General features: G+C 39.6%; 6 protein-coding genes, 2 long non-coding RNA genes and 1 pseudogene across 25 annotated transcripts; 5 read left to right on the top strand and 4 right to left on the bottom strand.

Annotated features, from left to right (window-relative positions):
- Positions 1-8,664: 8,664 nt before the first annotated feature.
- cxxc5a (CXXC finger protein 5a) lies at positions 8,665-104,554 on the bottom strand. Of its 9 annotated transcripts, XM_034684301.1 has the most exons (9): positions 104,511-104,551; positions 104,284-104,425; positions 97,756-97,856; positions 97,340-97,474; positions 46,062-46,128; positions 40,718-41,000; positions 39,523-39,668; positions 28,524-29,541; positions 10,188-11,757 (listed from the first exon to the last, which is right to left on the bottom strand). In XM_034684301.1, exons 8-9 carry the CDS (start codon positions 29,316-29,318, stop codon positions 11,713-11,715), a joined length of 840 nt encoding a protein of 279 aa, XP_034540192.1. In that variant the 5' UTR covers positions 29,319-29,541; positions 39,523-39,668; positions 40,718-41,000; positions 46,062-46,128; positions 97,340-97,474; positions 97,756-97,856; positions 104,284-104,425; positions 104,511-104,551; the 3' UTR covers positions 10,188-11,712. The 9 variants fall into 9 exon arrangements, 6 of the variants coding, with proteins under 6 accessions (XP_034540198.1, XP_034540197.1, XP_034540192.1 ...); XR_004631342.1 differs by lacking the exons at positions 10,188-11,757; positions 28,524-29,541; positions 39,523-39,668; positions 40,718-41,000; positions 46,062-46,128 and adding exons at positions 83,454-84,662; positions 84,793-84,897 and having other exon boundaries at positions 104,284-104,554; XM_034684303.1 differs by lacking the exons at positions 40,718-41,000; positions 46,062-46,128; positions 97,340-97,474; ... (1 more) ...; positions 104,284-104,425; positions 104,511-104,551 and adding an exon at positions 39,734-39,771 and having other exon boundaries at positions 39,523-39,580.
- On the top strand, positions 55,603-97,980 carry ppp3ca (protein phosphatase 3, catalytic subunit, alpha isozyme). Its single transcript, XM_034684299.1, has 14 exons — positions 55,603-56,018; positions 63,599-63,799; positions 71,829-71,953; positions 72,091-72,202; positions 72,542-72,687; positions 72,795-72,934; positions 86,701-86,778; positions 86,893-86,987; positions 89,173-89,298; positions 89,414-89,491; positions 91,925-92,009; positions 92,209-92,306; positions 93,797-93,847; positions 96,558-97,980. The coding sequence occupies exons 1-14, from the start codon at positions 55,964-55,966 to the stop codon at positions 96,734-96,736; spliced, it is 1,569 nt and encodes a 522-aa protein (XP_034540190.1). The 5' UTR covers positions 55,603-55,963; the 3' UTR covers positions 96,737-97,980.
- dnajc18 (DnaJ (Hsp40) homolog, subfamily C, member 18) lies at positions 102,788-113,847 on the top strand. Its single transcript, XM_034684300.1, has 8 exons — positions 102,788-103,292; positions 106,180-106,348; positions 106,750-106,895; positions 108,594-108,800; positions 109,146-109,258; positions 109,563-109,672; positions 109,765-109,937; positions 112,090-113,847. Exons 1-8 carry the CDS (start codon positions 103,166-103,168, stop codon positions 112,212-112,214), a joined length of 1,170 nt encoding a protein of 389 aa, XP_034540191.1. The 5' UTR covers positions 102,788-103,165; the 3' UTR covers positions 112,215-113,847.
- Positions 113,848-116,001: 2,154 nt separating this feature from the next.
- Positions 116,002-124,940, bottom strand: LOC117813182. Of its 4 annotated transcripts, none has more exons than XR_004631346.1 (10): positions 124,794-124,940; positions 124,496-124,644; positions 123,598-124,076; positions 123,463-123,507; positions 123,092-123,362; positions 122,704-122,796; positions 122,525-122,593; positions 122,137-122,418; positions 116,945-116,989; positions 116,002-116,747 (listed from the first exon to the last, which is right to left on the bottom strand). It is a non-coding gene; the product is annotated as an uncharacterized LOC117813182 (long non-coding RNA). The 4 variants fall into 4 exon arrangements; XR_004631345.1 differs by having other exon boundaries at positions 122,085-122,418; XR_004631348.1 differs by lacking the exon at positions 116,945-116,989.
- A 206-nt stretch (positions 124,941-125,146) lies between these two features.
- On the bottom strand, positions 125,147-132,370 carry LOC117813183. The gene is made up of 10 exons (XR_004631349.1): positions 131,917-132,370; positions 131,386-131,482; positions 129,904-129,973; positions 129,748-129,797; positions 129,477-129,598; positions 129,284-129,364; positions 129,119-129,183; positions 127,969-128,111; positions 127,323-127,514; positions 125,147-125,231 (listed from the first exon to the last, which is right to left on the bottom strand). It is a non-coding gene; the product is annotated as an uncharacterized LOC117813183 (long non-coding RNA).
- A 5,384-nt stretch (positions 132,371-137,754) lies between these two features.
- On the top strand, positions 137,755-140,044 carry gng8 (guanine nucleotide binding protein (G protein), gamma 8). 2 transcript variants are annotated; one of them, XM_034684309.1, is made up of 3 exons: positions 137,755-137,922; positions 138,587-138,700; positions 139,742-140,044. In XM_034684309.1, the coding sequence occupies exons 2-3, from the start codon at positions 138,617-138,619 to the stop codon at positions 139,868-139,870; spliced, it is 213 nt and encodes a 70-aa protein (XP_034540200.1). In that variant the 5' UTR covers positions 137,755-137,922; positions 138,587-138,616; the 3' UTR covers positions 139,871-140,044. The 2 variants fall into 2 exon arrangements, with proteins under 2 accessions (XP_034540200.1, XP_034540199.1); XM_034684308.1 differs by lacking the exon at positions 137,755-137,922 and adding an exon at positions 138,402-138,502.
- Positions 140,045-140,325: 281 nt separating this feature from the next.
- On the top strand, positions 140,326-144,616 carry tmem45b (transmembrane protein 45B). Its single transcript, XM_034683047.1, has 6 exons — positions 140,326-140,473; positions 141,641-141,839; positions 141,928-142,140; positions 142,241-142,425; positions 142,621-142,763; positions 144,145-144,616. The coding sequence occupies exons 2-6, from the start codon at positions 141,650-141,652 to the stop codon at positions 144,254-144,256; spliced, it is 843 nt and encodes a 280-aa protein (XP_034538938.1). The 5' UTR covers positions 140,326-140,473; positions 141,641-141,649; the 3' UTR covers positions 144,257-144,616.
- A 42-nt stretch (positions 144,617-144,658) lies between these two features.
- On the bottom strand, positions 144,659-156,448 carry nfrkb (nuclear factor related to kappaB binding protein). Of its 6 annotated transcripts, none has more exons than XM_034683043.1 (26): positions 156,316-156,448; positions 155,819-155,963; positions 154,593-154,794; positions 154,359-154,486; positions 154,108-154,279; positions 153,772-153,876; positions 153,609-153,682; positions 153,442-153,523; positions 153,164-153,359; positions 152,941-153,052; positions 152,737-152,863; positions 152,561-152,638; positions 152,400-152,476; positions 152,246-152,292; positions 152,010-152,070; positions 151,740-151,914; positions 151,544-151,650; positions 151,312-151,435; positions 150,373-150,452; positions 150,076-150,272; positions 149,701-149,971; positions 149,448-149,624; positions 148,581-149,312; positions 146,080-146,186; positions 145,459-145,594; positions 144,659-145,021 (listed from the first exon to the last, which is right to left on the bottom strand). In XM_034683043.1, the coding sequence occupies exons 2-26, from the start codon at positions 155,942-155,944 to the stop codon at positions 144,881-144,883; spliced, it is 3,834 nt and encodes a 1,277-aa protein (XP_034538934.1). In that variant the 5' UTR covers positions 155,945-155,963; positions 156,316-156,448; the 3' UTR covers positions 144,659-144,880. The 6 variants fall into 6 exon arrangements, with proteins under 6 accessions (XP_034538934.1, XP_034538937.1, XP_034538931.1 ...); XM_034683046.1 differs by having other exon boundaries at positions 150,076-150,269; positions 152,010-152,073; XM_034683040.1 differs by having other exon boundaries at positions 152,010-152,073.
- Positions 156,449-158,519: 2,071 nt separating this feature from the next.
- On the top strand, positions 158,520-217,806 carry LOC117812686 (annotated as a pseudogene).
- Positions 217,807-225,705: the final 7,899 nt, after the last annotated feature.

Here is a 225,705-nt window from a genome sequence, read left to right on the forward strand (position 1 = left end):
CTCTATGTCAAATTATGAACAGAGACCCAACTTCAAGACAGGGTAAGACTCAGTCTGACCCCACCTTAATCCATCATTAACATTGCACATTGCAGTATTTAGCTAGTTACAATGGCGAGGAAAAACGTCCAGGCAGAAACCTCAGGCAGAACCAGACTCATGTTAGACAGCCATCATGCCTCGAACGAGTTGGGTCTTGAAAGAGGGATAGAGGGGAGTAAGAGAGAGAGTTTAATCTTCTATAATCATCTATGCTAGTTTTGTGTAATTTTATCTAACCTCTGGTCTTCTTTTGTTTTTTCCACAATTGTTATTGTATGGTATTCTATGTAATCTTGATATCTTTCTATCTTCTTTTAACAAAGTAAACGCCTAACTAGGCACAGGAGTTGGAAACTAGCAATAGCTGTAATTTCTATATGTGAAGCATCAGCTGTTACAGCCTGTTACAAACAGCTGTAGTAGCTGTTTGTAACAGGAAGAAGTTGTACTATGTAACTTGCATTGACAAATAAACTATATACATAAAAATGAATAAAATATCTACTGACTGTTATGGTTACCTCTACATGAAGAGATTCTATTGCTTCCTTGTTCAGCATTTCTTCTCTGAAATTCCTCAGAAGGCCATTCATATTCCTCAGTCTATTTATGCTTATGATTATTTTTTCTTTTCTATTGTTAATTTCATGAAGGATTGTTGTTTTAGTGTTGGTTATCAACCTCTGAGTCATTTTGGTTGCAGCAGGTGTTAAACAGAGTCTGAATTGTGTTTCACTTTTTTGCTAGGTGTGTTTGAAACACCTTTAAAAGAATTAAAAAAAAGCTTAAAGGTCCCCCTGAGCAAGGTCACTTGTAAATTGTGCTGATCCTCTGTAATTTTCTCTCTGATGAACATGCCCTCAGACGTCCCTACAGCGCGCTCTTTATCAATAATGTATTCAAATACAAGAAACTGATGATGAGGGAAGTGCACCAGATGTGACTTTTATTTAACTTGTGAATTTTTATCATGTAAGATGATCTAACAGCGAGTCCTGGTTCTGATATGTTATATGTTATGAGACACAGGAATGGCATTAATTCAACAATACATTTAGGAAACCATTATGAGAACTTAAAGGTGACATATCACACTTTTTTCATCAATATATATTGGTCTAAGAGGTCCCCAAAACATGTCTTTAAAGTTTATGCTCAAAAAAACGCTTTGAAATCCGATTTTGGCATGCCTGAAAAGCCCTCTTCTTCCTCACTCCTCCTCAGAACAGTCTGTTTTCTCTCTGACCACGCCCCCTCAGGAAGTGGATGGGCCTCGGCTCTCTGGCACGTTGATCTAATGTTTACACGTTGGCTGAATATACACGGCTGCTCAGAGATCACGTTACTTCAACCCTCTGAATCTGATCCAGAATCTGATCCTGACGGAGAGGCGCCTGTAGCAGGACCTTTCTGAAGGATTGGTCACAGATTTAGTGTTTCTTGTTGTTATATTTATCAGTATGTCGACGTGTGTCTTGGTACACAGCTACGAACATGTAGCTATGTGGCTATGCTAACTAGCGCTAGCACTTATCCATGATAAATAAAAATCATCCACTAGATCTTCAAATCTGCAGACGTGGGGAGTAAAACTGACCTCTACCAGAAAGGCAGCAGGACCTTTTATGAAGGATTGGTCACAGATTTAGTGTTTCTTGTTGTTTTATTTGTCAGTGTGTCGACGTGTGTCTTGGTACACAGCTACAGCTACGACATGTAGCTATGTAGCTATGCTAACTAGCGCTAGCACTTATCCATGATAAATAAAAATCATCCACTAGATCTTCAAATCTGCAGACGTGGGGAGTAAACTGACCTTTGTGTTTATTAAGACAGCCTACAACTAGCATGCCTCCCTCCTAAGCTCCTTGTTACCACACATTTGTGCAGGTAATGAAAAACGGAGGGGGGATTCAGTATTATTTTATACAGTCTATGGGCTGAACGAGCTCCGAGCTCTGACTCCGTGACAGAGCGGATATTGTTGTTACGTAACAAAAACACGGAAGTCTGAAACGGCTCGTTTATCACACATTTACAGAAAGGTGGAGAAATCAAAACAGGGGCAGAATGGATTTTTTTCATTCTCGGGGGGTTTGTAGACATGCCAGGGACACATATTTCAGGTAAAGAACCATTAAAAAGTCCATTTTGCATGATATGTCACTTTTAACATTTATTTTGTCATAAGAGCAATGATCTAATATAAATGTAGATGTGTGTTTTTCTAAAGATAGGATGATGACTGCAGCGTGATTATATTTATACGTGTTAAATGTGGGAACAAGAAGTTATCTTTTATCGTGATAATTTCAAAGGAACAGGCAGCTTGTTTTCTTAACAGTAAATAGTCACCACTTAGACCTACAAGTTAATAATACTGAAACTGAACAGTTCTCCACTAAATACAGATTGTCAGTGACTCATGTTTTTAATGGTGTTTCAGCAGAAAGCACTTCCCTGATCCCATCTGTGTAGTGTTTCAGGTTCAAAAGGTACAACAGATTTTCGAATGAGAGCTCAGTGCGACAACAAAAAATGAGACAACTCAAATAAATTTGTTTTCTTTTCAGGTATTATATATTGTGTTTTCATAATGCAGTATGTAGACATATCATTCACTCACCTTGAAATACTGCTAGTCTGTGGATCATTTCTGGATCTCTGTGGATTTGTTTTAACTTCCTTGTGTCACAACTTTACAGTGGCTCAACATCTTTCAGGATTGCACTACGAAACTCAAATCTTACTGAGTGTACTCGTCTCATTATCAGTCAAAATATCTCTCTACACTTAATTTAAGCCACATCAGCCTGCCAGGTCCTCATATGAATCTAGTTCTCCTGGTAAGTTTCTTGATATAAGATGTAAACACTTGTTTCTGTTCCGCTTGCTGAATTGGCAGCCATTTTTACTCATGACAATCAAGAGAGTCCTTATTTTTGGCTGGTGAAATCTTGAATTGAGATTTATATCTTGGCTTTTCAGGCCATTGTAGCTTGTGTTAAGCGTAATGAGAGATCTTGTCTAGAAACGACACAACCAAACACGTTACGATTTGTGCTTTTGCAGTGTGGATGTCTGGTGAAGCTTCAGTAGAAGTGGGAGAGTGTGCTTGGTAGGGGGCTTCCTCTCAATGAGTTCTGCAACAACGAAACATTAGTGAGAAAGAACATTACAAAACATAGACGTCTTAGTCTACCAAGGTGAACCAATAGTCTGATTTATGTGACGTATGCCAGTTGTTAGTAGTAGCCTCTACCAGTGGCTACTCAGTGAGTGAATGAGTGTGAATGTGTGAATGTGACGAGTAGTTTGTGAAAGCACTTTGAGTAGTCAGACAGACTAGAAAAGCGCTATAAAAATCCAGGTCCATTAGAACCGGCACCATCGTACCAAAACCCACATTGAAAAGATCTCTCCAGTCGGGCGCTGCCTTCAAATGGCACTCATAAAGTTGTGTAGTCTTGGCATTCAAGTGGTAACGCCAAAAGTTTAATCCTTGTCCTCCTTCCTTTGTAAAAGTAAATGCTAATATTACTGTTTTTCATATGTGCTGAAATGTCGTGCAGAGGAACAAACCAAAAGATAACCAAGTTTAAGATTAAGATTAACACTCGCCATGGCTCCTCTTGGTCCCATATGTGGGTAACGTTAATCTAACCACGTTGTACGAGCTGAGTTCTTGCTAATGTTGGCTAATTTCACTCTCAAACTACAGATCCTATCAGTTACAAAATAATGTAATGTAGTGAAACTGGTGTCCATGGGCTCCACCATTTCTGTGAATGTCATCAGACACGTCGCAACTCATGAACTCGATGCTTTCCAAAATTTTCATCTTATGATGTTGTGAATACGTAAAAGGGGGTGTTCGTATGGTCAGTTCTTGTGAACACGGTAAACACGACCCCATTTGAAGGCACCAAGGGTTTAAACATGTCATTCATACTGTTCTGTGAAAGTTCAGCAAGACATGAAGTTAGAAAGTCAATCATCACTATTTCAGAGTGACTTTAAAATCACACAACAAACAAACACTATGACTTTTCATACTGTTCTTTACAAAGAGAGACAGGGAGAGATTTGATAAGGAGGGTGGAAAGAGTTCTGGCTACCTTATTCTTTTCTTGATGAACAGGGGTATCTGTGAAGGTTCTCAGTCATCCAGGTCATGGTAATTCAAAGCTTGATCTGTAAGGCAACTGGACTGGTAGAATCTTTTGAAGACGTTTCACCTCTCCTCCGAAAGGCTTCTTCAGTTCTGACCAGACTGGGGAAGAGCTGGAAAATATAAGCCTTTTAACAGTCCTGTTCAGGTAGTCACAAAGGGTCCTAAGTAGGGTCACTAGCCTAGTTTCTGACTGTTGTTTACCTACCTATGAACAGGCATATATCTTTGACCAGGCAGATACATTAAGAGTGTATTAACCAAGCGGCAACCTCCAGTCTAAGAACTGCAGTTCATTGAGGATCCGCTTGAGACTGGTTCCGGAAGTACCAGAAACCACATACACACCAATTCAAAAAAGCTGATCTTTACAGCAGAAATAAACATGTTTACAACCTGGTACAAAAGACGAGTGTAGTGTGGATAGCTCATTTCTTGATGGGCACACACTGTAGGGGGGGGGGTGAATCTTTTTCTGATGCGGCAATTTCGAAGATATTGAGATTACGAGTCTTCCAATGAGAGGCACAGCTGACTTGATTGACAGGCGGGAACACTGTTGCTGTTGGCTAGGAGGCTCAAAGCCCGCCTCTTTACATCACAATCGCTCGGCAGCAGCAGTATGGCTGCCGCCGCCGATTGTTCTCAAAACAGCTCTTCAGAAACAGATGGGTGACGACACTACGTCCATATTTTATACAGTCTATGATAATCACTCTTTAAAACAGGAAACAAATTAGAGAGAAAGAAAAATTAAATCATTGGTTAGAATTCAAAATGACACATTTTGAACAACTACACCAAACTACAACTCCATATCCATCATATCTGACCTTTATTTTAATGTCAAAACTACTTAGACAACAAGTGATGGGACGGAGACATTGAGACCTGATGAGACAATCTCTTAAATAAACTCTGCATTACTTTACAGACTAAGACTTTTCATTATTTTTATCTATTTGCTGATGATATTTTAGATTCTTACAGAATCAAGTTATATGACCTTAAAATGAAAGGTGCACTGAACAGTGAAGTTTGCATGACACTAAGCATATCCTCTCAGACATAAGATCTACTTCTTATACTAATGTTTTTAGATATTAAAGGCTAAGAAGCAACTTCTTCAGTGCAACAGTGGTCACCTTTGACTCTTCAGCACTCCACTTGTCTGCTCTCATGCACTGCTTGTGTTTTTCTTCCTTTTCCTCACATTTTACAAGCAGCATTCCTCCCACCTCAACACTCACACCGCATCAGTTCCTGCTATCTCCCCGCTGGAAGAAGAAGGTGGCGAGCAGGCTGAGAGGGGGCTAGCCAGTGCAGGGGCATTTGGGTGGGGGGAAGGGCATGTCTGCTGGCAGTGAGGGTGAGTAGATCAGTGCTGCTCAGTGTCTGTGAGGCGGTGATAAGATTCCAGGATTTTCCCAGTGTGACAGGCCTGCTCACCAAGCCGTACACCCCTCTGCAGGAAGGCAACCAACACCACAGCCACCTGATCCCCCCCTCCTCCAACCTCCCTGTGCTGCAACACCTCAGCAGGCAGGAGCCCCAGACACCTGCAACCACACCCAAAACCACCCCCTACGACCCCCACCACCACTCAAACTCTAAATCTTAATCTGACAATGTTTCTGTCTCAGGTGTGAATTCAAAACAAAAGCACATGGATGGATTCCGACTTTGTGCTTCTACACTATAATCCAGCCGTGCTCTCTCACTCTCTCTCTGTTTTTCCTCTCTGGCTCACTTCTCTTTCTTTATCTCCCCCCTTCCCTCCGCTCTCCCCCTCCCTTGGATGGCAGGTCAGGCAGTGAGCTGTGCGGGCTCAGAGGAGGTAAGGACGCCGCGGTGCACATTAATAATGAAAGGCCTCAGCCACCGTCGCTCCCCCCCACAGACACAGACACACACACACTCACACACACACACACACATACACACACACACACACACACACACACACACTCCCCCCATCTCCATGGCGATGGCACAAGCCCAGCAGTGTCACCGGTGGAGGGGAGGGGGGGTTAGCAACACTCTCCAAGCTGATCACGAGCTGGTACACAAGCCCACCATACTGGGCCTTCCTCTCACTAATTAGAAACACTCAGCGTTTCGGCTGCAGCAGAAATCAGCATCTATGTCCCCACCTGGTATGAAAGAGTAACTGTGAAGCTGTGAAAAAAAAAATCACGAAGAATCATCACTTAGCAGGAAATGGAAATTCACTCCAATGTCACAGACCTGAGGCATTAGAATCGGTAATTACATCAGGGTCTGCATGAGATTGTCCACATTTTGGGTTTCTCATTTTAATTAGCGATTCTTGCACTTCTCTAAGTCTTATCTAAACTTCCTCTCAACCCCATGGATGTGAAACAAGTACGGAGAGGAAAGGTTGTAATAGCTAATAAAATGATTAGATGGATATTTGGGGTTTTAAAAACATTTGTTACTGTCCATTAGAGGGGTGTACGGAAAACTGACAGAAGGTTAGAATAAAGCATTCACCTCATCTGCTCTCTTTAAAATATGTTCCATTTACTTGGTGTTAAATTCGGTCTTTGGAAGGAGGGATGTTCCATAATGACTAATATCCTAGTCGTTTAAATGGAAATTAAAACTACCTGACAAGTCAAGAAGCAAGCAAAGAGTCAACATTTAGCGCAACTTAACTCAGCTCGACACAGGGTCACAAAGTCTGTGGGTAAACAATGTCAAATATTTTTGTACTGAGTGTAGCTATCCCTCCTTGCAAGTTAATGCCTACATGCTGGTGCTAGACATACACTGCTCCAGTTGAGTGGTTGTATGCCAGTTTAAGCAGACACAGCCTACATACAACTTTATTTTCATAGGTCAAAATACTGCCAAACCGCACCACTCTATGACATGCCCTCTGTCATCTGTGTTTGTTTACACTCAAGTAGTAGAGCATTATAGAGCCTTTGCCATCACTGCCCTGGCTCTCTGGAACTCTCTCCCTCCACACATCTGCAACTCTGACTCACTTCAATCACTCAAAAACCACATCAAGACCTACCTATTCAAAAAAGCATACAACACATGACCTCTAACCCTGCCCCACCTCTGTCCTAGTTCTGTTTTATTTACCTGTTTTATTTTAACTTTTAGCTTATGTAAAGTGACTTTGAGTATGAAGAAAAGTGCTATATAAATCCTATGTATTATTATTATTATTATTATTATTATTATTATTATTATTATTATTATAGCTTTATGGAAGTAGCTGTCAACCAGAGCTGCAGCCCTGACCAGTAGTGGATGCTTCCGCTACAGTTTAGACACATCATAAAACCATCATTTAAGATCTACAATATTGGAAAAAATTTCATACAACAGTAAGATTTTGGGGTGCTGGTGGCCTGAGCGCCCCATGTATCGTGGCTATAGCACTCGTCGCAGAGGTCGCCGGTTCGACTCCCGGCCAGTCAACCATCTGCTGCATGTCTTCCCCCACTCTCTACTCCCCACGTTTCCTGTCTCTCTTCAGCTGTCCTATCATTAAAGGCAAAAAGCCCAAAAATATAATTAAAAAAAAACAGTAAGATTTTACCTTTGATAACAGTTAATCCATTAATTCTGTTCGAAATTAGCAGATGTTAACATTAGTGTTAAAATATGTTAAAATTCTGACAGTCTGCCCCCCATCCTGCTGCTGGGAAAATTGTTCCCACGATCCAAATCCAGTAAAATAAATAATCCAAACACATCATCTCCAGAACAATCCATGGATGGCTTACAATCTACAAGTAACGTATGCCCTTGCAAAATTTGTCTGCAGTCCATCTTACCAGGTAAGAGCAGGATTTGGTCCTTCTTCTGTCTCAGGTCAACAACCTCAGTGAGATGCTGTCTGCTGCCACAGCGCTGCATTCCTGTAGTGAAGTCAGGTAGCTTGAAAGTTTGAAGGCTTGAGTTAAAAGTTTCGGTAATCGTAATTCAAATTAACATCCACGTTAAAAGTTAGATTTAAAGAGTGTTGTTAATTAACGATTAACAGATTATCGGATTAATGGACTTGTACCCAGCTCCATAAATCTTTAAATATTAATTTACTCAACACCACACATCTTCAGCTCGGCGACTTTGTGACTCCATTGGTATTCAAGCGCTGCTGTAGAAATGATTTTCTTGTGCGTTCTTGACTGGAGTAGTATTAATCTTACAAAGACCTTTGTGGAAGGTACAGATCTATGAGAGGATAATGACATTAAGGATTTTCAAGAGACAAAACACTACAGAACAGAAACTAAAATACTTGTCATTCAAACATTTTTCAGTTTTGTTGGTTAGCATGGCAAGTTTCATCCATCTCCTCTTTTCCTCAGAAGCAGCGAGAGAAATATCTCAGTCAAGGACATCATGGCGATCCATTCCACAGCTTGGTTTACTTTTAATGACTTCTCCTCATGTCAGAAACTTTGATCTCTCCTACAACATCCAAATATTAAAGAGAAAGAAACATATTTTTGGATTGATTTATAGTTTATACTTAATGTTTCTTTTTGTCAAACCAGCTGTTTTTATAAAAAGAAACATGCAAATAGACGAGTAGACAAACAGCAGGATTGTAAATTTTGACACGAATACATGCATTCCTTTTTATTCACAAAACCAGTCCAATTTTCTAAACAAATACAAAGATTGGTTATTTTTAAAAGCTGTAGCTACCCAGCAACATAACAAAAATCATGATAACGAATAAACAAAATACAAAAAAAAGAAAATGTAATCTTGTCTCAGTGCGTTCAGTAGGGTAGACTCAGAGCAAGTGCTGTCTGTCAATGCTGTCACCCTGAGCAGTATTGGCACATGCTCAGTAGGGCCACAGTAACATAAGGCTGCCAGCCTCACTAAAGGGAAAGTTTGGAGATGAAGAGGAGGGCTGATTGAGGAGTTTACAGTAGTGATGGCTCTGGCAAACTGTATCTTCAACCCAGTGAGGCGTCTTTGTAGGTTTGCCTAATTCACCATATTCATACAGCTGCCATTTTCCCATGGCTTCAGAATGAGAGGCTTCATACCTGCTGTAATGTTGAAGCTATCGTTACAGATACTTAAATACCAGAAGGTCATTTCAGGCAAACGTAAAAGGAGTGAGGAATCTACGTCTTTCCTATTGCACCAAGTAGCTCAGTCAAACAGTGATATCAGCTTTCAGCTACTTTCCAGCTAATGGCAATTTTAGCCAGCAAATGGCTGAATGCTAACATTAGCTATTTTCTGACAATAACTAATGGTTAGCTTTGGGTGGGATGCTCAAATTCTGCCGTAATAAATCTAAAAACCCAACACTTTGACAGCAGTGTTAGCATTCTGTCGCGGCATAGCAACAACTTTGTTTGAAAAGAAGTAAATTCTTCACAAACATTATTTAAGCTAGACATTTGCACCTTTGTTTTGGAATTAGTAGCTCCACCAAACGGTTATAGTAGTTGCAAACCACTCCCTAACTACAGGCAGTGTTAGCTAGCAAGTGGCTGAAAGCTAACATTGGCTGTTTTCGAAACCGCCTACTATACTAGTAGTATATACTGATTTGGCCAAAATTCAGTATGCAGTAAGTAGTAAGTGAACAAGAGCAAAATCTGCAGTATGCCAAAACTCCCCTGATGTCTACTGGTTCGGGAAAATGTCTCAGTATGCATCGGACCAGTCTGCCTCGTGTACTGTTTCCCATAATGCACAGCGCTAAAGTTCCACTTTTTCTTTTCTCTTCTTTTATTTACGGGTGAACTCAGTTTTTAGGTGCTGTGGAAATTATTAAATTCCATATAAACCACTTCCCAACTTTTTAAATCATAAGTGATGATAGAGAAGCAGTTTCTCTATTAGCTTGGCCGTTGTTTACTTCTGCTTTTCGTAAACGGAAATTCAGTGACGTCTGGCCCAGCGCACTGCAACCTGTGACTGCAACACAGATTGAACAAAACAGTCATACTACATACTAAATTCAAACGCAGTTTGTAGTAGGGAGTACCTACTGCCTACCACATTAGTAGGTAGTATGTAGCAGGCCGTTTTGAAAACAGCCGTTGTCTTTAGTTAGGGAAAAGTTAGCTATTGTCTGGCAGTAGCTAATAGGTTCACTAAAGGTGGGAGGTTAAAACGCTAACATTATGTTTTGTTTACGATTTTTTGGGGGTCTTCCTCGTGCCATTACTGAAGATTAAGTTGGTGGATAGAATTGGAAACAGGGGAAGAGTGGGGAGACATGCGCTTAAAGGCTGCTAGTGGGAGTTGAACCAAGGCCTGCCACTGAGAGCACTGTAGCCTCTGTATAAGGGTGTGCAGGATTGAACCAATGAGCTACATTGGCACACAAGGTTGTAGATTGTATAGGTGTAAAGTAATGATTCTCGTTGCTTCTCATGGTTTGTCATTTCAAAAGACAAATGTTAGTGAAAATCTGGAGGCACAGTCAGCCATATTTAAAAGTCCAACATCAAAATTGGATAATAAGTTAGCTACTGTTGCAGAATAGCTAATGTTAGCTTTCAACCGGATCCTCGTTATCATTTCAATACCTGAGAAGTAAAATCCTAGCTAATATTATGAAAGCTAGGAAAGTACATCTATCCTTTTGTACAGAGTAGCTTAACCACTATTAGCGGTTGTGAGGCAGTGGCTATGTGTTGTAAAAGTATTGCCACATTTCTCTGAATTTTTACTTTATTGTGTTCTGGATAAATCCTGAAGCATTGAAATGATGATTACTTGTCAGAAATCTTTACTGATACAACTAACAGCCTGGAACACATCAGTGTGGCCAAGCAGCATCCAAGCCTCCCACCCTTAGCGTAACATCAGAGGAAAATAGCCGCTGTGTGGATATGGTCAATAACTTAAGTCCTCTGGCTGTGTTTGAATCCAAAATCCATAATGTTGCAGTTTAAAACTTCTCTTTGTTTTCAAAGACGACCACTGATCTGCCTGAAAACTCAGCATGAATTATAAAATAGACAAGGGTTTACAAAACATAATGGTGAAGAATTACAATAATGTTTGCCATTAGCCACTAGTTTTGAAATATAGCTGTAAATTTACATTCTCTACACAAGTACTGTATCTTTCCACACATGAACAACATTAACACCAAACACAGAAATTAGTTGATTGTCCACACTCAGTCCGTCATTTCTGTTTCTGGCAATGAACAGTTCTATGTAGAAGCGACAGAAAAAAACCTGCTGGAAAAAGGACGAAAGGTACCAAAATGGAAACATAGAAAAGGGAATGAAAATTGCCATAGATGCTTTTCTTTACGCTTCATTTTTGGTTCAAGGAATAAGTAGGTGCATCCATTACCCGATTGTTTTTTTTAACATTGTTTTTTTTATTGTTATTTTTTCCATTATTTTATTTGTTGCTTGTTTGTTTGTTTATTAGCCAGTTTCTGTTCCGGAGACAATCCAGGAGTTGGCATTGCACTTGATGGCAGAGCTTTGGGTAGGGGTGGAGGAGGAGGAGTCCTACTGGAACCACCGAAACGCCGCTCCTGTAGGAAGCATCACCTTCTTGGAGAAACAGAGGACAAGAGGGAGGAGAGGGAGGGAGAGGGGAGAGAGAAGAGGAGGTAGGTTTTGTTAATAAAAAAAACATGATTTTTACCACGGTTTACAAAAATAAGGGAATATACCAACATACAGTTACTTTTCTCTTTCTCTTTATTTTAAAGGCTGAAAATAATAGTTATTATGATTTTACCAAATCATGTTTTTGGGTCACTTGTCCAGTGCATAGATGTAAAAAGTATTTGAACCAGAATTTTTTAATTGCCTTTTTATTCTGACTCACTTTCTAAAACATTTGATTCAATTTATAAAGTTTCACAACAGACATCTTCAGTATTTCGATGTTAATGCTCTTCAGTGTTCCAGATCTACTGAAGGAACCACAGTTCAGAAAAGTACTTCAATAGTAGATAGAAAGTACCTTAGTTCTTTTTCAGAAAGTAGTTCCAACTATTTGGCTAAAGCGCATTTTAATATATTGTTGAAGGGCACAATTTGGGATGAAACTGTTTGTATTAACAGGTAATTTTATTATACTTTAGAATAAAACAAATAATTTAAAGCTGGGGTTCAAAGTCAGATTTAAATACACTTTTTGTTATACTGGTTATGTGAACTTTATGTCCGGATGGCAATAAATACATAAAGGGCTCTTAAAAAGAGCGAAAGTAAGCCGCTATCTACAGCCGGAGTAAACCTGGGAAAACACCAACCAATCCCTGCCATCAGGAGCCAAAATATGAAACCAATCAAATCCTGTCCTTCCGTTCTGCCCGCCTCCTGCGCGTACATTTCATGTTTGTTTGTGTTTTTAACTTTCTCTATGATAATGCTTTGGTGTTTTCTTACCGCTCAGTGAGACATGAGTTGATGTAGTGCAAAACACAAACAATGTGCTGAGGACCGGTTTTGAATCAGTCCGATCATGTGGTTGCTAAACCAGCTGCGCTCGTGCATTTGAGTGGGGGTGTCGTTTTTGAGGAGCTCTGAGGGGAGGGGGGGGTGTTAGACGGAGTCCTGAGGAAATGCTACATTCAAATTTATGCTAGTTTTCTGTGACTACCAACCCTAGCTTTAAAGGTTGTTAGCATCCTGTTAGCATCCTCATGATTGTCAAGAATAGTTAGGATACTGCATGCTTTTTGTAAATCCAGATCATATTATTTAATATGATTTACTTATTCTTAAAAAATGTAAAACATTTATTTGGTTGTTTTTGAGAGAAGGTCCTATAAAAAGACAAGAAATAACATTGAACATATTAATTGCTGACAATAGCTCTGCATTTAGAGAAACTCCACTCTTTCAATATGTTTTATGATGTTTGCTTTATGTTTTGGATCTAAACATGTTATCTGATTGATGTCAAACAACAGCTACACTTCTATTCAAGTATTTATCCCTGTGTGACTCCTATGTGCGAAATCTCTGCAACCTCCCTTCCTCCCTCAGCTCCACCGCAGGAACGTGCTTCAGTCCTGGCTTCACACAAAACCCGATATGCCACATTTATTATTTAGCCACCACACACATCGCTCTCCCACACCATCACCAATGATTACTCTGCTTTCTGTCCCTCACCCCTCTCTCCGGCCGTGGTTATCCGTTTGTGCGATTGCAGCGAGCAGGAGCAGCACACATGCATGCAGCTGCAGGGCTCAGCAGCAGCTCAGGGGGCCTGCCAGTCAGGAGGCACAGAGCAGCTAGGGGTCCCTAGAGCTGCAGTACGGCTGGCGTCCTGCAAAGTGCAACTTGGTTCTGCAGCACAGATTCTTCTTCCGTTAGCCAGCTCTGCCTGGAGCGAGGCAGGAGGATCTCGGCAAACATTTATGCACCCACACACACTCTCACACCGAACCAATATGTATTCAAGTACAGTCACACACCTCCACACACAGTGGCACGTTAACCGACACTCACAATACACCCCCGAAATCACACCAAACAGTGAGGCTGTTAAAATAAAATTCTCATACAACGGATTCTGGTTCACTTTTCCATCAGTATTCAACAGCATAAGGTTTAATCAGGAATCATACGCACACTTAGACACACAATGCATACAGTCTCACCCACTTAATGAAAAGGAAAAACAACATTTACTGCATGTGAGTGACATACAGATGCAAATACAAATATTTGTTTTGCCCTTTGAGAACATGGCGTTCCTTGCAGGATAGTGCCATGTCCCCAAAGGGCATGACGTCATGATGTTATTCTATTTTACTACTTATTATAATAAATATTCATCAGACGTTTTGTGGATCAGGTCTTTCTCAGAGCGCTGAAACTCTGAGTTTTTCAAGCAAAGGCAGCTGAGATTTGACTGGCCCATTAGTTCAGAAAAGTTTGTTTGAAACAAAAAACAATACCAACTCTAATTACTTTTCAGGCCCACTTAAACCATTCCTGTTGCCTTGAATCAGCAGCACAGTTTTCGTTCGGATGCTATTGTTCATATCTGGACATGACAGAGCGACGGCAGGGTTCGTGCGCCACAGGTTTCCATTTTACTTTCAATTTGAAAGTTAACTCCTGCTGACAAAAGTGAAACATTTTTGCTTGGGTAAAAAGACCTCAAGCAAGGTAATTACCTCAGTGATCTCTGCCAAATATAGCCCACACTGTGCTTTATTTGTTAAATTGACTCATTCCAGAACAATCTGACAGCAGACACACTAAAAAAACCACAGCGCTGTTCATACGTAGCCCACATGTTTGTGCCAGCTCACATCTGCTTCTCAACTTCATATCACTCTCTACCATGGTGAAAATGCTGTTTGATCACTGACTGAATCTAGAATAGACAACATGCTTTAATTTCCACTCATTGTGAGATGTGAGGCCAAAAGACCTCCTCACTAGGGTCTGACACATCACGCTGGTGCTGCCTAGGCATGCACAGAAGTGACCTGGCTGGTAGAGCTACGGGACTGACATCACACCTTTTCTGCTAACCAAAACACACATTCAACTTTAAAATATTAAAGATCCCTCAGGCCAGTACAGTCTGCACCAGAACAGATTCTTGTTTTCATTTAAAACTGACAGTAGTGGCTTTGGAAAGTTCCACAACTGTTGTGTAAGTATTTGTTACGTTTTCTCACATCGTTTCTCCTAAACTTCGCTAATCCAGTCATGAAAGCTGCAGGAGGCCACATTTGTCCAAAGAGCTGTCAATCAATCATCTATTGAAGATCCCATGACTAATTAAAACCAAACATCTCAGATGAGTGTGCACTTGGACCAAGCGGCAACCTCGGGTCTAAAGATATGAGTCCAATGAAGAAGTGCTAAAAACTGCAGTTCGTCGAGGATCCGCTTGAGGCTGGCTCTGGAAGTACCAGAAACCACATACACACCAATTCAAAAAAGACGATCTTTACAGCAGAAATAAACATGTTTACAGCCTGGTACAAAAGACGAGTGTAGTCTGGATAGCTCATTTCTCGACTGGCACACACTGTACGGGGGGTGAATTTTTTTCTAACGTGGCAATTTCGAAGATATTGAGATTACGAGCCTTCCAATGAGAGGCACAGCTGACTTGATTGACAGGCAGGAACAATAGCTGTTGGCTAGGAGGCTCCAAGCCCACCTCTTTACGTCATACTGGCTTGACAGCAGCAATATGGCTGCCGCCAATGATTAGTCTCAAACAGCGCTTCAGAAACAGATGGGTGACGTCACAGATCCTACATCCATATTTTATAGTCTATGACTTGGACATAAAACAACATTATAGGAACTAACTATAAAGACAGAAACCATGTTTAAAAATGTATTTGATGTGTATCTTAATTTTATTGTTTGGCCTAAATTCCGTCTGTTAACATGGCGGAGGCGGAGATTACTGCAGCCAGTCAGTAGGTGGAGCTCTAAATAGTTTGGCAGTCAGTGAACACTTATGCACCCATATTAATGTACACTCTGTGTTTGATAAATACAAGTTTAGGTTAAATGTGTTACTGCTGCTACTAATTTAAATTGAGCTGAATCTAAAAAAAAATATTTAATGAAGAAAATAACGCCCATCTTATTGTATCGCATCCTACTGCATTGTATCATAATTTATTGCACTGTATTTCATCATATAGTAAATTATTGTACTGTACTGTATACCATTGTATTGTACTGTACTGTTTGCACAGTATTGCATTGTAATACATTGAATTGTATTGCATTGTATCATCTTGTATTGCATCGCCTAGTATACAAGTGTAGTATAGCATAGCATAGTACACTCAGAAATAATTTGTTGGGTGAACGTAATACAATTATGGAAAGAATTTCCACCTAATCAAAATGCTTTCATTTAGCGAGACACAATTTAATTGAACCAACTAATTTTAAATATGTTGAGTGAACATCAAGTTTTGACATTACCATTACTTATTTGCAATGTTTGGGTCCAACTTAATTTGTAAAGGTTGTTTCAACATATTTACTGAGGTAGGATCTGACTTCATTTTCTTGAGTCACAATAACTTGTATAACATGACTACGGAGAGCTTATTTTTATTTTTTTGTAAGTTATATTTTTTGGCTTTTTCGCCTTTATTGATAGGACAGCTGAAGAGAGACAGGAAACGTGGGGAGTAGAGAGTGGGGGAAGACATGCAGCAAATGGTTGACTGGCCGGGAGTCGAACCGGCGACTTCTGTGACGAGGACTATAGCCTCGATAAGTGGGGCGCATAGACCGCTAGGCCACCAGCACCCCAACTGCAGTCAGTCACAGGCGGTCACGGGAGTTGGGAGAGATCGCCTGTGACTGACTGCAATTGGGGCGCTCTTCTTTGCCGGAAGCATGCTACCTTGGCTGATGAATAGGGCCTGTCATACTACCACCTTCTGCTCTGGAGAGGTATTGCAGATGGGATTCCTACCTAAACCCATTCAGTTGTGTTGACATAAAGACCTCTGGTAGTTTAAAGGATTTTGCATGTCATGTTAAAACTACATGATTTAAATTTGTTTAACCCATAGACTGTAAAAAATATGGACATAGTATCCGTGACGTCACCCATCTGTTTCTGAACGCTGTTTTGAAGCCAATCAGCTGCGGCAGCCATATTGCTTCTGTCGAGCCAGTGTGACGTAAAGAGGCAGGCTTTGAGCCTCCTAGCCAACAGCTGCAGTGTTCCCACAGGCAGCTGTGCCTCTCATTGGAAGACTAGTAATCTCAATATCTTTGAAATTGCCGAATTAGAAAAAAATTCACCCCCCTCACAGTGAGAGGACGTCGAGAAATTAGCTATTCAGACTACACTCATCTTTTGTACCAGGCTTTAAACATGTTTATTAATGCTGCAAAGATCGTCTTTTCCCCATTCATGTGTATGTGTCTTCCGGTACTTCTGGAGCCAGCCTCAAGCGGATCCTCGATGAACTGCAGCTTTTAACACTTCCGCATTGACTCATATTTTTAGACCGGAGGTTGCCGCTTGGTTTAACCCCAAACATGAATTAATGCAATAGAAGCTACATGTTAGACTTATGTTGATAAAACAGACACCCATGTTGCTTTTTTTGAGTGTATAGCATACAAGGTAATTTCATAATGTATTGAATTGTATCATATGAAAATGTGTTGTTCTGCATTGTACAGTATTGAGCTACAGTATATTGTAATATTGTATTGTATTGCATCATATCCAGAGAACACACTAACGAGATAACTTTGTGGCTCCAGTGAATATCATTATGAACCACAAACCTGCAGGTTAACAGCCAACATCTTGCCAACATTATTTCATGGTCTATGAGTTAAGTATCGTTCTCCCGCCATCCATCTCCGTGGTGACCTTTCAGCAGCAGCACTCAGCTGTTACAAAGACAGTCAAAGGACAGCAACATCTGCTGCTGCCACAGATGTCAAAAACCTGGTGAGGTCTGGACCGGCCATGACGTAATGTGTGGGAAGGAAAAACAACACATCCCTTGAGTGAACTGTAAATGCTGCTTTTCTCTCGTTATCAAACATGAGCAATCAATGGAAAAATGGCTGCAGTTCAGGAATAGAAAAAGCCTTCCCTCACCAACACTGATTGCACGGGTTCAAACAGATGGGGTCTGTGGGTGTGAAGTGGCCAATCACTAAAATCAATGGATGTGTTTTTTCCAACCAGGCGAGCACATTTGTCTTAGCATAGCACAAACAGTTTGTGTGTAACCGAGACCACCACTGAAGGAAAAGTAGAAAAATCCTTTAGAGTTGAGACCACCCGCTTCATAAATTAGCTTAATACATCATAACTGATTTTAATCCAGAGAGCATGCATGCTGTTGGGTGTTTCTGAAGCAAAAATTAAGCCTTTACTTTTGAACAAAGGCAACACTAAACATTCTGGTTTCTGTCTTTTAATCATCTGTTATAGGACTCCCCTATGGACTCCCACAGGAAAAAAAACAATGAACACAAAGCATCTCCAAATGCAGCAAAGCATGTGGGATGTAGAGCTGTCTGCTGTTCACAAGGAACAGAAAAGTAAACCTTTAAAACAACTGAATATGAAACACCTTTGACCTCCCGCTGGCATAAACACTCGCTGCTCGTCTGGCTGAAGGGGCGAGATTTTTCCTACAGATGCTCTCCATACCAGAAGCCAATTGTGATTGATTCAAAGAATACATTACAATGATTTCTTTTACTGGACTAAAACATTTATCCCATAGCCAAGGTGAATGCAACAAGTCAGGTTAAAAAGACCTATGGGGGCGAGGGTGGCCAAGCAGTTTGGACGTGCCTGAAGAACAGGGGTTGTGGCCCTTCTTGCAGTGGTTGCTGGTCCCAACACTCTGCTCCCCTCTACTACTGTCCTACCCAATTGAGACAAAAATTCCCTCCTAAACCCCCTTCCCAAAAAAAAAATGAAAACAAAACACATGAATGACAGAGCAACATTAATTCATCAAATTTTGGAGGCTGGAATCTGTGTCCCATGGTTGCCAATCTATCTGGTTCTGCCCAAGATTTCTGCCTGTGAAAAGGAATATTTTGCCCTGGACAAGTGTAAAGGGCAAAAATTCCCTCAAAAAATAAAAAATAAAAACATGAATAAATGACAGAGATGTTAACTCATAAAATTTTGGAGGCTGGAATCTGAGAAACTGCGAAGTAGTCATTGCATCTCTATTTATCACTAGCTTCAAATATGCCAGTGGTGATAATGGAGATGTTAAAAAAATGATGAATATGAAAGTTAATGATTAAAATCTTGACGCTGACGAAAAGCAGTAACCGTTCCAAAGACAAATTGACTTAGGTTCAAACAGAACAGATTTGGCGGGAATTTGGTAGCTTTGGTTATAAAGCAGGCTAAAGACAATATTTACATGTTGAAAAGCTGTTGAAAATGTTATATATTATTGGCACCACCTTTTTTTCTGTACATCTCCAATTCTTTCTGTCTGTTTGACTCTTTCCATATCACTCCTCTAACCCCCCCTTTTTTTTTCATCCAATCAGCTGGTTGTGTCACAGTCAGTCTGGTTCTGCCTAAGATTTCTTTCTGTGAAAAAGGAATATTTTGCCCTGGACGAGTGTTGCTTCACTGTAAAGGGCAAAAATGCCTTTCAATAATAACAAAAAAAACATGAATAAATGACAGAGATGTTAATTCATAAAATTTTGGAGGCTGGAATCTGAGATTATACAAAGTAGTCATTGCATCTCTATTTGTTTCTAGCTTCAAATATGACAGCGGTGATAATGGAGATGTTAAAACAATGATAAATATGAAAGTTAATGATTAAAATATTTGATGTTGACGAAAAGCAGTAACTGTTCCAAAGATAAATTGGCTTAGGTTCACACAGGAGAGATTTGGTGGGAATTTGGCAGCTTTGGTTATAAAGCAGGCAAAAGACAATATTTACATGTTGAAATGCAGCTGCAGAAAATCTGTTGAAAATGTTATATATTATTGGCACCAACTTTTTTTTGGTACATCTTCAGTTCTTTCTGTCTGACTCTTTCCATATCGCTCCTTTTACTCTCCTTTTTTCATCCCACCAACTGGTTGCATCACATGGTTGCCAGTCAGTCTGGTTCTGCCTAAGATTTCTGCCTGTAAAAAGGAAGATTTTGCCCACAACCTTTGCCAAATGCTTAATCATTCCTGGACAAGTGTTGCATCACTGTTAATGTGTCTAGTCCTGCTCTTCATGAATAGTGTCCTGAGATAACTGGGGCTAGGGTTGGTAGTATATAAATAAATGATGATTTAACTGATTGTTATGTAATATATACGTTCATTAAAGGAAGTTCAATAGACATTTAACTACCCTTTGACCTGCAAATGACCAAATCAGCTCTCTTTGTGTGGCTGCAGTATGACACCCTGAGTGCCCCTCTGTCTTCCCTCTCTTTCAGTCTTCCTACGCACTCCTCTGTCCTCTCCAACTTGTCTCTCTGTCTGCCCAGCAACTTGCCCGCACATCCATGTGTCTCGGTGTCAGTCTGCATGCCTGTCAGTTTGCATGAGCCTCCTCTGTCCTGACTGTCTGGTGTTCGGTGTCTGGAAGGCAGGAAGGACCATGAGGGAATACTCTGCTCCCATATCAATGTCTGATCCCGACAGAGGGGTTCCCATAAGACAACACTTGTATGTTCAGGTGTTTGGTGTGTCTGATGACAAACAAGCACAGCCTGTGACATAACCACCGACTTTTATAACCAAAGGTCTTGTTATTTGGGCAGAAGAGATATGAAATCCTCTCTTATCTATCTTCTAACACCCCCCACCCACCTGTACAGTACATTCTGTAAGTACAGTGACATACAAGTAAAAAACAAAGCACACTACAACTCCCTAACCCCGACTCTCCTTGTTTCTCTGCATCGCTGAGACTGACACCACTGGAGGGTATTCAGACGTCGAGCGCAGAGGAACTGCCTTCCCACTTATTTCTCTCAAATGTAGCATTCCCAGAATAAATCCAGACATCTTCAGCCAGTGAGCTGTGAGGTGGCAAAGGCCTCAGCATGCTTACTCCCCCTCACTTGCCAATTTTACGCTCCTCTTTGAGCTGCCGTGAGCTTTCAATGGAAAACCGTCAACACCCTTAAAATAAGCACACACGGCTGCTGGACTGCACTCGTGTATCGACGCGGCTACGCTTGCAGGCTCATGTAAACGCAGGAACACAAGGTTCAATGCAAATGCAAGACAAAACAAAGACAAGACATGTCATCTGGTCCTTTTACGAACATGTGTGTGCATATAAATGATAGAAAGGGAGTCTTAATCCTCAGACAACCTCACCAAAAGACACAGGTTGGATCACATAAGTTACGGCTGAACTGACTTGGAAACATAAAGGGCATGTAAGGGAAGGAGGACTTTTTCTTACACATAACTTGTTAGAAGATAATCAAATACATACACATCTGCTCATTATTGGCATTTGCTAATCACTGCTGACTCTCTACTCTCTGCTTTTTCTCCTGATGCAGCACATCCTCCATGAAACTACTCCTCTGACATTTAGCGTGTCCTGATGACATCCCGCTCACCGACGCTGCGGCCCCGGCTGTATTCTCTGATCTAATCACCTGCTGAACAAGAGCTGTTGACTTAATAACAAAGCCATCTGAGACAACTACTACACTGCTAATGGGAAATGTATGAGCACACAGGACAAATAAAAAGCAGGGGAGAAATGGAAAATGTACTCCTGTCACAGCTCCCTACAGGAGGCGAAAGCCAATACTGAATAATTTTGTGGGGCCACGTAGTAACAAGTTGCAGAGCCTTATTTGGGGCTTTCCTGATTGAAAAGAAAACTGTTTTCATTTTGAGTTTTCAAGCAAATTAACTAACAAAATGTCAGTAAGCAGGGTTGTATGGGGTGCTCATAAATAGTGAGTATGCGTAGTATACTGGTCTTTTACAGTTAAAAACAAGGTGCCAAATTGAAGGCCTGTAAGGTAAAGAGGTGAATACAGGGGTGCCACCAGGATTTCTCAGCCCAGTGAGCCCCACCACCACAGCCTGAGCCTACTCTGCACAGGTCTAGATCAAACTCAATGTTATGTCATTCACAAAGACCCAACATCAAGACAGGATAACATCCAGCCCCATCTTACAGACAGGACTCGGTCTGATCTCAACTTAATCCACAATGAGCAGAGCACTTTGCAGCAGGGAGAGGGAGATGCAGAGAGATTGATGATAGTGACCTTGCAAAACTTAGTAGTGGTGCCAGTGAACAAAAACTGCGACAAAGGACACTGAGACCATGGAGTTAAAAGGTGACATCATATAACCTGGTCAGGTGAGTGTATTTATAACTTGCTTCAAGCTTTCTGTGTGGGTTGATTTGGCGGGAATGTTTCCTGCCTTTCTCTTGACAATCTCATGCCGGTCTTTTGGTATGTCTGTCTGCTTCAAGTTGTCAAGTTTTTTCTTGTGATGTCACATTTCTTCTGTCAAAGGAATAAAACTGTGTGACATTTTTTTGTTTACTTAATCTTGTTTGAATTTAACACGGGTCCTACTAAGCATTTGTCCTGTTTAAAGGGAAAGCTGCAGCTTAATAATAATAATAATGCATTTTATTTATATGTTTTATTTAATTTTAATTAAATTTAATGAAATTTAAAATTAAAATTTAAAATTTAAAATTTAAATTTAATTAAATTTAATTACATTTTATTTAATGTTGTAAGGTGACCTTGAGTGCCAAGAAAGGCGCCCTTTCTTGGCACTCAAGGTCACCTTACAACATTAAAAACAAACAGAGTTTAAATAGCAAACAGTACATAAAACACAATTTAAAAAGTTTTAAGTGAATGGACAGAGGAGTTGTGGTCAGATGGAATAAGCCAGTTTAAACAGATGGGTTTTGAGTTTGGATTTAAAATGTGGGAGTGAGTCAGTGTTGCGGAGGTCAGGTGGGAGAGAGTTCCAGAGCTGGGGAGCAGAGCGGCTGAAGGCTCTGCTCCCCATGGTAACAAGGCGAGCAGGGGGGACAGTGAGGTGGATGGAGGAGGAGGATCTGAGGGTGCGGACGGGTGTGGCAGTATGGAGGAGGTCAGAGAGATATGGAGGGGCGAGGTTGTGTATGGATTTGAAGGTGAGGAGAAGTATTTTGTAGTTGATCCGGTGTGTGATGGGGAGCCAGTGGAGCTGTTGCAGGATGGGTGTGATGTGGTGGAAGGAGGCGGTGCGTGTGATGATACGGGCGGCTGAGTTTTGAACCAGTTGAAGTTTATGGAGGGTTTTGTGGGGGAGACCAAACAGAAGGGAGTTGCAATAGTCCAAACGGGAGGTGACGAGGCTGTGAACAAGAATGGCGGTGGAGTGGGGAGTGAGTGAAGGACGGAGACGGTTAATATTGCGGAGGTGAAAGTAGGCGGACCGGGTGACGTGGTTGATATGGGAGGTGAAGGAGAGGGTGCTGTCGAGGATGACACCCAGACTCTTAACCTGAGTGGAGGGGAAGAGGGGCGAGTTGTCGATGGGAATAGAGAAATTATTGAGTTTGTTTAATGTAGATTTTGTGCCAATTAGAAGAAGTTCAGTTTTATTACTTACACATTTTGTCTTCATTCTTACATACATTCCTCAAAATGTTGTTCTTCTAATTTATATCAAAGTTATAAGTGCTTTTGTTAGGAAGGATTAATTATATAAACCAAACTAATCTAATACTTCTTCTATATTGCATCCACTGTTGTTGTTTTTTATTTATTTTTTGGCTTTTACACCTTTATTATAGAGGAGAGGACAGTGGATAGTGAAGGAAAGGGGGAGAGAGTGGGGGGACTGACATGCCGGAGTTTCTAACCCAGGCCAACTGCTTCATGGGCGAGCAACTTAACCATTAGTCTAAGTCCACGCCCCACTGTTGTTGTTGTTGTTGTTGTTGTTGTTGTTGTTGTTGTTGTTATTCCCTTAATTGTATGCTCTTTTTTGGGCTTAATACGGGACCTGAGAAACGGAATTTCGTTCCATATCATGTGACAGCTTGTATTGGTATGACAATAAAAAACCTTGAATCCTGTTTTTTTTTTAATAAAATCCCCCTTTCCATATTTCAGTCCCTTGTTAATTGATGATCGGACTACCTAAATGCATTGGCCAGTGCCCCTGTAAATCTGAAATAGGGTGGGTCACCCCCCTGTGACCCACCCTATACACCAAACAAATGTTATACAATAAAAAAAGCTTCTGTATTGCGCCAATGTTACAGGCAGAACACAAGCATGTGGCACTTGGTTCCAGTCCCTTAGAGCACTAGGGGACTCATGTTGAGTGTAAACAGCCAAACATCTGCTGCCAGTCTGCATTCTGATATAGTACACAGTAGTATATGTGTCTAGTATATGTTATATATACTGCAACATATATATATGTCGCAGTTTTGTATGCACTGATGTTTTGCCAGTTTGTTCTCAGCCGGTCCTCGCCCTTCTCAGTCTCTTTTGTCAGGGTTAAATGTGTCCCTCTGACAACACCCTTGGCCCCAGCCAAGGCCCCCTGGTAAACTTGGTCTAGAACCGCCACTGCCTAAATAGTGACATAATCCCTCTTTTGGATAAGTTATCTCATCTCAAGTTGTTTACACTAAAATTTGGACTGCACCAATATTGCCCATTAACTCAATTTATTAATATTTTGTTCTGCACAATGAATCGAAAAGAGACTTGTGTCTTCTCATTTTTGGCCCCAAAAAATGTCATAAAGTTAGACAGACGGATCAAACAACTATTGAGTGGTACATATTTAAATATGACTGGAATAAAAATGTGTGAAAGAGAACTGCAGTTCACAATATTAGTGAAGTCACTGATCAGTTTGCTATTAAACTCAGTATTTGGGGGCCACACAGGTTCATGGTACCCCAGAGTTTCTTTCATGTTTGGTGGCCATCAGCGACATCATCAGCCTGTGACGTTACGAGCAGCATGATGACCTACATCAACATCAACACTCATGAATATTCAAGCCCCCTCGGGTTTGGCATGGCTGGTGTGAACAACTGGTATTAGGCTAACTGCCACAACAACATCAAATGCAAATCATAAATTCACATTAAATTCCTTTTCTGTTGCAGACATTGAGTCATACCACCTACATAGAGAGCTGCCACATTACACCATTTGGTTAATCATCAACGGGGACAAAAGAAGCAGCTCATTAATTTGCAACTGAACAATGCAACACTAAAAAAACAACAGGCTGATATTCAGACACATCAGTCTGATTCTTAACAGTCAGTTTTTCTTTTCTTAACTGGAACCAAGATGACAACCATGAGAGTTCTTCAGTTTCACTCGATTTAAGGTCTTATTCCCTCCAAAACAAATCATATGTTCATGGTCCTTTTAGGTGCTTATAATATTTAGGTTCTTTTCTTCATGGTCCAGGTATTTAATGGTGTCAGCTTGAATTTCTTATGGCATTCTGATTTTTGTCAATGAGATTGTCAGAGAAAAAATTATATTTATGTGAGATATGTAGACTCTTCACTTCTATCTTAGCTTTTAAGTTATTTTGAGTGCCAAGAAAAGCTCTATACAAATCCAATCAATTATTCACCTGTCATACAACATAACAACAGCAATTAACCCAGACTGTTTTTCACTATGATGGATTAGATGAACACCAGCCAACACGCCCCCAAAATACAATAAAAACACAACAGGGTATAGACAAACTTTTAAAATGACATGTAAAAGGATTTTCTCACATGACAGTGATTATGATTGCTGCTCCGTTAGTGTAAGGCAGAACATTAACTTTGTTATGTTTACCCAAACAGCCTGGTTGGGTGAAATTAATGACTTAACTTGGTTCAGGGGTCCTTCACTGTCATGGTTACAAACTGATGAGCATGTGATTAAGACTGGAGAAAGATGGTGATCATAGCAAAAACAAATGTTGACTGTCTGCAGGAAAACCAGCAAGTTCAAGGTTTAGTTGGCAAGCCAATCACAGCTTCCTCCATACATGACCTTAAAAGTAAGAGTTTGGGGTCATTTGCTGTAACAGCTTGTTGTGTTGTTCCTTCTTGCCTCCTTGAGCAAATTTAAACTTTGTATGTTTATGCTTGGAGGCCAAGACAATTTTACGCTTGCAGCGACTATTTTCTTTGAAACACACAACCCAGCTCAGCATTTTCAACACAGTCAGCTGTGTTTTGTCGCCGTGTGCTCAAAGCGTTCTTGGTTGAAAATAGTCCAACTTTTGCAACAACGCTCTGTCATCCATGATGTTACCTCTCCATCACAAACCAATCATAATCAAAAAGGGGCGGGACTTCTGATATCAGCTTTGTCAACAACAATGGTTGAGGTTCAGACGGAAGAGAAACTAAGCACACTAGTTTTATCAAGGTCTACAGTTGCTGCTAATGCTACCACAACATATATATCAGATAGATATCCATATATCATTTTTTTTTAGGTTTTCTTTGCTATGTCATTGAAAGATTGAAGAATTAAGAGCATGCAGTCCAAGCGCGCCCCATATACAAAGGCAATAGTCGTTGTTGCAGAAGTCGCAGGTTCAACTCCCCTTTGCTGCATGTCTTCCCCCACTCTCTGCTCCCCACATTTCCTGTTTCTCTTCAACTTCCTATATTTAAAGGCTAAAAGCTAAAATATATAACTTTAAAACAGACTGTATTACAGGACAACTTCTGTAACCCAACAACGGTGAGGTAGCTGGCACAAAAACGGCACTACTGGACAGAAGCCCTGAGAGCATATGGAGAAAAATGTGACATCAGCTGAATATGATGTGTATTACTTTGTCAGGTGTGTAAAGTTGAGGTTTGTTTCCTGCTTTATATGTTAACTGGATTTTTTCTCATGGCAATCTCATTACGGTGACTTTTTGTATTTCTGTCTGCTGCAACTTTGAACAGGAAATGTAAAATACTTGCCACATGATTTGTAGTTCATTGCATTAACACCCAAATATGGTTATTTGGTATTTTGAAGTGTCCAAATGTTTGTGGTTGTTTCTTTATACGAGGTTGGGAACCTCAGAACCCTTCAATAAGTAAAGATGTGGCATTTTGTGTGTCCATTTAGTGTTATCCTGCCATAAACATCCACTATTAAGCCAATCTTGGTTTATTTCATGTTTAAAGTGCTGTCACACTTCTGCTTTTTCTGTTTCTATCCCTCAAAATGTCTTAATAATTCATCCATCGCTTTTAGGAGCATTTCAGTGTGGATGGCCAAAGTCAGCACATGGGGACTGACCGACCAACATTTCAGCCTCAAAACAAGAGGCCAAGCTGTCAGTCTCAATCCACATCAGAGAGAGGAAGAAGTTAAGCCATTAGCAGTTTGAAGCACACGTCCAGTTTGTGTCAATTAGACCACAGGCCTCGCGGCGTGTTCAGGTTCACACTGTGTTACATATTTATTCATTTATTACGCAACAACGAAGCGACACTGTTAGCCATTTATCTCTAAAGTTTTGGGGGTTCATTGTTATCTTTTGGCTTTAGCCTTCATTCGACAGGACAGCTTGAGAGAGAGAGAGGAAGAATGACATTCACCAAATCATGCTGGGAGCAGGAATCGATCCTGCAACCAGTGCGACAAGGGTTACAGCCCCTGTACATGGGGCGCCTGCTCCACCAATCGAGCTAAACTGGCGCCCCATTTTGTTTTCCCTGATGGAGCGTCTGCTGAAAGGGTTCCTGATTAAAGCAGGAGTTAGTTAAGCCACTGAGTGTGTGTGAGGTAAGAGACGTGAAGTTTGGAGGGCCATTTAGATGAGCAGGAGTGTCACCGAGAGAAGGACAGCGGCAGCTAAAGGGGGGCATGTGTGCCACACTGACACCTGGTGCTCCAGATGACAGCTCAGAGGCCAGATGGACCTTGTTACATACATACGCACAGATACACACAAACACATACCGTACACATAGTCACATTTACTGCCACTCTGCCTACACACACTTTTTCAGTTACGATTGCAACATATGCAGAAGCACATGGAGGATGAACATGTGACTAAACAGGAAATTCTCCACTGAAGCTCAACGCACAACAAACATAAACAATCACGTGTTCAAGCTTCACGTGAATGAACCTTCCCAGCAGAAGGTTTGGTGATTGTATGGTTATGGTGGAGAGATTAAGGAGACCCCATGGTGCACTGCTTACCCTGCACACATACCCACTACTCTCCTCACCACCTGTTATCGGACTGCTTGTGGAGCCATCAGCCCCAACAGAACCTCAACATCCACCCTCCTGTATTATTTGTCTCAAAGACAAATGACATTTCAGTGAGAACCAAAAGATCTTCTCTGTGGTTGCATGTGTGAGGCTGAATTTTGTGACTGAAGATTGCAGGTCTCTCTAGTACATAAAACATTTCCATCTATTTGATGGAGATAGACGTCTAATTTTTGTATCAAAGCTTTTTTTCTGGTTACTCTCTTGATAAGTAATCTGTTGCTGCATTGATGCTTTGTGAAACTTTTTTGACCTTCACTCCAATAATTGAACTCTGAAAAATTGCACACAATAAACACCACATTTTTTACCTCCAGATGTTCTTATTTGCTAGATCATACATCTGTTTCTTTATGCTCCAGGTATTTGTTGGTTTCCAGAGGTGTTATTTTGTATTGGTGGCTGAGGACATTTTAAATGTACCAATGTAAAATGATAAGCAGACTTTAAAAACCAACTCAAATCTGCCTTAAAACTCTGTACCAACAACCTAATCTGATGACAAACTGTTGAATAGTAGAGTAGACAATATTCTGTTACAACCACCACCGCCTTACCTCCAGAGCAGCAGAGGGCTTCTTCTTCAGTTCCTCACATTTGCGAAACTTGCAGATCTGGTGGCCCGTTTTGCGATTTCGGCAGCTGCTGCACTGCTCGCAGTTAATCCGCCGTCGGCAAGGTGGGCACATGCCGCAACGTTTTCGCTTCTTTTTCCCGGAGTTGATAGCGGAGGCAAGCTCGCTCTGTGCCGGGTACTCGGCCAGGCCGGCCATGTGCAGTGCGCTGTCCGCCAGAAACACTCCGGCCGGTGTCATGATGAAAAGCCCCGGGTTGAAGGGGAAACCACCCCCTACTCCATATGGGAAGTCAACGGGAGCACCTACGGCGTCCGTGACAGACGTACCCTCCAAGTCGCTAGCCCCCGAGCCTACGTCTCCGCCGCCAACTCCCACTCCCATGCCCCCAGGCAGGAGCATGTGCTCCATACCGGCCCGTTTCAACAGCGCTGCTGCCTGGGCAAAGTGCAGCAGGCCATTCTGTCCCTCCAAAACCTGTTCAAGGGTCCGGTCCAACTTGGCTGCTGCCAGTGCGGAGACGGTGGGCTGGGGCTGTGGGGGAGACTGAGGCTTGGCCGAGTGGCTCTTTGCCTCACCATTGTCCGTGTGTCCATTGGTGTGGGCCGAGGAGACGGCTGTGTACTGGGAAAGGGTGCGTGAGTTCTTAAGGCTCTTACTGAGGGGCGCACTGATGATGCCACTGCGGTTCCTCCGCTCCACAACAGGTGAGTCCTGTTTACTGCTGCTCCGCTCCTGGTCCTCTGTCCGGCCCCCCTCCGGCAGCTCGCTAGACATGGTCCAGAGCGTACGTGTCTGGGTTGGGGGTGAGGGTGGAAAGGGGGCAGGGGTGAGCGAGGAGGGGGAGAAAAGACCTCTTCCTGGTCCGTTCTCTGCCCTGGTGAGAGTTGCTCCTCACCTCGATGGACGAATCAACAAGCCGACAACAGACAGGCCCCAGAGCCTTCTGCCCCGCTACACTTCAGGCCTCATTCACGCTCTCCCATGGGCCATCTGGAAACTTCACACAGGGACAGAGGAAAGGTAAATTACTCATCAGTGATCAACTTAACAAAGAGTTAGGCATTAAAACATGCATTAAGAAACAGAACATAGGGCTAGGAGAAACAAGTTGACCTTATTATCACCTTAATGATAACCTGGACTTTACATCATTCAAAGTGCAAAATCATCTTTCATTTGGACCTGTACTTCTGGCCATCTCCTGAACACTAATCCAGTATTTGCCCTACTTTAGCTCTGTTTTTGGTCTCCACCAACTTAATTAATGGTCCTCAAATGACAAATATATTGTTTATTGCTATTTTTTCTGCATGTCATATCACATCAGGCCTTACTTTCTGTAAGTGTTCCAAGCAATGTTAAATTGAATAGCAATTTTAAAGCAGCTTGGTTGCTTAATGTACACAATGTAAGCACATACAGGTGGCAACGTTTAAAGCTCCTGTGAGGAGCTTTAAACCAAAACTCTGACTCTTCAGCTGAAAAAAATTGAGGTTCACTGGGTTGCAATCTGTATCAGCATTCTGTTTTGTGCTGAGCCAGCTGTGGACACTGGGTTTTAAAATCTTGTTCAATGAAGAGAGTTGCATTTCACATTCAAGGAAACACAGGGGGATTGAAACTCAACTTTAAAGATAGCTGGGTAGCAATGGGCACTAACTTTTTATAATGCTCCAGACAATGGGGGCCAAGTATTTGGGTGCCATTCTATTTCAGTTCATTACTACGAGCGCACCTGTCATATTATTTCCATCCTGTGATAATTAAAATCATGCCTTTTAGATATGGCGTGGATATGCCTGAACGAAAACCATAAGCTGAAGATTAGAATCAGCTGAAGGGTAAATGTGGGTAAGGGTAAGAGTCTTATTAAAAATATTCAGTAAAGACCTCGGTGTCACTCCTGCTACAGCTGTGTATTTTCATTTCACACTTTGAGCTCAAAGATTCATTCAGACATGTGTAATGTTGTGATAAACATTATCATACATAAACAGACATTTCATTACTTCACATGTCACAACTATATCATCTACTTAAAAACCACCATTTAAATACAGAAGAGCCTTTTAGAGACCAATTTGTTCTGGAGTGAGTGCTTTATTAATTCCTTTTTTGCCCTGAGTGCAGCTAAGTCTTGAGAATTGTAGCATTTATTGACTTACAATTACATACTCATTGATCTGAGTGTATAACCCTGTGAAACAATATATGAGAAAATATATATTTGTCTGTTAATTGACTTCTTCACACATCAAGCTGCTGATAATGCACCCCCAAAGCCCCGGAGCAAAACAAAGGAAATTGATTATCTTTTCACAAACTTTGGTTTTAATTTATTGCTTTAATTTAATTTTATCAACCAACTTTTTGTCCAGTAATTATTCTCTAAGCTATAACTTTTTAAGGATATTATAATTGTACAATTATTATATCAAAGTCAGCGTTGGGGCTTATAAAAAGGTTTCCCCCAGGCTAGCAATGATGGAGTCCCCTCTGGACTCATATGTATCCATCCAGCAGCTCTTAGCGTAAGATTCCTGTGACTGCTCATCTGTGAAAAGAAAAACTCTGCTGCGATTCTCCTGACCTGTCCGTGCTCACAAACAAGCCCACCACCTCCCACAGAAACGCTGAGGAAATGGCCGGGCCAGTCCTTATAAGGGAAACAAAGGGAGAGGGAGGGGAAGAGGATGGAGGGGGGTGTCTGTGCACTGTGTGGAAATTGGAAGGCCAGAATTAGTGGGAGGTAAAGCTTCAAAGGCAAGAGCACAGCCCCCACATTCTCACCAGCTCAGGGGGATGTGGCGCCAGCGAACCAGAGCCAGCTCCGCAGCCCCTCAGCCCTGTAGTTTCAGTTTCTCCTGCTGCAGCACTGACCAGGGTCCGGTTTCCCTAAAGCATCTCAGACTAACTGCATCTCTGCTCTGCTCAGCTGTGGCTGAACGCATAGCAGCACTGCAAATCAGGAGGAATGCATAAGCGAGTTTGTGGTCTTATGGATCATATACGTATTGATCATCTATGAATATATTAATGTTGTTAATAATGACATTTCAATTCCATATTATGCAACATAAACTCCACAGCAGTTCTGCATGTATTAAAGTTAATCTGGATATCTGCTAGTATGAAAGCACACTTTCTTGATTATTCATGGCTTGAGGGAATACCAAGCTCTGATCCAACTGCTTTATCAATGCTCCAAATACAGTAAATGTGCTAATAGACTTGAGCACTCCAAATAATTAGTGGCATGGCCCATTATCAATAGCCAGAAAAATGACCTGTCATGTCTGCTACAAAGCAAATAAGTTGGCAGTCCCAGCTTGTGGAAACAGTTTCAAAAGTGTCACTTATTGGCGGTAACGTAAGAAGTCTCACAGCAGTTGACCTGCAGATGACACTAAAGGTTTAAAAAGGCAGAAATGACATGGCTCAAGGACTGTTGTTGTAAAAAGTGTTGATGATCTTCACGGTGTTAATGCGATATAAACTGGAAACAGTAGTGGTGTGCATCTCTCCTTTTCAAGACGATCCGACCTAATTCTGTCCTCGATGGCTATGATCTGATTCATTGAATTATAGAACAACTCAGTCCGATTTGATCAATCAGGAATAAGAATAATAACAAGAGGGCCTCGCCGACATTGTCGGTGCTCGGGCCCTAATAAACAGGAGTCTTAATCAAACATCCATCGCCTGTTGTCTCACTATGACAGGTAGCTGGGTCAAGAAATAGGAACACTTGGTATAACTACCCAGAAATTTCTGCTTTTCTGTCCATTTACCTTCATTGACTTTGCAAAGCCCTGCCAGCACTTGAAAACAAGTATTCATTTCCCCAAGGTTCAAATATTAAAGCCAATTGAACAATAAAAGTAGATGAAAACAAACACTGAATGACAGACCTTATTGTGTCACGTTAGACAGGAGAGCAATGCTGTTGTATTAAATCTGAAATTATGAAAACAATTCAAGACATAGATTCTCCTCAGAATTTCTCTGTGATTCTCACATCTGAACTGAACATAACATTTAAACACTGGCGTTATTGCCACTTGCTCTTCAGTTCAAAGTGCTTGTTTGATTTCATTCTTAATTTGAAAATCATCTGTGTCACACTTTAATGCTGTCTGCTTGGTATCTTGTAACTCGGATATTAAGTAGAAACCATGTCACAAAGCCAACACACCAAACAAAAATTTTGGAAATAAAACAGACTATTGTGATGTTTTGATAATTGTAGACTTTACCAATTCAGGGCTGATTAGAGGGTTCAGTATCAGGGGCTGTTTGTGCTGCTGTTGGCTAATGCTAGCATCTTGGCACAGATGTCGTCATGGAGTCTTATCAGGGGAAATTGGTCTTGCCGCCGGTGTGCATAATCTCTTTGCAACAAAGCGTACAGATGGGCAGACCTTTGGAAGTTTCCCCTCTCTAGCATTAAGATCTTATGACTTGATTTTTGATGTGGAGACTATAAGTCGCTTCACCAATCTCAGACTTTATTGTTTTCTTGTTGTGAGCTAACTAACACTACCTGACCAACCACCAAGCTCATATAACTCTTGTTGAAGATAAAAGATCAATGTCTGAGTCTCAGAACAATAAAAACACAACAGAACCTCAGTAAACTCAATCACAACTTTGAAAAAAAGGCCATTGACCAGTTCATATGACATTTTTACCAATCCAAGGTACCAGACCAGTGCACTCAGATCTTTAAAGTTTAGATTGGTAGCTGAGTCGGATTTGTGAATCTTCACACCCCTCGGTAGCAGCTTATAGAGCTTATTCATCTGTTGTCCATTGATCATGTGACTTGTGTCCAGCTGTGAACCCAGCAACCTGCGTGTCAACAGCGGAACAGCCGGGTTTTCACCACCTCTTGTTTCCCTGCTTTCTTACTAATTACCAGTCTGTGTTAAATACTTTATTTTGATTGGTCTAAACCCTACTACAACAGTCACTGATTCTAAACAACAAAAGCAACAATGGCAACAACCTGGTCACACAAATCATGACAAATCAATCCACAGAAAGAAGTTCTGGCACATTTCGCCTCTGCCTGTTGACACTGTGGCAAAAACATTTGTGTGTACGTCTCAGGCAAGAGTCAGGAAACAATAAGTTACTGGGCAAAGATGTGAGAGCAGCAATCCAGACAACGGCAGCAGAGCTGATGAGTGCATCACTAACTTGCCATTTCTTACAAAGTTACTTAAACCATAAATAGTAGTAAATGGAAGAATGTTAAAAGTTGTGACATTTGACTTGTTTATGTTTTAAAGGTTTGTCAGCCGCGAAGCTCTGGGAAGGAGAGCTGAATGAAGAGAGAGATGTCAACATAAATATTCCTACAGCTGTCATGTCCATTTTTTTTAAATGTTACCTTTAAGTAAATGATCAGTTTAATATCAATTATAACAAATAAACAGGCTGATAAGAAACTGTTGCCATTGATGTGACTAACTATGGAATCAGAAGGACTATTTTTTTAGCCATATAAATAAAGAGATGTAAAATCAGTGAATTAATCTTTAAATCAAAGTTGTGTGTCAACTTGTTCTTGTCTTTGGTTATTGGCCAGATAGTAAGCAAGACAGTGTATAATGAAAAGTTGGTTATGCAAATTAGAATTCCTTCCTAGGTGCCACCTTGTGGATTTTAATCAAGCAGCAACCTCTGGTCTAAAAATATGAGTCCAATGCGGAAGTGCTAAAAACTGGAGTTCATCTAGGATCTGCTTGAGGCTGGCTCCGGAAGTACCGGAAACCACATACACACCAATTCAAAAAAGCTGATCTTTACAGCAGAAATAAACATGTTTACAGCCTGGTACAAAAGACGAGTGTAGTCTGGATACCTCATTTCTTGATCGGCATACACTGTAGGGGGGGTGAATTTTTTTGAGATTACGAGTCTTCCAATGAGAGGCACAGCTGACTTGACTGACAGGCAGGAACACTGTAGCTGTTGGCTAGGAGGCTCAAAGCCCGCCTCTTTACGTCACAATCGCTCAACAGCAACAATTTTGGCCTCAAAACAGCGCTTCAGAAACAGATGGGTGACATCACGGATACTACGTTCATATTTTATACAGTCTATGGTTTTAACACATAATTCATACTCACTGTTGATTGAACATGCTGTGTTTGGGTTTAGCTGATAAGTTTACGGTCTGGTTCAGCAAAAGAGGCTTGATAAGCAGTGATAGGTGTTTGACACTCTCTGTTAACAGATACAAAAGTGATAAAGTGGCTTTTGATGGGAAACATATGGGGTTTTAATTTCTGCTAAAAGGAAAAGTCAATGCTAATTTGTGCTGCACTTTGCTCACTTTCATTATTGACTGCACAATAGTCTTTTATTTATTTTGATCAAAGTCAATGAAAGCGCTGTGTTTACACATGTTGTTGACTCCATTGTTTCCGGTGCTTGAAGAGATTCCAGCAGAAAAAAAACAAGTGCACCTGTTAGACCCTCTATTGTAGTATTGATAACAAGGGCTGCCACATGCTACTTCTCAGTCTGCTAACTTTTTGTCTTCAACACCCACTGTATATTTCTGTAATGAAATAATAATGTGACAGATGACAGGGTCTCTTTGTGTAAGTACATGTTGTTGTTTGTTTTGTAGCGTAAAACATCAGTGTGACCTTTGAGACATTGCTTCAATCATTAGGGCACTTTCTAAAAAAGTAGAAGATACATGAATGAATGAATGAAAGCCTGAAAACATGTGCGCTGATTGAGATTATAAGTACAGCATTTAAAACCGGTGCACCTGACCTGAGCACAGATGATGCTTTGGTCCACCACAGATGCGCTTATTTTATCCTCACACTGCACCCTCCTCTGCTGCATGTGTGTACATCTGTCCTCCATTCCCCTGACCTATCAGTCACACTGTTTCTATCTTCATCAACCCCGAGCGCCGTGCATAGACTTTGGCTAATCACCCTCCTCGACTCTAAGCGTCATGGCTCTTCAAATCCCCTCACCACATCATTTACAGACGGGTTTATGTCCTCACATGAACTGTCTCCTGCACCCCAGCTGCCTCTGAGTGTCAGTGTCATGCTGCTGTTGTTTAGTCATTTAAGCATATTTACCTAATTTCCTGTGATGTGGTGTTAATGAAGTGGCTATATTAAAGCATTAGACCTCAGGTTTTATGTGACAAGGGCCTGTAAATTGTAGACTGTAGTGGAAGTCATATATTAAAGCCTATATCAGACACATTTCTCACACTTCACGCTGTCTCAGCATAATAGCAGGTGTAAACATCAGCCATCGCTCACATATATCAAGTCTTTCTCACTTTTTTTTATCTATCTGCCCACAATTTGATCCCCAGGAAACAGATAAAAGTCAGGTGATCAAACAACTACAAGCATAAAGGCTTTCTTAGATCGACCAATGAGTGAGCTTGAACATGCAATGAAAACATTGAAAAAATAAATTTGAGGCCATCTTTTAAAAGATAAAATTGAAATGACATCCAGGAATTCCAGGAGCAATCACGGTGTATGTTTTGGACTTTTTAACAGATGTCTGATCACCATTATGAAACGGAATCCGCTGTGTTTGTTTCAATGCTTTAAGGAAAGTCAATCTCAGTGCTGAACTATTCCAGTTTTAACACTCAATAAATCATTTAGTGCAGGCGACAAAATGTAGACTCGTCAGATAAACATTCTTAATCTGATTATAAACGCTGCAGTTAATGCAGTAATGACATTTAGCCAACATCTTGACATAAGTCTGAGCCTGTTTTGTTGGATCAGCAGACAGCTGTCAGCTCAGAAACTTCATGGACACTTTGTGAAGAGCAGCTGACCTGCAGAACGTCTATATGTGGTCACTAAAGATTTACAAACGTAGATGAATACATTTGTTTTCAAATGTATTTGAAAGGTCTTATTTGGTTCACTTAGAGCTTATAATTGGGCAGCTGCTGTCATTAAGAAGCATGGACACCAAATTTTGTTCTAACAGCCTCGTTAAACGCAGACTTAAAAGGAGACCATTTTTTTCACACACACTGTCATGTGAGTGTGAAATGTGGTGATTTCATCCTGATATCCCAGCTCTACACAGCACTGTACTGATCCTTTCAGAGATTCTCAGTTTTTCTGTCTCTGCTACTGGAAAATAACTTTTCCTATTGACTTGTTAAAATGTGTTTGTGTTGATGTCCAAATGTGTATAAAACATACAGCTCTGAAGAAGCAAAAACTAGATATGAGGTTAAAGATAAAGATTCAACATTGCAAAAACTTTGTTGCAAGCTAGCTGATGATACTGATGTTTAATAAGAAGCTACAGCCATGAGACGTCTGGGCAAGAGCAGCATTAAGATAAGCACTTAATAAAAAAAAACCCTGCTTATTTACACTTTTAAAGGTTAATATTAAACATATTATTCTAATTGTTTATCAGTACAATATAAAAAACTGTGGAAACAACAATTTATCAGGGGGGAACAGTTGCTCAGCAACCATGAACAGGAAGTGACTGTTCCTAGATTTAAAATAAAAATCACTGAATGGTACTTTTAGCATTCTGCTAGCAGTAGCTTTAACTTTACATACAGATATTTTAGTTGTATCTTATTTAATTCTTGACAAGAAAGAAATTAAACATGATTCAAAAACTTTTCCTACACATGGTCAGTGTGTTCACTTCCCAAGATGCAAGACTGGACGAAACGCCTCAACAGTATGTCAAAGAGTAGAGTCAGAAGCTCAGTATCTGAATTGCTGGCTAAATGTGGTGTAAAACAATCAAGCAGGGGTTTCATTTTGTGTGGAACATTTACTAAAACCTTCAAGCTGAAACGATTGGTGAATGAAGTGGCACTTCAATAAATTATACTGTACTCACTCACCAATTCACATGATGAGAGCTTCCTGACAGCCACAGTGCTGCTGCTGCGGGTGAACGTTGTCAGCAGTGTGATACTTGTATGAACAGCTCATTTAACATCCACATGCAGCACTCAGCTAACTCTAAACTTTGCCGGCTACTTTCAATAAATATGCATATTTATTTTTAAGTTTATTTTCTCAGATGCCTGATTTTGTACAAAGTGTTGTGCTACAATTGTAGATGAGGTTAATGTCAATACACGGTAGTGACAGCTGACTGATGGATGAGGGGTGGGTTGTTTCAGTGGATCAATAGGTGATGGAGTAAAGCCTTTAGGGTTATGCGTGTTCATTTCCTATTGTTTAGGCAATGGAGAACTATAATCTTTCTTGAAAGAAATATCTGAACACAAGAAAGGCAGAATTTAGCATGAATGTGAGATATTTTATTCTAATCCCTGTAAGTGTCATCACAAACTATAATCATATTATCTTAGCCTGTACGTATTAGTAATGCCTACTTGTTGTTCTTTTTGTGTTTATAGTTGATATTATTATTATTATTTTTGTTATTATTATTATTATTATATTTTTATTTGTATTCTTGTACAAAGAGAGCACAGCTTACCAAGTCAAATTCCTTGTGTGTTCAAGCATACCTGGCCAATAAAGCTGATTCTGATTCTGATTCTGAAATTCATAGTTCTCAGTAACTTGGTGGCTTTTGGATCATTAGCCTGCCTCAAGCGCACTTCACTCCTGAATAACTTCCCTTCAGTGACGTCAGAGCATGCGCAGGTGCCAGGTAATTGTAGTCAGGTTTTTTATTTATTATTTATTTAACTAGGACGTTAAAAAACCCGCCTTATTTTCCTCAGGGTTATGAGGCATTTGGTCCATCAAGAACTCTGGAGCAGATGACTGCTCCTCAGGAGAGGCGAGAATACTTAATGCATTAGTTCAGGCGATGCACGATGCAAATGCAGCCTCCCCCCCCTTTCCCTCCAGACGCGCTGTCTGCGGACCTGTCTACTGGTGAGCCTCTCTATTCCTCCAACCTCCCGTGCACACAGACGCGCGCACACACACTCACACATATATATAGGAAGTTGAAAGAAAACACAGTGACAATAATTAGACTCAATGGTTCATCTATATTGCTCCAAACCTGCTGCGTCTTATTGCCACTAATTGGGGCAATGCACAGAGAAAGTTGGAGAAAAACAACCGCGCAGTGCATTCAGTGACTTCAGATGGTACACATATGGAGCAGCTGGAGCTGAGATACTGGTGGAGGATTGCAGGGGGTTGACTGTGGATCCCCGGGAAGTGAAAGCTAATCATATAGGCTACCTCGGGAACTTTCTAATGATGCCCGGAGAAAAACAGATGAATACACACCAGAGGAAGAATATAAGAAATCCGTTAAATGCATTTCTTTCTTCACTCCAGTCCAAATAAATCAATATGCAAGTCTATCTTTTCTGTATTAAATACAAGTGTTAATATCACAGTATGACAATCTTAAGAGTCTGTTGTCAAATGTAAGCTTGACCCGACTCGCGCGCTGATCCTTTTCTCTCACTGACTGGAAGCGTCAAGTTTAGACGCGCATCATTAACAGCTGATTCACAGAAATGCATCGGGGCTCGTGCTTCAGTGTGGTGCCGATCCGTGTCAGCGCTGGCGGCCACTTATTATAAAAGCGAATAAGAAAGGTTGTTTTGGAACAAACCAAGAGCAGCTTGTTAGATATTCTAAAAAAAACAGATGTCTTTTCAGTTTTAAAGCCGTTGTTATTTTGTTTTCCAGAAGTACCACAGATCCAAATGGGTTTCTTTTGTGTGGACCCGGTGATCTATGAGCACTGTAGCCTATCTGCGGTACCAGCACAGAGCTGCAGTCGCACAACTGAGGATATAGGTAGCAGAAGAGCCCCGGTTCCCCCTCTGCTATAACTTGATCCTATAAGAGGATGACATCCCAACTTTGAGCAGACTTCAACAAAGTATGTCCCCCCCTTTGCATCCCACACCTCCTCCCTCCCCTTCCATATATCTGCATATTTGCAAACATGGGCCCGTTTTTTTATTCGCACCTACCAAAGCAGATCGGAGCAGAGGGGAGGGCTCCCACAGTCCGAGCGGTCCGTCTCTCAGCCTGCCGTGCAAGAATGGTGACAAAAAAAAAAAAAGAGCAGGGAAAACAGAGCTTATTCTCCGAGAACACAATCCAACAGAGTGGCTGCCTGGTAATGACAAACGTGAAAAGAAAAAAATGACAGAGCGTCAGTTATTTGGGAAAAAGCCGTACTTTCTCTGAGGCTGAACGCGTGGGTTCCCCCAGCTTTCTCGGTCCTTGCAATCCCACCTCTACATCCCCGCTTGCAGAGAGGAACATGCAAACACATTTCATAGATTTTTGGAGCTTCGCGGAAAAACCGAAGTGGACTTTTGGTGCGGCGCGCGCTTCGGCTCTTGCAATAACAGCGCGCGAGAGGGCCGTTCAGGACAGCCGAGTGGAGAGAGGCGGTTCACAATGACAGTATAAGATAATAATGTGTGAGATATTATTGGCTGAGACGTTCTATGATCAAACTGTTGCTCGAATGGCATATACATCTTTACCATATTATATTATGTTATATTACATTATTATTGTAACTACAACTCATGGTCATATTACATACCCATGCTTATTTTTACTTATTGCTTAATTTGTCATTACCAACCATTATCACACCATGTCAACCTGTCACTACTGAAACATTTTTAATACTGCCTGTAATAACTTCTATTTAATCTAAATTCCATTGTAACATTGTATATTTTATTTTTACTTATCTTATTTTATTTTATTTTACTTATTGAAACTTCTTCTTGATTGTACTTATGTCTGGGTTGCTGTAACAATTGAATTTACCATTTATTTTATCAATAAAGTAATATCTTATCTGCTCTTATCTGATAATTAATGCTCTCAAACAAAGCGCGTGGTTTATTTTACATTTGATAAAAGTTCAAATGACAAACATACCCAAACAAGCTTTATTTTTTTCCTACTTTTTAATTCTAATTCAAGATAAATGCAGCAGATGTTATTATTAGCAAAATGCTTAGCAAACACAATCTGTGTTTATTTAGTTGTTGTGAATGTAAATGTTTTATTAGAATATCTAGCATTGTGTGTTTTTTTTTTTTTTTTTGTATTAAAGAGTGGGCTCACTGTCAATGGGAACGCAGGGTGGTTAATGGTTCTATTCACCCATAATGTATTTGCAGTATAAAGCCACTATACCAGGCTGACAGAGATGGTCCTCGTGGCCGGTCGCTCCTCCTCTCAGCTCAGCCCCAGAGTCCACTCCACCTCTTTCCACCGGCCTGTCTGCTGGCAGGCGGCCAACCCAAGTGTGTGGAAATGACACCGCCAGGGCGGCAGAGATTTTCCTTCATTTCTCTCCTTCCCGATCGCAGACTGGCTGACATTGGCTAGAAAGTGGAGCAGCTCGTCAGGGACAATCAATGCGAATCGATCGAGCTGTGCGGTGGAGGCTCCAGAGCTGGAAAAAATATCGCGGCAGCTGAAGAGAGAGAGAGGGAGAGAGAGAGAGACAGAGAGAGAGGGAGAGAGAGAGGGAGAGAGAGGAGGGGGTGTTCAACCAACTCTGTCAGTAGCCAACCAGCCTCCCAGCAAACAAATATGCTCTGGCTCTCATAAACATGACACTCACTTAGTAAACAGTAAAGTTAAAACTGACCACAAATGTGTCATTACGCACAGGATTTGTGTTAAAATGTAAAGATCTCAGTATACACAAGTTATTACACGTTTTAATGGCTGTGAAAGCTTTTTTAAAATGAATTAAAACAAAAATCGTTGCCACTGAAACAAGGCAGTTTCACTTGTACTTTCCCAGGATAAGATTACGTCGAAGGAGACACTAAATGATCTCACTGTACAGACTTTTTTTCAACTGGAAAAACCTGGATTAAACATTGTTCTTGGCTATTTAAAGCACAGAAATGACTGCAGGATGAGGCAGAGCATCAGTTAAGCTCAAAAGTACAACAAACATCCACATTTGTGTATTTACATCATAATTTGACCTAAAGTAAAAAATGAAATATAACAGAATTGGAATTCATTAAAAAAAAATGTCTAAAAAAGTGTCAATTCTTTTAATGCCATGCAGTGATGTTAATAAACTTTAATCTCCATCAGTCTGAAAGTGAGGGTGTCATTTATTAAAATCATGAGTTTCTCATTTTGCAGCCCAACGCCTTAGTTACACGTCTATTGTTTAGAATCCAAATTAAATCCTTCTAAAGATAGGTTTGGCAAATCTTCAGAAGCTTTTTCACTTAAGAAGAGAAGAATATGAAACTGTTATTCTTCATTGTACAAACCTTATTTTGAGGTAAAATCTTCTGTTTAATTTACACTTGTTGAATTGTAAACATTCACTAGGTACCCTAAAATCACCAATCAGCTTTTCTGGGATCACCACAACCAGGAATGAATCTGCATACATCTATCATATTCAAGTAGGTAATTCTCAATGTTGACAGAAAAGATAGCAGTCAATAAATGTCACTGGAAGTTTGTAAGCATGCTCTACATGAGAGATTAAAATCCACAATACATACTTTAACTCCTCAAGTTAAAGTAAAGCAAAACTGATATTGCATATACGTTTTTTAGTCTCTAACAATGTTTTTTGTAGATATGTCAGTTTAAAAATGTTTCTTTGCAGGCAAAATTTTGGCCAAAGCAATGTCATTTCAACAATCCGATACAAGACGATATGATACAATAGGGTACGACACGATACGATACAATATGATACGCAATTAGATGATACGATATAAGAAGAAACAATATAACATGACATTATGACTTGTAATATACAATTGGATATTTTCATGTTTCCCTTTGTGGTCATATGTGGGTCTTAAAGAGGTTGACATCTTTAAAATGGACATGTTGCAGCAATGACTACAAAGAAGAAAGCAAACATGCTGCAGAAATTATTCATGTCTTGTTTTAAAGCTGCTCTTGGTACCACATGCCCCCCTGTGTGTTGACTGCTTGCCTTCAACACCTACCCTTTTTTTTTTTCTTTCCCAAAGAGATCCCCTCAGTCTGAAGTTGAATACATTTTCAAATCAGACTCGCAAGAATAGCCAACACTATTTTGGGTGTGAGTTTAATTTAACAACAAATGTTTCAGTGAAAAGTTAAAAAGGAAAACCCTGAAATGCTGCCCAGGTTGTGTCTCCTCACTCACAGGCTGAGGCATGATTATGGTTACTTGGTGACAGTTTTAGAAATATGGTGCACATTGTTTAATAAAGGTGTGTAACAGTGGGTACAATTACAAGTGATATGAAACTGGTGGTAAAGTCAAACACTGGACTTACCCTCGGCCTCCACACCTGTACTTTCAGCTGCATTAAACATCACACTTCTGCCACTGGCACGCATCACTATGATTGAGTTGCACTTTTGAGAAATAACACACAGGAGGAAAGAAGAGCTGGAGCAGTGTCTGCACTTTTGAAGATGTTTGCAATGTAGCTGAACCATTAATTTACTCAGGATTCTTCTACTTTGTTTACTGTTCTCTTTAAAGCATCAGGCTGCACGAAGCATTGCAGCGTTAGATGAATCCTGCAAATAATACAGAATGATTTGACTAATGGGATGATACCATTTGTTAAACAAACCTCCACTCTCATTGATGTGAACCATCAGAGCTCATCTTTTACTACAACTGTCATCAACAAAATAAACAAACAAGGGTTTTCAAGCATGGGAGTGCCTCTTTTAAGGCTGGCTTAAACTTCTGTGTTGACCCTACGCAGCAGTGGCCGATGCAGACGTGAGCACTACATACTTCTAGGTCGATCTGCCTGTGACACGCAGCAATACGCTGAAACGCTTGAGGGCAGTGCGGCCTTTCTGATACATTTTCGGTTTACTTTTTCACCAAGCGTTTTTTGTTAATTTACAGCTGATACATGTGGCTGCTTATCATACAGCAATGATTACAGGGAAGAATAGAGAGGAAACGACAGAGGAGATGAAACACATGACCGATATGCAGGGAAACCGGAAGTGCTGCAAGTGCGGGAATTGATACGGATAATTGATGCCACCTAGAGGACCAATCACAGGGCTTGCAGTCTGTTTCGATTCAACACATAGTTACATTTTGGAGGAGGTGCACCTCTTGCTAAATGTGTTGGCCTTTGCGTAGGTATGGGAGCTACGCAGACCTACGGCGTAGGCTATGCCGTCGATTCGACCCAGAAGTACAAATCAGGCTTCAGTCTGTGAGCTTTGATCCAAATGCTAATGTCAGCCAGCATAAAAGTTAACAGTAAAAATGCTCACATACTGCTGTTAATTAGATACAAAGCTAACTACTTCCCAACCCATAAACTGTAAAACATGGAAGTAGTCTGAGTGACATCACCCATTGGTTTCTGAGGAGGTGTTTTGAAGCTCAGTAATGGCGGTCGTAAATGCTGACTCAGCCTAGCTTTTGGTTAACCTTGAAAGATGCGCAGAGATGGAGTTGAGGATGGCCTTTGCCCTCCTGTCAGTCAAGTCAGTCACACATCTAGTGATGCCTAATAAAGAAAAATTCATAACCTTAATTTCTTCAAATGGATGAGATTTACAATTCAGCTCGTAAAGTGTACGAATAGAGAGACAGGCACTACATACCATAACCGTTTTTGTTATGTATCAGGCTGTATTCATGTTTCTTTCTGCTGTAAGAATGGACATTTTAACATGAATGTGAAAGGGGTTTCGTAAGCTGGTAGAACTAGCCTTTAGTAGACACCAAGAGAGCTGGAGTTCTTCTGTATTGCTTTCATTTCCACACCATAGGTTGCTACCTCATTTTAGCATATTAGCATATAAGATTTTGAAAATAATCTTAAACCAATGACAGTTTAAAAAGATGGACACAATGACAGGTCTCCAAAAGTAAAGCCAAAAGACTTAAAGCTGCTGTTGGTAGGAATGGTGTAAAAAAGGTTTATTTTTTTTTTCTGCTGGGTTTGGAGAAAAGGTCATAATGCCTATCGGTACCCATCGGTAAGTGGAGTAATTTGAGACTATTGCGAAATCTCTGTGTTTTCCAATGTTATTATTCCCCTTGTTCCCGTTATGACGGCCCAATCATAGCTAATCTCCAATCCTCTGTCCTGATTGGTTAAGGGGTGGCCCCTACTACGTCCTCTGATTGGTTATGAGTTCGGCACTATCATGACTGCACACGCCGATCTAAGAGGAAATCTGGTTGGGAGGGATAGTGTTGACATTCGAAGTCCCTCTCTCTGAACAGATGTTTACTCTGTGACTACCAACAGCAGCATAGGTCATTAATCCGGCCTCCATTATTAACAGATCAGACATGGGATAACTTTAATATCAAAACGTTAAGTAAGTTTTATTAAACATGATCATTTTTTCTAATCGTTCTGATCTATGTCCAACATTCACCACTCTGAGAAGTTCTGTTTAAATTTGTTATTATTTGCTATAAAAATGAGAGTTAACACAAGAGTTGATGCATTTTCCTTAACTGTGCTAGCATACACCAACCTGACGGATCTTGCTGTTATTTCCCTAAGTTAAATATGTTGTACAATGGGGGAGATGTCAGTATAAGTAACGGCTCCATCACCCAATCCCTACTGGGCAGACTCGAACCCCGAACATGCAAGATGTCAGCCTAGATCTCAGGGATATGTTGGCCTCACTTTTGCACAGTGGGAGGAGTTGCATCATTTGTCTGATATAGTCAAAGTTAGGCTGTACATGTGAGGCTGATGAGAATCTTATTGTGTTGCATGAGCAGGTACAAACAGGACAAATATAGACCAGAAATTAAATTTGAGAAGCTCAGCAAAGTTATTAGAAGTGTCCCTAAGGGGTTAGTTAATATGTGCACCTGATAACATGGGGATCCATTTGGTAATCATTGAGACATTTTGCGTACATCTAGGCCTTATGATATCAGTGGAGGAATAGCCAGGGATCCTTAAGTCATTAGGATACATCACCTGAGAACCATAAATAATATATGTAATGTGTTAAACTTCATGAATGATGAATCTGTGATATGTGGATTTTATTACTGAAGTGTTCTAGTTTCAAACTGTAGTCCGTTTGTAGTCCAAGACGTATTGACAAATCGTGTTTGAGGAGGCTTTGGTTGCCTGCTGGAAAAACATCAGTGTGGAGAGCAGAATAAGCAGGTAGGAGAGTCCCATCTGCTGTCCTTAGACGATGATTTAACTTTTTATATGCTTTTTTTAAAATCTGCATCACATATACAGACCCTCTTATAGAAACCCTATTCTTGCCTTTTGAAGTTGCAAGTTGGACTGTATACAATGACCAGCACATAGAAGACAAAGACTTGGACTGGATCTGAGTTGTTTGTGATTTTGCTGACGACACCAGAAAATCTTCAATTGCTTACAATTCTTGCAATCTTTTCAGAGCCAGTTAACTGCCCAGCATCACAAAAGCTTTAAACGTAAAAATAGGATCCCCGCAATTGTAGCCATGTTGAATTATGTGAAATTATCATAGATTATCTTGTCTCCATTAAACCCACCTTGACCACTTTCTTTGTCTCCTTTGTTGTAATCTGTGCGTCCTCTCTTTTAACCTTCCTCTCTCCCCTGCACAAAACAGAGGAATATTACATTGCAGTCTGCAATCATACGTGTCTTTCAAAGGTTGAAAAGAGGGTCACAGAGAGAAAGCCTGAGAGAGAAGGGAGAAAGTCATGCATGGATAGATTGGTAGGAGGGAGCAGCAAGCTGTGACTCTTGGACATGTTCTGGTGGGTGCACTGAACCCCGGAGGCTGCAGCCACACTCGGCTCTTTGTTGTTTTCGTTCTGCACAGGGAGGCAGGGTACTTTCCTGAGCCGGGGAGGAGGATTAGCATTGCACGGCCTCCATCCCCAGCTGCACACATGACCGGCACCGTAGGAAAGCCCCCGAAGACAGCCCAGAACGAGGTACGTAAGGGATGAAGGGAGCGGGGCGAGACACGAACATCATTTCGTCCAACACTGAGGAATGTTGCAAGCCCTGTAAACTCCCCAAATGATCAGTGTAACACACTGTCAACAGCCCCCTTATTTTGGAGGGACTGTGCTCTTCCTCTGCAAGAGTTTTCTGCAGTGCCATTAACAGTGATATCTTTATGTCCAAACAGTATCTGCATCAATAAAAACCTTTAAGCCAGTACAAAGTAAAGAGTATTTGTCTCTATGTATATTTACATCTACCATTTCAGTCTAAGGTAACCACTTTTTAATGATATAATCAATAATGATACGTTACATTTCCAGTCGACTCTGCATTATCCCGAAACTGAAACATGTGTGAAACATGACATCTACTGGCATCGTGCAAGGTTCTGGCTCTCTCCTATTGGCTGGTCATTGGTGCCAGGTGATGTCACTTCCTACAGAATACCATAGATCATCTGTCAGCAACATTAACCAGCTGTTGGAGCAGATTGTTCCAGTTGCTGTTTTCTTTCCACAACCTTCAGTAAGTCCCTGTGCTCAGAGAGAAACACTTACAGCACATGAAGAAAAGGATTGTTTTTGCAACTTAGTTTCCTAAAGGTGTCATTTGAAAGTACAGGTGCTTTTGAACCTTTGATTTTGTCATGGGAGTTGTTTCCTCTCCCTACATTCTCCCACCATGAGTCTTCATGCAGAGCTACACTAAACACCTCCATACCGGACTTCATAAGAAGGTGATGAACAGCTTCCCGAAAGTGACAAGTATACTGCTGCTGGAGCCTACTCAAAAGTGAAGCCAAAGGATTTAGAGCTCCTCCTACTGACTGGCTGCAGTATAAGTCCTACATCCCACCTCCGCCATATTAGCGATGGGAGGGACAAGAATACTCTCATTACTTTTTTTGCTGTATTGAGTAACGTGATGCATGAGTAATCTGTTACAAAGTTACTTTTACATAAAGTTGATGCGTTATTGAAAACATCTCTGAAGCATTGGTACAGTTGTGTCAGTGAGATTGCCTACCTAGCTAGTTCAGCTAATGCTTGAGTAAGATGGCAGATCAAGGGGCGTAGCCAGGAATTCTGGGCCCCCTGAAAAGATATCTCAGTGGGCTCCATAACCACAGCCAACCCTACATAATATAACATTGCTGCTATAATACTGGTTTATTTGCGATTTAATTTACTTTGAGAGAGACTCCCCTTTTTTCCAGAGAGGAATTCTGAATGTTTGTTTATTTATTCAGACAATTTTAGTTATCTTATTGCAGTTATAACAAATCAAAAGAAAAGCGTAGTAGAAAACACATTTTATTTCAGGCCCATTAGGGGCCCCCCTCCCCACTTGGGCCCTAGGTAGTCAGTCCCACTTTTCCCCCTTTTCCTCACTATGACGCCCCTGGACAGATCCGACCACGTTTACTGCCCATTATTACAAGTTTTGGGGTGAAAGAGACAAGGAAAACATAACGGTGAAATGTAAGCTGTGTCTCAAGGAAAAAAAAACTTGTCAGATGCTTAAGAACTCCACTCCAAATCTGAAGAAGCATCTGCGAGCTAAACATAGCTCCACAATGCTGGTGTCGAGGCCCATTGAGGAGTGGAAAGATGCTGGTAGCGCTACGGCTACAAAACAGCAATGTCTAGGTCAGGTTAGAAAGGAGAGGGAAAAAGACAACACATAGATGGTGCTTGTTGCCAAGTGCCATGCTCTCACTGCTGGGGAACTGCAAGAACTACTGACGCCTGCACAAGCTAACGCAGGAAACTCTGAGGATTACTTTTTTGCATTGACAGAGGGCAGATATAGCCTCAGCATCGGCATTTGAGTTTTTAGTGATAAATAGTGCTCTCACGCGTTACTTTTGTTTGCAAGTAACGCAGGAATGTAACTAAAGGTGTTTTTTTCGACTGCAGGAACTTTACTCTGGAACTAGGGACTTTACCCCTGAACTACGTGCGTTTTGACTGGAGGAACAAGGGTCTAAATTTAGTTCAGGGGTAGTTAATCTCCCCCCTGAAAAGCCCCTGCTTGGGGGGTAGTACTATTCAAAGGTCCTGGGACTTTCGGCTGAACGTAACAGTGTTTATGGAGTTTAAACAGTTGTTGAAACACAGAGGGAGTTCCTGGGAATGCAAACTAGTTTAGTTTTTTATTAAGATTTCAAAATATTATTTAATATCATTTTTTTTCTCCATACGACACTGGCCTGATTTTCAAAATCCAGCAGGGACTTCAGCACACGGTCGAAACGCAGACAACAATGGGGGCACAGGAACATTTTATCTCCGGGGAAAGTAGGTCTTATGGCTAAAAGACCCCAGAACTCTTGGTCGAAATGCACCTTATCTTATGGTTTAATGGCAGAAATCTTGTAACATGACAAGTTACTTTAAGAAGTAACATCAACCTGCTGGTTGGGACGTGGGTCTAACTTACAAATCAAAATACATATTAAATACATTATTCTTAAACATGGTCTCTGTCATTATAGTCTTTTTGTGTCCTGAAGATTTAAGCACACATGTTCATTTTACTGAAAAGTTGAGTTTTTATTAGTTATTTGATGCTACAAAAAGAGATGTAATGCTATGATTTACCCCTCTGTTAAATGTGTCTCTTGCTGCAGTGTGTGCTCCAGATTAGCAGAGTACCAAGAAGTAACGACTGCAGCTCCACCAGTCAATCCCTACTCTGCAGATTCTGGCCCTGTCATCAGTGCGACATGCCAGTGCCTATCGTGGGGATATTTGGCTTCACTTTTGTTCAACAGGTGGTGGTAGAGACTTGTCGTGCATCTTTACATGCGACCAATGCTCCACACTCTAACTCAGTGGTTGAGTCACAGATATAAGTGGCATCAATCTACCCGTACCATTTGAATTACAACACTTCAGAAAGAACAAGGTTGATTATATGTGCATCAATCTATAAGTATTGTCTGGTGACATTCTATCCTTTGGGAGTAGCAACCAACTTGCTTTAAGAGTGTTCCTGCAGAGGTAAATGAAAATGTAAACTGTATTTTCTATGTGCTGATAATTGTTTACAGTCTGAATAGCAACTCGAACAGCAAAAATGGAGTTGTAGTTGAGAGACGACATCTTAGTAGCGATAATTTGTTACACTTTTATGCAGATATGTTAATCGCAGCTCATAAAAAGCCAAATAGTTGTCAAATTTCTACTAATGGGATCTTGGATTGCACCACAGCCTTGATCTGCTTCCTTTGCTCTCCATGTGGACCGCTTCCTGCACACACCCAGGCCTGTTGAATTGCTTGAGGTCAAAGCTAATTGGACAACAAATGGAAACCAAACTACGGTGCTACTGTCACATAAAGTCATGTGACTTGGCTTCAGTGACTATAAACATTTTCTTTTTGTGTTCTCCTGACTGTGAGAGATTCTTCTGCTGTCAAGTGGCTCTTTGTCATTGTTTAGCCTATCCAAGTCAATTTGAATACAACTAACTATTTCTGTCTTGGCTAATCTGAAGTGAGAACAACCATCAACGTCTAAAGATGGGGTCTTTTGGCATGACAATGACAACAGGCTGTCAGCGTACCAAGCCATAAAGAAAAATGTATTGTCCGCATTACGAGCCAAGACATGTTGCTTGTGATGTATTTGAATCACATACAACATGGCTTGTGATCTAATTAATGGCTTGTGCTGTTGACATGACTGTGAGTAAGTGACTGTGAGTTAATTATGTGGGAGCATACAGCTGGATAAGCTTCATTCGTATTATGTTGGAAGAGGCCATTTCTTAGAGCCATTTTCTCCTAACTGTGTGCCAGCTCAGCATGCCAGCAACAACAGTGTTTAAAGGAGGGGTCAACAAATGGAGCTGCCAACAGGCCATTGCCACAGAACAGAAATACTCCCCACTTATTCCACGCTTTCTCACAAGGAAATCTCATTTATAATTTGGACACTATGAATTTGTGAGTGCTACACTTGATTACTCACTTTATGTAGGACTTTGTTGTTTTGATGTAATGCAAGGAAATCACACTCAGTAGGTAGTCACGTTGGGTGTATTACGTAATAACATGCATAATAAAATCTGGTGTAGTTTTCCTTCTAACTCCAGTGACACATCACATGTGTTTCAGACAGGTATTGGAGACTCTGCGACCTCAATTCAACTAAGGTTGTTAAGACTTTGTCATGTGTTTTCCCGTCTCACTAAGAAGACCCAAGTTGGTCACGCCTTGTGTGAGGCTCACAGCCTGGCGCTGCAGAGACCTGATGAGTAACACTGGCTCCATTACTGCAGATTTATTACTCATCCTGCCACTAATCACACGCTCAGCCTCATCTGTCAGCAAGCAAGTGAATCTACTGTCCTCCCTGACAGTAAGAGGACAAAAATGCACGACAATAAGACTTCAAATACTGTTTAGCTTGTATCATTAAACAATCAATGTCACTGCTTTCACATGTTATCATGTATCTAACAGTAAAGTAGTAACCACTTGCCTTCCTGCAGCAGCACCAGTTGATCAGCTGTTGCTGCCATTGCTTTAAAAATCAGGGTCAGGGCTCCATCTAGTGGTGAGTCGGCTGCTGAGAAATCCTCAGAACAATAAACCCGAACCAAGATTTACAGTAAAGGAATGAGAAGAAAATAATAAGAGCAGTGGGCTGTAACTATCAGATCCACTCAGTTTATCAAATTTGAAACCAGTTGTATGATCATTATTGTTTTTGTTATTTTTAAAACTCAGTGACTCATCAAGATACATTACAGGAATCCTAAGCTTCAGTCAAATTTGAGTGCTGCAAAATGATTTGATGAATTAAAAATGTTTCCACAGGCAGCGACAGACATAAACACTCATTTTAAAAATGTTTTAAACATACATAAGTCTCTGATATTCAACACTTAAGTTCCAACAAGGTGTTAATTATAATTTCCATTACAACACCTATGTATCCAAGAAAAGGAGAGGAAATGTTAGGAAAATTGACAGGGGGTCTGAAATGAAAACACTTGTGGTTGTGAAGTAGAGGGGCCTAATGTCCCATTAAAATTACTAACCATAGACCTGTCTTGAGTCCCTGAGCTCCCTTGTCTTGTAGGTTACTCTGAGTCACTGCTGTGGACGGCCTGCTGCTGTGGACGGCCTGCTGCTGTGGATGGCCTGCTGCTGTGGACGTGCCAGACTCCAGCTACTACAACTACTACGATCCGTCTCACCACCATCATCTCTCTCTCTCTCTCTCTCTCTCTCTTGATCTCTTCGATCCCTCTTTCCAACCCCAACTTGGTGGAGGCTAACATGAGTCTGGTTCTGCTCGAGGTTACTGCATGTTAAAGGAAGTTTGTCCTTGCCGCTGTAACTTGCTAAATGCTGTAAAGTGCTCTGCTCATGGTGGATTAAGATGACATCAGACTCAGAGTCCTTTCTGTAAGAGGGGACTGGATCTTATCCTGTCTTGATGTTGGGTCTTGTTAATTATACATAGAGTACTGATGTTGGGTCTTGTTAATTATATAACATAGAGTACAGTCTAGACCTGCTCTGTTTGTAAAAGCGCCTTGAGATAACGTTTGTTGTGATTTGGCACTATATAAGTAAAGGTTGATTAATTGATGTGATAAATTTTACATGGGGTCAAAATCCCTCAAGGTGCCCCTGATCTAGGTAAATGAATTCTGAACTTCTTCAAGATACTGCTATTTTATCTAGAGGCATTGGTTAAGACACCATGAGTCAGAACACTGAAACAGAAAATATTTAGGGGATTCATTTAAGGCTAATCCAGACTTAGAAATCAACATCAAATCAAACTTTCCTGCTAATGACCTGGGATTGATTGAGTTTGAAAACATTTGGTTATCCTTAAAGGTTTTATTCCAGATTCAAATGTTGTTTTTTTTCACAACAGAACACATCACTTTCTGTTTGCATGGCTCTATCTACCCTAGCAGTGATGCAGTTTCACACTGTAGCATCATGCTATTTCAAACAGCCACCTAAGCATAAATTTGAACTATTGAAAAATTTGCAGAACTTGAGCAGGACACAACTTTGATGTTCTCTGTTATACCAAAATGTACATGTAAGAGTCCCCACTTTCCCTATGCCTGTCTGAACTTCTTTTTGAGCCACTTTAATGTCCTGCAGCTGTCTTAAGGTCAAAGCAGGTCAAAGCACCAACTCAACTAACTCAGCCGCTGAAGTTGCAAAACCTGTAGAAGTGGCACTAAAGGCTGCAAACAAGAGCTTCAAGAGGGCAAAAAGGAAGACAGCAGAGTAACTACACAACAGGGTCTGCTCCAACTTTGTCAAAGCTGTTAACAAGAGCAGCAGTGTGAGCGAAGCTTTTATTGCCAAGAGCAGTAATAAATATAAAAAGCATCGTGCCCACTGGAATGAGTCACCCCTAGGTTTCAGACCAGCTCTGGTATTAGAGATAAATCAAATGATGATAGAGATATACACCGAGTACAACAGAGTGAAATCTGAGATAACTGACCGTAAAAATACTGAAGTTTTTAAATTCTCCTTATATTTTCACCTCTGACTCCATAACATGACTGTTAGACTTGATTAATTTCACCTTTGTAGTAAACATATCACTATTAAATACAAGACCTACACAGATTTGATTTGCTGAACCAGGTAGTAGAAATACATTAGGAGAAGTGCTTGCTTAAGTTGAATCTCTTGTTAATGTATTTTAAAAAAAAATGTCAAACTTGATAGATCATTTCTGTCTACTGTAATAAGGAAGATGTCAAAAACAAGTACTTTCCTGTAAATAGTAAAATCCACAGTTTCTGAGATATTATCTGTTGTCTTTAAGCAAGACACAACAAGCTTTTTCACACACAATAGGCATTATTTCAATATCATACAAATGTGTTCTTCAAACGACAGCAATAAACAAGTCAAAATGAGATTTAACTTTCTCATTATTAGCTGTTACGACACTGACCTTGAGTTGTTGAACCACAATTAACTCTCGAACAACTACCTTTATTTGCAGAAATTGTCTTCATTTAAACTTCACAGTAGTCATTTTCTGTGCGATCTGTAAGATTATCTATTTGTTTTACTATGTTGATACATTATTTTTAATCAAGTTGTCCCTATTATGACACATAAAATGAATGTTTTGCTAAGCAGTTAGGGTATTCAACAAACACTTCATAGGAAGGTAACATCTGTTAAAATGTGAACAGACGTAAATAAATCCATCTGCCTCTGCTGGTGGTCAGGAGAAACTACAACATGCAGGGTACTGCTCTTCATTTCTACCTACAGGTGCATCCAGTACTATTACGAAAAAGCAAAAAAAACCAAAAACTTGTCTAGCGGTTTTGACCATATTCTATTAAAAAAAACGCTGTATATTTAAACTCTCAATTGTGATGACTTAAAGCTGTTGTTGGTAGTCACAGAGTAAACATCTGTTCAGAGAGAGGTACTTCGAATGTCAACACTATCCCTCCCAACCAGATTTCTTCTTCGCCCCCCAACACAGATCGGCGTGTGCAGTCATGATAGTGCCAAACTCATAACCAATCAGAGGACGTAGTAGGGGCTGCCCCTTAATCAGTCAGGACAGAGGATTGGAGATTAGCTATGATTGGTCCGTCATAACGGGAACATGGGGAATAATAACTTTGCTTGATACAAAGGCATTGGAAAACGCAGAGATTTCGCAATAGTCTCAAATTACTCCACTTACCGATGAGTACCGATGGGCATTACGACCTTTTCTCCAAACCCAGCAGAAAAAGAGCAACATGTTTTACACCATTCCTACCAACAGCAGCTTTAATATAGTATTCATTCATTAAATTAACGGTTTAGGGGCGCTGGTGGCCTAGCACTCTAAGCGCCCACATACAGAGGCTACAGTCCTCATTGCAGGGGTCGCCGGTTTAATTCCCGACCAGTCTGCTATTTCCTGCATGTCTTCCCCCAATCTCTACTCCCCATATTTCCTGTCTCTCTTCAGCTGTCCTATGGAATAAAGGCAAAAAGCCCCCAAAAATATAACTTAAAAAAAAATTAAGGGTTTAGCATTAGCTTGCCTTTCAGTCATTACTCAGGGCACAAAAATCAGGCTTGTGTTTGTAGATTGCTATTAACATTTAGAAATTATTCTTATTTATTCTAATGTTTGTAAATCTCGTTTTTTAGCATTAAAAACAAATTATTATTATTTTTTTTTTAAATCATAGCAGAATGAGAATGATTCATTCAGCAGAGAGCTTTGTATCAATTTTGATGTTGACTCAGTGCAATTATTGCAATATGTGTGCAATTTCCTGTCGTTCAAAAACTAATTGTTATATCATCAATTAACCACAAATTACTGATTTGAATAATCCGGAAATGTGTAACATAGACTGTGAGTAGCAGGTGAGTAGCTTACTTTTTCCACCACGGTGCAAGACTGAACGCTTCAGGCGCTCCTTTGTGCCCACCGCCATCAGACTGTTAATTCATAATATACTGTATTATAATTATCTTTGCTATATTTATTATTTTATATTACATTATTATTGTAACTACAACTCATGGTCATATTACATACCCATATTTATTTTTACTTATTGTTTAATTTGTCCTTACCAACCATCATGACACCATGTCAACCTGTCACTACTGAAACATTTTTAATACTGCCTGTAATTACTTCTATTTACTCTAAATTCCATTGTAACAATGTATATATCTAAATTGTATTCTAGCTTTATCTATCTATTTTTATTTTTACTTATTTTATTTTATTTTTATTTAATTTACTTATTGAAACTTCTTTCTTGATTGTACTTATGTCTGGGTTGCTTTATCTTACTTTGCCTAAACTCTTATACTTTGTCGCCACCAAGTGAAATTTCTCAGCTATTATTAAAATAAACCATCGGCTTGAAATGTTTACGTGCACGTGCACGCGCCTAATCAAATCCAACCTGTCTCTTTATCATAAATGTTACACATGTTCAAACCAACCGGGTACCCACGCGCTCTTCTTCAGGCGTACCAAAATTTGGAGAATACCGAAACATGGCGCTCCGTGCGTGCGTGGGGGGCAACCCCGTCTCTGCCTCCATCTGATGGCAGCATCAGGCAGTCCCGTGAAACATTTGCGTGGGAGTTCCCTTCACCGCCATGTCGGGATATTGCACATCTCTCCCTCCCTCTCCTCCTCTCTCTCTCTATCTCTCTCTCTCTCTCTCCCTCTCTCGGTGCATCCTCCCCCACATTAACAGCTTAGCACAGCAGCAGCAGCAGCAGCAGCTCCTACAGCATCCAGCATCCATCCATCCCCGCCTGCCTGCCTGGGGAGCAGCAGTCCTACCCGGCAGCACCGACGCACGGAGGGGGCGCATCATCCAAGTGATGCCACATTATCAGTCGCATTTCGACAACAAAAACTGCGAGTAGATCCTAAAAAAGAAGGGAGAGAAATCGCTTCAGCCACGAAGACAGCAACTGCCCATGAAGATGTCTAACGCTGACATCGTCTTAAACGCCGCCGACAGAATGGTGAAATGTAAGTTAGCCTACATTCTGCGTTTGGTTATAAATATTATATAACATGTCATATGTTTGGCTCGTTTAAGGTTCGGGAGAATGTGGCCTTTATTTTCATGTCGTGCTTTAATGGTGTGTTTGCGGCCATCAAGTTGTGTTCATGGTGGTGGTGGTAGTGGGCTGCTGGAGCTTTGATGTTGATAAACAATCCGGTTTTCTGCTGCTGCACAGCCCCCACGAAAAAAACAAATAACCATTAGTAGCAGTAGCAATGCACCTGGAAATAGAGATTGTTATAATTTGCTGCAAAGATGCTTTTATTTTTCAGTTCTTGCTGTCACGGTTTGACTGCATATTGGCTCTGAGAGGAGAGGCAGGGAAAAACAGCTGAATTGCTGTGTGAGCTTGTGGTTGGTAGGAGCTGGGGCAGTGATGCAGCAGGATTTCACAGGCTTTGACAGGGCCAGTGGAAGAGGAAACGGGCATGAAATTGACATTTAATGGGGGTATATTTTACCAGGAGTGAGTCATTTGTTCATTTGATTAGGAAAGATCACTAAGGAAACCCAAAAGCAGGTCAGTAGATGCTGAGAAAGCAGCTCTGGATAGGGGGGGGGGGGATTACTGAGGACACAAACTTGGATCAATGAAGGATGATGAAGTGCACACAGTTGTGCCATAACTGATTTAGCACTGCTCATTCGGACCATGGATCAGCTCACAGACATCACAGAGCCTGTAAATATTCACATGCAGTTTATTATTGGATAGGAGCAGCTCAGTCAGCATGAACGACTTTGTCCTTTAGGCTGCAGAGTTGTAGAAACAGAGTAATCTGCACTGAAATACACTAACGTGACAATGACTGCAGGCACTGCTCGCACCCTGTATGTAATCTGTTACAACTGGGAAAAGCTTCACTTAAAAAAAGGAACAATACTGTCAGAAAAAGCAGCCATTGCTTTCCAAGGGGCTGTAACAATCTTTTATTCATCATTATTATTAGTCAAGCACTTCATCAGTGTGACATAACAAACAATGGCATCACTGCTGAATAGTTTTCCTATCAAAAACTGATACTGAAGGGAAACAAACAACACACCATGACTCAGAAATCCTGAAGAGTAGCCATTTGATCTTCCTCTGCTTTGTCAGCAGATGATATGTTTCAGGACATTCAATCCAAACACTAACTGTTGCATGCGACATGATGGAGTATGATCTGATATACAAGCAAACAATACGATATTTTTGTCCATGAAGTCTTGGACTTGCAACCATATAGCTTCCCACGTATAACTGCTAAAAAAAAACCCAATGAAAACAAGGAACAGTAAACACGTCAACAAAGTAGCACTTCTGACAGAAACCGTCACTGACCTGGAAGCTATAAATGAGATGAAAACTTGTCATTGGTGAAGCAGTACGTACCAAATATATGACATTCACATTTGAAGTCCTGTGTCTGATTAACACAAGAAACATAAAACCACTTTAACAAAGATTTACTGACATTCAGGCGTTCAAAAATATGTCAAACAAAAGGTTTACATCAGCATACACAGCCCAGCCAAAAAATCTGACTCAGCGTTCTGCTTTTGTAACATGGTCATATAACATTTAGGATTTTTGCACGATGTTTGAAGCACCCAAAGTGTTTTTATTCTCAGGCTGAGTAAAACGATATCAACTTGCTTCATATTGGTTCGTCATGTAGCCTCAGGCTGTGCAATTCTGAAGCCTTCCTGAACTAATCAATCAATTTCATCTCTTGAATACTTCAAAATGGGTCATTATTCTCCCCCAAAGTATCATTTATATTGTTGGTAGGATACTGCCTTTTTCTACAAACATGTTAACATCCTTTTGTCACTTCTAATACGACACAATTCTTAATTCTGAAAAGCCCTTTCTCCAATTTTCAAAAGACTAAGAACCAAAAAAACAGGTGATCAAAGGAAGCTTATAAAAATGGTGATACTAGTGACACTAATGTTTCTTACATCGAACGTGTGTAGCAATCTACGGCACACTGATACTACAAGCTACTCTGAGCTATTTATATCCTTGCACACATTTAGTGTCTCTAAGTTAAACCTCAGCCAGTTTCTGTTTTTTCTTGCTTGTTTAAACCTGACAGAACATTTCTTAAGAGATACAATAACTGCTGGCCTGTGCAGTTTGTTTTCCACAGCTCTGTCACCACTGTGCTGTGGGCATCAAGCGGCATATTCAGGTCAGTTATTTCAGGGATGAGGCCTATAGTATACTCTTGTGAAATGTCGCACTTTATAACAGCACCTTACAAAATGTGATCCTCATGTCAATGACTTTAAGAGTATCTGATTTCACAGACTAATGCAGTGTGCTCTGAAAAAAGCAGCAGCCTATAAATCTTTAACAGTTTTGTACATGGTTTGAAGACATAACAAGCATAACATAATTGTTATTTAAATAATTATGCATTAATGAATACTATTTAAGAACAACATCATTCTTTATGACATCCCTTTGGTACTAATTAGTCTAAACTAACCATAAATAAGAGCTGGTTGGTATATTTGTCCCTAAATTGAATTGCCTACATAAGATCCACTTCCCTTTTTCTCTCAAGTCCAATTTGTGGGGTTTTTTTAAGTTGTATTTTTGGGCATTTTTGCCTTTAATGGACAGGACAGCTGAAGAGAGACAGAAAATGTGGGGAGTAGAGAGTGGGGGAGGACATAAGCTAATATAAGTTAAGATAAGATAGTCCTTTATTCGTCCCACATACAGGGAAATTTAAGTGTCACAGCAGCAAAGTAGACAGTGTAAAAGAGTATAAAGCAAACAAGAGCCTATAAAATATCAATTATTAAAAAGTTATTAGCAATTAAAATTAAAGAGGTGAAAATAAGCATATCTTACAACATATCTATATACATTATTGGTTACAGAGTCTGACCACTGCAGGAAGAAAAGACCTGTGATATCTCTCCGTGAGACACCGCGGGTGAAGAAGGAAATGGTCGAGGCTGAAATAGAACCTGCGACCTCTGCAACGAGGGCTAGAGCCTCCGTATATGGGGCGCACGCTTAGACCGCTAGGCCAACGACGCCCTCAATTTGTGGTTTTACAGAACAATTCCACACTAGCTTGCCAACACTCAATAAATGCTAAAAATAAGAGAGAAATAAGACAAACCTCTCTCCCCTTCTGTTTACATTTTTCACTTTCCGCTCTTCAGACTTAAACATGTTTTGTAAAAGACGCTACTCGTACATGTGGACCTTTTTTAGCCTAATGTTCACCTTTTTTGAAAAGCCATAAAAACCATGAATGATTCCTGTGAACTTCTCTGGGAAAGAGCCAAAAGATCCAGCTCCCTTCAAAGAGCCATAACTCCCACTTTATCATGCAACAATATGAGAAGCATTGCAATGATACATAATGTACTTGATTTAAACACAACAGGTCTTCAGTCAGACTAACACATGCTCTGCAGCCTTCAGTTGCAACAACACCTATGTTGGCATGAAATCATGTATTTCTGGTTTGGGTGGTGCAGTAGTCGGATTTGGCAGAACATGTTAGCTTTATCTGCAGTCAATAATAAAAGCTTGTCACTTTTGTTTTTGTATTTAATTTGTTTCCTCTCAAAAATGTGTGTCTAATCAGATGAGGCCAAACACAAACCGCAGACCTCTCCTTCTTTAGAGCTTGCAGAATAGAGAACGGTGTGTTTTGTGTACAGTACAGTCTGCACAATATGATTGGATAATTTGACGTGTCTACCGTGTGAGCATTTTCCAGCAGCATCTCTGTGAACCTCTGATGCAAATTGCAGTACTCCGTGGCGGCACTGGCTGTACTCCAACAGTCAGCTGCTGCTGCTGTTGCCCGGCAACATACAGTATTTCATAGTTCAACTCTGCTTGGGTGCTGAGCAGAAGTCAGCTTTTCATCTCATTTCATCTCACAGTACATCTATATCAGAGTGTTTCTGCGTCTTCATACGCTTGTGTCTGTGAAATGTGTGGCTTGAGATGGTTTGTGAAGGATCTGGGTTTGCTTTTTTTTGTGATTTCTTTGTGATAAGTGAGATAAATCCTTTGTTGCTGTCTACAAAAGCTGACTGTCATTTCTTACTAAGGTAAAGATGCCAGCAGTTTGAAGACTATTTGGGGTAATTTCTTTTTTTTTTTCTTTCAATTCACATTTTAATGTTTACCATTGAAAATAAAATATCTTCCTGAACGGGGCAATAGCCCTCAGTTTGACTGTTAAAGGGACTAGTTGTAGAACATCACACTCCTTTTCATTTCTTCTTGTACAGTATCTCAGCCCTGCATTTTAGAGGTACATTGCAAAGTATACTGTAGTCTATTCTCACAGACAAAACAAGAGCATCTCATCACTGCACAATGACATTATCCAAACCAAAACTTGAGAAACTTGAGTGATGACTGTGCCGAGTTTGTACTAGCTGGTAAAGTGTAAAAAGCACACAACGCCATCACAGATACACACTGCATCCTGTGAAAAAATTTGAGTCCCATTAAATCCACTCGCCGGGGCTCGCCTCATTATCCCAGGAGCAGCGAATTTGAGATTCCTCTAGTCAAGCATTCATTATTAAAGAGCATGTTGATCATGTTCAGTATAAGCCCAAGCTTCAAGACTCCTCCTTTGTCGTCGCTGCATTTGGCACTGCTCAGCTGCTCTGTTTGCAATGCACTCCACAAATCTGGCAAGCATACTCAGTGCATACATATATAAATATATACCACGGCTGACAGCCTGTGTTGTGTGTACATATATACTCGTACTGCAGGATGTCACTACAACTTAAAACACAGTTAATTCAATATTTTATTGCAAGAATATGAAGAATACTTGTGCAACATTTAATCTCCAAAATGAATCTGTGTTTTGTATTTGACTGTGATTTAAATGGAACTTGAAGCTCCTGTCAGGAACTTCCTGTTTGTGGTGATATCGGCACCCCTATGATGTGTTCATGGTACCTCTTATATCTTTGTTGATTTTGTCCTTTATATGTGTCAGTGGTGTTTCCCTTCATCATGCGTACTTCTAACATTGTAATGCATTACTCACTGTCATCATCTCGTCTGACACCTACCCTCTCACAGCGCTTACATGCATTAAATATTGCAGTACAGAAATGGTCATTGTTTGCGTTGATGGTCTCGTCTGCTTTTGTATGTCACAAAGAGGCATTGCTGTCAATTTCAATTAGATTTATAACCTCCTAAAAATCTCTCATGGGAGCTTTAAGTAGCAGCAATTTACACAGTAAAGACTTGAATGGCTGTTAATGTCAATAAGTTTGTTGCCCTTATTCTAAACACTTGTGTATCTCTGAAAACATATGTTGAGATAGATTGTGCACATACTTAATACAAACTAGTTCTGATTACAACAATCAACCAGAGAAGAAGAAAACAAGGAGCTAGATAAATTAAATTACCATCACAACAGTTGAAGTGAAAGATATGCTCCATTTTTGCACAGCATGTACTGCAACTATGTTTAACCCTCTTGTTATGTTGTGGGTCACATTGACCCTTTTTAAAGTTAAAACATCTAAAAAAAGAAAAAAATGATAAAAATATTTTTTGGGTATGAAACGTCTTTGCTTTCCTTAATAGGTGAAATCAACATATACAATCACAGTGGTTCATTTCACATTTTAGGCAATATAAACCTTCCAAACCAGCTTAAAACTGCCAAAACAACTGGGCAGCATGTGACAGAAGAGGTGGTTCGTGTTAATTCATCAACATCAATTAATAGCAAAATAATAATTCAAAATAGAAAATAAAATAAAACAAAATCTATGTCATTTAAAACTATTGGATTTATATTTAGGTCTTTTCAATGTACATTTAAAAAACGTTTTAACAAGAATTTTCATGAAAAATGAGTGAGATATCCTCATTGAAGCATGATCTGTGAGGTTAAAAGAACACAATTGCACCAAATATTGATTTAATGGAGTTAATAATGAAATTTAAAAAATATTTATTGGAATTTTTTGGGTTCTGACACTTTTGGATAATTAAATATGCCCCATGTCAAATTGACCCAGGAACATTATTGCTGTTCCAGAGAAACAAACATAACAGGAGGGTTAAAGGCTTGCTCACCTCCTTTACTATCAACAATCAGTTGTTTGTCGATGTAGCTCAGCTACCTGAACAACGTTCTGCAATTTCCTACTCAATCGACTTTCTACAACTTCTCTGCTCACTCACTCTCAATAGGTTATGAAAGACGTCGACTCTATGGGTGTCAGTTCTACTCTTCATTCCAAAGTTTTTGAAAAGTTTGGAGCTGAAGAGTTGGTATGCAGTCCTAGTCATAGTCTTATATAAAAAAGACAGTACAGTGAACAGAAAAGGCCTTAACACACTTCTGTAGGTGTGTTCCTAAGTGTATGCCTCAGTGCTCGGTGGTGAACCATAGATGCATTGCTAGACGTGGCATACAAGAAATCTGTCACTTCCAGCCTGACGTTTGTGATCCTGCTTGATTCTAGCTCTTCAAATGTATTTTACAACTTGCAGCTTTCCTTTCCATTTGAATTATTTACAGCTCCAACACTTGAAAGACTTTTCTGTGTTAAGACAGATGATCTGTAGATTAACATCAATACATTAGACCTAAAAGCTGGTACTCACACAGCACAGACGGCCCCGTACATGATCTAATGAATAACCTTTGCTGCCACTGAAGTAATGATCTGTGGTTGGATTTCACACTTTCACAGGCAATCTGTTGGGTAGGTGACTGGTGCATTTTAATGGCCACAGGCTTTAGCAGTCCAGGGAGATTGCTGGATGAATCGAGTGCTCGGATGTTAGCAGGGTTTTATCCTGCACTCAGAAGACACTTAACAAGTAACCACACATCTGTACTGGTGTTATTAACTGACTGTTTTATGTACATCAATCAGTTTCAGAGAGTGATCTAACCTGCTGACATTTATACATGTACAATGTAGAGTTCATAACTTAAAGAAGGATACACAAGCCTATAATTGCTCTATTTTTGCAATGTTCAGTAAAAAAATGCTGAGATTTTTTTGTAAAATATAGATTTAAAGTAGGACAAAAGATAACATGTTGTAATTTGCTTGTTATTTAATCATTCCTTTGAAAATAGAAACACATTATCTAATATATATAAATATGATCGAGTTGTGTTTCACATATTTCTGATCTTTTAGGATAATTCTATTTTGTGTTTAATTCAAATTTGCAAATGTCTTCTCATTCTTTATTAGGTGTTTACATATTAAGCAAAGCCATGTTTATAAATTTGTTTTTTATGCAAAAGATATAAATACTGTATATTTACAAAGACAAACAGGGATAGGGCTTTTCAAATAGGATTTCTGCATGGCTGCCTTGATGTTATGTTGCTTGTATAATTCCTGCTTGGTGTTTGCCACTATGCTCTCACAACAGAGCAACAAAAAAAAGGAAAAGAAAAAAGAGTCACGAATTGTATTCTTGTTGGCATAAACAGTAGCCATAGTTACTGCAATGTCCCAGTTCTTTAAATGTCACAACGTGCCTGTGCTCTGTCCTCAGCTGTCCCCTTCCCCCTGAGCCACCGCCTTACATTGAAGGAAGTGTTTGACTGCGAAGGGAAACCGCGGGTGGATCTCCTGAAGGCTCACCTCACCAAGGAGGGCCGCGTGGAGGAAGCTGTGGCACTTCGAATCATCAGCGAGGGAGCATCGATCCTGCGTCAAGAGAAAACTATACTGGACATTGAGGCACCAGTCACAGGTGATTTAACTGAAAAGAGATATTTACTTGGAGCCTGTCCTGCTGCACTTACAGAGGCATCTCCAAGGAAAATTTTATATTGTAAAAAAGATAAAAAAAATGTGTCTGTTACTTAAGAAAGTTAAATTTAACATATTACAGACTTATTACAAATAAACTCTTCAAGATTTTTTAATTTTAATTTGATAATTAAGGCCACAGTTCAAACAAATCAAAAACCATCTCAAAATATTATATATAATGTGAATACCATTTATCTCTCAGTCTAGTTCAGTACACTCCACCACAAGACTGTTGACTTGACAGAGGACAATCATTGGCACCCTCCACACAGAGGGTAAACCACATAAGGTCATTGAAAAGGTGCAAGGATGACCACAGCTTTGACAGGATTGTCAAGAACTTTGGAGAAACTTCACAAGGAGTGGAGAGAGTCTGGTGTCACCAAACAAGAGTCACCACGCACAGATGTCATCAGGTCTGGTTCAGGAAAGAGGCTACAACTGTCACATTCCTAATATTAAACCAATCCTGAACCAGAGACAACGTCAGAAGAGTCTTACCGTAGCAAAAGAGACAATAACTGGACTGTTGCTCAGTGGTTCAAAGTCCATTTCAAAGTTGCATTTAATTGGTAAATCAAGGTCCTAGAGTCAGGATGATAGTGGATATTTAATCCCTTTGTGTTGGGCTCAACTTGGCCAAATTGGTTGGAAATCTTTCTTACCAGGTGGGAGATCAGATAAAGATGACAGGAAATACAATTTTAAAAAGCTTAAAGATCAAAGATTTTAGCATAGCTATAACTTGATCTGAGGACTTGCAGAGGCAGAGTTAGCAGCTAGCTTATATGGTTAAAAGATGAGCATTGTCCACATACTGTAATTCACAGACATTAGACATCATTTAGACATTTTTAGCTCCAATTTAATGTTGCTCCAACTGTTTGCTTAGTGTGTAAGAGGCTAAATGTGCTAGCATGTCAGCAAATGAAGTGCTAATCTGAAAGACCGGGTGTTTCCAGATGTTTTCAAGTGTTTTTGCCTTGAAGTAGCCAAGCAAACTTTTAATGGGTTTAAACAAAGCGGCAACCTCTGGTCTAAAAATATGAGTCCAATGCAGAAGTGTTAAAAACTGCAGTTCATCAAGAATCCGCTTGAGGCTGGCTCCGGAAGTACCGGAAACCACATACACACCAATTCAAAAAAGGCGATCTTTACAGCAGAAATAAACATGTTTACAGCCTGGTACAAAAGATGAATATAGTCTGGAGAGCTCATTTTTTGATCAGCACACACTGTATGGGGGGTGAATCTTTTTCTAACACAGCAATTTAGAAGATATTGAGATTATGAGTCTTCCAATGAGAGGCACAGCTGACTTGATCAACAGGCGGGAACACTGTAGCTGTTGGCTAAGAGGCTCAAAGCCCGCCTCTTTACGTCACAATCGGTCGACAGCAGCAATATGGCTGCCGATGACGATTGGCCTCAAAACAGCTCTTCAGAAACAGATGGGTGACGTCACGGATACTACATCCATATTTAATACAGTCTATGGTTTAAACTAAAAGTAATAGCAATTTATTTATAAAGCACATTCATTACAGTAAGCTCAATGTGCTTTACAAGTGTAAAAGTGTTAGTTGCTAAAATTGTCAGTTGACACTGTCTATCCTTTGTTATGCTTCAAGTGGTGATGGTGATGATGAGGATAATGATTATGATAAAACATAAAGGCTTAATACAGGCTACTTAAGCTTGCCAACATAAATACAACGGAAAAACTAACATGCTGATGTTAAACAGATTTCAGTTTAGCTCAGATGATGGCGCTAAGTCATCTCAATGTTCTACATTTTTTGGGAATAGAGATGAAAGCCTAGACCAGTTTTCTGACTTTTATGATGATTATGTTTTAGCATTTCTGCAGAGAGAGATGAGAAGAGAGTATGAGAGTAAAGGAGAAATGTACACTTTAGAGGAAGTGAGAGGATGTGGACTGACAACACTGCTGTTTGTTGCTGTAGTGCAAAAATAAACAAGGCACCTGAATAAGGGCACAGGCAGAGATGAAACAAAGATGAGAGCAATATGTAAATTATTTTTGCAAGGAAATGTCACTTTCAGAAAAAATCATTATTGTCTTGTCATGTACGTGGGCGACAATATTACAAATACACTCTGGGATATCGGTCATGATTAAGTCCTGACAATAAAAACTTAGACTTCAAAAATGAAGCTTTTGGAGGCTTTTAAGCTTACTGCTTAGAGAGGTGTAGAGAGTAAATCAACTACATTGTAACTCAAAGTAATACTGCTTAAAAATGTAGCTTATGCGATTTCATCAAAAGCACGAAAGCATCTGAACTTTCGACTTGGACAGAATCACCCAGTTATGTTCAGGAATAGTGGTGGGAATTGAAAACCGGATCGAACCGGTTCCGAGCGATTAATTCCATCGGAATTTTACACCTTAAATGTTATCGATTCTTCTTAACGATAAATTTCCCAGCAAGACGTCGCGGTACGTTGCATTACCTCACACACTCTGTGACACAGAACTCCTAGATGCAAATACCTCAAATATGCTGAAGCATTTGTCGACTCGACCTCGAAGGTTGGGGTTCGCGTTGGGCTGAAGTGGAGAAGGGTTCCATGTGAACATGTTCGCGTCGGGGAGGCGAAACCCAGACTACCTCTCCCCTTTTGGAGTCGGGATGCTTTCTCTCAGGCTCGAGGAGCCACGTCCGGACTCATGCGGCGGAGAATGAGGTCAACCTATTGTTCAGTAGCCTATGTTCAAGTTGAATATGTTCATGTTCAGTCTCGTGCAGACATAATTTTGGAAAAAATAAAATGGCTCCTTTTGGTTCAGAAGACTGTGTAGAAATACGTTTTTTCCCCTAAAAAAAACACTCAGGAATCGTTAGGAGAATTGATAAGGAATTGTATTGATAAGCAGAATCGACACTGGCATTGACATTGATCAAATCTTATCAATTCCCACCCCTATTAAGGAACATGAGCATACCTGAACCAGACACCAAACTGTTTTTATCCTTCGCTTTGTACAAAGTTTCCTATCACGACCTCAAGCTGAGAATGAGGTTTGGTTTCTGCAAAAGGTTAACTGCAACATGACTTTTACTGTCTGACACATATTCCATTTCCTGCTTATGTGAATTGGCACTGAGGACCCAATCTATACCAATCTACATAAAAAAGTACAGCTATTATCTACCAACTCTGTAGATGTGATGTTATTGCGATTAGTATTTTGGGTCTGGCTCAGGTTTGAGCAAAAAGCACAAAATAAATCCTAACTTAAAAAATATGCAAAAAAAACTGAAGACAAGCCAAGCTAATATTTAGTGGCAGCTGGGCATGAAGTGCTTATCTACTGAAGCATCTGCTGAAGCATTAGACACACACAGAGTTTTTTACATGAAATCAAATATAATTCCAAAAACATAAAATGTCCACCATTTCCTTTTATTATTTTCATTATCTCATTATCGTGGGATAAACTTGCTGACCTACGTACATCCTTGGTGGCAGCAAAGCAAGCTGTTCTGCAGCAACTCTGTGGGGCATAAAGCTTGCAATTTAGCCTGCTGTTTTAAAGCAAAAAGATTAACTCAAATTACATTTTTTTTTTTTTAATTGATGTATTTTTGTTTTCTAACAGTACATGGAACATAATTATTCTGAGAGTTCTATCAGTATCAGAGTGATTCCAGCAAAACTCAATATGTCACCAATTAAAAAGAAAGATAAACAAATCTGGAAAAATAACAAACTGCAAACTGAAGAAGAGAACACGTAACTACTTGGATGGTGAAAGCTAAACTGAGAGCTGTGTCATCTGCCTGATTACAAATTATTATGTGTTGTGATACATCTGTCATTATAGTCAATAAAGGGAGGAATTAAGGTTTATGCCTTGATCCCAAGCGGCAACCTCCAGTCTTAAAATATGAGTCCAATGCCGAAGTGCTAAAAACTGCAGTTCATCGAGGATCCGCTTGAGGCTGGCTCCGGAAGTACCGGAAACCACATACACACCAATTCAAAAATGCCGATCTTTACAGCAGAAATAAACATGTTTACAGCCTGGTACAAAAGACGAGGTAGTCTGGATAGCTCATTTCTTGATCGGCACACGCTGTACAGGGGATGAATTTTTTTCTAAAGCGGCAGATTCGAAGATATTAAGATTACAAGTCTTCTAATGAGAGGCACAGCTGACTTGATTGACAGGCAGGAACACTGTAGCTGTTGGCTAGGAGGCTCAAAGCCCGCCTCTTTACATCACAATCGCTCGACAGCAGCAATATGGCTGCTGCCGCCGATTGGCCTCAGAACAGCACTTCAGAAACAGATGAGTGACGACACGGATACTACGTCCATATTTTATACAGTCTATGCTTGATCCCTGTTATAGACCATAGACTGTATAATCAATGGACGCAGTGTCTGTGATGTCACCCATCTGTTTCTGAGACCCTGTTTTGAAGCCTATCGTCGGTGAGTGCCATATTGGAAATGCTTTACTCAATCTAACTTTGTCCGAGCTAGTGTGAGGTACAGAGGCGGGCCTTTAGCCTTTTCACTAACAACTACAGGGTGAGCACCTGTCAATCAAGTCAGCTATGCCCTTATTTATGCAAAACGTATGCACTTAATATCTTCAAAAATAACTAGTTAAAATAATTCACCCTGTACAGTGTGTCTCGAGGGAGAAATGAACTATTAAGACCTAAAATGTTTTTGAACCAGGCTGTAAACATGTTTATTATTGCTGTAAAGATCGTCTTTTTTGAATGGTATGTGGTTTCAGGTGTTTCTGCAGCCAGCCTCAAGGGGACACTCATTGAACTGCAGATTTTTGCGCTTCCACATGGGCTTCATATTTTAAGAGCGGAGGTTGGCGCTTGATGTAGACCTGTGTTGCACGCCCCTCTCTCTCTCATATTTTTTTCTTGCGATCCAATAAAGAAATATCTGCAAAAAAGATGTTTGTTGAGAAGATACACTGTCCTTGGTGCTATATTCTGTGGTATGCATTCCAGTTAGGGTGGATGTGTTTAATATTAAACAGTCTAGATTGAGTCTAAAACTTCAAAGCTTTTTAAAACGATTTAAAGTTAAATCTTTGTTGTTTTTATATACTCTTCAAAAAATGTCTTTATGTTTTCTACAACTCGGTCATTTGAACTTTGGCATCTCGTGTTTATTCAGCTTCACACACACACGTGACATTAAATATACATGAAGTTGTCTTTGTTAAAAGTAAGTACAGTGTTTAGCTGAAACAAAGGTGACGTGTGGATGAAATGCACTTTGACTTGAAGAGAGGTCCCAGGCTTCTAATCTTGACTGGCGTCAGGAAAATGGAGGCTTTGTGTATTAAGCATGAAATATGGATGATGAACAGAGTATTGTGTACAGGCATTTGTGAGTGTGGAGGTCTGTTTTACATCTTTGTAAGCTTGAGTTATCAAATGTCTTTGCAGCAATGTGCGTGTGTGTGTGTGCACGTGTGCGCGTGTGTGCGTGTGTGTAGTCATATATTTATGAGGCAGTTATGCACTTGTGGGTCTTTACTTGCATGGATGTGTTCCATGGGTGTTTGAGTGTGCGTGTGTGTGTGTGTGTGTGTGTGTGTGTGTGTGTGTGTGTGTGTGTGTTTGATTGCTTTAGTCACACAAGCCGTCTCCCACTCACATTGCTCTAAGCTTTGAGTGGGCGAAGGCCACTGTGGAGCTGATAGGGGAGACAGAAAAGAGAGAGGAGATGGAGGATGAGTAGGAGAGAAGGAGACAGAGGAAGATGATAATGAAAAATTGAAGGCAGTGAGGAAATGAGATGTAGGTTTGCACTCCAGAGCCATAGTGTTCACTGCGAAAAAAAAGTATGTGTCTCCCCAGAGGCTTGAGCTCTTTCTACCTCTTTGAGGTGAGAGCTTCTACTTTTCCTGCAGAAGACAGAGACCTTTCAGCCAAAGACAAGAGAAAGAGCTCAGTATGAAGATGGCCTAAGGACAGCAGACATAAATACAAGAGTTGTACTGATAACAGGGGAGAGATCTGCTTGTGATGCTGAATAAAATGCAGCTTGGCCACTATACAAATTAATGCAGCAATTTGATACTGGAACCAATTAGTCCCTGAAAACCAACTTCCTTTAGGTAACAACAACGAACAACAGAGTGTGGTAGTAGCATGTTAAAGCATGGAGTTTAATGTTAGTCCAAGCTTTTTAAATGTCAACAATCAGTGTTTTTAGAGCAGTAGTGAATTATCATAAATAAATGATCAGAGGGGTTCTTGGTTTTCGCCACTATTTCAGTCTAGTGTATGAAAAATGGTATCTAAGCACCTGTAATTTATACCTTTATACTGTAACCCCTTTAGAGGTGACGGTTTGGTGAAGTCATGCCACTAAGGCAGCCTGGGGTTTGTTCTAACCTGCAGCATTTTGCCAAATGTCGTACCCCACTCCCTCTCCCCCCTACTCCATCCACTGTCCTATCCCTCATTACAGCCGCTAACAGCCCAAAACTAAACTAAAAAATATGTGTGTTTCAATACTGGCAGTAGGACACTGTTTTTGATAGGATATATATTATTTTATTTTTTTCTTTATTAGATTTCAAATTGTAACTCAATGCTGAATGCTAAATTTGAAAATAATCTTGTTTGTCCTTAAAATCACTTAAAGCTCAAGTGAGGAGTTTTTGGCTGGTTATAAAACAAAATAAAAAAAACACTGGGCTAGTTACAAGACTGCTACTACTACTACTACTACTACTACTACTACTATTACTACTACTACTACCAGTAATAATAATAATAATAATAATAATGTGTTTTTTATATAGCACTTTTCTTAACACAGTTACAAAGTGCTTCAAAACAAAAATGCAGAAAAAGGAAACGAAAAATAGTAATGATAGGACAGAAAGGAAAACAAGAGTCCAACTATAACATTAAACAAACAGTGATTCACCGTTATGACCTAGACATTGAATCCACAGCAAGATTAACTACTTATATATTCCAATTTTCAATACTTGTAACTGCTGTGAGGAAGTTGGTGTCAAACAAGACAACCTTTATTTCTTCCACATCAAATGCTTGGAAATAAAAGGAAGCATTATGTCATTATTCTTTAGAACACATTTCTTACACATGTAGAGGACAAGATCAGCAAAGGGATAACAGGTTTAACTTTCTCCACAGGAGACAGCAAAATAGACAGAAAGGGAATATACCTCAAAGGAGCTTTAACGTCATTTGAGATGATCTAGAAACTTTGCTTTCAACAGAATAAGAGATGCTCATCCTTACAGTTACAGCATTAACACAGAGTGTCTGGTGTTTTCCAATGAGGTAGTTTGGGAGTCCATTTGCTACAATTAACAAGTATTTTCGTCTTTATCAACTTGTCATCATGTCATCATAATCGACAACTTGTTTGACCTATAACATTTTGGGAAATGTTGAAAATGTTGAAAAGTCTTTGTCAAAGGTTTGAGATGTCTTAAGGTAACATGATAGCTAATGTTAATGTTTGGTATGAGTACAAGTTTATAGATTTTGCTCTGGCACATGAGGACTTTTTCAGACGTAAAGCCTGTTCTGATCTGCTGGACGTTGCAGCGATTCTCCAGGGCCAGTTGAGCTGATATGGCATGCTTCATGGATATTGATGATGCATCTGAAATGTTTCCAGGCTGGCTACATGGTGACTTAAGAGACAACTGAGCAAATGCTGAAAATACTGGATACCCATGTAGTCTTAATAACTATATTGTTCTTTAAGAAAACTTGTGGAATTTGTAGTTTTTTTTTCAAGTGACAGCAACACTCTTCCATTCTAAACTGTGTTGAACAAGGACTACTTTTTGTTCTATCACTCACAAACCAAGAGACATATTGATGAAGAGTGCCAAAACACAAAGATGAGATTCATTCTGGCTCTTTGATTCTGTCACATTTACCGTCCTGTTGTTGTTTTTTCAGTGTGTGGTGACATCCATGGGCAATTCTTTGATCTCATGAAGCTGTTTGAAGTGGGAGGATCACCAGCCACAACCCGGTACCTATTCCTTGGGGACTACGTCGACCGCGGCTACTTCAGTATTGAGGTAAATACCAGTGTAATATCACAAAGTATGAAAACTTGACATATTTCATTAACAGTAATGAAATTTATACTGATTTTGTAGGTGTTCTTTTTTGCGTGGATTAACTGTTAATCTGTTTACCTTTGTTTTTTTGACAGTGTGTTTTATACCTCTGGTCGCTGAAAATCCTCTATCCAAAGACACTATTTTTACTTCGTGGGAACCATGAATGTAGACATTTGACAGAATATTTCACCTTCAAACAAGAATGTGAGTACCTCCCTGTGTTTTGTTCTTTGTCCTGGTTAGGTCATGTGCAGCTTGTAGAGCTTACAGTAAAAGCTGTGGTTGCACTTGTCTGTTAGGCCTGTTGATTATGTATGACAGAACAAGGAGATGGAACTGTTGCTTAAAAAATGATACAGAATTTTGATATGCACTTATTTTATACATCCTCTCAATTTTTTTTCTTAATTGATGATTAAACAGCAATTTTCTTCTTTACTTGGTTTTAACTTTTACGATTTCTGACTTTCTCATATAAAATGTGGCTCATGGGAATAAACCAACACATCATAGATATCTGATTACATGTCGGTCTCCCGTCAGGTAAAATCAAGTACTCAGAGCAGGTGTACGACTCGTGTATGGACGCGTTTGACTGCCTTCCCCTGGCTGCCCTCATGAATCAACAGTTTCTGTGTGTCCACGGTGGACTCTCACCTGAAATACACACCTTAGACGACATTAAAAAGGTAACACCACTTACAGCTGCTGCTATCCATGTATGGTTGTTGCTTTGTGTGTTTGTGCATTTAGAATTTTTTTTTTACAAGTACATTTCTGCACCGTTCTGTCAAAGTTGGATCGGTTCAAGGAGCCTCCAGCGTTCGGGCCCATGTGTGACCTGCTGTGGTCTGATCCTCTGGAGGATTTCGGCAATGAGAAAACCCAGGAATATTTCAGCCACAACACAGTGCGAGGCTGTTCCTATTTCTACAGGTGAGCTGACTCTGCCTCTTCTTCCCTGCAGCAACCTTTTGGATTATTATAACTTTAATACTGTTGTTGTTTGTACTTAAATACCAGAGGGGATAAATGCACTGGCTTTAAAATCCAGGCTCAGTTATAGGTACAGTTCAATGTTTCAACATGTGCACTCTCCATTTTGACAAGTTCGGGAGCTTAGTCGTGGCCTTATGCTTTGGAACAAGATAATCAAGGGTTGGTTAAAGGACAAAGCAAAGAATAAGCACCACTGTCATAACTTAAAGCTCCTGTGAGGAACTTTTGGGTCGTGTCAGTCTTAGTGCCCCGTGGCAAGTTACCTCTTATCTCTTTGCTATTCTTGTCCTCAACATGTGTAAGCAGTGTTTTCTTATGATAACTCTCATCTTGCTGTCTTTTAACTCACTTTGAAATTTCGATATGGATCGACTAATGCTGTTTTTGCAGCATGCTGTTAATCAGTGCATCTGACACCTACCCTTGGACAGTGGTGAAAAGTTGTAGAAATAACGATAAAGGGATAACCAGTCTTGTTGCTGCTGATGTTGTTTGCTTTTATAAGACATACGTAGGACTTTTGAGTTTGTTTATTAGCTGCTAAAAACTCCTGACAGTAGCTTTAAATATCTCACCCTATTTTATGTAAATGGTTTAACTTTAAACATCGACTACCGGTCAAAAGTTTGGACACACCTTCTCATTCAATAGTTTTTATTTATTTTAATTATTTTCGACATTGTAGATTAATACTGAAGACATCAAAACTATGAAATACTATGGTTTTGCCATAATATGGATTACAACAGTAGTCAAATAGGGCTATCCATTGTGTACTAACCCTAACTCTGATCAACACAACTGATGGTCTCAAACACATTAAGAAATTAAACCCCAGTATCCTGGATTAAAGTCTCATGTTGGTTTGATCCATTAGTTGCCCTCAAATGCTCCTTATACTATTTGACCATCAACACCTCAAAGCAATAAGCATCCCAAATTGGCTTTGGAGGACGACCTGCAGCTTCCTATTTTGACACATTGGGCCTCAAAACGTTGTGTCATATGCAGTAAGACAACACAAGAGTGAGAACAGGCTTTTGTATTCATGCCTCTTTGTCTGGAATTTTGTTTATGGCATCCTGCTAGCCCTCAGCTCCTTTAAATGCTCATCATAGAGTGCTCTGAATCCATTAGGTTTCCCCTTGTGGCTCGTTGATGGTTTCTAATTACAGTTTAGTCTTAAAAGAAAGAAGGGTTCACACTGTGAATCTTTCAACCATAAATCCTGCCTCATACACACGTGGAAAAATGGTTTCAAGGGGCGGCTGGTCATCAACTATTGTGTCTGCATCATTAAATAGTGGGTTTTTTTTAAATAGAAGATCAGAAAAAGCTAACGTAATGCACAGAAGGACAACATCCTAAATAATCAGTGTTGATGAGATGTAATTCAGTCTTTCAGGAGAATTGTTAGAGTACAGGGCTAAATCTGACTGTGACACAGAAGCCTAGCAACTTAATATCAAAAATAGATGTTAAGATGATAAATTATAAATAGATATCAAAGATTTAGTGCTGCCTGAGAAAAACCAAAAAGAACAAAACAAACAATAGACACACTTAACGGCCTATAATGGCTGGAACACTGGCGGGAGAGAGTGTTTAAAGAGATTGAGAGATTTCATGAGCACATACATACAGAAAGCCCGTAGATAGTGTCTGCGTACAGGACCAAATGGGTCAAATTTTCTTGTAGTTAACAGCTGCTTTTGATAAGAGGTTGTCTTTTTGACTTACAGAACAGATGGTGACAGACAAAAGATCAGCTGGTTGAACCTGGAGTTACAAACACACACAGGCAGAGGAAGAGGAACACAATCGAAAACATAATATTGAGGCAAAAACAGGAATAAGTTTGTTATACAACTACTCAGCCTCCGTGACAAAGCATGTAAAAAAAAAAAGGAGGAGGAGTGAGCACCGTCCTAATGCTGCTGTGAGATGGGAGAGAGCTGTGGGAAGTAGGTGGTGGGGAGGAGAGGAGATTAGGTGGCTCTTGTTGTGAGAGTTTTCTTAATGAAGGTTCAGAACAGTACGGACCCCTGCGTGGGAGCTGCAGCTCTGCTCAAATCACCAAAAGTAAAGCCGGGAAGATTTAGTCCTCCACAGAGGAAATGACAGTCTGTTTGTGCAGAGTAATTGCAGTTCAGATTCGCATTATTATCTAACTGTAATTATCATTTTGCTGCATGGAACGCCAAAGGTGGGTTCAAATTATATCAGAAGTTTCAGAGACAAGTTCATCTTTTTTTACTGTGGGACCAAACTGTTTGTGTTACTGCTGATCTCTTCTTGCAAAAGGGCAGTTTAATAGATTTTTAATGTTTGCTTCAGAGAGGACTCTGGATTTTATTCCAAAAAATGAGCCCGCTAAGACACAGGCCTGCACAATATGAGGAAAATCTGTGAAGGGCAACATTGTTTAAGAATTCTAGAATGACTGTCAGCTTGCATTGACTTTGGCGCCCCCTGTGGACAAAGTGTTAATTCTTAAAGCCTTGCTGATTTTGTCCTTCACCTGTGTAGGTAGTGTTTATGATGAAAAATGTGCTCCTGCTGTCTTTTAACAGTCAGTTGTATCAGTTAAAGTAATCTTTGCAGGGGGCAGATGTAAAAACGCTGTATTGGCAGCATGCTGTTGATCACTTTGTCCAACACGATCCTGCAAGAGTATTTTCAGAAATGAAAAACAACTTCAGTCTTTCTATCTTGTTTTTATTGACCTGGTTCTCATTGATTGCTTATGTCTTGTTTTTATTGAGGGTAACATTTTTTAGCACTGAGCAATTCCTCACATTTTTTGTCATGTCTTGTCTTGTGCTGTTTGTTGGTTGTTGATAAAGGAGGCTGAATCACTGCAAACCAAATCTACCTACAGGTACAAATAAAGTAACCGTGGACTTTGAACCTCAATGGTCGTGCTTACTGGTACTAATTTGAATATTTAAATATTCGAATGACACTATATTTGGCAAAACTGAGACAAATACTGAAGCAAGCATATCAGCTGTAGTAAACTCCAGTTCCAATGTCTTTATGCTATAAGGCATGTTTTACGCAGTACCTATATTTTTAACATTGTCTCTTCTGAATACAAAACACATAGGCCCCTATTGTTAAGCCCATTTAGCATGAAGCATCATTCTTATTTTCCAACTGACGCAGTCCTCAATTTAAATTCAGAGCCCATGTTGTGAAAATAGCAAATTAATTTATCCCCACATTAGCACCTTTAGGCATGTTGGTCTTAAAATAAGGTGTGACCTGACTTGAGGACACACAAAGTGGCTACGCCGTATCAAAAATCTGGTCTACAGTCTGAGGTCAGTGGCCCATTGATTTCCTACATGCATTATCAAGGTATTAAAACAGGCACAGGAGTTCACAACATGCATTTCTCTGCTTTCTACAGACACACAGAGATGTGAAGCACTGATTGAAGTCAAAGGGAAATATCAGTGTTTTTATATCTGATGTTGAAATCAAGTTTTTTACTGGGACAAAGGGCTTGGGGATGCAAGTATGTTTCCCTCCAGCCTTACATCATGATACTGCTTTGGATATGGGGCTGATGTATGGATGCTAGAAGGAGAAGACATGGTCACCTCTATCTCATCACACACCTGCTTCACCTCAGCCCTGCACAGCCCAAAAACTCCAGCTCAAGACCCACACAAAGCTCTTGGTGCCACTGATCATGGCGCCTACAGACATTTATATGGACTACATTACGCACACAATACAGAATACAGCCTGTGATCTAGGAGCAAAAAATACATAAAGATGGACAGCCTGCTTTTTTATGTAAACTGTATGTATTTCAGTGAATTTAACATCAATCCATGCACCAACATAGAGTAACTTTTACATGCAGAGACCTGTGTGTTTTATGTGTTTTTGAGGGGCAGAACTGTAGGAGAAAAGTTCGACACATCAGCTGGAGCTTGGTCTACTTCAGTGGAAAAGTTTAAATCCACTGTGTGAATAGTAACATGGCTTCCTGAGGTTGCATTTGATTTGTGTTATGCCCAAAACACCTTCAAATAATCAAGGGACTTAAAACGACGTTTTTAAACCCTGTGCCTCACTAACACCCAGATTGTGTGCTGCTTGATTAGCGAAATGTGGTCAGACGCCCTAACTCACTTTGCATCACGTGTAAGATCGTTAAAGTACGGCCCAAGGTCTTTCCTCTCTCTTCTTTCCTTCATGCTAACTAGCCTTGTTGTTGCCACTCAACTGACACGCCAGCTAATTTGAGGGAAGTGGGCAGGACTACATGTGGTTGACATAGCAGTGTGAATTCAGGGTCCATGTCATAAAGTTTGATAAAGAACATGGCCTATTGCTTGAGTGACAGCATGACACTTTACTGTAGCCATTGGAAAGTTTCTCACATGGAGAAAAAGCAGATGTTGTTGTTTTCTTAGCAGAGAGAGAGAGAGAGAGAGAGAGAGAGAGAGAGAGAGAGAGAGAGAGAGAGAGAGAGAGAGAGAGAGAGAGAGAGAGAGAGAGAGAGAGAGGAGCTTAGCAAGGATTATTCTGTAGATGTGTGGAGGATGCTGCTATTATAGTCATCTATCTCCCCGTGGCTTTGTTCTGCCTTCACTCTCAAACTTACCTCTCCATCATTATGACTCTTGCCAACAATACAGTGTGTGTGCAGCTCAAAGAAACACACTCTCTGGGGATTTTTTGGGAAATGCAAGAAAATCTATGTGAAATAGAAGTGGGTATAAGGCTAAGCAGGTTAGGAAGAAAGAGGGTACATTAAAATGCAATCAGATATACTGTGGTGATTTGACTTTAAACCACATTCTGACAATGACTGATTGCTGCGATACATGAACTGTGCAAACACTGCTGCATTAGGCGGTGTTAGTTGAAGCCCTAACCAAAAAAACTAAAGAAATATGGAGCATTTCTTACAAGTAGATGCACAATCACTGGCTCCTGAGAGCTAAGAGAAATGTTTGAAAGAGATGTAACTCGTAGCCTATTTCATTGTAAACACTTGGGCCATGTGTGTCTATCTACTGTTAGTTATTATGAAATATTACATTGTGTGCTTTCAGTAATAGCACAAAATTGACCTCCTCATGTGAAGATCAAGCGGCAACCTCCGGTCTAAAAATATGAGTCCAATGTGGAAGTGCTAAAAACTGCAGTTCATCAAGGATCTGCTTGAGGCTGGCTCCGGAAGCACCGGAAACCACATACACACCAATTAAAAAAAGCTGATCTTTACAGCAGAAATAAACATGTTTACAAAAGACAAGTGTAGTCTGGATAGCTCATTTCTCGATCGGCACACACTGTAGGGGGGGTGAATATTTTTCAAACACGGCAATTTCGAAGATATTGAGATTACAAGTCTTCTAATGAGAGGCACAGCTGACTTGATTGACAGGCGGGAACACTGTAGCTGTTGGCTAGGAGGCTCAAAGCCCGCCTCTTTACGTCACAATCGCTCGACAGCAGCAATATGGCTGCTGCCGCCGATTGGCACGGATACTACGTCCATATTGTATACAGTCTATGGTGAGGATATGAAAAATATATGTTTACTTCTTTAAATTAATTATTAATGAATGGACGAGTTGGAGAAAAACAAACGTATTATCAAAAAAAAAGTATTTAGATAATTCAAATGTGACATGTTAGTGTTTTCACTTTAAGTCTCTGGAAGCCTCTATCCACATTGGCCTTTTAACTATGAACCCTATCGGCCCAAATATATGATGACCCCAAATATTAGAACCCAAATCTCTTCTTCAGTAATAATTTTGTGTGAATAAAGAAACTACTTTAGTTAAAATAATGATAAAATAAAGATTACATATTTACATTAAAATTGAATAAAATGTGTTCATGTGTGTAAATGAAGCACTTTTGGTATCAGTATCTTAACACCATAAAAATTAAAATAACCTGCAGTTGATCTGACAGATGATGGGTCCTCCTTTTTTTTTAAAGAATATAGCTCCACCTCAGTTTTTTGGTTAACTTGTCCTATTTTAGAGCAACTGTGATCTCTGTGTCTCTCCCTCTTTCATCCCCTGGCACTGTAGCGGTGAGTCACGACTGGCCTCAGTCATGAGGGGTACACTGGCTTTACAGATAAGTGGTGCCGTCTGTTGTAAGAAATGTTGACATTTAATTACCAAACCTCAAACATAAGATGATCCCACTTTTTTCTTATGTATTTCAATGATAAAAACTCTGGTTTATAATCCAGTCAGTACGGTGATTCAGGGTCTTATTTCATAGAAGTTAACATTTAAAAAGTTTTGGAAATCAGTTTCAATTAAATTCTGATTTTTTTATGTAAGTTTGAGAAAACTTTCCTGATACTGGGTTAAAATTGGCTGTGGTGAAGCTTGGGCATGTTTATGAAAATATGAAATTAATTAAATGAAGCATCCTCAGAAAAGCAGCTAGTCAGCCTGTAACACCAAGTGTCACCACCATCCACAGGAGCAGAGGCTCCATCACAGCTGTCTTTTTTTTTTATCAGCAGTTGTTTAGCCGTACTGGGTGTAAAATAGTTCTGTGAGTGATGTTAGCTTATTGCACTTAGACATCATTTAGAATTACCACCAAATCTAACAAATAGGGGCACTCTAGCTAGCAAAGCATGTGTGTGTTACAGACTAACTTCTATGAGCAGGGAAGCACTTCTCAAAAGGAGCAGTTTTCAGAAGACGGGGTCACTGCTTCTGCTGCAGATAGTTAAAAACTTGTATGTATGTAGGCTCCAGTGTATGGCTTCATAACTTTCAAATATGGCACAGTAATCAGAGGACGAAGAAACAAAGAAAACGGCTCACACACTGCAGGGCTCCAATGTTCCAGACTATTTATTTCATCACATTAGTGACATTTGCAGTGGACTTGCTCTTCATCAGACGAAAGTAACTTTACACATGAGCAATCACATCACTAACATGGTGAAATGAATTGTCTGGAACATAGGAGCCCTGCAGTGTGCAATCCATCTTTTTCTTTGTTTTGTACATTAATCAGAGGAGCCATGTAGAAGTCAAAGTGTGATAGGCCACACCCATATTTTGAAAAGAAATTAGCTAGTGGTTCTTGACTTGTCAAGGCCATAGACTATAAAATATGGACTTCGGATGCGTGGCATCACCCATCTGTTTCTGAAGTGCTGTTTTGAGGCCAATTGTCGTTGACAGCCATATTGCTGCTGATGAATTGTGACATAAAGAGGCGGGCTTTGAGCTTCCTAGCCAACAGTGGCAGTGATCCCGCAGGCAGCTGTGCCTCTCATTGGAGGAGTCGTAATCTCAATATCTTCAAAATTGCAGCATTAGAAAAAAATTGACCCCCCTCACAGTGAGAGCACATCGAGAAATAAGCTATCCAGACTACATTCATCTTTTGTACCAGGCTGTAAACATGTTTATTTCTGCTGTAAAGATCGGCTTTTTTGAATTGGTGTGTATGTGGTTTCCAGTACTTCCGGAGCCAGCCTCAAGCGGATCCTCGATGAACTGCAGTTTTTAACACTTCTGCATTGGACTTATATTTTAGACCGGAGGTTGCCGCTTAGTCAAGCCTCGGGACTTGCCATCACTTCCTCCAAACGTTAGAAACTGTCGTGTAGTAGGCAGGTGACAACCATGCGTTACCAACTGCTGCTGAAGTCTTAATAAGTTACCCTTCTTGTGCGAATGTCAGTCTTTTTCAATTCTCCTGCAGGCAACCTTTATTTTGAAGGACCTGAAGGTTGCAAGCCCATTGTACTATAGGAGGCACATGTCCTTCAAAATAAAGGTACAGGTTTGCAGCATTTTCTTTTCAGTCATACCTCTGCAATTTACTGAAAATGGCTCGGTGTCCCACATTCCGGGTCCCGGCCGACCAGTTGAGAACTGACGGTCGGAAAGTAAATTAACTTTTTTTTTCTCAGCTTAATGAGACTCTGATATCATGCATCCACTTTTGCTATTCTAAGACACATTTCTAGAGGATTCAAGTCTTCATATGACACTTGCTACAACACACATTCTTCTCATTCCGCTCCATCAGAACGGTGCTATTACAATATCCAGGTACCATCTAGTTAGGTCTCATTTATGTGCAGTAATTATCATGATTCTAGAAAATGAGAATGAGTTACTTAAACTAGAAGTTTTCATATTGGGGTAAGTGAATACAATGACCACCAGCTCGATGGACAGAAGGAAAAAAACCTCTCAGTTTCTCGCTCACACCACAGCCCTTCCATCTCTCTGTCTCTTTCACTCATACTCACTTGTCACATTTCTCGCTCTCTCTCGCTCACAGGCTCACCGACACATTATTGTGTGTATTTTCACAAAGGGGAGAGAGAAGGAATGTGAGCCGCAGGCAGGCAACGTGCTGTGTTCCCTCGCAGTAATCAATAGATACCGTTGGAGTGAACAGAAAATAAATTAGAATACAGTGCATGTTTGGAGCTTTACTTTTTGTTATTGCATGACATATACGATGCTAGTAGTATCCTAGTACTGTAAAATAACAGCTTTGCTACTATGGTAAACATAATCTTTATGAGCGTGATGCAGAAATTGCCCTTATTTCAAAGTTAGAAATGCGTTGTGGATGTGGTTTTTAATAGAAGCAGTTATATAACGGCTTCTGAGAGCAGTGTTTTGCAGTTCTATCAGGGTGCAATGTCAGTGAAAAGAGCTACAGCATATTCACGTTAGTGTGTAATACAGCTACCTCTGTAATGTATATATGGGCCACTGAGGGGATATTGGTCATGTGACCTAGATATATGAAGATGACACAGTTTCGCCAGGTGCTCAGAGCAAAGCAGTCTTCTTGTTTTTCTTTCAGCACAAACCTTTGAGCACTTAAATATTTCAAACACTTGTGAAAGTTTGATGGGTCTGTGGATGGCTGTGACTGTGAGAAAGAGCCGGAACAGAGGATTGTTGCTGGGGAGGATGTACTGTATGTGACTGTAGGGCTGGGAAATTTAAGTGATGGTTGTTGAAGCAAAAGCATTCAAACAAAAAGTATCTAATGTCAAATATGGATAATAAGGAATAAGAATTTTCCTTAGCTCTGCATGCCGGCACCACAACTTCTAAGGGAGCAAATGATCACAATCATGAGATTGAAGGTTACCACTGAACTATCCTCAGTGAAGATTGGTGTGTGAAATGGTTGATAAAAAATATGTCTCAGTTAAAGATTTGAAATGAAGTGTAATTGTGTAATGCTTTTACCCTGAGCACTTGTGCATGATGTCATTATTTGTGCTTTTTCAACCACTATCCAGCAGCACTTTATGGATATCCATCAAGCCCTTTTCATATGACTTCATCAAAGTTATAAAAAAACAAAACAAAAAAAAAAACATAGATGTACCCTGATGACTGGATATAAGATGGGGTTCTTAATCATCAAAATACATCTGGAAAAAGTCTAACGATCGGAAGGTTGGCGGTTCGATCCCAGCTCCGGCAGTTACATGCCGAAGCTCTGTTGCTCAGAGGTGCGTCAATGTGAACGAATGAGATTAGCTAACACTGATGATCCCTCACTACATAGCAACCTCTACCATCAGTGAGTGAATGGGTATGAATGGGTGACTGTGACGAGTAGTGTAAAAGCGCTTTGAGTGGTCAGAAAGACTAGAAAAGCGCTATATAAGTCCATTACCAAAAAGTGGGATCATTATATATATTGGGGTTTGGTAATTATCACTAATACTTACTCACGGCAGTGGATGGCGCCACTTATCTGTAAACCGAGTGAAGCCTGCTGTCACTCACTGTAACGGCACCAGGGTATGAAACATAAAGAGAAACAGTGGCAGGAGTTACCTGACAACTAAGAAAGCGTTCACGTTTATGAATGCAGCAGAGATGGCAAACAATTGCCAACAACAGCCGCAAAATATGTCAGTGTGTGTTATGTCTGAAGGTGGCGAGCACAAAAAGATAGTCTAAAAATATGTGAGTATAGGCGTTTTTCAACTGGAGGAACTTTACCCCGGAACTAGGGTCTAAATTTAGTTCAGGGGTAGTACTTTTCAAAAAGCCCCGGGGCTTTTGGGGGGCAGGGCCTGCAATGATGAACATGTCTGATTGGTAGCTTAACCGCAGTGTGTTTATTCCGCCCGTCATCCACAATAACATCACACACATCTGTGATTCACTTGATTTCTCTTTCTTTAATTTATTGTATGTGTGTGTACTTTTCAAAAGAAGAAGCTGTGATTCACTTGATTATGTTATTTGAAAACAGATTAAAGGTTTGCCCATTAACAGACCTAACTGCGTTCTAAAGGAGTGCTGACATTTTTCAATTACATTGCTGACCCACCTTGGGTCAGCACAGAGTATTTTTTGAGTAGTTTTTAGTGAGCACGCCAATTCTCTTTCTTACCATTAACAAACCTGCCATCCATGAAACCTTTATGGTGTACAAATACTGATAGCATACATGGTTCATTTAGACATGTGACCATATTGAAGTCCATTTAAATGTTATAATGTAATTTTGAAAGACTGAAAACATGCTTCCATTGAAGACTTAACTTGTTTTATTCAATGAGTTTGTTATGTCATTATTTTCACTTATTTTTATTTCTTCATAAAATCAAGATTTGGCCCTCAAAGAGTTTTTTCTTAAAGTTAGTCATGACGTCTTATAATCAGGGTGGTACTACAGTATACTCCGGCAGATACAGTCAATACCAACAAGCAAACTTGATTACACATTAAGTTTGAAAGTACTGAATATCATTCAAATCATTCACTGATGTTTCTTTGCAGCAGTCTGGAGAAATAAACAGTCTTTGAAAACTCATGAACCTCAGGGAAATGACAGATTGGAACATTTTAAAAGAGCTAATCAAACTGTTATCTACCACCTTTTGTAACCCAGGAGACACATTTTAAAGGGATGATACAGTTTCTGAATGACATAACGCTTTAGGTGTTACATAACAGCTGTGATGAGAACTGATAAATGGTGGGCAACATTAACACAGTGGATGGAAGTGTACCAATTCTCATATTTTGCCCCTCCTGGGTGACACAGATCTGATGTTTCTGTTCTCTCTATAATCTTACTGTTTATGTTCATTTTCTTCTTTTGAGACTAAACACATGCAACTCCTGTCTAAGCTGTCCATTAGGACGTCATGTGATTTACCTTTAGGATTTCATTCGTTATAAGAAGCTCTGGTGAAGTTGTTTTACAATCAATGTAGTTTGTTATAATTTGAATAAGGTTGATAATATTGTTGATTTAAATTAAAAATATATAGTTTTTTAATAAACTAAAAATATTAATTAAAAATTATATAATTTGCACTGCTTTTTTAAAACGTTACTGATCATGACTATCACTGATCAATTTTGAAAAACTAGATTATTCCCATTGTAAAGAATGCCAGTCAGTAGAAAGTAACAAATCCAAATGTATCAATATTTTGGTATTAACATGGTATTTACTTAAAGTTTGGCTACATACAGTAAGACCAAGGAGCAATCTGTGATGTTGACAAAAGAAGCTGATGATGATCTTATAGTTATCCTCCTTTAACAGTGAGGAGTCATGGGCACGCTGCAGAACTCCCAGCAGCCTCTTCTGCCTTTGTTCCTGTAGCTCTTGCACGTTGGTCTTCCTCTTCAGCCTTTCCAAACAGAAAGCAGCATAGCATTTCCACATGGGCTCTGTGTTAAGGCCCTTCACTCCCTCTTTATTTATTTTTTAAAGTTTGACTGCTCCCCCATTCAAATGAATGGGGGAAATGGATTTTTTACCTATACTGCAGCCAGCCACCAGGGGCAGTCACACTGCTGAAAGCCTCACCACCAGGGCCGTGTCCGGCACGCTTGTTTGCGCCCCCCTCAGCTCCACCTCTTCGCCTGTTTGAAGATGGATCAAAAGTTAAGTTGAGTCTGCATTTCCAATATCCACCATCGTTGGACCTTCATTAGGCCTCTTCAGAAACCAAAGAGTGATGTCACTGAGACCTGTTTTATGCAGTCTGTGTTTACACCAAGCGGTAACCTCCGGTCTCAAACGATGAAGCCCATGCGGAAGTGTTATAAACTGCAGTTCATCAGACAACCGCTTGAGGCTGGCTGCAGAAACACCGGAAACCATATAGACACCCATAAAAAAAAGACGATCTTTGCAGCATTAATAAACATGTTTACAGCCTGGTTCAAAAAACGGCTTGGCTCTACATAGCTAATTTCTCTATCGGCACACACTGTAGGGGGGGGGGGGGGGGGGGGGGGGGGGGGGGGGGTTTCTAACGCGACAGTTCAGAAGATAATAAGATCACAAGTTTTTGCCCAAATAAGGACATGACTGACTTGACTCCCGGCGGGAACACATAGCTGTTGGCTAGGAGGCTCAAACTCCGCCTCTTTACCTCACACTAAGTTTGATGGTATTCCATATTTCCAATACGGCTGCCGCCGTCGATTGGCTTCAAGCGCTCAGGAACAAATGGGTGATGTCACGGATACTACGTCCATTATTTATACAGTCTATGGTTTACACACAAATGAGGGAGTGAAGTTTTAAAAGTTCTCGTAAAAGTACCAAAATAGAAAACTTCTCATTACTAAGAAGATGTATAAAATCGCACCCGATATATAGAAGACCCAAAACAGTTAAAAAAAGGGTGAAATATGTTCCAAAATTGCTGAACCTCATGTCACTATACTCATGTTAGCTGATTTAAAGTATTCACCACTACAAGCACAAACAGCACTGATAAATGACAAACGTTTGCATCAACCAATGACCAAAAGAAAGAAAAAATGAACCTACCACCAGGTTCTTACTCGGAGATTCAGTTGTAGAAATACAGATACTGGACATAAAGCGGGTAAAGCAAGTCGTGTGAAAGGAGATACCATCGCCCACCAGCAACACAACTTAAATGATTCAGTGATTGCTGGTACCTTAGGGGCAGTAAACCCTCAAGAAGACTCTATGTTCCCTAAACTTGCAACAATTTCAGACAAAAATCTCCCCCACTAGCTTGAAGAGCAATTTTGTAGCTGACAAAAATGACCGATGAATGGGACTGTGAAATTTGGGTAGCAGCTGTGAGAAATTGCTGGGGAACGAAATTGTTCCTCCGAAACGTTGTCCTGAGGCAACATAATATCTAAGTGTTTGAAAAAAGCTTCCTGGGCATTTTTTTTTTCCAGCATTAGCAGTAGCAGATGAATAAGGGGCCACTTAATGCAAAGACCATCCCAGGAACAGTGAATTAGATATGCATACTGTAGGGTGAAAATATTTCATGCCCATGTTTGAATGTAGAGGTGTTTTTTTACGTGTGAGCTCACAGGCTTCACTTCCTTTCAGGCATTTTCCTGTCAGGAGCTCTGGGGCAGGAAGCTCTGACTGGGTTAGTTGTTTTTCAATGCAACAGGTAGCAGTTGGATTGGTTTTTCACACCCTTGCATCATCCTCTGAAAGCCTTTCATGAATGTATTTATAAGTGATAAATCTTGTTCATTGTCTGGTGAGTGAAACTGAATGTGAAATTAGTCACCTGCAGCTGAAATGGATGTCTGTTCTATGATGGTCAAAAACAGATTTTTAAAGTCATGTTTCTGTAAGACTGATTTGTTCTCTGACACAATCTGTTGCAAGACATTTTTAGTAGTACTTTAACCAATTGTTGCTTTCCTCTTTTCCAGTTATCCAGCTGTATGTGAGTTCCTACAGAGCAATAACCTATTATCAATCATCCGAGCACATGAAGCACAAGATGCAGGGTATGTCGTCCATTCTTCAATCTTAAAAAGACACAAATAAACACAGATACATATTTGCATCAAAGAGAACAATGTGTCTTCTCTTCTCTCTTTCCTCCACCTACTATCACTTAGCTACCGGATGTACCGTAAAAGCCAGACGACTGGATTCCCATCTCTCATAACCATCTTCTCAGCGCCAAACTACCTGGATGTTTACAACAACAAAGGTGAGAAAATCTCTTCATTTTCTTTATTCAGTTTGATTTGTAATTGTGTTTCAGCTTGTATCTGTATTTACAAAGTAACACTATTTATAGCACTATGAAGAGAACTGAGAAGCTGTGCTGCTGAATTTTGTTAGTGATCATGTAGGAGTGCTCTTTGGATACTTCTGTGCTTCCTTCTTCTTGTTCAGGGCTCATTGCATGTGTAGAACGTGAGTTTAAAATAGCCAGCCTCGACTGAGGTTCCCTGATGGAGACCTAAGTTGGTCGCAGCACATCTGCTATTTTAAACAGACACTGCCCTGCAAAATAAAAGGCACTTTCATTTTGCAGAAATCCTACAATGTGCCTTGAATTCTTTTAAAGGAGACATGAATTTTACATTTTTGAGTGAGGTCACATTCCACCAATGAAATGAGCCTGAAAAAGATGGAATAACAGGAACTGTGCTGGGTGAAATGAAGCAATTTGAAATAAATAAATCCCTGTTAAAAATTGTTCCTGTTAATTATCATTTAATTTTTATAGCTGTGCACAGTAGGGAGGCGGGCCTTGAGAAATCCATTTACTGCTAAATTAAACAGCTCACAGTGAATCCAGTGTTGTGAAAGAGATGCCCTAATTCCTGCGTCTCTAACACCTGAACCTCTGGCAATTTAGCTGCATCTGGGTTACATTTTATGGAAGACTTCATGATGGACGAAAAGAGACTACCTTCAGCTCCTCCACTTACATGTTGAAATGTTTTTCTTAGCTCAAACTGGGCGGTATGGATGATTGTAACTGCGTTTAGCTCGTGAGCAGGCAAAAGAATGCATCAGGGAGCCCCCGTTTGTTTGTGTTCTCAGATCTGAGTCCTGGTTGCTATGGGCTATGGGAGATGGGGAGCGTAGGAGGGACTGTCGGCACCGCTGACTATCTCCATGTGGCTTTATCCCTCTTGATGTAACAGTGTCAGCAATCTCTGGCCTCAGCGAGGCCATCTAGTGGTTAAACATCTAATGTTCTGCTGTGTCTGCTCTCAGACTGAAGACACAGATGGGGCTGTTTGAAAAAAACAAACAGGGGACATGAACAAACATGTATACACTGGTATACAATTTGTGCATATGGTTATGACAGAAGAGATCCTGCACAGTGCATGGGAAAGAAAAACAGTTTGTGTACAATGCACAAACATTTCATCCATCCATTTTCTTGACCACTTATCCCGTTAGGGGTCACAGGGGGCTGGAGCCTATCCCAGCTGGCTTCGGGCGGAAGGCAGGGTACACCCTGGACAGGTCGCCAACCTATCACAGTGCTAACACAGAGAGACAGACAACCATTCACGCACACACTCACACCTACGGGCAATTTAGAGTGACCAATTGACCTGGAGAGCATGTTTTTTTGGACTGTTGGAGGAAGCCGGAGTACCCGGAGAGAACCCACGCATGCACGGGGAGAACATGCAAACTCCATACAGAAAGGCTCCTGCCCAGAACCAGAAACCTTCTAGCTGGGAGGCAGCAGCGCTACCCACTGCACCACTGTGCAGCCCAAAAAAACAAACATTGGATTGTAAAGAGCCTTTCTTACAAAGTATCTTTTCAACAAGTGGTTGTTAGGTAAGAGTTTGCAATGGTTGGTCCTTCTGAGTTTGGATGTAGTTGCAGCAGAGGTCAAGTTAAATTAAGTCACACAATGTGAAACAAAAAGACTGAAAGGAGACATGCTTCAAAACAAATAAGCCTGAAGACTGACTGCTCTGTGCATGTACTGCTGTACTGTAATGATGTACTGGTTATTGGTAGTTTAATGGTACATCGATAGAGATCTATACATAAATGGATTAATGGTCAAGGATTCAATAACTAACAGGAGAAAGAAAAATGGGTCCAATCCAAGGAAGATAATGGTAAGCATAGAAAAATACATAATGTCAGCTGGCAGATGTATAGATCAGACTCAGATATTTCTCCTCTCTCTAGAAGAGTTTTCAAACAACATTGTTTTAAGATAACATACTGAAGAAAAGCAATAAACCTGGCCTTGTGACCTAAAAAAAGAAACAAAGCATTGATACTTGTGTTCACAGGATGTGATGTGATTGAAAAGCCCACACAACACCACCAGGCTCCAAGACTCAGGAAGATTCAAGAAAAGGTTTTGACTCTAGTGTTTCTCTTCTTCTTCCTTCCAACAGCTGCTGTGCTGAAATATGAAAATAACGTCATGAACATCCGACAGTTCAACTGTTCACCTCATCCCTACTGGCTGCCAAACTTCATGGACGTCTTCACCTGGTCTCTGCCATTTGTTGGAGAGAAAGGTATCGAGTGTTTTCCATAACAGTTTCCTCTGATATCTTTGGTGTGTTTTCAATTCAACTTGACCTCTGAGACTCGATGACGTCACCTCTTTCCTACACTCTGTTTCCTCTCCAGTCACAGAAATGCTGGTGAACATTCTGAGCATCTGCTCTGATGATGAGCTCATGAATGATGAAGATGAGATCTTTGATGGTAGGATGTTTTGTAAATAATGATTGAATAATTAATTTGTGTTATTTTCATGAGTGCAATCTGCAAAATTGGGCCATTCACATGCAAACCATTGACACATCTGATTCTGGGCTTCCTCACTCGTGCTAAGTTGGTACAAAAAGACGATAAATGATCATGAAGTTTTTTGTTTTTATTTTAAAGGTGGCACATTCACTGGTTTAAGTTGTAACCAGTAGTGAATGAAGGATTAAAGGCACTATCAGGAGTTTTACCTGATTTTGAAAAAGTCTTTAGCACTAATGCCTCTACGCGGCATACATAGTAAGTTAGATTGACGGCAACAAGATTTTTTGGGTTTTTTTTTAAATTAAGTTTAGTGCCTGTGTTCTGGTTGGATTTTCTGCTAAAAGAATCAAGTCTATATTATTCCAGGGATTTGGTTTCTGTCTAGGACTTACTAGGCGTGGATGCCCGTGCATATTACTGATTTGGCTGTTGGCTAGAGTGAACAGGAAGGAATGGGCTTACCCCATTGGTTGGCTTTGGCCATCTCTGCCTGTAACATGTTGGCGTCCCTCTTCGAACTAAGACTTAAATTTGTTTTAACCAAGCGGCAACCTCCGGTCTCAAACTATGAAGCCCATGCGGAAGTGTCATAAACTGCAATTTATAGACAGCAATTCAAAAAAGACGATCTTTGCAGCATTAATAAACATGTTTACAGCCTGGTTCAAAAACACGGCTTGGCTCTACGTAGCTAATTTCTCTATCGGCACACACTGTACGGGGGTTGAATTTTTTTCTAACGCAACGGTTCAGAAGATATAAAGATTACAAGTTTTTGCCCAAATAAGGACATGACTGACTTGACTCCCGGATGGGAACACAAAGCTGTTGGCTAGGAGGCTCAAACTCTGCACCTTTACGTCACACTCTGCCTGGTTGACTTCCACATTTCCTATAAGGCTGCCGCTGTCGATTGGCTTCAAAACAGCGCTCAGGAACAGATGGGTGACGTCACGGATACTACGTCCATTATTTATACAGTCTATGGTTTTAACACATAGCAAAACTCACAACAAACGCAGTGTCAAACGGGGATTTGGCAACAATCTTCTAATCGCACCTACTTGCCTGACAGTCAAGGAGGACAGCCAATAGGGAGGCAGTGTGCCGTGACAATTATTCTGCACTCACCTTGAAGTGGTTCTGTTAGAGCTCCGCTGGTAAAGTTTCTCAGTGAGAAGTAAATTAGCTAACAGGAGTATTTCTATTCTTTAAATGGTTTTCTTTTACACTTGCTTTTTACTCTTGTGGCTGATACTTGTGCAAGATTAGGGTTAGAGAAGCTTGATAACCAGTGTTTTAATGTTTATGGCAGCGTGTGCATGCGTCACTGCTCTTTGAGGACAAAAGAGTTATCAGTTAGTGCAGAATTGACGTTATTCAAACACTTATTGGGACACCAGGGGCACAAATCATGTCTGGTGTTGTGACAATTAACGTTACCCCGGTACAACTGGTCCCCATGTAAGCTAACTAACAGTTATACATCAGAGTTTACAATGTTTTGTAGTTGTTACATTACAGTTTATAGTTCTATGTAGCTACAGATCAATACATTACCTCATCACTCTGCAGACTGCAAAAAGAAGAGTAGTTTGAGAGGTAACTGCTCAGCAGCATTAGATCAATCACTTTTTATATGTTACTTTTGCTTTGGTATGAAGTGCTAGGTGGTGATTCAACAGATGCTGCATCTAGTTTGAGGTGTTTGACCCTTTAGCCGCAACGTCTTTGCAGCAGGTTTTGCAGATGGGTGATCCATCATCTTGAATTTCTACTCGGTCATTCTTGGTGTACCTAGACTGCCCCCACACTGCTGTGCTGCCTTCACTGGTTTCTTTGGTGGATACAAAACTTTGCTGCTTTGGTCCCTCTGCTGTAGTTAAGCTAATGTTGCGTAGCCTCCATGACTCTTCATAATTAGGCTGGTGCACCACAGGTGTCACTTTGTTTTTGTTCCGTGCAGGTTGCACCCAAAATAATGTGCTGGCCCCTTTTTGACAACAGAAACACCCGGTGTAGCGGTGCCTGTGTGATTAAGTTTGCATGACATTTTAAAGCACGGTGAAAAGTGAAGCCGGTTAATCACTGTATCCCTATTAGAGAGGCCATACACTTCATCTCTAAATACTGGGTATGATGACAGAATGTGCATGGGCTCATTATAATGTATTTCAATTACCAAGTCTAACACTGGCACATGAATTGCAGTAAATATGACTATTATTAAAGTATCCTGTGCATTGAGAAACATACCTTTGCATTATATGCATCAGTGAATCTTACAAGCAGCTTTCATGCATTATATAGGCTTGTAATGTTTGCATATGCTGTTTAAAAGAAGGGTATATAATAAGAGTACATATAAATGTTTTTTTTTTTCAGCCAATGCAGCTGCAGCACGCAAGGAGGTGATCAAAAACAAGATACGTGCCATCGGGAAGATGGCCAAAATGTTCTCAGTTCTCAGGTAAATTTAGGTTTTGTATGTGAGAATTGAAGTTTGAGTGTATATTTTAAAATGTTGAAACTGTTATCAGGTGTTTGTGTGTACAATTAGGTCAAGTTTGTGGACACACTGTTTTCAAAGTGAGGGGATAAAGCGGATTTTTCTCCAGTTTGATCAGGGTTCAGAGAAGTTTTCTGACCTGTTTGTGCGTTTCTTGCAGAGAGGAGAGTGAAAATGTGTTGACGCTTAAGGGCCTGACGCCCACTGGCATGCTGCCGAGCGGGGTTCTCTCTGGAGGCAGACAGACACTGCAGAGTGGTGCGTACACGCCTCAGCCTAAGCCTTTTTTCTACCCTGGGCTCCATCTTTATTTTGTTTCATTTCTTCATTACCATTTTCAGTCCTACCAATGGTCTAATCTCTTTCTTTCTCCCTTTCTACCTCTCTTATTCTCTTATGTAGGGTGGCCAGATTGTTTTTCTTTTTAGCATATTGAAGCTCGGTTCTCATATACACTTGAGAGGATGGCAGTAATGTTGCTAACCTAACCAAATTGTTACAGCTGGAAATGTTAGTCTCAGCTGCCTTCTTGCACAAAACAGAATCCAACAGGAGTCCAGTTTCTCACCTTCTCAAGCCTTTTATTTAGTTGGAACTTTTGCAGGACCAGATCTTATGGGAAATGTTTGTTGCCTGGATTCTACTGGCCAATCAGGCAATAGCAGGCTTTAGTGTGAACAGAAAAAACACAGGGCATGTGGAGAGCAGGGCAGTCCCCTGTAATGACATCCTGGCATCTATCAGTGGTTATATGATGACAATTTATTTATCTTTATGAACACATTTCTTCCTGCAAGTGAAGGAAGGTTGTTCCAAATCAGTCATTTCAATTTGTGCTATTTCCAGACTTCCTAGAGGACAGACTTTACAAAGCTTGCCTTTAACATATTACAAATTTAAATCATGGTGTCGTTTTTTCAGCAAACTTAAGGCCTGTGTATCTCAAGTAAATCACTGAATAATTGGTTTCATTTTCAGGATGTATATCGCTGAAGTAAGCCAGAGTGAAACTTCTGTGTAACTTGCTATAAACAGTGAAACTGAGACTCACCAGAAACAGATAAATGAGGACTTATACTGGACATATTTGGAGGGTTGAATTTCGTTCCACTCCAGATCTAACCACACAACTGGCTCTGAAGTTGCTGATTAGACTGCGAACAATGCAACGCATGGAAAAGAAAATCTAAGCTGAAAGTCATTTATCACTAAGTGCTGGCTACACTGGAAATTGAGAAGTTGGCTATTGTTCCCAGAGGAATATATATCATCGTCAGATGAAAGCCGATGGGTCCTGAGGTTGAGGCTTGATCAAAGTGGGATCTACGATTGTGTATCACGACTGTGTATGCTTTCAGATGTAGAAAGAAATCCCTTCAGTTTGGATAAAATGGAAAGAAATATTTTCTAAATATCCAATGCAATGCCAAAGTAGGTCATTGCTATCCTCTTACCTTGGATCTACTGCAGTCTCAATTTTCTGATGTCTCTCTTTCCTTTAACCCTCTCCCTTTCAGTATCTCTCTGTCTATTATTTTACCTTTGTTATCTTCTAAATTGATTTTATAACCCTATGTTGACACTAACTCTCTCAGTGTTAATGCACGGCACTCTACTGACTTTGGCTGCACTGCCAGTGACGTATTTCTCATCTGGCCTAACATCAGCCGCCTTTTTGCTGGGGCTGCATTTTTACATTTGCATGGCTTTATCAGCGGTAACCTGCGTCCCTCCTCCTCCCCCCTCAGCCACCATTGAAGCCATTGAAGCCATCGAGGAGCAGGATAAGGACGGAGAAGGTAAACCTGTGCTCCCCATTCAGCTCCTTTCAACATGACCTTCCAAACCAACAGCCCACACAGTAAAAAGTCCACTGACAGCTTCATGCCAGCACTTGACTTTGCAGTGCCAGTGATTAAAAGAGAAATCGAAGTACATAATTTGATTTTAAATTGATAGAAAGAGGATACATGTTTAACTGAAAAAGATAATTTATGTAAAAGTATGAGCTGAAATGAGATAAATGGTTATTTGTAAAGTAGGGCACCTAATGCACAGTGGGGATTTTATCTTTAATGAATTGTTTCCTAATGGGTCTCTGAGTGTTGAGAAGGAATGAAAGTAACTGATTATTTCAGTATTTTATATGGTGGAGTGATGGATCAATGTTGTCACGTCAGTGTTTGCTAAAGGTACAAGCACTGGACAATTTCAAGTCTGGACAGAAAGTAAAAATTGTGACCAAACTTCTGTTTTGGGCAATGACATAGTACATGATAAATGAAAACACTGCAAAGTTAATTGCTGCTAAGAGATGCATGACTTTTAAAAAAATCATTGTTTTTGGTTTGTCTTGTAAATGGCCTCATTCTGGTTCTAAAATATGCTGCATGCACAAGAGCAAGAAACACACCAGAGTCTCTACATGAATTATGCATCATGAAGCCTCAGTTGCTCGTGATATGTCTGAGGTAATCTTTGCTCACTTATCATGAAGCTTTAGTATCGTACAGAAATTTAAAGCACCAGTACAAATAACAATGATAAATGATTTTATGAACAATTCACTCCTTGTTTTAATATAGTTTCTTATTATGGGACTCTTTACTGGATGAAAGGTGAGGGGCTGATACATCTAAATACAATCATTAATTAATGAAGGAGTTTTACTTGATCAAAGACTGTTTTACTCCTGCGCCACCTACAGGAAATTATGCTTTAAGGCTTTTGAAAATGAAGCTGAACTAGATCTCGTTACTTTTTTAGGAACCAGATTTACAACTTAATTTGTAATCTTTGTATGTAGCACCACATGTTAAAGTTGCTGCAAGTTTGACATGCAATACTTGAAAAGCCAAACTGCAGTTTCTTTTTAACCACGCCATGTCAGGGACAAAGGTTGCATAATAACAATAAGTGAATAGCTGATCCTGTTTGTAGATAGGTCCTACAATTCAAACCAACATGTTACATTTGCTCCCAGGACTTTTTAGGCTTTTCGTCCCAAAAGCTCAAACAGAAATTAGGAAAGGGCTTATGGGTATTCCTCTACCCTCAGCCTGAATTTATTGCACAATAACTTGAAGCTCAATGAGCAAAGAATTATTTAGGATGTTGCTGTTTTAGTGTACCTGGTTACACCACTGCCTCCTAGATAATTACTCTCTCAGTGACAATGTCGTGCTGGTGAATTCTTGTTGTCTGTGTGTCTATGTCTGTAACTCTGTGTTTTTTTGCTGCTGGCTGTCTTGGCCAGGTCTCCCATTAAAAAAGATTTCTGCACTCAATGGGACCAACCTGATTAAACAGAAATAAAAATAATAACCTGCTTCTGATTGTTTAAACCTATAGGATTACCATTATTATTTCACCCTTGTGTACTTTCATATCTGTCGTAAATGCACACGTGAGGGTAAGAAAGGCTATATGTAGTTAGCAAATATGCACAAATATTATATATACTATACTTTACTAATTATAACTGCGATCACTTTTGCTATCACAAAAAACACCTCAGTGTATTTAATACAGGCGTCAACATCAGGTCTTAAAATATGAAGCCCATGTGGAAGACCTAAAAACTGCAGTTCTTCGAGCATCCGCTTGAGGCTGGCTGCAGAAACACCGGAAACCCCATACACACCCATACAAAAAAGACGATCTTTACAGCAAGAATAAACATGTTTACAGCCTGGTTCAAAAAACGGCTTAGGTCTGAAAAGCTAATTCCTCTGTCGTGCTTTAGGAACAGATGGGTGACGTCACAGATACTATATCTATTAATGATACAGTCTAAGATTTATTAACATCTTTTTCAAGTTCAAGGCTTCATCCAGCCTAACGTCAGAAGTCAAGATATCCGTAGCAAAACAATATTGCTGATCAGAGTGTGAATTTGTGTTGAAATCACATCGTACAGAATGGGTAGAGATGGTCTAAAAAGTTGCAATGACTCTAGGAACAGTTCAAAACACGCCGTTAGCTAGCAGAATCCTTGGTCTTCTAGCTTGGAAAAAGGTCAGTCATTACGTGCTGTACATCCAGTGATTTTGTCATTATTTGCTTTAGTTATCTGGTTATTTTTGCTTCTTAAACGATATACACATCAGTGTATCAATGACTCCCATCAGCTTGGTGCGACTGCGCTTGTTCTTCTTTTATATGCAAAGTAAATAAGCAGTGACAGCAGCTTTTATTGGTTATTTGTTTTGCATATGTTATGGTACTGGAATTAATAATAATAATAAATAAAATAATCCCATTGTCAGCAAATAATGTATCATACTGGTTTATAGTCATTTCTATTTTAAAGCATAAGATTGAGCCATCAGTTAGATTGTTATTTAAAGAGGCTACTTTGTTAAAATAAATAAGACTGACCCTCTGAATTAGTTTTTTTGGTTATGACGTTGGAGAAATCCTCAAAGCATTTGATGGAAAATCACAAATTAAGCTCACATCAGAAATGCATTTTTACTGTATTCTCATATATGTGTTTCCTCTTTTCAGCCATCCGAGGCTTCTCTCCCCAGCACAAGATCACCAGCTTCGCGGAGGCGAAGGGCCTTGACCGCATCAATGAGCGCATGCCCCCTCGCAGGGACGGGGTGAACCACGTTGGTCACTCCATGGGGAAGATGAATATGTCAGAGGCGAACGGCACCGATGACAACAGCAACCTCCAGTGATGCGCTGACTGAGCCTCACAACCGTGCCGCTGTTGAGCTGTGCAGCAAGACATTGCCAAATCGGGAATTCAGGCCTCAGAAATAAACCAGGCCCACAGACAGAACATGAAATCTGCAGCAAATCTACTCTAAATGGGCGAAAAGGTCATTTTTTTCATGACGGTATGTCATCGCACAGATTGGGGGAGGGGGGGAGCAGAAGTGGAGGAGAATCTGACAGGCTGCAGCTTGACAGAAAGAGTGTGGTTGAAAGATGTTTCAGCCTGTCGTTCCCTTTCTTGAAAGAATTACAGACTGAATTGTTGGGGGCTGTGTTGTACCGAGTGCTGACAAATGTCTGCTCCTTCATTGCAGGGCCTGACAGATGACATAATTGCAGTATCCATGCCACATGAATCATTTTACTGTTTCCTAAGTGTTTATTATGAATCACTCACAAGTTCACTTCATGAGGACACTAATCTTGTTTACCTTCATGTTTTGCTAGTATTAACAAGTCACACCACTTTGTGAGCAAGAAAGCAAATAGAAAGGAAGCGAATTGTGTACCTCTTAGAACTTGCAGTGCAATCTTACCAGTGGACTTGAATTTTATTGATTTACCTTGTCGTAAGATGCTGCTATGCTGAGAAGGGGAAGAGGACAGGATGCTCTTCTGTAGGAACTGCTCTAGCTGGATCTGTCCCCATACTCTCCAGGATCGCTCCTTTCCTCTCCTCCCTTGTTATCAGTCATCTCCTAGCAAGAATTTCATTGGAGGGGATGAGGAAAGAAGGGGAGGGGAGGAAAGGAGCATTCCAAAATGTAAACACCAGATTAAACATCTAAAGATCTGCCCACTTCACATAAAGATGCAGTATCATCTAAGTACGTAGGTGAATGTCAAAGGTTATACTTCCATTCAAACCATCCTTTGAGTTATATTTTAGTCCCTCTACTTTAGTACACTTCATTGAAGCTTAGCATTTTTTAAGACTATACCTCACACAAGCAAAATCATGCAAAATCATGCAACTCACTCTCTGTAAAGTGTACACTTGAGCATCCTCCGCTGAAGATCGGATCATGGTTTTCTCATCTTCTCTGCATCGCTATGACCGGCAGCATTCATCTCAAGTTTCTGGATCACAGGGAAAACAAGAAGATGCCATCTTGAACTTCAGGGTGGACTTTGCCGTCATACACTACCTGATTATGTCTAACCTGCTTGTTGCTGAAGAGAGAGTAAAAGAAAAACAAAAGCGCCCTTTGAGTTTTGGCACTTTTTGGTGTGCTGCAAATTCAATGAGATTTCACGTGTACGAGCCAAACAAAGAAATGTATCAACGTGAGAAGGAAATTCTACAAATTTGTGAATTAATTAACACAGGTGGAATAGTTGTTGCTTAAAGAGAGGGATACACACTGTTGTGTCATTTGGATTAAGCACACTGAGATCCAGTTCTATTTACTGTAGTGATGTGAGGAATGTATCCAGAAGAGAAAATTCTGTGCTAATTCAGAGAAGAAATGTGACTTTTTTTTTACTACAATTGACCGTAGTCAGATTTAAGGTTGCCAAAAGTAGGGGAGAATGGGGTTAGTTGTCACACTTTTTACTGTTTTGTTGATTGCTCATCATCAAAACATCTTTCAGTAGTCATTCCTACATTAAAGAGTAACAAAGAGGCATTTACTATCAAAGACACTCTGACACATTTTGACAACCAACCCCATCACGGGGATGGTTGTCACACACTATAGGGTTGGTTGCCACAATGGTATTTTAAAGGGAACAATCTTTTAAAAAAAGGCATGAAGGTAGAACTAAATTTGAAAGTTTATTTGCACTGACAAGTGATAGGCCTACATAATTTAATGCATTTTAACATAAAATGAGCAAGGAACATGAAAAGGAAACACATCTTTAGGCCAGCCTATATAACAACATAAAGAATAAAACAAATAGGCCGAACAATAATGGCCTACTCAACTAGGCTACATGCAGTCACTGTCTGAATTACAGTGATGGCAAATGTGGGGTCTGCGCACTCCAACTAATTTCACCATGCATGATTTTGCCAACATAGCGAATGTGACGACCAACCCCAACTGGAATTTTTTGCTAACATCAAGGCTAACAACCATCTAACAACTATTTAGCTAGCTAATAGAAATCTAAACTGTAGCTTTCCCCTCACACTTTGTAAGGGTAACACTTGTTTTGTTATAAACCCATCCTTTAAAAGTCTAGAAGAAAAATACTGAGGAGCTGAATATATACAATTTGACATGAAAAACACAAAAAGCCCTTTCCCCCCAAGTTCAGCTGTCTTACTCCAGAGAAGACTATGTAGGTGAGCTCTGATCCTAATTCTGGAGATGTCCATACCCCAATTAGAGAGAAAGTGCCATCTGGTTGGGAGATATAACGAGTGTGCCAACCAACCCGCGTGACAACCAACCCCGTTCTCGCCTACTTCCAATTTTAAAACTGAACATAACAACTTGTCTATGATTTTCAAATCCATCAGTGTTGCATCTAAGTGTTTTGATCATTTATTATTATTAATTATTTTCAATCAACTTTTCCGATCCAGGTAAACTTTATGAGAATAGAAACAGGCTGAGAAAATGCCACTGTTGAGTGCAGCCACACTGTGATTCGAATACAACGTTGATTGCTATCTACAAGTGCTAATTAAAAAAATAAAAACAAACAAATAAATAAATGAAACAGTGAGGAAAAAGTCCATCCGTATACTACATGACATTACTGTGATACACTAAATGTGTCTTTTTGAACGATGGAAGGAAAGCAGAGAATCTAAATTAAGACTGGTTCATAGCAGTGAACTCCCAACCTGAAGCAACACGTTCTATCACATAAATTTCTAGAATTTCCTTTCAGACATTCCTATTTTTTCTACTAAATGTTTCATCTTCCTATCTAAAGGTAAAGGTATGTGAATTAAAGGTGGAAAAGGTGATTTTTTAACACAGCATCCATGGTATGGAACGCATCAATGCATGCAATTAAGTTCCTAATTGTTATGTGAGATTATAATTGTGATAGTTGTGTTTCAAATAGTAAACTTGAATTCTTTTATTTTTTGAATTATATTTGGAGTTCTATTTGTCTTGTTTTATAACTTTTATAAATAGGCTTCCTTTGGTTATTTTGGTCCATTTTTTCAATCTGTTATTTATTACCACTGCTTTTAATTTTATATCAATTTATTGTATGCAGAGATGCCCTATTAAGGTGTGAAGCCTTGTGTTTATTTTATTTTTTTCTGTTGTACTGATGTACAGAAAATGTTCAATAGTGTGAATGAATATAATCTCAGTGAAAAGCAACTTTCAGGCTGCCAAAGCATGATAGCATGGTTTTCAGATGTAAATGAATTGGACACACAGAAAATCATGTGTCGCACTTACGTTTAACAGGAAACATTGTACTCTGGTTATATTTAATGCTGATATTATTATTGTTACAATTTAGCTTATGGTTATTTTCCTTCCTCTGTTTCTGGTTCTTGTATGGTCTACATGCATATTTCAACAAACAAATATAATGGATTTTAACTTGCAACATTTTTTTATTATCTATGGAAATATGTTTTCGCATTTGACTTCCTAAATGATACACACATTGTAAGCATGCCCTATGGGACAAATCACATTTTTTACTCTTGAATAAAATATGCATGAACAAAAGTATGTGCTTTGTTTCTTCACAGATCAAAGTTTAATTGTGACATTAAATTTTCACCACAGCATGTTGCAGATGAATGCCCTTAAAAAACTGTTTTTTTTTTACCTACAACCGGGGGCGGATCTACAGGGGTGGCATAGGGTGGCAAGTGCCCCCCTAAAACACAGCCTTGCCACCCCAGTTGGAAGGATTTAATTAGTAAGTTAGTCCTCATCAGACACTTGTGTGAATTACCGACTGCAGTGATGGGAAGTTCGGCTCTTTTCAGAGAGCCGGCTCTTTTGACTCAGCTCCCAAAGAAGAGTCGGCACTTTGACTCCCAAACGGCTCTTAATTTAGGATCTTTTGTAGCCGTATATTTTACCTTAACTTTGCAAAAACTAATGGTTTGTCTGTTTTATGAGAAGCCTTATAATTGCCTAGTTGTGTGCATATATTCTGTTACAAAAACCATTCTTACTTTTGTTTAGTATTTAAGTCAAACTTTTTTTATAACACAATTTAACAAAAAACTGCAAACATATCCACAGAACAGAACCAGAAGCAAACTCAAGCAAACAAAACCAGAACCCTAACTTTAACCCCAATCATAAGCCTAACCCTAACCCTAACTCTAACCCTAATCATAACCCTAACCCTAATCATAACCACAACCCTAACCCTAACCCTAACCATAACCCTAATCATAACCCTAACCATAACCCTAATCATAACCCCAACACTAATCATAACCCTAACCCAGTTCAATCAGCGACGAGTCATGTCCCCCGAGGGTACCTACTTCTACCGGATTGATTAATGCCGTAGTGTTTTCTGAATTGCCGTAGTGTTTTCTGAATTGCTATTGCGTTTTCTAATTTGCCGTTGTTTTCTAATTTGCTGTTTTCTGAATTGCCGTGTTTTCTGATTTACCGTTATGATTTGCACTTCAGGGCCAACGTAGACTTCACTGTACACCCACTCAATTCAATTCAATTTTCAATTCAAATTAGCTTTATTGGCATGAACAAAGACATGTTATTGCCAAAGCACATACATTCATACAATACATTATATATATTCACAACACACTACACTCACCACATATACATTAATCACACACCATATTCATTACATTATATTCATCACATAGATATCAACCACATATTACATATATTACATATTATATACGCATTAATGAACGATTACCCATACAGCATATCTCAATGTCCTCACCCGATGTGGCACGCTCACAAAACCCCCACCCAAAAATCAAACACCACGGGATGGTGCGTCCCTCAGGCTGTGACAGGCAGACACATATTTAGCAGCCAGAGGAGCTGCTGACCCTTCCCCCAGGAGAACTGACAGTTTCTCTTCTGGGGTTAATGTTGGGAAGTTTGGTACCATTTTAGTAATTTCCCTGTAGTGGGAATCTCTTAGTAAAGAGAACTTGCTGCACTCTTTTATTTTTATTTTATTTAACCTTTATTTAACCAGGAACAAATTCTTATTTACAGTGACCACCTGGCAAAAGGCACAGCCTTTTGAGGGGTAAAGGGTCAGGGATAACAGTAATAATAAAAACAAACACAAGGGTAAAAAACATAAAAGACAAGTTAAACATGATGGGACAGAACAGAGCAAACAGAGAACAGCGTCAGCAGGTGTCCAGCATTAAAAGGATTAAAAGCAGGTGCAGGTGTGTTTAAGAGTGTCCATGAGAGAGTTCCTGAAGGCTGATTTTGAGATGTAGTGGACCAATTTTAAAGTTTTCTGTAAATTGTTCCAGTCTTTGGGCACAGCAGACTGAAATGATGACTGACAGATGACTGAATGTGTTTTGGGGATTTTCAGCAGGATAAGGTTGGCTGAACGTGTGTTGTAAGTGGAAGGTGCAGGTTGTAACAGGCTACATAGATATGGAGGTGACAGTCCAAGGAGAGTTTTGCATATGAGCATGTACCAGTGTATTTCACGGCGGGTTTGTAAGGATGGCCAGTTTACAGAGGAGTATAAAGTGCAGTAGTGAGTTCTGAAATGGGCACTCAACAATGAGCTTTCTCAGAATCAGAATCAGCTTTATTGGCCAGGTATGCTTGAACACACAAGGAATTTGACTTAGGTAAACTGTGCTCTCTTTGTACAAGGCATAAGAATAAGACCTACAAATAAAAAAATAAAATAAAAATAATAACAATGACATCAGCTATATGAGCTTTCTATGAACCAATCCGTTATAGAAAAAAATTATAGTAACCCTATTTTCTTAACAAACAATAAATAAGCCAATGCTTTGAATTTGTATTGATTGCGGTTTTGTATTTATTTCAGATTTCAGATTTCAGATTTTCCACAACAGGAAGTGACGTCGTGTGTCTTACCCATAGTTCCTCCTCCCACCTCCTCCTGTCCGTTATAGCCTCAACGCTTTAATGCAACTGCGGTGGCCCTTTAAATACCGCAAAAATAACAGAAAGCAAAAACAGCCCTTACATCAGACTTTTGTCCCAAAATGGCCAAGCTGCAGGCCGGTTTGCAACCTGACAACAACCGCCATCATCTGAGACTCGGATCCTGCGAAGAAGGACTTTGAGTGACTGCAGGCTCGCGCTGAGCTAACGTTACGCAGCTGTCTGAAACCAAAGCTAACGGCTATCCAACGTTAGCTGTCCTGGACATATGATATAGGATCACCTAAACACAGGGACAAGCCAACCCCGGGTACGAACAGAGACCCCTGAGACTCTGACATGGACAAAGAAGAAGCAGACCGGCTGATAGAGAAGGCGAAGCTGTGTTTACGGTCAGGACGGACAGATCGGGCGCTGCAGCTGCTTTATGAAGCCCAGAATATTTATCCCAGCACCCGGGCCAGAGGTAAAATTAGCTGACGCACATTCTGCAATGGCAGCGTGACTATCTGACATGAAGTTAACTTGTCACGGCTTATTAGCTGCTGCGAATACATTATCATATTTCAGGTGGGTTGCACAGATTGTTATTTTTAGACGGGGACAAAAATGAGCCATATAGCTAACACTTAAAGTAAAAGCTGTAGGCTGACAATGTAAAGGTCTCCCTCACCCCATACCACCACACACTGTGAGGCTCTGCTGTGTTTCAATCTGTCTTTTTAACAGTTGTTGTGCCTTACCTAAGTGCTTTTGCATTAATGGCATCATATACCCAGGAGAATTTGGTTGACATGGATTAGTTTGAACACATCATGCACGCGGTGGTCATATGCCATGGGGTGCAAGTAATCACGTTTTGCCCATGGGGATGGGATAGTGCAGAGTTCAAATCACTTCACATGATTACAGGATTGTAAGAAGTGCAAGGAAAAACCTGAAATACCAGTGTTATAGCAAATACCTTCATGCAGGACACAGGTAGTCAATGAATAACTCGAATGTAAGAACATCCCAGAAGACACGAAATCATTTGCAAGGACATTATGATTGGTTGAGCCATTGGGGAGGCGGAGAGGGAGTGTGGCTTTAAGATTAATAGTCCAAAAACAACAAATAATACTATAACAGAAAATAAGATGAAGTCAAAACGACCATGTCAGTGAAAAGCATAATGAAGTCCAAATAGTACTATCATAATAAATGCATGCTAAGGATGTTTACAGTAATCACAAACAATAAAGTTTGAAATCAAAGTTGGATTAACTTAATCTTTTAGATTAATAAATATAACTAGCTCGAGTTGAAGATTGATGTCAAACTTATCTGAAAACAACTGACAGCAACACAACTCCTGCTCGCTAGCTTCTAGCAGTAGCTAATGTTAGCCTGAGTCACACATCACACGTGAGAGGTGGATTATTTTCAGAAATGATTCATAGTTTCTTAAAACTCACAGTAATGATGTTGGTCAGTCAGGCAGTCCTCACCTTCTTCTTCACGTCGTCGTCATTTTTATCCACCCACAAAGTTAGCAATCAGCACGGCCATCGCTAGAGCTAGCATCATGTGGTTCTTCCAGCGGCTAAACACTCCTCCCTTGTTTATTTGTATAAAATGAACACGATCCACAATCAGGTGTTTAGGGGGTACTTGTTGTATTTGAATTATATGAGACTAGTACCTGGGTGAGTAACTCGTTATTGCTTAACCTTTACATTTACTTGACCTTACACAGATTCGAACCCACCAATGAAATCCAGCAAGCAGCAGCAGCGTCGTTACGTCACTCTTGCGCCATTACGTAAATTAAGAATCTAGCTATTGTAGCGATACAGGAGTCATTACTACTTCTAGCCACTAGGTGTCAGTGCTAGGTACTATACATTTTTAATTACATTTATATTTATGATTACACTGAGATATTGTAATAGAAGAAGTACCTGCAATGCTGTTATGTTGGATACAAGCTGTGCTACAAGAGCAAGCAGCAACCTCCGGTCTCAAACTATGAAGCCCATGCGGAAGTGTTATAAACTGCAATTCAGCGAGAATCCGCTTGAGGCTGGCTGCAGAAACACCGGAAACCACATAGAAATGAATAGGAAAAAGCCAATCTTTGCAGCATTAATAAACATGTTTACAGCCTGGTTAAAAAGATAGCTTGGCTCTACGTAGCTAATTTGTCTATCGGCGCACACTGTACGGGGGTGAATTTTTTTCTAACACAACGGTTCAGAAGATATTAAGATTACAATTTTTTGCCCAAATAAGGACATGACTGACTTGACTCCCGGACGGGAACACATAGCTGTTGGCTAAGAGGCTCACACTACGTCACACTCTGCCTGGTTGAGTTCCGCATTTCCAATATGGCTGCTGCCGTCGACTGGCTTCAAAACAGCGCTCAGGAACAGATGGGTGACGTCACGGACACTACGTCCATATTTTATACCGTCTATGGGTTACACCAGGGTTACACTGAGATATGGTAGTAGAAGAAGTTACCTGCCAGAGAATGAAATGCTACAAGAGACATTAAAAGTCTGTGTTAATGAAGCCCACGTATTTTCATATTTTTTAATGAAAACATGACAGTTATATGTATGTTTTTACACAAATATACCAATATTGGCCTGAACGAAATATCAAAATGTCAATCATTAAAGCTGCTGTTGGCAGGAATGGTGTAAAAAACATTACTTTTTTCTGCTGGGTTTGGAGAAAAGGTCATAATACCCATCGGTCCTCATCAGTAAGTGAGGTAATTTGAGACTATTGCAAAATCTCTGCGTTTTCCAATGCCTTTGTATCAAGCAATGTTATTATTCCCCTCGTTCCCGTTATTACGGACCAATCATAGCTAATCTCCAATCCTCTGTCCTGATTGGTTAATTGGCGGCCCCTACTACGTCCTCCGATTGGTTATGAGTCCGGCGCTATCATGACTGCACACGCCGATCTGTGTTGGGGGCTAATAGGAAATCTGGTTGGGAGGGATGGTGTTGACATTCGGAGTCCCTCTCTCTGAACAGATGTTTACTCTGTGATTACCAACAGCAGCTTTAATATTAATTATACTTACATATTAAAAATTCCTCCAAACAAGTTACTGGGCCTAATGGGGGACGAAGAGGGCACTCTCAGCCTGAGGCTTAATCGTACTAACCCAGGTTTCGCCATCTTTCTCCTACAACCTCAAAATAAGACTACTGTTGGTTGTCCTTTAGAATAGTCACTCCTATGTATACTCAGGATAACTTTAAGTCACAAAGCATAATACTCATTGTGACTGTCTTGAACTGCCAGCTGACCTCACATGCCTCCTCACATGCTGTTCTCTTTGTGTGTAGTGCTCATCGATGCCATAGTAAGGAATGAAGGGCCTTCCTCTCAAGAGGCGGACCACGTGCCCCCTCCATCTGGCTGGAGAGACGAGGACATCCGAAACAGTGATAAGAGCAATGCAAGTGCTGAAGACAAGAAGAGCTACACCGAGGATCAACGCCAGGGTGTTCACAGGTGCATGATGATTCTGGATGTTTTACATGGGTTTTTCAGCCTTTTATTCCACAGCTAACTAATGGTTGTATTGTCCTTGAGTTCACTACTCTTATAAATATATCACATTCCTGCTATTCCTGAACATTTGTCAACAATACACCTGCTAAAACATAATAAAGAATGAACATAGGAATGCACATTGTTTGGGCATTTGCTTTCCAGCACTATGATACCAATACAGCCACCTATGTTACATGCCATAACTTTCTGAAAGTCTCACTAAGCTAGCACCATTAACCAGACATTTCATAATCAGACCAGGATACCCGTATGTTTACTGGTATCTTTGCATGTCAATGTAACATTTCCTGTTTGACTTGTTTTGCTTTATTGACATCTGTAATGATTTCTTATTGCAGAATAAAGAATTGCAAGGACTTTTATGAAATCCTTGGTGTTTCCAAAAATGCAAGTGAAGAAGATTTGAAGAAGGCGTACAGGAAGTTGGCCCTCAAGTTTCACCCCGACAAGAACTTTGCTCCAGGAGCTACAGATGCTTTTAAAGGTAAGAGGTTTGGCAAAGGAACCCAAAAAACGTTCATTTTTTCCACATGCTCTGCAATGGTGACACATATATATATTCTAATTGTCCTTTACTGTTGTAAGTCAGCTAAGTCAGAAGTCATGGGCAATTTAAAAGCAGCCCCCTTACATTAGATTAGTGTTATGTAAACAGGGCAGAAGTTTCCACCTGGGTTATCCAGTTGTGCCAGTTTAACCTAATGAAGTGTATACTCTTTAATGCTTGAGATGCAGAGGAGAGATAAAGGAAAGATGTGTGTCTGTGTTTTGAAGAGATTGGAAAGATAATCACTGTAGTTTGTCCAGCTGATTTAGCTTTGAAGTCTGCAGATATGGCCAAGACACAGCTCAGGAAGTCAGTTAAAACCCAAAGCATCCACTTATCATCATTTGTACACAGAAAGTTAGTATTCACAAAGTCAGTCAATTCATCATCAACATCATCAGGAAGTTGTGTAGGAATCACCCAAAATGAACCTGTGTTCCATTTGAAAGCAAAACACAATGATGATTGACTTGAAGTCAAAACCATATATTTTTGTTGACATGACTGAGTCTTTTAATATGTAAACCTAAAAGCCATTCTGTTACAATTTCACTAAGTCAGACAACAGAAAAGGACTTTGTTAAAGTTTGGACATTTTGCTAAGGCTTAGAAAAAAATATAGTTTAGGCCAAAATTGAAATATACACACAACTCTACCACTCTGAGAGACAAATGTGTTGTTGACATGATGCATTCCTTCAAAACATCAATAGATTTTGACACTGTTAAGTTGTACATATTTTCCAGCTTAATATTGTAGTCAATTTTGGGGGTCAAATACAGTCAGATCAAAGTCAGTAGAAAACCTGCCATGAAGTCAAAAGAGGCCTAACATGAACTTTTAAAGTTATATTTTTGGGCATTTTCGCCTCTAAAGGACAGGACAGCTGAAGAGAGACAGGAAATGTGGGGGGGAGAGAGCGGGGGAGGACATGCAGCAAATGGTCGAGGCTGGAATCAAACCTGTGACCTGTAGGGGCGCTGGTGGCCTAGCGGTCTAAGTGCCCCACATACAGAGGCTACAGTCCTCGTCGCAGAGGTCGCCGGTTTGACTCCAGGCCTCGACCATTTCCTGCATGTCTTCCCCCTCTCTCTACTCCCCACATTTTCTGTCTCTCTTCAGCTGTCCCATCATATAAAGGCAAAAAGACCCAAAATATAACTTCAAATTAAAAAAAAAACTGTGACCTGTAACGTGGGCTGTAGCCTCTGTATATGGGGCGCGCGCTTAGACCTCTAGGCCAACGGTGCCCTATCCTGCCCTTTTTAAGATTAATAATCCCAAAAAGTAGAAAATCATCTCTGAATGAATTTAGAATTGAACACAAGGCTTCCCTCAGTTTAAATCTTTCAAAGAGTGGGTTAATTCACTATTTCTCAGGTTATACTTTTGCTAGCGCTGAGGTCCCTCCTGTTGAAATGCCCTTATAAAAATTTGTGCTCAAGCTGTTGCCCAAAACTACTAAACTGAATCTATCTGAAAGTAATAGAAAATTGTCATGTTGCCATTATATGTTGTTGTGAAAGAATACTGAGCCTTATGTTTGATGTCCAGGCTTTTTTAACACAAGTTGCCTTCCAGCAAATTCTCTTTCACCTTGGCCACAGCTTAACATTTCCCTCCTCTCTCACCAGCAATAGGCAATGCGTACGCAGTGCTGAGCAACCCAGAGAAGAGGCAGCAGTATGATCAATACGGAGATCAATCTGCAGCCTCAAATGCACCCCAACACTCCAGCCACAGTCGCCATGGATACCACAGAAACTTCCACAGAGACTTCGAGGCCGACATTTCCCCAGAGGAGCTCTTTAATATTTTCTTCGGGGGGCGGTTTCCCACAGGTGAGTGGTGTTGTGAGTGTTAGTTTGGTTGGAGGAGATTTTGTCAACAAAGACTTGAGTCCCACGGACTGAATGCAGAGAGAAGGAAGGACTAAAGATTCGGCAGGTTCAGCATGTTAAGTTTTCATTAGAGAATAAAAGATATTCCCGATTCAAGTAACTATACCTGAAAGCTCAGTGAAAAACTGAACATTTTTAGAACTTTATTCTGTTTAGAAATGCTCCATAATGAAGTCATCTACAATTCTGTTTTGTTTTTTACTCTTGGTTGTAGCAATATCTTCTACTTTCTTGGTATGATATTGCAGATTTTGTAAAAACATTTGTTTTTGTATCTTCCTGCAGGAAATATCCACGTGTACACAAACCAAGGAGCCTCCTACTCTCAGTTCTATCAGCCTCGTCGTCGACGTGCTTATGAGAGGCGCGAGGAGGTGGTGGAGGACAACCAGAGTCAGGTCAGTGACTCACAAACAGAAATAACTGCTAAATAAACACAGCACCGTGTTACGATCGTATTTATACCAATCATTAACGCACACTGTAGACTTTTGACAATGCAATTTGAACATGGATGCAGTCCTTTAATCATTGTTTCCCATAACGATTGACTTGTTTTGTTCATTTATCGCTCGGGTAGAGAGTGCTTTGCTTGAAAGACACAGAGGTACTTTGCTGGCATGAGTACAGTGGCTCAGTCCAGCCTACATACAGTATAATACAGTATGCTTTGTAATCTGTGCTGATTTTATCTTCCCACAGAACACCTTCACAGCTCTCCTGCAGCTGCTCCCTGTGCTGGTGCTAATCCTCATATCAGTGTTTACTCAGATGATGGCCACTAACCCGCCCTACAGTCTCTTCTATAAGCCGTGAGCCTGTCCTAACATCAGCCTTTTCAACAAATCTCACTGTTCTGCTGTAGTGTCACTGAATGTGTTTACATGCTGTGTGTGGGTTTCAGGGCCATGGGGCTAGTGGTGTCCAGAGAAACGCAGCACATGGGTGTACCGTACTACGTGGATAAAAGTTTCCAGAAGGAGTACCGCGGAGCTACGCTGGACGAACTAGAGAAAACCATCGAAAACGACTATATTGAACACCTGCAGAACAGCTGCTGGAAAGAGAAACAGCAAAGTAAGACACTGACGTGGCTTTGACAAGGGATCTACTCGCCAGTTATCTTAATAGTTCCCCGCCCGCTCCTGCAGACATAAGGAGCGAGAGTGTGCAAAGTTGTTGTAGATATGCTGGTTAGATATGGAGTGGATGATCTAGATCAGGGGTTCCCAAACTTTTCAGCCCGTGACCCCCGACAATATAGGTGCCAAAGACTCGCGACCCCCACTGTCCCTCAAAGGGATTTAATGTGGCTTCATTTAGCTTGTCTGCAGAATATTAGCCTATATGAGCATGTGTCTGTGTTTCCTGTGCGGTTATGAATTAACCTACTGCTCCTGATGCTTTTGATAATTAACTGTTCACTAACCCTAAACTCAGGAGTCATCTGGCGAAAAGAAAGGCAGAAAACTCATTACACTTCCTATTTCCAAGGTTAGGTACTATTTTTGTAGATTTTTCTACTTTTATGGGTAAAATTAACTATTTTTAGATAACTTAAAAAAAAAAACATTCTGGAAGACATCTCACCGACCCCCCATTTGTGTCTCACAACCACGCAAGGGGTCCTGACCATAGACTGTAAATAAAAATGGACAGCGTTGCTCCGCCTCTTCCGATTGTACGGTTCTGAAGCCAAAAAATCCCTCTCCTGGGCGCCGCCATCGTGCAGCCCGAGCCTGTGAAGCCACTGTAATAAGCTCCGCCCTACAGCGTAGCGTCATAAGATGCTGTGTGTCCTTTGAAGTTTCACTCTACGGCGGCTGTGAATCAAAGGAAACCCAGAAGTAAAACCCCGTTTTTTAAACTCTAATAACTAACGAAAAAGAAACTTTTCAGGAAAAAGAGGCCTTGAACACAAAACATTCAAATACTAACTACATATCACCACAGCATACGGAGGGGAGAAAGATTCGACGTGTATTTATTTTTTAAAGTTTGACTGCTCCCCCATTCAAATGAATGGCCTCACCACCAGGGCCGTGTCCGGCACGCTTGGTCCCGACCCACACTTTGGGAACCCCTGATCTAGATGTTCTGCTTTTCAGCTACACAGTTTTCACTTAACCTAATTTTTCGTTAATATTTTCAAAGTAGTTTCTTCCACAACTCTTTGGTGCTGCAGAAGTCTCTGTGTTTAGAGTTTTGACTCTCACAGAGCTGTTTTACCAGCAACTGGCACTTGTGCTTTCTAATGTTATTAGGAATATTATTATGGAAGTTTTTTGCTATTTGATGGCAAAAGCTAACAGTTAGTGGTTGCCCTCTGACCACTGTCTGATGACTGTACCACATAACTAACAGGGGCTAGTAAAAAAAACAGAAAAAATACATCATAAGGTGAGATAGGAACTATTCCATTTTTTATTATTAAACAAATATTCAAAAAGCCTGACTCATCCCTTGCACAGGCATCACTGAGTTTGATGAAGTTACTGTTGGGAGTTTTTAGATGGGTATGGTACTATCTTAATTCAATTCCAGTAGGGCTATCTGGCCTCAACACAAACCTGATTACCAGTGAGAAGATCAACCATCTCAGTATAAATACTTTTAATGCCTGTCAACACAGCTGACATCTCAGAGTCTGAAGAAGTGGGTTATTGAATGCCTACATTTTTCAGTAAGTAATATGTTGGAAGAAGCAGATATGGACTGAAGAAATGTATAATGGTAGAGCATGTGCAAAAGTTTTTACATGACTTCAGAATGTGGTTGTGTCCATACCAAGTAAGTCACAGTGGTTGCACTGTAAAGGAGCTGTCTGAAGTTTTGACCAATCAAATTCAAGTATATGACACAGACGGGTAATAAGGAAGGTTTGTAACTTAAGATTGATCATTAAAATTATCGCTAATATGATCCCCTAGCCATTAAATTTCTCTGTTGTCGTTTCACATTTTAACCGTACATTTCAACAAACTGATCATTTCTGTCTAAAAAAGACACATGCTAGCTTGATAGATCCAAGCCTGTGCTTTCATAGAAATCCCAGTCTTTATGCTAAGCTAAGGTAACAGGCAACTTGCTGTAGGTAGCTTCATATTTGCAGTACAGCTAGAAGTCGTCAATCACTGGGAAAACTCCAGAGTACTCTCTCTGAACAACTACACTGCCTGTTCCAAGGGTGATTTATTTGACACATCTTTTTTTTGTCATCCCTCTCCAGAGTCAGACTTGGCAAACCTGGGACAGCTATATCGAGATGATCGGTTAAAGCAGAAGGCCGAGTCCATGAGGCTCGACCACTGTGAGAAACTACATCGACTGGTCGGGCGTCAGAGAGGCAAATGAAAACTGTTTGAGAGGAGACCATGTTTCTTTACGGACTTTACAACAGTGGGGTCTAGTGAAGCGTCTAATTTATCCAATCTGGCCACTTTGTAAAGAATCTCTTTTAGGTACAGCGCAGTCAGTGGGAGATGATGCCGATGGAAATAATGTGCCTTCTCTCTTCTTCGATGGTAGGAAATAAGAGTTGCATGTTGGCTGCCGGCTGTGGCAGCAGCATCAAGTGCAAGCTCACTGTGGCAGTGTGTACGATGATTTGGAGCCTCTAGACTTTCTTATAGAAATGGTATGACATACGGGGTCTCCCTTACGGCTATGAAGGCAGTTGTATGTTCACACAGAAACAGTTTATTTGTGAAGTTTATTTATTTTCTGAATGTGTTTGTGTCCCTGCTGGAACTATAGGTCTATTTATTTCTTAGTTTATTGATGTGAATGTTACTTCAGATGCTTGGATCTTTTTTTTTTTGTAGGCAGTGACTTAAATTATACCTTAGTCTTTGGATGAATGGCAGAGCTTCTGTTCTGTGAAATGACATGACCTTTTATTAGTAACATAGACAAATCAGCCATTATCAATGATTTTAACCTCTGAACTGTTGTTAATCAGGCAGTTTGATCTGCAGAAAACAAAATCAAAATATGACATTTGCTGATTTAGTGGTTTCTTATAGGTTTTGGTTTTCATTGCCCAAAAAATAATGACCTGCTCTCTACACTACTGCTTACATAGGTTGAACTGAGCGCAAGAAATGGCACTTGTGTTTTATAATAAGAGGTTTTCATTAGGCATTTTCATTTGTAACAAGCAGGGAAGCCGTTTTAACCCCCAGAAAAACTTTCATACTTCTGCACAGAGCCCTTGTTATGAACCTGGAAGATATAAAAAGCTCAGTTCTGAGTGATACCTGTTTGGTTACCAGGGCAAAAAATGGCATGCAATACCTGCTTTTCCTGAATCATGCACAATATTGGACATTTTTTCTCTTTAGAAGAATGCTTCAGCCCGTATTTTGAAACTGTTTTATTAATCCTGCAGCTTCTCATTATTAAAAAAAAAACACATTTTATTCAGATATTTCATCTTCAATGGAATTATTGGTTAATAAATGAAAAGAGATAAATGTGGACACGGACAACTCTTCCCCTAAGATAAGAGCTTCTTTCTTTTTTCATTAATGGGATGCTTTCTCTGCAGAATCATTAACTTTAATTTTTCTACCAAACCTGTATCATTCAAACCCCACACAGACATTAATATTGTTGCTGTGCACTAAGACTGCCAAACTGCCTTAGCTGTTCTCATACTTATGAATTATTCAGGTTCATCTCAAGCACTTTTAGGTTAATATTTAATCCTGTGTTCCATGTCGTCCATGTTGCATGCAGCCTCGTGAGTTGAGTGTTTTATTAGTTACATGTTTATTTCATGCTTAAAACATCTCCATGACTACTGACACATTAAATGATAAGAATGTTCAGGTCCACACTGCCACTCACAAAATGTTAAACCCTAACTGTGACACACACACTAAGATCAGGTTTTAGTAACAGTAAGTGTGGTAGTGCACTTTAAGAAACACTGCAGAATTCAGTTTTCAGCCAAAATATGAGATAATTAAATATGTATCCAGAATATGTTTGGTTTGTCTGATTTGTTCATCTGTGAGGAGATGGTGGTCTTTTTTTGGAACACTTCTTTGGAGCCAGGCAGAGATGCTGGCGCTACAGAAATCCTGAGAATGTTTCAGTTCTATGGTAAGGGGTATAATTAAGTCCTAACTGTTGAATCTAGTATATTCAGACTGCTACTAGTCAATTAAGGACTGAAAGACTTTGCTTTAAGGTGACCAGGCTCGGACAACCTGAGAAGTAAACCTCAACAACTTAACCAAATATCTATGGTAGCTCATCCGTGCTCGCTTAGGAAGAACATCACATATACCGTAAAGCTTGACCAACTGCTTCTTTAACATTTTGCATGTCATACATTGACTGTATAATAATATAGACACTGTGCCTCCATCTCCTCCCAGTGTGAGAAGTGTAGCCAAAATACCGCCTTGATAGGTGCTGCGATATTGTGCTGATGGACAGGGGCGTCGTAGTAGGGGGAAAAGTGGGACTGATTACCAAGGGCCCAAGTGGGGAGGGGAGCCCTTAATGAGCCTGAAATAAAATGTGTTTTTCTACTACGCTTTTCTTTTGTTTTGTTATGACTGCAATAAGATAACTAAAATTTTCTGAATGAGTAATCAAACATTCAGAATTCCTTTCTGGAAAGAAAGGAGAGTCTCTCTCAAAGGCCCCTCTTCCCACTTCCAGTTGCCCCCTTTTCGATAGTCCGTCCCATTCCTGTCGACTGGATTGATCTGTCAGCGGTCAGTCAAGTGAAGAGAGAGTGATGCTGCAGCGCCATGTCTCCCCCAAAAGCCAAGTCGGGGTCTCAAAAAAGAAAAGAGAAAAAGGCGAAAGAAAGAAAGAAGAAAGAAAGAAAAGAAGAAAGAAAGAAAGAAAGAAAGAAAGCAAGCTGAACAAAACAGCTTTTAACAGCTTTCTTTCCTAAAAGCTCCGGCTCTCTCGGCTCCGTGAGATGTGCGTCTCATGCCTAAAGTGGGGTCATATTTTCATAGCATCAGGTGTGGCTGATCTGATTGAAAGTAAACTGTAGGTTTTTAGAGTTCCATTTGACTTCATGAGGTTAGATTATACCAAAGAGTGCCCCTTGTTGTTATTCAACAAGTCACTTGGCTTCAAATAATCTTGTTTAAAGAGCTGGACAGTCTGAAGGTCAATATTGTGCAGTTACATTTGGAGAAATTATAAAAAAAAAAAATTATATGTAGCTTAGATTTGAGTCTGTTAACCAGAATAGTTTTAAGCATATATTTTTGTTTAATGCAAATAAATATAAAGCAGTAATTTTACATGGTTATAACAACTTTGTTAGGGTTGGCTGTGGTGTTGGGGCCCACTGAGATATCTTTTCAGGGGGCCCAGAATTCCTGCCGATGGAGCCAAAGCATCCGCAGAAGCAATCTGACTGTCGATTTGAAGCAGATACGTAATGGAAAGTTCAGTTACTCTTGTGTTAGTGTTTGTTACGTTTTCTCACACTGTTCCTCCTTTAATCTGCTAATCCAGTTAAGAACACTGCAGGAGTCTGTGTTAGTCAACAGAGCTGTAAATTAATTATCTCTTCAACATCACATAACTTCTTAAAACTTAACAGCTCAGAAAAATGAGCACTGGCACATAAATCAGCATGATGAGACCTTAATATAATCTTTGAGAAATAATGAGGCGTATTTAAATGTTCTAGTTTGGCCCACGGAGGAAGGCTTTATGACATTTACTGCATAGGAAGCTACAGAAGTTCTGGCTTCACTCGGGATAGCTGCTGTTCTGCCCATGTTCTCACAGATAAAGTGGGTGCTGGCATCCTTCAAGAGAGGCGGCTCCTGCTCAATGGTGTATGAATTTGTTGTGTTGATCACACCAGTTTTGCAAACCAGGAAAAAAAAAAACAGACCAAAGGATCAGAGACGTGATCGAAAAAACGTATTCCTCTTGCTGTGTGACTTTAAAACAGCTGGGACCAACATGGCCACAACTGCTGTAATGTGTTCCTGAGATATATGCATGTTTTCTCCCCTTCTGACATTATCTATTACAAATGTATGTCATGAATTCGGCAACCTACAAGAGATTGGACAGCTCTCAAACAGGAGGTAAGATATGAAGAGAAGAGGGAGTTTTTGTGTGTGCACATTTGAATAATAAACGAGGACTCTTTTGGAAGTTTTATTCATCTGAAAGCCCACAAAACAGATAATTAACATGACATCTCAAAAATACTGCAAACAGCTCAGAATATGCATGAAGGTACTGTTTCACAGGAAGTGTAGCATCAAGAATATCAATCCATCACAATAACACTCACATCCAATAATGATCGGAAAGACCTTTTAAAATTAGAGAAACTTAGTTTAAACCAGCATGAAAATGTTTTGAAAATTAGTATGTGCCCCCCTGATCAGTCAGATATTTGAGTTTAAATCAGACTCTTTGGCCTCTGTTAATATATAACCCCCCCCCCCTCCTCCATTGACCGACCTTTTTCCCATTCGTACACAAGTAGTAACTTGTAGTAACTCATTTCTACAACCTGCTGTAATTCAGAGCAGGCAAGCCTTTGTGATCTGCATCTATGTCTGTGCGAAGTCTGACCTAGTCTTTCTGGAGGCCCCATTGTAATCTGAGATTATACAGAATGTAATTCATGACTGTATTGCTGTCTCAAGTAGTCAGTTTCTCCACACAAAGTCATTAAACCTAGAGTGCAAATGAGAGGTTACACTGCCAGTTCTGCAGGGTGAGAATCTGCACAGCTGACACGGAATAAATTCAGTCTTGTGGCATCACACTTTTCACATCAGCTCGGGGAAACTGTCCAGACAACCCTTGGTCTGTAGCGTCATTTCTCATCTTGAGGTCAGCTTCTATAGCACAACGGCGCCCTCTGGTGCCTCCATCCTACAGTCCAAGAGGACAATAAGAGGGATAACCTATTACCATGAGCATAATTTGGTCTTCACAGCAGTGTCCCATTAATAAACATCTTAAGCTCTGAAAAAATGACAAACAAAATATGGATTTATTCTGTTTGCTCCAAGAAACAAAGACAAGATAGGAAGGGAAAGTTATTTCCAGGTTTAAGGATGGGTACTTACAAAAAGAGAAAGGAGGAAGGCAGGAGATGACATGGAGACAGTGTCCTGTAAGAGGAGAATTATGAATAACAGAGCTGCTACTCAAAAGTGTTGTAACAAACTCAAGATTAAGAAAACTATTCAAAGACAAACGTTACACTCAGCACAGGGAAAGATTGATGTGAGCGTAAATAGAGCTACTGTTTAGAACACATGTTTTTGCTGAACTGCTGTGCACTATTTAGACATATTAGACTCCTTTTAAGGAACATGCAGGCATTTTAAGCAACCCCAATTTTGGAAAGAAATTATGGTGGCTTAAAGCTCAGACAACACAGAATAGGAAGAAAAATGATGTGTAAAAACAATAGATACTTACCGATACAGGTACACATGTACAACACCGATTCCAAAAAAGTTAGGGCATTGTGTAAAATGTTTATAAAAACAGATGTTGATGGTTTTGAAATCACTTCAACACTATATCTATTGGAACAATAGTGCAGACAAAATATCAAATGTTGAAATTGAAATATGTTATAGTTTTGAAATATTGTTTTTGAAAAATATATGCTCATTTGGAATGTGATGCCAGCTACACATTTAGAAAAAGTTGGGGCAGGAACCATGAAACACTGAAAAAGTTGTGTAATGCCCAAAAAACAAAAACAACTGAGGGAACGCAACCAAACTAATTAAGCTATCTGTAACAGGTCAGTGACATTACTTTGTGTGAAAGGGGCATTCTAGAGATTCAGCACTCTGTGACAGACTGAACAAACCTCAACATTTCAGAATGATGTTCCAAAGCACACATTTGCAAAGAATTTGGGGACTTTATCACCTGCAGTACAGATCAAAAAAGTTTAGAGATATGATAAGATAGTCCTTTACTCGTCCCACAATGGGGAAATTCAAGTGTCACAGTAGCAAAGTAGACAGTGCAAAATATATATATATATATCAAGCAAATAAGAGCCTATAAGGTATCAATTATTAAAAAGTGATTATGAATTAAAATTAAAATTAAAGAGGTCGGGCATTATTGGTTATACAGTCTGCCCACTGCAGGAAGAAAAGACCTGAGAATCTGGACAAATATCTGTACAAAAGGAACAAGGCTTTAAAGGAATTCAATTCTTGACCGTTGTTTTCTAACTCAAAGGTAAAGTTCCTGGGCAAGTGGATCCAGTGGTGAGGCCAGTGATCTTGAAAAGGGAAAATGCCAAATTTACCTTAAAGTCAACCCCTGAAGACAATGCCAAATCACATTCTACACATATAACAACAGCATGGCTCTGTAGTAGAAGAGTCTTGGTACTAACGTGGCCTACCTTCAGTCCCAACATGCCCCCAAAGGAACCCCCAAACTGATGAGCAGCTGAAATCCTATATTACAAACATTTACAGTGTTGCTAAAAGACGAGGTGATGCAACACATTGGTAAACATGCCCCTGTCCCAAATTTAAAATTTGAAATGAGCGCATATTTGTCATGAGCCCAAACACACATTCAGTTTCAACATTTGACATGTTGCTGCTTTCAATTAAATTGAGCTCTGATGAAAGTTCAGACAGGAGGACTATAAAAGCAATCACAGCAGTTGTTTAACTCTGCTCTCCCTCGTTCAATAGCTCACCCGCTTCCAGCTGCACACTCTGGAGCTGTCATTGGTTAATCAGCGACGGCTGTCATCCAATAGCTCAGTGGCACGCCCTTATCGTCAGCCTATCAACTTTCTGCTGTCTTTTTAAATGTGTCTCTCTCTCCTGCTAGTTCCTTCTTGCATTGATGGTGCGCACCCCTCCACCTTCCCATCTCCACCTGGTCTCTGCAAAGTCTTCAATTCCTAGGATTCATCAACCACCACCACCAGTCTGGACTCTAGGGGGATTTCTTCTGCTGCCAAATTCACACATCCTACGCTCACAAAATGATCCCCATAGTCCTTACGCCAAAGATTTCTGTCAAGTTTCATTATTCATTAAGTTGTAATAAATAACATTGAATCTTCAAATTGAGTCTCTCCTGATTGAAACAAAGTGTTTAAATTATTCTTAAACCATCAAATTCTGTTTTTTTCATCATTTTAACACAGCGTCCCAACTTTTGTGGAAATGGGGTTGTACATAAAATATATTCTATATACAAATATAGCCAACCATCTTCAAAGCATAGCATAAGGTGGTACAATCATCTCCTACCTTCACTTATCAACTGGTTTTAGAGAACATCAGTTCCCTCCAAAAATCAATGTTTAAAGACACCGTGCTGTTGCTTCTACACAAATAAAACTACTTGGTGTACGTAAGAGGTATATAAGGACAAATGTGGGAAAAGAACGACTGACTTGAAAACTCTTCATTCACCTACATCAAGACTTTCATTTCGGGAGGGGGCAAAAATATGGAGATACTTAGTTGCCCCTATTTTATGTAGTTCATTAATGAGGTTTGGGTATTGTGGAGCTTTAGTAAAAAAAAAAAAACCTCAATACAACAGTACCATTTATGTCCAAGTCACATTATCAGGCAAACAAGGCCCCTGGAGAATTTTCTATATTGCGTACCTCACAATACTTTTGCGTTCCATCAAAAATTCACATTACATAATACCCCCCAAATATTAGGATTAATTTTTTCCACATAGACTATAGGGCAGTAAAAGAGGAGCCATGTGGCTTGGACTGACAGCACACAGGATACACATGGTAAACTGTGGGACCCAGTCTTGTATCTATGAATCCACAGGTGCAAAAGTCTACCTACACTACCAGTCAAAAGTTTGGACATACCTTCTCATTCATGGTTTGTATTTATGTTAATACTTTAAACACTGTAGATTAATACTGAAGACATCAAACCTATTAAAGAGCATATATGGAATTATCTAATTAAACCAGAATATGTTTTATATTTTAGATTCTGTAAAGTAGCCCCCTTGTGTCCTTCATGAGAGCTTTGCACACTCTTGGTATTCTCTCAGTCATTTCATGAAGTGGTCTCCTGGAATGGTTTTCTAATGAACTGAGCCTTGTCAAGAGTTCATTTGTAAAATGACTTGCCTTCTTAATGTGTTTGAGACCATCAGTTGTGTGTTCAGAGGTAGGGTTAGTACAACAATGGACAGCCCTATTTGGCAACTGTTGTAATCCATATTATGGCAAAACCAGATTATTTCATAGTTTGATGTCTTCGGTATTAATCTACAATGTTGAAAATAATTGAAATAAGTAAAATCCATTGAATGAGACTGGTGGTGTATATCAGGCCTCATCACCAATTCACAAACATAAATGGCGTAAATATTCTGGGAAATGATAAAAGTTGCACCAAAGTCTTTTACATGAAAAAAAAATGTTTGCTTATTCAGATGGAGCTCGGTTTATAATATCTTTAGTTTTACTCCGTATGAGTATTGAGAGGTAACACAAAAAAGAAAACCCTCCCTGTGACCCGACAAACAGTGCTTCTTTGTCAAATATATAATACCTCTTGACTGATATTTACACCATGCCTAGTTTACTTATACTTAAAACATTCAGTACACTTAGTGTAAATAAATGCCAATAAGAGTAGACTTGCTTGAAGGTAGACTATGATTGTATAAACTTACTGTATGCTTTGGTAAATAGTTGTGAGTAATGTTCTTTATAAGCTACATCATTAAATTATTCCCTGCCATTTTCCAAAGCATAATACATTCTTATAATATTAGCTCATTTATTTATATTCAATCACTGATATGAAATATTTGTACTCAGGTGCTAGTCGGTTTGCACGAGCAATACACATAGAAAATAGGAAAACCACCACACACTGAAATGACCTCACAACTTCCTCTCGGTATGTTTTAACTTAGATGTAGGACATTGTTCTCTAGGTTGATATTAATGAATCAGTATTTCTCTTTTTATTCTTTTAACTCTGTATCTCATCTATATGCCTTGTATTTGAAAACATGTCATAGAAGTAGAAACAGTGTGATCACATCACGATGTTTGGACACATTCTAACTTTTGTTACTAGAACTACTAAGATTGAGATGATCAGCCATGTGACCGTTGTATTTATCACAGCTGGGATGCCGGTTTGATTATGCTGAGGAACAGGGTCGGCCCGTGCATAGGCAGTATAGCAAATGGTAGGGGTGCCGGCCATCCAATGAGTGAGGAAGATAATTTGAAAAATAATAGGAAAAGAATTTTGTTTTATCTAATTTAATTTTGGATTAATTGCGGAATGATGCCAGTAAACATTTAAAAAGCTTGTGATTCACTTTTGGTTTTTAAAAATAATGGTATGCAAATCAATTTTTTTTTATTCTTTAAGTGATTTACTTTTTGTTGTTGTTTTTGTTTTTGTTTTTGTTCTTCACACTTTTGAAGCTTAATTATGGATAGAAAATGTAGGTTAGGCTTAAATAAGGTATTTTGCTCCTGCCTTTTCAGTCATCACTTATACATTACTGCTGCTTTGTTTAAAGGTGTCCTGTACTGTGGATATTATTGTGTGTTATATAATGAATTAATACATTCCTACTACTATGACATTATGCTTTTGAAATTGTATTATTATTTTCCTGCTAAATATCAGTGTTATTATCTTTTATTAATGTTCTTTTAGAGGTGATTTTTATTTAAAACAAAGGAAACTCGTAAAACATAAAGCGGATGTCAGTTGTCTTTTAGCGTATATGTGATGTTATTCTTGGAGTTGGTTACAATACAAGGGGCAACCAGTTAAAATCTTGCCTAGGGGCACCAAGTCGTTTAGGCCGGCCCTGCCGAGGAAGCTACAAGTGGACCACTTTGTTCACTCACATTAAAGTCACAGTAGAGAACTTTCAGTGTGCGGCAGGGACAAAACTACTGTTAGTCTTCGGATATGTTAAGTGATGCATTCAGAGACTATCTGAAATACTAGATACAAGTATGCCAAAGCTATATGATAAATTAACAAAACAGAGAGTGAATTCAAACAAATGATCTTTTGCTGTAATGGATAACCTTTACCTTGAATGCTCTGTTGATTTTGATACCATAGAAAGGATAGCCAAGAACACATTTCTCTTGAATTCCATATGCTTTGGAAAATTACAGACAGATTTACGTACTTTAGAATCTCTATCTTCTACATTTAAGTCAGCCTGTTGTCTCACCCTTGTCTCTTCTTCTGTACTCTCTGCTTTTGTCAAAATTCTAGTGAAGCACCTTGTCAGTGGAGTCCTGTTTGCGTGTGCTCTCACGGCCCCTCAGGCTCTTAGCGCTGATGCCGGCCTCTGATGTCTCCATGATGAGCTGGGTGGCTAGAAACTGCTGGATCTGCTCCAGGACGTCGCGTTGCATCTCTAGAGCCATGTGTACACGTCGTGATCCAGACTGTTGTACATGACGGCGTTCTGAAACATCAGCATGATGTCCCTCTGGAACTCGGCTGTGGTCCGTATCAAACCAGTCTCTATGTTCTTTTTTATGGTGGCGAGGTCCATGGGCCTGTGGGAGCAAGGATGGGAAACGTAGTTTTTCTTAGAATTAGAAAACTTGATCTTTATAATTCATTTGTGACCAACAAACGACCACAAATATAACCTGTGCTGACCTGTGCACAATACTGTGGTACCCAGGTGCAATTTCATCTGTTACTGGTTGCAGGAAGACATTTGCATACCTACAACACATAACAATATTAGTTTAATTCCATGATGATAAAAAAAAGTTCATAAAAGTTTAAAACTAGGAGAACTGAGTATGGGTGGCTAAGTTTAGTGTCATCTTGACCTGTGATTGGCAGCTGCACGCCACACCAGCATAATGGCTTTCTTCCAGATTTTCTGAGCCTGCAGAGCTTCCAGGTCCTCACTGCACATGGAACTGCAAAATAATTGTATGCAAGAAGGAAGGAAGTAGAAATAGAAAGGTCAGAAAAACGCATCATTAAGCCGAACCTGATCTGCAGCATGACTCAGTAAAAGAGGTTTTTTGTCGACAGGAATGTAAAACAATCTGCTTACACAACATCCTAACCAGTATCTAGAGTGCAATCTTTTCACATTTGACAGTTTCTTTCCTTACTGTGCGTGTGTGTGTGTGTGTGTGTGTGTGTGTGTGTGTGTGTGTGTGTGTGTGTGTGTGTGTGTGTGTGTGTGTGTGTGTGTGTTGAACTCACAATTGGGATGAGGCAGGGCTGCTGGGGATGGAGTCTGCGGTGGTGTGGAGCTGCAGAGATGAGGAGGCCGTGTGGAGGCTGTATCCATCCTCGCTCTCGCTGGCCACAGGTTCCAGCTCCATCTCCCCCTCCGGCTCTGACAAGAAGCCTTCCGCTGCATCGCCCTCGTCATCATCTTCTCTCCACACACTGATGGCCCATTAACTGCACTGTAAACTTTAAACCCTGAGGCACTGTCTCCAACACTTTGTCCATCCCCTGATTTGCTCTCCTGCAGGGATGAAGAAAAATGAGGAATTTCAAGCTTACTGTGGAAGAACATTGTGGAGGTAGAAGCATCATGTTCACTCCTCCCTAATAGGGTGTTATACCTTTGGTTTCCTCTCTGTCAATGGGCTCCTCCGCCAACACTGAGTCTGTAAAGAGAGCAAGATGGTTATGCAAATAGCAAAGCAGGACGTTAACTCCATGTTTTAACACTACTACCTCTGCTTGTGTGTACATACCTCCAGATGATTTATAGGCCTTTGATGTGTCCACTTCTCCCTCTCACATTTTATGGTTACATTTGATGAAATCTGGCTTTTCCGGTGCACATTTCTCCAGTTCCTATCATTGCCACTGGCTGTGGAGTTGCTCCATTGTGACAATGCTCCAATCTCTTTGAGTTGCATGAGGATGAAGAGGTGGGAGGAGGGCCCCTTAGTCCCACAGGGAAAGCTGCAAAACAGTTATCTTGACTGTTGCACAGAGGGGGCAGAGAAGCAGAAGTCTCACCCTGAGCTTGGAACACTTCTTTCTTTCCCTCCAGGCTACTGTTTGGATTAGAGGACTGTTGGACCCCTGTGGGCACTGCAGGGTGAGGGTCATGGGGCTGGAAAGGCCCAGCCGCCCAGGCACTAGACAAAGCATGGCTGTTCTCTTCACACAGTGACAGAGCAGCCTCGACTGCAGCTGCATCCAACGCCTCTGCAGTCTCATCTGCCTGTGGAAAAGGAGACATGTCTCTACATTGAGAAAAGAAGAACTGTTTTTTTTAAATCACTGTTCGCTATGTCACATCATTTCAGCGAGGATGTTAATCAGCAAACTGTTAAAATTACAAAAATCCTGCACACAGTCCAACGTGCAAAAATATCCATTGGCAATGTATTGATCCAAGACCTTCATACGGCAAACAGGTTTAGGACTGAAACGTTACTCATAAATATTTTTCTAAGTTGGAGGTGCAGGATTTTGTAATTTATGAGCTTCTCACTCTCCTCCTACAACACCTGTCCCTTGGAGTAGACGTGTGAAGCCCTATCTTCACTAATGAGAAAAACTGTTGTCATAATCCCCTCACCCAAATTAATGTTTTTAAAAGATGAGGATCTGAAGTAGAGTCTACTTTAAGCCTTGCACCTTGTCTTCAATGATGGCGATGATGTCCCCCACTGTCTTCAGGTCCAGCTCATCTCCCATGTAGGACACGGTGACATCCTCCTCACTGAGCTCTGACACCTTGACATCTGCAGAGACGGGCTGGCATCCAGTGGGCACCATCACGTCCACTTAAACACAAAGACAATAACTGATTTTCAGCTTTATTTACAGAATGTAAATTGAAAGGCCTTGTATTTCCTCGTTCTATTTAACAGAACACTAAAATTGCCTCTTGATTGAGCTCCTCTTTTTTTTAGGGGTTTAATGGGGGGCAGACCTGTGCTTGATGAGGCAGTGGTGCCAGAGGGAACAGGAAGTGGCAGCAGAGAGGGGTGCACTAGAAGGCTGGGTCTGCAGTGACCATGAACCCAATGGGGCAAGAAAACTGGGAGGGTCCTGCCTCGAGAAGTCGAGACAACATTGGGGCCCTACAAAGCAAGCATTCGTCACATGATGTGCAAATTGAAGAAAGAAAAAAAGCAAAGGCTTAGACAATAATAGTTGATAAATACAAAGCAAACATGTCCGTACGTACTTTTTATTGTCTTATAAGACGGTTAAGAAAAAAAGCCAGTGCAAATGTAATAAAAAAGAAAGAGTGAAATACTCAAAAGGTGTGAATACATGTGTTCTACCTGTTGCCTGAGACAGGGTTGAGTCGGTTGAGACAGCTGCAGATCATGCACTCCTGTTATGGACGGTCTCCCTCCCCCATCTAAATACAAACAATATGACAACATTAGACACATATTAGTCTGATTTCTTGTGTATAACCTGCAAACAAGTTCTATAATTCATAACCTGTATTTACAACGCTTTAAACTTTTTTCATTTGACAAGAATTCCTGCTGGGATCCTACAGACAGGTCTGTATGTCAGAGCAGAAGTATTACCAGAGGAGGATATACTAATCCTGACATGTTGGGGCTCCAAAAGAGCAACACAGCCTTCATGGCATGGATAGGAAAAAAACATGTAACAAGCCGGACTATTTCTGAGGTAAGCATCCAGCTACAGTTCAAGAGGAACCTCGGTCAAGGACTGACTAGACAAGAGATCACTGGACACGACGGGGGGGGGGGGCAATGAGAGCCCTCAGGTCTTCAGGTAGTGGAATTTTAATTGTACCAAAAGTAAGAACAAAGATCCACGGTGAGGCAACTTTTATTATCACGGCCCACGCCTGTGAACAGGCCTACCTGAAGATCTGAGGGCTGCACAGAGCATGAATACTTTAAAAGCAAACTCAAGACCTACCTTTTTAGTCTCGCTTTTACCTGAGTTTCATTGTTATCCTTAAGAGTTTTATTTATTTATTTATTATCTAGTTCAAATTTTATTCTAATTTATTTTTGAAATTATTTATTATTTTTAAGTATAGCATCTTATTTCTTTTAACGTTTAATATATTAGTGTTTTATTATCTTAGAAATTTATTTTATTTTGGTGATTTTAATTTCCTGTGTTGAGTTTTAACATCTTATTAACCCCCCAGTGTTTCCTCATTAAGATATCATGAGAGCGTTTCCCTCATTTCATCAGCAACTTCTTTTTTATTTTTTTGAATCTATTTTATTTTTTATTGTTTTTATTACTATTGTTGCATATATTGGGTTCTTAACCTTAGGATTTTGGGGTGGGATCTTTTTTTTTTTTTTTCTATTTCAAGTTGTTTTTATGTACAGCACTTTGTGTTACAATGCCATTGTATGAAAAGCGCTTTATAAATAAGTCTGATTGATTGATTGATTGATTGATTGATTGATTGATTGATTGATTGATTGATTATTAAACCAACACATCTATAGCTCTCCATTCATGACTACAAATGCATAAAGGTTTCGATATGTTGCCTATCAAATAATGTATTTTTAAAATTGTAATTTTTTTATTTCTTCAAAACTACTAATTTCATAGAAAGTTGGTCCAAACTAAATCTCAATTGGTAAAAGTGAGTTGGTAAAAATGTTGCTACAGTTCACGGCGCCAAACGCAATTACTTTTGTTTCTAATGACAAGACACTAGGTAAAGCTGCTAGTAGTAAGAATGGTTTAAAAAAAACGTTACTTTTTTCTGCTCGGTTTGGAAAAAGTCATAATGCCGATCGCTACTCATCGTAAGTGGAGTAATTTAAGACTATTGCGAAATCTCTGCGTTTTCCAATGCCTTTGTATCAAGCAATGTTATTATTCCCCTCGTTCCCGTTATGACGGACCAATCATAGCTAATCTCCAATCCTCTGTCCTGATTGTTTAAGGGGCAGCCCCTACTACGTCCTCCCATTGGTTATGAGTCCAGCACTATCATGACTGCACACGCCGATTTGTGTTGGGGGGCTAACAGGAAATCTGGTTGGGAGGGATAGTGTTGACATTTGAAATCCCTTTCTCTGAACAGATATTTACTCTGTGACTACCAACAGCAGCTTTAAGGATGAGCGTCATAATGCACATGACCACTCATAGTAGAAATACCAGAACAACTATTAAGCTTATTCACAACACTGCAAAAGCTTCAGACCGGAATTTGAATGACACTGTGACATGTTCACTATCACACTTCACAGAGCAGCCACTAAGAGAGAATCCTAACAGAACAGACAGATTGCTCTAGCTCCAGCAGTATTCTTCAGTAATTCAATATGCATGATGTTCTTAAATCATCGCACTATGGGCAAAAGAATCCACAGATACCAAACCTACAAGACAAAACAGGAGAGATATCTCCAGTCCTTTCAGAACACACAGAAAGTCTAGAACTGATGATTCAATGATTGGCAATAATCAGGAAGTCCCCTCTAGCTACCAGTCTTGCATTTGTAGCCAAGATGCTCCCTTTCTTCAGTAACTCTGACAGCAGCGGAGAAGGAGGTGGCGTGGCTTTCTGGCCCAGGAGCTTCTTTTGGGCGGGGTCATCGAGAAGTGACCCATGGCTGATGTCATCATTAACGGGTCCAGAAGACTCAGGAATCGTCATTAATCTGGCCGACCCTGACGCCTAGAGACATAGAGGGGAAAACAAAGACTTATTGTCGTACGAATGAAGTAGGCAATCAGATTACCAACATGTAATAAGTGTTCTAATGTGTCTCTAACGGGCTGTTGTCTCCCCTTATTAGGGAGCTGTCAGGACATCATATTCTAATTCTGATTTAAAGCATTTCAGCAGAGCAGGTGAGTCAGTTTAAGTTATAAGTGAAAAAGCAGGAGATATATTACCAAGTTTTTATAGCAGTGTGCCAAAAGGGAAAACTGCTTTAGCAAATCTCAACATTTGGCACAATACCCAGCTCATGGGAGATAAACTGACTGAGCAGCAACACTGAGAGAAATACATATTCTTTGCACGATCATAACACCTACTAAAAATACCATCTGACATTTTTTCAAGCTCATACCAGTTTTAAAAAGTAGGAGACACTTTCAGTTATTTCAAACTTTAAGTTACTTACAGTCTTCGTTGGTACAAGATCCAGTGTCAGGCACTCGAGTGGGTCACCTGCAGAGAAGTCCTGACTTGGGGAGCCACAACCTGAGGGTGAATGCATGGTGATGCCAGGCACTCGCTTAGGTGTGTTCTTTGCCACCTGTCTGGCTGAAAGAGGGAGGGGCAGCAGGGGAAGGATTATTTTTAGCAGTCAAAGAAAAGTTGATGTTGATGAAGCAAAAGCTCCTCCTCATCACCTACAAAGCCCTCCATAATCTAGCTCCCTGCTACCTCACCGACCTTCTGCAACCATACAATCCAACCCGCAAACCTCCGTTCCACCAATGCCAACCTCCTCAACCCTCTCACCAAACCCAAGCACTGAGCCTGGGAGGACAGGGCTTTCTCTGTCGCTGCCCCCACCCTCTGGAACTCTCTACCCCAACACCTCAGACTCTCTCCCTCACTCATCAACTTCAAATCTGGGCACAAAACTCACCTATTTAGAAAGGCTTTTATCCTATTATTGATTGATTTGTTGTTTGTTTATTGTTGTTTTTTTGCTTTGCTTTCCTTTGCTTATCTATTGTATAATTTAATATTTTTGTAAAACGTCTTAGAGAAACTTTTAAGGCGCTTTTATAAATAAAATGTATTATTACTAATACTAATAGTATATATTTATTTATACAGTATATATCACCTGCTGTGGGCAGACAGGATACAGGAGAGCAAGACTGAACAAACTGGGGAAGAAGGCCAGCTCAGACCTGGACCCTGTGGGGGTGGTGGCTGACAGGAGAATTAAGGCTAACCTGTCGTCTTTGGTGAACTTTTTTTTTCTATATATATTCTTGTTGAAATTCTTGTACTGTACACCTTTTTTTTTGCTGCTGTAACTCCATGAATTTCCCTGTTGTGGGACGAATAAAGGAGTATCTTTTCTTATCTTATCTATTATTATTAACAGTGGTCATTTACTTTGGAGTAAATATCTCATGTGAAATGTGAATCTTACAAGATTCTTACAACTTTAGAACAACTTACTGTAGGTAAAAGTGCTAATAGTGAGTTATGTATGAAATGACTGAACATGCAGTACAAACGGACGAGTTGCCCACCGACACATTAAGGTGTGTTTTCCCCATAAAACCCAATAAATTAGAAAGAATTACCCTGATAAGCAGCATCTGTGTTTTTTCTTTTCAACTCCGCCTCCTCTTCATCCTGTTTCTTCTTCCTGGTGGTCACACATAAAGCATTTCTTTTTCTGTAGTCCAAATTTATGAAGAAAAAGGGGGGATGTGCAGTATCAATGTAACAAAGGTGTTGCTTCCTACTGCTGAATTTCTTCCCAAATCTCCTCCAGCTTGGAGTCGAGATGCCCTGCTTGAATCAGTTCAGCCTCTCTCTTCAGCTTCCTGTTAAGAAACCATGTCAACTTATCTCACTAATTCTGTTTATGATGAAACCTCCATGTTTCTTTTGTTTAAAAAAGACGTGTGCATGCTGTTAAAAGCCATGCTCATTTACCTGTGTGTCTCCTGTGTTCTTTGATCAGCTTCTTTAGTTCATCAATCCTGTCAGCTGTCAGCCTGCGTACTATTACGTCCTCCACCGTCTCCACCACTTCACCTTTCTCACCACGCTTCCGCCTGAAGGTAGCAAATGCATTGCTTAGTTAAGACATTGATCTCCGGCATATACTGTCATTGCATCTGTCAAACATTAAACATTATGCAATCCTTTTTACTGCGCAAGTCTACAAAAGCATGCTCGAGTTAAAAGCAGCTTATGAACTCACTTTGGGGCCTCTGTTGTTTCCAGGAGCTCAGAGTACTTGGACGCACAGTGCTGTGAAGAGCCAGATCACAGTCAAGGGGGCTTTTTTTAGAGGACAAATATCATGAAATCATATTGTGTGTGTTTTTCAATAAAGAGAGCTCCGATTTGATCTCACCTTTTGAGAGAACCAATCAGGTGGTCGGCCAGATTCTGCAAAGGGTTTGATGGCTCGACTGACAGATACCCTGTTTAAGACAATCCAAGATGACATACAAACATTTTCAGTCAGAGCAGCAGGAACATAGAACTCAATCCCGACCCACGTTAGAGACTGTACAAGCCTCAGTGTTTTAAAAGTACACTGAAATTATGGCTCAAGGAAAAACAATCATGTGATCACTGAGTTAATCCTCTGAATACATCAAACTAGAGACAATGAAATGTCATTTTAAATGTGTTGTTATTAGTGATGGACTGTGTGAGTAGCCTATGCATTGTTTTAAATACTAGTTTATTTTTATCATTTGTATTGTACATTCTTTTACATCTTCCTGCCCAGGGACCACAGATGAAAATTAGTTTATAGCTAACTCTGACACTTCAGTTTGATTTGGTGGATTACACTGTAATGTTCTTCTCATTTATGTTTGTGTTTACTTTATTTTTACTGCATACAGGTGCTACATTCATTTAGCCTACTGTGAACAATGAACATTATTTCTACAGCTTCATGTCTTGAGGATTGTGTTTTCAATTTTTTGATGTAGTGTGTAATGGCTGCTCAGTATTGTTTTTTAATTTTGATTGACTTGGGGTATGATCTGACAGCATTGTTTTGTTTTGCAGGAAGAGTCAGAGGTTTGGTGAATGTAGTTTGAAAATTGGATTTTGTGCTTATAGTGTTAGGAAAAGCATGGTGGATGTCAAGAAATGTGTTTTAGCAATTGAGAAATACTGTAATGGGTCATCTCTGAATATCTCCATCACTGTTTGGTTTCCCTCTGCCTCCAAACGTGACAGGCACAGACTGCAGCGCACAGTCAGGTCTGCAGGAGTCAGCCTGCCCTCCATCCAGGACTTGTACCGGTCCAGGACCAGGAAGTGGGCCAGTAACATCACTGCAGACCCCTCACACCCTGCACACTCACTTTTCAAACTCCTCCCCTCCGGTCGGCGTTACAGGGCACTGTACGCCAAAACATCCAGACACAGGAACAGGTTCTTCCCCCAGGCCATCACTAGCTACCTCATGGACTGAGCCACCTTCATCCTTGCACTATTGCACATTATCATGTTGTCTATTGTTTCTTTTATTGCACTCATGCCTTTTGCACTTATATATATATATATATATATATATATTATATTTTTTTTATTAGTACTTGATTTTTAGTGTCTGTCTATGTTTGTATGGGGAGTACAAAAAAATACCGGAGTAAATTCTATGTATTCTTGAGATACATTGTGATTAAAGTTCCTTCTGATTCTGATTCTGATGTTAAGAAACAGACAAAGAAACATATTCATGTGTTCTCATTGAAAAGGAATGATTGTGACTTTATGATCACATAAGTCCAATGGTATTTCTGCCCATAACAAAGAGTAATAGCCCCCAGCTTAAGACAAAAGTATCCACAATAAAACAATGGTTCAATACCAGTTCTGGTCCCCACTCTTCATCACAGATGTGGCCAAACACAGCTTCTCCCTCACCGACCATGGCTCTGTTGGTAAAATGACAAGCAGCTTGTGTTCTACACAAGTGGAGAAAAAATGATCAAAGCATGATATATATATTTTATCTTTTTAGTTATACAACACCTATATGTCCTGCATATTCATCTGAGTGCCTGCTGCAAATCTCAGGCCTGGCATTGTTAATCTCTTGAGCTTGAGCTTCATTTTGATGCCACCCAGAGCTGCCCACCATGCCGACAGGCAGCAGCTCACTATGGACAAATACAGGCACTGACTGGAATACGCACACACAAAGAACCGCTTACAGAGCTGGTGTTACATTATGAATCACCACTTCACGGAGCTGTCACTTCTTGATGACAGCTATTAACCTGTGCAGGCTTCTCTGCAGGGAGGCTGCCGTGCAGGAAGTTAGTGCTGATAACATCCACAGTACGACACACTCAGCGCTAACACATATAGCATGCCTTCATATCTGCTATGTACTCACTTCCAACCCCGTTTGCCATGTTCCTGTCATCCCGACATCCCATACATCGTGGTGGATAGAAACCAGCAGTTAGAAACACTGGTGAGGTCCAGATACGACACACATACGGGGACGGACGTTAACATAAATGAATGTTAGCTGCGTTTTTTGGATGTAGAGGATTTTTCTTTCTTGGCTAGCAGGCTGAAGAACCGTTAACCGATGAAGTCTCTCGTCTGTCTTAGAAACTTAAAGATTAAGTAGGAAGCTCAAAACGCTGCATTAACCCGAGTAATGTGTTAAGACTCACTCAAACAGCTTAAATTCCAGTTAACCTCAAAGGAGTCCGTGCTAACAAGTATCACCCACACGACAAAAAGCATCTTACTGTGGTCACTAACATTATTTCTGATTTAAGCTAGCAGCAGCGACGTGCTCGTACACGCCCACCACAGTCTCTTTATGATGGTACGACCCTGGATGCTGATACACCTCTGCCCGGTTACTTTGCTGCTTTTGTGACAAAACATTTATTTTTTCGTGGAATAATCTGTCAAATATCATTATATGAATGTGATTAATGTATCAAAGACGTTTTTTTTAAACATATAGATTAAAAAACCAGGGTGGGCATGACATATGTACATGCTTAGGCTGCAATGTAATGAACGAAATTGTATTACTTCGTCTTAAAAGCTACTTATAAAACACTACCTTTTCAATAAAAGACACCAAACAAGCCAAAAACGTCACTAGTCTTTCTTATATAGTTAATTGTTATTCATAAAATGTTGGCTATTATTATTATTATCACTTTTTTTTTTTTTACCTTATGCACTTATTTATTTTTTTTAAATATTAACCTTTTATTTTATGGTATTTTCACTGTTATTTATTTTCTTATTTATGTATCTTTAATTTAAAATTGTTATCATTTATTATTATACTTCAATAAAAGACACCAAACAAGCCAAAAACGTCTAGTCTTTCTTATACAGTTATTAATTGTTATTCAAAAAATGTTGGCTATTATTATTATTATTATTGCTTTTTCTTTTTTTTTACCTTATGCACTTATTTATTTTTTTAAATATTAAAATTTTATTTTATGGTATTTTCACTGTTATTTATTTTCTTATTTATGTATCTTTAATTTAAAATTGTTATCATTTATTACTATACTTCAATAAAAGACACCAAACATTCCAAAAACGTCTAGTCTTTCTTTTATGGTTATTAATTGTAATTCAAAATGTGTGGCTATTATTATTATTGGTTTTTTTTATTGTTATTGCTTTTTTTAACCTTATGCTCTTTTTTTTTAATATTAGCCTTTTATTTTATGGTATTTTAACTTTTATTTATTTATCTTTTATTTAAAATTATTATCATGTATTATTACATTTCAATAAAATACACCAAACATGTCACTAGTCTCTCTTTCATGCTTATTGATTGTCATTCAAAGATGTTGGCCATTATTATTATTATTATTTATTTATTTTTTACTGTTATTGTTATCACTTTTTTTTTTACCTTATGCACTTATTTATTTTTTAGATATTAACCTTTTATTTTATGGCATTTTCACTATTATTTATTTTCTTATTTATTTATCTTTTATTTTAAATTATGATCATTTATTATTATTGTATTTTCATTAATTCACTTATTTTGTTTCTTATACAAAAACATGACTTGCTTTAATTGTTTACATTGATCTTTTGTATGTAATGTGTAAATATTGAAATAGATTATGAAAAAAAAATGTTGGGGCATTTATTCAAATTTTCCTTTTATATTGAAATTAGCTGTCATGACTCCTTTTAAATACACAAGATTACAAAACAAAGGAAAGCAACCCCTAGTGATATGAGACCTGGTGATATGCTTAGTGGGCTTTGTATTTGGGATGATGCCAATGAGTGATACCAATGAATCTGTAACTGAGCAGCTGGAGCCAGAAAAACTGGTTCCTGACCACTATGATGGAGCAAAAATCAACAAACAGGACTTACAGGTGTATTAAGGATTCTGGGCAGCAAACAGTTTGACATCAATAGCTTGTATTATACATACTAGTCACCCACCACTGTTTAATATTGCCTGAATACAAATCTGTAAGATTTATTTAAATAATTGAGGCTATTTTGACTGTACTGTAACATGATGCAAAAGTTATGGTTCAGTCAATGGTCAATACAAGAACAATTCTGCAGTTTTAATTTGCCTTTAAACAATGCTATGCTAGCTATTTTTTCGTGGCATAAGTTGCTTACATCAGAACATTTTTACTGTAATCTTGTAATGACATAGTTTAACAATAGTCAAGGGCGTCACCAGGAAACGTGCCTATTAAAGTATTATACAACTTTCACTATAACAACACATCCATGGTGCGTATGACCCAGCAACACATCTAACAAACTGTACATCTGAGTAACAACCTGAAAAGTGGGGATCAATAATAACATGAGAGAAAGTGTGATGTTTCTCAGCAACATCTAAAATTCTATTTCACCAAATATTTCACAAACATGTGTACAGTACGGTTTAAAGTAGTACTCTCTATTTCAGTGGGAAAAAAAAAGCTTTATAGTGTGCTAAACTTTTCTCAGATTTACTCATGATTCTTTCCATTTCTCTCACTCTCCCTGCTCCCTCCCTTCACTCCTTCTGCTCTCTCCCTACCTCCTTCCTCCACTTTCACGATGGAACCACCACATGCACCCGTCTGGTCAGCATACAGCTTTCAACTAATCCACCTCTCACTTTGAGGCTTCAGTGCTAACCATCACACTAACATGCAGGGCTTACCTGTCTAGGTTTATTTACCTTCTGGTACATTAAAGCAATTCAAAAGCACTGTCCAGACAAATACAGACAAAATCCAACATATTTAAGCTCCACACAGGAAAACTCACGGCAAGATTTGAACCCAGAACCTACTTCCTGTAGAGTACCATACAGCAAGAAGCATTTAAATCTCTTGTGTGAGGAGGGACATACATACCATGTCAATATGATACAAGACAGATAACTGGCTGACTACCGTACATTTAAATTGGGAAAACATGGTGCTCCAGCATCTGTCACTTGGCTCTTCTGACTGTCACATAACTCTTATTGCATGGCGGACTGAACCATTACGTGCACTAGTAGGGGAAGGAGGAGCCTCAGGGAGAGGCTTGATGATTTTTCCAGACAAAGAGTTCAGAACAACTTTCATTCTGTCAAAATATTTTACTTTAATTTGGAAAGTCGTAACTTAGAGAGGAAAAAAAATAAAACTAAATTCATTTCAGGCCCATTAGAGGCTCCTTCTTCCTTTACGGCCCTTGGTAGTCAAACCCCACTACAGAAACAACTACATTTGTCAGAATTTTTAGAGTTGTCTTCAAAAGTAAACATGAATATAGGTAGTGCAGTAAATTAGAGTTTTTTTTAAATACAAATGAGGGAGTGACATTGACCATATAATGCTCAGAAGTGACAATTTTTTAACGAGATTTCATCCAGCAGATGCTTTTTTTATAGTCTTATAGTGTGTATTGTGGATGATATTTTAAAATCTAAAATCAGTAAGCACCAGAATCTTATTTTGAAACTTCCCCCTATGTGTCAGGATACTCTATGCCAAATTTCATACTTGGATATCAAAGTATGCAATTTCAACACCTTCTTTTCTAAATTTACATTATCATTTCAGCTAGCAGGGAATGTTCTCACCGCATTGGCAAACATTCCCTATAAGTTCTGATTATGTTTCAAGACAAGGTTTTGAGTGGAATATTCAAAGAACATCTTAAGGATGTTTATCAATTTAAATAATGTTCTTTTTTTGTGAACTATTAATGAAAGAAGGACACTTTGTCTTTAACATTTAGATGATGTTTTGATAATATTCTTTAAGTTACAGACAAGGTTTTGAGTGTAATACTTAAAGAACATCTAAAGGATTTTTTAAATTTTAAATAATGTTAATTTTTTGTTAACTATTAATGGAAGAAGAACATTCAGAGGATGTTTTGATATTATTCTTTAGGTAAAAGATTATTAAAAGTTTTCAATAAAACTTTCACACAATGTTTCTTAATAACAAAGAAGCAACATTCTGAAAGCAACACGTAATAAATGTTTTCAGGATGTTTCTGACGCCTCAAATCACAAAATGTTTTATTTAAGAATATTCTGGTGTTATTTCATTAGAACAAAGAACGTTTTATCTTCATCATTTAAAGGATTTTAGATAACATTCTTTGGATCATTGACTATTGAATGTTTGTGGTGATAAAGTAAACTTCTTGCTGAGAATATTTCAAGAACATTAGAGCATAATATTCGAGCACTGTTGTCACTTAGCAATCCAATAATGTTTTTGGAGAACGTTATCCTTGAACATTCTTTGAACACAAAGAAAACTTCCTTCTGAAAACATTACAGTAAAATTCTCTGTAACATTAAAAGAACATTTTTAGAACAAAAAATTGCTAGCTGGGATGCCAGGTATAGTCTAACTGGAAATACTAGTGAAAAAACGGTAGCAAAAACATCCTGAGGGCTGGGCCTGGCTCCTGGAAGAACACATGTCCACCAGCAAGGATGGAGTATTTAGAAACTCTGCCATCCCCTCTGGTTACATTGATCCTGGTGCAGGTGTTTTTCCAGAAATGCTTCAATGAACAATCGAGTGCCTGCTTTTCAATTGATGGCAACAATATTCATCTTTTGCTTAAAAGGAACACAGAATTTCAACATTTTCCTGTGAATTAGAAAACACAACAGTGAGAAGACTACATTTTTTGGCCTGTGGTGATAGAGGTTGGGTATGTCAAGCAGCAGCTCTTTCAAATCACATGGTCCCACATCCTTCACTGTAATAGAGACCAATTACTAGTGGGAAACAAATGTTAATGAGGCATTTGACATTTAAGTCCATAACACTGCCACTTTGCCCCCCGCTGCTGTGTGGAATATCTGTCAGCTCTGCAGGAAAGACTGGCAGCAGCGTAGCGGATCGCTAAAGCATGTGACAAATAATTCTGTTGTCTGAGGAAAAAACTGAGACATCCACAAAACTGGAGGACTTACCTTTCAATGACTGGACACATTATAGTTTTCTCAGGTGTTTGTTTTAAGAAAGAGTCTTTTAAAACGATATTGTCTGTGATCCTAAGTACATCAGAGTCACGTCTTCATCCTGTTTGATATAAACACACACAATGAGTAAATATAAAGAAATAAGTCAATGTTACATTTGGAGATTGAAAAGACAACAATCACAACCACAGACTTCCTTTCCTGTCTGTGTTGGAATACACCTTCAATTCATTATTAAGTGTCTTCTGTTAAACTGCTGAGAACAAATTAATTCGTCACAATTTGATTTGATGGCTTGTGGAGTTTTTTTTTCTTTATACAATTATAACATTAAACTATGCAAACTAATAAACTTGCCCTTAATAAGCTACTGATTACCCTTTGTGAAGCACTCCTGTGAAAAGTTGCATATCACAGCTATAAATTAATCAACTCTGTTTAAGAGTGAATTACAACATACAATTAGGACAATTAAATCAAGTCCTGCAAAACAACCTCACCTATTCTCCAGAGCTATCCCATTATACTGTCATGTCATCATGTTGCTACCAAGTATAATTAGACAATCAAGTATTTTTCTTTGTATAAAACACACCATAAACTATGTAAATAATACTCCTATAAGATCTGTGTTCAGTGTCTGCTGCTGAACAGATCCTTCATTTTTAATTCAGGTAAGCAAGTGATGTAGAGACTCCAGAGATGAAGGTCGCACCACATGTTGACTCTAAGTGCTGCACTGAGCCCATCCTGGGGGCAGAACCACGGCACATTATTTGAAGGAGGGAACCTGTTGAAGCCTCCCTCCTCATCTTTGCCATTAATGTCACTTCATTTGTTACACTGAGCTGGAGCGGTGAAGAAGACCCCGGGTAAGACAGGCGGACTTTCATTCAAGGAGCCAAGCTGCTGCTGTGGGTCCTTCTGGTGAGTAATGATGTTCATTATTACAAGTGAGGATAAGTCATGAGAAATGTGGCAATTATTTTTTTAATCTAATTTTATGCAAAGTTGATGCAACAGATTATATCAGACTGTATGTTTGTGCATGTGTGCTGGAATCAGTAAGTCTGACTTATTTGACTGAGTTGATGAATTCACACTCACAGTGACAAATGGCTCTAAAATGTGGCGCCCTGTAACTTTAAATAAGATTAAATAAAATTGACATCCTGTATTAGTCTATGCATTTTAGCAGCTGGTGTGGAGATTAATAACACTATCCGCAATCATCTTTATCCGCACTTTCTAGATCAACAAGTTAATGTTAATGTTAGGTGTATTCACATTTTCAGCTATCCCCCTGTTGCCCTCCCCTAGGGAAGCCTCTCTGTCCCCCTGTCCCCCCCCCCCTCCCCTGGCCTCGTCCTCTGGGACCCTCCCTGTGCCACTTGCAGCTGAGACCCAGGGAGCAGAATTAATGAGCAAATTGAAACAGACTATAGTCATGGCACAGTTGCTTGCAATACAGTGTCACCACTGTTTACTGAGGCTCAACCATGTTTGGGTTTGTATTTCTGACCGTTTTTTTATCAGTAATGCATGTTGTTTTATTTCTTGTCTTTTAACTTGCTCGATGGTTTTTCTGCAGGCTGGCTAGCTTTAGTGGGGAAGGTGCAGGATGTCCAACAACATGGCCAAGATTGCAGATGCCAGGAAGACAGTGGAACAACTGAAACTGGAAGTGAACATAGAGAGGATGATGGTAGGTCAGCATTTTATGGAACTACAAAGCCTATAATGATAAGAAGAGGAGTTTTAGATATGCTGCTCCTGCAGACTGGAACCTGTTGCAGGAGAGCCTGGGTTTGAGTGAGCTCCTCTCTTTAAATGTTTTTAAAAGCAGACTGAAGGCTCTTGAGGAAGATGCTTCAGTTTGTAAATGCATTGACTGATGACTTTTGTTCTGAAACCCATGATATGTTGTAATGTCTTAGAATTATGTGTTGTTTGTCTGTAACTTCTCTGGAATGTGCTGCGGCTGATCTTGGCGAGGACACACTTGAAAAAGAGATTTCTAATCTCAATTTAGCTTTCTCCTGGTTAAACAAATAAAAATTAAATTAAATTAAAAATAAAAATAATAATAAAAAATAAAAAATAAAATAAAATAAAATAAAATAAAATAAAAAATAAAATAAAATAAAATAAAATAAAATAAAATAAATAATGACCTTGTTTTTATTTTTAAAGGCTTTTCTATTACTCAAATCCGAGCATACAAACATTCTACCTGGGTTTTTTATCATGCACAAGTTATTCTGACCCCTTCAGTCAAAATATATGTGCTTCTCTTCATCACTCGTACCAGTTTTACACTTTTGGTTCTTGGTATTAGTTCATTTAAGGAGATCAGGTCTGCTGAGTCAGTGAGCTCTTTTAAATCCCTTCTTAAGACATACTTTTATCGCAGAGCCTTCCCAGATTTTATCTGAATTGTATTTTACTTTATTTTAATCGTCTTAAGAAATATATTTTAAAATAATTGTATTCCTTTAGAGTTCTTTCAGGGGAATTTTATGTCTTTTAAAATATGTTTTATTTCTTTATCTTGACTTGTGTGTTTTTATGATCTGCCTGTTTTTCTTGCTGCCCATGTAAAGCACTTTGTAACCTGGTTTTGAAAGGTGCTCTACAAATAAAATTATTATTATCATTATTATTAAAATGAATAAGAAATAATTTTAAAAGCTTTCCTCTCTTTCTCTCTGTTCTTTAATTGAAAAAACACCTCCTTTCTTTCCAGGTGTCAAAAGCAGCAGCTGACCTAATGGCCTACTGTGAAACTCACGCCAAAGAGGACCCACTGGTGACACCCGTACCGTCTTCTGAGAACCCGTTTCGAGAGAAGAAACTATTCTGTGAAATACTATAGCTTCAAAACTGATGTTTGTGAATTAGTATTTTTAGTGATTTTAATGTGTGAATTCAGTGTCAGTTTGAATGACAGAAATAACAAGTAACACTTTTGTATCACCTTCAGTTTTGAAAAAAAAAGTAGCTGGTTTGTGTCTAACCTTTCCTGAGGAAGTACCATCTTTGAACCTGATCATGGCTGCAATAAAGATGTGTTGATAATGGGTGCAAAGTTCATTTAAACAGAGCAGCATGGATGCCTCTCCTTGTGCACACACTTTGTATCTGAGCTTATATATTAACTCAGTTTTCTATGAATTACGTCACTTTAAGGTATTCAATGTATTTCTTTTAATTAATATAAGACTGAAGAGCATGATATGAAGTCAGGTGTTGTTTTCCTGCCTGAATGTGGCAGCCTTTCCCTGGAGGATGGCCCTTGGACACAAAAGTAATGGTAATGAGGGGCGGGGCTGAATGATGATGTCAGAACAAGGCAGAGGTAGAGGTAGCAGGTGTGCACAGTTTACTCAGTCAAGCTTGCTCTCAATCTATCAGGAACTACGATTGACTCATGTCCTAAAATCCCCTGGGTGTTTGGGATTTCGCCGTATAAAATAAGGTATGTACATACTGTTCGCCATTTTATAAAACACTTAAAGGCACAGCTCATTTTCAGTTAGTATCTGCCTCTGCTTTCAGTGAGCAGGCACTATGAGGAAATTAGATAAGTAGAGGAAGTTAATATTCAAACATATGGATCGGAACAACTTTATTTACAAGATCAACTCATCTCCTGATACCTTTGTGAATTTATGTGTGGATTCATGTATTGAAGTGTGAGAGTAAGTGTAAAGGAGGAAATGTGTATTCCTGCTGTGTAGCCACAACAAGCCGAACAGGGCTAGTCAAGAAAAACTCGTCAGACTGAACATGCTGATTATAAAAAAAAACGCCTGTCATGCATAATCCTATACGACACTGAGTAAAACAAAAGGAAGCTGTGAATGGTCACCTTTGAAATCAGTGAAAGTCTTAATAAGAACCTGCCATGCTACAGGTCTGTTTATGTTTTTAGTTCACACAGCTTGGTTTCATTGTTGTGTTGAAAGCACATGCTCTGCTCCTCATATTTTATCAATGGGAATTTAGTGAGGGCAACAATTGTACCTACAACCTGTGATACAAATGGATTCTTAAACTTAGGACACCAACATGTTTATCTACCAAGCAGCTCAGTGTGATTTGAATTTCAGCTTTGCAAGACAAATGAGCATCTCTGGTCAGATATAAGGCCTCCTCTTCTCTGCAGCTCTGATCAGATTAAATACTACATACTGAGGAAAGAAGTCAGTGTCCCAACATTTCTAGTGTATGTGTAGATCTCCAGACTCAAGACTAATATTTCATTAAATCACTGTTATTAGACAAGACTGACAAGTTCATCTCACTCTCATTTTATTTGAGAATAGCTTTACCTTTTCATTTCTTCATATATTGACAAAATGTCATTATAAATTAACTGCGTCACCATATAATAACATTGACTTAACTAGAACCTTTATATTCCAGCAGTTTACTTTTCCTGTGTTTGTGAGTCTCAGTGACATTTCTCACTGACATTTTACAGCTGTACTCTTCTCATGGCTGCAACACTATAAAATAAACAAGCCTGTACTTTGACTTCAAACTTAGCTCCTCTCTAATTTAAAGGAAGAGGAGCACAGAGCCAAAGTAATAAAAAATCCTGCTTCTCTTAGACGTACTGACATTTTTCTTCTGTTTTCAGGCCCAAACGATGGCGAACTTTGGAGGCCATGCCATCCCTGGCTCCTTCTTCCTGCTCTATGGCTTCTGGCTTACAGTGAAACACATTCTCCAACACTACTGGAGGTCAAATCAGCCCAAAGGGAAACAGATTATGCCACCTTTATTTAAGAGAATGGAGTACATCGAGGGAGGATTTCATATCTTTGCATCATTTGTTGGTCCGTTTTTAACACAAAACATCTGCTACACTCTTTAAAAAAAATTGTGGTGAACTTATCTTAATGTCCTGATGTCATCCGGTCTCAGGTATCATGGTCGAACAGTTTGTGGTGGACGGACCACATGCTCATCTTCTCAACTCAGAGAGCCATGCATGGGTGAAGCTGATGAACTGGCAGCACAGCACAATGTATCTGTTCTTTGGGATCGCTGGAATCGCAATGGTGGCCAGTGCTGCGTCCAAACTGGTGCCGACTGGTGTTGACCGCCTCGCTATGTCAGTGGCTCTGTTCGTTGAAGGTAATTCTTCAAGATGATTGTGGTTTGATGTCCATTCAAATCCAAAATATGACCCTTAATGATGAGTGTCTTACTCCCCCAAATCCATCTCCATCTCCAGGGTTTCTGTTCTATTACCACGTGCACAGTCGACCACCACTGGACGCTCACATTCACTCCCTGCTGCTGGTGGCTGTGTTTGTTGGATCAGCGAGCACCATGCTGGAGGTGTTCATAAGAGACAACATCATTTTGGAGCTGCTCAGAGCATGCATGTTCATCCTACAGGGCTCATGGTTCTACCAGGTGATTTGAAAAAAATGAAATGAAACTACATATATCAAAAAGTGTGCAGTGTTCTAGCCTGACTAAACCCAGAAGTTTATTTACAGAGAAGTTTATTTCTTCTCAAACATTTTTTATCAAGTTATGCATTCAACTCGATTCTTAGCCTGACATCCCAAGCAGAGGGCTAATCCATCTCGCTCTTTATCATTTCAGATTGGCTTTGTACTTTACCCTCTAAGTGGACCACAGTGGAACCTGGAAGAGCACAGCAACATCATGTTTGTGACAATGTGCTTCTGCTGGCATCTAGCTGTGGCTCTGCTTTTAGTCACCTGCACCTCCTCTCTGGTTTCATTGTAAGTTTCACATCTTTTACTCATACTTTTTTTAAGGGAAGTTGAAACTTTCAAGGGAAGTTGAAACTTTCAAGGAAGTTTTGAGGACAGGTTAAACCACTTCTGGAATGTAGCAATAATCTGAGAGTGTCAGTGTGCTTGTAGTGCAGGGATTATATGTGTGTTTGTTATCCCTATTATGAGGAAAAAGGTCCTATAGGTTCATAGAAAAGGGTAGCTGAGGATATTTGCCGCATGATTGTATGTGATGGTTTTGTTTTTTTAAAACGTTTAAAAGTTAACTATCCTTCACATACATTTGCAAAGCCCCTTTGAATTTGAGTATTTTATGAGGTTACTGTCCCTTTTTTATTGAGTTATAAAAAGACAGGAGATACTAGTATCACATTACCTTCTTAATTGTATCTTTTAGAATAGATTTTAAGATGATTTTGCTGGTTTTTAAAGCTCTTAATGGTCTTGGCCCTTCTTATTTATCAGATTTGCTTTTATCATATGAGCCAGTGAGAGCCCTCAGGTCTTCAGGTAGTGGACTTTTAATTGTACCGAACGTAAAACTAAGACCCACGGTGAGGCAGCTTTTTATTATCATGGCCCACGCCTGTGGAACACCTTACCTGAGGATCTGAAGGCTGCACAGAGCATAAATATTTTTAAAGGCAAACTGAAGACCTACCTTTTTAGTCTCGCTTTTAACTAAGTTTTATTTTTATTCTTAACAGTTTTATCTATTTATTTATTTATTTATTTATTATCTATTTCAAATTTAGTCACTTTTATTCTACTTTATTTATTTATTTCCTTTTTTTTTTTTTAAGTCACACATTTTATTTTATTTTAATGGTTTAATACTTTAGTCTTTTATTATCTTAGAAATGTATTTTACTTTGGTGATTTTAATTTCCTGTTTTGAGTTTTAACATCTTATTTTTCCTCCAGTGTTTCCTCATTAAGATAACATGAGAGCGTTTCCTCAGTTTGTTCAGCAACTTATTTAGATTTTTTTATTTGTTTATTTTATTGTTTTTATTACTATTGTTGCATATTGTGTTGTTAACCTTAGGATTGTGGGGTGGGTTTGGGGTCGGGCTGGGGCTGGGATCTTTTTCTTAATTTATTCTATTTCAAGTTGTTTTTCTTGTACAGCACTTTGTGTCACAATGTCATTGCATGAAAAGCGCTTTATAAATAAAGTCTGATTGATTGATTGATTAATTGGCAGAAGATGGGATGCTCCCATCATTAAAAAATGCTGAGTCATTGAATTGAATACATTCCAGAATCTTGGATTTCCTTGCAAGACTGTGCCCACATTTATCTCATCTTTCTCTTTCTGTTGGCCATGATTCCCTAAAGCACTGTTTGTCTCCTCTTTCGATAGCATGGTGAAGCGGTTCTCAGCAAAGGGACGGGACATCGAGATTGGAATGCGAAATACCTCCTCCAAATCAAGCTCCCAGAAAGCTTTGCTTGAAGAATCGGATGAAGAGTGAATGCGTCTTTGTAGTTTTGTTTGGAATTTAACTTAAATTTAATTTAATATTTTATGTTGATGCTCTGTGTCTGAGACTGAGTCTGTTATTTTGCACAATGTGTGATGATGCTATAGATTTGTTTTTTAATTAAAAAACAAAATAAGAACGGAATTTATCAGATTGTAAGATGAAAAAAAGGCTTACATGTAAGACCTGATAGCAAGCTAAATAAATAGGCCACATTCACAACAAATAACACTGTTAAATAAATAAGGCTGATGTCCCCCCTCACTTATTATCTGCAGTATGCCAAACATTTAATGAGTGAAGTTATGAAATTTGATCTTGTGGCTAAATATAAATATATTCATGCAACAAGCCTGCTGTTTTTTTTTATATTACTTGAGAACCATGACACAGTTAGAATTAAATAAAGAGGTTTAATTTTCTTGAGGATTGAAAACTGTCCGACAGTGAAAGGTTTAATTTGAACATAAATAAAAGGCATAAGACACAACCTTATAACAATGACTTCATGGTAGAACAAGAAGTAACATGACCCTGTAAAAGCTTGTGCACAGAAGCACTACAATGACTGAAAGATGCATATTTTTTTTGCACCGGACCTACGATTCAAAAGGATCACTGTTGAGGAGCAGGTGGCTGATCAGGGGTGCATTTAGGCGAAGGTGCTGTTGTCACTACAACCGTGGAAACAGATTTCGGGGAACCTGCTGCCATGTGCTGCTGGAGCTGCTGCGCTGGGACTGTCTGAATGCGGACCTGAGGGAAGAAAGAACAACACAGCCTTAGGGTTGCCTTGTTTGTTAAAGTCTTAGATAGAGCAGACGTGTCAAGATGGACTGTAAAAGGAGGCTGAGTCACAAGATTAAACTCAACCAAAGCTTTTTATACCACGATTGATACAGCTGTGCTCATAAGTTTACATAGCCTGGCAGAATTTGTGATTTTTTTGGCCATTTTTCAGAGAATATGAATGGTGAGAGAAAAACTTTTTTTTCACACATGGTTAGTGGTGAATCCATTTATTGTCAAACAACTGTGTTTACTCTTTTTATATCATAATGACAACAGAAACTAATCAAGAAATCATAAATTCTGCCAGGGTATGTAAACTTATGAGCACAACTGTATCAATTCCCTTTTCTTCATAACATCTTGTAGTTTGCAGCAATAGAAAAAGTGAAACATTAGCTAACCTGTGTGGCCTGCCCTTGCTGCTGAAGCTGTTGGAACTGCTGCGCTGTAACAAAGCTGACTGGTTTGTTTCCTGCAATCAGCTTGGTGCCAGCAGGCATGGTGGTCAGGATGATGTTCCTGCCCAGACTACTGATACTGCTCAGGAGAAAAAGAGGGAAAGAGTTGAACACACATCAGTCTACCAGCCCAAATACAACTGTGAGGTAACAAGTAAATAACTATGATAAACAGAATTAAGATGGTCCTTAACTGATGAGACTACAACAACACCAACTATAAAAATATACAATACCACCAATTAGCTACTTGCATCTTATAAAGAAGCTCAAATAGAGTTTAAAGAAACAAAAACAAAATAGAAATTATTGTTCCTGTAAGAATATACACCAGTCTTGAAAAATAAATGATTTTTTTTCCTTTTCCAATCATTTCATCCCTTTTAGAAAAAAACATATCTGTACAACAAAAATGTTCTTAATAAAATAAATAATAATACAAAAATAATAATGTGTATGTGTATGTATAGTTTTTTTCTCTTTTTTTCTCTATCTAAAATAAAATAAAATACAGTAAAATGAAATCAAATAAATATATATCTCTGTGTTTATGATGACACTTACTTTGTGTTGAGACTTCCTTTCACAATAGGTGTGGTCACAACACTCTTGCTCTTCAGTGGCTGGTTGAGAACAGAGAGGGGCACAGTTATCCGTGCAGGTAACTTCCCCTGTAGAGTGGTCAAAAAGAAGAACGATCCTCAGTCATGTGACTTCCAGAGGGTTTGGCTGATATAACTGAACAGTTCAGACGGGATCAATACACAGTGAAGAGTAGTCATGAAGTCCTGTATGTGCCTTCAGGAATGTAAAATACATCTAATAAGTGGAAAGAGACGCAGATGAACCAATGGGGAGACTCCTCAAGGATTAATTTCAGTTTTATCCGTACGAAACTACACATAAAAACCATCAACCAACCATTCAAAGAGGCATTTATGAGGATGAGGAAGTAGTTTTAGACGCATACTGAGGCTCAGAATGTGTTTAAGTCAACCTGCAGATTACATCTAGGTATGCACCTGAAACTCAAACATTACATTTAGATTGGACTCTGTTTGTTCAGGAAACTCAGACTCAGACATGTCTACTGGCTCAAATCAGAAGGGATATTCTGCCAGACAGAAATGTTAAGTTAGTGCCAGGTTTGCCTTATACATGCAAAAGTAACAGTGGTCTGTGGTTACATGCTTCCCAGAGTGTAAGGGATTCTTCATTTTAATACTCGATATCTCATGACCAAGTATTCAATCATTTGGTTGAGATTGCAGAACTATGAAACACTCAGAAGTCTTTCCTTATCAACGTCATTAAGGACATGATGGTGTGATCCATTATTGCAATAAAAGGTGAAATTCTCCTTGTGCATTGTCAGTGGAATTATCTGTAAGAGCTGGGTCTGTAGCCGTCTCAAATTTAAAACCACAGTCAATTGCTGGCGTTTGTTGGCTGGGTGTTGAATTACAGCATGATGAAACATTCTGCTCCCTCAAGGCACATCAAAACCAAACAATAGATTGGAACAGGACAGGAACAGAAGTAAAGCAGCCCCACAGCGCCCTCTAGAGGCCATGCTGCTACTTATATGTGCATCCTGAAAAATGGTTTAACCTACATGATAAAATTTTTGTTTTTGTTTTAAAGTCAAACTTTTAAAGTTATATTTTTCGGGCATTTTTGCCTTCAATGGACAGGACAGCTGGACAGAGACTTAAACATTGACATTCTTAGCTCTACATTGTGAAAGGCTTAAAACATAAAGATCTAGTGTTTCTGGTGTGCTTCAGATGTTCCTGTATTAAACTTGTTAGTTATACTCATATATGTGAAGAACCTATAGGTCGATGGTGACAATGATGGTGGTGATGGGAATAATTATAATAATTATTGTTGTGGTTATTATTAATTTTATGGTTACATTTTATTTTTATATTTATTTTACTGTTTTGATTTTTTTTTTTTTGTATTGTTATTTTTAGTAGATTCTTTTTTACTCTTCTACTCAGCTGTTGCTTTAAGTTGTTCCTCTTAAATTCCATGTCTTGCTAGTTCAATGTGTCTCCATGTCATGCTTTGTTCATTATTGTTTATGGGGTTTTTTTTACGATGTAAAGCATTTTGTAATGTCTGTTTTGATAAGTGTTATATAAATAAACTTTATTATATGCTCGCTCGACCACCATGAGGTCGAGAGCCTTCAGCCACTCGGCCCCCCGTCTCTGGAACTCTCTCCACCTGAACGTACAAAATTCCACCTCTTCCACCACCTTCAAATCCCGCCTAAAAACTCACCTTTTCTGCCAAGCATACTCACTCTAATCTGTCTCTTTGGGACTGGAATGACTTCCCCACCTTTCATTTTTCTTGTATTGTGTCTTTATTCTGTTGTATGTATGTATTTATTTACGGTTGAGTGTTGCTTTTACTGCTGTGTTGTAAGGTGACCTTGAATGTCCAGAAAGGCACCTATAAATACAATTAATTATTATCACTATTATTATTGTTATTACTGTATCTATTGTTTTTCTATGTTTTTATTTATTCTATTTTTTTAAAAATGTTTTTATGTTTGTAATTCTCCATGTAAAGCACATAGAACTTACGTGTAATGAAATGTGCTTTAGAAACAAAATTGCTATTGCTATTATTATTGTTATTATTAGTAATAATAGCAGAATTTAATTGTTTGGTCACAGTATGAACTTTTATGAAGAAACATTGTATTTTTAAGCTTTGCCATATATGGTATTTTATTGATTGGATGATTTTACTGTAGCCACTAACGAGATTACTTACTGTATGTGATTAATAATAGGTTTATTGTTTGTGGTCTTCTCGGTTTTGCGTCTTGCTTATTTTGTCATTGTTGTGATAATTGTTTTTGAATTTTGCCTTGGATTTTTATTATGTAATTTGTGTGTGGATCGTAGACATTTGTATGAGTGGACCCGAGAAAGAGTAGTCGTTACTTCGGTAGTATCCAAATGAATAAATAATTAAAAACTAAAGAACTTAGCTGTTGAGGATGGTGGACAAATAAACACAACACTGAAGAGGAGTCTCACCGTTTGTGTGGTAACGACTGTAGCAGGAACCTGCCGGACAGTGGCGGTGGCTGTTCCAAGTGTCAGAGCTGAACCAGACACTCCTGGAGCCACTGTGATCCCCTTGGCACCGGCAACGACACTGGCAGCCATGGTCACCACATTAGCGACTGTAGATGCTGTGAGTGGTTTACCGCCGGTTGTGGTTGTCATGGTAATAGTCTGACCCTGTTTCTGCGGAATGACACCAAGCCCGGGCATTATCCGAATGGTGGCGCCGCTCTTGTCTGGCGAGCTCACAGTGGTGAAGGTCCTAGATTTCTGGTCGGCCACAGAGACAGCCAAAGTGGGCATCAGACGTATGGCGGTGTCTCCGGCCGCCTTCAACAGGGTGGAGGTGACAGGAACTGCTTTGGAGGTCTGCACTTCCCCAGTGCAGGATGTGACAGTGGAGACAGAGGAAGGCGAGTGGTGGGGCGGGGTCACATGGAGAGTGGCTGATATGCTCTTGCTGCCCGAGGCGCCGCCGCCAAGGAACTCAGGGGTGAGTTTGACGGTTGCAACTGGGGATTTGGCGAGGGTGGCCATCATGTCAGGGGTGATCCTTAGCACCGTTTGGCCTTTAGCGTCCGTGGTGATGGAGGAGGGTGGGAGACGAAGGACATCTTTACCCTGGATGCGCAGGTTTGTTGCTGTGATTGGAATTCCTGCTCCTCCTGTTGTCTTCATTCCCAACTGGCCTGTGATGGATACCTTTAAAAAGAAGTCAAACATACAAGTAGAGACATGAGGATGCAGACATGTTGGAGTCAACTCCACCACTAGTAGGCCTCTTCTGTTGCAACCAGAAAGCAATAATCGGAATCAACAGGAAACAAACTAACTCACCTGTTTGATATTTGGGCTGGCCACTCCTTGCAGCACAGCAGAGGCAGCTGTGTGTGCTGGACTACCAGGAGAACCAGTATGAGATTTAGCCACAGCTACAGCAGACACAGATAGGGAGGTCGGCACGTGGACTGGACTACTCGCAGACTGACTCCTCAGAGGTACGGACACCACTGCCTGTTAATAAACAAAGGTTGAGCGACTCTTTATTCACCATAAAGAACCAAACAAACACAACTCTTTATATCATCACCTGTGAGATGCCCTTTGCTGCAACTGACACAGGCATCCTGATCTGATGAGGGGTCTGGTGCACCAGCGTGGCCTGCTGACTTCCAGCTGATGAAACCAGACCAGGCTGAGCCGAAACCACTCGCACCTGAGGCAGGGAGCTCGCTGTCAGGTGACTCACTAACCGAGCCGTGTGTTGGGACGTGACTGGCTGTGAAACTGGAGGAGCAGCCTGACTGCTGGGCAAGATGGCTCCCAGCTGGGGCAGCGAGGGAGGGGACACAAGAAGAACGCTGGAAGAAAACAAAAGTCCATCATAAACTATCCAGAGGAGACACCTTTCTTTGTGAAATATTAAGAATAACAAAAAAAAACAAAAAACATGCATCACACTCACCCTGGGCTGGCTTTGATTGCATCTGGGACTCCAGTCTTTGTTGGTGTTGTTACTGCACAGGGTAAGGGTGACTTAGGGGTTCCAGGTGTGTTCTGGGTGGGTGTAGTAGGGGTTGGTGACATGGGACTGGGACCTAAATCCTGTCCAGATTCCAGACATCCAGGGGTTTTACTGCCTCCATCTTTGCTTCCAGACTTCTAAAACATAAACAGATTATGTGACACATACCCACCAAATGTACTGTAGCTGTCAGAAAAGCTTCAAAAAGGAATACAGAAAATGAAAAGAGACACTCACAGGCTTGGATGCCGGTTTAGGTTTCTGCTGCAGGGCTTTTCTTGCCTTTGCAGCTGCAGCTTGAGCCTGGTGGATCCTCTCTGGATTAGGGCAAGTGGAAAAAACATGAGAACTCCCACATTTTTAAAACAAAGATACCTTAAAGATGAAGAATATTTATGTGTGGGTGTAATCATCAAGGAAGAGCACATTAAAGCTAACATAAGGCACCACAGCTGAAGTTTTCAACTCTTTTTGTGGAACACAAACTCTCAATTTTTACATCTTTATAAGATCTACAAGGAAAACAAGTCCATCTTCTAGTCAAGTTTGAATAAAGCTATGGTACCACTACAATCTGCTAACTATGAGTAACAGTACTAGGATATACAAGTTCAAATTGTAGTCACTTTTTATTTTATTTATTTTTAAAGTACAGCATCTTATTTTACTTTTAATGGTTTAATATTTTGTGTTTTATTATCTTAGTCATTTATTTTATTTTTGGTGATTTAATTTCCTGTGTTGAGTTTTAACATCTTATTTTACCTCTAGTGTTTCCTCATTAGGATATTATGACAGCGTGTCCTCAGTTCGTTCAGCAACTTCTTTTTTACTTTTTATTTATTAATTTTATTTTTATTGTTTTTATTATTATTGTTGCATATATTGTGTTCTTCACCTTAGGATTGTGGGTGGGTTTTGGGGTCAGGGCTGGGTTGGGATTAGGATGGGGGGGGGGGTCTTTTTCTTTTTCCTTGTTTTTGTACAGCACTTTGTTTTACAATATCATTGTATGAAAAGTGCTTTATAAATAAAGTCTGATTGATTGATTGATTGATTGATTGATTGATTGATTCTTAACAGGCTGCTTTGAATAAAAAACAACACGTATAGAAATGTTCATATGTCAGTGTAGCCCATAAGGGTCTACCAAGATCTCAAGAAGCCCATGCTTACCAAACTCCTCTTGACTGCGACTGCGGTGCAGGTAAATCCAGAGCTTGCGCCCAATGTCATACTTCACACAGGGGTCTTTCTCATAGTGAAGTCGATCCAGAGCCCCACTGACGACCGTGTTCACCTAAATAACCAAGGAAATGTCAGAGGAAGAGAACAGCTCTTGTATAGGGAAATGAAAACAGGTCAGAGCAAGCTGACTGAATAAAATAAGTATTTAATATAATCACACCTGTGCACTGGTGACATCTGGAGCAAGAAACTGTGAGTCTTTCAACAGTTCACAGATCTCTGCCCTTGTTCCCTCTCCATTGGGTAGCCTGGCTGCAGCATCACGCACTGCAGAAGAAGAAAGGAACAGAATAATTTGTTTTCTGTGCACACACCAAAATCAACAAGGTAGTGAAGAGTAAAACACAAAGTCTAACCCAGTGAGAGAATGGTGACGTAAGGTGGACGGTCTGAGCGGAGTAGTGTGTGCTCCCTAGCTTTGTTAAGGGACATCTCCTTATCAAAGACTCCTTTGACCGGCCCCACCACAGATTCAAAGCCGTGCATCCTGAAGGTGAAGGCTTTGTGCGGCTGGTTGTATCGCTGCTGCTCCTAATGCATGAACAAAGTGTGTTGGTTTACAGAGTTCATGACTAGGCAGAAGAGGCACAATGCTGGAAAAATACTCTGCAGTAAAAAAAACAAACCTGGATTTGAAAGACTTGTCTCTCATCTCCAGTGCTGGGCCGCACCACGTAATCAGTCGAACTGCTTGAAGAAGACCAGACAGTTAACGCTTATAACAGTCAAGCTTATTATGACTTGAATCATATGAGGATTTGTTTGCTTCATAAAAAACACAAAATAAATCTAATGCTCATCATCCAGCAAATAAGCAACCAATGAATAAACCAAGAACCTATTACTTGAACCTGGAACTTACACTCTTGGTGTTGGAGAAGTAATCTCTAACATGTCTTCATTTTCTGTCTGTGGAAGACAAAAAAAAATCCGGTTTGAATTAAAACACAAATAAAAAGTTGTAACTAGTAGAACTAGTGCTCAAGATCAGATTGCTAATATGAAAGTAAAACTACCTTGACAATTAAATCTTTAGAGTCCAGCCACAGCTGACAGAGCGCACTGAGATCCTTCTCTGTATCCTGAGTGGGACCTAGACACAGTGAATGGCTTTAGTCGTTAGAAATACAATCGAGCATTTGATCAATCAGGAATTAAAATAGTCAATCCTTCTTACCGATCCACCTCCACTGCTGAGACTCTTCAGAAAATTCTGCAAACGGAGAAAAGCCACTGGGCAGTGCCATCATGCCATCTGTTACAAAAACAGAGAGTTTAAGGAAAAACACAAGAGTTACATGGAGTGGATAACAGAATCGGACAATTACAGTTTGAGGGATCACTTCTGCTTGCCTTTAGTCTCTCCAGCAAGAAACTGCAGGGCCTGAAGAACCAGGTCAGACCAACAGGGGACAGATGAAAACCAAACATTGAGGGAGCTGGCTGGGGACGACTGCCACATTTGAACTTTATCCTCCAGCTGTGGGATCAAAGGAGATGATTTAATGTTCAATCAGAGGATTGTGATGTATGTTAAAGCTTGAGTTTACTGCGTACCGTTAGAGTACTGGACAGATTTTCTGCTCTTAAAATGCTCTCCAACAAACTGAAGAAGCTGACAGCTATTTCCTCAACCATAGCCGGACTGCTCTGAGATTCCTCCACAATCCTGTGATAGTGACGGTTATTTAGTGTTAGATAGCAGAAGAGTCAATAAACATATCAATAGGAAATGAAGGCCCTGTAAATACACTCGACAACAGGCTGAGAGTTGACTCACTCTTCTTTGATGTTGGTCAGTGGAGTCGATGGAGTATCCGGCAGGGAGTTGATGATATTTGAGGGTGGAGCTAATTGTGTTTCTGAGGACGTAAGAGTTTCGCAGGGATCCTCAGATTCCACTTTTATTGTTCTCATCTTCTTCTTCCTTCTCTCATCTTTGATCTTCTTTTTAGGAAGGCACAGATCAAAGAGAGCTAGGAGAAAACAAGAAAGAAGAAAATTACCTGTGAGTCAGGAAATCTATCAGTGTGAAACTTTAACAATGTATTTACTTACACACAGTCCCCTTTCGACCGATATTTGCTCTTGATAGTATGTCTCCAAGGTGGATATCCGTGGTCATTAAATCTGGATGCTCCTGTGTAATTAAAACATTTGTGATGACACACATACCATACAAATTCACACAAAACCATATGTTCTTTACTCCTGAGATCACTTACCGGCTGTCGCTTCCTCTTCTCTCGGTGGTTGTGAAGCATTGCTTTCAAGTCCCGCTCCCCTAGTTCAACTTTTTCTGTGAAGAAATAAAAGGTTTTTGAACCTTATGTTCATGCTGCTCAGATGTTTGTGAATCGTCATATGGGTTCTGTAGAAATCACAAACCAGTAATCTTCATGTCCTGGGTGGAGAGGCTGGGAAGAACTCTGAGTGAGACCGTGGGAGTAGGAGAGGAAGGTGACTGTGGCGCTGGATTCCACAATGATATGTCTGAAAGTGTATGCAACAAGAGAATGAGGAGACATGCAGAAGCTCTGGTCAGGTTCATACTTTACACTCATACGCCAATGTTGTTTTTATGTTTAAATGAATTTCTAATTGTCTAATACTTTTGCAACTATCCTGGCTCATATATCAATTGTTTAAAGTATAATCTACATTATTGTCTTCCTAATAAATGTGCTTCAAAAACAAACAGTGTCATTATTAGTAGTGACTGACCATCATCATCAGATGAAGCATTGCTGTCTCCACACTCAGCTTTGACCTCCTTCATTATGCGGCTAATTCTTCTTCTCACTCTCGGCTCCCGCATTTCAGCATGAGACTTGGATGGTAACTTCCTTTTTGGTGGAAAGTCCAGACCGTTCTGAACTGCAAACTCCAGCAGCTCCTTTAATAAGAAGAAACTTTTAGATTTACCACGACAGGTTATGTGCCTAATGCTTACATTTTTTTTTTTGTCAAGGTACCTTTCTGGAGACAAGGATCTGCTTCAAAAGTTTGTGGTAATACTGCTGAAGAGAGTGCAACTGTCGCTTTTTCTGGGACTTTGCACACAATTCTCTGTACTTGACAACCTCAGGATTGAAATATCCATCTAGGATGAGAAGATAAGAATGCCATTACAAAGTGGGACATAAATTCCCTCAACATGAAACACTTTTGTTTGTTTTTGGGTAAATCTTTTGATAACAACAAATCACCTCTGAAAAGTTTTTGTGCAAGGTGAAGAGGATTTCCAAAGTTAAAATCTTTGTTGTTGAACAGATCAGTGATGGTACTGTCCTGTTCAACGACATTGTTGTCAGGAAACTGTGGCAAAAACTGGCGAAGGTGCTGCCTCTGGGACTCTGACAGTACATCAGTCCAGGTACTTTCACCCATCACAGAGAAGAAAATATCAGGCTGTTGAAAACAAATGAAAATCACATAAATGTGTGCAGCATTTACATTGTGTTTTGACAATTAAAAACAGGAAAGTGCAACAAATCATCACTGAGCGTCAGACAGCGGTGGACAAAGTACACAGCTTCATTACTTAAGTCAAAGTATAGATACTCCAGGTCAAATATTACTCCAATACAAGTGAAAGTTGCTCTATCAAATTATTACTTGAGTTAAAGTCCTGAAGTACTTGCTTTTAAAAATACTGAAGCACTCAAAGTACTTTTTAAAATATCTCAAAACGTTATATTTTCACAATACATAAGTGCAGTAAAGAATACAGAGTACATTCGGTTACATTATGTTTATCTAGAAACCATTACTTGAAATCTCTAAAAACTACACCATGGAATAAAAACAGACACTAAGTTACTCCAAGCACAGACAACTTAGTTTAAAATGTTCATCTAAAATGAAACAAATGTTACGTAGCTCAACACGCTTTCTCAGGTTGGACTGTGAATTTTTGAATGTTTGGGCAGAGTGGGAAACAGGGTGAACATTTCAAACGATACGTATCATTCTTCATTTAAAAAACCTCTAACACGGGCTGAAGATATGACCATGGGTGCTCAGGTGGAGAATTATAGCCATCATTACCACCTCTAAATGAACTGCTTGATCTGAGTTTTGCTCTGTGTTTGCTCCATGTTCAACCGTGGAGACACATGATATACAGGTACGACTAAACCCCTGAGACAAACAGAACTACACAAACACATTTTACTGTCTTAGGAATCAGATTTCAGAAAAGAGAAGGAAATTCATGAGCTGACTTCAAAGCAAAATTAGTGAGTAACAAGAGCACTGATAGAAATGTAGTGGAGTAAAAAGTACAATAATTGCATTTTGAATGTAGTGGAGTAAAATAAATAAGTATCCCCAAAAATAATACTCAAGTAAAGTACAGAAAAAATGTACTCAAGTACTGTACTGAAGTAAAATTACTCTGTAACTGTCCACCACTGAGCGTCAGACAACTCACGTCTTCAAGTAGGTCCTCTGGGAGGCTCACTTTACAGTTCCCCAGCATACATTCCTCAACGATTTGGCCATCGTTTTCTTCTTTTGGCTCAAGGGGGTCTGTAAGCATGTGGGTGAGGGCATCCATTCTTCTCCTCTGTGCCAAGCTTCAAGTTTACAGACAGAAAAAACTATTAGCTAGGAAATGTAATAACAGGATGTAGCAGACACTTAAATAAATCAATCAGCGTGCACGTACTGTTTGATTTATTGGTAGGCAAATGCCTTATCGTTCAGTGCCACAACAACTAGCAAGCATCACAAATGTCAAAATATAAGCTTGTACCGCAGCAGTAGTTAGCCAGCTAAGCTAGCAGCTAAGTTAGCGAAACAGCTGATTTCGGCTGGTGGGCGTGTTTCAACTTTCAGGACAAATATACATGCTGTGCACGGCACATTACCATGCATGCATAATAACAAAGTTAATACTTGCGGTTTAAAACTTCTCATAGATCCTACCTGAGCCTGACACTGCTTCTTGTTTAGAAATGAAGAGGGGACAGTTTGTTCGACGCACCGCTTTCTTCTTCTGCGGAAACAACCATCGGACGCTGCTAGGCTCGCGCACTCTGCTGCCCTCTACAGGAGACAGGAGAGATGTCTACATGGACATTCGTGGTAAGATCACATGACGTTTGAAAAATATAATAGTGGAAAAACTATACCACGTAGAGCGCTGCTATCAATTCCTATCGAAAGTGTTGAGGTGAAACTTTCTCCCAGTTTTGGTTTGATGGTGATAGCCCAAATAAAACCGGAGATATGATCGTTTGAATTTCGCAAAAAATATATTTAACTGCGTTCGCAAAAAAACACATGCTCTTTGTTGTAATTATTTGTCAATAGTTTGATTTAATCTCAATTGTACCATAATTTATTCATAGTTGCCACCAAGTTGTGCATTTTCAAAATTTAAATAGCTTCATTGACCATTTATGGACTTCTTTCTGTTTTTTTGCCAAGTAAGTCAAAATGAATGAATAATAGTCAGATCATATAGGTGATGTTGTGCTGAAAAGAATGATACCAAGCATGGGCTTGTTAAAAAAACAAATGATATTGTTAACAAAAGCAAAATTACTCAAAACCTGTCAAAATGTGCCGAGACCTTTAAGGGTTACAATAATAACAACCGGATAAGACTATCTTTCACATGTACCTAACTCGTTTTGTGTTGTACATTTTATGTCACAACTTTAAGTTGAAGTAGAGCATATTTCTTTTTTGACCGGTTCATTCTGACAGTAGTTTACAAAGCTAATTTAACGGTGATATGTGGTAGCTATAGCTAACCCCACAGGTGTACAGATGAGCTTGTTGCAAATTCAAGAACTCAAGCCAACCTAAGCAACATTAGCTCATAGTCATCACTTTATTAAAGCTGCTGTTGGTAGGAATGGGGTAAAAAACTGTTCTTTTTTTCTGCTGGGTTTGGAAAAAAAGTCTTAATACCCATCAGTACTCATCAGTAATTGAAGTAATTCAAGATTATGGCCAAATCTCTTTGTTTTTCAAGGCCTTTGTATCAAGCAATGTTATTATTCCTCTTGGTTTCCGTTATCACAAGCCAATCAAAGCTACTCTTTGACCCTCTGTCCTGATTGGTCGATTGGCGGCCTATACTAAGTTGTCCTGATTGGCTGGGAAGCCGGCACTACTTCCTCATAGAACAAACACGAGAAGTATAGGGGAAATCTGGTGGAGTGGGGTAGTGTTGACCTTTCAAAGTCTCTCTCCAAACTGATGTTTATATCACGAGTCATGACTACCAACAGCAGCTTTAAGATATGTAACGTTGTAGTTGAGTCTTTGACACATACCTACGTGCAGTTTAAAGGCTGCAGGGAATGTTGTTTCTCATTAAATGGTGAAGTCATATGAAATCCTCTTCAAAATAGATAAATGAAACATCTGAATAAATATAAACACATTCAACACATGATTAAAAAAGACAATAGAAAGGAATTTGTCTCTGATCATAGATTACAAAAGGCTAACATATTGATACTTTAAATGTTCGTCTATAAGCCAATCAACTATAAAAACAAAGTCTGATTTTATTTAATCTTCTGGTTGTCCTGTGGCCTACTTTTCAGAATCATTCAATGTGATCAAACAAATAAAATCAGTATTGTGTTACAAGGATTACATTTTAACTACAGAAACTTTTTGAAAAGTTGTTTCTAACAACAAGGAAATGATGCAGTTTATGCAGATGAGATTAAAGTTTCAAACTGCAGGAAGACATTGTCAGTTTTAATGTGTTCATAAAAATATATAGAATCTGCCTTTTTTTTAACCTAACTGTTCCATTGTCCAGCTGCTGTTTATTTAACATACTACTGTAATGATACTGTTTCATGTTTAACACCCCATTGCAATACAAAGTGAACACCCCAAAACTTCAGTTCTATTTGAATGACTGGCTCAACCTCTTCAGCTTGCTCCACCTCTTTGAGATGTTGTAATGAGCAGGAATGAACAGTCAATCTGTCTGCCCTGTAACACAGCCAGGGAGAGGCACAGGACCCTCACTGCCCTTCAGGATCCTTCACACACATTGTCCTGCCTCATGTAGTGAGTATAGAGGGACCAGAATTGAAAGAACTGAAAGAACTTGTTCCCATTTCTCTGAAGGTTTTTGCTTTTAATGCCTTGGGAGGATGGCAGAAGGTGCAGATGGAGAGGAGGAGATTCAGTTTCTGCGAACGGTAAGTGATGCTGAAGTCCTCCTCTAATGTAGCGTTCAAGTTTTAACGATCTGTTTTTGTAATGAATGCACATCAGTTTACTTTGTTAAAAGAGTGGCACAAGTCTCTGCGTCTTTACAGGCTGTAGACTAACAGTTAGGTTACTTTATTTCTGTAGATGAAGCACTGATTGACAAAGACAGGTGGCTGCTTTGTCGGCATTGTTATCTATTTATATCCCAATGGTTACCTGATCTGTTACTGTTTTGTCAGAGAGAATCTTCCAGTGCAAGGGGACAATTCACACAAAGACATTAAACTAATTACAAAAAGCACTGTTAGGTGTTATCAGTATAAAATTTAGTCACTGAAAAAGCATAAAGAAAGTATCATTTCTGTTTTAAATGAATGAATACATGCTTCAGGATTCATAAACTGGATTTTAGTCCGGTTTTGGCTCTACGAAAAACATTGTGCCTGTGGTCACAGCAGATAAACATTACTGTCTCTTTACAGAGAAACAAACCTCAGCTTTTCATTGTGTTTGAAACACTTTAAGTTACATTTTCAAATAGAGACATCCCAAAGCTAGATAGACGTTAGCCAATCATTTGATGTTTATATGTTGGATTGAATCATTCGTTTGAATGGTGGTGTGACATACTGGACCCATTGGTGCTGTCATCAGTGTTTTTTAGGAATATGGCTCGTTCTTTAGTCTCGTCTCAGCTGGCTGGTTGAAGAGCTAAAACAAGACAATCTCAATAAAGTCGTAAATCTTCAAGAGAACTTCTGAGACACTGCAAAGTCATCCAAATTCCTGGCATGACTCACCAATTGTTGCACATTAGGACCACCAAATGGTTATTTGTGATCTGCTTAAAAGCTTCATCTGTTGTGTATCTTTTCTACTTCAGGATTAAAATGCCATCCTGGATCAGTTGATGTCAATTACAACTTAATTAGTTTTAAAGATCATTGAGCTTTTATCCTTTATTGATTTATAGTATCCAAATATGTAAACAGTTTGATTCTTGGCTACTTATTTGCTTTATTCTTGTAATATATACTCATGTTGTTGCTTCTTGGAGGTATATTACTGGTACAGACAGACAGACACTCTTGCAGAGTACTCCTTCTTGGCTGTTTATGTGATACTGTACATAACTGTAAAGTGTCATTGATTCATTGTGTTGTCAGGAAACAGTTCAGACACACATTTTATCTGGTCTATTGGGTGTTTTTGTTTGGCCACAGCCCCAATCAGTAATTTAAGATCAGTTTATTTTTAATATAGCTATGGTAACAAAGCTGCATTTGAAGCTTGACACCGATGTTACTTCATTATCTAGTCATGTTTTAATGCTATTTTTTAGGGTAATTATTTTAAACCAGTTTATTTTTGCTGCGTTACTCATCAGGGAGCTATCAGATTTCTTCTTTAGATCTGGGGGCCAGAGCCTGCAGAAGGGCATTGTGGCCTTGCTGGCAGTCTACTGTATGTAACACCCTCTATTTGGATGGTCAGCATTGATGTTTAGTCATTGTAGACGTTCCACATAGCAACACTTGACTCCCTTTGGACCCTTGTAACTCTAGCCCTGATGTCAGCATAAGGCAGACACTGATTATCTTTAGACTGCATCATAAGTAAAAGTTGAAAGACAGATTCTTGTAGCCAATAGGTAACAAATTGTGGATTCTTGGATTGGACTGTTTAGGATTTGAAGCTGTAAGTCAGCTGAGGCGGATCTGCCTTGAGTTTGCATGTTGTACCCCTGCCTTAATCAGATTTCTCCAGGTTCTCTTGCTTCTACTTACTCTCCAAAAAGTAGGTTCGGTTAATTGGCGACTCTAAATTACCCATAGGTGTGAATGGGAGCATAAAATTACTGCAGGGACCAGTTCCAGCCCTCTACCCCCTCCCTACCTCTGACCCTAGTAGTGTATAAGTGCGAGCAAGAGGTTTTTGTTGCTTTAGACTGGCAGCGTCAGTCGTCTTAAATAACAAAAGACACATTTTCAAGTGGCACCCCTCCCGAGACCTGAAACAGCTGTAAAGTGAAATATGTGAACAATGTGACACAAACTTACCGTCAGTCTGTTGCTGTTCACCCTGAACTCAGCTGAATTCTATATTTAGTGTGTGAGGATTAACAGGTTCGAAGCTCGGCCCATTTCAGCACCTGCTTACTTCAGTCTGTGTGGGAACTTTACAACTTTAAGGAGTTAAATGTTTGTTATCTGATGCTAGTTTCAGGGCCTCATTTCCGACTTTCTGTCTGGCTGTTTTTCATGTCAAAATTTTCTGACAGAATCAGAGGGACTTCAGGATGACCTCAACAACAGAGCCCCCAGAATCATATTACTTTATTTCCATGAGTCACACAAGTCTGTCAGTCTGTCAGTCTGTCTGCCTGTCCGTCAGAATTTAGATAGATAGATAGATAGATAGATAGATAGATAGATAGATAGATAGATAGATAGATAGATAGATAGATAGATAGATAGATAGATAGATAGATAGATAGATAGATAGATAGATAAGGGAATACAACAATGTGCTTACATAGTTAAAAAAAATAAGATAAAATAAAAATAAAAAAATAAAAAAATAATAATACAAATAATAATAATAATAATAATAATAGTAATAATACAAAATAAATAAATAATAATAATAATAATAATAATAATAATAATAATAATAATAATAATAATAGTAATAATGATAAGATGAATATAAAATTCAAATAAAATAAAATATAGTAACTATAAGACATCCATACACTACAGTATGTACACTTCTATCTGATGAATCTATAGTAAGGCATGTTATTGCACAGATAGAACTGCACCAGGTTTTTATGAGAATATCGTGGTCATTGTACCAACACTCACGTATGAATGTTTTTATTCTTCATTTTGAGTTTTTCAGCAATGTAGTTTTATTTTTATTTCTACTATTTATTTATTTATTTATTAGCACCCCTATTAGCACAAGCTTAAGCATCAGCTCTTCTTCAAGGGGTCCAACAATTATACAATCATACACACTAACACACACTACAACATAACCAAAAGCCAAAACAGCTCCTCTCAATGAATTAAACAGTTTCTCTATTAATATTAAATGTGATTGATTGGCCATTGTCACATCAATTTCAATGACAAAAGCAGATAGTGCCTTTTGATTACAGGGAGGAAATAAACGCTTCATTAGTTACACAATCATTTAAACAACTGTCTTGCACTGTCTCCGTTTAAACCATAGACTGTATAAACAATGGAACTAGTATCCGTGACGTCACTCATCTGTATCTGAATCGCTGTTTTGAAGCCAATCGTTAGTGAGAGCCATATTGGAAATGCTGAACTCAACCTAACTGTCGAGCTAGTGTGAGGTAAAGAGGCGGGCTTTGAGCCTCCTAGCCAACAGCTACAGTGTTCCCGCCTGTCAATCAAGTCAGTCATGTCCTTAAATTGGCGAAACTCGTAATCTTAATATCTTCTGAACTGTTACATAAGCAAAAAATTCACCCCCATAAAGTGTGTGCCGACAGAGGAATGAGATCTTCAGACCAAGCCATTTTTTGAACCAGGCTGTAAACATGTTTATTAATGCTTTAAAGATCGTCTTTTTTTAATTGGTGTCTATGTGGTTGCCGGTATTTCTGCAGCCAGCCTCAAGCGGATTCTCGATGAACTGCAGTTTATAACACCTCCGGATGGGCTTCATATTTTGAGACCGGAGGTTGCCACTTGGGTCCAACACATATACAATCAGACACACTAACACACAATAATAATAATAATAATTTTATTTGTAGAGCACTTTTCAAAAGCCAGGTTACAAAGTGCTTTACATGGGCAGCAAAATAAAACAGGCAGATCATAAAAACACACAAGTCACGATAAAGAAATAAAACATATTTTAAAAGACATAGAATTACCCTAAAAGAACTCTAGAGGAATACAATTATTCTTAAATATATTTCTTTGGACGGTTGAAATAAAATAAAGTCAAATAAAATTCAGATAAAATCCGGGAAGGCTCTGCGATAAAAGTATGTTTTAAGAAGGGATTTAAAAGAGCTCACTGACTCAGCAGACCTGACGATACAAGAAAAACAAAAAACAGCTCCTTTTAATGAATTAAAAAATATATACATCTGAGCTGTGTTTCACTGTTAATATTAAATGTGTTTGATTAGCCACTGTCACATCAATTTAATTGACAAAAGCAGCTACAGAATATTGTTTACAGCTTCAGTTAGTACAAGGAGGAAGTAAACCCTTAATTAGTTACATGATCATTTAAACAACTGTCATACACTCTGTTTACCCAGAGGAAAATTTTACTGCTCAAAGCTTTCTCTTCTAAGTCTCTGGAGACAAAATTGAGATTCTCACTTCAGCCTCATTCAAGTTTCAAATTGTTCTCATTCGTTTCTCCTAAAATTCACTAGGAGAAATAGTTGAGACCATGACATGAGTCTTATTTGGGACTTAAATGAGAAATTGCATTAATGGCTAATTTTCCTCTCTTTTTTTAAATACATTTTTGGCCTTTTTGCCTTTATTTGACAGTCCAGCTGAAGAGAGACAGGAAATGTGGGGAGTAGTGAGCGGGGGAAGGCATGCAGGAAATGGTCGACCGTCCAGGAATCAAGCCGGCGACCCCTACGACGAGGACTGTAGCCTCTGTATGTGGGGCGCTTAGTCTGCTAGGCCACCAGACAATTGAGAGAGCTCCCTGATTTCTCCACCTGAGCTCAAAAGGAATCACAACACTTGAGAAATACCTGAGAATCATTTCAGATTTTGACGAGATCTCCTTTTGACCTGAAAGGGAGACTAAGCTGAGACTTTTTGCAACTTTTTTTTCTGGAGGCAAGAATGAGAAACAGGAGACATAAACTGTTGTCTCATTTTGCTTTCAAACAGATCTCATTGTTGTCTAGGAGGCATAAATGAAACACTTTTGAGATCTCCTCTCTAGATTTATTTTCCTATGGGTAAACATGTTAAGTTATTGTCTGGCATCCTGTTGTATACTTGCATCCTACTCCACTATGAGGACCCTGATGCATTTGCAGCAAAGCACACAAACAGCAAAACTTTCAAACTGAGCTGACTTAAAGTCTTTATTGAATACTCATCTCCTCAGCAAGAAGACTAATGCATGATTGAGTTGGGGTAATGTGGGCCAATTATTGTCCTGGTATTCAAATCCTAAGTATCTGCTGCTGTACAGAAAGGGATGTGTGAACAGCAGGTGCAGCAGCCTGAAATAGAGCGCTGGAGGGGAGTGGCTGGTGTCTGACGCCAGAGAGGTGGGGATTTGAGAGCCGGGCCAGGGACAGCAGGCATGGAGAAAAACATAAACAGGGGATAAACAGAGGAAAGGTAGTGAAACGCTATGGGAGATAGCTGTTTAAAAGGTGGTTTTATTGATTTATTCCCCCGACTTTTTTGCTGTTTATGTTGCCCACAGTGCTGTGTAAAAGCTGTCACTTTATATGTATTTATTCATTCCTCCTCTGGTACATAGCCTCCTCTTCATTAGATCAGTGTGTAATGCCAGCCCCCATACTCATAAAGTTTATGTCTTGTCTCATATAAATCTGACCTAAAAGTTAAAAATGGCAAATTTAATAGAGGCACCGTGAAGTTAAACTTTGTTTTATGGAATTCAGCATGTCAGAGTGTGTTTACAGGTCCTTCAGTGTTTGATATCACAGATTTTATCAGAGGCTTCTCTGCCTTTGCAGGAAGCTACATCCCACAGTGTCATTTGTTGCTTTATTTTGTGTTGAAAATGTGAATTAAGGAGAATAACACATGAATGTTAGCTCCTCTAGCTCCTATGTAAACAGTGATACTGGAGGATTTGTGAAAGGGAAATATGCAGGAAAATGACTTTTAAATGTTTTACAGTAGAAGTGAAAGGACTGAGTGTTGATTACTTACTGAGGAGCTGAAGATTAATGTGTATGTACTGTTTGTGTGTAAAAGTTATTATAAATAGATGCATTCACCTGGAAGGATGATGGAGGACTGAAACATTTTAGGACTGAGATACGACTGGACTTAGAACATTCTGCCATACTGCTTCTTTTTTTGCATTTGCATATAAAGACTGGGAAAGGAAAGGAAAGGAAAGGAAAGGAAAGGAGAGAAGGACAGGAAAGGAAAGGAAAGGAAAGGAAGGGAAAGGAAAGGACAGGACAGGACAGGAAAAAAAAGGAAAGGAAAGGAAAGGAAAACTAAAAATATCACAGTGTTATACATTTCTATGACCCCCCCCCCCCCCCCCCCCCCCCGAAAAAAAAATATAATAAATGTAGCACCTCATCTCTAAATCTCCAAATAAACCATTAGAAGTTTTTTTTCGCATCGTGGGAAATGTTGGGGCCAAGTTCAAGGAGGCCAAGAAATGGGATGCATGGTATATACTTAAGTATATATGACCATGTCCCTGTGTCACATTTTTCCAAAGGATAACTGCTCATCCTCGAGTGCCAACCAAGGTATCACAAATAGCTGAAGGTGAAACAGGGACATGGTCATATGTTTCACCTTCAGCTAGTTTTGATGAACGGTTATCCTTTGGGAAAATGTGACACCCATGATCAGTGCTAGAACAGCATTCTTTTTACACACCCCCTAGTCTGTTTGTTTTTTACACTATAATAATTCTGTCAGAGGGCCTTTTTGGCCCAATAATCCTTTTTCCTCTGACTTCATATTTTATTGCAAAGATGCCTCAAAATGTCTAATGTTGGTCCTCTTCATTCCTGTAGGATGATCAAGTGGTGTTGCAGTGCACTGCAGCTATTCTGAAGGAACAAATCAAGCTGTGTCTGTCATGTGAAGGATTTGGGAATCGTCTTTGTTTCCTTGAAACAACCTCAAACGCTCAGGTAGAGAGAAGACAGTGTTTAAAGTTTGTCTAGTTTCTTTCAGATTTCAAAGTGTTGTTATTCATCCTGTTTTCTGGTTGCCCTCCCTGTGTTTCTAGAATGTCCCTCCAGATCTCGCTATCTGCTGCTTCATTTTGGAGCAGTCCCTGTCTGTGCGGGCGTTACAGGAAATGCTTTCCAACACGTCTGTGGATGAGGTACGACACATTTAGCACAGTTTGATTAGAAACGGATTCTTTTCAAGGGTGTTAATGTGATACATAAAAATGGGATGCGTTAACCAAAAGCTGAAAACCCACTCTGTTCTTTTTTTCCCTCAACACCACATGCACCTTCACTCCATCACCTGCCAATTATAGGCTGTGGATTTGGACAAATGGGTATGTTTACACTTCAAGTCACTTGAAAACCTCAATCAAAGGCAGGATCTTATATTTCATATTTTGTATTTTTCTCTTTGACCCTTTTCTTTGGTTAGTCTTTTGACATTGTTTGATTTCTTTTGATTCTATTTTTGTTGGTTTTAGATATTTCTAATTTGTTTTATTCCTTTTCATCTTCTGTGGTCTAACTTTTTGCAGCTCTTATTTTGCTTATCTCCCTGTCGTTCTGTTATAATTTCAAAATTTGATGAGTATTCCTCACATTTCTCTTTTATTTATTTATTTATTTTATTTGTAAAGCACTTTTTAACCCTGTTTTGAAAATTTGCTCTATAAATAAATTAATATCATTATTATTATATTATTTATTTATTTCATTCCGTTATTATTTTATTCTATAGTTATTATTATTTTATTCTTATTTTATTTTATTTTATTTTATTTTATAGATCAGTCTTAACTGCATAACTACAGCAACAACAAAAAAAGATTTATTTCAGGCTGTTTTGTTCCTTTTAAGTTCTGGGATGCTTTCTTTTTGGTTTTGCACATCGCAAAGGAACAACTCCCTCTCTTCCTTCGTCTATTTAAGTGACTTTTCCTCTTCTCTCAGTCCTCTCAAGGTGGAGGTCACCGTACCCTGCTGTACGGCCATGCCATCCTCTTGAAACACACCCACTCCAGCATGGTGAGAACATTTGAAATGAATTCAAGTATGCGGCTTCTGCTGCTCCATGCCGTCCTCTGCTCTTAGCTGCAGTTCTCCCTCACAGTCATTTATTTTCTTGATTTTCTGAATAGTGTGATATCACACAACACTCATTTGTTATCCCTCTTTTTATACTGCAGTACTTATGCTGTCTGACAACTTCACGCTCACTGACGGACAAATTGGCTTTTGATGTGGGTTTGCAGGAAGACTCCACAGGTGGCTCAGCACTTAACTGGACATTATACCTAACACATTCAGATCTAGTTTTTATGTCTGCTAAATCTGTCTCTCTGTCTCAGGGGAGGCCTGCTGGTGGACCATCCATCCAGCCTCCAAACAAAGGTCAGAAGGAGAGAAGGTCAGAGTGGGAGATGACCTCATTCTTGTCAGTGTTTCTTCAGAGAGATACCTGGTAACCATGCTTTATTCTACATGCACTCTAACAGACATTTTTTTCCTAAGAATTTGATCAATAATACAAACTCTGCTTCATTCAGCATCTGTCCTACGCCAGTGGCGACCTGATGGTAGATGCCTCCTTCATGCAAACACTGTGGACAATGACTCCTGTGATGTCTGGATGTGAGCTGGCTGAAGGTTTGTATTGTTGTTATTGCTTTAAAAATCATATTTTCTTTCCACAAATCCCCTCTCTTAGTAAAATCACTCTTTCTGCAGGGTTTCTGACTGGAGGGTATGTGCTCAGACTTTTCCACGGTCACATGGATGAGTGTTTGGCAATCCCTGGAGCTGACCAAGGAGACGACCAGCGCAGGTGACTGTTTTCTTTACTTCTAGCATTGTTGTTGCCTGTGACAGAATACATACAGAAGAAAGGGTCTTGGAAGCTTTTCCGCACCACTATTTTATTTTGGGTGACTAACAGCCAAAAATAGCAAAATTGTATCAAAGAAAAGTCTCTCTTAATCTATTCCAAAATACATGCACCTTATATTTCTGATTGGTTAGATATTTTAGCATCACTGCCACACAGAGATTCAGTAATTGACACATTTTCAACTCAGTGTTTACTTTATTTTAACCCTGCTGTTACAGTATGTACGTTTCTTAGGGACAGCAATTATGTTCCTGGGTCAACTTGACCCGGGGCACATTTAATGATTCAAAAGAGTGAGAACCCCAAATAATCCCAATAAACGTTTTTTTAATTTCATTATTAACTCCATTACGAACCATTTAAATCAATATTTAGTGCATTGGTGTTCTTTAATTCTCACAGATCATGGTTCAAAGAGGATAACTCACTTGTTTTTATGAAAATTCATGTTAAAACTTTCTTTTATGTACATTGGAAAGTGATTTGGGTGACATATGTAACACAGTTACAAAGAAACATTTAGTATTTGACACTTCTGACCCCTTTTAGCCTCCACTTTGACTGCCGGGTCCAATTGACCCATGAACAGTATCTATGTAATATAAACATGCAGGGGGGTTGCAAATGTGTGAAATGAACCATTTTCATTTTATATGTTGTTCACACTAATTAAGCCAAGCAGAAGAAGTTTCATAGTGAAAAAATACTTTTAACATTTTGTTTTAATTTTTTTGAACTTGAAATGGGTCAATTTGACCCGCAACATAACAGGAGGGTTACGAAAATTGAATTGGTTTGCCTGTTGATTTTCTGAGTGTACTGTCAGAAAATAAAGTTATAGTCTGTTTTTAACACATTAACAACCTTAGATTTCCTGATACATGTTGCACATCATTGATTTTCATATTGTACTCCAGAGTTGCTCATTATGAAGGAGGGGCTGTGTGCAGTCATGCTCGTTCCTTGTGGAGGCTTGAACCACTTCGTATTGGGTAAGAATCTTGAATCCATGCATCAAACAACCTGTGTTACAGTTATGGACTATGGACTCCGCTGACTGTCATTAATCTGTGTCTGTTGGTAGTTGGAGCGGAGGCCACATTAAGTGGGGCATGTCCTTCCGGATTCGTCACATCACAACAGGCAGATACCTTTGTCTGGATGAAGAGAAAGGGCTTCTGCTGGTCGATGCAGAGAAGGCAAATTCCAAAATGTCAGCTTTCTGCTTTAGAATTTCAAAGGTCAGTGTCAAGCAAAGATAACCTGCGCCAGAGTTTTTGAGATTTGAGTGTGAAGCCTTGAGTTTTTCTTCAGATATTCTGAACACATTTTTAATTGAAACTACAGGAAAAAATTGAAGTGACACAGAAGCGAGATGTGGAAGGAATGGGTCTTCCTGAAATCAAGTATGGAGAGTCCATGTGCTTCGTACAGCATGTTTCAACTGGCCTCTGGCTTACATACGCTGCTGTTGATGCCAAAACTGCCCGTCTGGGTCCCCTAAAGAGAAAGGTAAAGATGGATTTTAAAACAATGAGAACTTTTACACATCAAGTTGGCCTGTACTGTATCTTTCTGGGTGTTGAGTACTGTGTGTTTTATTCTCAGGCCATACTCCATAAAGAAGGTCACATGGATGATGCACTCACAGTGGCTCGATCTCAAACAGAAGAGTACCAAGCGGCTAGAATGATTTACAGCACAACAGCTCTCTTCAACCAGTTCATCAAGTACTGACAGAAGACTTCACTTATATTTCTTTTAAAATTTGCAGATAAAAAACAGTTTTATTTTTGTAATGCTCTGTTCTCCTTTCATGTCTTCAGAGGCCTGGATGCTCTAAGTGGGAAAAACAAATCTGCCAACCCCCAATCTCTGCCAATGGACACCGTGGTCCTCTCCCTGCAGGATCTTATTTTCTACTTCCGACCTCCAGAGGAGGAGTTGGAGCATGAGGACAAACAGTTCAAGCTCCGCTCCCTTAAGAACAGACAGAACCTCTTCCAGGAAGAGGTAGCTCTACCTACTGAAGAATGACCATCATCTATTAAAACATATAACACGGTTTATATATTGTCATACAATGAAAGGATTTGAGGTTGTTTTAAGGTTTTATTTTTGTTAACAGGGGATGATTACTCTTGTCCTGGACTGTGTTGATCGGCTCAATGTCTACAACACAGCAGCCCACTTCTCAGAGTATGCCGGAGAAGAAGCTGCTGAGTCATGGAAAGAGATAGTTAATTTACTCTATGAATTGCTAGGTATGCTCACCTGATTCTTAACATGCATGGTCATTTTGGGGGGTTTTCATGCATTTTTGTTTCTGAACGTGATCCATGAACAATCTTTTTTGCTTTACCTAGCTTCTCTGATTAGGGGTAATCGTGCCAACTGTGCCCTGTTCTGCGATAACCTGGACTGGCTGGTCAGTAAATTGGATCGGCTGGAGGCCTCTTCAGGTATCATCGATACAAACATTTGTTATAAACATATAGAATACATTTTCTATTTTTTCATCTGGTAAAAAAAAGATGCAAGAAAGACCTATTAAAAGTTTTGTCCAACGCATTTTATATAAATGTCTTCCAGATGTTGTCCTTTTCTATCACACAATATAAACAGGTACTCCTAATCTGTATTTCTTTAATGTGTTATTTCAATGTCAGGGATCCTGGAGGTGCTGTATTGTGTTCTGATTGAGAGTCCGGAGGTGCTGAACATCATTCAGGAGAATCACATCAAATCCATCATCTCTCTGCTGGATAAGCATGGACGCAATCATAAGGTCTGAAAGATGTAACGCTGAGTTCATTGTAGCCCATCTGGTTTTTAATATGTAATCTAGTATGGTAACAAGTTTCTACGTGGATGTTATGACTTTGTGTCTACATTTCTCCAACAGGTCTTGGATGTGCTCTGTTCTCTATGCGTGTGTAACGGGGTGGCAGTAAGGTCCAATCAGAATCTCATCACAGAGAATCTGCTGCCGGGTCGTGACCTCCTACTTCAAACCAACATTATCAATTATGTCACCAGGTGGGTCTACTTGTTTGAGAAAACTTTAGAACTCTTGGTAAATGTTTTGTTCTCCTTTTCTCTGAACATTGTTCGATTAAAGCATTTGTTTTTGTAATCCTCTTTAAGCATGAGACCCAACATTTTCCTTGGAACTTGTGAGGGATCCACTCAGTACAAAAAGTGGTATTTTGAGGTGATGGTGGACCACGTGGAGCCGTTCCTTACAGCGCAGCCTTATCATCTGCGTGTAGGCTGGGCCCTGACAGAGGGCTACAGTCCTTACCCTGGCGGAGGAGAAGGCTGGGGAGGCAACGGCGTCGGGGATGACCTCTACTCCTACGGTTTTGACGGGCTTCACCTCTGGTCAGGTAAAGTGATTAAGGCTAGTTACAGATAAATATGTATTTAATACCTTATTCAACTGAGTGACATCTTTTGTATTTGTGCAACTTAGATTTCTACAAGTCTTCAAGTTATGTAGATAAAGTCTTTATAATTGTATATGCTGTATATTTACTAACAGGAGTTGATTCATTCCACAGGACGTGTTCCCCGTCATGTTGCCACCCCGAATCAACACATCTTGGCAGCAGAGGATGTGGTTAGCTGTTGTTTGGATCTGAGCGTGCCCAGTATTTCCTTCCGAATCAATGGCCATCCGGTTCAGGGCATGTTTGAGAACTTCAACCTGGATGGCCTGTTCTTCCCTGTAGTCAGCTTCTCTGCAGGCGTCACGTAAGAAATGGAGAAATACAAATTGAAGCATCCATAGTTTCTTTTCTTTTAGGATTAAAATAAAGTGATCACATAAAAGATTAACTGGATTTTCTCACTCTGGCTGCCAGGTTGCGTTTTCTTCTTGGAGGGCGTCATGGAGATTTCAAGTTCCTCCCTCCTCCAGGCTACGCTCCGTGCTATGAAGCAGTGCTGCCAAGAGACCGTTTGCGGATTGAGCCCATCAAGGAATATAAGCACGATTTCGATGGCATCCGTAACTTGTTGGGTCCCACTCAGTCTCTCTCTCATACAGCCTTCACTCCCTGTCCTGTGGACACAATACAGGTAAAAAAAACCACATCCCACCTCTTTTTCCCTTTTCATCTCCTCCACTGAACTTAATGTATTATCTTTTCAGATTGTGCTTCCTCCTCATTTGGAGCGGATTCGAGAGAAGCTTGCAGAAAATAGCCACGAGTTATGGGCCATCACTCGCATTGAACAAGGATGGACCTATGGCCCAGTGAGTGTATTTAGTGCTTATTTCCTCTACAGAATTTGTTGTGCAAACTCAGAATTTCCTCTAATATTCTTGCTTTCTGCTTTTTCAAATCAATGTAAAGTTTCGTGATGACAACAAGAAGCTGCACCCCTGCTTGGTAGATTTCCAGAGCCTGCCTGAACCAGAGAAGAACTACAACTTAGCCATGTCAGGGGAGACACTCAAGTAAGTCAGTGCTTCCTGTTAATTAACTGCAGTATTCTCCTATCTTTTGGTCTAATGTCTCTTATAATTACATTTCAAAGGACTCTGCTGGCACTGGGCTGCCATGTTGGAATGGGGGATGAAAAAGCTGAGGAGAATCTGAAAAAGACCAAACTACCCAAAACGTGAGTTGCAAACCTTTCATTTTTTTTATTCACCATGCATACTATCAACAGCCTGGGCCCACTTCTGATCAAAATGTGTTCTTCTTTAAGTTACATGCAGAGCAGCGGATACAAGCCAGCCCCTCTGGATCTCAACCATGTCAAGCTGACTCCTAATCAGAACACTCTTGTGGAGAGACTGGCTGAAAACGGGCACAATGTCTGGGCAAGAGATCGAGTTCGCCAGGGCTGGACATACAGTATCGTGCAGGTACCATGACTCTTTTTTATGTTGCCATGATAAGTGGGATTGTAAGTACTTGTAGAGTTTAAATATTAAGTTTTGAAGACATTAAAAGATTTTCTTCATTAGTTTATTCAGGTTAATTTTCATGTTTTTTTTTTTTGCAGGATATCATGAACAAGCGCAATCCCCGCCTGGTTCCTTACAACCTGCTGGATGAAAAGACCAAAAAGACAAACAGAGACACAGTTTGTGCAGCTGTTCGCACTCTCCTCGGATATGGTTACAACATAGAACCGCCTGACCAGGAGAGCAGTAAGTGTGCACTGCTATCAACAACAGGACGACAGAAATATATTTTTAACGAGGTCTTTGAAGAATTGTTATTAAGGTCTACAAGTGTTCATTCCTTTGTTTGTGTTATTGCAGGCGACCATGGATCAGGCAGCTCCCGTGGAGATAAGATCAGAGTGTTCAGAGCAGAGAAGTCTTACGGTGTCACACAGGGGAAGTGGTACTTTGAGTTTGAGGCCGTGACAGTCGGGGAGATGAGAGTGGGCTGGGCCAGACCAAGTGTTCGCGCAGACACTGAACTTGGGGCGGACGAGTTGGCCTATGTCTTCAATGGTTTCAAGGTGGGACTGAGATCTATTACATTTGACTGAAAAGGAACACTAACATTGTGTGTGGAAAAAAAACTCTTTTCTCTTTTCTTCTCAGGCCCAACGTTGGCATGTGGGAAATGAGCCATTTGGTCGTCAGTGGCAGTCTGGTGATGTGGTGGGCTGCATGATTGACCTTACAGAGATGAACATCATGTTCACGCTCAATGGAGAGATGTTGATCAGTGACTCAGGATCTGAGATGGCGTTTAAGGATATCGAGGTTGGAGAGGGTAAGTACTGAGTTTCAAATTATTGTGGTATTGAGTTTCATGAAGATAATTCATGCATGTATCCCACACACCCTAGGCTTCATACCTGTGTGCAGTCTGGGTCTGTCTCAGGTCGGCAGGATAAACTTGGGTCAGAATGTCAGCAGTCTTCGATTCTTCACCATCTGTGGCCTGCAGGAGGGATTTGAACCTTTTGCTATCAACATGAAAAGAGACATCACCATGTGGTTCAGCAAGAGTCTTCCCCAGTACATCAATGTACCTACCGATCATCCCCACATGGAGGTATTGCATACCAATCATGCTTTGGTTAAATGTTTCTTTGTTCCTTTTCTGGATGGGAACAATGTTTCTTAAGAATCACATCATATATGCTTTAGGTGTCCCGAGTTGATGGAACAGTGGAAACTGCCCCCTGCATTAAAGTGAGCCACAAGACATACGGGTCCCAAAACGCCAACACAGATCTGCTGTTCCTCAGACTCAGCATGCCAGTTGAGTTTCATGAGACCTTCAAAGTCCCAGCCGGGACCACTCTCCTTACTCGTGCTCTGACCATCCCTGAGGATGAGGTGGTGGAGGTGGACCCAGACTCTGACTTTGAAATACTCAAGAAGTCAGCCAGTCGCACGGAGAAGGAGGAGGACAAGAAAGAACCCTCTGTGCCTAAAGAGATCCCCGCCCTCAAGAATGGAGAGAACGAGAAGGATGCCTCGACTGAGAAGAGCAAAAAGAAAGGGTGCGTATGGAGCTCATGTGGAGTACTTGGTAAAGGATGTACTGGGGTTTAGAAGGCCACAGTGTGGATACTGGGTTTTCATTTCACACATAAAAAATAACTGTTGTTTGCAGATTCTTCTCCAAGGCTAAGAAGGTTGCTTTGATATCTCCTCCCCCTGTTATTCCCCTAATTCCCCGCTTGGTGGAAGATGTGGTGCCAGATGACAGGGATGATGTCGACATTATCCTCAACACCACTACAGTATGAGTATTCCCAAGATATGTAACTCGTAACCATATACAATTCTGTCTCTCTTTGCACGTAGAACTTCCCTGTTAAACATTTATATTGAAACATAATGCTTATTTCACACCATTGTTTTTTTCTTTACTAGTACTATTACTCTGTGCGAGTGTTTGCGGGGCAGGAGCCCAGTGGTGTGTGGGTGGGCTGGATCACCCCTGACTATCACCAGTATGACCTTCATTTTGACATAAGCAAAGTGAGGAATGTTACTGTTACTGTAGGTGATGATAAAGGAAACATTCATGACAGGTGCGTTAATTTGTAAACAGAATACAAAACATATTTTTTTTTCTTTTAAAATGATGAACATTAAATAACTGTTTAGTCCTCACTTTTCTGTCTCCCTCAGTATAAAACGCAGTAACTGCTACATGGTGTGGGGAGGGGAGTTCAGCAGCTCCCAGCAGACCCGAGTGAGTCAGGAGGATTTTTTGATCGGCTGCCTCATTGATTTGGACACAGGACTCATGACTTTCACTGCGAATGGAAAAGAGATCAACACATTTTACCAGGTCTGTGATGTTTTCGTGTTTGTTCACGCAGTGCCCCATGCGATCCACTTCAGTAATGCATCTTCTGCAATATTTGTACCTTTTGTACAGGTGGAGCCCCACACAAAACTGTTTCCAGCTGTCTTTGTCCTTCCCTCCAGTCAGAATATGATTCAGTTCGAGCTCGGCAAGTTGAAGGTCAGTCACAAGTGGTCCGTCTGAATCCAGACTTCAGCAACAAATCACCAGCTTTGCTCTGTTACATATTTAACTTCTATTAAATACTACTATTTAAATATTTAACTTCTGTTGTTGCAAGTATATAGAGCAAAGAGTGAAGTGTTAGCAATCACATTTGTCTTATTTGCTGTTTAAGCCAATGTTGCCAAACTCTGAGGTGAGACTCTCTGCTCTCTTCCTTTGGTCTCTTCCAGAACATAATGCCTATCTCAGCAGCAATGTTCCGCAGTGAACGCAAGAACCCCGTCCCTCAGTGTCCTCCCAGACTTGATGTCCAGTTGTTAACCCCAGTTATCTGGAGCCGCATGCCCAACCACTTCCTGGCTCCAGAGACCGGGCGTGTTACCGAGAGGCTGGGCTGGCTAGTGCAGTGCCAGGAGCCGCTCACTATGATGGCTCTCCACATCCCTGAGGAGAACAGGTCAGAGCAGCATCACACTGCATGTATCAGTTAGATTCTTTGGACATATCAGCTGAATTAACCCTTTTCATCCCTCAGGTGTATTGACATCCTGGAGCTGTCTGAACGTATGGACTTGCTGAAGTTCCACTATCACACTCTGAAGTTGTACGGCTCAGTGTGCGCCCTGGGAAACAACCGAGTTGCTCATGCCCTGTGCAGCCATGTGGATGAGTCGCAACTCTTCTACTCCATAGAGAACACCTACCTGCCTGGACCAATGAGGAGCGGCTTCTACGACCTGCTCATCAGCATGCATCTGGAGTCCGCCAAGAGGAATCGACTGGGAACCAACAAGGAGTTCATAGTTCCGATGACAGACCAGACACGCAGCATCACTCTGTACACTGAGAAGTCTCACGCTCTACCTGGAGTCGGCCTCACAACATGCCTTCGTCCCAAACTCCATTTCTCCTCGGTTGGGTTTGTGGGAACAGATCCAGACATCTACACACTGAGCCCAGTTATTCCCTTACTGGTGAGAGTTAATAGATTTGTCATTTTAAGAGAACTTTTGAGACCCACAGAGTAATACTTTTGTTTGTGTTTTCAGGTGCTGAAGACCAAGGCCCTGAACATGCTGATCGAGGCTGTGCAAGACGGAGGTCAAGCCATGAGAGATCCTGTAGGAGGCAGCGTTGAGTTTCACTTTGTCCCAATCCTGAAGCTCATCAGTACCCTCCTCATTATGGGTGTGTTTAATGATGAAGATGTCACCCACATCCTGAAGATGATTGAGCCCACAGTCTTCAAGAAAGAAGAGGAAGAGCCTGTTAAGGAGATCCCCAAAGGGAAGGAAGAGAAGGAACCACCCAAAGAAGAAGCAGTGAAGGTAGAGGAACAGGTAGCAGCGGGGGAGGAGGAAGAAGAGGAATATGAGGATGATGGCTTGGGTGAAGAAGAGGAGGAAGAAGAAATGGAGGAAGAGGAAGAAGTTGAGCCAACAGATGCCATTGTGCCTCATGAAGAAACAACAGAGGAGACAGAACCAGTGAATGGTGAAAAAGGAGCAGAGGAAACAGAGAAGGAAATTAAAGAGGAGAGTAAAAACGACGAACTGGATCAAGGACTTTTCCAGATGAAGCTCCCAGAGTCCGTCAAATTACAGGTTTGATGTTTTTTTTAAACGGTGGTCAGAAAAGTTATCTCAGTGATGTCTTTTATGTAAGAATAAAGATGAACTTTGCTGTTTTTGCCTTCAGATGTGTACCTTACTGCAGTATTTCGTTGACTGCGAGCTGCGTCACAGAGTTGAGGCCATCATCGCCTTTTCAGACCAGTTCGTCAGCCAGATCCAATTCAACCAGAGGCACAGATACAACGAGCTTATGATGGCTTTCACCATGAGTGCAGCCGAGACCGCTCGCAAGACACGTGAATTTCGCTCCCCACCACAGGAGCAGGTACATCCATAACAGTTCAGCGAAACAGATCAAAAGGTCTTTTAATTGAAACACAGCACATCTTAGTCAATAAATTCTTTTTGTGCAGGTCAACATGCTCATGAATTTTAAAAGCTGTGCTGAGGATGAAGATTGCCCAGTTCCTGATGAAGTCCGTGAAGCTCTCATAGCTTTCCACAATTATCTGCTGGCACACTGCGGTCAGTTTTCACTCACAGAGTCACGTCTACAAACATCAGAATAATAATAAATACCTTTTTTTTTTAATGTTGTCTTTTTTTTTTTTACTTACGTTCAGGTGTTCACATTGAAGAAGAAGAACAAGAGGAAGAAGTGGATAATTCAGTTCGTGGACGACTGCTGCGAATGTTGGAAAAGGTGAAAAGATTCCGTGAGAAGAAGAAGGTTGAGGTGGAGCCCGAGCCGCAGGAGGATAAAAAACCAAGTGAGCCTCTCTTTTGTTGCATATCACTTACAGCTTTAATTCGGCTTTGTCAGAAATGTATCAAGTTGTTAACAAGTGGAAACCTCTGGTCTTAAAATATGAAGCCCATGCGTAAGTGCTAAAAGCGGCAGTTCATCAAAAAAGACGATCTTTGCAGCAATAATAATAAACATGTTTACAGCCTGGTTAAAAAAAATGGTGGGGCTCTGGTGGCCTAGAGGTCTAAGCGCCCCACATACAGAGGCTACAGTCCTCATCGCAGGGGTCGCCGGCTTGACTCCCGGCTGGTCGACCATTTCCTGCATGTCTTCCCCCACTCTCTACTCCCCACATTTCCTGTCTCTCTTCAGCTGTCCTATCAAAAAAAGGCAAAAAGGCCAAAAATATATAACTTTTAAAAAAGTTTTTATGTCTGAAAAGCTACTTTCTTATTTTTTGAAGATATCAAACTTACAAGTTTTGCCTAAATAAGGACATGGCTGACTTGATTGACAGGCCGGCACCCTGTAGCTGTTAGCTAAAAGGTTAAAGGTCCGCCTCTTTACCTTACACTAGCTCGGACAAAGTTAGGATTGAGTTCAGCATTTCCAATATGGCGCCCGCCGACAATTGGCTTCAAAACTGTGCTTCAGGAACAGATGTGTGATGTCACAGATACTATGTCTATTTCTTATACAGTCTATGATTGTTACCAACCAAAAAACAAAAAACATCTTTCACAATCATGTAATTACAGGAAAAAAGTATCACTTCTTAACTCTCTGCCCTCTGTTTTTAAGGCACACTGCAGGAGCTGATTTCACACACCATGATCCACTGGGCGCAGGAATCATTTATCCAAAACCCAGAGTTAGTGCGCATGATGTTCAGCCTCCTCCACAGGCAGTATGACGGGCTGGGTGAGCTCATGCGCGCCCTCCCCAAGGCCTACACCATCAACCAAGTGTCAATCAACGACACCATGGACCTGCTGGAGTGCTTGGGACAGATCCGCTCACTGCTTATTGTTCAAATGGGTCCAGAAGAGGAGAGGCTTATGATTCAAAGCATCGGGTTGGCTTAACATTTATTTTATTCTATATGTCTCCTTGAAGCAAGATTTTCTATCATTACAGAAAAAGAAACTTTACATCTACTTGATTTTTTTTCCCTCCCTAGGAACATCATGAGCAACAAAGTCTTCTATCAGCACCCTAACTTGATGCGAGCTCTGGGCATGCATGAGACTGTCATGGAGGTCATGGTGAATGTTCTTGGTGGTGGGGACTCAAAGGTATATTTTTAGCATGCCACTAACATGGATTACATTTCACCACTTGATAACAGACACATGTAGGACACATGTGATGCAGTGTCTAACTTTAAGTTTTTAAAATCCTTCTCCCAATAGGAGATCAGATTCCCTCGAGTAGTGACAAACTGTTGCCGCTTCCTCTGCTATTTCTGTCGCATCAGTCGTCAAAATCAGCGCTCCATGTTTGACCATCTCAGCTACCTTCTCCAGAACAGTGGCATCGGTCTTGGTGATTGTCTTTGTTTAGTTCCAGCATTACTCTCTGTGATGATTTGCTTGATGTGTGACATGTCATATGTCTTATGTTTGGTTATTCAGGCATGCGGGGCTCCACCCCGTTGGATGTGGCTGCAGCTTCTTGTATTGATAACAACGAGCTGGCATTGGCCCTTCAAGAGCAGGACTTAGAAATGGTAATACCACCTACATGTGCAAAACAAACAATGTGAAAAGTATTCTTCATCATTTTGGTACTCTAACATCTCTCTAGGTGGTGAAATATTTGGCTGGATGTGGACTTCAGAGTTGTCCAATGCTGCTAGCAAAAGGTTACCCTGACATTGGCTGGAATCCCTGCGGAGGAGAGAAATATCTTGACTTCCTCCGTTTTGCTGTATTTGTCAACGGTATGTATTTTTAATTTGATACTTGATGAAATATTTTATTCTAATACCTTTATTGTCTCTAATCCTCCTACATAGACTACACTGAACATGTTTTTTCTTCTCATCTGTAGGAGAGAGCGTAGAAGAGAACGCCAATGTGGTGGTGCGTCTCCTCATCCGCAGGCCTGAGTGCTTTGGTCCAGCCTTGAGAGGGGAGGGTGGGAATGGTCTGCTCGCTGCAATAGAGGAGGCCATCAAAATATCAGAGGACCCTGCAAGGGATGGCCCCAGTGTGAAAAAAGACAGACGCTTCCCCATGTAAGAGCTCTTAGTTTAGTTATTTGACAAGGTCCTAAAGAGTGCAGTATCTTCTCCAGTGATGCTGTAGCAAAATATCTTGAAGCCACTGTCCCTTTTTTGCTCCAGGTTTGGGGGAGAGGAGCAGCATGAGGAGAACAAGGTCCACCTGGGTAACGCTATCATGTCCTTTTACTCTGCCCTGATTGACTTGCTTGGACGCTGCGCTCCAGAGATGCATGTAAGCTGTTTGATATTTAGATAACATAATGAAATTAGGAAGTGTAAAAAATACAGCAACAGGAAGTAAAAACTATACTTTCGTGTCAACAGTTAATCCAAGCTGGTAAGGGTGAGGCTCTGAGAATCAGGGCCATCCTGAGGTCACTGGTCCCTCTTGAGGATCTGGTGGGAGTCATCAGCCTTCCAGTTCAGATTCCCTCTTTTGGAAAAGGTAAACATATCAAAGCACGCAGATTTTATTTTGCTTGGTGGCTTAAATCAATAATGATTAGTCAACACATGGTCATTATATTACTTCTGTCCAGCTTTACATATTCTTTACACCCTTTCCAAATATTTTTCCTTTCAGACAACAGCATCATAGAACCAAAGATGTCCGCAAGTTTTGTTCCCGACCACAAGGCTCCCATGGTTCTGTTCCTGGACAGAGTCTATGGTATCGACAACCAGGACTTTCTTCTTCATGTGCTGGAGGTCGGCTTCCTGCCCGACATGAGGGCGGCTGCCTCTCTGGACACGGTGAGCCTCAAAGTGTTTAAAGAGCTACATCTGTTTGTGGTCCTTTGGGAGAGGTGCAGACCAGGATTTTAACCACTCTATATTTAACTCTACTATTTCTGTCCAACAGGTTGCTTTCAGCACCACAGAGATGGCCCTCGCTTTGAACCGCTACCTGTGTTCTGCTGTTTTGCCGCTCATCACTAAGTGTGCCCCACTCTTTGCTGGAAGTGATCACAGAGCTATAATGATCGACTCCATGTTGCACACAATCTACCGGCTGTCACGTGGACGCGCCTTCACAAAGGCCCAAAGAGACATCATTGAAGAGTGCCTCATGGCTTTGTGCAAGTGAGGTTCACATCATGGGTTACTTTTTATGTCACAAAATATTGCGGTTTACGTTGAAGTTGACTTTATTTTTTATTTTTCTCAGACATCTGCGTCCCTCCATGCTTCAGCATCTGCTCAGACGGCTGGTGTTTGATGTGCCCATCCTGAATGAGTATGCCAAAATGCCTCTGAAGGTAAAGAAGCTTTGAATTCTTTGAAAATGAAAATGACATTCTACTGGTATTACTATTTTATTTTACTTTGCATCTTTCAGCTCTTGACCAATCACTATGAGCGCTGTTGGAAATATTATTGCCTCCCTAATGGTTGGGCCAACTTTGGAATATCATCAGAGGAGGAGCTGCATCTAACCCGCAAGCTGTTTTGGGGGATCTTTGAATCGTTGGCGCACAAGGTTCATCTCCTGAAACACAAGATTCTTCTTCTTTTGAATAGTTGATGGTGCATATTATGGGTATATTGATGCAATTTTTTTTGTGATTTCAGAAATTTGATGCTGAAATTTTCAAAATTTCTATGCCATGCATCTGCGCCATTGCCGGGGCCATTCCTCCTGACTATGTAGACGCAAGCTACTCCTCAAAAACAGAGAAAAAGGCCTCAGTAGATGCTGAAGGAAACTTTGATCCTAAGCCAGTGGAGACCACAAAGTGAGAAGATTGCTGTTGTTGTTTTTTTATTATTACTTACCCAATAACTGAATTTAATTAACTGTGATTTCTCTTCAAACCACAGCACTATCATCCCTGAGAGGCTTGATCCCTTCATCAACAAATATGCTGAGTACACACATGATAAATGGGCCTTTGAAAAGGTAAAGTTTTTGTTTGTACAATGATTGTGCAATCCTGTTTTAAGCAAATAAAGAAGTAGCATGCTGGGTGAGTTTAGTCACAACAGCTAACGTGATGGAGCGTAACATTTCAAATAAAACACATATTTGGTGCCTATAACAAAAAAAGACGTGTATTGGAAAGATGGAATAAGAGTTCAAACACATTTCTTGCACATGTTTGTTTCAGATTCAGAGTAACTGGTCATATGGTGAAGTGCTGGATGAAAATGCAAAAACCCATCCCATGCTCAGGCCGTACAAGACCTTCTCAGAGAAGGTAAGTAAAAAAAAATCACTGAGTGCATCTGCTCCTCCTGTACTTCTCTGTGCTGCAGTCTCCGGGGGAAGCAATATAAAACACAAGGATGTGAGGCAAATGGACAAACTAGTGAAAAGAGATAGCACTTTGATGGGAATCAGGTTGGACTCACTGGGGGCTGTGATGGAGAGATGCACACAAAAGGAGCTAGAGGCCATTCTAAATTACACAGATCATCCACTTCACAACGTCTTTGTGGACCAGAGAAACAGCAGCAGTGGACGGCTCATCTCTCTGCGCTGCAAGACTGAGAGATAGAGAAAATCATTTATCCCTCATACCCAATGGGAAATGAGCTGACAGACACCTGAATTACTTGTTTTATGTGATTTTTATAATTTGATCTGCCAGGCACCTGAATTTCCCCTTTAGGGGGATGAATAAAGTACATTCTTTTCTATTCTATTCTATTTTATTCTATTCTACCTGTATTTGCATCTCTTTACACTTTCTTTCTCTCTGTCAGGACAAAGAAATCTACCGTTGGCCAATCAAAGAGTCAATCAAAGCCATGCTTGCGTGGGAGTGGACCATGGATAAAGCTAGAGAGGATGAAGAGTCAGAGAAGAAGAAAACTGCAGCACGAAAAATCTCCCAGACTGCTCAGGTAAAGAGCATTTAGTTAAATATTGTAAAACTTATTAATGTGATCATGGAATATAATTATGACACTTTCTGTTCCAGGCCACCTATGACCCAAGTCACGGGTACAGTCCACAACCCATTGAAATTACACACATGGCTCTTTCAAGAGACCTGCAGGTACTTAAGTTAAGATCTAAACCCTTTACGCTACAATCCTAACATAAGAACAATATTCATGGTTTTTGTCCTTTCACAGTCTATGGCAGAGCAACTCGCTGAAAATTACCACAATACCTGGGGACGGAAGAAGAAGTTAGAGCTGCAGTCTAAGGGTAAGATGTTTTTTATAGAGGAGAGGAACTTGACATGTGGGAAATGAGAGATTTGGTCAGTTTACCTCAAGAACAATGATCATACCTCTATATGTGTAGGAGGAGGAACACATCCTCTGCTGGTGCCGTACGACACCCTGACAGCAAAAGAGAAGGCACGAGACAGAGAGAAGGCTCACGAGCTGCTTAAGTTCCTTCAGCTTAATGGATACGCTGTCACACGGTAACAATGCAGAATCATATTTTGTGTAGAAAGTTGAAGAGAGAGTTTTTCATACACTTAAATTTATTCTATCTATTAACATCATTCTGTTTAACATGTTGATTGTGTTGTCTTGCATTGAGTCGCCTCAGATGATCTGCTAGATCAAACAACACATGATTAGGGTACAGCAGTCTGTGTCTATCATGATGATGTTGAAATAATTCAGATGCTGCTACACAGAAAAACTGCCTGCATGTATCTTTCTGTTTATTATGGTAAATTATTTGACTGTAAGGAGGGAAGAACTGAATTTGAATTACAGAAACTCAAGTTAGTATTGTTTTGAGCACAGAGCACCAAAGAGGGTTAAACTTGGTTTCACTTTAGGGGCCTGAAAGACATGGAGTCTGACATCTCATCCATCGAGAAGAGATTTGCGTATGGTTTCCTGCAGAAGCTGTTGAAATGGATGGAAATTGCCCAGGAGTTCATCGCTCATCTCGGTACTGTGGGGCACGGATAAACAAAAGATACTTAAACATCTGATCGTTGTCAACATTGTAATCTTCATACAAACCTATCTGTGTGTGTTTTTTACAGAGGCTGTGGTGAGCAGTGGACGAGTGGAAAAGTCTCCTCATGAGCAAGAAATCAAATTCTTTGCTAAGGTGAGACTAACATATAAAACTGGGGAATCACAATATCAAAGACTCAAGCAGTCCTCATTGCAGTACATATCTTTGAAACTGTGTAACTTACACTTTCAGATCTTGATGCCTCTGATCAACCAGTATTTCAAAAACCACTGTCTCTACTTCTTGTCAACTCCTGCCAAAGTCCTGGGCAGTGGAGGCCATTCTTCAAATAAAGAGAAGGAAATGATTGCAAGGTAACCTCCCTCTCTCTTCTCTAGACAGAAACCAGAAATGTTATGTTATGCATTATTTTCATTCATCATTTCACCTTTTTATAAGCATTTCTTTTCTCTTTCTTTTTTTCCTTTCTTTCTCTTCATTTTCCTTCTCATCAAAGTATCTTCTGTAAAATGTCTGCTCTGGTGAGACACAGAGTTTCTCTCTTTGGTAAGATGCTGGTTTCTCAATGTCAGCCTTTCTGATTCTTTTCACTCTTTTCTGCTTCTTGTAAATGTATATATGACTGTAATGTGTATTTTTAGTCAGCTGGGTTAGAGTGCATTTTCTCTTGTTTTATGTGCAACATTTAATCATCTTAATTCTATAAAAAAAAACTCAAACAGCCACATTGTATTGAACGCAGGAACGGATGCTTCAGCAATTGTCAACTGTCTTCATATTCTGGCACGCTCACTGGATGCAAGGTATAGTATAACTGAATTATTGGAATGCATAACAACATATATTTCTATTTATAAACTGTATATATTAGCTCCTCAAAAAAAGTTAGGAGGAGAATATTGCAGGGGATTTTCGCACATTTTTTTGGGGGTGCTACCCAGATGTTTAGCTGTGTTGCTAATTCCACGAATGCACAATCCTTACAAGTTGTACCTCAGTGTAAAAGTGACTAATCAGGCTTTCCAACAATATGAAATACAATACAAATTTGTGTTATTAAAGGGGAGAAATATTTGACCGAAATACGTTTTTCCAACTTTTTTTAAGGAGTTTTCTATATGTATATTTTAATATTATTAGGACAGTGATGAAGTCTGGACCTGAAATTGTGAAAGCTGGGCTGCGTTCATTCTTTGAGAGTGCTGCTGATGATATAGAGAAGATGGTAGAGAACCTGAAACTCGGAAAAGTCTCTAAGGGCAATCAGGCAAGTGCAGAAATATAGATTTGAACGACACTCATTTGATTATTGTCCTTCACATTCACAAAAATAAAACTCTGGCCCTAAAGTATTCATAATAATGTTCTGCTTCTTCTGCTTATAGCAAGTGAAAGGCGTCTCCCAGAACATCAACTACACAACCATTGCTCTGCTCCCTGTGCTCACCTCCCTGTTTGATCACATCGCTCAGCATCAGTTTGGAGATGATGTCATGTGTGAGTGCTTTCACTTTAGTATTTCTTACAGATCTTTTCACTGTATTCTCTGAAAGAAATTATCCTGACACTGCTGTGCATTTCATTGTTCCTTTCTAACAGTGGATGATCTACAGATGTCATGTTACCGCATCATGTGCAGCATCTACTCCTTAGGGACCGTCAAGAATCCACATGTGGAGAGGTAACTCCATATCTGCAAACACAATAAAGAGAAACTTCTGAGTATTTTTTTTTACTTGTCTTTTACGTTTACAGACAGCGGCCGGCTCTTGGGGAGTGTTTGGCTCATCTTGCAGCAGCTATGCCTGTCGCCTACTTGGAGCCCCACCTCAATGAATATAATGCTTTCTCTGTCTACACCACAAAGACACCCAGAGAGAGAGCGAGTGAGTGCATCAATCTTTTCACAGATTTGTTTTCAGTCTGAATTTGTTCTGATGTGTGCGTCTTTCTCCTCTTGTGAATATCAAAGTCTTGGGCCTTCCCAATGAGGTGCAGGAGTTATGTCCGGACATCCCAGAGTTGGATATTCTCCTGAAAGAGATCGGGGACTTGGCAGAGTCCGGGGCTCGTTACACTGAGATGCCTCATGTGATTGAAATCACTCTGCCCATGCTGTGTAACTACCTTCCTCGCTGGTGGGAGAGAGGAAATGACAACTTCCCTGAGATGGAGGGCAAGGTCTGCACGGATGTCACATCAGAACAGTTAAATCAGCTCTTGGGCAGCATCATGAAAATTGTAGTCAACAACCTGGGTATTGATGAGGCCTCTTGGATGAAGAGGTTGGCTGGTGAGCTCTGCTTTACACTTTTAAATGTCCCATTAGCCTTCACATATTGAAACTTTGCATCACTACACCTTTGTACTGCATTGCATCCTGAAACGGCTCAACATTGCTGTACCAGTGTGTATTTATCATCGCATTACAGTATTGCAGGAACACAAGAGGCACAGCTCGTAAACACACGGGAGCGCCACATACACAAACTCAGACATGCACATACACACAAGGCTGTTTCACCCTGTCAGCTCTGACACTGTACATGGCCATCATCTTCACCCGACTCCACCTCTGTTACTCCCTATTTATTATTTATTATTATTTATTACCACTGATCATGATACTATTGTAATAGTAATTTTAACTATTCTCTATCTCTGTATACAGACATACTACATACCCATATATATATATATATTTATATTGCATACAATCTGTCATAACCACACCATAACCACACCATTTCAACCTGTCACATCTGCTTAACATTTCTTTACTACCTGTAATTAAAACTTTTGACACTATGTGTAACATTTATATATACCTTTAAATTTGTATTCCATTTTATTTATCTGTTTTTATTTTTTACTTTTTTTAACTTAAATTTTTTCTCTATTATTCTTGTACTACTCTTACTACTATGTGGATCTATAAAGTATTATCTTTTTTTTTGCAATCAATCTTTTTAGTTTTTAAAGATATGCAGGACAATGAAATATCAACTGTATGGGATAAGACAAGGCATATCATAAATTAAAACAAAGAAAAAATAAAAGAAGGTATGGCGACACCCACCCTAATCCACCCCACCTCAGAATAGATCTCCGTATGATATCAACAGGGAATATGTATTCTAAGTGATAAAGGAAGTGAATGGTGACATCATTTATAACATGAATGCTAATAAAAGTAAAGACAACAACAAAAGGAAATGGTCAAATAGTACCGTGATAATGCTCAGTTATATCATAAAGTTAGACATATTCTTTGATTTTAGTTATGGATTTTAACCAGGATGAGATAGTGCTTCCTGTGGCTCTGTGCATCTTGGCCACTGAGAGCTCCATAACAGCTATATCAAAATACGTATTAACCCACTGAGATGTTGACAGAGAATGTAAATGTAAAGTATTATCTTATCTTATCTTATGTTACCTCCGAGGGAGGGGGGGTTTGTACCGTGAGTGAGAGTTTGAACAAGTAACCTAACAGTTACTTTTGTTCTCCTGTAGTGTTTTCACAGCCCATTGTCAGTAGGGCAAAGCCAGAAATGCTCAAATCCCACTTCATACCAACAATGGAGAAGCTGAAGAAACGTACTTCAAAGGTTGTAGCAGAGGAGGACCATCTACGCATGGAGGGGAAATCAGAGGGAGATGAGGAAGACGGCACCATACGTGATGAGTTTGCTGTCCTCTGCAGAGACTTGTACGCCCTCTACCCTCTGCTGATTCGCTATGTGGACAACAACAGGTACACAACATTAGAAGCACACATTTATTTTAAAAAAAGTATGCATCATGATGCTTTAATAGAACTGACAGACATGCAACATAATTCAGACTCAGAGTAATATATCCCACTACAGGGCAAGATGGCTGACGTGCCCAGACCCAGATGCTGAAGAGCTTTTCCGGATGGTTGGAGAGGTCTTTATCTTCTGGTCCAAGTCTCATGTGAGTGTGTTCATTTGGCCTTTGAATGCAGCCCTTAGTAGCAGATCGTCTCCCTGCACTGTTTACTTCTTCTTTCGTTTCTGTTGTAGAATTTCAAGCGGGAGGAGCAGAACTTTGTGGTGATGAATGAGATCAATAACATGTCATTCCTCACCGCTGACAGCAAGAGCAAAATGACCAAGGTGAGTTCATGGAGGGGGGAAAAAACAAACAGAGCTGCACTGCGGCAGATAGATGGTGTCAAAACTCAAGTCAGGTAGTCAGGTTGATATTTTGCTTTTTTTTCTCGTTAATTTAAGATTTTGTTGATGAATCATTTCTATTCCATTCGTAAATGTCATCATTAAAGTCATTATTTTCCTGAAACATCAAAGAAAAAAATTATCACACGTCAGTTTTTGTAAGAAAAGCAATATATAATTCAAAGGCATTTACTGTATGTACCCTCTTTTCCAGGTCTCATGGTAAAACAAATTAAGTGCCACGGTCATGTCTGATTCTGTACATTTCTTATTGTTTATTAACTTGTTTATTGGGCTTGGTTACAGATGGCGAAGTTGTACCTTTCGGCAGTTTGAATTTTAATTATTTCAGAGAACACTAGCAGTCCTGTTAACAATGTTCTCTCTTTGGCTGTCCCTTTTCTTCTTCTTTTGTGTTGCGGCTGGGTTTCCAGGGCGGGGACTCAGAGGTTAGACTTTGTTCCTGCACGACCGCTGTGCTGACCGCATGGCACCTCACTTTGGGGGAGCTTTTCATCAACCTCTCCAGCACACTGGCACATCTGATCCACACACACTCCACGCACACAAATACACTGACTCAATCCTGCACATAGGCACACACAAACACACACACAGGCGTGCACATTCCCCTCTGAGAGACATGACCGGAGGTAACTGAGTCAGTGCCAGTGACAAATGCTGTTTCTGTACATGCAGCTGTGTCTGCTAAGTCAGAAATACTCTGCAGTCTGTTAGGAGTGGAACAAAACTCAGTTGAGAATTTGTCATTGCTATAAATACAGAGTTATTTATATTAATAGGATCTGAAAATCCTCGTCCGAAGTTGTTTTAAAGAAGGAACAGAGGGATCCACTTACACTGACATTAGCACCATTACACTCCAGTGTATGAGCGTCTGCACTTGTGCACTCACACACAGTTTTTATATTGTCTTATTCCATGTCTTACATATATACTGTACACATACTTTATCTTAAGCACATCATGCATGAAGATAAAAGTCATTAATATGCAGGGCAAGACATTCACAAAGGATCACTGGACAAAGGGCAGGCCCTGTCTGCGGGCCAACCCCAGTCCTGCCAGTGTGTGAGGGGGGGAGTCTGGAGGCGCTTGATGAAAGTACTCAGCTGTAGAGTTGGGCTCATGGCACTGGGCTTTACACTAAGCCCTGAGTGGCAGTGAGAGCACAGTGCCATCATCCTGTCACTGAGTTTGCTCTTTTTTGATCATAGCTGAGGTGGATTCTTCTAGTATGTCTTTGTTTCTTTTTGTTGAAGGATGGTTGACCTGTAGCGTTTGTAATGCAGCTTTTTGCCACTAGGGGATGATGTTAGTCTTCTCTGTGCTCTTTCTTCTCTCCTCCCTGGAAATGCCATGGCACATCATGGTTTAGTTTCCTTTACACCCCCTAGTATCCACACTAACACATGACTTGATGCTTAATATCATTACAGCAGATCTCTTGAAACATGTTTTGGGTTCCCCTCTATAAAATGTGCTCAAAATGTCCATGAACCATCTAACCCCCGATACATTAATTCACTTTTGACTATCTAAAATGCTTTGCTCCCAGTTTCCTCTAAACTAGTGTCCAGTAACACTCTTGCATCTGGCGCTGAATTGATGAAGAGGCCTTTGCTGATGCATTGAGTTAGAATGTTCAATGATAGCATTTATTTTTTATAAATAAGATCGAGGGTGTATGACCTCTGGAATTGATTTAATTGTACATGTCTAATAGTGACAGCCAGATAACTCTAATAATACATACATAGCTGTAGGATGGCTGTCGTAGTATGTTAGCTTTTGTGTTTCATCTTAACATTTACATTTCAAATATTCAGGCAACCAATGAAAAGACCTGCATGTAAAGTCTAAACATGATCCAAAATGTAAGCTGAGGGTTTACTCTCTTGAACCATTGGAAACAAAATCATAAAACTGGTCAGTAGGTGCTTCTAGAACTCTCTAGCAGCAACATGTTTAGCATCTAAGTGGTAATGAGTAGTGTTAACTCCAATTATTGATACCTTTGCCAAGTCCCTATGTTAAAAATCCTTCATTTTAAAAAGAAAAACCATGTGACCTATTTATGGTCACATGCATATATAGCATGCATTGAATTGATTTCATATTCACGATGGAAATGTAGTACAGATTGTAAGCTCTCACAAACACTTGAACATTTTGGAGGACTCCAGAAAGAGCAGATAACAGAAGGACTGAACTCTCACAGAAACAGAACAGGAGCTCAGCAGGAGTGCATGGGGTCATATTCCTTAGACAGTAGTTGTTTGATTGTAACTGCTTGCAATGTCTAACACTAAAAGAGTTTTGTTTCTTTTAATATGATCTAATTTTTTAATCTTTCACTAGAGGCTGCTGTTAAAAAAATCATTCACAAATAGAGAAAATCACATGTTTGTTAAGGCTATTTATCTTGCTCATTGAGTGCTGAATGGACTGTCACTTGGATGTAATCTCTCTCTCTCTCTCTTTGCATGCTTTTACTGTTGTAATTCCACTGGTTGACTTTCTTATACGACCCATTTCCTGCAGCTTCACTTTCCCAAAGCCAGCTGTGTCCCCACTTTGCCCTTACATTTCACAATACCCTCTACTTACCAGTCAGAGCTCAGAGAAATAATAATGATATATCTGGAATTTCACAATGGCACTGGCTTCATTCAGGAGGAATCCTCATTGATTAAGGATGGAGAGATGTACTGTCATTGTATCATAAACTGTCTGCAGTTCTGCAAAGTGCTCTGTCAGTCTTAAGAGACAGGGTTCTGTTCAACAGTTTGTTTTTAATTGATCAACCAGGTTTTTTATGGTATAAAAAACTGGCTGTGTTGTCAAACTTATTGTGCTTTTGGATATGCACGGTATCATACACATAGAATCAGTTGTATTCTGCTCTTTTTCACAGTTCCTCCATGTATTTCAGTATAAAGAAGCTAGTTAATTGTTATCCTTGAAAGTGACAGCCTGGCATTGAATAAAGGCTGTCGTGTGTATTGTGCAAAGCAACTGTTAAGTGTGGTGGCAAACTTGGCAGATACTTGGCATTTCACGAGATACTTGGAATGCTCTCTGGTTTGTTTTCCCTTTTCTTAGGGTGGAGGTTCAGATGCTGAACGCACCAAGAAGAAGAAACGGGGGGACCGTTACTCTGTGCAGACTTCACTTATTGTGGCTGCTTTGAAAAAGATGCTCCCCATAGGTCTCAACATGTGCTCACCCGCTGATCAGGAGCTCATCAACTTGGCCAAGATCCGATACTCTTTGGTAGTTTTTATTACTTTGAATGAGCCGTATTAACTCTTGTCTAATTTGTATGTTGAACACTAAAATATAGTTTTACCCCCAAAGCCTTTCTTAGGAGGACAAAGATTGATAACATGTTTACTTTCAGAGGGACACTGATGAAGAAGTGAGAGAGTTCCTGCAGAACAACCTTCATCTTCAGGGCAAGGTATAATCCTGGACTGACACTGTCCAATATTATGTTCCTCCAAAGCAAACAGCTTTGGACTAAAAGATAACCAGCGCTGTAACATTTCAGAAAGCACTTTGTCCTCATGTTATGCATAGGTGGACAACCCATCCATGCGCTGGCAGATGGCTCTGTACAAGGAGATGGCAGGGAAGGCTGAAGATGCTGATGCTCCAGTGAAAGTTGTTAAGAGAGTACAGGAGGTTTCTGCTGTCCTCTACCACCTTGAAGTGGTGAGTCTCAACCGCACTCACTGTCGCAGACACATCAAAGAGTATAGGTGCATTTCGACCAAGAGCTCCTGGGTCTTTCAGCCCCCAGAACTACTTTCCCTGGAGCTAAAAGGTTCCTCTGCCCCCATTGTTGTATGCGTTTCGACCGCAAGCTGAAGTCCCGGGTAGATTGTGCAAATCAGGCCAGTGACGTACGGAGAAAAAAAATGTATTAGATAATACTTTGAAATCTTAATTCATCCATTATCTTGACTGCTTATCCCGTTAGGGGTCATGGGGGACTGGAGTCAATCCCAGCTGGCTTTGGGCAGAAGGCAGGGTACAGCCTGGACAGGTCGCCAACCTATCACAGGGCTAACACAGAGAGAGAGACAACCATTCACGCACACAATTACACCTACAGGCAATTTAGAGTGATCAATCAACCTGGTGAGCATGTTTTTGGACTGTGGGAGGAAGCCGGAGTACCCGAAAGAACCCACGCATGCACAGGGAGAACATGCAAACTCCACACAGAAAGGCACCTGCCCGACTGGGGATTCGAACCAGGAACCTTCTAGCTGTGAGGCAACAGCGCTTGCCACTGCCACTGCACCACCATGCTTGAAATCTTAATAAATAAATAAATAAATAAAAAAACTAGTATGCATTCCCAGGAACTCCCTCTGTATTTGAACAACTGTGTAAACTCCACAAACACCGTTACATTCAACCAAAACTCCCAGGACCTTTGAAAAGTACTACCCCCCAAGCAGGGGTTTTTCAGTAGGGGAGATTATCTACCCCTGAACTAAATTTAGACCCTGGTTCCTCGGTTGAAACGCACATAGTTCAGGAGTAAAGTCCCTAGTTCTGGGGTAAAGGCGGTGGAAAAACGCCTTTTGTGCTGGAGAAAACAACTACTGACAAGGGTGGAAATAACTTCAAAAATGAACATCACTTAACTAAATGCAAGCACATTAATTGACTCAGATATATGCATTAACAATTATGTGTATTTAACATTTTTGCCCTTTAGTGAAAGGGAGAAATATGTAGCAGAACATCCGTTATTAGAAGATCAAAATGATGCTATTCTGCAAGAATGTTGACAGTGAATAGTTTCTTGTATTTCTTCAAAGTGCTCAGAAATGAATGTTGTATGAACCAATTAACTTTTCCTGAAAGATCAGAGGAATGAAATATCAGAAGTTGAAGTATAACTGCAATATTTTCTGTTATCATGTCTTTCGTTTTGATAGTTTTCAGAAATAGGGATCAGTACACTTGTGTTTAAAACCCATTTAAAATAACTGTTCTGCAGATTATTTTAAAGAAATTGTTGAAGAATTAAAAACTATGACTCATTATGAAATTCCCACAATGTCTGCCTTCTCTGTTATAGACGGAGCATCCATTCAAATCCAAGAAGATGGTGTGGCACAAGCTGCTGTCGAAGCAGAGACGCAGGGCTGTGGTTGCCTGCTTTAGGATGACACCTCTATACAATATTCCAAGGTGAGACACCTGTTTACACTGACATGCATGGAATTTCCACAAAACATGTACAGCATATGTCTGAAAGTGCAAATAAATATTGTTTTTTGTGTCCTCCTGCAGGCACAGAGCTTCAAACATGTTCCTTGAAGGATATAAACGTAACTGGCTTCACACAGAGGGTTACTCATTTGAAGACAGGATGATAGATGACTTATCTGTGAGTGCTTCCCCTGTCTGTTTTAAATATACTTAGGCTTTTTTTGTGCTTTAACTCTCTCTCTCTCTCCGTCTCTCTTTTCATTATAGAAAGCAATGGAGCAAGAGGAAGGAGAGGAAGAGGAGGAGAGAGAAACAAAGCCGGATCCCCTCCACCAGCTTATTCTGCATTTCAGTCGTACTGCTCTGACAGAAAAAAGGTTTGACACTAAACCGAGATGTAAGCGTGTAATAGCGCTGTGTTATCCCTAAATCACCAAATCTCTTCTCTTGTCCTCACTTCAGTAAACTTGATATAGATCATCTTTATATGGCATATGCCGAGATTATGGCAAAGGTGAGTTATCAAAGGGGGTTTCACTTTGGGTCAAAGGTTGATATATGAGATTTGAAACCCTCATATTTCGGTCTTTTCTGCTCTATTTTTCAGAGTTGCCATATTGGTGAGGAAGAAGAAGGTGGAGAGGAAATGGTGGAAAATGCTGAGGATGAGATGTCCTTTGAGGTGCGACAGTCAGAACTGGTAATGGGCGGCCAGGGGCTGGGGACCAGGAACACAGTGGAGCGGTAGCTCTCAATGCATTGAGTGACCTCATCATCAGAGCATTACTTCACAGCCACACCTCTCCCTCTCTCTCTGTCTGTCTCTTTCTCTCTGTGTCTTGTCTCGATTGCTCTATACGTCCTGTTTCTCCTCTGTCTTTTTTGTTCATATGTGACGCCTCTTTCATTGTGAGTTGCTTGATTTAGAAACACAAAACTGCAATCCAGAGATGCATAAATTAATATGTTCACCTTAAATCTTTTTGATTCGAACTACACTTTGAGACAAAGTCTTTATCAAACCTATGTTTCGACAAATACTCTAATAATGGATCCATTGTTCCTGTTTATAGTCTTTTGCCTTGAATCTGGATTGGAGTCTAATTAGATTAAATTAATGTCATTTAACATCAACATTAACAATAACACAGATAATATTCATTACACTAACTGTGGTTTACTTTTAAAATAAATAGCCAAGCAAAAGGTAAAAAATACAGCTTAAACTGTACCTACCAAACTGTACTTTGATGTATGTTTATGTTTGTGTTTACATTACTTTATAGCTTACATATAAGGGCAGGCCAGTTACCACTGTGCAGGCCTGTAACACATTATTTGATCAAGCTAAAGGGTGTCAATCACTGTACTCATTGATACAAACGGTAGTGAGAGCACTTTTTAAAGCTAATGAGCTGAACCCTCAAAGAACTCAGGTAGAGTTTTTTGTTAATGTGGCTATAAACAGTGTTTGTGTTTATTGATTTAAGCCACTTAAATATATTTGATAACTTAAAATGTCTTCTAAAGGTGTGTGAGCTTTTAATACACCAAACTGGGGAGTTGGACATTCTTAATTTGTTACATAAATGTCTGGACATGATGTTAAATGTGTTTTTGAGGACATTGAAATTCAAATTTAAAATCCGAACAGAGTTAGTATTACATAACAGAAACTCATGGACTTGTGATGTCAATTCTCCCAGTTTATATGGCTGTCCCATTTGTCTTCTTCTCCCTCTCTCTCTCTCTCCATTGCTCCATGTAATCTACCTCACCCTCATAACTCCAGCTTTCATTAACCGAATGCTACTGATCAATGTTCCCCTCCCCCACTCACATAGCATACTGACGGACTACAGTGAAAGCCAGTGTAGAAATCACAGTTTCAAAAGGTATTCATTCCCACACATAGTCACAGTTTTTACAGTAAATTCACACATCATCACATATCCCTCAGTTCGTCATCAGGTGAGATCAGACAGCCAGAGACTGCAGTGTAAGTTTTAGGTCCAGCTGCACGACACATAGTGGGTAAAGCCCGGCCAGGCATACGTGGGAGGGGGGGAGGGGGGTTGGTTATTGTAAGGGAGGGAGGGGTGGTGGGGTGGCTGATTGGGGCTTGTTTCAGTGTCAGGATGTGGGATGCTTCAAGTTGATTTGTGATGCAGCTGAGCAGAGAAAACGTTTTGCCCTCTGGATTCCGAGATATTCATTTAATTGTGATTTTCTGTTTGTAGTTGGCATTTCATTCCCAGTTGGCTACATGCTGCAATGAAAGCATTGTGCAAAAGCATAAGACGAAAGTCCACATAAAAGCATCTTGATGATTTTTTTATAACTTGCATGAATATTTCAAACAGTTTGGTAAAGCAAAAGCTCACTACTATGAAATGCCAAAGGAATATCTCTGATACAGAGGGGTTATAGCTTCTGTCCAAGGTATCCTATTTGCAGGTCTGCTGCAATAAAGACACTTTGGTAAGCTTTACAACTAAAATGCTAAGCCAATGAGGCCGTTTCCTGTAGTCTAACGCTTGCTCCAGCCAGCAAACGTGAAGAAGTAGTGTAACAACTCCATGACTAATAAAGTGACAGAATGTGTGCTTTAGACAGTCACTTTAAACAGACAGTTATATCCTATGATGAAAAAGCTAATTAGAAATTATATGTTCAATAAATAAACCAGAAGCCTCATCATAAAAGGGAAAGACATTTTAACCAAATGTATTAATAGTTTTCTATTTTTATTTTTCAATTTATTTCCATGAATTAATAAATATACATACAAAATTATTCAAAGGACTTGAAAAATAATAGAAAAGTGATATTTAAAGATTATGTTAAGATGTGTCATGCTACACCGATGGTAAGTGGTTTATATAGTAAATAGGTTAAAAGGTTAGGTACTGGAGTGGTAGGAGAGCAGATGTGTGTTTAAATTTAGAATTTAAATGGATAGACTGGAAAACCTTCTGAATGTACATTTCATTTTTAAACTCATGTAACCGGTTTCACCAGCTGTTGGTGCAACACTGAGTTTGGTTTTGAGGCAAATGTTTACCAACTGGAGCTATACAAATAACTTGATTCAAACAGGACACACCTCACTGACTAGCTTGTTCCATACATAAGGTGAAACTTCGAAATGCTTGTTTAAATTTGGAGTAATAATTATCTTTATTTAAACTTGAAAATCATTGAGAGCAAGCCCTCATTTACAATGACGACAAGCATATAAAAGAAACATTAAAATGCATGACAAGCAAATAAAAGATATAACCCTAAAATAATGATGATCAATTAAAAACAGACAACAATTAAAAGTAATGTTACAACCATTGAAAAATAATGTTGCACAACGTTAGTTAAAACAGGTACAATCAAAGGTTAAAAATGTTAAAACTAATGATTTAAAATGATTTTAAAAAAACCCAGTGCATTCATTTTTAAAGTGATTTGAAGTGAGTTCCAGGGTAGTAGACCTTGAAGATTTGATCGGATTCTAAAACAGCAAAGTTTTTGATTACAAAACATTGATAGCAATGTAATTTATAAAGCATCTTTCATTACAGGTAAGCTGAATGGGCTTTACATTGAGGATAAAAACATGGACGCAAAATAGATACACCCAACATACATCAGACGCAACAAACAGCAATCAAACCAAAATGCAAGTGCTGCCATACAAGCAGCCAGGCACACAGTGTAACTATTTATTTATTGGGATAAAGCCCTTGAAATGTGCCATCTCGTTTTAGAGGGGGTCCCAGACAGACAATGACAAATAGAAAACAGTACAATACAAAATATACAACAAAACATGAATCCTTCAAAAGAGAAAAAAACCTGAACAAACAGACAAACATACAGACAAACAGACAAACAAACAAACAAACAAACAAACAAACAAACAAACAAACAAAAACAACATCAACAATAATAACAATAATAACAACAAAACAGGGGTTAGTACAACCTTCAACAAGGCACAATCGACAAGGGAAGAATAGAATAGAATTCAATAAACTAAAGGAGCATTGGCGAAACACACAAAGAAAAATGTATAACAATAATCATAAAAAATAAATGAATAAATAAATAAAGGAAGTAGAGGAGCAGTGGGGGCTTTACTGATAACATAAACAGTTTGTTTTGAAATGGGAAAATAAATACTTTTTAAATAAGGAAAAAGAAGATATAGAACGAATATTTAAAGGTAAGTTATTCCAGTTGGAAGGGGCCTGAAACATAAAAGCTTTTTTATCAACTTCCTTGGCTGCAAATGGTACTGTCAAAAGAAAGTCATCAGAACTTCCTAACGAATAACTTGAGGTGAGAGGTATTAAATAGTATTTCCAACAATTAAGATAGTTAAAATGAAAGCATTTAAAAATAAACTGATACCAGTGGAAAAGTCGTCTTCTTTCTGGAGGGAGCCACCCGAGACTGTCAAACAATATGCAGTGGTGTGTGAAAAAAGTGCAACCTAAAATAAATGTAGGTCACTCTGGAAAATAGATGGTTTTTGAGCTTAGTTTTAAAAGTAAAGGCAGTTGGGATGCACCTTAGGTCAGGAGGCGGCTTATTCCAGAGAAAAGAACCACAGTAACTAAAAGCCTCTTCACTAGACTTTGATCTGACTCTGGGTACAGTTAATGGACTTCCACCTGATGACCTAAGGAGACAGGTCGGATCATAGCTATTGAGCAAGTCAGAAATGTACCGAAGCGCTGAACCATTGAGTGCAGATACAACAAATAAACAGTTATACCTTAACTTACAAAAGGAATACTATGTTTTGTTCCTTAAACTAGTATTTGGATGTTAGCTGGTGATGCTACATTGACTTCATGCTTACTGAGTTAAATAGTTTCCTAGTAACACTTTTACACATTACTTAAGTCATTACTCGGAAAGAACACTTTGAGTCTTCATAGTGTAACCTGTCGTACTAGATCTAGAATTTAGGAAGAAAATAAATGATTGATTTGACAACAGCTGGTGAAACCCAACCCTAGCGTAACAAAGGCTGCCCCCTGAATATTTCATCAAATGACCAGAAGAAACCCAGTCCATCCATTTAGATACTTTGTTTACAACAAATTCAGCAACATATTCTCATAATGTTTGTGTGAACCACAGGAGAAAGAAATGGAAAAACAAAGGCTCCTGTACCAGCAGTCCAGACTCCATAATCGTGGTGCTGCAGAGATGGTCCTGCAAATGATCAGTGCCTGCAAAGGTAGTAAGTTGGACTAATACTTTATATTGGGATGGATAATATCACCGGCATAGCACTGGTATCAGCTGAAAATGGGTAAAACATGTATAATCAGTATCAGCAGATGGGAAAGCATGTATATATTGGTATCAGCCAGCATGAGTTTGAAAATATCGGCTTAACTGATATCGGCAAAAATCCAATATCGTGCATCCTAACTTTATGCACGTAATCCTCTCTCTCTCCACCGTGACCCATTTCAACCGGGCCAAGTTTACAGCTTTGTGTTATTTCATCTAGGTGAGACAGGCCCGATGGTGACCACAACCCTAAAGCTGGGTATCTCTATTCTTAATGGAGGAAACAACGAGGTCCAACAGGTATGTGTTCTGAAACCAGATGGTTTTAATATCATGCATTTCAAATGATCTTTTAATGATCACCCTCCACCTTCCTTTGTTTTGTCAGAAAATGCTGGAGTACTTGAGGGATAAGAAGGATGTGGGCTTCTTCTTGAGTGTCCAGGCATTGATGCAGACATGCAGGTCAGTATTAAATCAATGAACACAATTCAACTTTGAACACACATTTTAATCTGAGTTTGTGATTTCTGCAGTGTCCTGGATCTAAACGCCTTTGAGAGGCAGAACAAGGCAGAAGGGCTGGGCATGGTTTCGGAGGAGGGCACTAGTAAGTCTCAATATTCTTACAGGAGGCGAAACACCGAACATGCCTTTGTTTAATATCATGTTGTGGATTATCTGCATCATAACAGGACACAGATTACACTCTTAAATAACTTACCTCACCAATCCTTTTACGCAACAATCTACACAAACCACCAGGGACGGGATCAAAGTGAAGATGGCACATTTTGTCTGAATGAGGAAACAGATGCTTTGACTTTTCTGCGGTTTGGTTGATCGCCACAAAAACAAAATACACACTTAGAGTAGATGTGTTCGCAGAGACAATTCAACAGCTTCCGTCAGCACTGTAACTAGCAATGTAGGACAACCCTTCATTATCACAATGAATATTTACATTTTAAAGTTTCCCATCATGTTGCAGTGTAACATTTGGTGATGCACGATTTTCAGCTTGTGCACAGTAAGTGGTCCAAATTCAAGATTCAAGATCATTGGGGAGAATAAGTCAGAGCTGTCAAAATAAAGAAATGGCTGGTCATGTGGTGTTCTTGTGACTCACTGTAAAAAAAGGTCTTTGGTTGACCCATCACCATTAACATAAAAGTAAATAATCAAAATTAAGATATGAATTAATAGATACATTAAGGCCTCCTGAGCATCTATTCATTCATCTTCAGAGTGTGATGTTCACAACACAAGTTTAAATTTAATTGGATGATTAGTTTTCTAACCTGAATTATTAACACCCAGATAACTGTTAGAAGATTAGATTGAAGGATTTCCCTACGTGTTTTGTGTTAGTATGTTTCCTAGTCTGACTCAGTGATCTGGTTTCACCTACTCTTTTCATGTGAAATGAATTTGCCATGGAATGTTGTTAATCTCCCCCTCCTCATCTCTTAGTCCTCTTCTGTTGTCAACACACTGATCCTCTCTCCCTTCCCCACGATCACTGCCACCTCTCCCTTGTCCCTCCTTTCATGGTCCTCAGACTTGAACCTAGGACGGGGTAAATCATATTTCTGTCCATCTGCCTCTCTGCCCTCTTATTCCTCTTTCTCTCTCCCCTGTCCCTCTCGCTCAATCATGCCTCCATCTAACACTAAAATCCACACAGAGAGGATTGGATGCCTCTGTCCATCAACTCATGTCCACAGTTGTTACTCATTGTGCATTTCTTTATTTGTTTCAAAAGGCAGTGAATGAAACCTTGACTCTACTTAAAAAAAGTCATGATGTTGATGTCATTTTGTGTCAAAATAGATTAAGCTTTTGATTTAAGTAGTATATTTAAATTTTTGTTTTTTGAAAATTTGCAACAAACATTTTCATATCATCCATTATTACTAGGTAATAACAAATGCAGGCACAGAAAATTTTAAAGATTTGAAGACACAAATAAATAATAGGTTCTATAATATATTCTGAAAAGAATATTCAGGTAGATTTGAATGTAAAAACTCATTAACCTTATTTACAAAAATCAAACAGTTTGATTGGACATGCAAATGTGAGTGAGTGTCAGAAATCATTTGCCTAAGTGTGTATGGTCCATTTCCCTTATGTACAATATAAAGCCTTGGTACTCAGCTGGATTGGAACCCAGAGCCATCTTTAGTGTGTTGTGGGTGTGTGCCTGAAAAAAAGGTTGTGGTAAAAACTCTTTGCTGAGCCCTTATTTTGAAGGATTTTTTTTTAATATCCCAGGCCCAATCTCTTTGTCCACACTCACACTGACCTTGAGGCTCGCTCTCGCTAAGTCCATGAGGGCTTAGGACTGTCCCACTGTCAAAACGTCAAGTGCGTGAGGGATCTTTTCAGACTTGGCGTAAAGGAATTACCCATAGTTCATAGCATTGTGATGTGAAACACGGTATTCCCGGGGGAAGCCCAGAAGCATGTGTAAAAGAGAGACGGTAAACAAGAAGCATGGAAGGTGCAACCAATGTTGACGTTTAAAAAAAAACTTTGCCTGAAAGTATAAATATAGAAAACAGCCTTAATCAGACTAAATATATTGATCTTCACATATATGCAGTATAATGTATATATTTTTAAACTTTTTTATTTTCAGAACAAGAGAAAGGTGCATTACAAATTCACAGTCAGAAAAAATATAAGATTCCCCTCCCCCCAACATCCTGAACCCCATCTCAGTCCTCTTCTTTCATAATGGAGGCATTTAGAGAGCTGTATACTCACAGAAATACACATACACACCTACATATGAGTATTCATATGATATACAAACACAGCAGTGTACCTAATGTTGAATAGAAAAGGTATAATGGTACATACGTTCACATCCATCAGCCTGTATACATATAAATATATATCCATGCCCACACAAAGGCATAGCCACAGATGCCTGCATGTACCCGTACAGTGAAAGAAATAAAAAATATAGTGTATAGATGAAAATGTGTGGTTAGGCAGTGTATACGGCAAGAGCCTGGACCACATAGCAATCAGTCAGTCGGTCCCTTAAGGGCCTTGAATTTGAGGAAAGTAAAATTGCACTGTAAGAATTCCTAATGAGGAGAGCTGCATGACGTCATGCAGATTAGGTGAGAAGTCATGATGTACTTTCCCATTCCTGGTTATACTATTTTGAGCCCTTACAGCCTTCTGCCCTCAATCACATTCCAGGTAACATGAATTAAGTCAAAAATGGCTGAGGGATTAGGGTTTAAGGAGGAGTTTGAGATTTAGTACCAGTGTTTGCAGAGGTAGGGTTGTTTATTCAACCTCCAACACTGTAGATGGCGGTAGTGCGTATAAACACTTGATGTCACCCACCATGAACCATACATTTGAGACCGTAGACTGACGTAGGATCCGTGATGTCACCCATCTGTTTCGGCGGCGGCTGCCATATTGCTGCTGTCGCATGATTGTGACGTAAAGAGGCGGTGTTTGAGCCTCCTCGCCAACAGCTACAGTGTTCCCGCAGTGAGCTTTGCCTCTCATTGGAAGACTCGTAATCTCAATATCTTCGAAATTGCCGCGTTAGAAACAAATTCACCCCCCTCACAGTGTGAGCCGATCGAGAAATGAGCTATCCAGACTACACTCGTCTTTTGTACCAGGCTGTAAACATGTTTATTTCTGCTGTAAAGATCGGCTTTTCTGAATTGGTGTGTATGTGGTTTCCGGTACTTCCAGAGCCAGCCTCAAGCGGATCCTCGATGAACTGCAGTTTTTAGCACTTCCGCATTGGACTCATAGTTTTAGATCAGAGGTTGCCGCTTGATTGAGACATCTGGTTTTTCATGAAGGAGGTCATGTGGATATTAACTTTTGATACAAAACACTGGATTCCCTTCAACATTGTGATGGACAATGCCCCAATCTCTCACACATTTAACTCTGCTGCATTTGAGCTCACAGTTTGTGTGCTGCATGATTCTGTGTCTGTGTGTGTATTAACTACAGCCAGTGGGATTTTTAAAACATGTGCAGGCTGATTAATCGGACCAGCAGATAAACCTCAGATGACCGGCTCACTTCTAATTACTGCAGTTTTTTAACTTTAATTCTGTCGCTGTCTCTCTCTCTTCGTACAACGTCTGCTTAGTCTATACATGTTGTAAATGTGGCTCTCTGTCTTTTATATGTCTTTGTATTCACCGCAACTTGTTGTCATGTTAAATGTAAGCATGTTGTGTTGAAGCCTCCCATATGTTGTTAGACATTTGACTCTATGTTGGACCATTGTCAGCCCACAGTCATTTGTGTTCCTTTTTATGTAAATTATACGACGAAGCATGACCTACTCTTTCATTTAATATGGAAAAATCTCCTGATCAGAGGTGGTTATATAATATTATATATCATATCAGTATGTAGGTCCATTGAGAGATGACGGTGAGTTGTGAAAATGACTGTATTTGCAGTCAACACTGTGCTTATACAGGAAGAGTGTTTCAGAAATCAAAAGTGAGTTTTTTTATGCTGTATTTACTCTGACTCTACTCTGACTCTTAGGATGTCATTTAACACTTATTTCTTTTTTTAGATGAGAAAGTGATGGCAGACGATGAGTTCACCTGTGACCTCTTCCGGTTCTTGCAGCTGCTTTGTGAAGGTCACAATAATGGTGAGAATGTCTTGTGTTTCAAATTTCAGTAAAAATCATTTTAAACTAAAAATATAAATGAAATCAAACATTGTTAAATTAACATACTTCACCAAAGGGTTTCCTTTTTACTGCAGACTTTCAGAACTACTTGCGGACACAGACGGGCAGCACTACTACCATCAACATCATCATCTGTACTGTCGATTACCTCCTCCGACTTCAGGTTGAACCTTTAATGTTGCCTAAAGATGGTGCAGTTAATGAAAATACAGAATTAAAGTTTGGAAGGTCAGACTGGGAATCGTATTGTGAGAAAAAAATGTGCTGGTTCTCTACACCCCGAACCTTTCCTTACAACTCTGCCTTCCAACTTGGATTCTGCATCACTTTTCTAGTTTCTGTAAGCTTTTAATTTGGTAGCTCAACAGAGTCAGGTGATCAGGAAACTGTAAGTATGTTCCCATAGTATTTTGAACCAAGAAAGTTAAAGGCTTTTTATATGCCATGAATTAGACCATTTGACCTGATTTTAAAAATCATAACAGCCTAAACTAATTTATGGTGTGGGAATACTTTATGAACCTCTCTTTTTTTTTTCTTATCAAGGAGTCCATCAGTGATTTCTACTGGTACTACTCTGGCAAGGACGTTATCGATGAGCCCGGCAAAAAGAATTTCTCCAAAGCTATGACAGTCGCAAAGCAGATATTCAACAGTCTAACTGAATATATTCAGGTACAATGTGAACAACCAGACGGTTCATTAATACTAAATTATATTTAATCTCTAATCATCTCACACTATCTCATCTCATCCCTACTTTACATTACCTTACCTTACTTTACTTTACTCATCTCATCTCATCCCTAATTTGATTAACGTATCTCATCTCATCCATACTTGACTTGACTTGACTTTATTTATCTCATCCCTACTTTACTTTATTTCACTTTAAATTACTTCTCTCATTTCCTCTCATCTCTTCTCTACTTTACTTATCTCCTTTAATCTTATTTCTAGTTCACTTGGCGGATCTTATTTCATCTCTACTTTACTTTATTAATCTCACCTCTACTTTACTTTGCTAAACTTTACTTTGCTCAGCTAAACTTAACTTTATTTATATAATCACATCCAAACTTGAGTTAAATTTTACTTTACTTATCTCATCACTACTTTACTTATTCCATTTTGACTGATCTTATTTCATCCGTACTTTACTTTATTAACCTCACCTCTACTTTACTTTACTAAACTTTACTTTACTTAACTAAACTTAGCTTTATTTATCTAAACTATTTTACTTTACTTATCTCATTTCATCTGATCTCTACTTAACTTTACTTTACTTATCTTATTTCATCCTTAATTTACTTTATTAACCTCACCTCTACTTTACTTTACTAAACTTTACTTTACTTAACTAAACTTAGCTTTATTTATCTAAACACATCCAATCTTGATTTTATTTTACTTTCCTTATCTCATTTCATCTGATCTCTACTTTACTTTACTTTACTTATCTTATTTCATCCTTAATTTACTTTATTCATCTCATCTCATCCCTACTTTACTCTACTTGACTTAACTTTTCTCATCTCATCTCATTCCTACTATATTTTATTTTACTTTACTCATCTCATTACATAGCATCCCATCTCTACTTTATTGACTTATCTTATCTTGTGTTTTTTCATAATGTATTTAACACTGAGTTTCTCTTTTCAGGGCCCATGCACTGGTAACCAGCAGTCCCTGGCCCACAGCAGGCTGTGGGATGCCATTGTTGGGTTTCTTCATGTCTTTGCCCATATGATGATGAAACTTGCTCAGGTATGCAAATACTTTTATTTGGAATGAAAATAATTAAATATATAGTTTGCTTTAGAGATGTGCAATCATGAAACACAGACTCATGGTGACTTTCACCAGTAGACAGAGCTCCCTGACCTCAAACCTACACTTATGTAATCCATATTGACAGAATACATGTGTTATACAACTTTGATCTCATGACAGATTTGGTTTTCAGTGAACATGGGAGAAATCAATGGTAACCATGAAAGGCATGATGCTGTTCAGAGCCAGTGTAACCCCAGCCATGCATTGTTGCTTTTTCTGTTGCACTTAAGCTCTGTTGTTGTTGTTAAGTATCTCAACAGTCAAGCTCAACGTAGTGCTTACTGTGCATTATGTTGGTGGATGTTCATTAAATCACCCATCACTGCTTCTTGAAACTTTCTGTTGATGTTCAGTGGAGTTCCTTTCTGCTGAGTTAACCCTGAAAACCTTACAAAAGCTGCTAACATGTGCATGACAGATAAATTATGCTGCCACTGGCTTAATTGTGCACATGCTTATAAGCTTTTGTTTAATAGATGGCTCCACATTGCATACAGTACGCCTTAATATTACATCTAGAGAGTAAAGTCACTTAAGATCTTGTGATTCCAGAAGTATTTCAACCATTTATTTGTACCTCCAGTTAGAGACAGTTTCAATGTCACCTTGTATCTGAATAGACACTTTATTCAAATGTCATATCAGGAAAACTACATGTGTGTTGAAATGAAAAAAATGATGGCTGAGCTCAGTTTAGCTGCCTCAGCCTCAGGGTCCTGTGCTGTGCATGCTGGCTCAGTGTCACACTGTCATGGCTGACCTCGGCAATTGAACAGAACAGAGCCATCATTAATGTGCTTTTCCTACAATGACGAGCCAAAATGTCTGCTGCAAAAACTGGTATTCATTTTGCTCAGATGTGATACATGGTACTAAATCATTAATCCAACCAGCTGTACACAATGTACATATTTTGATTTAAAGATACAAAACTTAGAAAACTACAAAACTATTAATCAAACCTACTAGGACGTAGGTTGATTTCAAGTAGTATATAGCGACTTAATGTCAACAAGTAAAAGGCTAAAATACTTTAAGGGAAATCATATGACTTTTCCTCTCAATGTAGCGCAGTCATCCCCTCTGGATGACTGAGGCTAATGTCAGACCTTTAAGCATAACTATTGCATGCACATCCCTTTAATCACACATGAACAGCACAGTCATCCTTCATCCATAAATTCCCAGCTCAGCAAACGCTTAACACACATGATGCACCTAACACAAAATGACCTTCCTGTGCGCTGTCCTTCTTGACCTGATATTCTCACAAGTATCAGCTGTTCTGCTTTGCAGCCAACATATTTAAAACGATCAACCAGACATCAGTATATTTTAGATGTGTAATTTAAATTTAAAGTATGTTAAAGATGTATTTTATTTGGTTATGTATATCTAAAGCGGCCCAAACATTGTTTTACTGTGAAACAGAATGAAGAAAGAAAATATATGTCACACACAAGAGTATTTGAAAATGTCATTATGTTTTTTTACAACTGAATAATTTATGCATTATTCAAACTGTCTTCCACATGGTCAATGCAGGGTAAAGTATGTATCCATTTTATTTATCTATTGATGTGATATTGTGTTTACTAGTTTATAATTTATTCAATGTTTGTTTCCCTTATCAGGTTGTTCTATACCCACCTGCTTTTAGTGAGGAAATAAGAATACTTGATTTAAAATGCTCTCATTAAGGCGCCTCTCTGAAAAGGTTAGAGTCCTGCCCCTCTTCAAGACTTATGTCTTTAACAAGAGTTGTGTGCGTTTACGTGAGCCAAAAGGTGCATTTCGACCAAGAGTTCCGGGGTCTTTTAGCCCCCAGGACTACTTTCCCCGGGACTAAAAGGTTCCTGTGCCCCCATTGTTGTCTGCGTTTCGACCGCGAGCTGAAGTCCTGTGTAGATTGTGCAAATCAGGCCAGTGACATATGGAGAAAAAAACTTATATTAGATAATATTTTGAAATCTTAATAAAAAACTAAACTAGTATGCATTCCCAGGAACTCCCTCTGTGTTTCAACTACTGTGTAAACTCCACAAACACCATTACATTCAACCGAAAGTCCCAGGACCTTTGAAAAGTACTACCCCCCCAAGCAGGGGCTTTTCAGGGGGGAGATTATTTAACCCTGAACTAAATTTAGACCCTGGTTCCTCCGGTCGAAACGCACGTAGATCAGGGGTAAAGTCCCTAGTTCCGGGGTAAAGTTCCTGCGGTGGAAAAACGCCTTAACTCTATCAAGTTGGTGATGCTGGTACCTCCTGCACCAGCCGTTGTTCCTTCCTGCAGGAGAGGTACCTAGAGTTAGTCTAGGGAGACAGGGATCAGCATGCCAAGACGACTGCCTTCCCCTGCTGCTCCTATGAAAGGGACCCTTTAGAGCCGAGCTGCCTTGCCTGGATTATGGAAACCAGGGCTAGTTCCTGGAGCCATTGTATGTGGTGCTTGCCAGTGAGGGTCTAGTTACTAAGCTCCAACCACAAAAGCACCCTTTTTTGTGTGTAATGCTGGGGTTTTTTTGGTAGCTTTTGAGCAGCATAAAAAATTACATTTTTTCAGGTGAATTAATTTGACATGTGCCTCATCAATCATACAGAAATAAAATACCCAGTTAACAAAGATAAACAGTTTTGCCTGTTTAAGTACCAGTACTACAATGCAATATCACAATAAACCAAAGTTGTTCTAGCCAAATCAGTTTGAATCAAAGCAAAAGAAGCAGGTGGGTATAAAACTTCCCAAGAGAAGGACTGAATTTTAACCTCCACTGTTGGAGTATACACTTTAATGTGATATTATTTTGTGTTGGAATATACATTTTAATGTGACATCCACTCTGTTTGCACACATGTAACAGGAGTAACCATCCTGTTGCCATTTACATTCACTAATAACTAACCTGAAGGAAAATGCCCCTTAACTGTTTTGTGTTGCTTTGTGTCTTCTGTGTTGCTTTGATTCTAACACTATTTAAGTATTAATACAACACAAGTTTATTTGGACTGTATACATATAGACTGTATACAGTATGTTTAGTATGTTTATCCATGTTTTTCATGGAATTCAATTCATCTTCCAACCAAAATTTGGTCACAGTTCACAGCAGTCCTTAACATATAAAGATGTTAGTCTTTTATCTATGTCAAGGCACAATTCTAATTGCTCTTCAGACATGACATGAAAAGACATTATAAGAGAGTTCTCAAATGTCTAAAAAAAAATAACTTAATGAAGATAAAAAAAAGTTTGGTAAGTGGCATTAAAAGAGTGAAGGAACAATGAATTGAATTATGATTTAGTTGCTTTTGTAGTGTTAGCAAATTTAACGTGTAGACCTTACTAGTTTACAGGTTGAGACTGCATTGTCGCAGACGGCTCCATTACTGTTAGGTCTTCTTCAAGCGGAGACGTTGATTCTGTGTCATACAGGTTTCAACTGTCACATCTAATGCTCACTGTCATGAAGATGTATTCACTATTAAGAAAAACTTGTGTTTTATATTTAATATCCACAAATGTTAAATTAACACAAATCCTCTCAGCATGAGAGTTTGGTCTTTTAACTTCTTTTTGCAGCACCCTGTTATTTGTGAATGTGAGTGTATGCAACACACATTTTCTTGAATGTACACTTCATATCATAACAAGTATTTGGTCCACTAGATGTAGTCATATAATTATCTATAATCACTGTTATACAATTAAATTCAGCTGCCTCACCATAGACATGTGAACCCTTCATTTTTAATACAGTGATATACAATCTGTTATCATTACTGTAAGTTCTTTCCCATCTTTTAATGGTGACAGGACTCCAGCCAGATCGGGCTGCTCAAGGAGCTTCTTGACCTGCAGAAAGACATGGTTGTGATGTTGCTCTCACTGTTGGAGGGTAAAGAGTTTATACTTGTTCTTTGGATTTCAAATGTTTTCGTATTGCATTGTTTTGTCCTTTTCAAACCTTTGTTTACATTTTTACTATGTGCTGTTCAGGAAACGTGGTAAATGGCACAATCGCCCGCCAGATGGTGGACATGTTAGTCGAGTCGTCCAGCAACGTGGAGATGATCCTCAAATTCTTTGACATGTTCCTCAAACTGAAAGACATCGTGGCGTCAGACGCTTTCCGTGATTACGTCACAGACCCTCGAGGGCTGATCTCCAAGAAGGACTTCCAGAAGGCCATGGATAGTCAGAAACAGTACTCCACCTCAGAGATCCAGTTTCTTTTGTCCTGCTCAGAAGCAGATGAGAACGACATGATCCACTACGAAGAGTTTGCCAACCGCTTCCAGGAACCTGCCAAGGACATCGGGTTCAACATCGCAGTGCTGCTCACCAACCTGTCCGAGCACGTCCCCCATGACACCAGGCTTCAGAACTTCCTTGGACAAGCAGAGAGCGTGTTGAACTACTTCCGCCCCTTCCTGGGACGCATTGAAATAATGGGCGCCAGCAGAAAGATCGAGCGAATCTACTTTGAAATCAGTGAAGTCAACCGGAGACAGTGGGAGATGCCCCAAGTCAGAGAGTCCAAACGACAGTTCATCTTTGATGTTGTCAACGAGGGCGGGGAATCAGAGAAGATGGAAATGTTTGTCAACTTCTGCGAGGACACAATCTTTGAGATGAATATAGCCTCACAAATCTCAGAGCAAGAGGAAGAGGAGAAAGGGGAAGAGGATGATGAGGTAGAGGAAGGTGGAGGTGAGGGAGCAGCAGGTGGGGGGGCAAATGGAGGAGGTGATGAGGACACTAATGGAGAGGAAGGGCAGCCTGAATCCAGCTCTGCCTTTGCAGACTTCATAAACAGCTTGTTGAGCTTCCTCAGTATTTTCACCTTCCGTAACCTTCGCAGACAATACCGCAGAGTGAGGAAGATGACCATCAAGGAGATCGTTGTTGCTTTGTGGACGTTTTTCTGGACCATCCTGATGAGTATACTACACTTTATTTATAATGTGTGCAAAGGGTTCTTCATGATCATCTGGCAAACACTGTTTGGAGGAGGTTTAGTGGAGGGGGCCAAAAATATCACAGTGACTGAGATTCTAGCAAGCATGCCAGATCCCACACAGGACGATGTGCATGGAGATGTGCCAGGGGAGCCAGGGACGGGAGAAGAACAAGACACAGGAGGGGTAACGGACACTGGGGAGACTGGGAGTGGAGAGGAGGAAGAGGAGGATACCCAGGAAAAAGAGGGTGGAAGAGTCGCTGGTGTTGATGCTCCAGGTGGGCTTGGAGACATGGGTATTGAAGCTACTGTTGAACCTCCGACTCCTGAAGGAACTCCCATAACAAAGAGGAAAGCGGTAAGTGTTTAAAACCTTGGGTGAATAAAAACATATGTAGATACAATCAATTTGGCTTACAGTAGAGATAGACCAATATGTTTTTTTCAGGGCCGATACCAATACCGATTATTAGTAGTCAAGGAGGTCAACAACCCATATTTGGAGCCGATATTCATTTGCAGTGAAAGGGAAAATATAGGCGTCAACATTTTGAATAAAACAAACTCCAACACTTAACTTTGTTTAAATGTCTTTAAGCATATGTTTATTAAACAGATTTTCAGATTTGCAACATGTTAAAGGTTTTTTTTATCTTAGACAATAGACATCTTTGTTTTAAAAGTCTAAGAAAAAGTGCAGGGAGCTCCCAGGCTCAGCAGCATGTCTTATAAAGTTAAATGAAAACTTAAACAAAGAAATAGCTCCCTAAAGATTTCAACAGAATATTTTAAGTTTTCCAAAATGTCAATATAACTGAAATGTTAATCTTTCACTTATCTTTGTTTGATGGGGTTATTTTTTTAAGTGGGGTTGTATGAGTTTTAAATCACTAGTAATTGTAGGGGCCACTACAGATGCTGCTCAGCTCGGCCCCTGCAATGAGAAACTGCAGGGAGAAATGGAACACATGCTAGGCTACGGTTTCTGCAGACGGTGTCATTTCTGCCACGTGGTTTAGTGAATTTTGAGCAAAAGGAACCCAGTTTTAAATTGATCTCTTATCGACCGTCAGACTTTTAAAAAAGTCTGATGCCGTTGTTGATCAACAGCTCCTCAAAAAATGAGACAGAGAAAGTGGTCATTTCTTGCCTTAAGGACTTAAATAAAACTGAATAAAAAGGGAAGTTGACATGTTGTTGGGTGTATTGTGTGCTGACTTTTTTTTGTCACAGCAACCAGAAGAAGCTGATGCAAGCCAGAAACCGCCTGAACCTGTCCCTGTCGAAGAACCTCCCCCTGAGCCTGAAAAAGCAGAGTAAGAGTCTTGATCTGTTTTTTTATTTATATAATTTTTTGCCCCAAAGTCCTCTGTCATGGTTCAAGATAACAGACCACCGCTAGACCTTAAATATTTTCTATATGTAAGACTATTTTACTCAAATATTTTAGAATGGTGCTATTTTATGTGCCAGCAAAATAACTGGACAGTACAGTTAACTACACAATATTAAAATTGGTTCTTAAAGTAGGGGATATGGAGATAATAGACATACCAAGAAAGGCAGAGCAAATCATGGGCTTGCACGTCTGCAGCTGTGGCATCCTGGAACAACATGAATGGTTCATGTTGTTGATTTAAGACAGATATTAAATAAACCCCTGTTTCTTTATAACAGAGCTGAGACTGGAGAGAAAGCAGAAAAAGACTCACCGAGCAAAGAGGAGGAACCGCCAGCAGAGCCGAAGGTAGAAAAAAGAAGAAGAAAACCAAGCCGGAAAGGCGAGGCGGTTTCCAAATCTGGTCTGAGCTGGAAACCCAAAGAAATAAATGCATGGTGAAAAACTTTATTTGTTACAGAATTGATTTTCTCACATATTTCATTGTCAATCTGTACTTAAACACTTACTTATCAGCAGAAAATGTCCTGTTTTGTAGAACTACCTCTCCAGAAACTTCTACAACTTGCGCTTTTTGGCGCTGTTCCTCGCATTCGCCCTGAACTTCATTCTGCTGTTTTACAAGGTAAACAGAGAGTTTTGTATTTGAATGTTGAATGAATCCAATATTTTATTTGTACTTAATTCTATCTGTTTACGTCTTCAAACAAAAGAGCCGTACCGTACCAAGCTTTCTTGTGTCTACATTTTTTTTCTGTTCAGGTGTCTGACACTCCACCTGACGGTGACGACATGGAAGGATCTGGTTTTTCAGAGGGAAGTGGTTTCTTTGAAGGCTCTGGGTTGTTTGAAGGCTCTGCTGAAGAGGCCGAGGGGTCTGGGATGGATGAAGGAGGTGAAGAGGATGAGGAAGATGTTCCACTTTATTTCTATTTAGAGGAAAGCACTGGATACATGCAGCCCACGTTGGCCTTCGTCGCTGCCCTACACACAGTCATCTCTTTCATCTGTATCATTGGCTACAACTGTCTGAAGGTATGATGGGAACATATAAAAAACAGCTGATGAGGGTGAAAGTTTAAAGTTAAACAGCGACCATTGTAACTTTGTTTCCAGATTCCTCTGGTGATCTTTAAAAGAGAGAAAGAACTTGCAAGAAAGTTGGAGTTTGACGGCCTCTACATCACCGAGCAGCCTGAGGATGATGACATAAAAGGCCAGTGGGATCGACTGGTCCTGAATACACCGTACGTGGAAATATTGGTGTCCTAATAGAGATAACTGCGGTGGCCCTGAAGGACAAAACAAATTTACAAAAGATGAAACACTTTTACAAAGTTGGTGACAATTTTACATTTTGGAAAACATTTTTACATTTTATAAAACAAAATTACAAAATCAAAAAAAACACTTTTACCAAGGACAAAACAAATTTACATTTAAGAAAACAAATTTACAGAAGATGAAACACCTTTACAAAGTTGGAGACAATTTTACAAACGACAGAACACTTTTACCGTTAAGTCTGACTTCTTTTAGCCTGACTTCGTCCAGCCTGAGGCTATGTGCTCTGAGACTGTTTCATCTGAATTCTGACACATGATGAAGGTTTTGCAGAGATATGATGCTTTTTCATCTGAGGTCTGACACCTCTCTCTGAGACCCGAGAATGTCCAAATATGTAAACCATGTCCACCTCCGTTTGGTTTCTCTCCATCAAAACAAACTAAATGACCCCTCACTTGATCACTTCCGGATCACTTCCGGTATTTGGTACATTCCCTTTCCGTAAAAATGAAATGTTAATTTGTTTCAGAAATAGTAAAAGTGCTCAGTCGTTTGTAAAATTGTCTCCAACTTTGTAAAAGTGTTTCATTTTTTGTAAGTTTGTCTTCTTAAATGTAAATTTGTTTTGGCCTTGCTCAAAGTGTTTTGCTGATGTAATTTTGTTTTATAAAATGTAAAAATGTTTTCCAAAATGTACATTTCTCTCCTAACTTTGTAAAAGTGTTTCATCTTTTGTAAATTTGTTTTGTCCTTCAGGGCCACCGTAGATAACTGATACAGTGATGAGATTAAGTTTGTACGAACTATTCTAAATAGCACCGGGTTAACTTCCTTCTTAATGAAATAATTTCCCTCTCTGTCACAGCTCTTTCCCAAACAACTACTGGGATAAGTTTGTCAAAAGAAAGGTGAGTTGAGGTCGATTTTCGTGGTTTCAAATCTGGACTCTTTAGAGAATGTTCATGTTTAATATCGTGTCTGTGTCCAGGTTCTTGATAAGTATGGAGATATTTATGGCAGAGAAAGAATCGCTGAACTTTTGGGTGTGGATTTGGCCTCCCTGGATGTGAGTCAACAACATGACAAGAAGCAGGAGGAGCCAGACAACTCTGTGTTTGCATGGTAAAGTTCATGTTAAGCCAACAAAGATGTGCAATGTTGATATTGGTCTTTAGGATTGTAATTAATGATACAAAAATGAAAACCAATATATGTTGTTGGTTTTAGGGTGACCGCCATTGACATCAAGTACCAGATCTGGAAATTTGGTGTTATTTTCACAGACGGGGTAAGCAAACCCATGTTTACTTGTAAACTGCACAATATGCCAATATACTACACACCTTGAGACAAAATGACCTTCTTTATGTTCTCTTTTCAGACTTTCCTTTATCTTTGCTGGTACACAATAATGTCTCTGCTCGGGCATTACAACAACTTCTTCTACGCCTGCCACTTGCTGGACATCGCCATGGGTGTTAAGACCTTGCGCACCATCCTGTCCTCAGTCACACATAACGGCAAACAGGCAAGTGCAGGAAAACTCAATATCATGATTTGTGCTTCGGTCTGATTGTACTAACTCTGAGTCCTCTCTTTTTGTGCTAGCTCATGATGACGGTGGGCTTGTTGGCTGTGGTGGTGTACCTTTACACCGTGGTCGCCTTCAATTTCTTCCGCAAGTTTTACAACAAGAGTGAGGATGAAGATGAACCAGATATGAAATGTGATGACATGATGACCGTAAGTTACTGTGTGTTAAAACATGTGGGACATTAGTGACTGCACTACTTCCCAGATGTTTCACCTTCTCTTGTCTTTTTCAGTGTTACCTGTTCCACATGTATGTGGGTGTGCGTGCTGGTGGAGGCATAGGAGATGAGATCGAGGATCCCGCTGGAGATGAATATGAGCTTTACCGAGTGGTCTTTGACATCACATTCTTCTTCTTCGTGATTGTTATTCTGCTGGCCATCATTCAAGGTAAAGATTATCTCTAAACATATTTTACATAAAAAAAAAAGTAGAATCTGTGCACACAGGACCAGACTTTGGTGGGATGAGTCCAAATGGTATTAACCAATCACGTAGCAGCAGGCTTGGGTTTACACAGGGAGAGCAATCAGTCTGAAGAGCAAAAGCAGACAAAACACAATCCCCTGTAATGACGACCTATTGACTGTAAACTGACGATTTATGAATCTGTCTATGCAGCTGACTGTGGGGCGTCGTTTGTAAAGTTGTGCACACTGAAAATAACATCAACATTTCTCCACACTTAGCTCCAAAACGTCATAACACTGTAGAGTGAATTTTTAAAAGTCACTTTTTTTACCACATTTAAAGGAATATTTGTGATCTTCTTCACATTTAATTTTCTTGTGAAAAATATATTAAGTTGAAATCATTGTTCAAATCCAAATGCTGAAAATAAATTTAAATGTTAAATCTAAATCTAAATGTTCAACGGTAAATCTAAATGTTAAATATAAATCTAAATATTTAGGATTGCAGAGCAACATTTAACATTTATATTTAACATTTATATTTATAATTTATATTTATATGTAATATTTATATTTATATTTAACATTTATATTTATATTTAACATTTATATTTAATATTTATATTTATATTTAACAATTATATTTATATTTAATAAGTAGATTTATATTTAACATTTATCTTTATATTCAACATTTGTATTTAATATTTAATATTTATATCTAACATTTAGATTTACTGTTGAACATTTAGATTTATCGTTGAACACTTAGATTTATATTTAAATTTTTTATTTATATTTAACATTTATATTTATATTTAATATTTATATTTAACATTTATATTTATATTTAATATTTAGATTTAACATTTAGATTTACCATTTAACATTTAGATTTACTGTTGAACATTTAGATTTATCGTTGAACATTTATATTTATATTTAAAATTTATATTTATATTTAGCATTTGGATTTAACGATGATTTTAACTTAATATATTTTTCACAACAAAATTAAATGTGAAGAAGATCACAAATATTCCTCTAAATGTGATAAAAAAAATAAGACTTTTAAAATTCACTCTACATCTTTATGACGTTTTGGAGCTACATGTGGAGAAATGTAGCTGTTATTTTCAGTGTGCACAACTTTACAAATGGCGCCCCATAGCTGACAGTCAACTCTAGAGCCAGAATTTAACTTGACAGACAATTTTGATTTTGATTTTGATTTGATCCTTTAACAGTACCTGGTGGCTAGATTCGCAGAGGAATACATTGTAGGACGATAACCAATGGGTTTTGAGATTGGGGTAAAGACAATGCCAAATGGGAGGACATTTATCAAGTGTTATATCATATTCTTTGGGTAAAAGACTCTAGTGAATAAACAAGTTTTTAAAAGGGTTTGGTGATCTTAAGGTAAGTCTGAAAATCGTATGAACCCCACTAATCTTAATGTTACTGCAGGTCTGATCATTGATGCCTTTGGAGAGCTCAGAGACCAACAAGAGCAGGTCAAAGAAGACATGGAGGTACAAAATAATACTCAAAGTAACACCAGTACTTAATATATGCTCAACTGTGCTTCAGTACTCATTGCTTCTTTTTTTCGTGCAGACCAAGTGCTTCATATGTGGGATTGGAAGTGACTACTTTGACACAACGCCGCACGGCTTTGAGACGCACACTTTTGATGAACACAACCTGGCCAACTACATGTGAGTACACCTATTATTAGGCAGCTCAGTAGCGTGACCGATAGAAAGGTGCCTTAGAGTCTGAATGTGTGGGGTTCAAGTCCTGGTAAGGGCTTCAAATGGGGAGCTGGGCTTTGGGGGCGGCAGTAGCTCAGTCCATAGGGGCTTGGCTTGGCAATTGGAGGGCCGTCGCTTCGAGATCCAGCATGGACGAAGTTTGTCAAGTGGACTGGTGGCCGGAGAGGTGCTGGTTCACTTGCCGAGGTGCCCTTGAGAAAGGCACCAAACCCCCAACTGCTCGGGGTGTGCTGGTTGATGGTAGCATCCTCACTCTGACAGATCTCCCTGCATGTCCACTGCTTATTTGTGCATAAAATTGTATGTATATACACCAAACTGTGTGTGAAGCATGACCAATAAAATATGACCGAGTTGAAAAATTGAATTAATAAAGTAAGTTTCTTTCTTCTTTCTCATCTGTTTGACACAGATTATTATTTATAAATGACACATGTTAACATACTGATCCTTTTCAGGTTCTTCCTAATGTACCTTATCAACAAAGATGAGACAGAGCATACTGGACAAGTCAGTCTGACTTTATTTATTTAATCATTCATTCATATATTTATTCATTTTACTTAAATTGGATTTCCACTGACTGTAATGTCCTTGTTTGAAATCTTGTATCATCTGTTGTAGGAGTCGTATGTCTGGAAGATGTACCAGGAGCGTTCCTGGGACTTCTTCCCTGCTGGAGACTGTTTCAGAAAACAATATGAGGATCAACTTTCATAACCTAACAAGTCTTGTACACATATTGAGGGGAAATAACAACTTTATTTCTGTCTGTGATCATCATTCCTGACAGTTCACAAAAAAACTGGAAATTGGAACTGAAAATACAGAATTTAAAGTTTCAAGGAAAGAAACATCATGGCCAGTTCCAACTAATACTGTGGCAATTTATTTAACATAATGTAAGATTTTTTTTTTAATGTGTTGCCTCTTTCCCAAATTTAAGGAAAGTTTGGGTTTCTATTTATGAGTTTCTTTTGTTGTCCAATAATGAGAAGTGTATTTCATACAGTAGAAACACCTGTCTAATGAAGAACAATGAAGTGCCTTTACATGTACACCTTACCTTAACTAACACACAGCACCAGAATGAGGTTGTCACTTTGACTTCAGCAGATTTATACGCCTCAAATAGGATTTCTTTTTTACCTTTCTTCAGATCATGTAACATATATACTTGGTTTTAAATTATTCTATTTATTGTTTTTGAAAGTGTCATTCTGTAATGATAAAAGAATCCTGTGTGAAGCTTTCTTTCATGATATGCTGATTTTACCTGATGCTCATTGGCATCACTCTGTATGTGAAATGTTCCTGATCAGTGATGATGTACATTTGAATTTGTGATATGTTTCAACAATTCTGAAGTATTCACAATTTATTTCTTTAAAAACATCATGTTGTTTTAATATTATTTAATACTTTTGTCTGGCCAATTTAGGCAGATCTTGATGAGCTGATATACAGAAGATAAGGCACTTGAATGCAATGGAAAGTGTTTGATAGGTGAATACTTGTGTAAAGAATTTAGAGCCACAGTGATAACCTGTGATGAAGTTGTTACATAATGGAAAAAGATGGCTCAACAGTTGTTTTGTGTACCATCTGGATTTGAAGAGAGGGAATAAGTCCCAGAGGTTTAGTGAGACCGATTTAATCTTACTTTTTAATTCTCTGTTTGTAAAACTTTGAAATTAAAGCATAATATATTTAAAAGCAGTTGAATCATTTTTCTTTGTGCAGTAATTCTTCACGTAGCATCAGTTTGTGTGAAACGTCTCATCACAGCCTGTTTGCATACCAAGCTGTTGGAACTGTTGCTATGTGGACCTTCCCAGCTGAACGGGGATTAAGCCTGAGCATTAAAACTCACATTGAGTCTCATGTGCTCTTCATCCTGTCGTCAAACATTCGCTCCGAGCTTGCACGGCAGGGCTGCATAACATGAACGTCTCGGGGATCCACCATGGGGTGCTCAGGATGTACGGTAAGGGGATCCTCTTCTTCACTGAACACTCATTGTTAAAGCTGGGGGAGCATTTAGAGCACCACTGACCGTCTCTCTTATGACTGGCTTACAACAGGCTGTAGGATAGCAATGCAGAGGTCAGTATCCATACTACGCCTGTCCCCCTTCTTTTGTAAATGCTGGATTTGTTTATATTTCTCTTGTTTTAAAAAGGATAATGTAGAATTTTCATTAGACTCCACAACATAAAGGGTCAATGATGATGAATAATCACAAGTTATCATTGGGGTAAGAAATATATTCTGTTTCAGTACTTTCCCAAAATCATTCAGTTTTTTTTTTTTTAAATAACTAAAATATGTTATAAAATTGTTGAAATAGCAAGCACTGAAATGTGGACAATGTGTGATTCTGTAATATAGAACAATTTTATTCTTTACATTTCTTTTAAAATGTTCTTTTACTTTATCTGCCTTATGTGTCGGCCAATTTATCGAATTATTTTGTTTTTTATATCTAATTTTATTTTAATTAAAAAACATCAATGTAATAGCCACAAAAACAGCTTGGTAGAAAGCCCTTAAAAATCATAATATCAAGCAGTAGCTGAAATATGAAATAAAAAGATTAGTAATCCAGACTACACCAGTTGACGTCTTTTGTCACCAGCACTGTTATAATGCTATGTGCTTTAATAATGCACTTTTTTTCCATGTGTTTTCACTGTATGTTTATCGCCTGATCAAATCCAGATGTGCGTGTGAATGTGGTAACATCCTGATTGGTTGAGCCCTACATCCACATCCCCTTGATCCTCCAACCACCTGACCGCCTCTAATCTTGTGGGATGATGGAATGACAGTGTTCATGCTTTAATCCAGCTGTACACTGCTCCCATTGCTATCAGGATCACCGTGACCATGCTAAATATTCTCAATAAGCTATGGTGTCGAGTTATGATTAAAAATGTTTTTCATGTGTGTATTTTCCCAACCTGTTCCTCTCTTCCAGGTGGTTTTATATTCAACAGTGGAGAAAGAGGTTTCTGCTCCTGACAGCTGAGGGCAGCCTTCTGGTGTGTCATGATGCCTCGTCTCCCCCTGACCAGCTGGTTCAGCTGCAGGGCGGTTGTGAGTCGATTGTGGAAGGCAAGGAGATCCTTGACCTGCCTAAATTACCCTCTGGTGGAAGCAGAGACTGCTGCTTTGCTCTGATCCTCCCCCAGAATAAATACCTGCTGCTGATGACTGAAACCACTGCAGAGTGCAGGTCTGGTTCCCTATTCAATTCTTCACTGCAAAAACTCAAAATCTTACCTAGTGAAATTGTCTCACTTTTAGTCAAAAGGTCTTATCCCACTTGATTTAAGATAAATGTACTTAACAAGTAACATTTGAGCAAGATAGAGGTACTTGTTTTAAGACAATGCATCTTAAATATCTTGTTAAGTCAAACAATCTGAAATGATCTTGTTTTGAGTTGTAATTTAGAAGAAACAAGGTTTGTTTTACATTTTATACATTTTTCAAGCTGAGATCTTATTTGTAGAAGATGGATAATCTGATTTAAGACAAACCCTTTACTTGATTTAAGTAAATGCATTTTATTGGAGAATCTATCAGAAAACAGCTCCATTGAGAAAACAAAGAAAGAAAGGAAAGTTGTTTTTTTTTAAGGGTGGGTTACAGTTTTCAGGCACTGTTTCTTCTAAATCAGATAAAAATATACATCCTCAACTACATGCACACAATGACACACCTACTTTTGAGCATAGCTGGCTTATCCTAAAAAACATGACTGAATATTAGTATATCCAGCTCACTATGAGAAGACATTATATCTCAAAGTGCTCAATTATTAACTTTGTAATCTTATTTCAAGTACAAGATGGTCTTAAACCTAGAGAAGTGCTGCTATAATACAACTCAAATTAAGGTGAATATATAGTTGACATGAAATGTATGAGTGCAAAAATCTATTTTTGAGTGAAAAAATACGAATTGTTAGCATTCCTGGCTTATTCTGAGACACTAAGCTTTAAAATACTCGGAAAATATGACTTAAGTTTTCCCTGATAATTTTAAAATCACAGTCTTATTTTCAGAAACCTTGCCAAGCAAATTTTCACTTGTTCTATTGGCAGATTTATTTTTGCTTATTTCAAGGTAAACGTAGGTATTTTTTCTTGTTTTTGGAGGGGCATTTCTCCAGTGTTTGTAGTGCCATATCATGTAGCTTACTACTGGTGACTTTGAGGAATAGTTCCAGCTGTTGTTCTTCTTTTTTTATTTTACAGGAAGATTTATATTCTTTTAAGGTTGTTGAGGAGTTAAAACAGGGAGACAGCTCTGCAGAACTACACTAAAGAGCATAAATGCTAACAGGAGTGCGTTGTGGTTTAGTCACTGGTACCAGTCAAAAAAGAGACCGGCACAGTAACACTGTAACTCTTTTTTCCCAAAAAATCTGTTTCTCTACTGAATTAACAAAAGAGATATTTAAAGATGAAACATGTTGGCGAGACTTGAAGGTGGTGTTACTTTGGTTTTCCATTTGTACTGAGCTAATACGTTGTTGTACCAATCTTTTTCAAACTCTCAGCAAAATGACCCAAAGATAGAAAGTGTATTCCCAAATTGGCCGACCTGTATATCATTTTAATAAATGTTTGCCTATTTTTACATTTGACAAGATTAAATTCTGCCCTAGATTTTAATTCCACTGACTTTAGATTTCCATTCCTGCTTACCTGTACCTGCCTTCTCTTTTGGACATCTCACACTGCCAGTTTGACAAGTGCTAGTAGATCCACTGTTAAGCAGAAAGGTGATGACTAGAGACACAACTACTTAACATTCCTTTCCTGCAACCTGTCATTTCACTGGTCTGACCTGAAATACTTTAGATGTTTTGCTTAATGTAGGGCCTCTACAGCAGAACATAACTGTCATTTTTTTTCTCCACTTTTAGTCAATGGGTGAATACGCTGAAAAAGGTCAAAAAGGTGAGTTAATAAAACTAACTTATGTATTTATTTCTTGATTTTTTAAAATGTGCATACCTACCAAAATGAGTCTACAGCCACGATAGCTGCATTTTTAGACTTAGATGCTATTCATTTTAGTCTTTTGATTTGTCTCTACATTTCATCCTTTCAATTCTTATAAAAAAACATGTTCCGCTACTTTATTTCTCAGAGTATCTCATCACCTCTCAGTGCATGTAAAAGACACCAGGTGATTCCACCACACATTACCCTCAAAGATTTGGTGCCTGAGCAAATCTTGGAAAAAGATCCACCAACACCTCCGGTTAGTGACACGGAGGCCCCCTCCCCAGGGCCCACAACCGGTGCTTCCCTAGAGAGAACAGGTGAGCTAAGACATGTTCTAGCAGGTTTCAGCAGGTTCATCTGGTTTTTGTAGAATGTTAACAAAACATTTAGTTAATACACATGTGTTGTTCTAACAGGCAGGAATTCTCCCCGTTCAAAAAACTATAAAGGAGGTGCTCATGCTGTTGGGTGTCTGCGTCATGGCACAATCAGTAACGCCCAAACAGCAAAAGCGGTTTACCTGCTGATGGGAGGGCTGCTGCCTCCTCTGCTATGGGTTACCTTGGCACATGCTCACTCACTAATCTTGAAGCCAAAGGTCCTGACATGCCACTCAACACAGATTTCTCAGGCATGGGACCTGCGGGGGCGTTCCACACCCTGCGGCCTGCACTCGACTCTCCTCACTATAACAGCTTTGACTTTGAAGTGGGAGACTCTGATTTTGATGCTTTTGATTGTGGTGCATTTACTTTCTAACAATGTACTAAACACGGAGGTTATGGATGTGTTCAGCTTTAACTTACTCAATACTTCATCGTGATTTGTCAGAAAGACATACCTGTATGAGGGGCCTAAAAAGCAGGCACTACTAAAGTAAGTCATTACTGCAAACCTGCTAGGGGTGATTTGTTTACTTGTTTTATCAAGGTGGCAGTGGAAGCGGGTGTTGACAAAAGACAGAGGTTATAACTTTTTTAGTTCAGTAAAAAACGTATTTAAATAATACAGCCGTAAGGGAGCAACAGTGGCATTCATTTAAGGTTGTAGTCACGTCACTGTTTTTTAGCTCTGCTTTTTGTCACAGCCATTGACTATAAATTAAAAGGACACTGCGCCTCTATGCTCCTCTTATTCTGAGATGTGAAGCCAAAAGAGCACCTCAGTGTGTCCTCATATATATTGCTGGTGGGACCAAGGCATATGCAAAAGTCACCTGGCTGGTTTAGCCCCGGGCTGACGTCACATTCTTCCAACTCACCAAAAGACGTTTACTGATAAAACAGATCCCGCAGGTCGGTACAGTCCGCAACAGAACAGGTTCTTGTGTTGGTTTGAAGGGGGACAACTACGGTTGCAGAGAGTTCAATGATTATTGTGTTCGTGTTTGTTACGTGTTCTCTTCCTCCTCTTCTCTGCTAATCCAGTTAAGAACGCTGCGGGAGCCTCATATGACAACAGAGCTGTCTATCAATAATCTTTTTGAAAATCCAATCTGAACTTCTCAGAAAAAATCAACACTTGAACATAAATCAGTGTGATGTGACCTTTCACAGAAAGCATGATGTGTATTTCAGTTTTATTGCACAATCCTCGTTTCATCTGTTAACATGAAGGAGGCTGAGTTTATGATCTATACTGCAGCCAGTCAGTTGTGGATTCATAGTCTGTTAATATTAGTGACATCCATTTTCATATACAGCCAATTATCTCAGCTGACTGTTTAGGGGGAAATTACGCTCTTTAGATCAGGGGTTCCCAAAGTGTGGGTCGGGACCCCCTGGGGGATCGTGAGATGTCTCCCAGAATGTTTTTTTTTTTAGTTATCTAAAAATAGTACATTTTACCCATTATAGTAAAAAATATTAAACTTGAAATAAAACCTTGAAAATAGAAAATGTAATTAGTTTTCTGCCTTTCTTTGTTGCCAGATGACTCCTAAGTTTAGAGTTAGTGAACAGTTAATTATCAAAAGCATCAGTAGCAGTAGGTTAATTCATAACGGCACAGGAAACACAGACACATGCTCATATAGGTAGGTTAATTTTCTGCAGACCAGCTAAATGAAGCCACATTAAATCACTTTGAGGGACAGTTGGGGTCGCGAGTCTTTGGCACCTATATTTTGGGGGTCGCGGGCTGAAAAGTTTGGGAACCCTTGCTTTAGATGCTAAATGATCCACTATGTTCACTAGCTAGTCGATAACTTTGTCTGTGTGATGTTTGGTGCTATGGCTTATGTTCGTGTACACAACGCACAATCTGTTCCCCCAACTACGTTTTGTGCTCAATACATGCTCAATACTTACCATGTGATTTTGAATTCTGTGTATATATATACACCTTTTTTTTGAGACCCTTATGTCGTGATATGCAATCTGTACACTTTGCTAAAAAACTGTTTTCCATCTGTTGTATGAGCATTATTTGTCACGATAATTACATTGTTAACACTATCAGTGATTGTGACTGTGATAAAAAAAAACCATTTTAAATGGATACAAACAATATTTTTTTTCCTATATGTAACTATTTCATGAACGCTTTTAGGATATTTGCAACATGATACACCCTATTCACCATTACTACAATGTTGTAGGAGTATTATGTATATGTTCAACACACTGAATAGATAAAAGCAGATCTGCATCAGGTTTTCAGTTCATCTCTAGCAGTGAACAAAGAAATGTAAAAGGGCTCTTTTGAATCTCAGCATCATCCACTTTTGTGTATGTACTGTGTTTCTGTCACTATGTTTTCAATACATGTTGAGTTGAAATTGTACGTCCATTTGAGTCTGTTCTACTTGTATGATTAAAAATGACATGAAAATCTGTAGTTCTTTCTTCCTTTTCTTTATGCTGTTATATATTTTTAATTATTTATGGAAAAAAGTAAGTAGCCTTAAATGACATTTGCATATTTAAAATTAACATTTAAACACAGAACTGTAATATACTGTAAGTAATTTAAGAGTTGTGAAAAATGGAAAAAGAAATGTAATACTATTCCTTTGTGCCAATTGCGTGTAATGCTGCATTCGAGTCAAAGTAACAATTTCACTGCTGAAAATGTAAACTAAACTGTCATGCTAGTATTATCCAGTTGTACTGGTGACACGATATCAGGGGAAAAGCTATAATACATATACATTTTCTGTAGGACATACTAAATGTCATTAATTCTTTTGCTTGTCAGAGCCCCCGTGTTGAGAGCTTTTTAGACTCTGATCTGGAGTACGGTCCTGAGCAAAGCACCTTATCGGGTCAGAGGGGACAGGCCCGAGGAGGAGCGAGAGCAGGGGTAGCAGAGGCAGGGGACAAGGAAGAATGGCAGGACTGGATTTGATCGGTTTCATAAATTGGCTCCTGATGGCAGGGATTGGTTGGTGTTTTCCCAGGTTTACTCCGACTGTAGATAGCGTCTTTGTTCACACTTTTATAAGGACACATTATGTATTGATTGCCATCAGGACACAAAGATCATTTTAACCAGTATAACAAAAAGTGTATCTAAATCTGACTACCAACCCCAGCTTTAATGATGTGGAGGTAGGCGGATGTATCCTTATTAACATCAATTGTGAGAGGAACTCCACTGAAGTTTCTATTACAGAGGTCACACACTTACAAGGGTTCAGCAACCAAGGGGGCCCTACTTTGGCCACCCCATTCAAAAATAAGAATGTCTAGGATCTGCACTGACATTTTAACTGGTTTTCATACTGTAACTTTATTTAAGATGTACAGTGAAATGGAATAACTAGTGAACAGTGAATGATGTTTTATATCCAAGTCCATAAAGTATGTTACATTCAGTGGTGGACAGTAGCAGAGTATATTTACTTGAGTACTGTACTTAATCTGTACTTTACTTGAGTATTATTTTTTGGGGATACTTCTTACTTTTACTCCACTACACTCTCAAGATAATTATTGTACTTTTTACTCCACTACATTTCTATCAGTGCTCTAGTTACTCACTACTTTTGCTTTGAAGTCAGCTCATGAATTTCCTTCTCTTTTCTGAAATCTGATCCCTAAGACAGTAAAATGTGTTTGTGTAGTTCTGTTTGTCTCAGTGGTTTAGTCGTACCTGTATATCGTGCGTCTCCACGGTTGAACATGGAGCAAACACAGAGCAAAACTCAGATCAAGCAGTTCATTTAGATGAGGTAGATGATGGCTATAATTCTTCACCTGAGCACCCATGGCCATATCTTCAGCCCGCGTTATAGGTTTTTAAAATAAAGAATGATACATATCGTTTGAAATGTTCACATTGTTTCCCACTCTGCCCAAACATACAAACATTCACTGTCCAACCAGAGAAAGTGTTGAGATACTTAACATTTGTTTCATTCCAGATGAACATTTCAAACTATGTTGTCTGTGGAGTTACTTAGTTTATGTTTTAATTCCATGGTAGAGTTTTTAGAGATTTCAAGTAATGGTTTCTAGATAAACATGATGTAACAGAATGTACTCTGTATTCTTTACTGCACTTATGTATTGTGAAAATACAACATTTTGAGATATTTTAAATAGCACTTTGAATACTTCAATATTTTTAAAAGCAAGTACTCCAGTACTTTAAATCAAGTAATAATCTG

The sequence above is a fragment of the Notolabrus celidotus genome, chromosome 5, assembly GCF_009762535.1.
Source record: "Notolabrus celidotus isolate fNotCel1 chromosome 5, fNotCel1.pri, whole genome shotgun sequence".
NCBI lineage: Eukaryota > Metazoa > Chordata > Actinopteri > Labriformes > Labridae > Notolabrus > Notolabrus celidotus.

Excerpts from the sequence above, each read along its gene's own strand:
- cxxc5a (XM_034684301.1), bottom strand. The coding sequence starts at position 29,318 with ATGTCTAGCGAGCTGCCGGAGGGGGGCCGGACAGAGGACCAGGAGCGG. Across the intron at positions 11,758-28,523 it reads AGCCCTCTGCTGCTCTGGAG|AAGGTGATGCTTCCTACAGG; the intron begins GTAAGGCGGTGG and ends TGTTTCTCCAAG.
- ppp3ca (XM_034684299.1), top strand. The coding sequence starts at position 55,964 with ATGAAGATGTCTAACGCTGACATCGTCTTAAACGCCGCCGACAGAATG. Across the intron at positions 72,688-72,794 it reads CCTTAGACGACATTAAAAAG|TTGGATCGGTTCAAGGAGCC; the intron begins GTAACACCACTT and ends GTTCTGTCAAAG. Across the intron at positions 86,779-86,892 it reads CATGAAGCACAAGATGCAGG|CTACCGGATGTACCGTAAAA; the intron begins GTATGTCGTCCA and ends ACTATCACTTAG.
- dnajc18 (XM_034684300.1), top strand. The coding sequence starts at position 103,166 with ATGGACAAAGAAGAAGCAGACCGGCTGATAGAGAAGGCGAAGCTGTGT. Across the intron at positions 103,293-106,179 it reads TCCCAGCACCCGGGCCAGAG|TGCTCATCGATGCCATAGTA; the intron begins GTAAAATTAGCT and ends CTTTGTGTGTAG. Across the intron at positions 108,801-109,145 it reads CGGGGGGCGGTTTCCCACAG|GAAATATCCACGTGTACACA; the intron begins GTGAGTGGTGTT and ends ATCTTCCTGCAG.
- gng8 (XM_034684309.1), top strand. The coding sequence starts at position 138,617 with ATGTCCAACAACATGGCCAAGATTGCAGATGCCAGGAAGACAGTGGAA. Across the intron at positions 138,701-139,741 it reads TGAACATAGAGAGGATGATG|GTGTCAAAAGCAGCAGCTGA; the intron begins GTAGGTCAGCAT and ends CTTTCTTTCCAG.
- tmem45b (XM_034683047.1), top strand. The coding sequence starts at position 141,650 with ATGGCGAACTTTGGAGGCCATGCCATCCCTGGCTCCTTCTTCCTGCTC. Across the intron at positions 141,840-141,927 it reads TATCTTTGCATCATTTGTTG|GTATCATGGTCGAACAGTTT; the intron begins GTCCGTTTTTAA and ends ATCCGGTCTCAG. Across the intron at positions 142,764-144,144 it reads ACCTCCTCTCTGGTTTCATT|CATGGTGAAGCGGTTCTCAG; the intron begins GTAAGTTTCACA and ends CTCTTTCGATAG.
- nfrkb (XM_034683040.1), bottom strand. The coding sequence starts at position 155,944 with ATGGATGCCCTCACCCACATGCTTACAGACCCCCTTGAGCCAAAAGAA. Across the intron at positions 152,293-152,399 it reads CTAAAGATTTAATTGTCAAG|ACAGAAAATGAAGACATGTT; the intron begins GTAGTTTTACTT and ends TGTCTTCCACAG. Across the intron at positions 149,625-149,700 it reads CAGCAAAGGGCATCTCACAG|GCAGTGGTGTCCGTACCTCT; the intron begins GTGATGATATAA and ends GTTTATTAACAG.